At 40.2% G+C, this 283,955-nt stretch overlaps 18 protein-coding genes and 3 long non-coding RNA genes across 42 annotated transcripts in view; 13 read left to right on the top strand and 8 right to left on the bottom strand.

The window, feature by feature from the left end:
- LOC145554145 (uncharacterized) overlaps positions 1–421 on the top strand; it is a 9,756-nt gene extending 9,335 nt beyond the window's left edge. Inside the window, exon 3 of the long non-coding RNA XR_014090192.1 lies at positions 1–421. This exon is cut by the window's left edge and continues 133 nt beyond it. This is a non-coding gene — a long non-coding RNA (uncharacterized LOC145554145).
- A 2,934-nt stretch (positions 422–3,355) lies between these two features.
- On the top strand, positions 3,356–11,033 carry LOC145554146 (uncharacterized). The gene is made up of 2 exons (XR_014090193.1): positions 3,356–4,005; positions 10,862–11,033. It is a non-coding gene; the product is annotated as an uncharacterized LOC145554146 (long non-coding RNA).
- A 28,164-nt stretch (positions 11,034–39,197) lies between these two features.
- On the top strand, positions 39,198–45,937 carry spp1 (secreted phosphoprotein 1). Its single transcript, XM_008424753.2, has 8 exons — positions 39,198–39,306; positions 41,970–42,033; positions 42,116–42,160; positions 42,242–42,316; positions 43,123–43,185; positions 43,261–43,383; positions 43,492–43,818; positions 44,818–45,937. The coding sequence occupies exons 2-8, from the start codon at positions 41,980–41,982 to the stop codon at positions 45,220–45,222; spliced, it is 1,092 nt and encodes a 363-aa protein (XP_008422975.1). The 5' UTR covers positions 39,198–39,306; positions 41,970–41,979; the 3' UTR covers positions 45,223–45,937.
- Positions 45,938–52,252: 6,315 nt separating this feature from the next.
- On the bottom strand, positions 52,253–55,465 carry LOC103474034 (uncharacterized). Its single transcript, XM_008424752.3, has 3 exons — positions 55,334–55,465; positions 54,837–54,921; positions 52,253–53,647 (listed from the first exon to the last, which is right to left on the bottom strand). The coding sequence occupies exons 2-3, from the start codon at positions 54,900–54,902 to the stop codon at positions 53,234–53,236; spliced, it is 480 nt and encodes a 159-aa protein (XP_008422974.2). The 5' UTR covers positions 54,903–54,921; positions 55,334–55,465; the 3' UTR covers positions 52,253–53,233.
- Positions 55,466–63,461: 7,996 nt separating this feature from the next.
- On the top strand, positions 63,462–77,725 carry LOC145554255 (uncharacterized). Its single transcript, XR_014090286.1, has 3 exons — positions 63,462–63,651; positions 64,275–64,341; positions 75,708–77,725. It is a non-coding gene; the product is annotated as an uncharacterized LOC145554255 (long non-coding RNA).
- Positions 65,930–72,796, bottom strand: LOC103474033 (uncharacterized). Its single transcript, XM_081613786.1, has 4 exons — positions 71,652–72,796; positions 69,510–70,610; positions 67,068–67,146; positions 65,930–66,985 (listed from the first exon to the last, which is right to left on the bottom strand). Coding segments are annotated over exons 1-2 (684 nt in total). The 5' UTR covers positions 71,654–72,796; the 3' UTR covers positions 65,930–66,985; positions 67,068–67,146; positions 69,510–69,928.
- Positions 77,726–91,504: 13,779 nt separating the features above from the next.
- Positions 91,505–94,106, top strand: LOC103474032 (uncharacterized). Its single transcript, XM_008424749.3, has 3 exons — positions 91,505–91,692; positions 92,643–92,949; positions 93,132–94,106. Exons 2-3 carry the CDS (start codon positions 92,711–92,713, stop codon positions 93,526–93,528), a joined length of 636 nt encoding a protein of 211 aa, XP_008422971.2. The 5' UTR covers positions 91,505–91,692; positions 92,643–92,710; the 3' UTR covers positions 93,529–94,106.
- Positions 94,107–102,226: 8,120 nt separating this feature from the next.
- On the bottom strand, positions 102,227–103,888 carry htr1ab (5-hydroxytryptamine (serotonin) receptor 1A b). The gene has a single exon (XM_008424748.3). The coding sequence runs from the start codon at positions 103,635–103,637 to the stop codon at positions 102,381–102,383; it is 1,257 nt and encodes a 418-aa protein (XP_008422970.2). The 5' UTR covers positions 103,638–103,888; the 3' UTR covers positions 102,227–102,380.
- A 3,385-nt stretch (positions 103,889–107,273) lies between these two features.
- On the top strand, positions 107,274–112,210 carry LOC103474029 (E3 ubiquitin-protein ligase RNF180-like). 5 transcript variants are annotated; one of them, XM_008424746.2, is made up of 9 exons: positions 107,274–107,451; positions 107,892–108,016; positions 108,187–108,291; positions 108,748–108,834; positions 109,040–109,519; positions 110,325–110,492; positions 110,675–110,888; positions 110,970–111,095; positions 111,889–112,210. In XM_008424746.2, exons 3-9 carry the CDS (start codon positions 108,223–108,225, stop codon positions 112,062–112,064), a joined length of 1,320 nt encoding a protein of 439 aa, XP_008422968.2. In that variant the 5' UTR covers positions 107,274–107,451; positions 107,892–108,016; positions 108,187–108,222; the 3' UTR covers positions 112,065–112,210. The 5 variants fall into 5 exon arrangements, with proteins under 5 accessions (XP_008422968.2, XP_017163253.2, XP_017163254.2 ...); XM_017307764.2 differs by having other exon boundaries at positions 107,276–107,451; positions 108,190–108,291; XM_017307765.2 differs by lacking the exon at positions 107,274–107,451 and adding an exon at positions 107,458–107,743 and having other exon boundaries at positions 108,190–108,291.
- Positions 112,211–112,305: 95 nt separating this feature from the next.
- Positions 112,306–130,119, top strand: c6.2 (complement component 6, duplicate 2). Of its 2 annotated transcripts, XM_081613706.1 has the most exons (21): positions 112,306–113,295; positions 113,375–113,547; positions 114,133–114,263; positions 116,402–116,543; positions 121,958–122,092; positions 122,213–122,369; positions 122,464–122,608; positions 122,679–122,820; positions 123,404–123,542; positions 123,647–123,841; positions 123,949–124,192; positions 124,570–124,692; positions 124,770–124,936; positions 126,099–126,324; positions 126,860–127,028; positions 127,121–127,232; positions 127,949–128,081; positions 128,340–128,534; positions 128,645–128,732; positions 129,414–129,658; positions 129,741–130,119. In XM_081613706.1, exons 1-21 carry the CDS (start codon positions 113,164–113,166, stop codon positions 129,920–129,922), a joined length of 3,375 nt encoding a protein of 1,124 aa, XP_081469832.1. In that variant the 5' UTR covers positions 112,306–113,163; the 3' UTR covers positions 129,923–130,119. The 2 variants fall into 2 exon arrangements, with proteins under 2 accessions (XP_081469832.1, XP_081469831.1); XM_081613705.1 differs by lacking the exons at positions 112,306–113,295; positions 113,375–113,547; positions 114,133–114,263; positions 116,402–116,543 and adding an exon at positions 121,341–121,581 and having other exon boundaries at positions 121,933–122,092.
- A 770-nt stretch (positions 130,120–130,889) lies between these two features.
- Positions 130,890–140,857, bottom strand: LOC103461381 (complement component C7-like). The gene is made up of 18 exons (XM_081613707.1): positions 140,566–140,857; positions 140,440–140,492; positions 140,277–140,352; positions 138,316–138,457; positions 137,888–138,032; positions 137,652–137,790; positions 136,914–137,042; positions 136,586–136,829; positions 135,093–135,206; positions 134,845–135,011; positions 134,039–134,267; positions 133,331–133,502; positions 133,142–133,229; positions 132,840–132,972; positions 132,430–132,621; positions 131,786–131,885; positions 131,525–131,706; positions 130,890–131,242 (listed from the first exon to the last, which is right to left on the bottom strand). The coding sequence occupies exons 1-18, from the start codon at positions 140,599–140,601 to the stop codon at positions 131,064–131,066; spliced, it is 2,520 nt and encodes an 839-aa protein (XP_081469833.1). The 5' UTR covers positions 140,602–140,857; the 3' UTR covers positions 130,890–131,063.
- Positions 140,858–142,029: 1,172 nt separating this feature from the next.
- Positions 142,030–159,766, top strand: LOC103474042 (growth hormone receptor-like). 2 transcript variants are annotated; one of them, XM_081613709.1, is made up of 10 exons: positions 142,030–142,287; positions 143,701–143,850; positions 144,904–144,985; positions 153,353–153,476; positions 154,247–154,425; positions 154,621–154,799; positions 155,173–155,317; positions 155,394–155,484; positions 155,572–155,641; positions 156,588–159,766. In XM_081613709.1, exons 3-10 carry the CDS (start codon positions 144,910–144,912, stop codon positions 157,284–157,286), a joined length of 1,563 nt encoding a protein of 520 aa, XP_081469835.1. In that variant the 5' UTR covers positions 142,030–142,287; positions 143,701–143,850; positions 144,904–144,909; the 3' UTR covers positions 157,287–159,766. The 2 variants fall into 2 exon arrangements, with proteins under 2 accessions (XP_081469835.1, XP_081469834.1); XM_081613708.1 differs by lacking the exon at positions 143,701–143,850.
- Positions 157,497–168,272, top strand: LOC145554222 (coiled-coil domain-containing protein 152-like). Of its 4 annotated transcripts, XM_081613712.1 has the most exons (9): positions 157,497–157,605; positions 160,367–160,420; positions 161,156–161,261; positions 165,614–165,682; positions 166,054–166,118; positions 166,375–166,510; positions 166,764–166,891; positions 167,693–167,794; positions 167,917–168,272. In XM_081613712.1, the coding sequence occupies exons 2-9, from the start codon at positions 160,394–160,396 to the stop codon at positions 168,043–168,045; spliced, it is 762 nt and encodes a 253-aa protein (XP_081469838.1). In that variant the 5' UTR covers positions 157,497–157,605; positions 160,367–160,393; the 3' UTR covers positions 168,046–168,272. The 4 variants fall into 4 exon arrangements, with proteins under 4 accessions (XP_081469838.1, XP_081469837.1, XP_081469839.1 ...); XM_081613711.1 differs by lacking the exon at positions 157,497–157,605 and having other exon boundaries at positions 159,885–160,420; XM_081613713.1 differs by lacking the exons at positions 157,497–157,605; positions 165,614–165,682 and having other exon boundaries at positions 159,885–160,420.
- Positions 168,273–168,412: 140 nt separating this feature from the next.
- Positions 168,413–175,955, top strand: nim1kb (NIM1 serine/threonine protein kinase). The gene is made up of 4 exons (XM_008424736.3): positions 168,413–169,731; positions 170,224–170,499; positions 173,226–173,494; positions 174,217–175,955. Exons 2-4 carry the CDS (start codon positions 170,226–170,228, stop codon positions 174,979–174,981), a joined length of 1,308 nt encoding a protein of 435 aa, XP_008422958.2. The 5' UTR covers positions 168,413–169,731; positions 170,224–170,225; the 3' UTR covers positions 174,982–175,955.
- A 1,057-nt stretch (positions 175,956–177,012) lies between these two features.
- Positions 177,013–179,199, bottom strand: LOC103474023 (growth arrest and DNA damage-inducible protein GADD45 gamma-like). The gene is made up of 3 exons (XM_081613715.1): positions 178,877–179,199; positions 178,610–178,808; positions 177,013–178,189 (listed from the first exon to the last, which is right to left on the bottom strand). The coding sequence occupies exons 1-3, from the start codon at positions 179,161–179,163 to the stop codon at positions 178,076–178,078; spliced, it is 600 nt and encodes a 199-aa protein (XP_081469841.1). The 5' UTR covers positions 179,164–179,199; the 3' UTR covers positions 177,013–178,075.
- Positions 179,200–181,871: 2,672 nt separating this feature from the next.
- LOC145554224 (growth arrest and DNA damage-inducible protein GADD45 gamma-like) lies at positions 181,872–184,857 on the top strand. The gene is made up of 3 exons (XM_081613716.1): positions 181,872–183,250; positions 183,343–183,541; positions 183,951–184,857. The coding sequence occupies exons 1-3, from the start codon at positions 183,150–183,152 to the stop codon at positions 184,062–184,064; spliced, it is 414 nt and encodes a 137-aa protein (XP_081469842.1). The 5' UTR covers positions 181,872–183,149; the 3' UTR covers positions 184,065–184,857.
- A 6,764-nt stretch (positions 184,858–191,621) lies between these two features.
- On the bottom strand, positions 191,622–206,193 carry atp8b5b (ATPase phospholipid transporting 8B5b). Its single transcript, XM_008424731.3, has 27 exons — positions 206,095–206,193; positions 205,957–206,015; positions 204,513–204,626; positions 204,253–204,351; positions 204,098–204,159; positions 203,936–204,008; positions 203,767–203,837; positions 203,612–203,694; positions 202,365–202,523; positions 202,111–202,199; positions 201,502–201,695; positions 201,217–201,425; positions 200,795–200,838; positions 199,870–200,035; positions 199,190–199,378; positions 198,859–198,974; positions 198,616–198,780; positions 198,012–198,123; positions 197,813–197,918; positions 196,715–196,865; positions 196,410–196,593; positions 194,908–195,131; positions 194,752–194,835; positions 194,401–194,646; positions 193,653–193,791; positions 192,808–192,938; positions 191,622–191,990 (listed from the first exon to the last, which is right to left on the bottom strand). The coding sequence occupies exons 1-27, from the start codon at positions 206,147–206,149 to the stop codon at positions 191,736–191,738; spliced, it is 3,579 nt and encodes a 1,192-aa protein (XP_008422953.2). The 5' UTR covers positions 206,150–206,193; the 3' UTR covers positions 191,622–191,735.
- LOC145554046 (uncharacterized) lies at positions 191,855–237,537 on the top strand. Of its 11 annotated transcripts, XR_014090083.1 has the most exons (8): positions 191,855–191,942; positions 199,907–200,108; positions 206,647–206,732; positions 206,878–207,156; positions 207,993–208,116; positions 208,181–209,188; positions 210,105–210,194; positions 229,611–229,691. XR_014090083.1 is itself a non-coding variant. In XM_081613290.1 (7 exons), exons 2-5 carry the CDS (start codon positions 206,735–206,737, stop codon positions 208,219–208,221), a joined length of 492 nt encoding a protein of 163 aa, XP_081469416.1. In that variant the 5' UTR covers positions 200,020–200,108; positions 206,647–206,734; the 3' UTR covers positions 208,222–208,291; positions 208,911–209,188; positions 210,105–210,194. The 11 variants fall into 11 exon arrangements, 8 of the variants coding, with proteins under 8 accessions (XP_081469416.1, XP_081469415.1, XP_081469413.1 ...); XM_081613290.1 differs by lacking the exons at positions 191,855–191,942; positions 229,611–229,691 and having other exon boundaries at positions 200,020–200,108; positions 206,647–206,786; positions 208,185–208,291; positions 208,911–209,188; XM_081613289.1 differs by lacking the exons at positions 191,855–191,942; positions 229,611–229,691 and having other exon boundaries at positions 200,020–200,108; positions 206,647–206,786; positions 208,185–208,291; positions 208,358–209,188.
- LOC145554045 (protein NLRC3-like) lies at positions 227,635–233,701 on the bottom strand. 3 transcript variants are annotated; one of them, XM_081613282.1, is made up of 9 exons: positions 233,455–233,700; positions 232,459–232,590; positions 232,192–232,305; positions 231,994–232,113; positions 231,083–231,491; positions 230,694–230,922; positions 228,942–230,550; positions 228,789–228,835; positions 227,635–228,643 (listed from the first exon to the last, which is right to left on the bottom strand). In XM_081613282.1, the coding sequence occupies exon 7, from the start codon at positions 230,184–230,186 to the stop codon at positions 229,101–229,103; it is 1,086 nt and encodes a 361-aa protein (XP_081469408.1). In that variant the 5' UTR covers positions 230,187–230,550; positions 230,694–230,922; positions 231,083–231,491; positions 231,994–232,113; positions 232,192–232,305; positions 232,459–232,590; positions 233,455–233,700; the 3' UTR covers positions 227,635–228,643; positions 228,789–228,835; positions 228,942–229,100. The 3 variants fall into 3 exon arrangements, with proteins under 3 accessions (XP_081469408.1, XP_081469407.1, XP_081469409.1); XM_081613281.1 differs by having other exon boundaries at positions 231,083–232,113; positions 233,455–233,701; XM_081613283.1 differs by lacking the exon at positions 232,192–232,305 and having other exon boundaries at positions 231,083–232,113; positions 233,455–233,701.
- A 4,195-nt stretch (positions 237,538–241,732) lies between the features above and the next one.
- Positions 241,733–268,756, bottom strand: LOC145554044 (NLR family CARD domain-containing protein 3-like). Its single transcript, XM_081613280.1, has 10 exons — positions 267,859–268,756; positions 267,586–267,705; positions 267,384–267,509; positions 262,497–262,575; positions 262,110–262,338; positions 260,219–261,998; positions 259,627–259,800; positions 252,573–252,746; positions 245,607–245,653; positions 241,733–245,459 (listed from the first exon to the last, which is right to left on the bottom strand). Exons 1-10 carry the CDS (start codon positions 267,945–267,947, stop codon positions 244,930–244,932), a joined length of 3,348 nt encoding a protein of 1,115 aa, XP_081469406.1. The 5' UTR covers positions 267,948–268,756; the 3' UTR covers positions 241,733–244,929.
- Positions 260,509–266,234, top strand: LOC145554047 (uncharacterized). Its single transcript, XM_081613292.1, has 7 exons — positions 260,509–260,639; positions 260,725–260,817; positions 264,469–264,558; positions 264,652–264,734; positions 264,878–264,969; positions 265,071–265,123; positions 266,012–266,234. Exons 5-7 carry the CDS (start codon positions 264,888–264,890, stop codon positions 266,192–266,194), a joined length of 318 nt encoding a protein of 105 aa, XP_081469418.1. The 5' UTR covers positions 260,509–260,639; positions 260,725–260,817; positions 264,469–264,558; positions 264,652–264,734; positions 264,878–264,887; the 3' UTR covers positions 266,195–266,234.
- Positions 268,757–283,955: the final 15,199 nt, after the last annotated feature.

Here is a 283,955-nt window from a genome sequence, read left to right as displayed (position 1 = left end):
TCCTAATTAAAGTTCCTAGAAATGACTAAATGCTTCTTTTCACACTTGAGCGATTTTACTTTGACTATAAAAAAGTCCCAGATGTTCCAACGTAAGAAGAGATGCAAAAATGAGCAAAGTCGGCGGAAAATTAGAAAAGTGTTTCAGCTCCATCAGGGTTATTTTATCAGCACTCTGTTAAATAAATAAGTAAAAACGTTTTAAAAAATAAAAACGTCATTTAAAAAGAGGATTATTTCTTCTCCTTTGATGTTATTTCTGCATTTGAATCATTTTAGTGTCAGACTGCAGCTGCAATAAGAAGATACATTTAAATGAACACGTTTATTTTTACACGTCTTTATCTGGGTTGTTGCTGCGAAGTGCGGATGGATTTAAATTTAAACAAACATGACAGATGCAAACAGAAACGTTTGTGGGGGATAAAAACAGGTTTTTCATTTTTGCATGTAACCAGGAAACGTACAAAAGTTCATTCAAATCTTCAGATTTTATCAAAAGAAGATCAGAAATTTAAGCTTGAATGTGTTTCATTTGAGATTTTATCTCTGATGTTTTTATTCCAATCAATCTTTAAAAGTTGTCTCAGTTTCTTGGATTTGATGCAAATATTCGTCTTTCTATGTTTTTTAAAACAAAATTTGACTCAATGCTCCAGTAAATAAAGTTTGCATGAATGTTTCTTATCCTCAGCCTTTTTCAGCTTCCTGTTGATGTTTGATTTTTAAACTCTTTATAGATAACAAATACCAGAAACCAAACAAATGTTTTCACTTTTTCATGAGAGAAATAAGCTGTTCTGGTTTGCTGTTGTTGTCACAATTAAAGGTTAAACAAAAGATTAATTTTATTATTCAATTATTCTTTAATCTACTAAGATAAACAGCTAAACCAAACTGCAAGGAACAGTCATTCCCTCCATTGATAAAACATTTTTTAGTAAGAAGCCAAAACCTTGAATCTAGTGACTTAAATAGGACCTTCCTGGCAGCATGAAGTAGGCAGCAACACATCAGGCTCTAATTTAAACGTATTGTAGCAAAATGATTGGATGGATCCGTCTAGTCAGAACCTCAGAGACATTTTTATGGGTTTTGGTCTCCAGAAAACCAAGAAAAAACATGAAAACACGAAGTTCTGACCCAAAACAACACAAAAACAAAACCAGCATTTACTAAAAAACATCAAAACTTTGGGGAAATATTCATCTGGTGTAAAACTAACAGCAGAAACAATCAGTAAAGCACGGCGCTGGCAGCATGATGCCAAAAAAACAAAGTTTTTGGAGTGGCCTAGTCAAAACCAGGACTTACGTTTGATTAGATGCTTTTCATGGTGAATTTCATCAATATTGCAAAAAAAGTTTTGCATTTTGCATCCAACCTGGAAAAGTTCATTCAAATGTTACGATTTAGTCAAAGTCTTAATATTTGAATAATTTTTAAGTCATTAAAGTTGTTTGGTTGATGCTTAAGTTAATTTTTTTTATTTTTGCATGTGGATTTAAAAAATGGCCTCCATGGAAGAAGAGCAGAACTAGAACAACCCAGAGACTGAAAAACATCTTTATGATCCTCAAACGTTTGGGAAAATATACAGATGATGTAAAACTAACAGAAACAGAGTCAAAGCACGGTGGTGGCAGCATGATGCCTCAAAAAACCCTCAGAGAAAAGCAGTTTTATGAGCGGCGTAGTCAAAACCTGGACATAACGATGCTGAATTTCATCAATTGTGCAACAGCAAGCGAAGCGACACGCCTGCAGTGACTTTAAAGAAGCTTGATGGCAGCTGCTGGCGCCAAGAGTGACAAGTGTTGGTATTTTGTTTAACATACAATCTGGTTTATTTGTTTGTTTTTTCTCTAAATAAATAAGAAAATTCATTTGGAAACTGAAACGTGAAGATACACTAGTGAGGGCCGAAAAACCAACATCAACTCCAGTTTCCCCCTGAAAAAATACTTTAATTTTTATGTAAATTAATTTTAAAAAGCCCTGAAAATGCCAACATGAACTAAATGAAGGTGGTCGACAGTCGCTAAGTTTCGGTTAATCGCTCCAGATGTGAAAGTTTCTAAATGCAGGTAAAATGTTAATAAAAGCTGCGCTGCTGTTCAGTCCATGCATGTTTTCTGGTTAAACAGTGAAGTGAATCAGAAGGAAGCTCATAAACCAGAAACGGCTCCGCTGGATGACTTGCAGATCTGCGGCGCCTGCGTTCACAGAAAAGCTGCAGTTTTAAATGAAAACAGCTAAATAACAGCGCAGTCGGTGCGTTTGACGTACCCATGGATTTGCTGCGTCAGCTGCGAGGCGCGTCTCTGCTGGGCATCGGCAGTTCGAGTCCCACAGATCGTTTTCAGACTTCCTGCTCTGCGTGTTTCACTGCAGCGGCTCAAAGTGCAGAGAAGCAGCTGCAGGTTTCATTCAGACTCAAGTTTGTTTCAGCCTGAGGCTCTAAGAGGAGCTGCTGCTGCTGCTGCTGCTGCTGCTGCGGCGGCGGCGGTTCGGCTCAGACTTCCCCTTCATGCAGCCACTCCTTCATCTGGTCAGATGTGTTAATATGTAACTCAGGCCTGCTGCTCAACTCACAGCCTGTTATTTAGTCTTCAGGAACTTTTCCTCCTTTTGTTTATTGTTTCTGTTTCTTCCTACTTTTTCATGCTTTCTTTATTTTACTTTCCTTTGTTGCTTTCTCCCTGTTTATTCTGTACATTTCCTTTTTATTCTCCATTTCTGTCATTTCCTGTTTTTTGCCTTTTGTTTTTATTTATTTTTCTATTTTCTTTCCTGGTTTTTCTTTCCAGCTTTTGTGTTTTTTTATTTAGTTTGTTTTCTTCTCTCTTTTCCCACAAATGTCTTTATTATTATTCATTGCCATATTATCTGTCCTTCTTTTTCTTTATATTTTTTCCTTTTTCAATTTTCCTTTTATTGTCATTGCCCTTTTCCTTTTTTCCCCATTTTCTTTTGTTTTTCCTCTTTTTCTTCTTCTTTATTTTCCTTTTTTCCTTCGTATTTTCTTTTTCTAGATTTATTTTAAATCTAGAAAAAAGATTTAAATTATCGTTCTTAACCCTTTCATGCAGTGGTCACTACAGTGGACAGCTCTCTAAAGCCATTTTCTTGTGCTTCTTGTGGATTCTTAATTTTTATGTTATAAATGCACACAGACCACTGAAGTGGACACTAATGTATCATAATATGCACTATCAACTACTGGCCATCAGCTGCAAATGCAAGAAATTATTTGTGTTAAATCCAATATGGCCGACAGATCACCATGCCAACTGACCACATCCCTCCTTCTCCTGTCTCTTGCAGGTGAAAAAATATTGACATCAGATAACCCCTAAAGAACGACACTACTGATGTATTTTCCAAATAACAACTTTGTATTTGGAGAAAATTACAATTTGTCACCTAAAAAAAATTAAATAAAAAATAAAAATTGTATAACTTTTTTCCTACCTTTATGCCTTAAGGAAATAATTTTAAAAACATCCTTACACAAAGGATCCTAATTCATGCATGAAATGATTAATCCTCGTATTCTTTTTTTCTTTATTAATGTTTTGTCTTTATTTTTTGCTGGTTTTATATTTTCCCAGTTTTTTTCCTTTGTTTTTTTAATCCACAATATAGAGTTTCCATGATTAGTTGCAATAATAAACTTTATTTGATAAATATTTATTTGAGAAAAACAATTCAGTAATAACACTAAAGGCTGTTTAGTTTTTATTTAAATTAATAAATAAAATATTGCCACACGGACGCCGCCATGTTGTTCACGCTGCAATGTATTCTGGGTAAATAAGGTATGCTAGCTCGATTTGCGCTAGCTCCGACCAGCTTTTTGAAATTGAACCGGAGCTGGTTGGGAATGAAGATGAGGAGGACCAAACGGAGGAAGAGGAAGAAAGTGCTGGCGTTTTGCTGCTGCGTTCAGCTTCATAAATGAAACGGTGAATGACACGAACCTCTGTTCAGACTGTGAGATCCGGTAAGTTCTCTGGAGTTCTGTTTCCGGTCCAGTAAAAGCAGCTTCACGTTCAGTATGGCGGTAGTAGCCTTAGCTACGTTAGCATCTAAAAGAGCTTTAGTCGCTGCCTGTCTGATGTTTCTCCCAGAGTCCTTCAGTAGCTTGCACGTAGCAGGTTGACGTGGAAAATGATCTGGACTCATCTCACCATTTTATTTAATTACAGCCAACAGCGACACCATGTGGCATTGTGTGAAATTACACCAATGAAACGCAATATGATCATCAACAAGGTAAAGTTAGTCTTCCTGTGGTTCCTCTGTAGAGCCCAGCATAGACATAATATAAGAGTATTATATAGAGTATTGGCTGCTCCGGCGCAGGAAATACGGCGGCCATCTTGGAACGGTCGTCCCTCCTACTTTGCTCAATCAAAACAGCAGAAGATGCCTCAGCACTGAGGGATATTGTTGTTCAGATCGATGTACTATTGATGTGAGGGCTACACAGACAACATTTCACAAGTAAGATGGACATATTATTGTGTATATATTGTGATTAGAATATTACTTTACTGTATTTATGTCCACCGGTGAGATACCAGCTAATATTAGCTACAGTGCTTGGTGTAATACGGTGTTCAGTCCCGCTATGAAGGATAACTGAGATTCTGTAAATCTAAAAAAATTAATTATTCTCTAACATTGATTTAGATTATCTGACACAAGAGCCAACATTAGAAATGAAACAATGTAACACATATTATAAAACTTATGTGTTATAACATTCACCAGCAAAGTTTACACAGGTGGTAAAGACTATTATTTATATGTAATTCTTTCACTCTGTCAGAAGTAAGATACCTTCCAAATCTTCCATTTTTGTTTTGAAGGTTTCCTAAAGACACGATGTGAGGAAGAAGAGGGAGAATCTATAAAGAGAGACGGATTCACTGCAGCACGGATGAATCTCACATCGGATTTTAGACTCAATCTCAGCTGCTGAATCTCTGAAGCTAGAACTTGTCTGCTGAAAAACATAGATATATATATCTATATATGTATGTATATACATACATGTAAACATGTATCCAATATATATTATTCAGTATTAATCATTATTTATGTGTGTTTGTATAGTTATATTAATATGTATTGATATTACTAAATAATTTATTAAATAAATTATGAACGGCTGTGTGCTTTATAATATGCTCATCATACATCAATATCAGAATATTCCATTCCTATTCTATTGTTATAGCCACTAAGCATAAATATGCTGAACTATTTATTAAAAACATACTTAAATAATACAATTGTTTATAAATGTAGCTTTGATAGATGTTTGAATATGGTTTCCAGTAACAAAAAAGCGTGTTATGATCGATTAAATGCGCTGATACGTCATTGTGCTGCTAAACACATAAGCTGAGTGGAGTGGTGGACCGCTCCAAGATGGCCGCCCTATCTCGTCAGCGACAATAGGCGAGAGCATGAGGCGTCTATTGTTATATTATGTCTATGGATCCCAGTACAAAACGGAGTCAACTGCACCATCAACCCATCATGCATTGCGATGATGAAAATGTAAATTTTCAGAAGTAATTGAGTTTTGATGCATCACTAACAGCAACTTTTTAGCTAATATGAAAATTACAACATGTTCAACTAGTCGTGGATCCTTTTGTTAAAAAATGAGAGCAAAGACGAGACGGTGGAACCAAAGTTATTTTTACCTTTTATTACAGCAGAAAGATGAAGTTTGATCAAAACAATCCGGTGAATTGACTAATCATCAGAATAAGCAATTGCAGCCTTGCTATAAACTTTTATTTTGCCGTTCATTTGGAACAAAGAGAAAACGGCTAAAAGACATTTTTATGGACATTTCTATCTGAAATAAGTCACAAACTCTGACATTTCTCTGACCTCTTTTCTAACCACGCGGCCAGACAGAGATTTAAAAAAGAGCCGCAAAGGCAAATGAGGTGGATCAGCGTTTCTAGCTAACAACTGATAATGTCATCCAGGAAATGCTAATGTGGAATATTGTTTCTGCTGCCTGGAAATTGAGCTGCTATTCATTCCAGTCATGAGACAGTCATACAGCAGTTGTCTTCAGTCAGAGGCGTCCTCAGATTCACTGTAATACTGACTGCTACTGGAGATTCTTATTACCCACAGCACCACTTTGAAGATACTTGATAATATGAGTTAGCATTTAATTTCCCTTTGGGATAAATAAAGCATTTTTAAGTTGAATCTGGGTTCATTTTCAGATCCTGAGTCTTCTGATCACTCTCACATTTTAGCTGTTTTTTATTTAGAAATCCTCAAAGTGCAGGAAGTTTTCAGTTCATATGAGTGAAAGTCAAAACCTTTTGTACATGTTGATTCTCGGCGCACGTACGCCGAAATGTTCCATTAGCAAATAAACAAAAATAGAAATAAATCTCAAACCGCACACAATTTGGTCCTAAAAATATCCGTCCACCCACCATTTTTCAAAAACTAGCTAAAAAAAGTTTCAGAGTTTCAGTCCCCGTCTGCCTTCGCCGTCTCTCCCGCCTCCCTTCCTGCCCACTTCGTGTTTTGCACACACACCTACACACCTCTTCCACTTTTCCCCCCTACTTCTGAAGAAAACTGCAACATGCAAATTGGTGTTTTTTATTCATGCATTGTCACTCCTACACAGGGATTTTTAACTAAATAACTTCAAAGAACAACAAGTGAGAAGTCCTGCATGCAGAAGCAGGAAGGAAGTGGTGTGAACTGTACCCATGATGCTTCATCCGCAGCTAACAGAACCGAACCGACAGAATGCCACTGACGTCTGCTTACTGTTTGTTAACAAATTACACCAGAGGGGCAACAAGCGATAAATAACTGCACTGTATAGATTCACTGAGTTATTTTTACCCCACTGATAAACCTTTTACTCCATCATGTTGAAATGAAAGCAGCAGGTTTGCATCGTCTCTAATGACCAACAGAAAACATTCATGCATAAAATAATTCAAAGTTCTCTAAGGAAAAATTAAGAGAGATTTAGATAAAAAAATGTAATTAAAGTTTGAAAAATCTATAATATTTCAATCTGAAATTTAAATATAATTTGAAACAGTGACATAATGTTGATTTAAAGTGATTAAAAACCTGGACAAGCTGCAGTAAACTGTGAAGTTTTCAGCCCTGATTTAAAGGAGACATAACTTTTTAACATCTCAGGTTTCCAGAGTGAAACATTTGCAACATTTGTTACATTTTTAGCTGCTGCGGTTCCTTCTCTCTGCTTCGAGTCAAACAATTCAAACCACTTCAGCAACATGTTCCCCTCCTGGCCTGTGGGGGCGCTGCACCAAGAACCACTGAAGGAAACGACACAAAAACCTCTGAAGACACTGAGAGCAACTTCCTTCTTCTCCAAATGGAAACAAAAACAGCATCTTCGTTAGCGCTAGATTAGCTAAGCGCTGCTACTGTCTAATGACCCAAACCCTTCAAAAACTAGTTCCCCTCCTGGCCTGTGGGGGCGCTGCACTAAGAATCTCTGAAGGAAACGACACAAAATGTAAACAAATGGAGTGGCGCCAGATTTTAGTGGAGGTTTCTTTTGTCTTTGGCTGGAGATCATGAGCCATTTTTCCTGCTAGCACTAGGCTAATGCTTTTGGCTGTATTTACCCACAATGCCCTGCGCTATAGTCCTCTTCCTGCTTTTGGAGCGGTCTCCAATCCACTTCCATTTGAACCGCACCAGATTTCACTCCAACCGAACCCAAACCGAGGTTTGTAGGACCAGAGTTCACTTTTTAGGTCGATTAGTGTTCAGACCTCAACAAACAAACGGGACTTTCTATAAAAACGAACCGGAGTTTGATCAAAGTGCACTAAACAGGTCTGGTGTGAATGCATCCTACAGCGAGTCATCATTCCTCCAGACCTCTGGGTCACATTTTGAACTAACTGCATGAAAACCTGATTTTAAGGAAACATCATTTCTGTACAGGCTGACATGAAACTCTGAACCGTTTCCTGTTTAGATGAGAAACATTTTATTTTAAAGTGATTTAGAAACATTATGTTATGGTTCAGATTTATCTCCTGAGTCACTGATCGCTCCAGTCGCTTTTACACGTTATTTTTATGAGTGCTGAGCTTTTAAAGTGTTGCATTTTCAGGAAACAAAACAATAATTTCTGTTTTATTTGCCGTAAACTGATTCTGACATGGCAGAATGTGATCATGTGTCATCAGGTTACATGTTTTAAAATCTGAGCTGGACAGTAAAACCAACACAAGTTTCTGATGAAATGATCAGGAATCTGACTGGAAAGGATCAAAATCTAGTTTTTATCCCCGTCAATAAGGAATACATTTGTTGATTTTATGCTTGTTCAACGATCTTTTACAAAAATATTATGTCAGATATTGACTGATAATTCTTTTAATGAAGACATCCAGGTTACGCTTTATGAAAAAAAAAGCTCCTAAATTAGTGATTTAGGAGGAATTTTTAGAAAATGAAAGATTTAGTGGTAAGAAAAGTCAAAATGGCCCAAATAAGATTTACTTTATTCGCATTCAAGCTTTTATCAAAACACTGTTGAGATATTTTCTGTTGTTTAAAACTTTAAAAAACATTTGATCAATATCTCAAATGCTTAAACTGAGAGAAAATGCAACAACTTGACAATTTCATTGAGCCTGAAAATCCTAACAATTAGCTTCATAGGCTAGCATTAGCTTGTAGAGGTTAGCAATAGCATGGTCAGGTTAGCATTAGCATGCTGGCCATCTCAGTTTTGTTAAACGTCTACTAAACTTTTAATGTTCTTAGTAAATGATAATTGACACTAAAAATGGTTACATTTGTAAAATGGTTATAAAATCCATTAAACTGTTTGCATGTAGAAAGAAAGATGCACATGTGTAGTTTTTAAGCTGCATGTTTGGTCGGTGGTGTGTGATGATGTGTGCACTGACACGTACTGAACATAAATGTAACATTCATGAACCAGCAAATCTAAATTAGGAACTGAGCTCATCGAGGTAAATATTTAAAATGTTGCTGAGAATCAGTTTGTCAAAGTTGGAACCAGATTTTGGAAAGTTTGCAGATGTGCAACATTTTTTCAGTTCCTCCACAAATTCAGCTCTGGATTTTCTAAATGCTCCCCCCACACATTTCAGATATTTATTATTAATAAAAATTAAAACCACGTCTCTTTATCTGACTGGAAGAAGAAAGTTGAACTTTGAGATTTTCTTTTCTCAACTTTCAGCTTCTCAGAACAAACATGCAGAGGAGGAAAAGTTATCCAAAAATACATTCAGTTGAAGTAGAAATACTTCAACGTGTTTTTACTAAAGTAAAATCGTCCAAGAAATTATTCAATAGTAAAGAAAACTTGGTAAAATCTCTGCTGAGGTACCGAGTAACTGATGAAATTATAAATCGTTTAAGAATTACATCATCAGACAGACCAAAATAAAAAGTTTAGTGGAAATTTTTGTGTTATAATAAGTGATAAGTAAGAAAAAAATCACAAAATCAATTTCCAAATCAGTTTCTTTCAAAATAAAACTCATGAAACACAAACTGCAGGTTTGAGTCTGGAGAGAGAATCCAGAAATGTCCCTCAGGTGAAGAGATAATAAATGTACAGTGTAGTAAAAATACTCCTAAAAGTCACATTTTTCCAGACAGTTTCTCCAGTAAATGAGTTTCTACCCAACTCTGCAAACATCAGAGTCGAAAAAGACGCAAACAGTTTATCCTGAAACTGCAACCAAAACTGGAAAGTACAGTAAACGATCTGCAAACGGAAAGAAAACGAATGTCTTCTGAAAACTGAAAGTTCCTGAGAGAGAGAGAGAGAGAGAGAGAGAGAGAGAGAGAGAGAGAGAGAGAGAGAGAGAGAGAGAGAGAGAGAGAGAGAGAGAGAGAGAGAGAGAGAGAGAGAGAGAAGAAGAAGAAGAGTCGCAGCGACAGCCGCCTGTTTGCTGCTGCGGTTCAGCCGCTTCCTGTCACAGACAATAATAGCTCCGCGTGTTCCTCTGTGCAGAAGCGTGGGCGAAGCGACACGTGGGACGGCTGCTTCTTACTGACAGGGGAAACAGCAACATCCCCTTTAATAAATGATCACAGGAACACAAACGGAAACCTGCTCAGTTTATTCTGAAATCCTCTTTTTCTGCAATATGAGTCTTTAGAGCTGCTTTTTTCCTCCAGAAGAAGAAGTAGTTCTGGATGTTCAACACCTGTTGCACCGCATTCCGTGACCACAGGAGGCGCTGTTGCAGTTTGTACACCTGTCTGTGGTCACAATGATAGCTTATCATATCAATAAGGTTTCAATCAAAAGTGCTTTACTTGATAAAAAATACAAAATCATAAAAGACAACAACACACAGAAAACCAGCAAAAAGAAACATTTATTTACACTGCAGTTATTTTTGGTTTAGTTTCTGCTTAGTGCACTTAAAATAAGACAAAACTGACTTATAAGTAGCTTTTCAGCAAGATATAGGAGATTGTTTTCAGTCAAAAACTCGTTAATATTTATTAAAATGTTCTAGTTCTGTTGGTAGATTGTAATAAAACGATTAAATTGAAATAATCTGCTAATAAGTGTATTTCCAGTGTACAAAGACGAAACAAAGCTAAATATGATTGGATAGATTTTGTGTTTTTGCAGTGTAATATGCGATTTTTACTTCTTTTCCAGAATTTGATCTGGGTAAATGCAAACTGTATTTTTATTTAGTAAAGTCTTAACTCAATAGCAGCTCTGATTGAGTTGTTCTAGTCTAGATTAGGTGACGATTATTTCAAGAATGAATGGGATTCATTGTTTCATCCTCTTGCAGGATCATTGCAGACAAACGCTGGGATGTTCTCACGGTGCGGTTCTTCCTCCTGTGAACATGGAAACACTCAGAACCACAGACATCCTGACATCGAGCCGTCCTCCCCCCGCCACCGCGCTGACCTTCAAACACGACGACGTCAGAACCAAATACAAACACTGAACCATCTGAATGCAGCTCCATTTTTACACCTGACTCAGTTTTTCCTTCACTTCCTGTGGTTCATTCTCAGGTCAAAGCTTCTGCATACATGTGGGAGTCAGAAAGTAACAGCAAATATCACCTTTAAAATGTTTACAGCAGTTTCATCTGCAGACGTGACAAGATTGATTAAAAATATCAAACTAAAATTAGATCAAACCCGTTGAGCTTTGGCAGCTAATTATCTCACATCTTTTCAAAATCTGCATTTTTCTACAAATTTTAGTTTAATTTTCCAATTTTTTTTGCGCTTTTTTTTCTTGAAACCTCCAAAACATTACATTCCTCCCAAATAAAATCAGAAAAATACAGAAAAGAGCAAAACATTTTTTTTAAAAATCCCTCCTATTTTTAATTTCTCATTCTTGATTTCATCATTTTATGCTCATATAGTTGATAATTAAGTCTGTAATAACGCTTTGTTGTTGTTTACTCAGTTCCAGGTGTTTTGTGACCTCAGTGCATCTGTGAAAACCTAAAAATAAAAATTACTCAAGAAGCTGAGAAACCCAACAGGAAACCACCTTCGTTTAAAAATACCTTAGAGGGGAAAAATCCCTTCAAACAAGAAACTTTATAAACATATAAACTCCTAAAGGGACTATTTGAAAACATAATATATGTTTTTACCAAGCAAATTTTAAATTATGATCTTTGTTTACTAAGTTTATGGTTATTTATCCCGGAATCCCAGATCCAATCCAATGATCGGGAAGGATCTGTTGCCCCCTGGTGGAAGTTAGAAGGAATTGCTCCTTTTTCACAACATTTAATTTCAAACTTAATAGTTGCAAAACGGCTCCATCTAGCGGTCACACAGACAAATACACAACTTTATGGTTTCTGTAAGAAGGCCTGTCAATAATTTAGTGTATTTTAAGCATCAGTAACGGCACAAAAATGATTAAAGTGGCTTTAAAAATTTATTATTTTTTTATTAATGGTCCACAGTCAGTATGAAAACTGCTGTAGAGTTTTAGCAGGTTGAACTTAAAAACCAAAGCCAAGACGAAAACTAATAACTGATCACTTTGGGGAAATTATATTAATTAAAAAAACAAATACAAATCTGAAACGTGCGGTGTGCATTTATATTTCAATGCTTTCACTACAGCGCCTCCTGCAGGTCTTTATTCAGCTTTGCTGAATTTCTAAAATGCAGACTGAATGGAAATAATCTGGATTTATTTATTTTCAAGTCTGGAAACAGATTTAGTGGTATTCAGGTCTGGACTTTGACTAGGCCATTCCAGTCCGTGACTCTGTTTTGATCTGAAACAAACAAACTTTTTGTCACCCAGGCAAAATCGTCAAGTTACAAACAAATGAACTGCTCTACAGTATCTTCATTTAAGAAAGGAAACAGTTTTAACTGGAAAAATAAAAATAGGAAACGGAGTCGGCCAATTCTGAGCAACAAAAACAGGATTTAGTTGTTTTTTTATTTAAAAAACTCAGTTATTATTCAAACATTCATCATGTTTCAAATCAGATAATTATGTTTTAAAATTTGTTTACATTTGACCATACATTTTAATTCTGCTTTTTAAAATAAAAAGTTTAATTTTGAGTAAAAATCAAAGGATGGAAATGAATTAGCATTTTATTTATTTGTAAGATTTTAAATTGTTTTATAATTTTGCTTCATCTGCATCAACTGTAAAGGAAGAACATTTATAAGTCTTGAATTTAAACATAAAGCATTTTGTATCATCTAAATCATTATTCCCTTCAGTTATATTTGCTAAGCTGCAGAAATATTAAATACAAATTAAAAATAAAACAAGTCAAGCTATAGCATCAGTTCAGGTGTTAAAATGCTGAGTCTCCTCGTGTTTTAAATCTGCTTTTTTTCCACGTTTATTTCCTGCTATCGGGTTTTAATAACTCTTGCAAAACGTTTCAGGAAGCGGAGCGGAGCAGAAAGCTGAGTGGAGCCGGCGCGGTGGCAAATAAAAGCAGAAACTAATAAAAGCAGAAACCAAGAAAAGAGAGTTTCCTCTAATGAAACTTTAACGGTTTATTCGCAGCGCGGCTCCTGTCTGGAGTCCGGCAGCGAAACAGCAGATTAACTGTTAAATCCACATTTTATCTCCTTTCATTCTGTCCTCTGCAGTGTAGAAATATTTCCATGTAAATGAACATTTATGTTTGTTTTCTGAAGCTATAAACCCCGCTGGCTTTATTTTCTTCAGTTTGTTTCCTGTTGTTTCACCACTTAACGCTGCCACTGGAGAGAAAAATGACGTAACACGACGTCATCATGTAGAAACTTTCTTACTCCAACAGTTTTCATGTTTGAGAAACTTTGGTATAAGTTTCTTTTTTTACACAATACATATTTATCACGTTTTTTTGTAACAAAAATGTTTAGTTTGGTGGACTACAGCGCAAGGCATTCTGGGTAAATTCAACCAAAACAAACGCTAAAGTTGAGCGCTAGCGGGAGGGATGTACGGCGGCCTGTTAGGGCCGAAAACAACTCAGATATTATGAGATTTTATAGAAATGACAAAGAAATTTCAGAGCTTGAAAAATCAAAAATATGCTTGAACAAAAAAAAATATGAGAATGGATTACAGAAATTTTATAGAAAAAAAAATTAGTTTTTTTTCTAAAAAAAATTCTGAGGTTGAGCTCAATATTTCTGAATTTATTTGAACTTTTCAAAGACAGACATCTTGTTTTGTCGAGAAAACTTATGAGATTATTTGGTTTAAATTTACTCCTTTTTTTTGTTTAACCAAATTCAAAAGACAAATCACACAACCACTAGAATCGAACACCTCTCCATCTTTGTTTACATTTTGCAAAGGAATGAAGTTGCTCTCAGTGTCTTCAGAGGTTTTCATGTCGTTTCCTTCAGTGGTTCTTGGTGCAGCGCCCCCACAGGCCAGGAGGGGAACATGTTGGTTTGACTCAGAGCAGAGAAAATGTAACAAATGTCCCAGTTTTGCTCAGTAGCAGCGAGTTAAATAGTTAATGTGCTACAGTGGAGATGGAAAACATTTCCTAAATGCTCTGTCCTGCAGGCAGAACATTTATAACCTGAATAATGTAGTTAGTAACCTCTACTTCCTGTTATAATGTAGTTAGTAACCTCTACTTCCTGTTATAATGTAGTTAGTAACCTCTACTTCCTGTTATAATGTAGTTAGTAACCTCTACTTCCTGTTTACTACAGGGACTCGAAGCATCAACATCTTTAAAGTTAGCCAAAAATTCAAATGACAACTGGATGGAAACAGCTTCTGATTCAACATTTTTCTCATTTTGAAGTGGAGCATTAGAAAAGATTGACGGAAACGGAAAAATCTGAAATAACTTTTTCAAGTTTTCACTCTTGCTGGAGGCGGTTTTGGCCTTTCCGAAAAAAGGAACTAACACCTTTAAATAAACAAATATTCGCACATAAACAGAAGGAAATACGCAGAAATACCATTTTCTTTTTGTGTGTGTGACATTTTAATGTTCGCTCAACATTCAGATGATTCCTGGATGGAAACATCACGTGGCACCAGAAACATAAAGGGGTAAAAAGGTGTCAGAAAATGATCTCTTTTTGATCAATAAGCAATTGCTGCCAACGTTTCACAAAACAGAATAAATTGATCAAACTGACAGGTTTAGAGGTTAAAACAGTTTAAATGTTTCTCTGCTTCGGATAAAAAAAAAATCACATTTCACTGAATGTTTTGCATTTTCCCTCTAAATAATCACACAAAGCCTCAGTCTGGCTGCAGGCCGAGTGATCAGCCTGAACCTGGTTTAAGGTTTGGAGCAGTAAAAGGTGCTGCAGCAGCAGCAGCAGCTTTCAGCTGAGCTGCAGCAGAGGGTGGATGGACCGCATCACGGCCACATTAGCAGCATTTCTTCAGTTCCAGATGACTTGGCAGCACTGCCTCATCCTCCTGTGACAGCTCCGTGTTTTTCTGTCCTGCAGGCAGAACAGTTAGAACCTGGAGTTTCCTCACAGCGGGGTTACTACGGGTCGGAACCATATAAGGTCACTTCCTGCCGGTCCTGGCTCGGTTTGGGCCGGGTCGTCTTCTCTGTAATTACTGCAGCTGGCCTGAAGGAGGGCAGCTGGTCCAGAGCAGAAACACGGTCCAAATTAGAGCAAAACACACATATTTCAGCATGTAATGACACGTTACCACGGCGACCAGAGGACCATGTTTAGACTGCTGGTCCCAGTCCAGGACAGATGTTCAGTAAACAGACCAGGATGGATGGATGGATGGATGGATGGATGGATGGATGGATGGATGGATGGATGGATGGATGGATGGATGGATGGATGGATGGATGGATGGATGGATGGATGGATGGATGGATGTTTGTTTCATTGGTCGTGTCCTCAGCAGCTGGTTGATGATGTCATCAGGAAGTGGGCGGAGCCTCCCAGTGGTTCCTTTCGGACCAGAGTCGGTCCAGAACCAGCAGGCCTGGCGCTGACTCAGCGTCTCTGTGGTTCTGCTGGACTTTCCCCAGAGGCTCGGTTGCAACATGCAGCGTGTTCAGAAGTTGCGTTGCTGTTGTCTTTGGCAACCTTTACTTCCTGTTTCTCACAGCCAATCAAAACGTTTGGTACGACCTCGTTGATACATTCAAAACGCGATGACTAATTCACTTTTTCTTTTTTCTGACATTTTAAACATGAGAGCTCAGTTATCTTAATGTACCTATATATTTTATTTTATAAATATTCCATTTCCTTTGGAATATGTCTGGTATATTTTCACCCACTGATGCTCTACAGATATTAATAAATTAATAAAATAAAGTTATTCGGATTCAGCTCAGTGATAAACCGCCGGCCGTATTTGTTGAATCTAAGTAACCAACCAATAGGAAGAAGCCTTAAGACTCCGCCCTCCTAATTTGCATAATCAGGCAGACATGAATAAAGAAAAGTAAAAAAGGAGGTGAGGCAATGTTAAAAAAAACAAACGCTTGTATAAGGAAAAGACAAAACAAAATATGCAGATTTCTTGATGAAAATGTAAGGAAAACGAAAACAAAACATAAATTTTATTTTTAATTATGTCAGCTCTGGTCCTCCGTAGGAAAGCTCCCCAGTCGGTTTGTTTGGCAGTCTGTCAGTCAGGGTCAAAACCTTCAAAAAGCAGAAGTTTGTCCAAACGAAAGCAGTCGAGCATCTGGGTGTTGAGGTCAATAAATGTCTGAAAGTGTCTCTGAACTGTTGACATGCTTGTAAAGGCAGCAGCACAAACAGACGGCTTGACGTGTGAAGACGGAGGAATGCTGAGAAAACAGATTCAAAAACAAGTTGGACGATCTTTTTAATACGTCTGACTGAGAGTTTGAGGTTTAAAATGTCGTGCATTTGTGAACTTTTCTGCATTTATTTTCCATGGTTGTTGCATAAGCGTCGCCCCCGACGACGGCGACCTTCTGCCGCCATGTTTTATTGTTTTACTTATACTTGCGTTTTTTTTTCTGACTATTTTGATATTTTTGTAAAATTACGTTACGTCTTTAAAACGGCAACAAGAATCCAACGTTGATGAAAGAATTCATAAAATTATGTATTTCAGTCATAAATCTATATAAAAATACATATTTATGATAAAAGTTTTTTGCAAAATTCATGACATCACGTTTGCATTTCACTTTTATACAAACTTATATTTAAATTAAACCCAATGTGTGTGTTATCTGTTTTAAATACACAGTAGAAAGGCGTGTTTTCATTCAATACTCTCCATTGGTTTTGGGGTTTTATATTTAAAAACATTGAAAACCTTCAGATTAAATGTGTAAAAACTATAATAACTTTAGAATAACTAGTCCATTTAATAATAAGTCACTTGTATAACAAAGCTTTTCTAATTTGAGTCAATCTTAGTTGATTGACTCAATCAACTATGATTTAAACATTTAGAAAAAGTAGTTTTTTGGTCATTTAAATCCTTAATGACGGTGAAGTTTGACTCATATTTTTTTTTAAAAAGTGGCCTAGTCCTTTAATTTATGACTCGAGTCACATCTTCTTATCCTGCTCACTGACAATAAAAGACTCCGCCCTCCTCATTTGCATAATGCGGCAGAAATGAATAAAGAAAAGTAAAAAAGGAGGTGAGGCAATGTTAAAAAAAACAAACGCTTGTATAAGGAAAACAAAAACAAAACATATACATTTTATTTTTAGTTATGTCAGCTTTGGTCCTCCGTAGGAAGGACCAAACTGATGAGACGTAACAAGATATTGTTGTTCTACCAGAGAAATATTAAATCTGGTAGATTAAATATTTATGGCACTTTTTAAAAATCATTTTGTAAATTTCACACTTCCCATGCAGTCATGTAGTTTCTCCCTCTGCAGAAATCTTTATAAAACAGTCCTGGACTGTCAGGCAGCTAATTTCAGATTAACAATCTGAAAGTTCAAGTTTCTTGATGGTGGATTTTAATTTTCTGACATTTTAACCTCCCAGAAGTCAGAATTTTGATTGTTTTACACAGAATTGTAAAGAAACCTAGAAAATATGTCAAACAAAACAACAAACGGTTAATTTAATGTACAAACATTTAATGCAACCCAGAAGGGAATAAACAATGAGCCCTCATGTTATCTATATTTAAAACATTTTTGATGATTTGAAACATTTAAATGCAGCAAAAAGCAGAAGTTCTCTTCCTCAGCTTCAGTCCAGCGCAGCATCACAGAGCAGCACCAAATGCAGAAACACAGGCAGATTCATAACAACGTGATAATTGTTGTTTCCACGCCACGAGCCGCTCCAGAGGAAAAAGAGCAAGAAATAAACTCTCGACAAAGAAACCCAAAGAAAAACAAATCAAATTTGTCTGTTATTATTACACAACAATGTTATTAAAGCTCTTTAACTGGCTGTTGCGTAAAATATACAAGCTCAAAATTAAAACCGAGGCCAAACTGTAAAGTTGTGGGTTGGAAAACAAGCAGAGAGCCGATGGTGGAGCCGTTGCTCCGACACCCCATGCGGCGTAAACAGGCCGGCTGCCTCAGGGAGGAAGATGGCGGAGGAAGATGGCGGAGGAAGATGGCGGGGGCTTCTTCAGGAAGCGTTTTGTTTTCAGGGGCTGGAGGTGATGAGGATGAAGAGGATGAAGATAGAAAACATGTTCATTTGCACTAAATCGTTCTTAGATAAGGAGAATTTTAGCTTCTTTGTGACTTTAAACCCACATTAGCTGCTGCTGGCCACGACACCAACTCAACGTTTACACTCATACATGAAAACAGCTGCAATCGCATGCGCCGTTATACAGCTGCACAGCTTTGAAAAGCAGAAGTGGAGCCTGCTGTACAGCTAGAAAGAATGCAGGAAATGGTTTCTGGATGAGAATTAATCACGTTTATTTGTTTAGCATATTACAGCAGTGAGTGCTTTGCATAACAAAAACACAAAATTATAAAGAAAACTCCACACGGTCAACAACTGGACCAACATTATATTTCATCGCTGCCATCACCAGAATCATACACATCGAATATGTTGGTCCAACTCATATTAAAATTCAAAAATACTTTATTGATCCCAAACAGAGAAAAATATTTTTTAAACAGGTGGTTTTAGACTTGATTTAAAAACTAAACAACAACAAAACACTTTGTCTTTTCCAGCAGCCATTGTACAGCGCAGACAGTGGGAAAACCAGGTTAGATTGTTAGGTCACAAACAGAACTCTGCTACGTATACGTGTGCTTCGCTGGGGTTGCTAGGCGACGGTCTGTGCTTCGCTGGGGTTGCTAGGCGACAGGCAGTGCCTGCAGATTTGTGACATTATATTCTGGATGTTTTTGAAATGGCTCATTTTCCAGACACAAAAAACATGAACTTATCGCCAAAAACCAGCTGGGTGTTTTTTAGAAGCCATAGAAATACAAAAATAGAAGTATAAAAATAAGCAAAACACGAACTTTGCTTAATTATTAGCATTTAAACACACTTGTTTGGGCAGATGAGTTAAATTTCTCCCAGTCTAAAAGGCTGAAGAAATGTTTTAAACAAAACATGAAGTAGAGATAAATCAGAACAAGGCAGCACGTCTTGACGCTCAATTCCAAGTTTTTTTAAATCTTTGTCGGTGGAAATATTTTTTTGAATCTACAATGTCCTTGATTCATCTTCAAAAATAAGTCATGAAGCCAGAAAAACGTCGTTAAATTTTGAAGATAAGTCGGTTTCTTTTTTGCTTCTGCTGCCTTTCAGGATCAAAGGCTTTTCTGCTGATGTTTTGTGTTCATCACCCAGCAGATTGTATTTCATTAAATACCTTTAGAGCCATAATTTGAGGTAAACAGACTTCAGGTCAGCGGAGAAGTGAAGAAATCAGCCTGACTGCAGAATGAATCCATGATGTCACCACACTAGTGTTGCTGCTTTTGCCATTCAGTCTCCTGCTCTGCATCCACCCCAGTAAAAAGCTCATCTAAAACCTCACAGAGTCCAGATTTTAGTGCTGATATTGCATATAAACCCGTTTTATTAGATATTAATCAATTAGAGGAGTTGGGGATTCCCTTGTAAATAAATTTAGGAGGAAAAATGACTAGAAATTAAATATGTGTGAGAGGTTTTTACGAGGGGTGAGTTCATGATGCAAGACTTCGTAAATAAGTTTTAAAAGACGGAGAAAAATCTCCAATTGTTTATCTTTCTGTGGTTTGGTGGCTCAGTGTGTCACCAGCCCGGCGGGTCGGGGGAAAGTTTTCCATCGTTCCTGCCTGCAGCGTGGAGAATCCCTGAAAAACTGAGTTAAACATGTTGACTGAGGCTGGAAAACAAAATCTGCTCACCTGTTTTCATTTCGTAGTAATCACACGGTGGATCCATGAAAAGTTTGAACTGAGTCTCTGGTTCCTGTAAACGTGTGAATCTTCTCTGAGTGTTTTTGTGTTCAGGTGACGGATCTGGAAAAATCTGCAGGATGTTTTCAGAAAACAGGAAAACGAGGCAGAAATATGAGGAACCGACAGCAGAAACACTGAGGAGGAGATTATTTACTGAAGACAGGAAATTTAAAGCTACAGTTCAGATTTTTACATACATTCATCATGAATATGGATGTAAGGATTAAACTGTATATGTTCAGGATGCCGTTTGTAAAGTTACAGTCAAAATTAGCAATAATTTGTGTTATTAACATGTCAGGTTTTATTTTCCAAAGCCTTGTTATCACCATGTTTGTATTTAAATGTCTCATTTTTAAACTGACTGTTTACTTAGCTAGCTAAATATTTGGCTCCAAACTAAATATGAAGTTAACCAGCTAGCCCAGAGCTAAACATTTAGCTAACATGCTATTTCTCTTGTTGATGATTAGGAGTGGACTACCAAAATAAAAGCTGGGTATCGTAAACTTTTATGAAGATTCCAAAACAAATATTTAGCTCAGACCTAGATATTTAGATTACAAACAAAATGAAACTAAATATTTAGTTTGCAAACTAGCAGATTTGTTTGAAAACTGGAAGTGGACTACCAAAATAAAAGCTGGGTCTTGTGAACCTTTATAAAGATTCCAAACTAAATATTTAGCTCTAAACTAAATATTTATTTAGATAACTCAAAATTCAGTTTGTAAATTAAATATTAAATTTTAACTGAGAGCTAATTCACTTGCCAATAAGTGGAAGACTACCAAAATAAAAGCTGGGTCTTGCAAATCATTTTAAAGTCAAACTAAATATTTAGTTAAGAATGAAATAATCAAAACAGAATGAAGAATGAAACTAAATGGTCAGAGTATCGTAACACCCAGGACCTTTTGCTGCAATGCAACAATGCTACCAACAATGCTAACAACAATGCTACCAACAATGCAACGCAACAATGCAACACAACAATGCAACACAACAATGCTAACAACAATGCTACCAACAATGCTAACAACAATGCTACCAACAATGCAACGCAACAATGCTAACAACAATGGTACCAACAATGCAGCGCAACAATGCAACACAACAATGCAACACAACAATGCTAACAACAATGCTACCAACAATGCTAACAACAATGCTACCAACAATGCTACCAACAATGCTAACAACAATGCTAACAACAATGCTACCAACAATGCAACGCAACAATGCAACGCAACAATGCAGCGCAACAATGCAGCGCAACAATGCTAACAACAACGCTACCAACAATGCTAACAACAATGCAACAATACAATGCAACACAACAATGCAACAAACAATGCTAACAACAATGCTAACAACAATGCTAACAACAATGCTAACAACAATGCAACACAACAATGCAGCGCAACAATGCAACACAACAATGCAACACAACAATGCTACCAACAATGCTAACAACAATGCTAACAACAATGCTACCAACAATGCTAACAACAATGCTACCAACAATGCAACGCAACAATGCAACGCAACAATGCAGCGCAACAATGCAGCGCAACAATGCTAACAACAACGCTACCAACAATGCTAACAACAATGCAACAATACAATGCAACACAACAATGCAACAAACAATGCTAACAACAATGCTAACAACAATGCTAACAACAATGCTAACAACATTGCAACACAACAATGCAGCGCAACAATGCAACACAACAATGCAACACAACAATGCTAACAACAATGCTACCAACAATGCTAACAACAATTCTAACAACAATGCTACCAACAATGCAACACAACAATGCTAACAACAATGGTACCAACAATGCTAACAACAATGTTACCAACAATGCAGCGCAACAATGCAACACAACAATGCAACACAACAATGCTAACAACAATGCTACCAACAATGCTAACAACAATGCTACCAACAATGCTACCAACAATGCTACCAACAATGCTAACAACAATGCTACCAACAATGCTAACAACAATGCTACCAACAATGCAACGCAACAATGCAGCGAAACAATGCAGCGCAACAATGCTAACAACAACGCTACCAGCAATGCTAACAACAATGCAACAATACAATGCAACACAACAATGCAACGCAACAATGCTAACAACAATGCAACACAACAATGCAGTGCAACAATGCTAACAACAATGCTACCAACAATGCTAACAACAATGCTAACAACAATGCTACCAACAATGCAGCGCAACAATGCAACACAACAATGCTAACAATGCTAACAACAATGCTACCAACAATGCTACCAACAATGCAACGCAACAATGCAGCGCAACAATGCTAACAACAATGCTAGCAACAATTCTAACAATAATGTTACCAACAATGCAACGCAACAATGCTAACAACAATGCTACCAACAATGCTACCAACATTGCAAACAACAATGCTACCAACAATGCAGCGCAACAATGCAGCGCAACAATGCAACGCAACAATGCTACCAACAATGCTAACAACAATGCTACCAACAATGCAACGCAACAATGCTAACAACAATGCTACCAACAATGCTAACAACAATGCTACCAACAATGCAACGCAACAATGCAACACAATAATGCAACACAGCAATGCTAACAACAATGCTACCAACAATGCAGCGCAACAATGCAACACAACAATGCTAACAATGCTAACAACAATGCTAACAACAATGCTACCAACAATGCAACGCAACAATGCAGCGCAACAATGCAACACAACAATGCTAACAACAATGCTAACAACAATGCTAACAACAATGCTACCAACAATGCTAACAATAATGCTACCAACAATGCTACCAACAATGCTAACATTCAGCCAGTTGTTCAGAAAGTCTTTGACGTTGTTAGTCAGTAATTCCTTATAATAATTAATGTGCAATAAAATGAGAAATGAAAGACTCTGAGCTTTCATTTCAGAGTCTGAAAGCTCCGTCAGGAACAGCCTGACGGAGCTCGTCAGGCTGTTCCTGAACATTAACACAGCAGTAATAAAACACGATGAAATGGAGCCAGGTTGCGTTGACCGCAGACAGAAACTAAGTGGAGCATCAGCTCAACCTCAAGATACACACAGACAATTGGCCCAGTCAAATCACGGCCTCTCCATTGTCTTCACCCCACAGTTTGTTCATAACCTCCAAACCTGCTGATTGTGCAAAGGGGATTTTCCCGACAGTAGGGAATACAGTTTATGTTGCGGGTCGGAGGACAATGGATGGAACCCGAGGCCAGCGTAGCGCATCCCACAATGAGGCTGTACAGCTCACCACAGTGAAACTGTGTCTGTTCTGCCAGGTTAATTTAAGCCACAGAGACGTTCGGATGCAGCCGAAGCCCAGAGGCTTGTTGAAATAATGTTTACCATGTGAGGCTTTATATTGCATACATGGTTTTACTGTAAGTAAAGCCTGAGCTTGGTTTTGTTGGGCCTTCGGAGGATCAAAGACGTTTTCATGAGCGTAAAGTTGCATCCCCATGTGTAGCAGACGTCTGAAGGCCCATTTAAGGTAAAAGTGTTCATGTGTTCATTTCCTTCCTCATCTTTACACCTTCCTACCTCATCTCTGACGACAAACTGTCTGGTCTGATCAGAGTGCGACCACAACATGACCACAGGCACGGACAAAAATAGCCCGCATGGCTCCACCCTCGGACAAATATAGTTTAGAGAACCCACAGGAAAAAAGGCAGGGAGGACGAGTTCGGTTCCTCAATCTGCTGCCACTGCAGACAAACAGAAAGAAAGAACGTCCCTCCTTTCTGGGAAACGGATGAGAAATCAGCAGCAGCAGAGACTTTGTCTCATAGAGCAGGACGACTGGGGATGAGGAGCTGCATTCTCATTCAAAATGTACACAAAACTTTAATAATGTCTAAAAGACACAAATCTGCACTTGTACTTTCTATTTAATAAGTAACACACCTGATAATTTATAAAAATAATAAAAAACATAATCCTCCAACCACTTCCTGTTGTCTTCTTTGTCGTCTCCAGCAGTAGTAACATCCTGTTGTTGATCGTGTGTGTTTTGCCATGTACACTAATTTTGATACGGTTGAAAAATCACCTCATTTTAGCACAAAACATTTTTTAAATTGCTGCGTTTCCATCAAACAAATTTATTTTCTCAACTCCAATTTGAGCTAATATGGTTGAAGAAACCGCAGTTAATGTCAGTGTCATGTTTATTAGTGATTTTTTTACCAAAACTGACATTTTTTTCTTTAAAACTGTGACTTTTTTCATAGGATTTTGACGTTTTTGTCGTTTTATTTTGTCAGAAATCTGATTTTTTTTCTCCCCTCATAACAGATTTCACTTCACAAAATTCAGATTTTTTTCTCAGAATGTTTAACCTTTTTCTCAGACTCGATTTTATTTCACAGAATTCTCACTTTTTTCTCAGAATTTTAACATTTAATCTTAAAAAATAAAAGTAAGAACAAATTTGGTAAATTCTGAGGAAAAAAAAGTCAAAATTCTAACAAAAAAGTCAGAATTTTTTTTTTCCCTTCGGTGCCCCTAATCTTCTTCTGTTCAGAACAGCTACTCAATTTTAATTGATAAATATTATTCAAACATACAATGGTTATTTCACGTGTCTCTTTGGGCCATATAAAACTTTACAGCGGGCCAGATTTGGCCCCCGACCCTTGAGTTTGACACATGTGCTGTAAACAAAGTGAAGAGATTTAAACATATCCAGACAACAGAACAGGATCTGGATGTAGGTTTATAACAACAGTTTTAAACTGAACCTCCTAGTTCGACATAAACCACTAATAACAGGTAGGATGAGCTGAACAGCCTGGTGAACTGGTCAACATTTTGTCCCAGAGAAAATGCTTCACTTCTCAGCCGTTTTGAAAAAAGTGTTTTATCAATAGTTTTTAAAGATGATAGAAACCAAAGTGATGAACGTGACCTGAGAACCGACCTGATGAAGGGATGATGTTCCAACTCCTGGCTGCGCAGGAGGACAAACTGCCCACCACAGGGTCGGCGCTGAATTCAAACCAAGCAGCCACAAAACCAGGCAGCCTGCAGACACGGCCTGAATAAAACCCACTGAGGGTGAAACCGATTCCCATCAGCGCCGTTTGACCTCAGCAAAGTCATCTAAAGGGAACTTTTTCAGCAAAATTCACATTTTATGTGTTTTCATTTGGTCTCAACTGTTTCTAAAAACAGCCAAAATACTTACTTTGTCCGTAAGGTAATTACTTTTTAGCGTCTGGAAGATTAGAGGTAGAGAGAGGTATATTATGTTGTAGCACATGCTAGGTATCATTAGCATTAGCTTCTGCTAAATAGTGCAGCTCACCTTTTAGCTAGTGGTCAGCCAACACTTTTTTAAAAAAGTCTTCAATGTGACCAAATTATAAACTGAAACCACAAGAAAATGTTCCTTTAATTTAAAATCTAATTCTAATAAAATACAAAAATAAGTTTGTGGGTGTAAGATATTAAATAATTTCAAGGACGTCTCGTTCTTTTGCAAATGGATTGTATTTCTCCTCCTTTTTCCAAAAGTTTCAGGACGTTAAAACAACACATGAGCTCCATGTATTCTGTCCTCCTGCAGAGATCTGCATCATTCCTGCAGAACCGTCCGGTTCAGACGACCCGGTCAGAATTACAGGTCTGAGTTCCTGACAGGGCGGTTCCCTAACAAACGTCTTCAGACATTCCTCTTCTAATTAAGCCAGAGTCGAACATGAGCCTGTTGGACGGGTGCTAAGGGTGAAAAGGTTAAACTTCAGGCACATGTGAAGCTCCACGTTTCAGCTAATGACTGACGCATTACAGGCTGCAGTCGCTGCACCATCACGGAGCTGCGTTTGGGTTGGCTCGCATTCCAGACCAGGAATTATGTATTTAGTTGATGTTTTAGTCTGAGGGTGTAATTTTAGTATTTTTGGGTACAACTGGGGTGGAACTGGATTTGGGTTGGCATTAACGTCCCACATGGTCAGATGGGAGGTATTGTAGGTGGTGAATTCTGCTCTGATTTTAAAAGTTATCTCTACTGTAGACACTCACTGTATAGCAATTAAACGACGCGCCTCAGTCAGGCAAACTTTAATATCCTGCATAAATAAATAATATTTCTATTTTTGTCGACTCAGTTCAGTTGGTGATCATTTGTTACATTTTCAGCTGCTGTGATTCTCCTTCACTGTTGTTACGTTTTCATTACAAATGTACGTAAAACTGGATACGTTTGTTCATGTGATACGATGTTAAAAATTATGCCAAACCCTTAGAAAAACCTGTTCCCCTCCTCGCCTGTGGGGGCGCTGCACCAAGAACCACTACAGGAAACGACACAAACAGTAAACAAAAGGAGAGGCGTCAGATTTTAGTGGAGGATTTTCTTTTGTCTTTGGCTAAAGACCAGGAGCCGTTTCTCCTGCTAGTGCTAAGCTAGCACGTTTGTTTTGGTTTTATTTACCCAGAATTCCCTGTGTTGTAGTCCACTTCCTGCTTTTGGAGCGGTCTCCGCTCACATCTGCACTCAAACTGCACCAGAGTTCACCTCAACCGAACCCAGATGGAGGTTTGCAGCTGGACCAGAGTTTGATTATTAATTACATCTCAAAGTACAAACTGGAGTTTCTAGACAAACAGACTGAAGTCGGATTAAAGTGGATGAAACTCGGCTGGGCTGATGTGAACGAACTCTTAATTCATTTATAAACTTTTTCAGTCATTCTTTATTCTTTGTATTCCTTCATGCATTCATCCATTATTGTTTATTTTGATGAATTCATTCAGTCATTTATGTATTAATTCACCTTAACATGCATAAATTACTGAATGTAAAAATAGATTTTTATTGTTATTATTTTCTTCGTGGATATTTTTCAGCTTGTCTTGTGTTTGTGCATCACTCTGCGGTTTGTCTCAGCCGGTAAACCGGACCAGTCCAGACTGTTAAACAGTTAGAAACCTCTAACTTGTTGTGTTGAAGGTGACATATTTTTCTTCCTCTACCAGCTTAGAACAGCTGTGGTCTAAACAAAACATGTTCATTAGAAAGTCATTCTGATGAGACGATCAGCTCCTTTCACAATGAGACGTTTTAGGGCCTCTTGTCACTTTAAATCCAGAGAAACTCCAGTTGGGTTGCTAGGCGACGGGTGGAATTCTGCCGGGGTTGCTAGGTGACGGGTGGAATTCTGCGAGGGTTGCTAGGTGACGGGTGGAATTCTGCCGGGGGTTGCTAGGTGACGGGTGGAATTCTGCCGGGGGTTGCTAGGTGACGGGTGGAATTCTGCCGGGGTTGCTAGGTGACGGGTGGAATTCTGCCGGGGGTTGCTAGGTGACGGGTGGAATTCTGCCGGGGGTTGCTAGGTGACGGGTGGAATTCTGCGAGGGTTGCTACGTGACGGGTGGAATTCTGCCGGGGGTTGCTAGGTGACGGGTGGAATTCTGCTGGGGGTTGCTAGGTGACGGGTGGAATTCTGCCGGGGGTTGCTAGGTGACGGGTGGAATTCTGCCGGGGTTGCTAGGTGACGGGTGGAATTCTGCCGGGGTTGCTAGGTGACGGGTGGAATTCTGCCGGGGGTTGCTAGGTGACGGGTGGAATTCTGCTGGGGGTTGCTAGGTAACAGGGAGCACCTGCCGGTTTGTGACACTGCATTCCAGAGGTTTGTGAAACTGATCCGGCCGGCAGACCCCACACATCCTGGACACTTTTCCCCCTCCATGCTGCGTCTCTTATGAACACCTCAGCGTCAGCCGCTCAGCTGGGAGCCTAAATTAGAAGCGGCGCAGTAATCCCACATAAAGTTCATTAACGTGTGACTCTGTCTGGTTCTGTTTATGAGGCAGAACCACATCAGCTCCACAGAGGATATTGCGAATCCTCAGTATGTGGAAAGCAGAAGCTGCAGATGATGAAGACGTCTGGAGAAGCTGTGAACTCTGACAGTCCAGCAACACATCCTGACTGTAGATTCCGTTCAGCTGACTGGACCTGGGGCCCGTCTGGGTGAACGGGGAGCCGAACAGACGCTAAATGTTCCGTATAACTGTTTATTATGTTTTAAAGAAAGCTAGAAAATAGCCCTGTGGTATTTTTAATGTTGTGGAAATGTTTAAATCTTATCAAGCCATTAAAAGTGTTGTTATTCCCTCTTGCTGTTATCACCAAACTCTCTTTCCATTCTCCAATCTCTTTATTTTTCCTCGTTAGCGACGATGGGACCAGCGAGCGGTTTCTGCGGCTGCTGCTTTTCAGACGTGTTTCACCAATTAGCAAACCAGATTTATTATTATTTTAGTCATAAAGAGGTTGTTCAGCCGTTATACAGGCCTGCAGACATTTTTCTGATTCCTGACAAATTGTGTCTGAATTTCCAGTTAAGACATGAAGTCGACCAGCTGCAGGGAGCGGACGATTATTTCTGTCCTGTTTGCATCAGAGAACAACTTTTAATTGTGCAATTAGCTGTTTATGTGATAAGTAGGGAATATTTGGTTTGCTTTATTAGTCATTTTTACCACTTTGAGGAAGCTGTAACTTGTGACTTTTAGTCTAAAGATTAGCAAACATTTTCTCTTGGATTTTAGAAACGATGAGGTTTAATCACAGCTCATTCATTATCAATCATTATCTAAAATAGGAGAAGTGACTGAAGGGACTATTTGTTTAAATAATCTGGTTGGGATTAGATCAGGAAGTTGAATTTAGTGAAAATAATCCAGGTTCTACACAAATCAGCATTTAGGAGTTTATGTTTATTATCCTCCACTAATGATGAAGCTTAAAAGGTGATTTTATACAGCGACAGACTATTTGTCTGCTCCAGATCGCATTTTTCTTTTTTGTCTCATAAAGATCTACGATAATGAAAGTTTCTCTCAAGTTTACAGGTTATTATTAACCCCAAGGTTATTAAAAATGGTCGTATCGGTCATGATTTAGGAGATTTACACTGAAAAAAACACAAAATGTCACCAAATATGTTTGGTGAAAATATCTCAGTACATTTGAAATAAGATAAACTGACCTAAAAGTAGCTTTTCAACAAGACAACGAGCTTATTTTAGTCAATAATTCCTTAATATTGATCAAGTTCTAATTCTATTGGCAGATTAATTCTTCCAGTGGAACCAGAACTTTTTCATTAATAAGTAACCAAAACCTGTAACTTGCTGAAAAGTTACTTTTTTAGTTCGTTTTTTCTGAGATATTTGGACTAGAAACTAAACCAAATTGTGTTTTTACAGTATTTCTTCACACTCAATGCCAAATACAACAACGACGGTCTGTAAATTATTTGAGTCTAAAATAGAAGTAAAGCTGTAGAAACATGAAAACCCTCCATGAAGCCATGAACCGTTTCCTTATGAAGTTCATCAGACGTCCAATCCAACCTTTTTCATCCATGTTTCCACTTCTTGTCATAATTTTAACCAAGAAAAATGTCTTAAAATTGTAATTTTTGAAGCTCTTGGATCTCAAACCCGTTTCATCAACTCCAGCTCCACCATGTTTAGACATTTATTGGCTTTTTTTATGTTTCTTTTCACTTTTCTGACACATTTTCAACTGTTGTTCCAGAAACTGTTGTCTAAAGAGCCTCATCAGGTCTGTGACTCCATGTTGGCAGGATTCACCTCCACACTTTGCTCTGGGAAGGAAACCTCCTCTCCTCATTCCTCGGATGCCTCTGGCGTTTCTCTGCACCGCAGAGTGAAACGTTTCACCAGCCGAGGCTTCAGGAAAACCTTATTTTCTCTATAAATCACCTTTATTACCTGGATTTTAGAGCGACTCCAGTAAAACTGTCCAAACTCCATCATCTCTATTGTGAAGGTGTGAAGTTGAGGTGGGTATTTATTGTATCGTTTATCATTTAGATATCGTCTGGGTTCTGAAAACTAAATTAGGCTTATCATGAAAATATTGTTCCAATCTGCTCCCAGGTTTCTTGAACACGTTTAACAGCCACCTTTGTTTATCTGGATGTTGATTTTCTCCCATTTCTTCCTCAGTTTGGATACAGAGAAACTATAAACGTCACTTTCCAGGTCTTTAAACAAAAAGTCCAATATGTCCTTTTAACCCACATTGTCCCCCAACATCCATTGTGAGTCAATTGGGAGAAAACAAAAATCACTTTATATTCACTTTAAAATTTAGTTCTAGTCATTAGATTCTCTAAAAAAAAATGTCACGAACATTAATTTTTGCTTTAAAGAAACATTTTTAGCCATTTGCGGTCAGTGTGACGTCAGACTGTCTGGGTTTTTGCGTCGCTGCTGATCTGATGCAGGAATTCCCAACTGGAGAGAGTAAATACATCGATGCTTGACGGTTTAAGATCCATCAAACCCAACGAGTCGTCGTTCAAAAGGTTCCTTCAAAGATTTAACAGGAACACGCTATGCGACGTTCCCATTTTACAAGCCCAAACGATTAAAAAAAAAAAAACACACCCAGCTGGTTTCTGTTAATAAATCAATTTTTATTGGTGTCTGGAAAATGAGCCGTTTCACAAACCTCTGGAATGCAGCGTCACAAACCGGCAGGCGCTCCCCGTTACCTAGCAACCCCGGCAGAATTCCACCCGTCACCTAGCAACCCCGGCAGAATTCCACCCGTTACCTAGCAACCCCGGCAGAATTCCACCCGTCACCCAGCAACCCAACTGGAGCGTCTCTGGATTTAAAGTGACAAGAGGCCCTAAAACGTCTCATTGTGAAAAGAGCTGATCATCTCATCAGAATGACTTTCTAATGAACATGTTTTGTTTAGACCACAGCTGTCCTAAGCTGGTAGAGGAAGCAAAATATGTCACCTTCAACACAACAAGCTCATGTTTTAAAAGATTAAACTTTTGACAAACAATAAGTACACTCATGTCAGCAGGCTGATGTTTCCAGGAAGTGACACAACTCCACCAACGCAGGGACAGGAAGCGCACGTCGGTCCAGTCATAGCAGAGGCTAAAAATACTGCTTGCATGTTGCGACGCCTTGTTTGTGACCCCGCATCTTTCATGAAAAAGTCCCATCAGGAAATGACAAAAACTGAGTAATAAACTGTTTTATTTTTCTGTTTTTAAAAACATGTTTGACTTTAAGCTTCCTCTGTTTTTGGTTTCATTGGTTACTTTATATTCGGTTTGGAAGATGAAAACAACGTCCTTTGATCTGCACCAGCAGAAATAAAAGTATTTTACTTTTATTTCTGGCTGTTTTTCTCAGAGTTTGGTTTGGTTTTGGAGCCTCAGGTCAAAGTCTAGTGTTGTTTAAGTGTCCAGCTGATGAACTGTATTATTCTCAGTGAGAACCAGCAGCTTGTTGTTCTCAGGCCACAGGAGGCTCAGACTGTTTCATAGCGTCTTCATTCCTCTGCCTGGACGACCGCAAACGATCCAAACTCTGTTTATCAAATAGTTAAAGATGCAACATTCAGCCAGAAAAGCTCCAAACTGTGGTGAGTTTCATCATCCTGTCAGGGAAAACAATAACACAAACCGTTTACAACAGCTGCTGCTGTTTTCATGTGCTGAGTCCACTGGCTGTGCTGAAAATCACATTTGGCTGCAAATGAACATTTAATTTAAAAGCTGACAGGTTGTTATGAACCATTTATTGCATATTTCATGTCACTATTAGGTAGGATATAAAAATAAGGCATCTGGAACTAAACACTCACCTGTCATCCAGACCGGAATCTGAAACATAGCAGAATATTTAGCAACGCATTGCATACTGTAATATAGAATTGCATAACATAGCGCACTATAGCATAGCATAACATAGCATAGCAAAACATAGCATAGCATAACATAGCATACTGTAATATAGTATTGCATAACATAGCGCGGTATAGCATAGCATAACATAGAATAGCATAGCGTAGCATAACAGCATAGCATAACATAGCATAGCATAGCATAACATAGCATAACATGTGCTTATAGTATACTATGCAGTATACTGCATAGTATACTATGCTATACTATAGTATAGCATAGTATACATAGTATAGCATATACTATAGTATAGCATAGCACTATACTATAGTGCTATGCTACTATAGTATAGTGCTATGCATAGTGCATATAGCACTATGCTATACTATGCAGTATAGCATAGTGTAGTTTACCATAGTATAGCATAGCATAACATAGCATAGTATAACATAGCATAGCATAGCATATTGTAATATAGTATTGCATAACAGCGCAATATAGCATAGTGTAGTTTACCATAGTATAGCATAGCATAACCTAGCATAGCATAACATAGCATAACATAACATAGCATAATATAGCATAGCATACTGTAATATAGTACTGCATAACATAGCGCAGTATAGCATAGTGTAGTTTACCATAGCATAGCATAACATAGCATAGCATAACATAGCATAGCATACTGGAATATAGTATTGCATAACATAGAGCAGTATAGCATAGTGTAGTTTACCATAGCATAGCATTGTATTGTGTAGAATAGCATAACATACAGTACAAAACCCCATTCAAAGGTTCCTCATAGTGATTTTTATATGTTTAATAGAAAAAGTGAAAAACATTAAAATCTTTCTAATCAATTAATCAATATTAATGCATCAAATTCCCAGCCATGGTTAAAATAAAAATTCTTTATCAAATTAATCTATTTAGGGCTTCACTTAGTGACCAAAATAGATGAAAATTATTCTCACTTATTGATAAATTATTGTTATTTACGTACTGAATGCAATCTTCTGGGTTTTCTTACATTTAAAACTTTTGGTGCTAATTTGAATAATAAACTGAACTTGAATCATTGCTTGATAATTAGGATTAAAGCATTTTGTTTGTAATTGTCACTTTGTAAATAAACAGAATTGAATTAAGTGGCATAAACTGTTATTTACATGGTTAATTCATGTGGCGTGAAAACAGTAAGAAATTCTTCTGGTTTTATTTGTGTCGCTTGTCGTGAGGGGAAAGTTGCCTTTATGGAAATCCATAAATACGTTGATGCACAACAGAAAGAGTCTGGAAAAGGCCTGATGAATGCGGTTTTCTCACTTTACTCTTTTTATGTCGTATTCCGCTGTCTGCCAGTCGGTGTTCCAGCACATTTATAGCCTGGAAAGAGGGTGCGCTGCGTCCCGCGTGTTCCTGTGACGTCCAGCCCACGTCTCCACGTCCAGCGGCTCCGCGCGGCGCGGACCGGCTTTTATCATCACCAAACTTCATCAAGCGGCTCTAGTAAAATCTGGCGGCTTTTATGAAGACGCAAATATCCAGAGGTTTCTCTTAAAACGTGCAGCTCAAACTAACGCGACATGCGGAAAATAACATCAGGGTTTCAGGACACGCGCTCTTCATCCGGGACATGGAGGATGTTCTAGCTGATTAGCTTAGATCAGGGTGTCCAAACTGCGGCCCGGGGGCCAACTTTGGCCCTTGGATTACTTTTGTTTGGCCCACGACTGTAATACAAAAATGACACAAATTTGGTCAGCCAAGACTTTTTGTAATTTTTTTGGAATTATTTTTTTTGTGCAAAGTTTATATTTCCTTAAATGGAAAATGTGAAGCACACTGTACGGGGGAAGAAACGGCTCTAATTTATATATAAATACAGATTTTTCCATCTCCATGTTTCCAAGATTTTACCACATACAGATTTATTTTATCATAAAATTACAGTAAAATCTGTTTCTGTGACGGTAAAACTCACAGAAATAATAAAATCTGTTTCTTTGTGTAGTGGATTTTACAAATATGGTACAATTCTGGGGATGCCAGAATTTTTGCCATATTTATATAAATCTTGCCATATTTATATGGTAAAATTCTTGCCGGTATTTTACTGTAAACAAGAGTTGTTTTTTTAAAAGTGTACGATGTAAAGAAGTTTTCTGTAATTAGTATTTTATTATTTACTATTTAATTTGTTTATAGTTGTACCACAAACATTTAGCATGTTTTTATTCAAAAAAAGACAATTATGGTCTCTGAATATTTTCAGCTTGGGAATTTTGGCCCTTGGTGCAAAAAGTTTGGACACCCCTGCATTATGTCTTTAAATATGTCATAAAATTGTCATGAGGCGGTGTTTTCCGGTGAGTGAAGATGCAGGCAGGACCCAGGATGTAGCGTAAATGATGAATTTAATGACAAGGATCAACAACAAGGAACAACGGGGAAACAGCACGAGGAAAACTGGCAGCACGGAGACAGGTGACATCAATGAGCATTCAATTGACAAACTATTGACAAGGACCCGACGAAGAACACAGACAACAGGGGAGACTAAATACACACGGGGCAATCACGGGAACGAGACACACCTGGGAGACAATCAACGGGAAAGACGCAGAGACAGGACTAACAGGGAACAGGATCACACAGAAACTAGAAAATAAACACATAGAAACACGGATCATGACAGTACCCCCTCCTCAAGGGGCGACTACCAGGCGCCCAACAAAAAGAGTCCAAAAAACAAAAAACAACCCAACAGGGTGGGCGGAGGGGCGACGGCAGGAGGGCCAGAGTCCAGAAAACAAAAACCAGATCCCAACAGGGTGGGCGGAGGGGCGACGGTAGGAGGGCCAGAGTCCAGAAAACAAAAAACAGATCCAAAACGAAACTAACACCGCAAAACCGTCCGGGGGCCGACCACGGCACAGGAGGTAGACTTCTCGTGGGAGGTCCGGCGGGCGGCGACGCTGGAGGCGGAGCTTGAGCCGCGGCGGGCGGCGACGCTGGAGGCGGAGCTTGAGCCGCGGCGGGCGGCGACGCTGGAGGCGGAGCTTGAGCCGCGGCGGGCGGCGACGCTGGAGGCGGAGCTTGAGCCGCGGCGGGCGGCGACGCTGGAGGCGGAGCTTGTGCCGCGGCGGGCGGCGACGCTGGAGGCGGAGCTTGTGCCGCGGTGGGCGGCGACGCTGGAGGCGGAGCTTGTGCCGCGGTGGGCGGCGACGCTGGAGGCGGAGCTTGAGCCGCGGTGTGCCGGTCGGAGCGCCGGCTGCTGCAGGCGCTGGAGACTGGGGTTCGGGCGGAGCAGAGGCCGTGGGCTCGGGCGGAGCAGAGGCCGTGGGCTCGGGCGGAGCAGAGGCCGTGGGCTCGGGCGGAGCAGAGGCCGTGGGCTCGGGCGGAGCAGAGGCCGGGGAACCGGCAGGACGGCCGGCTGGAGTCTCAGGAGTAGCACCGGGGAGCTGCGCACCGGCAGCGGACTCGGGGAGCTCTGGCGGAGCGCCGGCTGCTGCGGGCGCTGGGAGCTCTGGCGGAGAGCCGGCTGCTGCGGGCGCTGGGAGCTCTGGCGGAGAGCCGGCTGCTGCGGGCGCTGGGAGCTCTGGCGGAGAGCCGGCTGCTGCGGGCGCTGGGAGCTCTGGCGGAGAGCCGGCTGCTGCGGGCGCTGGGAGCTCTGGCGGAGAGCCGGCTGCTGCGGGCGCTGGGAGCTCTGGCGGAGAGCCGGCTGCTGCGGGCGCTGGGAGCTCTGGCGGAGAGCCGGCTGCTGCGGGCGCTGGGAGCTCTGGCGGAGAGCCGGCTGCTGCGGGCGCTGGGAGCTCTGGCGGAGAGCCGGCTGCTGCGGGCGCTGGGAGCTCTGGCGGAGAGCCGGCTGCTGCGGGCGCTGGGAGCTCTGGCGGAGAGCCGGCTGCTGCGGGCGCTGGAGACTGGGGCTCGGGCGGAGCAGAGGCCGGGGGACCGGCAGGACGGCCGGCTGCTGCGGGAGCTGGGAGCTCGGGCGGAGCGCCGGCTGCTGCGTGCGCTGGGAGCTCGGGCGGAGCGCCGGCTGCTGCAGGAGCTGGGGACTCTGGAGGGACACTAGGGGACTCTGGAGGGACACTAGGGGACTCTGGAGGGACACTAGGGGACTCTGGAGGGACACTAGGGGACTCTGGAGGGACACTAGGGGACTCTGGAGGGACACTAGGGGACTCTGGAGGGACACTAGGGGACTCTGGAGGGACACTAGGGGACTCTGGAGGGACAGGCGGCTGCTCGTCGGCAGCGGGCGCAGGAAGCTCGGGGAGCTGCACGCCGGCAGCGGGTGCAGGAAGCTCGGGGAGCTGCACGCCGGCAGCGGGTGCAGGAAGCTCGGGGAGCTGCACGCCGGCAGCGGGTGCAGGAAGCTCGGGGAGCTGCACGCCGGCAGCGGGCGCAGGACAGGGTGACCAGGCTGTGGCGGCTGGAGACGGGCAGGCTGTGGGAAGAGACGGAGCTGGCTTAGGTCTCGCTGCCAGCACAGCCTTTACCGTCTCCAGCTCCAGTTTTACCTCCTGGTAAAATCCTCCAAGCCCAACCAGGAAGGAGCTGGATCCACCTGTCTAGGTGGATCACCATCCGAATGGCGGCGTTGAGGCGGGTGAACGGAGAATATGGTTTCTTTAACTCCTCGTCGTATCTCCTGATCTCCCTAAACAGGGAACGACGGTCTGCTGGTCCATGACGTTGGCGTTTCTCACCGGTATTGGTCGTGGTCGGGTCCTTCTGTCATGAAGCGGTGTTTTCCGGTGAGTGAAGACGCAGGCAGGAACCAGGATGTAGCGAAAATGATGAATTTAATGACAAGGATCAACAACAAGGAACAACGGGGAAACAGCACGAGGAAAACTGGCAGCACGGAGACAGGTGACATCAATGAGCATTCAATTGACAAACTATTGACAAGGACCCGACGAAGAATACAGACAACAGGGGAGACTAAATACACACGGGCAATCACGGGAACGAGACACACCTGGGAGACAATCAACGGGGAAAGACGCAGAGACAGGACTAACAGGGAACAGGATCACACAGAAACTAGAAATAAACACATAGAAACACGGATCATGACAAAATGAATCACTGTTGTGTTTCTGTGACGCTCTTAAGGTCCCAAAACTGATTATTTATCAATCAATCAATAAAGGTTGAATTGGCAAAAATTTTGGAAAAAATATTGGAAAAAACAGGATTTATACATTAATAAATTTTTCTTAATCACTGTGATCTGCAGGATATGTTTCATTGTCACACCATCAATTAATCACTTGCACGACGTTAAATAAAAATATTTTGTCTCAGATTGAATCATCCAAACTAAAAATGACTCGAGTCTCTCAGGAGTTTTGTTGTTCTGACTTTCCTGCTGTAGGTAAGATACTGATTGCTCACAGCAGCTCTGCTTTTCAGAATAAAACGTCTTCAGTCCATCGTAGGACAGATGAGACAAACAGTCCCACATGTTTACTGAGAAATTATAAAAACTAACATTTTAACATTTTTATTCATATTTTTGTTGCTGCACATTCACATTCCTGACATCAGATAATCTGAGGACATATGAAGACTTCATGGTTGGTTCCAGACAGATGAGCGTTCTTTGCATTCTCTCATAATTTTTATTTTACGTTCAGTGAGGCGACGCGATCATTAAATTTGATTTGTGAAAGTTTCAAACCCGTAATTACAATAAAACGTCGGCGTCTCGTCAGAGTTTAGCGGCAGACATGACAGTTCAGGAGCTTCTATACGTTGTACGGGACTACATAAGGACGACTTCAATGTATGTATCAGATTGGTAAACCAACAACGGACGACTCTGAACTGGTTGTCATGGAGATGTGTGTTAACTCAATGCCGAGATGGAAAGATGACAGAAATTACTTATAAATTGATTTATAAACATTTCATAATGTGCAGAGACAAAGTTTATTCCAAGTGGAAAACATCTTGTAAATATGGCCGACGAGGAGAAAACAACACCGATAGTTTGTAGATTATTTTCACCACAGATAAGATAAAACAAAGACGGCCGAATATCTGCTAAGATTATCTCTACAGCTTGTGTTTTATTTACAGATTGACAGAAAACACAAAGACTGAGTTTACTTTTCTGCAGGATGGTGAAAGTATGTGGACTAACTCAGCTCTACTGCAAGGTTTATATCTCTTAAACTCAATAAAATCAGAACAAATATGAGTTTTTTCATCTTTGATTCTGTGCTTTGTTTTTTAGAAACACAAATATATACATATATTTTTACAACTTCTGCATCTAGATGAGGCCTTGCTTCAGAATCACATTGATGACAATGTTAAAAATACATTTTTGACATTAGTAGCTATATAACCTGCATTTTTCTGCAGGGTGTCAGTGAACAACATAAATGAATTAAGTTGAAGAAAAGATCTGATTGGCTGACGCAGCGGCAGGAAACCGAAGGGTCGCTATTGGCTGACTATGTGTCCTGTGACGAGACGTGATTGGTCAACTCAGCGGCTGGTGGGAAGCTAAATGCAGCAATGTGTAACTCTGTGTTTCAACGTTAGCGCGATAGCATTAGCTTACTCTAAACACCATGTTGGTTTAGCGCTGTAGTGCTAACAGAACTAATATTTGTGATTAGTGCTTTAGCATTAGCATAGCTAACTCAGTGGTTGGTGGGAATCTAAATGCAGCAATGTGTAAATCTGTGTTTCAGCTTTAGCGCGATAGCATTAGCTTACTCTAAACACCATGTTGGTTTAGCGCTTTAGTGCTAACAGAACTAACATTTGTGATTAGTGCTTTAGCATTAGCATAGCTAACTTTTTAGTTAGCGGTATCTGCTACTGATTGTTGTAAATATCCATGTTAGTGAAGACGAATCTAACAGGTTCACCTCTTTCCAGACTTTATCGCCATGGTAACCCATAATGGGAGCCTCACCTGCAGATGATAAATAGACACTAAATTTAGACCACAGTTTTTGTGTCCTGGTTTTTCTTTTTTCTAATAAAAAGTTGGTAATTTTGTAAAAACGTCATCAGATTATTAATTAATTATTAAGTTACGCATCAGGGAGATAGTTTGACACTGGAAAAGATCATAACAGCACTAAAAAAATAAAAACTAATGTTTATAATTGAAACAAATTAGTCTGGTTTCGTAGACAAATTCCTAATTTAGTAGAAAACCTCAGACAGATGTTGTTCTTGTGTCTGTCAGGAAGCTGAATCACCGTCATGCCATCTATACGCCGCTGGTTTTCCCCTGCGCTTGTCCGAACATGAGCTTAAATTAACTCCACACTCCATCAGCATGAGAGAGCAGAACACGGGAGAACACACGCTCACATGTTGGAGGTTTGAGCATGTATGTCTGCCAGCACAACACCAACCACAGGAAGAGTGGGAGAAGAGAGGAGAGGTGGACCAGGAGCGGTTAACCTCATGACATCACACGCTCTGCTCTGATTGGCTGCTCCTGCGAGGTCCCCGGGCTTAAAAGCCAACCAGGAGCCTCGGTTCCAGCAGTGGAGCGAGAAAAGACCAGGAGGTAAAGTACAGACTGACCTGAGCTGCTGATATTCTTCTGCTGACTGCAACCAAGGTCAGGATGGATGCATGGTTATTTTTATCACTGTTGATCTGAAAAGATGCTGTTACTTGTTGTGTGAAAATAGATAAACTCACACTAAGAAAGCTGAACTAGTTTGTTCTCAGTGCAGAGACTAAAATGTGGTTTTCTTTCTGGGTTAAATGGAGAATAACTGTGGAAATTCAATCTATTCTCAGCTTTACTTTTACTTCTTCTTTTCGATATTAGAATAGGAAACAATTTCAGATTTCAAGTTTAAAAGTTTGACAGAAAAAACCTCAAACCAAAACGCTGTTATGACAGGAATGTTTTTGTTTTTGCCTTGAAAATCTGAGTGGAAGATTTGATCTTGTAACCAAATTAAAACATTTCTTCAACATTTTATTCTACTGCAAACCAGTAAATATAAAACAAGTATAATCAATCAATTTTATCTGGAATTAATCAATACTCTTGTAAGATTTATAGTTATTATAACTCAGATTTACGTTACCAAGTACTAAAAAAGATCAGCATCTAATATGAATTTGGTTTTGTATTTTATCATCATTGATTTATTTACAAATAACATTTCAGATATTTAGGACCAACATTAAAGGAGCTAGTTAATATTTTTAGTTTTGATTCATTAACTTTTTCTTTTTCTTTTTACAGTTTTAGGAAACTATCAAACATCACCTGCACGTTAAAATAAACACACATCTTTCATGTCAGTAAAAGATGGTTTGCAGCAAGAGTTTGGGAAAATACTTTCTAAATTATCCACAGTGTTGTGTTAAATTTATTCTTTAAAACAAAAATACATCAACCTGTTGGAAAAGCAAAGTGTTTTCTTTACAATCTTCCTTTGTAGTTTGTAGTTAAACTATATAACAAGACAAAAAATAATTTTAAAAGGTTTAAATAATTAAAATATGTATTTTTCACTTCTGTGGTTCTTTAAAACATATGTTTAGCAGTTAGCATATAATGGTAATTTTTAGCTGCTAGCTTAAAATGTAGCAGTTTTCTTTTCTTTTAGGTTTTATTTTAGCTCAATAATCTTCATAGTTAAACATGATAAAAATCACAATTAAAGTTTGTTTCCCTCAACTTCTCCTTTTAAAGTAAAGCTATTTCTAGCCGTTAGCATTGAAATGTATCTGCTAGCTCCTAGCTTCCAAGATAAGAATGTTTTCTAACCTCAGAGGTTGATTAGAAGATATTTTATGTCATAACTAGATTAACAGCTGTGAAATCACAGATAAATATTTTTTAAGTAAGCTAAGTATGTTTTCTCCAACTTATCCTTTAAATTAAAGCTAATTAGCATCAAAAACGTCTTTGTGACCTGCTAGCTTCCAAGATGGAAATGTTTTCATACTTTACAGGTTTAATTATCTTCATAGCTAAACATATGATAGCTTAGAAATCGTTAAAAAATATATTTCAAGTAGGTTTCACTCAACCTCTCCTTTAAAGTAAACTTACTGCCGTTAGCATTAAAAAGTATGCTACCTGCTAGCTTCCAATACTTAAATGGTTTATTTTATAACTTGTATTACAGCTCAACTAACTTCATAACCACCTAACTTAAGAATTTTGTGTTGATTTTTTTTCCACTTAATTCACAGCTATGCTAAGCTATGCTAATCAGCTAGCTTTAACATCAGCTAGCTTTCCAAATTTGTCCTTTGTTTGTTTTTAATCGTCATAGCATCGCATTTTTCTCATCTAATAAAAAACAAACTTGTTTCTCTGAATAAAATTTGAAAGACGGACCAGAAATGTCTTTGAACTCCGTCCTCAAAACAGCGATTAGCTGTTTTTGCTTCCACAGAAAATCCATCCTGAAAACAATCTTCATTTCCAATCAATTCAACGCCAAATGTCCTCATCCTCAAGGTCATGCACTCGGGACAAAGATAGACTTTTAAAAATACCTACGCTTGTAGTCCTATGGGCGTCTATGGAGCTCCGGCTGCGCTGCGGCTTTCCAGTTATAACCCAGTAAATACACGCTACATGAGGAGTCCATCATTAAAACATAGAAGCAGGCATTCAGACTGATCCTCCCACAAGGAAACTAGTTGCAGTGATTGAATGTCAAAGTCTTTAGCTGGTGTCCAACAGATTCACCACTCGCTCTGGGTTACACGTAACGACGACCTTTGGCTAAAAATGGATTTATTCTGCACTTTTCATCGTTAAACTGACTGCATGTTTACTGTGAAGAAACAGTTCAGACTTTGACTAGTTCTCCGTGTTTTTACCCCTGTAATCTCATTTACAGCTGGACTATTTCCAGACATTCTTGTATCTTATTTTCTCCCGTCTTTTAACCCGATTCAGCCAAAAAAGTCTCGTCGTGTCTCACGGTTCATGAAACCACGGTCCAGAGCGACGTGATTTTCTGGCCCTGATGACAGAGAAAAAGTTCAAGTTTTAATTCAGGGACTCATAACTTCTCCTTTTGGTCTCTAATTAAGACTTTAATGACTTCCTGTGACATACCAGGACTAGTTAACGGTCATGTGACCCGGCAGCCTCCATTCTTAGGCAGGAATCTCCAGTGAGCTGATGTTAAGTTTGACATGTCATTGTGTTTCCTGTGAAGTTATGGCTGCCAGACGTGTATTTTGGTATCCTGGTTGTGTTTTATAGTTTTATTTTGTTTGACCTGTTCTGGTTCCCAGTTCTCCCACTATGAAGGTGGCCATTGTTTTCGTCCTGCTCTTCGCCACAGTTCTCTGCCGACCGGTGAGTTTTATTCGGTTTACATGGATTAAATTCAGGAAGTACTTCTGTCATCATATCCAGTTGATGTTTACTTTCTTTCTAGGCGAGAAAACCTAACAGTGAAAGCTCCGACAGCTCTGAGGAGGTGGTGAGTACCCAGAGAGAGTCACGCAGAAATGAGTTTGTGATTTATGCATAAAATAATTATTGTTATGTGTGATGTGAACAGGTGAGAAGACCAGCGCGCCCGGTCATCAGAAAACAGCAAAATGTTCTTTCTAAGCCACGATTGGCTCCAGTTCAGGTGAAATCTATTTTAAATCCAGATGTAGCGTAAAAATAAAAACTGTTATATAAAGTACTTCTGTCAGTTAATTGACACATAATTGCCTTTTTGATGTCTTCGATGGTTTTAATGTTTTTATCTTTACTTTTCATCTAGTTATTAACTTCTTCATATTTCTCTTTCACACTGTCTATATAAAGCCCCACCAGAAAACGTTCCAGTTAAACGAATCTATATCGAGGGGTGTGAGAATCCTTGTTAAATGGCGTTTTAACTAAAACTCTGAGGTGTGAGACGTTTAACTGAAGTCCTACAAGGGGTGCGGGTTTTAATGTTTTTATCTTTTTAACCTTTTTTCTTTTTCTTTAAAAAAATTATCTTTGTCTTTCTAACTGTTTATTCACTGTCACATGCTGTTATTATTTTAATTATGTGAAGCACTTTGAAATGCCTTGCTACTGAAATGTGCTATACATATAAAATTTGATTGATTGATTTTTTTAAGTCCAAGCAGGTGAAATTCATTAAAAGTGTCTCAAACAAAAGTTTTCTTACTATTTTGAGAGAAATTATTTGAATATTAAAATATGTTCTTAACTAAATGTACAATCTGTGATGTGTTGATGCTAAATAGTCATCTGGGTTGCTGGTTATATTTGCTTCCTTTCTATTGTTCTTCTGAACATTGAAATCCTGCTTGGGTTTGGAAATCTGCCTGGTTTCAGCATCATGTCCAGCTTAACAGTGTTCGGCTCCAGCCAGACTCTTTGTTCAAAACCATTAGAGACAAAGTAAATTAATGAAATTGTCCTGCTCTTCTGCAGAAAGTCGTAGCTCCAGCTCAGTCTGCATCAGATGAGAGTGAAGATGCTTCAGATGAAACTCAGGTGAGGATCAGACAGGAAGTGAGTCTCAAACTATCCACCAGATCCTTCAGTTTTGCACGTTTTGGGTTCGTACAGGAGGCGGCGGCTGAGCTCCCAGTGCAGGTCAAAGCTGGTGGCGCACAAGCAGAGACCACTCCTGCCACCAGTGAGGACAGCGACGACAGCGACGATGACCATGATGACGACAAAGAGGAGAGTGTGAGTAAAATGCTGTATTTGTTTCTTCTCCATAATCTTTGCCGGTGACTTTTGAAATCATCCTCTGACTCAGAGGTTTCCTAAATATTTCCATATTTCCAATCACAGGACACAGATGAGGAGGAATCTGACTCAGACTCAGAGTCTGGAGAGTCGTCCACCCCGGTGCCCGTCACCGTCACCCCAACGCCCGGCGTCGTCGAGCCGGAGACCACGCAGGAAACCATCGAGCCGACCGTCGTCACCGACCCCGACGCTGGTCGCGGGGACAGTTTGGGAGGATACATCGACGACAATAAGTCCATCCTCTATGTGGAGGAGAAGTCCTACCAGAAGGGCCCCAACCCCTACAAATCCTACGAGATCGTTGGCAAGAAGGTGGCCTATGACATGACTAATGGCAACGAGGTGGAGAAGTTCCCAAAGCTTTACAAGGTACAGGAAGTGGTAGAAATGTTGACCTCTGAAGGAAACAATAGCTTTACTTCCTTTTTCACAATATGTTGAATAACGTCAGGTTTGTCTTTTGTCTCTGGTAAAAGACCACGAGCCATTTCTCCAGCTAGCGCTAGGCTAACGTTTGTTTTGGTTGTATTGGACTTAGATGTAATTCTGGGTTCTGTTGTGACCCTTTTGATGAGTCACTATCTACGTTTCCATTACAAATGTCTGCAAAACGTTGTTGATATTCTGCTAATGTCATAAAAAACACAGCTGTGGCATGTCCATTAAATAAGAAATGCAATAAAAAGCATGGCGCACCATCATCCTGCCACTTCCTGTAGTTCTAGTTTCTGCCTTCGGTTGTTGATCACGTGACTCGTGTGATGTGAAAAAACTGCTTCCATTGCAGTTTTGTGAAATACATTCTAATTGACATGATTGATCTGTTGGAGTAAATGTGCTGAGTTGGCCTCTCCTGTAAAGGTTCACCACTGGTCCATGTTCTCCCCAGTTGTGCTTCTCTTGCATCCCAAACCTTAGGAATAACTTCCCAAACTGATGCGTATCAATGGTTTCAGTGTTGAATTAACACCCAAACGTGTCTATATGTGTCCAAGTCAGCTGGTGTTAAATTCAACAATACAGAGTCACATTAACATTTACAACAGTGCTGGTGTTAAAATATATTAAAAGTAACACCAGTGTAGTGTTGATCACAAACCATAATGTGGTGTTAAAAAGGTAAATAATCAATCAAATCCAGTGGAAAATATTCAAAATAATACACAGAAATGGAAAGTTTAACTTTTCTTAAACCCATTATAGATCAATGTTAATTTAACAAAAAAATGGGTGTCAATCTTTTAACACTTTCAAAAGTGTTACTTTAACACCTGCTGACTTGGACACCTATAGACACTTTTGGGTGTTAATTCAACACCGGCATTTTTACTGCGTAGCGGTTCTGACTGAGTGATTTCTGACTTCCAGGCGCTGCAGATCCACTCTGACATCATGGAAGAAGACACCAGCACCCCAGAGGTGGAGACCCAGGGCCTGGACGCCTCTTCTGGACTCTCCCAGGACCAGGACGCCAGCGCCCGGCAGGCCGCCGTTCCCGCCGAGGACGACAGCGCCAGCAGCGGGGCGTCCACCGCCAACGACAGCGAAAGCAGCAGCACTCCAGAGGAAGAGGAGGAGGAGGAAGGTGCCAGCTCCCCTAGTGACAGCGCCAGCGCCGAATCCGAGGACGCCCAGAGCAGCGAGGAGGCCACCGCCACGCCCGGCGCCGCCGACAGCGACTCGGACGAAGACGACAGCGTGGAAAGCGACTCGGACGAGGACGGGGCGGGACCGAGCCCCACCGACACGCCGGTGGTCGTCACCGCCAAGTAAGGCGTCCAGGAAGCGGGGCGGACGGCGGCGTGAGAACAGACCTGCCCTCTCTCCTCTCCTGAGGCCACTAGAACTGCAGGGTCAAACAGGGAAACCACAGCTTCTTTACTAATAGCTCTAATATTCCTCTGCGTTATTTATCTGGTTATTCCTGAACGTCTGGATGAAAACAAACGTTCCTGCTGTGGGTTTTATTCAAACAAGGCGATACCTCCTGCTTCCTGTGGCGTGTAGGTTAATTGGTCCCAGAGGGGAGAACCAGAGGACGGTCACCATGACGACCGCTACAGGAAGTCCTCTGCCCCCATTCACCCTCCAACTGCAAGTCACAACTGCTCCATTACGTCCTCTTGTCTCCTCCAACAAACAAAGGAATCCACATTTAATAACTGCAAACTGATTTCTGTGCTTTAGAATTAGAGGAAAAGGAACATTTTTAAAACAATTACTTGGAATATTTTGAGTGTAATTGGAAACTTGTAGCCAGTGTGGCTAATGCTTCATTGCTAACTGGTTCACATGTTTTACACAAAAGGATGCAGACGGATGAAACTGCATCGCAGTGCAGACTTCAGTCAGGAATTAAAAATAAACACAGTCCTGTTGATTTGCACAGATCCCACCTGCTCCATGTGTTTTCAGTGATGTTTACTGTAATGTATCATATTGTACCATTTCTAAAGTAATAATAAAGTTCTTTTTCATATAAAAACGACTTTTGTTTTTGTCTTTATGTTGGCATTTTGTTTTTATTTGCCTGAGGGTGTAAAAATTAAAAAATATTTAATGAAGCTTTGACTATTATTTTTATGCTTGTATAAAAATAATACAAGCAAAAAAGGCGTCCATTATTTTGTAATTTATTTCAAAATAATGTTATTTGATTTTATCTGAAGCGTTCATTATATAAACAACAAACATATAAATTTTTGTTGCTCTTTAAGCATTTCACAAAAGAAATTTACCAAAAATAACACATAGAAACTCTTAGAGAAATATTTTATTTACAATTTATTAAAACTGCATTCTTTTCAAAGTAGCTCAAGCCTGTTAAATCTAAAATGAGCCGTTAATTAGCGTGCTAAAAATTAGTGTGCTAATTTTTAGCACGCTAATTTTTAGCACGCTTTTATTGTAATTAAGGGGAAATTAAAATATGAACATATTATGATCCTTCTAGTCATTATAACACACAAAACTCGAAAAACTAATTTTCTTAATCAAATTATGCTAGTGATCGGGTCATGCTAGCACATGTTAGCTACTCATTGTATCACGATATGCTAACAGGAATCAAAACTGTCCAAATATTATACAAATAAAATGTAAAATTGGAATAGAAAAGCTTGAACTACTGCTGTGTTTTTGCTTCTTTTATGTTGTTGTTTGTTATAGCGAGCTAACAGAGATTAGCTAAAACAGTAAACTCAAATATGCTTGTAGACGTTTTAAAAAGAATCCAAAATTTACACAATTTTGTTATTTTGTGTTATTTTATAGCTGTGTTAGCTTATTTGTTTTCATTTTATGATGCTAATTGATTGGATTAAATGCAAAGGCATAAATAAAATCGGAAATTCTTTGATAGGCTACCGTATTTTCCGGACTATAAGCCACAGATTTCTCTGCCGCTCCAGGTTTTCCACAGAGGGGAGCCGACACCCAAAATCAGAATCATAACAGGTCAATTGAATATCACATTTATTACGGTTGACAAAGAAAAAGTTGCCAAGTTTAGATTTAACTGAACTGATAATGAGTTTGAAGAGAAAAAACTCCTTACTGTCTCCTACTAGCATGTGCTAAATGAAAATGGGCGCCTTCTTCTTCTCCTCCTTCTTTAGATTTCAACGGCAGCTTGCATCCATTATTTCCATTATTGTTGCACTACTGCCATCTACTGGACCCTAATATGTATACCTCAAATTCTCATAATGATCCCAGTATTATTGAAAAAAACTAAAAATCTTTTTCCCCTCAATGCTATTTCAATTCCCTATTAAAACCTAATTCCGTTTTAATGGGCGCGTTCTTCTTTTATTTCCAATTTGGACTTCCAATGATTCACGTCCTGCTAGACAGCCCCCTGGTGGTGGAAGAAAAATCCATATGTAAGCGGCTTATAGTCCGGAAAATACGGTATATAAAAAATAAGATTTGAGAGCAATTTAGAGACCAAATTAAAAGCATATTTTTTTGGACTGTGGGAGGAAAATGATAAATTTGTGTATCATCCATTATTCTGTTCTTTTTAAACATATCGGGATGTAACTGGGTCAAAGATGTCTGCATATTTTTCAACAACAAAATTATTTTTTCTGGTCTGTTCTGAGCTATTTTCTTATTATAAACTGTGCTATGATGTAATAGGTATTCTTACTAAAATGAGTTATAAAATATTAATAGAATATTCGTAGAAATGTATAAAAAGACTGGAGAAACCAGAAGAAAACCTAAAAAACCCAGACGGCTGAGAGATGTTTGTGTGGCAGCACAGAATCCAGTGCTGTGTCATTTTAATCCCCATTATTGTCATAAATTTGTCAAAATTGTGTAATTTTAAAACGTATAATGTGCTGCTACAGGACAGAATGAAACACCGGCTTTTGTCTTGACTTTATCTCCTCGTCTTTTTATGCTCTTTTCTGCTCCTCAACATATCGCAGACACATAAAAACGTCAAACTTGATTACAGGCCTGGTTTCTCTGGATGCTTTCAGACTGCACCCCTGAGGAGGAAAGACGAGACAGACAGAAACGTCTGAAGCATGAAGATGAGGAGTGAGAAGAAAACCTATTTTATTCAGGCTGTGTTGGTTTATGAGCAAACAGGAACATGGAAACAACAAACCGAGTCATAAATACACGAGTCAGTGACAGGAAGGACGACTGGCGATTCGCGTAAAAACCCTGAATATACAGGAAATAATGAAACAAACATTATTTTTAACTAAACTTGTCTACACAGATACAGACACAAACATGATTTTCACTGTCTGGGAAAATTTACAAAAAGTTTTAAAGTTTAATGATTATTATGGTGTAAAATGTTGATTGAGGACCGTAAAAGAAGAAAAGAAGCAAGTGAGATATAATTCTTTAAATGTGTGTTCATTTACTGGATTTTATGATTATTACGTTTTTTTCCAAATACCAAACATAAATTACATAAAATTTATGTTTAATTTAAGTCATTTTTGTTTATTTTCACGTTTGAATCAAAAGCTTCCTTCCAGGAAACGAGCTGTAATACCTTGTTTGCTCCACTGGATGGCGATAAATCACTAAAAGTTCTTCAGAAGAGCCTTGAAGACAATGAAATCCTGTGTTCAGATGTCTCATATGCTGATATTCCGGAAGATTTTTTAAATAAACACGTAAAGGGAGCATAAAATGATGGTGATGATGAAGAGGCCTCCCAACCTGAAAGACCTGAAGCTCATCACCTAACATAATAACACCAGAGAAGAAGAATTATCTTGGTGTAATTGACATGTGATTTTTGATTAATTGTTTTAAAAAAGAGGTTACTTTTTTATATTTTTCTGTCAGAAACTTCATAATGATCACAATTTATTTCCATTTCTGTTTATTTTAGACAACAAAAGTAAATATCCTAATGGAGAGCTAGCGGATCATGAAACTGTTTTGCTAATTAAAGCTAATTAGCAGCATGAGGCCAATCCAGTAAAAACGATAAACTATTTGTTTCAGTTTAAATTTAAAGTCACAAATTAAGCACAAATAGCTAATTTTAGAATCGGTTTTCAGGACGTAACGAGTAATAAAAATTACATATAATTTATTAATCAGTGTTTCAGTAATATTTAATCAAAGGCAGCTCTTAACAGGTTCTGGTTCTGAGTCCGTTCTCTGAGTTTCTCTGGATTTTATTTCGACAAGATGTAGAGAAACGTGACAGAAGGCCGACTTTGTAATCATCTTTATGTGACTCTGAAGGTTCAGGTCAGAATCCATCAATAAACCCAGATTTCAGGCCTGATCGCTGGTTTCTAACGACGTTTGTTGACGTCTGAGCTAAATCATTTAGACAATTAAACCCCCACAGGGCATGTTTGTTTTTACAGTGTAGCAAATGCCTGCTGGTTAGAGGTTTACGTGTCAGTGCAACATTATCATCACCCAAAGTTTCTCTGTTCAAAGTTATGACTGGTGTTATTAAGTGAACCCATCAGTGGTTGTTCATGCTGGGACTTGAGCATCATGACTCCTCTGCTCTCCCTCTGAGTAATGAGCTTCATAAAAACACATTTTACGTAACCAGACATGGAGTAGCAACATAGTTTTACAGCAAAGGCCAAATACTCTGGACTGACATGGAGACCAGAGGTTTGTGAGGCGACAACCACCAACTTCAGGTTATTTTTTGGGGATATTATGTGGTTCCAACTGTGGAGTGGAAATAAAATGATCAATAGTTTTCAAATCCCCTTTAATTTGGTTTAAACCAAATAACTGCCAGTGGTTGACACACTTCTGCTAATCCGCTAATAGAGCATTCTTCAGTTAGCACTTTAGCAATTTTGCTAACTTTTGTTTTAATTTTTTTTATAAATTCCAAATCTCTAATTTATCTGTCTATTTTGTAATTATTTAGTTGAAAAAGTTTGATCTTTTGTTAAACTGTTAAGAATTTGTCAAGTAATTTGATGCTCATATCCATGCTGTTATTTTGAAAGGGGTGGAAACTGTTTAAGCAGCAGTCCTTGTTTCCTGTCCTCACATTATCTCTATATATATTATATCTAAAGAACATTTAAATTATAAAGTCAAAATTAAATTGGTGTTTGATGGTTGTTATCTTTCAAGGGAAATTCTGATTTGAATTTAAGCTAGGTCAATTCAAATAAATGAACGCTAATGGCTTTCACCATTAGCTTCTGCTAAAGGCCATGTTGGTGTAGCGCTAGCTTCCACTACATACTGTGTGGGATTTTAGCATTGGATTCCCCCAGCAGTGGTGGGAAGTAACGAAGTACAAGTACTTCGTTACTGTACTTAAGTACAATTTTCGTGTATCTGTACTTTACTTAAGTAGATTTAATAATGGATACTTTCTACTTTTACTCCACTACATTTTACAGTAAGTATCTGTACTTTCTACTTCACTACATTTCTACTAAACTGTCTCGTTACTCGTTACATCCAAGTCGCGTTGTGTTTTTTTTCCGTTAAAATGTGAAGTTCAGGGACTTAAGGTGGCGCCGTAAAATCCAAGCAATAACGTGACTTGGTGTCTGTTGTCACCCATCGGCTCCACCTTTACTCGCACGCGGAGCTCCAGACATGCGCAGTGGTTTCCTCTGAGCGGGAGAAGATGTCTGCTAATCGTCAGTAATATAATAGCTGCATAAATCATAAGATATGGCGACATGTAAAATCAGCAGCGCTTCGCTTTCACAGACGGTGGGACTTCGTCCAACATTTAGCGTCACTTGGAAGGAAAGCTTAAAGAAAGGTAAGATCTGTGGACGTGATGCTAGCAAAGCTAGCTGTACTGAGACACATGTTGTATCTGCAATGAAAAAAAGTTGTCACTCATGCGCTGAATTATTGTGTGGAGGTGTTGACTTGAGGTGTCGCAAATATGGGACAACACTGTGACCAAAGTGCAATATAGTGATATGACTTTCAGGAACGATCTGATTCTTCTGGACGGATCTTTACTGATTACATTTATTTCAGCTCTAGTTTTTTTTATGGGAATGTGGATCTTTCAGATCAATTTGAGAAGCAATTTTGATAAGTAAAAGTTATTTTTTTTGTGTCACGTAGCGCAGGGTGCTGGTCTTGACTTGGTCTTGGGTAGGTGACCTTGACTACAACTCTGCTACTGGCTCCTTGGTTGCCTGTCCTCTCACACCCACCTTCTTTCCATCCCCTTTCTGTTGGATTTCTTTCAAAATAAAAGCCACTAGTGGCAAAAAAAGTGAAGTTCATGTTATGTTAAGACAGGAGACAAGATGTTTCCATCCCTGAAATTATGATGTATAGAATCACGTCTAAGTCTAAACTGTTACAGAGAATAAACACAATAAAAACATGCTTTATCTGTGGCATTGTTCATTAAAATGGCACATTTCTAATGTATTAAAATTAAATATGATCGGTAAACTTAATGATATTAGCGATTAGGTAATCCATTCAGCAAGTACTTTTACTTTTAATACTTAAGTATTTTTAAAAGCCTACTGGCTTACTTAAGTACAAATGTTAATGTGGTAGTATTACTTTTACTTGAGTACATTTTTGTCTGTGTATTTGTACTTTTACTTAAGTAAATTTTTTGAGTACTTTCGGGGGACAGTACTTTTGAGCACTGTCCCCCAGCTACCATGCTGAAGTAGCACATTAGCATTAGCTTCCACTAAATTTTATTGGTATTTAGCAGACAGGAGCCGAGGTCTGGAGGGAGGAATGGTTTCAAGTCACTTAAATGTCTGATTATAGATGGAGAAAGTGCGCCCTCACCTGTTGAGAAAGGTGTATTTAATGCTGAAGTTACCTTCCCCAATGGAATATGTACTAGTCAGTCCCAATGGCTGTTTCACTCACGGTTTAGCCGAAATGCTTTCTGGGTAAAAATCAAAAGACAAACTCGGCACATAACCCCCCTCCCCCCCAACACCACCACCAGTTTGTCCTGTAAAATTCCTCGATGTTAGATTTGTTTTGATTAAACTGCAGCAGCCAGCGTTTGTCCATATTTAAGTATAAATTTAGTGGGTGTGGATGTTAGTTTGTTTATTTACAATTATAATTCATATGTAGGATCTAAGATCCGGTTACCGTTCTGAGTAAATAAAGATGCTAGCATTGTTTTAGTCGTCCATGTTGTGTATAATCTGTGTAAAATATAAATTTATAACCCATAATCAGCACTGTGGCAGAACGTGTTAAAACCTCGACACACCCGACAGCGTAATAAACAACCAGCTGCGGTTTTTACCACAAACGTTTGGGTTTTAGTCACATTTATATGTTTATACAATAATGACAACACAGCAAATCTTGAACAGAAACCTTTATTCACCTCCAACAGGGTTAAAAATTGACAATCCGGCAAAGATTGACATGCAAACACACAGATTTGTTTGTTTTTTTACATAAAAGTAATTAATAAAACAATAAAAAAGCTGCTTGACGGAGAAACACCGCAAGTCTAAAGGACAGTACATTAAAAAGAGAATCAATAACACATGTAAGCATTATATATGTGTGTAAAAAATTATTTTTATTCCATATAAAGAAAAGATTCAGTGGGAGAAAAGGTTGTGACGTAACGTCCCAACATGTTCAGTAATTTGCATTATTTTATTGGGGGGAACACATTTTACCTTCTGTAGATTTATCTTACTAAAAGCAATTTTGCAAATTTTCTATGTATCAAGAAAGAAAGAAATATAGGTCACAATTTAATCAAAATCAGAGTTTAGGTCACTTTATTTAGTCAAGTTTATTAAATTAAAAAAATGTAGATGTGGTAAAAGTCAAAATGCAAAAGGTTTGGTTATTTAACCACAAATATTTCTGTCTTAGCCAACACTTTCTGCTGCAAGATAAGTCAGAGGTTTACGGCCATACTCATAAAAATTAAAAACATTTACGATGAGAACAAAATTATAAAATTACGAGAAAAATGTCAAAACAATTTTGAGAATAAAGTTGAAATAATGTAAGAATAAAGTCAAAATAATAGAATAAAGTTGTGATATTTTTAAAATATAGTCAAAATAATCAAATAAATTGAAAATAATATGAATTTATTCTGTTAAATCTGACTTTATTCTTGTACGACTTTAAAAGTCTTTATTTTTTTTATTTTTTATTTTCTTGTCGTGGTCTTAATACTCCATCAAAGTCACAATATTTTATTTTGTCCTAAATAAAAATAGAATCCAAACTTAAATCAGGGGCCCCACACAATCTTTCCAGGGGCCACAAATGGCCCCCGCCCCACACTTTGATCTCCCCCGAACATAACGGAGTTTCAGATATCTCCCCTCATTTGGTCTGAGGTAGCTCTTAGTGACGTCGGAACCACGCCGGCGGTGGTGACGTCAGCCGTCACGCCGGTGACCGCCGGCCCCGGCGTCGTCTCCCGGACCATGATGACCGGCCCGGCCGTGTTGGCCGTGTCCGGCTCCGGCGCCAGCGTGCTGCCGTCTCCCGAGGTGAACGTCAGCGAATCCGTGGTCACGACCAGCAAAGGCGGGATGGTGGCGGCCTCCGTCACGTCCACCACTACTTCCTCTTCCTCCTCCTCTTCCTCAGTCTCTTCCTCGGAGGACTTCTCCTCCTCCTCCTCCTCCTCCTCGGATTCCTCGGAGCCTTCGGAAAGCTCCGCCAGGTATCGCTGCGGCTGGTTCTTGTCCGGGATGTCGGCGTCGTGTCTGTGGCGAATCTGCGGAGAAAATCCAAAACGAAGCGACAATAAACGTTTTACTCTTCAGATTTCTGACTTTATGCTCTTTAAACGAACCAGACGACATTTAGAGGGAAAGAAAGTCGACTTTGATTAAAGTTTTTTTTTTTTTGTGGAAAACGGTTTTGTCCTTTCTCTCAAAACTGTTGTCTGTTAAAACGGAGCATTAGCAAATAACATTACCCTATAATGTTGCGATTTAACACTTCCAACATTATGACTTCACTTTATTCTTATCATATTATGACTTTACATATTTTTGTAAAGTTTTTGCAGTACTAATGATTAAATAAAAAAATCTGTAAAATTGACTTTTTTATCAAATTAATCGATTAATCATCAGAATAATTGATAGATTAGTTCATGTTTTTTTTTTCAGTACATCAAAACACTATAAAATTATGTCACTGTTTAACGGGCTAGTCCAGCGTTTCTCAAAATGGGCCTGCGGGCCCTTCAAGGGCCAGCAGGTGGCGCCATGGCGGTCTCTGAGGGAAGAAAAAAAATGCAAAACTTTAATAAAAATGCAGCTAATGCATTTTATCTGATATTTTTAAATGTACTTTTTTAAAAATCATAAATTATAACCTTTATTTCAATTATTATTAGAAAATATGAGTTAAAATAACTTATTAAAATGTCATTTGCCACGCTCACCTTTCTGATTAATCAAAGATGGACGACTACAATCAAACTTCTAAGGCTGCATTAATGCTAAACAAATGTGATAAAAGTGATAAAAACATCCTAAAATAATTTTTCCTTTACAGATTTTATAGAATCATCTGTTTATTTGCAAAGAAATCCCCATCCAGAAGTTGGTCTAGTCAAAGCCCAGATGAAAAATGTTGCAGAGGAAAAACTGAAGCGAACCAACATTAGACAGAAAAGTTGGTCAAAAATCCAACAAAATAACAAACTAATCTTTTCCATTCTGGAACCATCTTTGTTTAATTAGGTAATAAAACTGGGAAATTTGTAAAGTTTAAATAGAGAGAATAAAATAAAAACATAAAAAACACACCTGTAACTCAATAGTGTGCAAAAAATGTGAAAAAAATTATTTAGATTGTGGATTAAAACTGATTTTCAGTAATAATAAATATAACAGAAAATATTAATATTAAATGATGGACGTTGCTGTTTTGCAGTGTTTTTGTGTTTTTACCGGTTTCGCTTCCATCGTCGCCGTGAGAAGAACAACAAGGAGGAGAGCGACGTTCAGCAGCCTCATCTCTGATTGTTTACCGTCTCTAAGAAACATCAACAAGAAGCACATTTAAAAAACACACAGGTCACTTTAACACTGCAAAAACACAAAATCCAACCAAGTATTTTAGTCCAGTTTATAGTACAAAACGTCTCATTACATCTGAAATAAGACAAAACTAGTAACTCTTCTTCAAAGTATCGGAGTTTAAGTTAATAATTATTTGATAATGATAAAAAGTAAAACCAGATTATTTCATTTTTAATGTGAAAAATGTCATGTTGAAATGAAAACAATCTGTCCTGCTTCCCTTAAGTAGTTTTGTTTCAAACATCAAAAATACTTGGTCAGATTTTGCAGTAAAATTTTATTACTTTCTCTAAACTTTGACAAAACTCCATGAATATATAAACAAAACTTTATTAAAGTAGATCAGAAATCCAGCAGCTCCTCACCTGTTGTGTCAAATCCTGTGTTGAATCTGAAGGATTCAGCGTTTCGGTGCAGAAATGCCTCTGAGCTTCCTGCAGGCTGCTTCCTTTATCTGGGCCGGGCTCAGCGGGGGGCGGGTTCTGGTCGGGTCGGGTCGTGATGGACGGCAGACCTGGGCGGCGGTTGTGTAAGATCGGTTTTCCCTGGTCTGAGGTGCAGAGGAGGAGCAGAGCGGGAGGTTTACCACACGGTCCAGAATAACCAGCAGCTCTGTGTGTCCAGACTTTTACTGTGAAATCAAACCTACAGGAAATGACACTGAACACGCTACTGAACACGCTACTGAACACGCTACTGAACACGCTAACTTTTAAATTTAAGATAAATCATGTTGAATTTATTCAACTGTTTTAAAATTTACATAAAATGTTAGTTTTGTCTTTTTCAGACATTCACCAGACTTTAAATTTAAAGTCTATGAAAAATTAGCATTTTTCTTCCTGTAAAGACAAAATATAAATGAATTTTTTTTTTTTTAAAAGTTCATTTTCTAAGAGTTAAATTAATTGAAAACATAGAAGAATTAAATCGGAAATAGAATATTTCAACTTTCTGAGCAAATTAAAGGCGACAAACTGCTTCCTTGAACATGTTAGGATACGTCTGTGGCCTATACAAAACATATTCATTACATTCTTCTTTTTTGCACAAAATCATTCTTTGATAATGAGATTTTATTTGTTTTCTGGCGTCTTGTCACTTTAAATCCAAACAATCTGCTGCTTTCCACGCCTCCCAACTCAACGCTTACACGTGAAACCAGCTGACCAAAGGTGTTGGAGCTCTGCTTGTGTTGCCAGGTAACCAGCAGAGCTCTGCTGGAGTTGCTAAGTAACGGACTGTTGTTTGCTGAGGTTGCTACGTGAGGAGCAATGTGCTGATTTGTGACGTTATGTTTGAAAGGTGTTTTTAAAAAAACATTTAATGTAGTGACCATTTGTCTCTAAACTTAAATTCAAAAATCTCAAAACTCAAAGGTGATCTAAAGAAAAGGTGAATCAAACTCAAATAGTCACCTGATGCACCGTGGATTCTGGTTTATGCAGCAAAAAAGGATCAAAAGTCAAAATATAGTTCTTTGGTTTTATTTTTCAGATCAGGCAAAAGGTTCCAGGCTTCTGCTCCTATTCCTGCACCTGCTCTCTGACTGACACCGATGTGACTTATTGTCTGATTCTGTAGGCTGGTAAAAAACCTCATGACCACCACGTGCATCATATGCTACCCAATACCCACATCCCAACCTGAAATTAATTAACTAATTAAGTGAATTCCTAATCAAAGAACTTATTCTAAACAGAAAATTAAACAAAAATTCTAATGATAAATCAACTAGGAAATAAACAATAAGAATAAAACAATTTAAATTCTAAGATTTAACCAAAAGAAAAAAGGGGAAAATGGCTCCTACATTTAAAATCGGTGGTTTTTTAAGTGCCTGGGTTGTTTTTAGAAGGAGTAGAAAACCTAAATTTAAGTATAAATTCGTGGAAAATGTGAATTCCGATAGTCGGAAGACAAAAATCGGGTCAAAATGGATTTAATGATCTTGCAGTGTGACCCAAGTATTAAATAAACACCATGCAAACAAAACGTTTACTTCAGCTGAATCCGACATGCAGATTGGACTCGGTTCTGTTTATTTTTCTGACCTTTTGAGTCTAGCTAGCCTCGCCTTCAGGGAAGGAGTCATCAAGAAGCCCAGTCAGCCAATCAGACGTCAGGGAACGTGAAAAATGGACTCTACTGCTTTTTCTATGACAATTCTTTTAAATGAAATAACAAAATATGTCAACAGATTGTCTTCAAAGGTGAAACTATCACATTTAAGGTTTTACTGTATTTATTTTAACACTTTTGGCACTTTTTTGTGTCTCTATTGGACAATAAAGACTATTTCTGTTCTATTACTACACATGTGATCCTTCTACTGAATAAAAACAAGTTGTCCGGATTATAACACATTTATCAATATCTAATGATAGATTGTATTGATTTTCTGATTTGTAAATTATCCAAATCACAGACATCCAGACATCTTTTTTAAGCATAACGATTCCTGGTTGTGTAGGATAAAATGTCGTTTTGGCTCAAACTAAAATACCTACAAAAACTTTTTTTAAATAAAGTTAAAATTAATTGACTCTGCGTCACCAATTTATGTGAATTTGACATGATGACGGTGGAATGATGTGACATTAGAGCAGCTGAGTTTCCTGGAGTTTTGCGCCGTCGGTGGAATGCAGCATTTGAGACGCAGCGAAGCGAAGCCAGACTTTGATCGGACGTGTGACACCACCGTGTTACTTCACCGTCTTCAGTCTTTCCCCACCTCTCTTCCTCTCTGCTGCTGCAGCTTGAGAAATTCCTGCGCCGACCTCATCGTGAATCATGAACGAGTCGGAGGACGGTTTCATTTCAGGGCCCCAACCAGCACAAGGAATGCAGAACCCAGGAACCATTTATAAAACCGACAGTAAACAGAGTGAACATGCACCGCAAACACCGATTTCTATACATAGAAATATAGATATGTGCCCTATACAGTAAATAAAAACCCTCAACAAAATACAGAGCAACGGCTTCCAGTGAACAGATGAAAAATGAAACACAGATAAACTGGACAGTGTCGACGACGCAGTTAAAAAAAAAACAAACATGGAAAAACTGGACATGAAAACATTCATGTAATTAAACTTCACTGGAATCTGATAAGAAAACACACAGCTAACGATAATCCAACGGTTTCAAACAGCAACATTAGAAAAAAGGGGGAGGGAGCTGACAGTTGGCGGTTGCCATGGTGACGGTTGGCGGTTGCCATGGTAACCGCCAACCGTTAGGAGGAAGAGAAGTTTTGTCAGAATTCTGTGACAAACTTTACATCTGAAATATGGCTAAAATAAAACAAAACCAAAAAAATAACATGGTAGAAATAAAACCTGTTACATGTAAATCATCAATATTGTTACTATTCATATTATTTAGTTCAAACAAAATCCTTTATCTTGCTGAAATTTGAATCTTTTTTATCTTAGTGTGTTTCTGTATTTTTCTTTTTCTTTCTCTCCTTTTTTTCTGTGTTTTTACGTGTTAGCTAAAGGTATCTATGCTAAGCTAACTACTAGCATTACTTCAAAAAGCAGTGGGTCTTTTTAGCATTATGTAAGCTCAAGTTGCGTAAATATGTGTTTTTGAATCATTCTCCTCCAATAAAAACACCTTATTTGGACTTTTTGTCATCCAGATAATCCTCACAATGCCAACCCACAGAACCGAAACACAAATCATTCATTCATTCATGATCCGGTGACAGCAGCACCAAGTATTTTTACATGTTTTGGACGAACCTACAGAAGCGCATATGCATGCATAAATCAACTGATAACATAAAAAAGAACTTCCTCCTGGTGGCGAGAGCAGAAATGTTGCGTGCAGACGATTTGGATCGGACGTAGTAAAAACCGACTTCCTGATAATCCGGCCTCGGTGGCACAGCGGGACTCGGTGAAGAAACACGTCCGAGTCGGAATAACAAACGACAAGAAGCTGCTGCAGACGCATTATTTAGAATCCACTGGTCGGAAAATCCCAGTTCAGCTCAGGGATGAACATCACCACCGTGTCTGTGGTCATGTTCAGCTTATATTTAGGCGAGTAAACAGAGACTTGGAATGTGGTTAAAATTACACATTTGTGCTTGAGTGAAGAATTAAGGCCAATTTAGATAAAAGACAATAAATAATCTGGCTACTGTAAATATATATTTACAAGAAAAGGCTCTGGTGTTGTTTAATTTTGAAAAGTTTTAAATGACCAATAATTTTTATTCTTATTTTCTATCCATTTCTGTCATCTTCTTCGTCTTTTCCACCAGTAAAACCAGCCGGTTGTAGATCGTCTGACTTTAGTTTGGTGACAAACTGTTCCCATTCCAGTATCAACGTTTAGCTTTCAAGTTCCACTCCTTCCTCAGTACTTTAGTATTCATGTTGAGAACTGATCCTAATGTTCTTCAAACAGATCATAATATATAAAAAGCTGCAATGCATTCACCCACATCAAAAGCCTGGACGTCGATTGGCAGTAATTGAGTTTTTTGAGAGGAGTTGGTTCTTCCTCTCAATGTTTAGATTTGCCAATATATCGATGACTAACGATTGACGTTTCAGTGTCTGGATCTAAAGGATGTGGTTTCTACGATGTGGTTTCTATGAACGCATTGACTGTAGCCAACAAACTCCTGCATGGTCAGCAGGGTCCTGTTTGCCAACTGCTCAGAATGAAGGTGGTCATGAAGACCAGCAGCTTGGGAACCGTAAGACTCAGTGAATCACTGGGTGACCGATGGTTTCCAAGGCTTGGAACCGGTGCTGGTGTAGCCCTCTGTTTTCTGCAGGGTTTTCCAAACGTGAAGCCGCTCTGAGGAGGAAGCTGCTTTGCTCCTCTTCAGGTTGAAGGGACCTTCAAAACAAGGCAGGTGGTTCCAGGCCCTGAATGACCCAACGGCATGAGACTAATGTTGAATCTGATGGTCTCTTTGGGATGAATGCAAGACCATCAAGTATCATGCAAGTGACTATAATCCACAATCATTACTTTTCTTTACAGTTCAGCTGGAGACCAATATAGTGGAAAAGGAGTTTTATCACCATTGTGTTGAGTGACCTTGATCAAATATCCAAATGTCAACTTTTAATCATAATATTGAACAACACTGGGTTCCTGATCCACCAGTTGTAGTTTTGCGGAGGGACGGGTGCATTCACTGCATTGAGTGGACTGATTGTTCATACTGCTTCGTCATCCTGGTACTAATATAAGCTCCTCCTTTGCTTCACTCCATAGCAGGATGTCACCATATGGTCATTTCTTGAACTCCAATTAAAGCTCAAGTCCAAAACATGTAAAGTTTTGGACTTGAGTACAGGAAATAAAGCTCTCAGAGGGGAGGAGTCTAACACAAGAACTGGTTGTTTTGGACATTTTCCTGGACAGAACTTCAGCCAGAAATCTCATCTGTTTCAAACGTGGCCCAAATTCTTCCAACAGGATTGTTACCACGGTGAGTAGCTCTAGCAGTTGATGCCAAACATTTTGTTAGCAAGTCTTTGACATACAAACACTGTAAACAAGTCATCAATAGGTGAATGGCATTAAATCATGCTCACCTTAAGTTAACTGATATAAAATGGTCCAGCGCTTGTCTTCATTCTCCAAACCCATTTAATCAGAAATCCTTCTTTCCCTCCAACCAGAATCCTTAAGGATGAGACTCATAACTTTGTTCATTCAAACAGTTGGATAACGGCGGACAGTCACTGTGTATATTGCACAGTTTTTTTTTTCCTGTCAATATGGCGCCTTGTGGTTGCGTGACGTCATCAGCCGGAGCTCTTATTGTGACAGGTGTTGCGTAAATTCGTGTTTCCGCTGCGTCTCAGTGGACTCTTTGCACCTCAGCTTCCGCGTTCGGGGAAATGCGGCTCGATTGTTTCCGATCCAATAAAAATATCATTTTATATTAGGTGCTTGCAGGGCCTCGTTATACATTCACTGACAGAAGGTGAGTTTTACTTAAACTTTGTGGCTAACATTGACTTTAGCTTATGCTAGTAGGCAGTATTCTCGGACATTGTTTTTGTAAAAATGTGCTATTTAAGTATCTAAACATTCTAACGGATAATGTTTTTACCTTATTTTCAAGTATTGTCGTTAGTGTCAGAGACTAACGGGGGAGGTTACGGTTCGGGCTTTTAGCTTCCGTAGCCTGACGAAGCTAAAAGCCTCATAGCTTAACAGCAGCGCAGCTCTGGTGTCAGAGATCTGGTTCAGGTTCACAGTTGCTGCTTTTAGAAAAATATGATTGTGTGACACGGTCATATTTTTCTAAAAGCAGGGACACGGTCCGTGTCCCTTAAGGTCTCCGTGTTATTTTGTTTTATTACCTTTGCATGTTTCTTGTTCAGAGCTCAGATAGGACGGTGCTTACAGCAGTATGTACAGGTGGATCAGTCGCTCGGCTGTCTGGCTCTGGTTTGCTCACTCGTTCCCATAAATTCGCTCTTTCAGGCTGAATACAGAAGTGATTCCATGGAAATAACTCAGGGAGGCTCCTTTATTTACCATCCGTATCTCCGGTATTTCTAGGCTGATCCGGAGTGAAGTGAAGGCTGAAAACTTCGTGTTGTGCAGCGTTAGCTTTAACTGGTAGTGGCAAATATTTACAAGCCACCATCTTCTTAATTCAGGATCGCTTGGAAATTAATGAAAACTTAAAAGCCCATTATATTAGGAAGACAACAATGTTCATAGTGTTGCTTTTTTTGCATCTGAAATAAAACTCAGTCTTTTCTAGCAGTCATGGTAACTCAAAGCGGAAACAAGTGAGCCGCATTAGCTCCTGGAGACGTGACGTCAACACTGTAGGTGCAAAGAGCCCGTACGTACCGCACCGCACGCGCTTGTCCAGGGCGCTCTGCTCGCTACGGACACCGCGGAGCTCAAATCACGGATTTCGGTAAAGTTGTCCCACTTTTCTCCTAGTTTACTTTCATCAGAAAAACCGATTCATGTCCGTTTATGATTGTTTTGAAAGCTAGATAGATAATCACTCTATTCACCCCGGAAGGATGTAATGTCCAGTTTATTACCGGGGGAATTGATGCTAATGTTAGCACTGATCCTAATGTTAGCACTCATGCTAATGTTAGCACTGATGCTAATGTTAGCACTGATGCTAATGTTAGCATATCGGTTTGAAATCAGTTCTATGAAAATGTGAACTAATAAGTTAAAAACCATCATTTATTTGATCTATAAGCTAAAACGCAAACTGAATTTTGTCTATTTAGCTTTTTTTTGTAATTATCTACAATTATAAAACATTAACCAGTTATTTTTTCATGGTAATGTTTGTCAAGCTTACGTTTTAAAATTTCCCAGCATAAAATACAAACTTAAAACACCTAACCTTGTATTTCGAGCTGAAAAGTTATTTGTAAGTTAATTTAGTCTTATTTTAAGTGTATTAAAATATTTGCGCTAGAAACGAGACCGACTTTTTTGCAGTGTTTCTCTTCTGGAAGAAAATATTGCAACATTTGTCTAACATGCTGTTTTATTTTGTAACAAATGAACCTGCTGAACTTTTCTGTTGGGACTCGCAGCTTTATAAAAACATGCGATGTGGGTTATGGAGGAATGTTTTCATTAATTTTAATTAACAGTCTGTTTGATATATTTACTCTAGTTGCTTTAACTATGATAAACTGTGTTTCCAAACGAGGACAACCAGTTTCCTCGTTTGGAAAAACATCAGCACCTTCAGCGGCCCTGCGGCAGAGCATCGTTTTCTGTAAAAGATCAAATCTCTGTGGGATCATGGAATGAGAGAGAAACCCACTGGAGATGATTTACCTGAGTGAAACATGAATGTTCCTGTTTTAAAACCACAATCTGAGACGATCGGCTCCAGATTTAATCTATTTAAAGTCATTAAAAGTTTAGGAAAATATCAGAATATTTTGATTGATCAGCTGCCTGATTGAATTTATCCTCACAGAAACCAAATCAAATCCTTCATTTTTATTTTAATGTAACACTTTTATAAATAAAGTAAATTCCCCAGGATGTATATTTTCTGTTAATTTACTTATAAATGTCCCATTTTCACACCAAATATTTTGCTAAATATTTTTGCTTGCTAGCTAAATAAACAATTTGAAGATAAATATTCATATTCAAGTCAAATATTGATCTTCCTAATTTAATATTTAGATAAATGTTTATCTTGCTGCTGTACGTATATTTTCTTTATTAAATCAATAATGTTGTGTCTTTGTAATTAGCAATGCTGCAGATAATTCATGTTTTTATTGTGTTTACCTTGTCAGACAGTTTCCACAGAGTTAAATGTCACTAAGCAAAGTAATAAAAGGAATAATTTTACCTCTGAAAGGTTTTATTTAGCACAAACCATCGTGTTATTTTAAACACATTCAGGTAAAAGTTACATTTAATTTTATTTGGTTAAAATCGAGTTTCCAGGTTCAGGAATGTTGGTGTTTACTGACCTCTAGTGGTGACAGAAATTACTGCTCCATTTTCAGAAACGAAACACTCAGTTTGATCTTAACTGCAACAAATTGATATTTTTAAAGCATCTCTTCATTGTTTATTATGTGATAAAGAAAACTAATGGGCTGAATGTCTCTAAAGCCGCCGAACTGGACCAGAACTGGACCCGACCTGGTCCCGTTGATGGACCAGCTCAGGACGGGTAATGCTGCCTCATCTGTTCCTGCTTCATGCGAATGTTTTAGTAAAACCCAGTGAAGTCAGCCGCAGAGTTTCAGACGGACAGAAAGTGAAACCTTTGAGGTTTTTTTTCTCTTGAAATGAAACGTCGGTTCAGACAACAGTTTCCGTTCTGTTTGCAAACCACACAGGAGCCAACATTTACTGCCCCGCTCCTGCTAACACGCTAACAGCTTTCAGCTAGCAGCTTTCAGCTAACAGCTAGCAGCTTTCAGCTAACAGCTTTCAGCTAGCAGCTTTCAGCTAGCAGCTTTCAGCTAACAGCTAGAAGCTTTCAGCTAGCAGCTTTCAGCTAGCAGCTTTCAGCTAACAGCTTTCAGCTAACAGCTTCCGACACGCTGCTGTAGGAAGCAGCGTATGGACTATATAAACTCTATATAAACACTGAAAAAGTGTTAATATCAACTCTGTGGGAGTTAACAACATAATTCCCAGAGTTGATTTAACTCCCACAGAGTTGATATTAACACTTTTTCAGTGTTTATATAGTTAACACTCTTCAGAGTTAAATTAACACTGAGATTTTTGCTGTCTGTGCATCTCTGACTGTCTCCAGTAATGTGCGTGTGCCTTGTTTTTTTCCAGTGAGGATGGTTTGGCCCTAACCATGATACTGCCTCCACCAAAAGCTGTTCGGCGTTGAGAGGGTTTGGTAAGTTTCCCTCAGTCCAACCACAAAGAGAAATCCTTGCAAACGTGGCACAATTTACAGATAAATAAAGAGTTTAAAATGTTTGAAATGAACATGAGTGGAAAAACAGAAAACTCAGAAAGGCCAGAGAAAGTTTAGCATATTTTGACTGTTATTATTGCAAATATAAAAGTCTGTTCGGTACTAAAAATGTATATATATTTGATCTCAATCAGTATTTGGATAAAAAAAAGACAATATTTCTGAGGGTAGATTCAAAACTATATTTGATCAGGAAGGAGTTTTAGAATAAATGAAAAACAGCTGAATTAATAATTCAATCTGTATTAATTCACTTATTTAAATCCTTATATATGAACTCAGCTGGTCCAGATGTTCGTATCGGTCCGCCCTGCCCTTCCTGCTGTGTAATTATAAAGGAACCCATGTGGACACACACTGGATGGTCTATTCAGGGCCTGATAATCACAGCGTAGCATGAGAATCTGCTCCCTCTGTAATTACTGCTGCCCAGTAATGGCGACAAATTGAGTGGGTTGAATAAAAACGACTCCTTTCAAGATTCTTCATTTGAGACCCTCTGGAGGATTTGGGGCCCAAAAGGAGCAAATCTGACCTGAAAGCTTAGATGGAGACTTTTTCAGCATATTTTACAGATGAATGACACATTTTATGGGCTTTATTAGGTAAAAAAAATATAGTTTAACCTTTTGGTTTTTGTAACAAACTTGAAATGTTATTTAAGAAATGTACATGCTTTCAATTTAACAGCAAAAGTCTGGACACCACTGCCTTAGGTGCTAGCTAGCTAGCTAAACACTGACTACTCAACATCACAACTAACCAGCTCTTTAGCCATTAAACTAGCTTGATTGTTAGCATGAAGAAAAGCAGTTATTTGTGCTGCTTTTTTTATCTTGTACACAGTAAACATGTATTTATAAGTTACATTAACTGAAAGTACATTAACTAGCATATAGCTAGCTTATTTAGCCTGTCTGTTGGCTAGTGAGCTAGCTACAATCTATCTAGCTGACTAATTTGCTACCTAGCTTGTTTGTTGCTACTTTTCTCTTGATGGTAATTTATAGTCTGCTTGCTTCTTTATTTATTTTATAAATAATAGCCGATATTGGTGGTTGAATTTTAAAATGACTAAACAAATACTTTTCTTTGCTGTGAAAAAATACAGATTTTCTCTGTTTTTGCTTTTTTTGTCTCACTTAAATGTTTCAGATCATCAAACAACTTAAAGTTACACAGACGAACCAGAGCAAATATGAAAATCTACTAAATATCTTTATTAAACTGGTCACATATTTCACTCTGCCAACCTTGGTGCCATCATGTCTCCGTTGTGCTAACGGACAATAAAAGAGGTTTTCACATCCTTGTGGAGGATTTTTGCAGAACTGTTTCAGTTCAACCAAACTGGGGGATTTTCCAGCATCAACAGCCTGTTTAAGGTCAAACCAAAGCATTTCGATCAGGTTTAAACCAGGTTTTTACTAGACCACTATAAAAACTTCATTGCTTTTTTTATTGAGCCGTTTAAAGATAAACATGCTGGTGTGTCTTTGATAATTTTTGTGCGTTATCATCCAGGTGTCGTCAGTATTCAGGCCAAGATGGCCGAAGTGTTTTCTGCAGGATTATCTGTTAGAGAGAGAAAAATACTGAATCTGTCCAGTTAGCTAGCTACATTGTTAGCAGGTAGCTAACTTAGCAACAAGCTAATTTTAATGGCAAATAGATCACTAGCTAGCTAATAGGTTAGCCAGCTAGCTTGTTGTTAGCATCGTATTTATGACTTGATGCTCTGATTATGAAATATTTTATGAAATATCTGAAAACAATAAGACTGGTTAGTTATTCATCTCCCCACTTTTTACTTTATTTGTAATTTATTTTAATTCACCATTTAAAAGTCAAAAGAAAAGGAAAAACTTTTCTTTTAATCGCTTTTTTTAGTTGAACGATTTAATTTCACACAATCAAAACACAATTATTCATCAGCAACAGTTAAAAATTACAAACCAAACTGATGTAAATATTTAAAACTGAAAATAAACAGAAACACAGAATTATAATTAACTTAAACATGAATTTGTCTATTTGATTTTTCACAACAATGCAAATAATAATATATGAAACAGAAATTCTTAGTTTGATTGTAAAACATTCACCATTGTTAAACACAATTTGTTGAATAATAAATACTGTCACTAAAAACTGAATTTAACTAATTAGTTTTTTAGTTTGTTTCTTTTTATCTCAGTTTTATTTAAAGTAACTCATGTAGCTGCAAGGAAAATTGACAATATTTATGTAAAAACAATATAAATTCCCTGCTAAAAATAGTTAAATTGTTGTTTTTTTATGTTATTTTTGGCCTTTTAATAAATTCCTACTTCAACTTTCAGTGCAAAAAACATTAAAAATGTTGTTCTGAACTCCAAAAACACACAAAAAACACCATTTAGCCAGTGTTTCTAAAGCAGAGACGTTTACAAACGGCTCAGAGTGCAGGATTGTAGATGTGTGAGGGGTCATCAGGGGTCATCAGGGGTCGTACATGGGGTTGGTGAAGTTTCCCAAAGAGCCGTGTTCATGGCTGTCCAGCAGGGGGCCGTACGACGTCCGTCTGCAAACAACGACCCAGAGATAATTAATGAGCATAAAGGTGATTTAGTGTTTTTAATCCTTCGTTTGACCTTTGACCCGACCTGATCTTGTGCTGGTACAATCCTCCCAGCACCAGCAGAACCAGCAGCAGGAAAACAGCCACGATAACGACGACGCTTCCTGCAGACAGAGCGAGATGTAAACGCCTCGGCGGTTAATTATTAACCCGATTAGAGGAAAGTCAGGCAGAAACAGGATTAAATGTTAAAGATTTTATTGGTTTTTGGCTTAAAGAATCGAAAAGTTTCATGTTTTAAAAATGTTTTTATCTTTCAGACAGAAATTCAGAGATTCTTCTTTTAAAAAAATCAGATAAATGGTAAAAATATGAAGGATTGTTGAGACTGTCAGTGAACCTTGACCTTCAGACAAGGTCAAGGTTCACTGACCTCATCTGTCTGGAAGAATCAAAGGTCGATTTTCCAGACAAAATCGACCTTTGAACTTTGAAATTATAGGAAAACAATAAAAGGAAAAATACTAAAAGCTTCATCTGATACATGAAATATTCACTTTTTTACTTTATGTAGCGTAAATAAACACAATGTTCTCTTTTTATACTGTTTATAATGTAATAAAAATATGAATTAAATATAATACTTTTTATAATACAATGTATTTTTTTTCTTTCAAATGATGAAAATAACTATTTTGAATTATTTTTAAAATATGAAATCTTTTTCTTCTCTTTTTAGAAAATAAGAACAAATTAATTTAAAATAAATAATGGAAATAATACAAAAATAATATGTTGTCTCCGCTAAATATTTTTAAAAATGTGTAATTTTTAAATGTCAGAAGAAAAGTTGTATGAATATTTCTTTTTTTAATAAAAAATCTTAATTTTTTATTTTATTTTAAAATGTTTTAAATATGAAAAACTTGGAATATTGTATTTTTATGTTTTTTAAGTGAGGATGAAATATATATTTTTCAATTTTAAAAACGTTTAAATAAAATATGTAATATTCTGTATTCATTCTCGTCTTTTTTTAAAGAGAAAACAATCAAATATTTATTGTTCTCAATCCTTCTTTTAACTCAAACACACCAGAAAACTCACATTTTAAATCACACATATAACATTATTACACTATAACATGTAGCATTTAGCTTTAGCTTTTTTAATTTCATGTTTAATTCTGCTGAGTAAAAATCCCAGAGTTGATTTAACTCTGAAGAGTGTTAATATCAACTCTGTGGGAGTTAAATCAACACTGTGAGTTATGTTGATTTAACTCCCACAGTGTTTATATAGTTAACACTCTTCAGAGTTAAATTAACTCTGGGCTTTTTGCCGCGTGTTAAAAACCTCTTGTTTATGTCCTGAAACTAAACCCAGAGTCGACTCGGTTTCTCCTGAAACCATAAAGCGTCACGTTTATTACCTCCACCATGACGGGAGCTAATAAACGCCACAGGTGAGGCCGACACCTGGATCCATCGGCTCCACGGCCAGAACAGACGAAGCAGCAGAACCAAAACGTTTGCAGAGAAAGTCAGAATTATTTCTGTGACCGACTTTCCAACCAGAGAGGAAGAGCAGTTAGTAAAACAACTTCTTTATTTTTCAGTTCGTAAATCTCATGAAGAAGTTAAAGGAGGAAGTGAGAGAATAAATCGGTTCACTTATTAACCACAGCAGGAAGTTTTTCACATTCTGAGGTCAGAAGTGGGACGAATGGAAACGTCTGCATGAAGCGTCGAGCCGCCAGACCATCCTCAAAAGGTTTTTTATTCACGTGGTTTTGCTGCCAAATGTCAGAAAGTCCTTCATTCTGAAGCAAAGCTGTTAAAACGTGACATCAAATGACGGAAAATATTTATAAAAAGTGGCTTTTAGATGAGAGACGAGGATTTTTATCAATTTAGTCAAAATATTAGCAGAATAAAGACGCAGCTTCACCAGACGAATGGCTTAAAGTTACAAGAAAAATTGTTTTTATAAAATTAAATAAGTTATTAAAACTTATTGAAAGCATATTTATAATTATTCCAATTATTCCAATAATAATTTCACTCAAAACCCAACATAATAATTTCTGCTTCTACTCAGGAGTTTCATTAATTAAACATTTGACTGGATTTTTAAAAAATTGTGATGGAAAAATCTGACATTTTAACAGATTATAATCTGAGACGAAAATCCCTTTCTGAGTTTCACCTTTGACCTGAACTCCATACATCTGGCTGCCAACGCGCCGCCGCTCGTTTAGACTCTTCCCGACTTCTGATCCCTTCAGTTTGGGAAACGTTCCCCGATTTCAAAAGTTTGAACTCCAGTGTTGCGTCAGATCACAGATTCAGCCTCCAGATCAACATCAAAGCTCTGGAAATTTTAGATTTTTCACAAGCAGGTGCAAAATTCAGGTCAATTAGCTGTTTTTTTATTTTGTATATTGAATTTGGAAGGAGCTTAATGAGGGAAATGTCACAAAACCAGTGATTTTGATTCCAAAAGAGTAAAAAGTGGCTCTTTTTACCTGGGCTCAGCGCCTTTGACTGCTGCTCCTCCTGATCCGGCGGCGGACTGCTGCCGGGGGCTTCGGTGGACGTAGGGCTGCCGGAAGAGGCAGCATCAGGCCTGGTGGTCGGGGCTTCGGTGGACGTTGGTGGTTCTGAGGCCTTTTTACTGGTTGTGGAACCAGCAGTGGGGGTAGAGAAGCTGCTGCTGGTGTCGGTATCGGTGGTTGTCGATTGGTCGGTGGAGTTGGTTACTTGAACGGTTGTGTGGGTGACGTTCGTATCCGTGGCGTTTGATGTTGCTGTGGACGATGATGGTGGTGATGAAGATGCAGAAATGGCCGTAGTGATGATCTCAGTTTGAGATGATGTGGTTGATGAGCTCAACTCAGTTGACGAAGGTATAGATGCCGTCATCGTCATTGGTGGTGTTGTTGCTTTAGTTGTCGGTGGTATTTTTGTTGTCTTTGTTGTTGGTGGTGTGGTTGTTGGTGTCATTGTTGGTGTTTTTGGTGTCGTTGTTGGTGTCATTGTTGGTGTTGTTGGTGTCGTTGTTGGTGTCATTGTTGGTGTTTTTGTTGTCGTTGTTGGCGTCGTTGTTGGTGTCGTTGTTGGCGTCGATGTTGGCGTCGTTGTTGGTGTTGTTGTTGGTGTTTTTGGTGTTGTTGTTGGTGTCGTTGTTGGTGTTGTTGTTGTTGTTTTTGGTGTCGTTGTTGGCGTCGTTGTTGGCGTCGATGTTGGCGTCGTTGTTGGTGTTTTTGGTGTCGTTGTTGGCGTCGTTGTTGGCGTCGTTGTTGGCGTCGTTGTTGGTGTCGTTGTTGTTGTTGTTGGTGTCGTTGTTGGTGTCGTTGTTGGTGTCGTTGTTGGTGTTTTTGGTGTCGTTGTTGGCGTCGTTGTTGGCGTCGATGTTGGCGTCGTTGTTGGTGTTTTTGGTGTCGTTGTTGGCGTCGTTGTTGGCGTCGATGTTGGCGTCGTTGTTGGTGTTTTTGTTGTCGTTGTTGGTGTCATTGTTGTCATTTTTGTTGGTGTCATTGTTGTCGTCGTTGTTGGTGTCGTTGTTGTTGGTGTCATTGTTGTCGTTGCCTCTGTTGTTGTGATAAATGCTGATGATAACAGCAGACCTGTAATTCCACACAAACGACACTTCAGTGTTTTTCCACTCTGAATCTCGCCTCTTATGGTTCAAAATGCAGCAGTTTCTCTACAATATTCTATATTTTGAGATGTAAAACCATTTAAAAATCAAAACCGGTCAAGAAAAACCCAATTCCCATTGGTTAGTTCTACATAATCTGTAATCTGTGTGGAACATTCCAGAAACTCAAAGAGCTTTACATCAAAAAACATCATCCATAGTTGTGAAAATCAGCAACAGGCGATAAATTTTGTTTATGTTGGTCGATGTTCAACTTATCCTGCAGTTTGATGATGAAAACGGAAAAGGTCCAAACAGCTGCCCTGTGGAACTCCTGATTGTAATTTTTTTATGTACGAGAACTTCCATTATAAATATGACTTTGACTTTATTCTTGGAATATATTTTTCTTAATCCTTCTTCATGGTTTTGTTTGTTTCTTTGCGAAATGGTTGCAAAGATGCGCAGCAGATAGAAAATGGACTCAAAACTACAATATTATCATTTATCACAATAATTTCTGGAGCGGTTTTATCGTCCAGTAGGACACATCTTTTAGTTTTCACGTGTTTTCAGGGAGTTTCTTCAGGTTTTGCTCCAGTCTGTAGCTGCAACCAGGCGGCTGATGTTGCTCTTCGTCGCGCCGCGTCGCTGTGCAGGAAGTGGAAACTGAGATCCGGTCTGAGAGTTTCTCTCTCTGACAGTTTGGTCTGAAGTTGATAAAACATTTTTTTCCTCTAAATCTGTTTAAAATCACTTCCTGCCGTTAAAAACCACAAACCAACGTTTCCCCTGCAGCCTCCACCCGTTCAGTTAAAGTGGTTACTGTCAATCAATCAATCAATCATTGAGGAAACCTTTGAACTGCGGAGCTTCCCCTCCAGGGAATCCAGGTTATAATTTAAACTTCAGGGTTTTGGAAGCAGCTCGTGATGTTTTTCAGCTTCGTTTAAACGTTTAAACAAACCAGTGAACCTGAACAGGATCCAGGTTTCTGGGTGAGCTGATAGCAGAGCGGATGACTTACATGTTATCAGCGTTTGCAGCCTCATCTCGTTTTATCTTCCTGGACGTCTGAGCCGCTGATCTTTGCTCCCTCTGGACGTCTGAGCGGTTCCCTGCCTGGAGCCGGTTCTGGTTCTGGTTATATTCTGGGGGGGGCGGTGCCGCTGACTGAGTCAGAGCTCAGAGGGCGGCCCGGTTCAGGAAGCTGCTGGAGGTGACGGCCTGTGGTTGGGTTATTTTTAGGCTCCATGTTCTGGTTAAAAGCATCTGGAGTTTAATATTATAAAATCTGTAGTTTTTATTTCTGTTGCTGTTGTTTTTAAGAGTCTCAGTTATAAATTTCTCATACATGTTTAGTATTTTGTGATCAAGTGTTGAGCCGGCAGCAGCATCTGAGTTGTAATTACATTCACCCACCAGCAGAGGGCAGCACAAGCTTTTAATGCGTTCAGGTGACATTTAAAGGACAAGTGCACCATTTATTGAATGAATAATCTGATTCTGCAGTCTATTTATTTTAAATTTTACTTTTGCATTTATATATTTATAGTTTTATTTCCTATTTATTTATTTTCAATTTTATTTTGTCTTTTATTTATTTAGTTATATTTCTTATTGAGTTATTTACTGTTTTATTTCCTATGTTTTCTATTTTTCTCTTATTTATTTTCAATTTTGTTTTGCTCTATTTATTGATTTGCTCTCATTTTTTATTTACAGATTTATTTCCTATTTATTTTCAATTTCAATCTGTTTATTTCCTCTTATTTATCTCTAATACTAGTTTATTTACTATTTTTTTAAACCATTTTATTTTCTCTGTTTATTTTGTGACTTTTTTTTAAAGTTTCTTGCCTTCATGTATGAAACCGTCCAGCAGGGGGCAGCATGCTCCTGTGACAGACGCCCTGTGTTCATTTTGAAAGCCTGGAACTGAACACTTTAAAACAAATCCATTACTAATCAAGTTCAGTCCTTTTTTTAAACCATAAAATAATAAGTTTACCAACAGAACATCGGTTCTGGTCTCACCAGAACTCGCCTCTTTCCGCTCAGGTTGGCTTTACTGTAACTAAAGGGAGATTTGTTCCTGCTCTGATCAGATGCTGCAGTTCACATTCACACTGAACTGAGTCAAACCAACCAAACTCTGATCAACCTGTTCCCCTCCTCACCTGTGGGGGCGCTGCACCGACAACCTGATGCTGAGAGAAAAAGATGCTGAGAGAAACTTCTTTCTTTCATGAAATGTAAACAAACAGAGTGGCGTCAGATTGGAGGGTTTTTATTTCTCCCGCTAGCGCTTGGCTAGTCTGTTTGTTTTGGTTGTATTTACCCAGAATGCCCTGCGCTGTAGTTCACTTCCTGCTTTCGGAGCGGTCTCCAGTCTGAAAGCTTATTCAAATCGCTTTTTCTGTCCAATTACACGTTCACACCTCTCCAACCGAACCGGAACGAGTTTGATTAAAGCAACTAAACAGAGTTGTTGTGAAATTTGGGCATTCTGGGTAAAACCAGCCAAAAAAATGGCGTTAGCTTAGCGCTAGCATGAATAATGGATCGTTGTATGGTACCGAAGACAAAAGAGAAATCCTCCAACCGCTAAAATCTGATGTTGCTCCATTTTTGTTTCCGTTTGGTGAAGAATGAATTTGTGCTCAGCGTCTTCAGAGGTTTTCTTGTCGTTTCCTCCAGTGGTTTCTGGTGCGGCGCCCCCACAGGCCAGGAGGGGAACAGCGTTGACTCAACGGGTTCAAATCTTTTGATGCTGTCTGATTGCCTAATTAATGAATTCGTTAGCAAAACCAAAGAGGCGTCGCAAACCTCTGCAGGGTTTGAGACACCAGAGGCTCAGCAGGAAAACCTGCATGCAGGTGAATCTCCGTTTTTAAAAAAAAATAATCCTTCGCTTTTCACGACACAACAGCTCCGTAGCTGCTCCGAACACAAAGAGAGTAAAACATTAAAGGGATTCTCAGGCGCCACTTGATCGATAGAATAATGGGGGTAATTATCTCTGAAGTGGGGAAAGGTCTGCAATTTAAACAGACTGTGTGATTGAAGCCGAGGCCGAGCCGCCGCCGGGTTTTGTCAGAACCAAACGGCTCCATTTGGACGCGGATTTAAAGACTCTGGAGTCAATTTTCCACGGAAAACAATACATTCAGTTCACATGAGGCTGGAGAGAGAAACAGAACCAGAAAGTCTCACCTGTCCTCAAACAGATTGGTTTTAAGAACAAAAGTTGTACTTGGAAAGATTCACCTTGACCACTGGCAATGAAATGAGCCCACAGCATGATGCTTTCTCCACCGTGCTGGTAAACAGTTCTCAGGTTTATAAGCCTCGTTTTATGTGGTGTAAAGTTACACATTAAAAATATCAGCATTTGGATCATTTTAGGGTTTCAGAAAGAAAAAACTAGGTTTAACTTTCAAAGGCATATTTTTGCTATCTTCTAAAGTTATAAATATCACAGTCAAATATTAGATACTTAATTAAAAGAACTAAATACTTTGTTAGAAAGCTAAATATTTAATTCCAATATAAATAGTTATCAAGCTAAATATGTAGCTCCAAACTATATATTTAACTTCAAAATCATATTCAGTGTATTTCTTTAGTTTAATAATTCCAGACATGAATGAACCGATGATGCGCAGCATGTTTTAAACGGCAGGAGAAACTCAACACTGCAGGGCTTTTGCTACTTCTTTGCAATAAAAAACAAAACAAAAAAAAAACGTAATTTAAAAGTCTTGGAATAAACAAAAGTGATTCTCTTCAAACTTCACCAGATTAAAGTCAGAAAATGGCTGTAAAATCAAAACAAACCTGTTCCGCTTCACTTTAACCATCCACATTCTCTCTGCTGCTCCTGGTTTCTTGTAAAAAAGACTAATGGAACTGTTCAAGTGAACTGCTGACGTCGTCGTGTTTCAGACGGGTAAAAATGTCAAGAAAAGATCCAGTGAAACGTTTGCAAACGTTTGTCGGCTCTAAATTCAGCGCGTCGCAATCAGCCGAACTTAACGAGCCGCTGACCTTTCACCGTGTTTCACAGGCAGGCGACTGTCTGCCAGGCGAAATCCACGCCAGCTTGGATGATTTGCATTTATATTGATGGGGTGAAAGTGAACCTGCCTGCTGCAGCGGCTGCAGCCTGGATGAGCTGACATATCGGATCAATCGGGAACGTTTTCGGGCCTCCGTATTTAAATCTTCAGCTTCAGATCCGATGACGTTGCCGAGGTCTCGGGAGGAGATCGGGGGTGGAGGACGATGATCGGCGAACAGCTGCTGGGCGGAGATACAACCACAAGAAGGAGAATAGACGGCGTGGTGAGGAAATTTCTTCAAGTGTTTCCGTTTCCAGAAATCTGCCAGGAAAAATGCAGCGCAGTAATTATCATCTCTGCTCAAGACCAGAGCGTTTCACAGATATTTCTCTTTAATAAATTACGAGATCACTCACTGCGTTTCCATTACAGATGTAATATCTTCTGAAAAAAAAAAATTTGCAATAAGAAATGCGATTAAAATCACAAGAAGTCAGTAAAAATCATGCTGGGTTATCATCCTCCATCTACTTCCTGTCGTCTTCTTCGTAGTTTCCACCAGCAGTAACATCCTGATGTTTATCATGTGATTCCTTATGCGTAAAAAAGCAGCTTTATGAAATAAAACAATTTCAATTTGGCAAAAATACGCTAAACTTTGTATCAGAAAGCACGTTTTTCTAAGAATCAAAACATTTATTTTCTAAATATCGAATTCCGCACAGCAGCAACTAACAGGTAAGTTTATTTGAGTCATTAAATTAGAAAGTTTAAACTTTGTACTTATTACATGCAGTAAAGAGGACTAGGACCACTAAGAATAAAGTCAAAATTGTGAGAAAATCGCCCTAATTTTTAAAACGTCATAATTCTGGGACTTCAGTGCAAAACCTGAGAATAAATGATGGTGAAAAACAGGAAGTAAAAACTATCTAGTTACGTTTCTAATCACTTGTTTCATTTTCTTCAGCTCCTTCTCTGATTTTTCGCTCTTATTTGCTTCTTTCTAAAACACAAAGTGTCCTGCGATCGGCTGGATGTGGAGCAGACCTGGCAACCCGCGGCGGCGCAGCAGACCTGGCAACCCGCGGCGGCCCATTTTCACACAGGCAGATGGTGGCGGTGGGAGTCGCCGTCTGTTTCCCACTGCAGATCTGAGCAGATGTCACAAATGAGCAGAGACCTGTGAATGACAGGAACGCCGGCATGTTGGCGTCTTCCGTAGGTCAGGCTTTATTTACACTCACTCTAAATGTTTTTAGACTTTTTCAACATTCTTGAGTTGGAAAAAGATTCTGTTTGTGTCTCAGATTTTGGTCTAAATCACTAAAACACATGGGAATCTCCAGTCAGACTTTAGAAATGTAGGCCTGATTGGAGCTCCATAGATCAGCCAGACATTAAAGAAGCCACAGAAATTAAAAGTTTAATCTCCTAGAAACAAGTCACATTAACTTCAGCTACTTAAAAAAAAAAAAAGACGTCAACGCAGTGGCGGTTCTAGTCCAAATTTACCCGAGGGCCGGGGTGGGCACCTCTAACCCCCCAAACATGAAAACGCCTGATTTTCTTTAGTTTAGTTTTAGTACTTTCTTTATTTATTACTACTTTTTTCAGGTTCAATATATTTCAGTTGATCACTGTTAATTTTGCAGTCATTACCCAGCAATAAATGTTAGCTAAGAACATTAATTGTTGTTTAACAATTAATATTATCCACCAATAAATTTTCAGTAAATTTCAGGAAGATTTACTGAATTTAAGTCCATTTTAGTTATAACTCCTTCTTTCAGTGTTAAGTTATCTCAGGGACCTTTGTGGACGTTTCAGTTATTAACCAGCATTAAGTTTTGGCTAACAGTGAACATTATTAATGAAATTACTATTTTACGGAAATGTCATTTCAGCTCAATTTACTGACATTTACAAAGAAGCAAAGCAGAGTGAGGCCAGAATCCATCCTCCATGTTGTAAAAGACTTTGTATCATTTATCAGAAAGAGCAAAAATCCCAGAGTTAATTTAACTCTGAAGAGTGTTAACTGTATAAACACTGAAAAGGTGTTAATATCAACTCTGTGGGAGTTAAATCAACACTGGGAATTATGTTGTTAACTCCCACAGAGTTGATATTAACACTTTTTCAGTGTTTATATAGTTAACACTCTTCAGAGTTAAATTAACACTGAAGGCTTTTTTCACTCAGAATCAGGTTCGTTTGATTGTTTTATTGATTTATTCATGAATTTAAAATTGTTTCTTGTATTTTCTTGGGTTGTCTTTGACTAGATTTGTAATAAATGCCAGAGAACGAAAACATTTTTACAGGAATGTAGCAGCTGGTGGAGCTTTCAGCGACGATTTTCTCATTTTACATTCTCAGTCCTCCATCCTGGCAGGATTTCTTTATTTTCATGGTTTCGTAGATCCTGGCTGCCAGTTTCCAATCTCCGTATGGATTCAGCCCACAGCTTTACGATCGAGACCCAGACCTGCTACCGGCTGCGTTTTTTCCCTCTTCCGCCCACAAGCGAGGCCCGGCGATCGGCAGATGGGTTCTGACTGGAAACTGGGAGAAAATAGCAGAAACTCAAAAGGAAAGGAGGTCGGAGTGAAGTCTCCGTCTCTTTAAATCGCCTCAGAGCTTCTAGACTTATCAGCCACTGATAGGTCAGATTAAACTGCTTAGCAAATTAGACGTTTCTATGGTAATAATTGTCAGGCTTTGACTGAAAATCGGCAGTAAAACTGACAGATTTGTATTTAAAGATCGCTGGAACGCTTGAAGGAAAAAGCATGAAAGTGTGTCTGCATATTTTATATGAAGATAAATACGTAAATGTTTGATTTGAGGAAAAAAACTGGATTAAATTTTAATGTTTTTTGTTGTAAGTTGAGCTTGAGAAAAGCTGCCAGAATCGACTATGTTGCTGGGAACTTTTGTCAATTTTTTCCCTCCACTAAACTTTCCACTAATTTGTTGAAAGATTTATGAAAAGTATTTTATTACATTTGTGTAATATAATTTTATAATTATTATTCAGTTTCTAAGACATAATAATAATGATTAGATTTAAAAATATATTTATTCTTATAATAATAATAATGTTCTAATTAAGAATAAGAAATATTTATGTTGCTGCCACTAATAATATTATTTCTTAAAAATTATTTAATATTTTTTATAATTAATTTTGCAATTTGTAATCATATAAGAATTTATTATACTTCTACTAATATTCTTAATATTATTATTTTTTTAAATCATAATTATAATTTCATGTTTTTTATAATTATGACCAATTTGTAATCATAATAAGGAATATTATTTTATAATACTAAGTGTTATTATATTAACAGTTTTTAGTAATTTTTATCATATTATTATTTTGTAACAATTATTATCATGTTATAATTATATTAGAATTATTATATCATTAACTACTACCATTATTTTTTATTTTATTTTATTTTGTACGGATTATATACAATAATTCTACTTATTTTATAACATTCATAATATTTATTATTATTTTTTGTAACTAAAAAGCTAATAATCTTCAGCTTTTTTTAGCTAATTTTACTTTTTAACGACTCTCTGACTGTGTCTGCATGAAGACTTTTGCACATTTCGGCATCATTTCTTCATTCTGCTGCAATAAAATCAGATTATTGTTCAGAACTTTATCCTTCCGTCTCATTTTCTCCTTCGCTGATGAGCCTCGTCGCATCGACATCTTCAGGCCTCTTGACCTGCGCAGACTCCCTCCCATCACTTGGCCGCGCTCTCCTGGACCCGCACGCCGCCAACCGAGACGGCAGCACAAATTACCCAACAGCCCTCTGAGTGCCGCGGCTCAATCAGCGGCGACACAAAAGGCTGTTGAGCTCCGACGAGCGCCGCTCTCTCCGGGCCCTTCTTGCTCCTCCTGCTGATTACTGCCGCCGCCGCTGTCGCCGCTTCCTGCGAGGGCGGCTGGCTGGCCCGCTAACGACTCCGGCTCTCGTGTTTACGTTTAAGAAAAGGTTATGTCCTCCCGACGTGTCGGAGAAAATCACCAGGTTATGGCTTTAAGAGCTCTGATTGAAATGATTATTACAGTGGAAGTGCAGTTTTTACAGATTTAGACAAAATATTGTCACAGAGACAATAACTGAAAAACTAAATGATAAGTTTGTTTCTTCTGGTGCTTCGGTCTCAGCTAGCACATGTCGTGTCTGTCATATTATGTAATTTGAATATTTAAAATGAGTTAAATGTTCATCTTTCTGCATTGTTCTGCCAATACGTCATTGAAAATGGTCTCAAAACAACAATATCATCGTTTATCGCTATAAATTTATCGTCCAGCCGAATGTGTTGTTGTGACAGACGAGGCAGGTTAGGTAAGCTAAGTGCTAACAGCGCTAGCGCCGGCCAGCCAGGACAGTAATTGTTGCACCATAATTAGTGTCTAATCCTTACAGCTTGAAGTGGATTGTGAAGAAATGATGAGGAGAAATAAAAAAGAGATTAGATGGAGGAAAAGAAGCGTGTCGGTTACAAAAACCGGTTTCTGCGCTGCAAAGAGTTAACGGTTTGTTTGCCACATTAGCATTAGCTCCTACATATATAGTGTTACCTCCTGATAATGAGGTTAGCTCTTGCTAATGTCATTAGATTCTGCTAATGATGTTAGCTCCTGCTAGTGGCTTTAGCTCCTGCTAACGGTGTTAGATCTAGCTAATGGTTTTAACTCATGCCAGTGGTGTTAGCTCTAGCAAATGATGCTACTTCTACTAATGGTGCTAGCTCCTATTGACGGTTTTGATTCTGCTAATAGTGTTACGTCTTGCTAATGATGCTAGTTTCTGCTACTGGTGCTAGCTCCAGCTAATGGCGTGAGGTTCTGCTAGTTGTGTTAGCGCCTGCTAACTGTGTTAGAAATAGCTAATGATGTTAGCTTAGGGCCATACTATATGGTATGGCTGACAAACGTTTCAGAATATAAATATTTCATATCAGCCGAAATCGATGATTATTGATTAGATTTTTGCTTTAAATGCCTGAACTGGTGACGTGACGCTTCCTGTTTTATCCAGTTTTCACAGGAGAAACCTGAAACTGCTGCCTACATCTCCCAGAATGCAAAGCAGTGCATTGAATTGGAGTTCAGTGAATATTTTCCATATTGTGAATTTTCTGCCAGACATATCAACTATTGATATTAATCACGTTTTTTGTGATATATATTGATTTATTGTCCAGCTCCTGCTAAGTTAGCTGCTGCTAACAGTGTTAGCCCTACATAGCTAACACTAGCTTGTTTATAATGCCACTTGAAAACTTTGAGATATTCTGACTCAGTCCAGATGTTTTGAAGTAATTATGCAGTTTTAGGTCAATAATATGTTTAGGCGACATATTGAACTAAGATATGAGAACTCATTAGATGAACTGTTCGTTTAGAAGCAGATTGTATTTTTTAATGAACTGCTTTGGTTTTAACCTGATTGAACAAATGAGGGTTAAATCAGATTTCATGAATCAAAGTCACTATTTCAATCTGAAATCTGAATAAAATCAGAAAACAGAGAAGGTTATCCTTTATTATTTGGACATAAAATAATAAATAAATGATTTTTATGGTTACAAACCAGTAAATTTGGGTTTTTTGCAGCTTTTCCCAGGCTTCGTTTTCAGCTTTCTGGAAGCTAAACATTGTGAAATAAATGCATCTAACCTGTAATGTGAATTTCATCACATTTAATTTTGCTGCTCAGAAACTTACCACACGACCAATTTCCTCTAAATGTCTCTTTCCTCGCTTCTGGGCGACTGATTCACGCCATCCGCTGTAACCATGGCCACTAAAAGCTTGTCACGTTTTTTTGCTGGACACGTATCCGTCCATTTATTCCTTCTCTTTACGTAAAGTGCATATTTTCAAGATCTGGCTTTAAAGGGTACTTGCGAAATAAAGCCGAAATGAAAGAGCAAGAAGATGAGTCAGACTGCAAAAGTCAAGTATGGAGCATTTTTATATTCTCTTTTTATCTTAATTGTTGCTGCTCAGGAGCCATTTTTCATCGGTTTTTTTCCACACTTTTACCAGATTGTGTGGAAAACGGTGCAGTAGAGTTTAAGAAGCAGATTATAAAAACAAAATGTTGCTGCAGAAATGTCTTGAAAAGGTTAAAATGTTCATATTCAGCTGCCTAATTAAAGTCCGTCTGACTTCAACCATCTTGGACCATCTTGATCCAAGATGGCGTCTCAGACTGCAGCCTCGGATGCTAGCTAATAGCATGTCTTTTGTAGCAAGGCTAACGCTATTTTTCCAATCGTAGTCTGATACATTTCTTACATTTTCAGCTGCTTGCGATTCTTTTTCACTGCAGTGTCAAACAATAGAAACTAATTCAAAATGCTGTTCCTCTCCTCACCTGTGGGGGCGCTGCATTAAGAGCTACTGAAGGAAACGACACAAAAACCACTGAAGAAGACGCTGAGCGCAACTTCCTTCTTAATGAAAATTGAGTGTCGTTAGATTTTAGCGGTTGGAAGATTTCGGCTAGCACTAAGCGCTAAGCTAGCATGTTTGCTTTACCCAGAATGCCTTGCGCTGTAGTCCACTTCCTGCTTTTGGAGCGGCCTCCAGTTCACTTGGTGTTCAGAGTTGAAAATGTAAAACATTTTAGCTTCCTGAAGACGAGAGCTGAACTTTTTCTTTTCCTGGAGTTTGAAGAAAACACAAATGAAGCCATCAGTTTATTTTCATCTCCTGTTAGACTCACGTCTGACGTCTTGAGGAGAAAACGATTCGGAAATAAAACGAATTAGCTTAATGCTAATCAGAAATATTTACTCCTAAATCTGTTTGCGCATGTTTATAGTCTCTGAGTTGTTTTGGGTTTAAGAGCATTTTGTTTTAGCAGCTTGTCTGTTTTATTGTCTAGAGGAAGCTTCTGAGTGGATCTGTGTTTGCTTTGGGGTTTTATTTTGAAAGGCAGGACGTGAGCTCAGTGACGGAAGGTTTTCACCTGGATTACAGGAAATGTTTCACTATATTTGTGTTTATAGGATCTTTAATTAGCGGCGTGTCCCTTTAAGCACGATTTATCTACAGTAAATAACGTCTGGAAGAAATAATCTCCTCACATGAAAATAAAAGCCGACATGCAGGTTGGATCCGTTTATTGTTCCACTGTAAGCGTCTTTTTTAGCTTCAGCGCTAACGCTACGATCACACAGCAGACAAATGACGGAACCGAATTGAGTTCATTTCCGATCTGAGGCTAATTGAGGTCGATCAGAAGAACTTCCACTAGAAACCGAACCAGGAAAATGTTTAACTTTCCAAAAGAGTGGAGGACGGAAGCAGAAGGCGAAGAGTTTCAGCAGTTCAGGTGTGAACGAAGCAGCCGGGCTGTGATTGGTCGGCCTGTCCTGCTGAGGCCTCCTGCCTGGATGGCACCTGGAGACGATCTTCACCATTAAGTTGAGACCGTGAAGCAGATCAAACTGCCTCACTGTGTCTGTCTGACTCTGTGAGAAGATTCTCTGTCAGAAAAGGTCAAACCGACAGAGAATCTAGTGAATATTGTCGCAGTTTTGGCACTGATGGTCGACTGCAGATCCATATTTGAAACTGCTTGAGCCTGTCAGACACTGATGCTTAAATAACTTGTTGCTATGGTGACTTAATAGGCTTAGAGAGAAAGAGAACAATGCACAGTGACTTTTTGCTTTGGCTTTTGCTAGAAAGGGAGACATGCAAAGTCTGTGGCCTATTCAAAACACGCTCATTACATTGTTTTTACACAAAGCCATTCTTGGATAATGAGATTTTACTCAGTTCTGCATTTTGAGCTGTTTTATGGAGTTTTGTCCAAATAAATACAAATAAGTTGTGTCACATGAAAATGGCTGCAAACAGATGCACAACTATACAACCATACGTGTTTGAAAAGCAGAAGTGGAGCCTCCTGTACGACCGACAAGAATGCAGCAAATGGCTTCTGGTTTATTTTCCAGCAGCCATAGTACAGCGCATAAAAAGTGTGTTGAAGCACTGCTTAGGTTGCTAGGTAACGGGTGGAACTCCACTGGGGTTGCTAGGTAACGGGTGGAACTCCACTGGGGTTGCTAGGTAACAGGTGAAACTCCACTGGGGTTGCTAGGTAATGGGTGGAACTCCACTGGGGTTGCTAGGTAATGGGTGGAACTCCACTGGGGTTGCTAGGTAACGGGTGGAACTCCACTGGGGTTGCTAGGTAACGGGTGGAACTCCACTGGGGTTGCTAGGTAACAGGTGAAACTCCACTGGGGTTGCTAGGTAATGGGTGGAACTCCACTGGGGTTGCTAGGTAATGGGTGGAACTCCACTGGGGTTGCTAGGTAACGGCGCAGTGCCTGTCGAATGCAACTGAACAATAGGCATGTTTTTGAAATGACTCATTTTCCAGACACGAAGAAACGTAGATTTTCAGAATCAGTAGAAACCCAAATGTAATACAAAAATGTGCAAAATGTGAATTTTTGCATTATAGATCGTCTTTTAATCCAAACGTTACTTTGCCAAACATTCAAAAAAACGAAAAGAGGAGGAAGTGAGCAGGTAACATAAATAAACAGCAAGATGATAAAACCGTATGACTGAAAATAAAACTGAAGTTTGACGGATGCAGAAGCCTGAATGTTGGAGCCGAGTTACATTTCGAGCTTCATCAGCTGGAGGATAAACTGAATCCTGGACGACGAGCATCTGGGACCGAAGCCTCTGGAGGGAAAACCTTCAGGAAAACACCAGAAACAACCAGGAGCAGAAATGAGCTGAGATCAGAATAAACATGCAGGAGGTTGAGACGTCAAAGCAGGAATATGGTTTCTGTCATCCTGTCATTCCTAGTTAAATAAGAATAAAACAGCATTTCAGCTCCCGTGTGATTATAATCTATATTTATTTTAAAAAATTTAAATAAAAGGATGATTTTGTGACCCAAATGATTGATTTTATGCTTCAGATAAAATTGACAAAAATTAGCAACCAGTAACCCTTAAAAGCCCACCCCCGTTACCTAGCAACCCCAGAAGAATTCTGCCCCGTTACCTAGCAACCCCAGCGGAGTTCCAGCACTTTTGGTCAGCTGTTCAATTTCTGCTTGAAAACACAAACTTGTGTTTTATCGTTGATTTTACCATCCAGAAACAAAATCTTCAGAATATTTTATAAACACAATACAAAAAAAAAATATTTGAACAAATTAAAATATGATGTTTTGTGAGGTAGAGTTGAGAAACTGCAATTTTCAGAAAAAATAAAATTTCAAGAGGGAATTTAAAACTAAAGTATTGATCTGATTCTGACACCGACTCTGTCAACTTCATTGGTGTTTTGGATCGATCCGCCCAACTCGACTTCCTGATTGTTTCCACTAAACATCACAGGTTGTGTTGTTAAATAAACTTCGCGGTTCCACTCTAAAAAAAACTGTTTAAACTTTTTAACACTCAAAAGATTTTTGTGAAAACATACATTTTCCGCTGTAATAATAAGAATTTTCTCCATAGTGTCTCTGCAGGTAACTTTAAACATTTTACATCAAAAAGTTATCAAGTTAATTAACATTTAATGAGTGGGAGTTGATGTAGGTTTTGCAGTGAACAAAGGCTCTGACAGGCGTTCGCTCACCTGCCTGACTGAAAGTGCCTTTAATGGCTGATTTGCCGACGGGAACCTGCTCCCCGCGGCTTCATGAAGGTCCAGCTGCCGTCCGGCTGAGCGACGTTTGGTTCAAAGCTCCTGGATGAAAGACGTGTTAATTGGCTGGTAAAATTATACAGCGGCGGTTATTTAACTGCTGCTCAAAAAAAACCTGAAAAATTAACATTTGCCAGTTTCCAGGCTGAAATCTCTGGTTGTAACGTCATATTTCACTGTTATATCAGATTTTAAACTGCTTTTATTTGCTATTTCCAGATTTCATCTGTTCATTTTTTTATTTGAATGTTTCAGATCATGAAGCCAATATCAATAGCAAACAAAAAAATGTTTTTTAGTCATGATTTCATTATAAGCAAAAACTATTCAAGCCACATTTCTGCTAATAGCAGCTCGCTAGCATTCCTGCTAGCTTTGAAAACATTTAGCGCTCTTAGCTAACCCTAATTAAAATGTCCTGTGTGAATCCTAAAGCTATAATCTTTTTAAACTTTCACTTGAATAAAGTTCAATAATAGAAAAGCAAACTTTTTTTTTAGCTTTAGTTTCTGCTAAGTACCATTTTGGTGTACTAGCTTTAGCATTAGCGGAACAGTTTATGATTAGCACTAATAAAGCTAATTTATTAGTTAATCTGTGTGAAACAGGATTAGATGAAGCTTTTTTTTACTGCCCAGTTTGCAGAAATGAACCTTTGACCTCTGACCTGGATGTGACTCGTGTGAATATGGAGATCATGCAGTCTGAGAGCGAGCGATGCTCCATGAGGCATTTATTAGCCGTGTGTTTAGACGCTAATGAAAGCCTTTTGACCTGCGTCTCATCCGACAGGCCGAGACAAATCCAGTCCGACGTTTACGTCACACCTTCTTTTCCCTGAAGAGCCTCAGAGGAGTCTGTGTTTGGGAACAATGGAGGTTTTTACAGTAACCAGGCCTCCCAGGAGGAAAATGACGGGTGTTTTCCTTCACAGATGCTCCTTTTCAAGCAGACAATCGGTGGTGCATGGATGGATTTTTAGCTGCCGATCTTTCTTCTTCCCTTCACTGAGCTCTTTAAGGTTGATTGACAAGAAAAAAATAACATAAAAACTCCAATACTTTGCTTTTATTCAATGATTTCCTCAAAAGAAGCAACATCACTTTTCTCTCTTCAGCCGCAAATAAACTGGATGTTTCATCTATTGGCAAGAAACTAAATTTAAAATGATGCGTCTGTTAAAGTCTTAATGTGAAATTACATAAAGTTCAGTTTTCATAACTCTAATCCGTTTTTGATTTTCTGATTTCCCTCCACAGTTTCTCAAAACTAGTTGGACTTTGGTTGCATTATGTAACTTTTATGGGGAACTATTATGCAAAATTGACATTTTGGGCCTTTTTCATGGATCCGTTTGTGTCTTTAATGCTTCTAAACACAAAAGCTGCTGATTCTTGGCAACGAATTTTCTGTCTGGAAAACGAGTCGCTTCAAAAACCTCCTAATAGTAAAGCCACGCTGCGCCGTTACCTAGCAACTCCAGTGGAATTCTTCCAGTTACCTAGCAACCAGAGCTGAATTCCAGCATGTTTGGTGAGCTGGTCTTGTCTCTGTATTTGCTGTACAATGGCTGCTGGAAGAGATGAGTGTTTTGTTGTTGAGTTGCCACCCAGAAATCACTTGCTGCATTCTTGTCGGTTGTGCAGGAGGCTCCACTTCTGCTTTTCAAAGATGTACGGCCGTGTAATTGAGAATCTGTCTGCCTGCGGAGATTTTTACATGCAAGCATAAACGTTGAGTTGGGGGACGTGGACAGCAGCAGATTATTTAGATTTAAAGTGACAAGAGGCCATAAAATCTCATTAGCTAAGAGTTTAACGATCAGGTTTTGTATAGGCCACCCCAACCTGTTCAAAGTGACTCATCGTTTTGCTTTAATTTGTTTAAACTCTCTCTCCTAACCAAAATGACAAAACAAGCAGTTAGATTAAGAAGAGATTGTTGAAACAGAAATGATCAATCAGTGGTTTCCTTGGAATAAAAACAGTTTTGGTCAGAAACATCCAGATTTCCTCCTGGTCCACAAACGTAACGGCTTTAAAGTTCAAACATGGAGGCACTTCCACACATCACGATGATCGTAGCATCGCCACCGTCTAATTTCCCCGATCGTCACGGCGTCGTGCTGTAAGCACAGAGATACTGAGCGTGAGAGCTGAGCGGCGCCACGGCGGCGGCTGACTGGAAATGAATGTGGCAGCCGGAGGGCTGCGGGGCTGCCCCGGCTCAGGGTCGCCATCTGATGACCTTGTGCTGCCTGCCGTGGAAAGCGGATCTGACAGCGCGGCGCCCCGAGGCCACGGACACACGTCTGAGCCCAGATCGCCACCAGGACGCCACCGACCCGCCGCTGACAGGAACCAGCAGCAGGACGACCACCGGGAGGCGACGAACCGTTAAGATCAACACTTTGCTGGACAATTAAACAATTAGAGCCTTTTTGATGTGCAGATTATCTGTTTACTGTAACTTATAAAAGACGAGATTTGACCAAATTCACTAAAACAAATGACTGATAATGAAACATTTGGACCTGTTGTTATGGTAACAAATTTAACTGGATGATAAACGATTATATTGTTGCTTTGATATCATTTTGTGTTAATAAAAAGGTATAATAATGAAAAAACACATTGTCAAGATCAATAAACTTTAAATTCTCATGAACTTTTAAGAACAGAACAGTTTGAATATCTAAAATAAATAAAATGGATAAAATGAATTATGAACTTTGTAAACAAAAATAATACAAACCTGTTACGAAGCGTCAGAAAATATTAACAGTGGATCCACTGGCTTTGCAACAAAAGGCTGCAATTAGCCTGTTAGCAAGATTAGCGACAAAGAAGAGAATTAGCTCTGATTCTTCTCTATGTCTAAAAAGTCTTGGCTAATCTAAGCTAGCATTAGCCTGCCAAACCTAGGCTAACAGGCTACAGATTAGCTGCAATTAGCCTGTTAGCAAGATTAGCGACAAAGAAGAGAATTAGCTCTGATTCTTCTCTATGTCTAAAAAGTCTTGGCTAATCTAAGCTAGCATTAGCCTGCCAAACCTAGGCTAACAGGCTACAGATTAGCTGCAATTAGCCTGTTAGCAAGATTAGCGACAAAGAAGAGAATTAGCTCTGATTCTTCTCTACGTCTAAAAAGTCTTGGCTAATCTAAGATACCAATAACCTGCCAAACCTAGGCTAACAGGCTACATATTAGCTGCAATTAGCCTGTTAGCAAGATTAGCGACAAAGAAGAGAATTAGCTCCGATTCTTCTCTATGTCTAAAAAGTCTTGGCTAATCTAAGCTAGCAATAGCCTGCCAAACCTAGGCTAACAGGCTACAGATTAGCTGCAATTAGCCTGTTAGCAAGATTAGCGACAAAGAAGAGAATTAGCTCTGATTCTTCTCTATGTCTAAAAAGTCTTGGCTAATCTAAGCTAGCATTAGCCTGCCAAACCTAGGCTAACAGGCTACAGATTAGCTGCAATTAGCCTGTTAGCAAGATTAGCGACAAAGAAGAGAATTAGCTCTGATTCTTCTCTACGTCTAAAAAGTCTTGGCTAATCTAAGATACCAATAACCTGCCAAACCTAGGCTAACAGGCTACATATTAGCTGCAATTAGCCTGTTAGCAAGATTAGAAATAAAGAAGAAAATTAGCTCTGATTCTTCTCTATGTCTAAAAAGTCTTGGCTAATCTAAGCTAGCATTAGCCTGCCAAACCTAGGCTAACAGGCTACAGATTAGCTGCAATTAGCCTGTTAGCAAGATTAGCGACAAAGAAGAGAATTAGCTCTGATTCTTCTCTACGTCTAAAAAGTCTTGGCTAATCTAAGATACCAATAACCTGCCAAACCTAGGCTAACAGGCTACATATTAGCCTAGCCTGTTTGAATACAACAAAATAAAATTAAAAAAAAAACATTATGAGAATAATGTCATAATAATATGAGTTTTTAATGTAATATAACTTTATTCTCATTTTATTACGACTTTATACTTGTAATAAAAACATCCTCATTTTGGCCCCGTCGTCATATTTTACCTCTCAGCCATCAGCATTTAAATCTAAACCTGTGATCTTCAGATGTGCTTTAAAACTTTATTATTCGCTCCCTAGAACTGAAATTAGACGAATGTTTAGCCTCAAGATGTGAAAAGACAAACTCCCACTCGCTCCGTCTCGTGTGATTGGCACTCAGATTTAGCCGTGTGGGTTCAGAGCTAAAGGGCTCTCAGCAGCTTTTAGCTCTGAGTCACAAAATGAGATGAAAAGAATCATTTTGATCAGGAGCAGAAAATTTACAGGTTTCCCTCCATAATGGCATCATTAATATCATCACCAGGATTTCAATGAGATCCTGAAGCGTCATTATCACAACCATCGTCTCCAGCGCTGATTGTCATCAGCTCTCATCAGCTGTAGTGCTTATCGTCTGTCCAACATGGCAACCGGCTTCAGCTTTTATCGTCCCTCAAACATGGCAACCGACTTTAGCACTTATCGTCCCTCCAACATGGCAACCGGCTTCAGCTTTTAGTGTCCCTCCAACATGGCAACCGGCTTCATCATTTATCGTCCCTCCAACATGGCAACCGGCTTCGGCACTTATCGTCCCTCCAACATGGCAACCGGCTTCAGCTTTTAGCGTCCCTCCAACATGGCAACCGGCTTCAGCTTTTATCGTCCCTCAAACATGGCAACCGACTTTAGCACTTATCGTCCCTCAAACATGGCAACCAGCTTCAGCGCTTATCGTCCGTCCAACATGGCAACCGGGTTCAGCTTTTATCGTCCCTCCAACATGGCAACCGGCTTCATCATTTATCGTCCCTCCAACATGGCAACCGGCTTCGGCACTTATCGTCCCTCCAACATGGCAACCGGCTTCAGCTTTTATCGTCCCTCCAACATGGCAACCGGCTTCGGCACTTATCGTCCCTCCAACATGGCAACCGGCTTCAGCTTTTATCGTCCCTCCAACATGGCAACCGGCTTCAGCTTTTATCGTCCCTCCAACATGGCAACCGACTTCAGCACTTATCGTCCCTCAAACATGGCAACCAGCTTCAGCGCTTATCGTCCGTCCAACATGGCAACCGGGTTCAGCCTTTATCGTCCCTCCAACATGGCAACCGGCTTTAGCGTTTATCGTCCCTCCAACATGGCAACCGGCTTCAGCTTTTATCGTCCCTCCAACATGGCAACCGGCTTCAGCGTTTATCGTCCCTCCAACATGGCAACCGGCTTCAGCCTTTATCGTCCCTCCAACATGGCAACCGGCTTCAGCGCTTATCGTCTGTCCAACATGGCAACCGGCTTCATCATGGCGGCTCCCATCCTCACTGCTGCTCTTTAAAATGTCTCTGTAGTAAAGCTTTCTTACATTTCCAGCTGCTCAGGTTCTTTTTTTAAAACCAGTTCCCCTCCTCGCCTGTGGGGGCGCTGCGCCAAGCACCACTAAAGGAAACGACATGAAAACTCTAAATGGAATCAAAACCGGAGCGACGTCAGATTTTAGCGTTTGGAGGATTTCTCTTTCGTCCTTGCTAGCGCTATGCTAACACGTTTGTTTGGTTGTATTTACCCAGAATGCCCTGCTCTGTAGTCCACCTCATTCTGATTCAAACTGTCTAATTAAAACTGAGTCAATTTAGTCTGAAAACTTTCCTTCCTCTTTATTTTTCCTAATTGGAATCAAATTTAAATAATAAAAATAAACGAATTAGAATTAATTGATTTTTAATTGACAAAGTTCAACTTTGATCTAATCAGATTTATGTTAAAGTGCAGCTGATGGAATAAAATAAGAGTTTATTTTACATTTTATTGTTTTTTTTAACATTTGCTGTAAATTATTTCTGCGTATATTATTATTATTATTATTATTATTATTATTATTATTATTATTATTATTATATTAACGCAGTGATTAAATCTGATCATCTTTGTGTTTATTCTTTTCCTCTCGGGTCGCCGCTGAGCCGATAGCAGATCTTTTAATATTTCTGTGTGACATCAGAGGCAGAGGTTCTGTCGGCAGCTCGGCCCGGAACCAGAGCTGCTCATTACACAGATAAATGGACCCGGACCGGATCGGATCGGTTCCTCTGGACGCGGCTCCATCAGATAGCGCCTTCTCTCCCGCCTCCTGTTGCTGGGAGACGATCCGCCGGTCAGAACCTGGAAATCTGGGTCTCCAATAGAACCGGGCGATACGGACACAGAGTTTAATCGTGATATTTAATGCTAAATAAATCATTTATTAGTTATTCATGGCGCCAAAAACAAAAATGTGTCTTCAAAAGGTGCACAATTTAATCATATTATCAATATTTACTGGAAAAAAGAAACAAACTATGGAGGAAATAGCAAAGAATGACATTTACAACCATACTGTAAAAGTTTATGTTTTTATTTCTCATCGATAACTTAAATTGATCATAATTAGCTCTGTCATAATAATAATAATAATAATAATAATAATAATAATAATAATAATAATAATAATAATAATAGCCCAAGAAAACATCCTAAAAGTTCAATAAACGTTAAACTGATGAACTGGAAGACATTTTAAATATCCAAAATGAATAAACAAATTAAATGAAATATGATAAAAAGGTTGGCTGAGATCCAAACAACATGAAGGACTTCTGTCTTGGTCAAAGTTGGAACTTCAATCCAAGATGGCCGACTTCCTGTTTGGTGTGGAGCGCCGATGCCTGACAGTTTCCTGTAGATCTCTGGGAGTTTGGACAACTTCACCAGTACAGAGAGCATTTAAGACATTTGTTGAGACATTTCATGTATTTAAATATTCATACATTTTTGCTGAGATTTTGTGAGAGTGAACAAAAGTACTTCAACATATTTTTATTCAAGTAAAAGTAAATAAATCTTCATGATTAAAATTACTCAAAGTACAGCAGAGTAAAGCTATTTCTTTTCTAAAAAAGTCACTCAGCTAAATGTAAATTTAACTACATTAGTTTATTTTTTATGCCGGTGGAGAAAAACCAACAGTATTTCTGTTTCCTGCCTCGTTGTGCTGCTCAGTTTCATGTTTTCTTCAAACTCCAGGAAGCCTTCCTTGACCGGTTTCCTGTAACCATGGCGACAGGAAGCGCTCTCCAATCAGGTTTCGTGGCGCTGCGTGTTCGGGAAGTGGGCCCGTTTCCTGCCGTTCCCGCCGGACGGAGAGCCGCTCCGACGGTCGGCTTGCTTTCTCCTGGATTTACCCCAGAACGGCCACGTCTGGTTCAGGTGAGTCCGGGTTTCTGCTGGAGCAGGAGAGCTAACGTGGAGTTAGCATGCGTTAGCTTCAGGCTCCATGTTTTGTCAAGGAGCTAGCTTCACTTTAACACACTGACGTCAGACAAACTGTCAGGCCTCAGTTCAGTTCCACTAAACTGAACACCTCCTTAATAATCTGACTTTTTTTGCGTGTTTTCCTCTAATAATTTAATCTGTGTTGTGAAATATTAATAATTTTGGGTGAAACTAAACAACAAACTGTATAGAAAGACAAATCCGTGTTTTTTTTTCTTACTGTTTAAAGTGAAATCAGACCAAACTTTTCTTGTTTTAGGTAAATTAGAATCATCAAAATTATTTTTATTAACTAAAAGACACAATAATGAGATAATATGACAGATATTTAATTATTCATTATGTCTGCTTTGCATCCAGAATGATTACTGTCTCTTTAAAAAAATAAAGAGAAACCCAGATGATGATGATGTCATGGATCTGGAAACTTCTGATAGGCTAACTGATACATAAACTAATGTTTAGCTAACAAGCTAAATACTTAGCTTTGGACTAAATACTTAGCTCTTTAGCCTCAAACTAATTATTTAGGCTAAAGCCAAACATTTGATTAACTAGCTAATTATTTAGCTTCAAAGAGAATATTTAGGTTCACATCAAATACTTAACTCTTTAGTACAGAGCTGGATATTTAGCTGGAATTTGACTACCAAAATAAAAGCTGGGTTTTGTGAAAACTCCTGCTGGCGTTACAGGTTTGCTTCAGTTGTTGCTCATGTCACGGTGACATCGTTGTTTCTTTTCTCGTTAGCTTAAATCATAATTAGCTGCTCAATGCATCAGTGACTAATAAACCAAATTATTGCTGATAGTTCTTGATGGTTTAATGATAAACATCACTTGACCTTTTGACCTCTGACCAAACCAAACTCTTCCTTTTTCAGATCCGTGAGAATCGATGGAGTTCAAGCCAGACGACATCACTTCCTGTCTGTGATCGCCCCGGGAAGCGATGCGCCTCAGCCAGCTGGTCGCCAGCAGCTCCTCCCTCCAGGTTCCTCCTCCGCCCAGCCGGGTCGGCGCCGGCCCGGTTAGGGGGACGGAGCGGCCCCCAGAACCCCCGAGGAGCTGCAGCTCGGCTGGGAGGAGCTGCTTGAGTCTGGACCTGCAGGTGGCGCTGCTGCTGCTGGTGACGCTGGCTGGAGCCGCGATCCTGCTGCTGCTCTACAGGCTGCTGCAGCTGAGGCACAGGTAGGAGCTCACCTGGCCTGAGCCGCACAGACACAGGAGGTTAACTCACCTTCTTGAGTCTTCTCTCTCTCTGCCTACATCTCCCAGAATGCTGTGTGGTTCAGTGAATATTCTATCAGATGTATCATCTATTGATATTGATAGACATTGTTATTCTGTCTCTGGTCTGGTTCTGGTGCCAGGCTCAGGCTGGCCCGGGCGCAACACGCCTTGGAGTACAGCAGCTTCTACCACAGCGCCACCTACAGGCTGAAGCAGCCCACCGCCTGCCAGGAGATGCCCACCAAGAACGGGTTGCTCCCAGAAGAACCGGCTCCCATCCAGACCATCACCACCATAACTTCCATCGTCCCTCCACCATCCCTCCCGCTCCCACCGACTCCGCCTGCAGCGCCCGCGCCTGGACTCCGGCCGCCGTCGCTGCCTCTGATCCACACCACGCCGCCCAGCCCCCACCTGTCCTGGGGCGCGTGTTCAGACGGGGACGTTTACTCCCGGATCGGAGCCTTCCGGCCCTCCAGGCTGTCCAGCCTGTCCAGCCGCTCCACCGTCATCCTGTTCGAACACTCCGCCCTGTGAACGGTCGCTCAACGCTACATTAGCTCAATGCTCCATTAGTGCAATGGAGCATTGAGCTAATGTAGCGTTGAGCTCCATGGATAGGAGCATTGAGCGCAATGCTCCTATCCAAGGAGCTCAACGCTATTGTGGTGATACCTAATGCTCTGTTAGCTCAACGCTCCATTAGCTCAACGCTCCGTTAGCTCAATGCTCCGTTAGCTCAATGCTCCGTTAGCTCAATGCTCCGTTAGCTCAATGCTCCGTTAGCTCAACGCTCCGTTAGCTCAACGCTCCGTTAGCTCAATGCTCCGTTAGCTCAATGCTCCGTTAGCTCAACGCTCCGTTAGCTCAACGCTCCGTTAGCTCAACGCTCTGTTAGCTCAACGCTCTGTTAGCTCAACGCTCTGTTAGCTCAACGCTCTGTTAGCTCAACGCTCTGTTAGCTCAACGCTCTGTTAGCTCAACGCTCCGTTAGCTCAATGCTCCGTTAGCTCAACGCTCTGTTAGCTCAATGCTCCGTTAGCTCAATGCTCTGTTAGCTCAACGCTCCGTTAGCTTAATGCTCCGTTAGTTCAATGCTCCGTTAGCTCAACGCTCTGTTAGCTCAACGCTCCGTTAGCTTAATGCTCTGTTAGCTCAGTGCTCCGTTAGCTCGGCGCTCCATTAGCTCGCCGCTCCGTTAGCTCGCCGCTCCGTTAGCTCGCCGCTCCGTTAGCTCGCCGCTCCGGTTTCATCCTTCAGCACCACGGGGGGTCGGCCATCAACGTTCATCATGAAATTTAACCTGCCAAAGATAAAATATTGTCTTTAGCTTCTGTACAGGCAGATTGTTCAGAATGTATGTAGAAATTATTAACAGAAGCAAAATGTTTCTGCAATAAACTGCAAAGTTTTGTTGTTGGACTGAAACTTATATTATGTTTGTAAACAAAACTATTTTACATCAGAGCGTTAGGAGAAATACTGATAAAAAAATAAAACTGAGGAGAAAATGTCTTAATCAAGAATGAAGTCGTACAATAAATCTAATTATTATGACAATAAAGTGAAAATAAAACAAGTCCAGTTTGGTTCTGTTCCTGCCGGAGTACCTGGAGGAAACCCAGACAGAACCTGCAAACTCCAACCTGGAGTTTAATCGTCTAAATCACCGACATCGACTCAATGTAGTTATAACGTTTAATGTTAATAATCCTGACTGGAGTTTTCATTACTCACGTTTCATTTCTTTGGATAGTTTTGATATTTGCTGGTTCATGTTGGGGGGAAAATGATGTTTTAGTCGAACCGTTACCATAGAAACAGCAGAAATGTTCAAAAGTTTAATTTGGAGGGATTTAATCTAATTTTAGCATCATAACAACAAACTGAGGACATTTAGTTCCATTGGTGCTTCAGTTGGAATCACCTGATGCTTTTTTACATCTGATGGAAACATTTTGTTTCGTTTTTATCCGTTATTTTCTAAACACGTTTTGCAAACCTTCAACACGTGAAGCTGTGGTGTCGGTACGGATCATGTTTTTCTATTATTCATCCTCAGGTTGCTCCTGTTTTTCTGTGGAAACCTTTTCTGTCCCCTGGTATGATTGAAAAATAGTTTTGTGAGCATTTTTTATGAAAAATATAAATATAAAAGGCAGAACATGTCACTGTTTATGAACGATACGGTTGAATAATTCAGTCAAAATCCTCAGAAAATTGGAATCTGCTCTGAAAAATAAAAGCACTGAAGGAATCAGATGGAAAAACATCACAGACTTTAATGATAACAGGAAATGAAAGGAAATGCCGGAAAGTTTGAGGTTTTCCAAGCACGTCTAGAATATATACATTTAATTTTATGTATTTTCTACATAAAAAGACGTCAATTTGTTTACTTTTTCCTATTTGTTCTGTTTATCACGTTGATACAGCAACTCATTTAAACTTTGTTTTACAAAATAAATTAGATGAAAAACAAAAACACCCAACAGAAGTTCAACAATAACGCTAACATCGAAGCTAATGCTAAAGCTAAACGCTGCAACCCTAAAGCAACAAATTAATCATGATTTACATCCTCCGTGTAATATGAATGTAAAACTACTTTCATTTTTAATAAGTTTATCCTTGTTATTGGTTATTTGGGTGTTGTAGTTAATTGTTTTTTCAACATAACGTATAAATGTACATAAAATATGTTTCATGGTTTCTCTGCTGCAGATATTTGAAAACCGTAACAGATAATTTACCACCAGCTGCTCAAAAATGAGTCAACCAGAACATTTTCACACAATCATTTTTCCTTCCTGGACTTCAGGACCCAGAGCAGGTAAATCAAATATTAACCGCATTTCTGTGTCCCTCTGTTTGCCCTGCTGTTAGCAGGAGTTAGCATCGGCGGTTAGCCTCTCTAACCCCAAACAGCAGGACGCACTTTTGACGTTTTCCACACTTTCGATTTATTTAACTTCGTCCACGTGAAGCCAGACCTCCACGGTACTAAACGTTATATTTTCATACATGAGAAAAGTAACGTTAGTTTATCGCTCTGCGCCTCATCATCACCTGTTTTCTCCTACAACAAAATGGACGACTAGCTCTTCTTCTGTACAACACCGGAGGGAATCGGCGCCCCCTACTCATCTCTAGCGAAATGACGGTTACAAAACGTATCGACTGAATTCAGATTCAATAATTTCAGCATGTTTACCAAACCAGACGGATCTTTTTCTGGACTTTGTGACAAACTGACGTTTATTCAAGTGGATAAAAATACAGAATAATGTTCACAGTTAGCATTTAGCGCCGAACTAAGTATTTAGCTTCCTAACTTACTGGCTAAACATTTAGCTTGTAAGCATTAGCTTGATAAATAAATAAACATTTAGGAGGTTTTAGTTTGTCATTTATGTAGGAAGCTAAATATCTATAACTGCAATAAGTATGTGATCAAAAATATGACTTTTACTAAACAAACCAATAAATAACCTAAACTATTGTTTATTTTTCACTTGGTAACTTTTCAAACAATAATCCACAAGGATGTTTCAATTTCACTTATTTAGTTTTTAGTCTTCAGTTTAGTTTTATTCTGATGTTTGTATCAATTAAACTACATCACTTTAAAAAACTCCTAACAAATCTCAGCTTGATAAAATGAAGCTTTTTATTAAAATAATGCCAGTTTGGTAAATATCAAATATAATAAACCCAGCTGAGTAAAAACAAATAGAACATTTTAGAGACGTCATGTTTTCATGGAAAAGGAAAGAAGTTATTTAATCTGAATATTTGGACTCATGTAATTCAGTTTTTACTAGTTGCAGCAAACGGAGCTGAATTGATCTGCAGCACAGCTGCAGATGGCATCAAACAGCAGAACAACAGAACAATCCTCTGTTTGATGTTCCTCTGACAGTGACTGACCCAAACACAGGCACCTGCAGCAGGGTCAAAGGTCAGGACGCCAACGGTCCCACCGGCACAGAGAAGCTCTGGAAATAAATCCAGAATTATTTCAACCCGTCTCACATCTAACAGAGTTCATGTGTTACCATGAATCAATAATATGTATCTGGATAAATATGTGATCAATATCAATAGATGCTACAGCTGACAGAATATTCAGTGAACTCTGATCCAGAACCGCACGGCATTCTGGGAGATGTAGGCACAGGAAAGACTTCAGCCACTCAAGAGCGAAGCAAAATTACTAACTCACTCACTCTTTGGTTGCCTAGCAACAAACTATTTAGCTGCTTACTAACTCACTTTTTGAGAGCGTTGCCTAGCAACAACCTGCTGAGTAACTTGTGCAGCAGCAGTTTAAAGTTTCCCCACTGGTCATAACTGCTTAAAAATAAACAAAATAACACACTGGATAAAACTGGAAATGTTATTATTATTATTATTATTATTATTATTATTATTATTATTATTATTATTATTATCATTTCAGGTATTTAAAACAAAAAACTAATCAATAGTTATCTGTATTTTCTGATATGAAGCCTGTTTCTCAGTCGTCTCGTCCAAATTGATCTCCAGTCCTGAAACCATTTCTAAGAGTTTCTGAATCTTCCACAAACTGCAGTGATTTTATTTTGCTTCATTCTCGTTGTGAACTGAGTTCCAGTCGGACTCAGACTGAAGTCCAGACTCTCGTCTCGTCTGGATGAATGAGCTGATCAGCGTGTGGAGGGGCCCCATGCGTCCACACAGGCATGACCAGGAATCCATGATCCGTGTTCTGCTGGTCCCAGACGGCGCTGCAGCACAAACACCTGACACTGATTCTGACATCTATAATCACTCATTTATCTCTGAAATTAGCATTTAGCTGCTTTTCCTGCTGACTGTCTCCGTTTCCTGGAGGACCGGGACTGGATGGAGAACATGTGAACATGAGTTATGTTGATATTTCTGATACTTCCAGGACTAAATGTTGTGTTTTATTTCTTTATAACTACTAAACCAGGTGGATGAACAGCAACCAGAAGGTTTATCTCCGGACTGTAACTCCTCTGACAGCAGAGCGCCACCAGCAGCCCTGCAGGGGAAACACGGCTCAGCGGTTCAAGAGCATACGGACCAAATGTAATCCCAGCTCTGCTCTGGTTCACAGCCAAGTGCCCTCGGCTGCAGTCTCTGAGGACGAGCCGGAAATCAACCCGGAGTGTTTGCAACCAGACAAGAACTTTGGTTGTTTTGTTTTCCTGCTGCAGTGAAATAATCGTCAGTTTAACCGTCAGAAAGTCGATTTCTGATGATTCTGATGGAGAAAAATCAGAATCTGGGGCTTCAGCTGATCTTTTTTTAATCAGGTGTTTAAAAAGTTGCACAAAGATTCAAACAAACGCCTTTGAGCTGACAGAGCTGGTGAATGTAGAGGAGAGCTGGACGCAACAAACTGGAGAGACGAGACCAGAAACCCGTCAGCAACGAAACGAAAACCAGAGAAACCAAATGATTCACAGACAGAAACTCAACCAGGAATTCATCAGATCTGACACAAACCCGATCATCTCCGCTGATCCTCCTGGTTCTGCTGCTAAAACATAATCACAGCAGCTCAAAGAGAAACAAACAGCCTGACACTACAAACCGGTCGGCCATTTTGGTAGTTTGATAACAGACACAACGTTGTATAACAACAACTGTCTGGAAGAAAAGAGTACAGTTCAATCCAAAAAATACAACAATATGTAGAGATTTTTAAGAAAAGACTTGGATATTTCTGAACTCCAAAAGTCAAAAAATTTCCAAGACAAAAATTCAGAAATTTTTAGATTAATTTTACATATTTTCTAGGATTTTTTTTTTTTTTCAAAAGTTGAAAATTGTCGACTTTTCAAGCTCAGGCATTTCCACTTTTTCCTAGAAAATTTATGAAATTATGATTAAAATTTCTAAAGTTTTTCTCACAAATGTTTGATTTCTGGAGCTCAGAAATGTTCATGTTTTTTCTGGAACATTTGTGGCTGAAATTTGCTCCGTTTTGGAGGAAATATTAATCACTCTGATGAGGCTGGAGATAAAAACGTCGAGTAAATTTCTGCCAAGAAAATTCTGAAATTCCATCCATTTTCTTGCACTCTTGTTCCTCAGTGGGGTCAGGAGGTGCTGGTGCCTATCTTCAGCTAACGTTTCGGGCGAGAGGCGGGGTCTTCAAAATTTCTCACAAATTACCAATTTTTAGAGTTCAGAAACTACCTTATTTTTTACTAGAACATTTATGACAATAATCTGGAAATTTCAGAGTTTTTTTGGAGAAACTTTCCTCCTTTTTTTCTACCTAAAATGCTCGTAAAGCCATCGTACCCAAACAGAAAGCAGCTCATCCAGGTTTGTTGAAGCAGAAGAACATAAATGTTCATAAACCTGAACATTTTCCATCATTGCAGTTTATGACTCTTTCTTCTGGTTTTATTGTTTTTCCAAACATAAACCGTTGAATAAAAATGTTTCTCCATTTTGAATCCACTGAAATATTTTCAAATTAAAAAAAGGGGGAATTTGTCGTGTCCTAACTTGAAGCCACAGCCAGTTTTTAGTGAACCAGCCTCACTGTGCCTGTAGGAGGGGAGAATTTGAATAAAACAGCCGGACACGGTGCTTCTGCTCCGGCGATTATTATTATCTAATTAACTTAAAACATACGATATCAATGTCGACACAGCAGTATCTTAGCAACGTGCTAACAGTGGAGCTAACAGAGCTAACAGCGAAATTTAACATTCAGAGCGTCCCAAAAAAACCTCACAATCTTTCTGAAAGTTAAGAAATAAATGTACAATCTACAGGTGTATATATATTTTAATATTTGAATAAAATAGCCGGACACGGTGCTTCTGCTCCGGCGACGCTCTTCGCTATAGCTAGCTCACGCGCTAGACTCCCCCTGCTGGCTGAATCTGACCACTGCTTCCGCCAAATCAAACTACTCAGCACATTTCAATCCATCACACCTGTGGTTCTGAAGATTCAGAACAAACCAAGAATATCTTTCTGGATTTGGAGGTAAAATATCAGTATTCTGTGTGATATTTTGGTTCTGGTTGTTAGAATAACGTCTAAACAAGCATCGTCTGCTGGAGGAAACAATGAGGAAGTCCACCTGCTTGCTGCCGCCAGCTGCGGCTGCTCACACTCACCTCCATGCGTCTCAGCAGGCCTTTGATCAGGTAATTGCTCCTCGGCCCCCGGAGTTTGCGTCGCTCGCACGTCTCCATGGCGACCACCTCTCCATCCTTCATGTGATGTTCGAGGCCGGCCGGGCGGAACCTCGTCCTTTGACCTTTCTGTGGCTGCTCCTTTAACTCCTTACAGACTCGGACTGGTTTTTAGATTCACGCCCAGGAGAGAAAACTGTCTGACAGTTACAGACCAGTTTCCTCCGACAGAGTTTCACACCTAAAGAGGAAACAATGTGTTTTCCAGACACGGATAGAGGAAGGAAGAGTATCCATAATATTACTCATGGAAGAGTAAAACTACTTCAGCGTATTTTCAAGAAATGAGTAAAAAAGTGTTTGGTAAAAAGTGAATCAATATCAATCATTTAACATTTAAATCATCAGATGGACCAAAATGTAAAGTTTAGTGGAAGTTTTGGGTTTTTTTAAGGATCAAAATTAAAATAATTCATATTATAAGTAACAAAAGAACATTTTTCCAAATCAGTTTCTTTCAATAAAACATAAAAACTTTCACACAAACTGCAGCTGTGTGTCTGTTTATGGAGAGTTTTTGGTTAAACATGTTTGTTTTTCATTCAGTGGGTAGAAAATCCAGAATTTATACTCAAGTAAGAGCAGAAATACTTCATAATAAGTACAACAAAGTAAAGATATATTTTCCAAAAGGTTACTCAGGTAAATGTAACTAGTTGAAACCCAACTCTATTTTTATGGCACATTTTATAGTAACTATGTCACCTTCAGTTTAAAAAAAGATGCTGTTTCCAGGGACCAGACATTTTAAGATCTGTCTTAAAAGAAACGTCACTTCCTGATTTATTGGGCTTCTGTCTCTTTAAGAAGCTCCTGCTCTTTCTGAAACTCCGCCTTCAGGAATTCATCCCAACATGGCTCCTCTGTTAACCGTTTAACAGCACTTTTACCAGCGATGCTCTGAGCAGCAGCTCCTCTAATGAGCCGTTCCAGCAGCTGTTTGCTAATTGCTGCTGGCTAGTCTGAAGGAACCTGGAGGCAGAAGCTGGGAGACGAATGTCAAAGGTTTCTGTTGGTTAATGTGTTGCAGATGAGGCAGTTTACAGTTTAGTGAGACTGCTACAGATTACATGACCAAACTACTGAGATGTTTAGACAAAATAAAGAATAAATAACATGTGTCAGCTACTGGTTCACGTAAAATATTTATTTTTATGTTTTCAATTCAGTTCAAACTTGTTAACAAAGAGCCATTGTAGCTGAATAAACTAGAGAAGCTATGAGAGGCAAAACTAGCATTAGCTGTTAGCTTAGATAGAGTAAAATGTCACAAGTGGAGCTGAAACAAACCAAGTAAAGAGGAAAAAGGTCAAACTAGAGGTCAGCATTTCTGCTGTGACATGTTAAAACATTTCACTTTATTAGATTTAATTAACAGTTATTCATATAAACTATAATTTCAGCTTCACTCGCTCAGCTGAGTTAGCTAAACTAAACCTAATAAAGATAATTTCACACCTGCTTTTAAAAAGAATCTGAAATCAATAGAGAAAACGTTACTGAGACGTTTTAAATATAATGTGGCTCGTAAATCTTAGCCTCAATGTTCACTTTAGCATTAGTGCTATTGCTAACCTAGCTTAGCCTGGAAATTGTTACTATAGAAACTTTATGAATGTGAAAAGCTAAAAATAATATTTCAGTTAAGTATTAATATATTTTAAAAATTTCTCCAAGGTTGTATGGATGTGTACACTGTCATGATTGACAGCACTAAATCCCGCCTCTTGCCTCTGATTGGTTGTGTCTAGTTTAGTTAGCACACTTTTTCACTGCTCAACAATAAACACAATCATTCTAATTCAACCACTTATGAAGTGTAAGTTTAAATCATTATAGATCTGAAACTTAATGAGTTTTTCATGTTTTTAAAATAAAAACATCCAGTTTGCAAATTATCAGGTGAAAAAAAATGTTTTGTTATATGTTATTAATATTTGTGTGCTCTTGACTTGTGGCAATAATATCCCCCCATAAAAATCAACCTGAAATCTGAGGGGTTTTTGAAAAAGTATCTTTTTATTGGACGTTACATGAACAAGAACATGAGGCTCAATCCAACGATCACAGCTTATCTATGCATAGACTACAGACAGTCTGGAGACACTGAACGATGATTATGAACACGAGTCTCGGTTCCGGTTCGTTTCTGATTCAGGGTTTGCAGAAATGACACTTGATGATTTTCTTGAAGGCGCTCTGGAAGTCCTTGTTGAAGTAAGCGTAGATGATGGGGTTGAGCAGGGAGTTGGAGTATCCCAGCCAGTTGATGACGGCCTCCAGCCAGCCGGGCATGTAGCACGACTCCCGGCAGAACGGCATGACCAGCGCCACGATGAAGAAGGGCAGCCAGCAGAGGATGAAGGTGCCCATGATGATGCCCAGCGTCTTCACCGTCTTCCGCTCCCGCGCCAGCGCGATCTTCCGCTTGGCTTCAGTCGCCTTTTCGTGGCGGCTCTCGAACAGCGGCGCGGAGCTCGGGGTGTTGGGCAGCGGCAGGTGGCCCCTGGAGCTGCTGTGCACCTCGATGATCTCCAGGGACTCGCCGTCGTCGGCGTGCCTCACCGCGCCGTTGACGCTCGGCGGAAGCGGCGGCCGCGGCTCCACGCTGCGCTTCCAGCTCTTGCCATGCTGCGCGTCGCCGTGCGGCTTCTTGTGGAAGAGCGCGGGCGACAGCGCCAGGCACGAGTCGGAGACTTTCTTCTTCTCGGTTTTACGCACAGTCCTCCTGATCCGGAACCGCGCCGCTTTGAAAATCCGCCCGTACAGAACCAGCATCAGCGTCAGCGGGATGTAAAACGCGCCGAACGTGGAGTATATCGTGTACCACGGGTCCTGCCGGATCTTGCACTCCATCTGGCTGTGCCGGTCCTCCGCGTCGCCGCTCGGCTGGGAGCGCATCACCAGCATCGGCGGCACCGAGATGGAGAACCCGACTATCCAGGTGACGCTGATCAGAACCGCGGCTCGCCGCGGCGTCCGCTTCTTCATGTAGTCGATGGGCTCGGTGATGGCCCAGTAGCGGTCCAGCGCGATGGCGCACAGGTGCAGGATGGATGAGGTGCAGCACACCATGTCCAGGGAGATGAAGATGTCGCACGGCACCGGGCCGAGCGTCCAGCGGTCCAGAACCTGGTAGAGCGCCGCCATGGGCAGCACCAGCACCGACACCATCAGGTCGGTGACGGCCAGGGAGCCGATCAGGTAGTTGGCCACGTTCTGCAGGGAGCGCTCCAGCGCGATGGCCGCCACCACGCAGCCGTTCCCGAAGGCTGCGCACAGGATGAGCGCGCCGAGCAGGAAGGAGGTGAGCAGCTGGGAGCTCAGCGTCACCTCGCCGTCCGCGGCGGCAGCAGGTTCGGTGGAGTTGGGGAAGTCGAGCCAGGCTGTGGTGTTGTTGGTGCCGTCCATGGTGGCGCGGTGCGGTCAGGGAGTGTCAGCGGAGCCCGGTGCGCAGCCGATCAGCGCACATAGCGGACTGCGGGAGGAGCGCAGAGCAGCGCGGAGGACTGCAGGTCGCGGCTGCTGACGGAGAATGATGCGTGGTATTTATACCTGTGATGGAAAATGCGTCATTGGGCCGGTTCTGGTTCTGGTTCTGGTTCTGGTCCATTCCGCTTCTTCTTAATGTTTCAGCTGTTAAACTGGAAACAAAACATTTTATTTTCTTCCAGGTTTGGTTTCATCTCTGGTTCTGTTTTTATTCAGCAGGTTTTGTTTTTGTTTTTTTTTTTGCAGCTTTTCGGTCAGAGAACCAAGTGACCAAACAGATCAGAGGCGCTCAGAGCGCCACCTGCTGTTGCCATGGTGACTATAGGGAATATATAATGTTTAGGTCTGAGAAGAAAATGAGTTCCTAATTTATAGACTGTAAAAATAAAATGTCTAAATTAATTTTAGAAGATTAAAAGAAGTAAATTAATTAATTCATTAATTATATATATATATATATATATATATATATATATATATATATATATATATATATATATATATATATATATATATATATATATATATATATATATATATATATATATATATATAAATTCCCTTCTCACCCTCCGCGGGTGGTCTCTTTCATCCTCTGAGCTCGGGTCCTCTACCAGAGGCCTGGGAGCTTGAGGGTTCTGCGCAGTATCTTGGCTGTGCCTAGAACTGCACATTTCTGGACTGAGATGTCTGATGTTGTTCCTGGGATCTGTTTGAGCCACTGCTCCAGTTTGGGGGTGACTGCCCCGAGGGCCCCGATGACCACAGGCACCACTGTGGTCTTCACCTTCCAGGTCTTTTCCAGTTCCTCCCTGAGGCCCTGGTATTTCTCCAATTTCTCATGCTCCTTTTTCCTGATGTTGTAGTCACTTGGTATTGCTACATCCACCACAACGGCTTTCCTCTGTTCTTTATCCACCACCACAATGTCCGGTTGGTTCTCCATCACCATCTTGTCTGTCTGGATCTGGAAGTCCCACAGGATCTTAGCTCGGTCATTCTCCACCACTTTTGGGGGTTTTTCCCCACTTTGATCTCGGGGCTTCCAGTCCATATTCTGCTATATATATATATATATATATATATATATATATATATATATATATATATATATATATATATATAGTGGGGCAAAAAAGTATTTAGTCAGCCACCAATTGTGCAAGTTCTCCCGCTTAAAAAGACGAGAGGCCTGTAATTTTCATCATAGATGTACCTCAACTATGAGAGACAAAAGGAAAAAAAAAATCCAGAAAATCACATTTTCTGATTTTTAAAGAATTATTGGCAAAATATGGTGGAAAATAAGTATTTGTTCATCTCAATACTTTGTTATATACCCTTTGTTGGCAATGACAGAGATCAAACGTTTTCTGCAAGTCTTCACAAGGTTCTCACACACTGTTGCTGGTATTTTGGCCCATTCCTCCATGCAGATCTTCTCTAGAGCTGTGATGTTCTGGGGCTGTCGCTGGACAACACGGACTTTCAACTCCCTCCACAGATTTTCTATGGGGTTGACATCTGGAGACTGGCTAGGCCACTCCAGGACCTTAAAATATTTCTTACGAAGCCACTCCTTTGTTACCCGGGTGGTGTGTTTGGGATCATCGTCCTGCTGAAAGACCCAGCCACGTTTCACCTTCAATGCCCTTGTTGATGGAAGGAGGTTTTCACTCAAAATGTGACGATACATGGCCCCATTCATTCTTTCCTTTACACGGATCAGTCGTCCTGGTCCCTTGGCAGAAAAACAGCCCTAAAGCAGGATGTTTCCACCCCCATGCTTCACAGTAGGCATGGTGTTCTTTGGATGCAACTCAGCATTCATTCTCCTCCAAACACGACGAGTAGAGTTTTGAACAAAAAGTTCTACTTTGGTTTCATATGACCATATGATATTCTCCCAGTCATCTTCTGGATCATCCAAATGCTCTCTAGCAAACTTGAGACGGGCCTTGACATGTACTGGCTTAAGCAGGGGGAACGTCTGGCACTGCAGGTTTGAGTCCCTGGCGGCGTAGTGTGTTACTGATGGTAGCCTTTGTTACTTTGGTCCCAGCTCTCTGCAGGTCATTCACTAGGTTCCCCCGTGTGGTTCTGGATTTTTGTTCACCATTCTTGTGATCATTTTGACCCCACAGGGTGAGATCTTGCGTGGAGCCCCAGATCGAGGGAGATTATCAGTGGTCTTGTTCCATTTTCTAATAATTGATCCCACAGTTGATTTCTTTACACCAAGCTGTTTACCTATTGCAGATTCAGTATTCCCAGCTAGGTGCAGGTTTATCATTTTGTTTCGGGTGTCCTTTGACAGCTCTCCAGTTTTGGCCATGGTGGAGTTTAGAGTGTGACTGTTTGAGGTTGTGGACAGGTGTGTTTTATACTGAGTTCAAATAGGTGCCATTAATACAGGTAGCAAGTGGAGGACAGAGGAGCCTCTTACAGAAGAAGTTACACGGCTGTGAGAGCCTGAAATCTTGCCTGTTTGTTATTGACCAAATACTTATTTTCCACCATATATTGCCAATAAATTCTTTAAAAATCAGAAAATGTGATTTTCTGGATTTTTTTTTCCTTTTGTCTCTCATAGTTGAGGTACATCTATAATGAAAATTACAGGCCTCTCTCATCTTTTTAAGTAGGAGAACTTGCACAATTGGTGGCTGACTAAATACTTTTTTGCCCCACTGTGTGTGTGTATATATATATATATATATATATATATATATATATATATATATATATATATATATATATATATATATATATATATATATATATCCATCCATCCATTTTCTTGCACTCTTGTCCCTCAGTGGGGTCAGGAGGGTTGCTGGTGCCTCTCCAGCTAACGTTCTGGGCGAGAGGTGGGGTCACCCTGGACAGGTCGCCAGTCTGTCACAGGGCAACACAGAGACACACAACCATGCACACACACACTCACACCTAGGGGCAATTTAGAGAGGCCAATTAACCTGACAGTCATGTTTTTGGACTGTGGGAGGAAACCGGAGTACCTAGAGAAAACCCACCATGCACAGGGAGAACATGCAAACAATATATATATATTCTACTTTTTATTACAATATTATATTATTACAATATAAAAATTATGTATATTAAGCTAAAGTTCTGAATGATACACCTTAAGCTAAGCTATTTTAAATAATAATCGCAATTGTTACTATTGATATTATTATCATTATTTTAATAGTATTATATTATAATAATAGTAATAACAATATTAAAATAGTTAATATGATCATTATTATCATTATTATGATATCAACGACTCTGAAGATAATTGGATTATATTATATGATTTATTTCCCTTTGATCTAAATAAAAAAATAATTTTTATTACACTAACAAACTGTGAAAAAGTAAATTATTATATTTTCAGCACTTTTTTTGTCAATACAAATTGATTTTTACCTCCAAACATTACGATGCTTCTATTTTCTAAGTGTAGTTACATAAATAAACCAGCAGGGGGACACTATTGTTACTATAATTTCCCATACGTTTTTTTTTTTACGGCTTAATGTAATTATTATCACAGAAAAGCGAAATTATTCTCCTTTGCCGGCTTTTGGGACGGCGAGCGCTCTGGTCATTTTTGGCCCAACGGCCGTCCCGTAGATTCTCACTTTTCCTGTTGTCACGAAGAGATTTAAATTCTCAGCACTTCGTCACCTCGACCGTTTTAAACGTTTAAAAGTTATTTACGGTAAGCCTAACTGTGGAAAAACTGACTATAAGTTATAAGATCGACACTTTAAAAGTTAGCTCGCTGCACATTTCAAACCTCAACGGGAGAAAACTGCTGTTTATTTGGTTAAGTTTGGCGAAGTTAACTGGAGTTTAAACTGTTTGGACGGACTTTTAGCGAGACGTTTAGAGGAAAAGTAACAGCTAAGTTGTGATATTAATGCTAAGTGTTAGCGGGACTGATGCGTGTGTTAAACTTTGTAAAGATGTCAACAGCTGGATGGTATTAAGAATTTTTTCAGTATCAGCAGGTGTGTTTTTAACGAGCTCAGCTGTGATAAAGTCCTGAATTGTTAAATAATCTGTAATATTTCCCGTTTTAAAGAAGCTCTAACTGGGTTTAGATCACCAGTCGGGACGTTTCCATCAGTTGCTTTGAACCGTTGATGCTTTTTACAGTCAGTTTCAGGCCTAAATGCTTGTGATGGGATGGCAGACAGTTGGTGATTCTGGGATCAGGTCACGAAGTTAACAAAACCCAAACATCCGTCTCCATGGCAACACCCTACAGCTGATTCTGAGAGGTGAGTGGAATGTTTAGTGGAGGGAAAAAGTGTAGCTGTAAGGCAGAACCAGTAAAAATGTTCACCTTTTTTTTAACAGAATTGGTGAATAAAATATCATTTTGAAGATGTTTGTAATAATCCGTTGACCTCTGACCTGTCTGGTTTGTGCTGTCATCCCTCCTGACCAGCAGAAGGACTGATCTGCTCCTGCCAGGTGGGTGAAGATGAACGGAAAGAAGCTCCGCTGCCGTCGCTGCCGCAGGGCCGTCGGAGACGCCAAGTCTCTGGTGGGGGTCAGTGACGAGTTTCATTTCAATGGAATCAAACTGGTTTGGTTTGGAGCCTCAGACGTTCAGCGTCTCTGTCTGTGTCTTCATCCAGTTCAGACTTTTGTTTTTACTCGTTATTTATTAACGTAGCACCATTAATGTGGAGAGTCAGTGAAGGAAGTGGACGTAAGGCACTTCCTGTGAACTCTGGAGAACAAGTTTAGATTTGTTCACTTTTATCCAACCATCTCATTTGAATGTCGTAAATCCACTTCCTGTTGTCTTCTTTGTGGTTTCCCTCAGTAGTAACATCCTGCTGTTGATCATGTGACTCATATATTTCCATTTATTTTCCTGAGACACATTTATTTTGATGCATTTATAAAACCACCTCATCGCAGCGTAAAACTGCCGTTTTTCCACTGAGTGAATTTATTTTGGGTCTCTGTGTTTTACTGGAAGCTCGGTTTGTGTGTCCAGGAAGTGGACTCCGGTTCGGGCCCCTGCTTCATCTGGCACATGGATGTTGATAACCTACCAGAGTGGATCTGGACCTCAGTTCAGCAGGTCAGTTTTCTCCTCTTCCTGTTTGATGTTCTCATCATGACGGTCAGATTTGGTTCACTTCAGGCTGCGTTCACACTGCAGCCTGAAGTGAACCAAATCTGACCGGCGTCAACCAGGTTGAAGCAGAATCAGGTCGGCTGAGCGCCGCCAATCTGTGATCAGAACCGTTTCTATAGTCTTCCACAACCTGCCGTCTCGTCCTCAGGCCGTCTGGACGTCCGGGAAGCTGAACTGCTTCCACTGCGGGGCCCGGCTGGGCAGCTTCAGCTTCCTGAACCAGTACCGCTGCCCCTGCGGCCGCGACGCCACCGTCCACTTCAGCCGCAGCCGCGTGGATCTGGACCAGAAGCCCCGCCTCCTCTTCGTCCCGCTGCACGGGACGGGCCGCGGGTCGGCGCAGGCTGCCCAGCAGGAGGAGCCCGCTCTGGGCCCGGTCTGCGCCGGTGGGGCCCCACAGCACGGTGCCGCCGGAGACACGGAGCTGGACTCGTCAGTCAGGACAGCAGCAGAACTCGAGGCTGAACAGGATAGTGAGGTGCAGAGCGACGGCGTCCCCTGGGAGTCTGGAGCTCCGGCAGGATTAGCATCATTAGTGCAGTTAGCATTGTCGTCTTCAGCGCCTCCGGAAGCAGATGAAGTTTATTTCACCTCTGAGGGGGAAGCAGAGCGGCAGGAGGAGGAAACGGTTCGTTTTTAATGTTGGACGTTGTTGTTTAAATCTGGAAAATTCACAACACCGGAGGGAAAAAAGACGATTGTTTTACTTTCACCGGTAGAATCTGTTAGCAAGATGAAACCTCAGGATTCAACACCAGAAATGACACAAACGTTTCCCACACAGGCCCAATGTTTACTTTGTGATTATTAATAAACATTGATTAGATCATTTACACATCTACTGATGATCTGTCAGATCTGTCAGTGTTTCGGTGGCCATTTTGATTTAACTGAACCGAAACGCACCAAATTCCACAGCACATCTACATTCAACGTTGTCATGGTCAGGCTAGCATGAATTTATTTGTGAATCACATTTCATGTACAAGACGATTCAAACTGCCTTACAGGAAGTTTCACTAGATTTCTAAAATGTTCGACTTCTGAACCTCAGAAATGTTCAAGTTTTTTCTAGAAAATTTCTGCGATTTTTCTCTCAGATTCTTGACTTTTGGAGCTCAGAAGTTTCTGAGTGTCTCAGTGGATTTTCTGCGTTTTTCTGTCAACAATGGCTGAAATTCTGAGTTGTGGCTCCAACCTGCGAAACTCCACTGCGAGAATCATGAGACGCTTGAAACACTCAGGAAAACCAAACGGGTCAGAACCGAAACCACTTTGGTTGAGCTGCCGGTTCTGAACTGGTTCTGATTCGGTTCTGACCTGGTTCTGGCCCGGTTCTGACCCAGTTCTGACCAGGTTCTGACCTGGTTCTGACCCGGTTTTGACCTGGTTCTGACCTAGTTCTGACCCGGTTCTGGCTCTCTCCTGGCCAGGTGTCCTCCTCTCGGGGCCCCGAGGTTCTGAGCTCCTTGGCCCGGAACAGACTGAGCAAAACGGACCAGAACCGACTGAAGAGTCGGAGGAGGAAGCAGAGGAGGAGAGAGAGATGGCAGCAGAGCCGTCTGCAGGAGGAAGAGGAGGAAGAGGAAGAGGAGGAGCAGGTGAGGAAGAGCAGAGGCAATCAATGAGATTATTATTAAAACTTTTATTTATTCATTTCTGTAAAATGAGACGATTAAAACAAGTTCAGGTCATAAAATGACTCAAATAAAAACAGTTAAATATCTGAACAATGTTTCTTATTAATGTTGGTTTAATCTGACCTCTGACCTGTGTGTCCCAGTCGTCCCCAGCCCATCCTCTGGCCTGTGAGGACGTGGACCGGGACGGTCTGACCTGCGCCGTGTGTCTGGACGTCTTCTTCCGGCCGCGCAGCTGCCTGCCCTGCGCTCACGTCTTCTGCGAGCCGTGTCTGCGCCGCCTGGCCCGGAACCGCGCCGCCCACACGCCCTGCCCGCTCTGCCGCCGCATCATCGCCAACACCGGCTTCCACAGAGGTCGGCGCCGACCCGACCCGACCGGGTCACGGTCTCAGACTAAGCCCTCCAGTTCTGACCCCGCTGCTCTTCCTCCCACAGAGCTGGACCACCGGGCCAAGACTCTGTTCCCGAAGGTCTGGGCGACGCGCAGGCAGAACTTCCAGAACTCGCTGAGCTCCCGCTGGCCGCTGCCCAGCTCCAGAGAGCCGACCCGCTTCCTGTGCTGTCAGGACGTTTTCACTTTTACTCAAACTGCTGATGGGTTTGAACCGGGTCCAACTGGGTTTGACCGGGCCAGTAACTAACACCTCTGGTGTCCAAAATGGCTCCTCTTTCAGTTCAGAACCAATCAGGAGTTTTGTCCCTGTTGGATGGTAAAATGTCACGTTCCCAATAAACTGACCCAAACCAGGTTCTGGACGCTGCTGGACTCCATGTTGGGATCAGTTTGCTGGAAAACCGTGAAATTAAAACAGAATCAAACAAAAACCATAAATTCTGGTATTTTCAAACACTTTCTGGCACCAATTTGTCCAAAACATTATTATTATTATTATTATTATTATTATTATTATTATTAAGACTTTTCCATTTAAATATAATGCACCGCAGCTTTGCTGCCCCTGGTGGCTCAGGTGTGTCATTACACTTCACATCTATTTACCCAAGAGGACCCGGTTTAAAAGTATTAATTTCATCTTATTGCTTTTTATAATACTTAATATTTATCTTAATAATTGTTTTTATTTCTGTTTTGAGCCTCGTCGCTCAGAATCAGATTATTTTTTTTGTATTTGTATTAAACTTTGGTAACTATAGCGACTGTTTTACAGAATTAACTCCAATCCTGGTTTAGTTGCTCAAAACAAAATAGATTCTTTGTTTAAAAATGTTGAATTAAAATCTTGTGCTTAGTCAGAAACTTCAGTTTTCAGTTTAACGTTCAGCTGATCTGTGAATATGTTCCTGAAGGTCGTCGTGTCTGGTGACCTCTGACCTCTGCTCCGTTGTGCTGCAGGTCATGGGCAAAGCGCGGAGGCCGCGTGGCAACGCTGGCGCCTGACTCAGCGACCCTTTGACCTCAGCACGCAGGCCCTTCCTCAGCTGCCCTTCGCCACGCTCATCGTCCTCTTCGTCATCTCCGTGGCGCTGCTCCTCTACCTCGCCGGGTTCTTCTTCACCTTACTCACATGAGCTTCTGCACATGTCCTGCTGTTAGTTTGCACATGATTTATGAACTCGAGAGGCTTTTTAAACCCTGCAGGACCACAGAGAGGTGCTAAACGAAACGCTTCCAACTACTTGTAAAAATAAATTTCTCCACTTTTCACGGCTGTAAATGTTTTCGTGCTGAGTCATTGTCGTTCCTGTGTCCTCAGAAGGACAGATAAATCCAACAAAAACACACACACGTTAGCTTAGCGCTAGCAGGAGAAACGGCTAAGAACTAAACAGAAATCCGACCAACGCTAAAAATCTGATACGACGCCATTTTTATTTACGTTTCGGTGTCTTCAGAGGTTTTTGTCTCGTTTCCTTCAGTGGTTCTTGCTGCAGCGCCCCCACAGGCCAGGAGGGGAACTGGCTGCTCACAGGGTTTGGTTGGTTTGACAAAGGACCAAACCAAGTCTGACTAAATTTACTTGATTTAGCTTAAATCTTAATTTTCTTTCTAACTAAAAAACTGAGTAGATTTATTTAACTAAACATTTAACTTACAACATTTCAAACTAAATATTTCTTCCTAATTAGTTCCATAGTTTTAAACTGTGATGAATGAATAACTTGAAAAACAAACTCAAATTATCGCTCTTACTTTACAAACTGCACCCCATAAACAGCTGAACCTATACTTCCCATCTATTGAAACTAAAACATGTCGGTGTTTTTTAACCCTGTTAGTTTATTTTTGTGAGCATTTTCTTGCTCTCACGGCGCTAAACGGTTAATCTCGTTCCGAGGTGACGACTTGTTTTGCTGTTGGCTCCTCAGACGCGAGGCTGAGGCGGAAGGAAGCCGCGCAGCCTGCCCCCCTCCTGTCGGCCTTCACAGGCGGCTGAAGGTGACTCCATCTCGGCTGGGATGCAGAAGCGGCTCCCATCGGCCGGACACCAGCTCCTGTTTCCCCGGGAAACCAGCGCTTACAGCCGGGGAAGGGAGGCCCTCCGATCCGGGCTCTCATCCGCCTGAGCTGACTCGTTTTGTTGGATCTTTTTTTTTTTTTTGTTGTTGGATCTTTTTATTTTGGGGTGCCTCTCTCTCTGGGTGGGCTCCGGCGGACGGGGGTGCATGCATGTGTTCCGCACCGTACGGGCGGAAAAAGCGCCCAAGATCCGCAGGGAGCATCTTCCCCATCAGCAAGGCGGCGCAGGCGGATCCGGAGCGGCGGCAGAGCTCCGAGGCGGCGGTGGACGACAGCAGGATGGTGGGTAGAGAGAAACACGGTGAAATCAATGCGAGCCGCTCCGCTCTGATTCATCCTCCTTTACTGGTGACGGTTTCAGACGGTTCAGGAGTTCAACACGCTGGTGGCTCTGTACCGGGAGCAGGTCATTTCTGTCGGGGAGATCTCGGTGGACTGTCCGTCTCTGCGGGCTCAGATGCACCAGACCCGGTCCAAAGGATGCTCCATGGCCCGGGCCGCGCACCAGGACCTGGCCGTCATCTCCGGATCGGGGTGAACGCAAACCGCAGTGACGTGGAGCAGCATAAAAACTAATTATTAACGTTTTAGTATTGATTTCTGGTTTGTTTTTGTTATTTTCCTGGACGATAAATGATTTATTATAATATTGTCGTTTTTGAAATAATCTGAAATTACCTGAAAATTGCAAATAGAAAAGTCATTTATCTCAAATGTCCACAACAAAACATCCGAAACCTAAAACAATAAATTAAATTATTTAATCAGATTGAAAATTATTTATTATCTGTCATTGTTTTACTTTTTCATACACAAGTAAAAAAAAAAAACAGAATAAAAACAAAATGAAACTAGAACAGATTAAATAAAGTGAAGGTGGATAAACCTCATTAAAAACAAAGCAGCAGGATATTTTATGCATATTTTCTAAAACACATCATTGAATTTCACACAAACTCATAAAAGAAAACAAACATGTTTAGCAAATGATGCAACACATTGATAAAGTGTGCAGACATTTCAGGTCCGCAGGGTTTCTGGGTTTTTATCATCACTTTTCCTCCTCATGCATTAGTGAGTCTAAATCTGGAACATCCTCATCCATCTTGTGTCCTGCAGGCCGGAGGACGGACAGATCCATCCTGAAATCTGCCGGCTCTTCATCCAGCTGCAGTGCTGCCTGGAGATGTTCATAACCGAGATGCTCAAGTCCATGTGCCTGCTGGGGGTCCTGCAGCTGCACCGGAGAGGTACCAGCAACACTGAACCAGAAACACTGAACCAGAACTGAACCAGCAACACTGGACCAGAAACACTGAACCAGAAACACTGAACCAGAAACACTGAACCAGCAACACTGAACCAGAACTGAACCAGAACTGAACCAGAAACACTGAACCAGCAACACTGAACCAGAACTGAACCAGAAACACTGAACCAGAACTGAACCAGCAACACTGAACCAGAACTGAACCAGAACTGAACCAGAAACACTGAACCAGAAACACTGAACCAGAACTGAACCAGCAACACTGAACCAGAACTGAACCAGAAACACTGAACCAGAACTGAACCAGAAACACTGAACCAGAAACACTGAACCAGAAACACTGAACCAGAAACACTGAACCAGAACTGAACCAGCAACACTGAACCAGAAACACTGAACCAGAAACACTGAACCAGAAACACTGAACCAGCAACACTGAACCAGAAACACTGAACCAGAAACACTGAACCAGAACTGAACCAGAAACACTGAACCAGAACTGAACCAGAAACACTGAACCAGAACTGAACCAGAAACACTGAACCAGAACTGAACCAGCAACACTGAACCAGAACTGAACCAGAAACACTGAACCAGAACTGAACCAGCAACACTGAACCAGAAACACTGAACCAGAACTGAACCAGAAACACTGAACCAGAACTGAACCAGAAACACTGAACCAGAACTGAACCAGAAACACTGAACCAGCAACACTGAACCAGAACTGAACCAGAAACACTGAACCAGAAACACTGAACCAGAACTGAACCAGAAACACTGAACCAGAAACACTGAACCAGAACTGAACCAGAAACACTGAACCAGCAACACTGAACCAGAACTGAACCAGAAACACTGAACCAGAACTGAACCAGCAACACTGAACCAGAACTGAACCAGAAACACTGAACCAGAACTGAACCAGAACTGAACCAGAAACACTGAACCAGAACTGAACCAGCAACACTGAACCAGAACTGAACCAGAAACACTGAACCAGAAACACTGAACCAGAACTGAACCAGAACTGAACCAGAAACACTGAACCAGAACTGAACCAGAAACACTGAACCAGAACTGAACCAGAAACACTGAACCAGAAACACTGAACCAGAACTGAACCAGAAACACTGAACCAGAAACACTGAACCAGAACTGAACCAGAAACACTGAACCAGCAACACTGAACCAGAACTGAACCAGAACTGAACCAGAAACACTGAACCAGAACTGAACCAGAAACACTGAACCAGAAACACTGAACCAGAACTGAACCAGCAACACTGAACCAGAACTGAACCAGAAACACTGAACCAGCAACACTGAACCAGAACTGAACCAGAAACACTGAACCAGAAACACTGAACCAGAAACACTGAACCAGCAACACTGAACCAGAACTGAACCAGAAACACTGAACCAGAACTGAACCAGAAACACTTTCACTGCTTTCAGAGGCTTTTCTTACAACCACAGACACACACCGCTAGCTGAAAAGGTAAAAAACATCTTAAACTTTAACAAAAACATGTTTGTTTTTCATTCAGTGGGTAGAAAATCCAGAGCAGAAATACTTCATAATGAAGTAAAAACAGTTTATATTTTTTAAAAAGTTACTAAGTAGATGTAATTAGTTACTATGTCAGCTCAGACAGGATATGATTTGAGATTAGGGGAAGCTATAAGTGCGCTAAACGTTTTCAAAATGATCAAAACTGCTAATGCGCTAAGTGACAAGTTAGCTCTGCTATTAGCGCCTTAGCGGACGTGTCCCACCACCGCTAACAGCTAACTACAGCTCTTATTTCATGGAATTAAACAGAATATTAGCAAATAGATGCATTTTGTTTAATATATTTTGATAATAAAACCAGACGTTGTGAGCGATACGGCGGTGAAAAGAAAGTACACCCCCCACGTTTGATTTTATCAAACATGTCTGAGATTGTAGGGTTATTAACGCTTTGTTTGACCACCAGATGGCAGCAGAGAGTTGATTAAATTATTATTAAACTTTTTCCAAGGAAATCATTAAAGCTTAAAGTGAAACTCTGGTCCTCCTGCAGGCAGACAGCAGGTCTGTGTTGTTGTTTTATTTGTGGGTTTTCCTCCCAGCAGGAACCGACTCGGAGCCCAGAGTCGACTTCCGGATGGACGAGAGCTCGGACGTTCCCATCCTGGAGGACCGGTCGTCGTCTCCCATCGATTATCCCCAAGAGACGTGGCTGGTGGGGACGGATATCGACAACATAGAGAGGTGCTGCTCTGCTCTGCTCTTCCTCCGCTTTCTGTTTCACCACGTCACTCATCCTGAGCCGTTTCTGTTGGCAGAGACATGAAGGAGATGAGAAACTTACTCAGCAAACTCAGGGAGACGATGCCGCTGCCGCTGAAGAATCAAGGTAGGAAATAACATTTCACCAGGAGCGTTTCACGTCTCATGTAAAAACATTTCTGGACTCACTGATCTTGATGAGGCGGACATTTTGATGGTGGAAATGTTTCTGTTCTTTGAAAGATGTAAACGACCAAAAGATAAAACTCCTAAACTAACTGGCTATGGCACTCTTTACTTGACAAGCATTAGCTTCTGCTAAATACCAGGTTGGTATAGCAGGTTAGCATTAGCAGCCATTAAATACCAGGTTAGTGTGGCAACTTAGCATTAGCTTCTAATAAATACTATGTTGGTGTAGTGCTTTAGCATGAGCTTTCACTAAATACTATGCTAATGACTAAATACTATGCTAATGTAGCGCTTTAGCATTAGCTTTCACTAAATACCAGGTTAATGTACAGCTTTAGCATTAGCTTCTACTATTTTGTTGTAGCACTTTGGCATTAGCTTCTACTAAATACCAGGTTGGTATAGCAGGTTAGCATTAGCAGCCATTAAATACCAGGTTAATGTAGAGCTTTAGCATTAGCTTTCACTAAATACTATGCTAATGTAGTGCTTTAGCATTAGCAGCCATTAAATACCAGGTTAATGTAGTGCTTTAGCATTAGCTCCCACCATGTTGTCGTAGCGCTTTAGCTTTACTGAAACTACAGTACATGGTCAGTGCTGTAGGATTAGCGTAGCTACCCTTTTAGCTAGCAGTGCCCATCTCTGCCTACTTCATCCTGTCAGACAGGTTCAGTTTAGCTGATTTCCAGATTCTGCAGATCTGACAGTTTATCAGACGCGAGGCTGAAAAACCAAACCTGAACCCTAACTCTAAATCTGAAACATGTAGCTACCAGCTACAGCGTGTGACCTGTGGATGTTCTGACCCGTTCCAGACGACAGCAGCTTGTTGAACCTGACTCCCCAGCCGCTGGTCGGGCAGAGGAAGAGGCGCTTCCCCGGACTCTGCTGCGTGGTGTCGGGCTGAGGACCGACAGCAACCTTTACTCCAGCTCCCACTCACATCTCACTTCGTCTCTTCAAAACTAAAATTGTAATCTTGGGATTCCTGGAGAGCTCCGGAATGTTTAAGCTTGGTGTTTTAATTGGGAAGCGGGTCAGATGTGTTCGGTTTCTGACCCTGTAGATGTCCAGGCTATGCAGCTGCCTCACTGTGCTTCTCTCTCTCACGGCTCCACATCCCGCGTCCGAGTCTCATTCGTCTTCTGGTCTGTGTGACGTGACAAAGCAAGTCCTCCACGCTACGCCGCGTTCATGTACAGAGAGAAGAGAGGAAAAAAAGAAGAAAAGCTGCTTCTGAATCTTAACCATCTCCGTTTTTAAAGCATATTTTTATCGCTTCGATGTTGTCGGTGATAAACTTTGGGAAATCTGCTTTTTTTTCTGCCTGAGCCAGTCGGTGCAGAAACTGAAACATGCATGAAAAATGTCATAAAAAGAGTTAAAAAGAATCTGATGCTAACGGTGCCTTGCAGGGGGGTTGACATCGCTCCCCCTAAACCACCGAGGATGATTCAGCAGGCGTTCAAAGTCGTGAAAAGGAAGGAAAATAACATCTTAGCTTTGTAGTTTAATAAACTCCAGTCCGTTTGACAAGAAAGTCCAGTTCGGTTGGAGAGGTCAGACCAAAACGGTGAACTCTGATCCGCGTGCTAACCGAGGTTCGGTTCAGTTAAAGTGAACTTTTTGAATGTGAACAGCAAGCGGACCAGATACCTGTCCACAAGTAGGAAGTGGACTACAGCGCAGGGCATTCTGGGTAAATACAACCAAAAACAAATATGTCAGCTACTGCTAGCGGGAGAGATGACTCGAGAAATCTTCCAGCTGCTAAAATCTGACGCTAATCCATTGTTTGTTTCCATTTCTTGAAGGAAAAAGTTGCACTCAGTGTCTTCTTCAGAGGTTTTCTCCCAGTGGTTGTTAGTGCAGCGCCCCCACAGGTGAGGAGACGAACAGGTAGCTTAAACGGTTTGGATCGTTTGACTCAGTGCAGTGAGGAAGAGAACAGCAGCAGCTGAAAATCTGAAACTGTAACAAATGTTGCAGCAGTAGCGGAACAAGTCAGCGTCGGGCCGGGGGGCGGGGCCAATTACGGTTTAGCACATCGGCTAAACCGTGAGTGAAACAGTCATTGGGACTGACTACTATATATTCCATTGAGGGAAAGTAACGTCAACATTTATTTTAGCCAGTTCAACCCTGCACTTGTTTAAGCATTGACCCGTTGCTGCTTTGTTATGACGCGCTGAGCGGCTAACATTGTACTTGTTGATCGCGTGTAACATCAATCCCCAATCTTGTTGTAGTCAAACTCCACACTTGTTCCAGTCAGATAAACATTTGTGAACCAGATCCATTTATTCCATCGGACACGGCAACAGTGTTAATAATGACTCCGTCACAGCGGTCGAAACCTTTTATGCCCTTCCGGGTTCAACACCTCACAGCTACCTGTCACCTCTTGATTTATATATTGGAGCCGACAGCCCCTTCTAGTGACCAAAAACCAAAAATACACATAATTGGCTCCATTAACATTAAATACACCTTTCTCAACAGGTGAGGGCGCACTTTCTCCGTCTATAATCAGACATTTAAGTGACTTGAAACCATTCTTCCCTCCCTGGCACCTCCAGACCCGGGCCCCATCCGGCCCAGGCCGGGGTCCCCCTCAGCCCCCCCATAGCTCTGCGCCTGTGTTGCAGGCTTGGTCCCAAATCGGACTGAGTGTACGGAACTGTCTGGTGAGACCTGCTCTCCATATCTCAGTAGGTTTGTACTTCTTCACTTTCCATTTTCCTTCCTCTTCACAACGTCTGAACTCTGCTGTTCAGGTCTGTCGCATAAAATCCTGATAAAAACAGTTTGTAGTTGTAGTGATCACAGGACATAAAGATCTCTAGCGCTCCTTCTCCACTAATGTCTGATTCGGTTTTAGCCACGTTGGGTGTGTTTCTCGCCATGTGGGCGGAGCTCTGCTCTGATGACGTCATCTGTCCGGCGGCCATTTTATCCCGAATCTCTCGCCATATTTGTTGTGAGTCCAGTGAACGCCGCATCAGACACAGACGATAACGAAAACTGCTCCGCATTAATGGCTCTTACATTTTCTTCCTTTGTTTAATTTTGAAATTGGTGGTTTTGTTTCCTGCAGTAGTCTTCCCTGTGACAAAAATATATGAATTGGGGCCATTAAGTGTGTTCAACATTATGGCACCAATTTAACCATAAATTGGTGCCATTTTTTTTCTCTCTTTTTGAAAATTTACAAAAACATTTAAAAGAAAAAAGCACATCAATTTTTTTTTCAAAACTGTTTTTGGTTAGAGCTCCAAAAGTTTCAAACTGAAAAAAATGTAAATAAAAAAAAATCTTTAACTAGAAGAAGAACCTTGAATCTGAAATGTAATTTAGAACTTTTTTGTTCTAAAACTTCAGTTTTAAAAGATAGAAAATGGAAATCAAAAGATTTGAAACTGCCAGTTTATTTTGTAACTGCAAAAATCGAACTTATTTTTCAGTTTCAAAACTTTTTCTTACAGTTTCAGCTTTTTTTTTATTTCTTTTGAACCAACTTTATGGCCCCAATGTAGCTCAATACAAAGAATGCTTCTCAGATTTCCGTTTGTTTTTTTGCATTACTTTGACAAAGCCTCACTTTAAAAATGAAAATACACTAAAAACACACAGAAATAAACTCCTGTTTGCATCCAGCTGGGGCCATTTTGCAACTGAATGTAACGTAACCTGTAAACGATTGTGTTTTGTTTTCAGTTTCACTGTGACGCTGTGCTGATGTTTTAAATAGGCCGTCTTGTTTTGGCATGTGTGTGACTCAGATTAGGCCTCCGTGTTGACGTCTCCTGCAGAGTAGAGGAAACTGCTGAACTTAATGTACAGCTTAGGACATTTTCTAACAAAAATAAAGTTTTATATACAAGAAAATCCCACTTTTTAGATCATTTTGTTGTTTTCTTTCAGTTCCGTGGATCATGTTCATCAGGAATTAGCTTTAGCTAAATACTAAAATAACAAGTTGTAACCTAATATATGCGTAAATGAATAAATAATAAAGCGCAAATATAACTTTATATTCTAATACGCTATTTAAAATGAGCTCAACCCACAAAAGAAGCTCCGGGCGCCATGTTTGATTCCTAACAGGAAGTGGTGGTTGTTTTGAAGCGATCTGATTGGCTGACAGGTTGTAGCTCTGCGCTGTGCTGCCCCCTGTTGGTTTGCCATGATTATAACAACAATCACTGATTGATTTGTGATTTTATGTGGATAAAAAAAAAATCCTGTCTGTACGATTTTGTTTTTGAAAACAATGTGGCGCAGATGCTGTTTACATAAAATCAACATAGCAGGAATATGTTTGGGACTAAATGCGAATTAATAAAACTTTTAGATGTTTATTTCCACACAAACATTATTTTAGCTTCATATTGTGAGCAGTTTTAATAAAAATCTGTCTTATTTTCCTTTTGTTTTGCTGAAATGATCCAAACTGGGCTCAGATGTCCTTCATACCAAAACAAAGCTGCTGATTGTGCAAATGTTTGGAAAACTTAAGAAGGTCATAAATGAGCAGAAACTTTTCCCCTCTGGAAGAGAAGCAGTGAAACTGAACATCTGGTTTGCATCAAGCAGCCTGGAGACTCCAGAGCTGCTCGGCTTCCCGTAACAACCAGGATCAAGAACCTGGGATTTGTTTTTAGACACCGATTGGTCAACATGAGTTCATAAACAGGAGGACCCTGCTGGTTTATAACCACACAGACAGGAAGCTCAGCCTCAGATCTGCTTTTATTCACAACCGATTCAGATTTCTGCAGCTGCCTGATTAAAATCCCTCCTGCAGACGACAGAAATCCATCTGGTGAGTTTTGGCTTCATCTTTTAAGCTTTTGTGGTTAAAGTCTGATCAACGAAACCTGCTGCAAAATGTGTAGATATTTAATTAAGGAGGAAAATGCAATAAATGTTCATGAAATAGATGCATTTAGAGCAATTTATCAGAAGAGAATTAGAGCAACTGGGAAAAAAACTGACTTCAGTTTAAGAATTATGAGGAAAAAAGTCAAAACTTTCAAGACTGAGAAACAAAATCTAAATAAAGTTAAAACCTTAGATTAATTATTTTTCCAGTGGCTCTATTTCTCTCCTGTAGAAACCAAATTAGTCATAATGGATTATTTTAATATAAATTAAAAACTTGAATAATTTTCAGGTTGCTGGATGTCTCCATCCCGCAGCATGCTGCTGCCGCTGCAACTGCTGCTCCTGGGCTTCATGTCCGGCAGCCTGGCCTGTCACTGTGACCGGTACCCCTGGTCCTCCTGGTCCGCCTGCACCAGAACCTGCAACTACGGCACTCAGACCAGAAGCAGGTGAGAGAGAGAGAGAAAAAAAACACATTTTCACAAGTTAAACACGTCAAAAGGTTGTTTTTTTTCTAAATGACGTTTGAGAAACGACCAAAACCAAACCCAGCAGCCTCTGTTCTCCAGGAACGTCCAGTATGACGATTATTACTGGAAGAACAGCTGCTTCCAGATGTGCTCCAGTTACGACAGCAGGGGCTGCAGCCAGCAGGCCTGTCCCATCAGCTGCGTCCTGTCCGAGTTCAGCCGGTGGTCCGACTGCTCGCCCTGCGCCAGCAAGCAGGCAGGAACCAACCGAAACACCAAAACACTTCAGTTTTCTGTGAATAATTAATCAAACCCGCCACGACTCGGGTTTCTGCCGTGTTCTGCTTCAGTTTCGGACCCGCTCTGTGGTGAGACCGTCCCAGTTCGGTGGCTCTGACTGCAGCGTGGAGCTGACAGAGGACAGGCCCTGCCACCCCTCCAAAGCCTGCCAGCTACCGGCGGTGGGCTGCAGGGCCGACTTCAAGTGTGACAATGGTGACTAAAACTGCGAGCCTCCCGAGCTTCAGCTGTAAGAAACGATCCAAAACGACCTTTTCTGCTGCAGGGCGCTGCATCAACTCGACGCTGACATGCAACAGACAGAACGACTGCGGAGATAACTCTGATGAGAGGGGCTGCGGAGCCCCTGCTGTGGTCTGTCCCTCTGACAGGAGACCTGCCCCGGGGGTGGATCTGGTTGGAAACGGGTAAAACTGCCTGCTTCTCGCCCCAAACTGCTAACTGCCCCCAGAGACGTTAGGAGAGGTGTACTTTCATTATTTGTACACTTCCACTAATGCGCTAATTGCAAAACATTTTTTTTCATTTAGCGCTTTAGCGTTTTGCTAGCTTTAAAGATGTTTAGCGCACTTAGCTTTTCGTGTATCAGATAAATTCTAAAGCACTGATTTACTTGGCTGTTTTATAAACTTTCAGCTGAATAAAGTTCAACATCTATGTTTAAATTTTGGTAACTTAAGTGTTAAGAGTTCTCCAAGTAGTTGCATGTTTAGCACCTTAGCATTTTAGCTAACTGACAACTTTTAGCGCATTAGCTTCCCTTTCTGGTAAATTCTAAAGCACTTTAGCATTAGCTTCTGCTAAACTTTATGTTGTTATAGCGCTTTAGCATTAGCTGAGCTAATATGTATTATTGGTGCTAATATTATATCATTGTATCAAGTGTCTTCTGTGCTACAGAAGGCTGATGATACGTCCAGAGCAGTGGGAAATGAAGATAATCATATTTAACAAAGTATTTCCTCCTTCTGGTTCCTGGTTTATCTGTAGTTTTGATTTTCTGGCGGAGGAGCCGAGGGGGTCAGTGCTGGACAACACGTTTATGGGAGGAAGCTGCATCATCAGGCGGCCGCAAAGCACTTTACTCTACCATCGAGTGCCACACAACTTTAAGACCTTTGACATTAAGGTGGTCATCGATAATCTGCCATTGGATACCCAGTTTTAAAACAGTGGAAATGTTCTCCACTTTTTAATTGTGTCAGATTTACTGACCGTGTTGTGGATGTGTAGGTTGGGGTGTTGGAGGACTTCAGCACCGAGCCGCAGCCGGTGGTTTCTGAGCCGGTTGTGATAAAGAAATCAGGTCAGAGTGAACAAAGCACACGAGATCAAGACAACTTTCACTTTTTGTTCTTCTATGGGCGCCGATCCTCGAGCTCCAGTCTGACCTCGAGTAAGGAAGCCTTTGAGGCTTCAAAGAAAAAGGTGATTTAGATGTTAGATCTACCAACCCGTTGCCAACACAAGAGCAAAATGTCTTATTCAATGTTTCATAAAGCACTAAAATCAGTGTCTATCCCACCGTTTTCTAGGACTCCAAGTTTTTCCGAGTGCATCAACTTCTACCGATTTCGAACTTTACAGTGAAGGATCCGCAGGATCTTGTGCTTTCGCTGCCTTTCCTTCAGTTCCTTCACGCTCTGCCGCTCGATTACAACTACGCCCTCTACAGGGAGATCTTCCAGCGCTTCGGCACGCACTACTACAGCTCTGGAAAACTGGGAGGCCACTATGATCTGCTCTACCAGTACAGCCGGGAGGAGATAAAGAGCTCAGGTTATACGACACATCGGCATTTAGAGAGTAGAACCACAATATAGACCAGAGGTACGTCTACAACGCTGTACAAGGAAATGATCAGATAACTCCACCTTGTGTCCACCTTGCTTATCTGGGGGCGTAAACAAGGTCCAGAAGACAAAGGGGGGGGGATCCTGTCTTTGTCTTCTGGAGATTTAACAGAGGTCAAAATGACTGCTCAAGTAGGAAAACCTAGGATGGATGTTGTTCCTTAAAAGCACCATGAGATCTCTTCTTGGCTTAAGATTTCATATTGGCCACCAAAGATCCTGCATCCTTTAACAAGAAAAGGCAGCTTTATGTAACCTAGACGGATACAAAACTGATTAAAAGTCTGTTTTTATCTGTGGCAGGTGAAACAGAAGAGACCATCAATGGCTGCCTGAGCCGAGATACGTCCTGGACTATAATCCTCTACTCTGAATCCAGCAGCGTGACCAGATGCACCAACAACCGCATGACTGAGAAATACCAAGGTGACTTCTGAAGTTTCTCTTATTTCTACGCTTTGGTTCGTCTCTTTGCTGATTGTCTCCTCTCCTCTCTTGTCCAGGCTCGTTCATCCAGGCCTCTGAGAAATCCTTCTCCATGGTGAGAGGTGGTGGAGCCCGGGAAGCTGGAGCTCTGGCCTGGGAAAGACAAGGCGCTGCTCCAGACAAGACATCCTACAAGAACTGGGCCAAGTCTGTGATTGACAACCCTGCTTTGGTGGACTACCAGGTCAACTCCAGAGATCCACACAGAAACATTTTGTTCATCATTGATCCTTAAGGGTTGGCTTGGTAGAGCAGATAACAGCCTGAGTGATCCGGAGGGTTTTCTTACAAAGGGACTAAGAGAGAAAGTTTCCTAGCTGGATGAGACGGTGTTAAGTTTGGTTTCACAAATCCCAACCTAGAGCCTTTCTGAATGGAGATGGCCTGTTCTCACTGGGTCCTGCAGCTTCCCCCCACAGTCTAAAGACATGGAACTGGTTACTCTAAATTGTCCTAAGGTTTGGCAGGGTGTCTGTATGGTTGCCCAGCCAACATGCAGGTCGTTAGCTGAGTAACCAGCAATCTGAACATGGTGAATCTCGTCTCTGACCAAATTACCACTGGAGATGGGTACAGCCTTTCCTCTACCTCACAAGGACAAGCTGGTACAGACAATGGATGACATTTGCATAGGTGTAACCAAAAACAAAGTTAAACAAATGATTCCCCAAAATGGCTGTCGTTGTCTGAATAGTCTTGTGACAAGATGGCTGCCATGACCAGAACCAATTATTGAGTCATAGGATTGTCAATCAGGGGACCATATTTTGCCTGTCAGACCAAGTGCTCTAGATTTCAACACGTGGTTCCAGTAACCTTTGGAAGAGTCATTCAGATGTTTCACTGATTAACTCCTGGTTCATAACGAAGGACATGTTGAATGGAGGTGGCAGCTTAAACAAAGGATATCTAGCACCTAGGCTAACAGACAACATAAACCACCAGCATACAGTTCAGTTTTAAGCCGTCCACAGTTAGCATCCTTGCTAGCAGGATGCTGAGAAAGCATTTCTCTCCTTGTGCTAACTCGCTCTGCTTGTGAATTGTGATGTTTCTTGTCCAGGTTTTATCCACAGTTGGTCCTCTCTTCAGAATAAGTCTTTTTTTTTTGTTGCTTGATGTCATTAGAGAGCAACACTTTGATACGGTCTGGTTATGCTTCGCTTCGCACAAACTCACTCATAGCTAGTCACCTCGTTGTTTTGGGTATATTTAACAAGGCTGGTTAGTGGGTGTAAGTAGCTCCTATCTTAACATTTTCACAAAAACTTCCACCCGGTTCACCAAATTGACATCACTCTGTAACCAGTAACGATATTAAAGACTCCATGTTTGTGTTTGTTCAGTTGCGTCCAATCATAGATCTAGTCCGGGGAATTCCCTGTGCTGTGACGAAGAGGAGACACCTGAGAAAGGCCCTGCTCCAATACCTGGAGGAGTTTGATCCCTGTAAGTGCGCCCCGTGTCCCAACAACGCCAAGCCGGTTCTCTCTGGGACCGAGTGCAAGTGTGTTTGTCAGACAGGAACGTTCGGCACCAACTGTGAGATTCGGGCGCCTGACTACACTTCAGGTACCCAACGTTTTGACTCATTTAGCGCATCTTTTATTCTTATTCAAAATATTTTTTTTAGATTACCCGGCCACAGTACAATGTCTCTCTCTAAGCATAGATAGCTTAGAGATTGGCAGAAACAAAAAAAAGAAGCTAGCTAAAAACTTTTATGATACAACTAATCAGACAGTCCGCAATATTTTGAACTGAAATGTAATTTATATGGTTGAAAACAATAAATAAAAATTAACAAATATTTCCACTGAACTCTGATTAGCCACTAGCTTAACCAGGGGATTAGCAGCTAGCATAACTAGTGACTGTTATGTTAACTAGTGACATATAAATCTATAAATTTGTCTGTTTAAGTTGACTGTCCAACTACTTCATATCATTATAATTAATAAAGAAAAAACTAAAGTATCAATTTAAATCTCTATGTTGAACTGCTTTAGCCTTTCAAGCTAACAGGTTATGCTAACAGCCTATTAGCTTGAAAGGAGGACAAACATTAAGTTCTGTTTCTACTGGAAGGTTGTTTTTTTCCCCACAGAGGTTGTGGACGGTTACTGGAGCTGCTGGGGGCCGTGGAGCAGCTGCAGCGCCTCCATGAGGCGACACCGAACGAGGAAGTGCGACAACCCTGCTCCCCTCAGAGGCGGCCAACCCTGCGACGGCCCAAACAGACAGGAGGAACCGTGTCCCCTGTCCCTGTTTGAAAAGTAGGACTCATGCAGACTCAAGTAAAATGAACTATTTCAACCAGCATGTTTGGTTTTTGTACAGTTGCGTGCGTTTTGGGTTTCCTGTGCAGAAAAGAGTCGTGCGACAACGACGATGAGTTCACTGAGGGATGGAGGGACGAGCTGCCGCCGGGGGTAGAGGGATGTTTGAGGCCGCAGAGGCCGAGCCACAGCTTCCTCCGGGTAAAAATCACCTTCACTGGACAAAAACCATGACAAAACTTAACAATTTTAACCTAATAGCATTTTACAACAGCATATTAAAGCCATCTAAAAAAAAGGAGGAGTAAATTTGAGCCAAATAAAAATCTGAAATTTTGAGATTAATCTTATAAATGTTCTAGAAAAATATTGGAAATTTCTGAGTTTTAAAATCAAAGTTTGCTAGAGAAATAATCAGAAACTTTTAGATTTAGATAGATTTTCTAGAAAAAACAAAAAAACATTTCTGACCTTGAAAACTTTAAAATTTGCTAGAAAAATCTTGGAACAATTTAGATTAATTTGAAAAAGTTTCCAAAAACAACAATAACAAAAAAAAAGGATATTTCTGAGTTTTAAAAGTCAAATATTTGCTGGAAAGAATAATTTGTCAAAGTTCAAAAGTTGAAAGTTTTGACTTGAATTTTTTTTAAATTAATATAAAAGTTTCTGTTTTAGCAAACCTTCAACTTTTCAAACTCAGAATTGTCCTTTTTTTCTGTGGTTAATCTGAAAATATTTGACTTTTTCTTCCAAACTTTCCATTTTCTATAAAATTTCTGAGCTTATTCTCAAAAGTTCTTTGGCAGAAATTCACTATTTCTTTTTGTTTTCCTATATAAAATGGAACTGCTATATACGCTGTTGCACATTTGATTATTTTAAGATCTAATACTTGTTTTTCTTCATTCTTGTAGAAATCTAAACAGTATTACAGCTTCGGTGAGGATGAGGAGTTTCAGTGCTTCACTGGATTTGAACTGGAAGGTTTCCAGTTCATTAACTGTCAACCTGATGGGAGCTGGAGTCAACCAAGAGGAAGATGCATCAGTAAGTTTGTTTTTTTTACCACATCGTTGGGAAAAAAGTCAATCCAGACATTAATTAATTAAGATTTAAACTTATTCTAAAGTTCCAAAGATCATAAATTACCAATAGAAAAGTTTGGATAGAATAAAACATGGATGTGTCTAAATATTGCTAGTGATTTAGGGACAAGTCCAAGTCAGGTCTGAACCCTTTGAGATGCTTTTACACTGAAAGATCAGCACAGGAAGTTCCTAAAATCTTCCACCTTCTTGTGTTTAGGGAGGCTTTGTGTTGCTCCAGAGGTCCCAGAGAACATGGAGCTGTATCCGCCCAAAGCGACGTACAGAGTGGGAGAATCGGTTGGTTTCAACTGCAATGAGACGGGCCTGATGCCGATGCCAAGAGGCGTCTACAGGTGCGGCAGGAAACTCACCTGGGAGCCTCCGCTGCCTGCAGACCTCCGCTGCACAGATGGTGGGTTGGAAACGTTGAAGAGTCTCTTCAAATTTGACAATAGAGTCGTTTTGTTTGCTTGCTAGCTGTAAAGCCATTAATTAAATAAATGTCCCTTTTTGTCTGTTCAGAGGAGCCATTTGTTCCTGATGGTCAGTGCGGTCCAGGACAGAAGCGGCAGAGATCTGGCTGCGTCTGCATTGAACGGGAAAGCTGTCTGTGGGTGATTTTTACATCTTAATCGCTTTAAAGCCCCTTCAGCTCACTGGTAGTTCCCCTGTCAAAGATGTGCTTTACCATTTGTAGTTAATCTTTTTAGCGTAACTAAACGCTAGGCGCTAAATTCTCACCATGTGTCATTGACACATTTACATAAACGTCAAGTTACTTGAACCATTTTTAAGTCTATAAACAAACTTTGCTGAACTGATAGTTTACAATAACAGACAAAAATTTAGCTGGAAAAATGAACTCAAGTGTAGCTAAACGTTTTTCAAAGTTAGCAAAAATGCTAAAGTCCTAAACATCTAACTACTTTGGGAGTTTTTAAGAATCAATGACCAAAATGTCACCACAGAGGTCAAACTTTATTCAATTGGAAGTGGCCAAGTTAGAATTTTTCCATAAAATTTAGGCGAAGCTAATTGCGCTAATCATTGTCAAAGTTAGCAAAAATGCAAAAGCGCTAACCATCCCACTACTTGGGGAATTCTTAGCAGACAGAAACCGAAACGTAAAAACAGCAGCGCTAAACATTTTCAAAATGAGTTAAAAGCACTAATTGAAAGATTCGCTTTGCTATTAGCCTGTTAGCATAACTGGATAAACCTGCTGAATGTTCCAATGATAACAGAATATGAATACGTTTCTTCACTGATCTGAGCGTCCGCTCGTCTTCAGTTCACACTCGGCGAGTCTCTGCGTCCTGAACGTAAACCTGGATGTCGCTGTGCCGATGTCGCTCTGCTCCTTCCACGCCGGCCGTTGCCACGGCGACCCACTCTTGTACATCGGTGAAGGCGCGTGCGACTCGGTCGAGCCAACCAAACTGGAGTGGGCCAGGTTCAGAGCCAAGATGTCGCCCAGGAGTTCGCTGCACGTGCCCTGCAACCTGGACACCTGCTACGACTGGGAGACCTGCTCCGGTGAGTCGGTCTGGCGTCTCACGTACCGGGAAGTCTGGGAAGCGATCAAGCGTCATGTCTAATGTTTATTCATGGCTTCTAGCCTCCAAGAAGTGCCAGTGCAAAGCTGCTCTCGACTGCCCCAGAACCTCGGACCAGATGTTCTGCGTGAAGCTGAAGCCGATGCAGATGATCCGAAGCATGAGTCTCTGCACTTTGGCAGCCATCACCTGCAGCGGCAGGGAGCATGAAATCCTCAACGAGGGCGTTTGTCAGAGCAGATGATGGTCCAAGTCAACCTGCCTGCAGCCACAGATGATGATTAAAGATGAATGAAAGATTTTTGAAGCTAGTTAAGTATGGCTGGTTGTCCTGAGTGTCACTATTCGTGGGTATAATCAATGGATGAATGAAGGTAGTTATCCTGGCATTAAAAGCTCTATTTTACTTTGTATTGCAATAAAACTTTATATTTGAAACAATGTGCACATTTGTTTTGTTGACAAAGTGGATTCACACCTAGATGCTAGAGTTAGATGCTAATCCAACTCTGGTTTGCCTACAAACCGAGGTCTTGGTTCAGTTAGAGTTCAAAGCCCCAACATGAACACCAAGCAGACCAGCGACCAAAGCAGGAAGTGGACTACAGTGCAGGGAATTCTGGGTAAATACAAACAAAACAAACGCGTTAGCGTAGAGCTAGCTGGAGAAATGGTTCCTGGTTTTTAGCCAAAGGCAAAAGAGAAATCCTACAACCACGAAAACTTCATCGCCACTCCATTTTTCTTTACATTTGTTAAGAAGTTGGGTTCAGTGTCTCCTTTAAAGTTTCCTTGAGTAGTTTCCTTGAGCAGTGCCCCCACAGGAGAGGAGGGGAACAAGTTGCTCAAAGCTTATATATAATTTATGAAATTCAAAGTCCTGCTGCTTCTCTAAGGAAACTTGCTCCTGTCGGATCTCAACATTATGACTTTCTGTTGAGCTTTTATTTTTTTTTCTTTCATGACAGCAATGGGCTTCTGTAATCTTAGAATTATTATTGTAAAATATAAGTTAAAATAATTAATTGAAATGGTGTTTCCCTTGTTAATCTTTCTGATTGGCTGCCAGTCAAGTTTAGCAACTTTGCCTGGAGGGGCAAAGTTGCTACGTTAGCTAGCTCTAATTTGAGCTAGCTTAGCTTAAATGGACCATAGAAACCATCCAGTTGCTGTTAAAAGTTAATAAAATGGATAAATATAAATCAAGGGAATTAATGGAGGCAGTTTTATTCATTTTATAACAATCAATCAATCCATTATCATCCTTATGGATGTACAAAAACAAAGAAATGTATCAATTTATCTGGAACGATCTGTTCTATTTACAGCTCAGCTGCTACGAAAGTTAAGAAATATTCACAGAAACAATGAAGAAAAGTGTCCGTTTACTGCGGACATTGGTCCAGACTGAGCAGGCGGATAGCTTCGCCTGCGCACCTCCTGGATCCCACCTCGCACTCCGTCATGTTCGCAGCGCCGCCATCATCACCGGAACTGACGCACAGGGGGGCGGGGCCAGCGGGGCACGCCGACGGACTCAGACATGCGCATTTCTGCTGGGATTCTACGATTAAAACGGTGATCAGATTCAACACTTTTGGATGGAAAATAATGAAGAGAAGTTATAGGCGGGTTGTTAAAAGTTCCACAACATTTGAGGTATTTTTATGAATAATTCAGAGGAAAGTTTTGTTGAAATAGTTTGTCATTGTGTGGCAGAAAATCTCAAAACGTATTAATATTAAGCCTTTAATTCTGTCATAATATTAAATCCGTCAGATCTGATCATATTTACTGTCTTCCTGTGTTTTTATCCAGCAGGATGTTCAGTAATCGGGTGTTTCACCTCGGCAGGTCGTCCCCGGTTTGCAGTCGCTGCAGGAAGTGAAGGTTTCCTCTTCCGGTCTGCTGCAGTCCGTATCGGCGGCCAGCGTGAAGCTGCGCCCCAAGCAGCGCAGCGCCCCCAGCTGGCAGACGCCCAACCAGAGACTCCTCGGCCCGATCCGGGAGCAGAACCTCACAGACGACCTGAAACAAGAACGTTTTAAACCAAACCGGGTCTGGATTTGGGTTTGGGTTTGGTTTTGGTTCTGAATTAGAGACTAACAGGCACTCAGAGGGCATTTTACAGACACAGCCGGTTTTTCCGATCTTCTCCCAGGGTTTACAGTTCAGACCAGCAGGCGGCGCCGGAGAGGTGAGCAGCACTGCGGAGGAACAGGAAGGCAAATTTAATGGAACATTACAGAATCTAATGTGATTTATTCTCGTTTATAGACCAGTGGTGATGGTTTATCATATAAAAAGGACAAATACATTTCTGACAGAAATTCTGACATGTTCCTATTAAACTCAGAAAAGTTATTCGTTTTCAGAATTTCAAACTTTTTAAAGATGATTTCTGAGATTACTCCCAAATTTCAGTATCTGGCAATTATTTTGACTTTACAGGCTCAGAAAGTTTCTTGACTTTTATATAATTTCTGAGATTAATCAAAAATTTTTTTTTACTTTTTCTAGACAATTTTTCAGATAAGAGTCAAAAAATGATGAGAATAAAGTTGAAACGATAAAATTAGTAGAATAAAGTCAAAGTGACTATTCTCATGAAGTCATAATATTATTAAAATATTCTTCTTCTTACTATTGGCTTTATTCTTTATTAGACCTGACCTTCAGAACTTGAATCACTTTGTGTCAAAATGAGTGAATTCTCTGTATTTATCTTTATATTGGTTTCTGAAGAGTCACCTGTTCTACACTGAGCATCATCAGGAGACGGCGACCACTGCAGACTGGAGCTGCACCTGACCTCTGACCCCTCGCCGACCAGCTCTGATCCCGCGGGACACGACAGGGACACGGTGTCTCCGATCTGGTAGGCTTTTTTAACGGGCGTGGCTTCAACCAAACCGCCGATTTCAGGAAATCCACAAGTGGAACCTGGAAGAAATGTTAATTTCTACTTTTACATAATATTTATGAAATTAACTATAAAAAAATAAACATCTAATGAGTGTAGAAACTGTTTTAACTGAAATATTCACAATAAGCGCAGTACAAATCCTGAATATAAAAAAAAAAAGTCCACATTTTCATCTATTTGACAACCAATAATTAAACTAAGTGGGTTTTAAATGCTGCTGTAGTTTAATACTTACTTTTACAAACCATTGCTCCTGAGCTCCACTGCTGGTTTTCTCCACATGTGGCTGCAGCGTTTCCAACAAGGTAAAAATCCTCTATGCAGGAATACTGCACTCTGCTTCCTACTGGGTAAAAGTCTTTAACATCCTATTAAAAAAAATTAAAAACTGAACAAATACTTTGTAATATGACTTTAACGTTACCAGAACAGAAAAGTGTGTTTCAACTAAGGCATGTAAAGACTTTATCCTTGTATTATTTCAACTTTATAATACTGTTAGAATGAAAAAAACAGGAATTCAGATTAAAAATTCACCTCAATGAACCCGTTGTTCAGGACTGGAGGAAGTCTGCACCGTTTTGGTGGAGTTATGGAGAGACCAAAGCACTGAGGCTCCATCATCCTGAGGGCGAAAAGGAAGAAAAGTCCAATAATGAGTGAAAAATTAACTTTATTTATTGTGATTCAAAGCTGTTAAGGTTTTGTTCTAGCTATATAACTTACTGTAAGTATTGCATATCTGGCTCTTCACAGGGTTTTAGTTCGCTTTGCTCCCCGATGCAGTTCCGGCCCCCTCCTCTAGGGGCGGGGTTGTTGCAGCTTCGGGTTCTTGACCTTTGACCTCCGGAGCAGGTTCCCCAGGCGGACCAGCAGCTCCAGCTGCCGTGGATCACTCCTGGGAAACAGATCCGGTGATTATTTTTCATTTCTCGTTCTCCACGGGAACCTTTAATAAACTTTTTGTTTGAACATAAAAAACCTGAAAGGTCGAAATGAGAAATTAGTTCTTTTTTAAATTTTTTATTTATTTTGGAATTCAGAAATTTCCTGACGCTAATCTAAAATGTTCTGTTTTTTTCTAGCATATTTATAACGTTCTTAACACAGAAATTTTCTAATTTTTTTCAGAAAATTTCTGAGATTAATTTCAGAATTTCTGATTTTTTTTTTTCTTGCAAATTTTTTGACTTGTGGAGCAAATAATTTTTTTTTGTTTTTTCTAGAAAATTTCTCAAATTAATATAAAAATTATTATTATTATTTTTATTTTTACTTTTCAAACTCAGAAATGTCTTTTTGGAGGAAAACTAGTTCTTTAATTTAGATAAAGCACAATCTGATTGGCCGCTCTGGTTGGAGTAGCCAATCAGATTTCGAGGTGAGCCAGAGCCCCGCCCCCCGGGGCTCTGGGGGGCGGGGCTTGTGGTTTACCGGGCTGTTCTCCCGTCACGGCTCCCCTCTCGCAGGCCGGTCCTGATGTTCCGGGCCTGCAGACGCAGCGGCACTCGGTGCCGGTCAGCAGCGGCTGGCCGTTATTCTGGCACGGCCTGCAGCGGCAGGGATGCTCCTCGGACAGGAACTCCTCCATCGCCCGCTTCAGGTAAAGCTTTCTCAACCCGGCGCACTCGACCTCTTTCACCAGTTCATACAGAGGACGAAGCTGGAAGAGATTAGCTCACCATGTTTACACTCATTGGTGCCAATATTTAGAGGGGAAATCGGACAATTTTATTGGTTGGCTGGGAAGCATTCCAAGTCAGAGCTAGCTAGCACTGATTAGCCCATGCTAATTAAACTTGGTAGCCTGTGCAACATTGTTATTTGTTGTTCTTTATTTAATTATGTTTTCTGGTTATCAACAATCAAAAGCTTTAAAATAATTTATTTGTGTAAATCTGTTGGGATTCTTAACGGAAGTTATGACAAACTTGCTAGCATAACTTCTGATTTTTTGTTGCTATGTCGTGGCTTTTTGCTATTATATTACAGCTTTTGTATTTTGTTGACCCTTCTGGGCCACCGTATCAAACAAAATACTCATACATTTGCTTTGGGCCGATAAATAGTTGGATGGTTCAGCAAAGCAACATTTCCTGTTCCCTCTGGAGGAATGTGGTCTAAAACGTCACTAATCCTATTTCCAGCCAGATTAATTACTAATCCTAATGCTAAAGTACTCCGTGTTTAATATTTTAAATTCTGGGCTCTTAAATACGTGTGATTTTGTGTCTTTTTACCTTCTGGTTTAAGACATCAGGGAAATCTTTGACAGACGAGGCCCAGTTACTGTAGATTTCTCCGTTAGCTTCGGGTTTCTGTAGATCCAGAACAGATAGAGCGCCTATGAACTGCGGATCTCCTCCAAACACCTTCACCTTGATGGGCATCTTCCTGGACTGGCTTCCTGCAGATAATGGAAATGATGTCAGCAGCTCAGAGAGAAAGTGATGATTAGATTATTTGAGTTTGTGTGACTTTAACTCACCAGCTCTGGATTCCAGATGATTCTGTAGTTTTTCGCAGGTGATTTTGGTTTTCTTAAAGAACAGGAAGCGCTTCACTTTTTTCCAACATCTTTGGTATTCAATGTCTGTCACACCTTTAAAAAAAGGACAGAAATATAATGTACTATGATGGGTATTTTTCTCAAACCTTCATTAAAAGAACCACAGACAACGTATATGAATTTTATGACCAAGCTTTTGCAAAAGGAGAAGACTCAGCAAACTGCTCCTCCAAGCTGTTCACTGAGCGTCTGAAGACCTTTGGTTACAGCTTGTCTTTTATTATCAAGCAGAAACAGGGAGGATAGCTAAAGAAGAAAACAGAGATAAATTATTACTGCACACAGGCAGTTTCTAAGATGGGGAGTATTCCGGTTGATTAGAAGGCACCTGTGGAAACGTAATTTAAGGTCTGAGAAACACAGTTAACTGTTTCACATGAAGACAAACAGGCAGATGGGCCTCCAGGTCAGTTTATACACACAGAATGAAGAGAACACTTTAAACTGAACATTAGACTGAATATGAACTAAATAATAACAAAATGATAAAACCAAAAAATCTCTAACATAATATTTCAAACATGTCATATGTACAGAGATGAGAATTAACGAGTTACATTTACTTCAGTAACTAATAATTTTAGGAGTATTTTTACTATGCTGTACTTTTTACATTTACTTGAGTAACTTCATTATGAAGTATCGATACTGAGTGGGATATTTAATCCACTGTGAGTAACTTCAATGAAAGGACAACAAGCTTCTTTTAACCAAATAAATTCACCAGACAAAAACACACACCTGCAGTTTTTGTTGAAGTTTTATACATTTTATATTGAAAGAAACTGATTTTGAGAAATATTTCTTGTGTCTGATTTTGTAATTATTTATATGAATTAAAATACCAAAATTTCCACATAATTTTATATTTTGGTCCATCTGATGGTGCAGATTTCAAATATGAAATCCGATGTTTTGATCAGTTACTCAGTACATTAATAGCCTTTTTACCAAATACTATTTTACCAAAAGTATTTGGTATTTTGGTAAAATACTTAAGATACCAAAGTATTTGCCAAAAATACTTTGGTATTTGTTCATATACTTTTCAGTAATTTAATTGGGTAAAATACCAATTTACTCAAATTACTTGAGTGCTGCTCTTCCTGACTGCTCTGCCCACCTCAGTATGAACCTCACCAGCTTGGATTAGACTTTTGTCCCCTGGAATTAGACAATACATTGACAGCTAGTCTGAAAGTCTGTCATTAGTCTTAACCTTTTCTTAGCTTGGTACTTTGGTCATAGATTAAGCCACGGTCAAATCTGTGTGGTGATTTATTGGACTAAACCATTAATTGTTGACCTTAATCCCTTTGGAGTGTTTGAGTTTTGAACATTGGGTCATGGACAACCATGTTCTCCTTCTAAATTTGTTATCCTGTAACAACATTCACTCGTTGTGTCCTTACTGTGGGAAGTGTGGGCCTCAAAGTCAAACTCCAACAAGCCTTGGTATTCGCCGCCAAGTGACCCCTCAGACATGTAGTGTGTGCCGTAGGTCTGCAGCACCTGGCGGTAGGCGGAGTAGTCGTAGGTCAGCGGCAGCGAGGACAAGGCCTTCCAGAAGTCTGCAGAGAGAGTCAGATACTGGGGGGCAGAGTTCTGAAACTGGGCCAACTCCACTCTGTTCTTCAGGACTAGAAGTCTGTAAGCCTGAAACACACCGGAGAACATTGGGAAGGGATTTTATGGGATGAAACCCAAAGATTCAAGTGTTCTGGTCTGGTCATCGGTCACCTTATTGTCTGTGGCTTCTTTGTGGAACGTCCGACGGTCATGTCCGAACCAGGCGTTGGACTGGATGTGCTGAGCGTAGGACCAGGCGCTCTCATAGGACTCGTCACTTTCCTCGTTGTCCACATGGACCTGCAGCACAAACGGTTAATCTCAGCTCCATCAAAGATGTTGTCACCCTGATAGTCCAGTAGAGTCCGTTCATATTCGAGACCAAAGCCGCAACATTTGTTACATTTTCAGCTGCTGCCATTCGCTTCACATTGTGCTGTTTCACATGATCCAAACTATTCAAAAAACCTGTTCCCCTCCTCGCCTTTGGGGGCGCTGCATCAAGAGCCACTGAAAGAAACAAAAGCTTCAAAAGAAGACAAGAAGAAATTTCTTCTTCACAAAATGTGAACAAAAATGGAGTAGTGTCAGATTTTAGCAGTGGGAGGATTTCTTGTTAGACTTTGATAAAGGATCACGAGTCTCCTGATTAGAATGTTGGTTTTGGTTGTATTTACCCAGAATGCCCTGCACTGGAGCGGTCTACGGTCCGCTTGTTGTTCACATATTGATTGGAACCGCTCCAGAGTTCACTTCAGAGACAGAGTTAACGTTTTTGGTTGGATTACGCGTTCACCAGTCCCCAAACGAAGTGGACTTTCCAAGCAGATGGACTGGACTTCAACTTTTGGTCGTGCTGTTGCCAGTTTGGACCAGATTCAACTCCCATCGGTTTCTTCACTTACTCACCTCAAAGTTGAACCTGAGGATGTTCTGTGGCAGTCTGTACATCACTTTGTGGCTCCCACTGAAGACTTTCCGGCACTGTCCTCCGAAGCTAAACGTGTTGATCACACCAGCTTTCAGCTTCCCCGTCAGAACGTCGAATCTGTGAAAGAAATGCTTTCAGCGACCTCATCTGTGGTAACAGGTGACAGATCATCGTCTAGAAACATTTCCTGATTCAGAAGCTCTGAGGTTCCCACCCTTTGCCGGTGAGGTCGGCGTTTGGAGGCGTTTTGATAAGATCACAGGAGTACTGGCTGTTGTCCTGACCACAGCTTCGCTCGTCCAGACCGTCCTCACAGTCTTGGTCTCCGTTACAAACCAGAGATCGGCTGATACACTGACCTGCATCACAGTTAGAGCGGTTTTGCATTCATCAGGGTCATTAGAGTTTAGTTTTATTTCATTAATAGATTCACAAACAAAAATAAAGGACATTACATCTATAACTTTATGTCTTAGTTTTACAAACACACAATATAGTTTGTTAAAGTTTTTCCCCATTAATTACAGTTTTTATTTAGTCCAGTTAACCAAAGTGTTTTCTAAATTTCAGTTTTTGTTATTTTGTTGGTTTTAGTTTTCTATAATAACTTTGTTGGATGTTTGACTTTGGATCTTGACGTACCAGAGGTGCAGCGGAACCTGCTGCCACACCCTGTTTCCAGGGGACACGTCTTCTGTGGGACGCATGCCTGCGTCTCAGTGGCGTCTCCTGAACATGGCGCCCCTCCAAACTGAGCGTACGCCTCCACATGACGAGTCCGCACCTGCAAGAAAGAGTCCAGATGTTAAACGCATTGAATTACTGGGCTAAAGGTGGCATATCTGCTTCTTGAGCAGGTTTCTGGAAAACAGGAATGTTCAACGTTTGGACTGATTTTGTCAATTTAATATTATACCAATTTAATTATTTTTTAAAAATTATTATTAATGGTAAAAAGGTGGCTACATACCAAAGTATTCAATACCCAGACTTTTTGTATTTTCTAGTGAGGACCACATCTATCCAAGCTTTGATGCACCAACATCGACTTTTACTGAAAACTTGGTTATATAGTTTTCAATAAATCTTGTTTTTATTGCTCACAATTAACAACAAAACTTGTATCATTGTCAGTGGACATCTTTAAAAGTCACACAGTGGACTCCTTCCTTTTATATTGTAGCTTAGTTTACTGTTCAGCGCGCAAAATCTCCATGAATCTTTTTTTGTCCTTTTTTCTTCTCTTATTTTTGATTTGATTATTTTGGCCCATCTGATAAAAAGTTTGAACACCTCATGATCTATTGGCCAAACAAAACATGTTCAATATTTTTTCCCCACAAAATTGTTCTTAGATAATGTGATTTTAGTTTGGTCAGTTCTGCCTTTTTGGAGCCCCAGGGGGTTGCTAGGTGACGGGTGGAGCTCGTGGGGGTTGCTAGGTAACTGGTGGAGCTCGTGGGGGTTGCTATGTGACGGGTGGAGCTCATGGGGGTTGCTACGTAACGGGCTGGTTGCTCGGCCGGGGGCAGTGCCTGCTGATTTGCGACATTACAAACGGAAAGCGGCGGGGCGTTTTGTTTTTAAACACTCAGGCTGTTTTTATAAACGGTTGAGAACCAAATGTAAATATAAAACTATCCAAAATGTGAATTTTAATGGTTACGTGTTCCAGTTAACAATGATTAATAAAAAGAGTTAAATCTCTCACGAAGGCAGCGAAAACATTTTTGTACTGATTACAAGTCACATTAACTGGACTTGCTTGTACTTTACTGCATAAAAAATATCAAACTCCCTGAAATATTTTCACAGTAGAGAGAAATGTTGCTTCATTTGAACTCTGTCCTGTTTGGGTTGGAGTACGGCCTGAAAACGGTGCCAAAAGTCAGTGGTGTTGCTCTAACTGAGCTGTTTCTGGTAAAACAGCAACAATGTGAGTAATAATCTGGGTCAACATAGAGAAAAAAATCTGCCAACTACATAATAGCAAAGATACAATAAATTAAGCCTAAAATAAAAATAAGTGTCAAGGTTTCTGTGTTGTCATTTACATCTTAAGCATAAATAAAATCTTCGCTAAGCTAAAGGGAATTAAATCAAGATTCCATAAAATTGGCTATGACAATCTTAGACATACTAACTTACTAAGCTAATACCTGGTAAGCTAAGGTAAAGTAAAAATACACAAGAGTTAGCTAAAATAAGATGGGATAGGGTAAGCTAAGTAACTTTAGCTTTTAAAATAAACTAGGTGAAATTTAGATAAAATATAAAAAATAGGATTTGTAAATCCAAAATATGATAAACTATGCTAAGCTAATGTAAGCTAAGTTAAAAGAGGATGTAAAGAGCTGAATGTAAGATAAATATGGTAATGTAAGCTAAAGCGGATGAAATAAAATTAAAACTACTGAATAACAATATAAAATAAGACAACATGAGCTAAGCTGATTATTTTTGTGCCTCAATTGTCTCCAATATTTTCTACTTTCTCTATGCAAACCCTGTTCTCTCATAAAAAAATGAATAAATGTATTTATCTCTTCTATAAATAAGTAAAATGTTCATGGCTGTGAGTCAAAGTGTTGTGTTTGTGGTACCTTTGTACGGGAGCAGCCGTCGCACTCAGACCAGCCTCCATAAGGTCCCCATCTACAGTTTACTCTCTGCTGACAGCTGGGAAAAGAAGGAATATTTATTTAAAAGTGCAACCCTAAAGTATGCAGCATCTATTGAAACAACGGTAAAACACGTCACTCTTACCAAACTGGTGACAGCAGAGTAAGTGACAGCGCTAATGTAGAAACCAGACACAGCTGCAAGCAGGAAGGTTTATTAGAGTTTAAATGTGGTTTATTTGTGGTATATGGTGAATTTTCTGGGTTTTACCTTCATGCTGTTCTGGTCAGAGTTTCTCCTCCTCATCTGCTCCAGCTCTGCAACGCTCAGCTCGTTTATCAGCAGCAGGATTTCTCAACACTCCCCCGAGTTCAGGAATCCCCTCAGTGAAGAAACGTTTGAAACGGCCAGGTCCAAACTGACCTGGTTCTGAAATGATCTGGATTTATTTACTCTGCTAGAGGTTGAGAGAAACTCGTGTCCAATACTGCAGTTTATTTATCCTGATGCTCTGATCAGGAAATACACGAAGGAGTCGACCGAGAGAAGACACGATTAGTTTGTTTCTTTGTTTTACAATTGAATAAAGTGTAATAAACCATCTTGCTGAGCTCGCCACCTAGTGGTTGGACTAAGAACGTCCTCAGCTTGAAGGCAAACGCTCAAAACTGAGGGAAATATTCACATCCAACAAGTTTTTCAGTGTTTTCTAATGAAAATATTATTTATTAAGGCTCAGATCTATTCAAATCAACCCTGTTTGTATGTGAAAAAGTAATTACAGCTGGGAATGAATCATATTTTGTGGTTCAGTGTCACCAGCTACTATTTAAGTGAATAAATCACTTAAACAGAGCCTGACTGACAGCATGAAGTAGGCTAAAAGATCAGACACAGAATCTACTCACCTTAATAATACCAGAAATCATTGACGTTTGACTGGAAACAGTCAACACATTTTTTTATTTTTTTAACTTTTATTCTCCTAGTCGTGACTTTAAAACTGAAAATTATTACTTATTTTCATAATTATGACTTTAAAACTTGATTTTTATTTTCATTATTGTGACAAAAACTTGCAAGTGTGACCTTCTTTTGTACTTTTATTTTTCATTCGTGGCAGAAATGGACTTCCATTCACCAGAAACATAACCTGAAACTGAAAAAATTTAACTGAAAATGTAAACAAAAATCTGATACACAAATGAAAAGAATTGGAAATAAATCAAGTCTTAACTGAAACTGAATTAAAGTTTGTTTTCGCCTTTTAATAAAGATTTTACATTCAATTTAAAAATGTTTCTTTTGGTTTCCAGTAGTTTTGCTTTTCTTTCCAAATGTACCTGGACTCTTGTGGGTTTTATTGTTCAGTCTGCAGTAACGACAGTTTAAAAAAATAATAATTCACAGGGAAAACATTGTATGAAAAGTACAACAGTGTAGTAGGTCCATTACATACGGTAGGAAAAAGTAACTTTCTGTCAAACAACTCAGAAATGTTGAATTTGAGTTTGAAAATTCTAAACAAATTGCTATAAATACCTTTCCCCGTAAGTCAAAACTTTCTGACCTTTAAAACTTAGTAATTTTTTCTGGAAAATTTCTTGAGTTTAATCTCTGAATTTCTGCGCTTTTTGTTACCAATTTTCCTCCTTTTCCGTCCCCTCATGCGCCTCGTTTCCCCTGCTGTAGCCAGACTCCACCGGCAGATGGCGCCACTCTGTATTTATCGCAGCTGTGGCGCCGCAGACCGACACACACGGTGTCTGTCACACAGCGGGGAGGACAGCTGCGTCCGGGGGAACCACCTCCAGCTGCTGTCGGCGCCTCCATTCGGGAGTTTAAGCCCGTGTTTGGTCGCCTTTGTGTCGGTTTGTGTATCGAGGAAACCCCCCCCGGGGAGCTCCGGGACTGGGAGCGGAGCAGCAGCGGGTGAACGGCGGGGCGGGGGGGCTTCTTCTCCGGGGTCAGACCTGCGGGCTGGTGCGCAAGGTAAGAACCAGGATCCTCATCTGCGCTCCGTAAAAAACAATATTTAAGCGTGTTAAACGCGGTTTATGCTGGTTCTGCTGGAGCTTAATGCTGATTTATTGACACATTTCCTAAAAATGAGGCTGAAATGAGAGAAACGGGGGGAAAAGTTGGACTTTCACACTGTAAACAGACTGAAAGTGGGAAGATTTAACGGCTAAATACTGGCTGGTTATTATTTTATGTTGTTTTTTTTTTCCTCTCCAAATTTGGACAATTTTCCTTTAAAATTGATATTTTATTAGAAAGTGACATTCAGTATTTTTATCCTTAGTTATGTAGTTTAATATTTGTAACATGTTACATGTGTGCTTTAACTGTTTAATCACAGGGTAAAAATAAACATTTAACAAACATGAATTAATTTAAAAACAAGAGATGGAAGCACAAACACATTTATTTCATTCTTTAAAACTTTCTTCAGATACAATGATCGAAATTAAACATGAAGGTAAATGCATTCACCTGAATAATTGGAAAAATGTGGATTATTTTTTGAGTTTGACAGCATTAAGGCGCGTCTCCCTCTGGTTTAGTACCTTATTCAACCAGACAAAACTCATCTATATTGTAAAAAGTAGCACAAAACTAAACATTTCACATAAAAAGCTCTGGAAATCCTGCAGAAACATCTGCAGACATGCAATAAAGTCTCCACTGAGATCATGTTGAAGTTTGTCCCCCATCTCAATTTGCACCTTGCAGCTGAAAATAAAAGCGTTTCTGTGAAAGACCCTGATGGACGAGGTTTGAGCGATAAGAGGGAACATGGATGTGCTCCATGCACACAGATCAACAGGAGCTTCCAACTGGTTGACGTAATGAGCAAACTGGAAACGAAGCTCCAGGCACGTAGCCACTGAGGCGAGGCGTTGGCATCAGAGCAGCAGAGGAACCAAGAAACTGCAGATTAGCACCAGAAGAAAACTGAGCTTTTATTAAACGAGTTGCAAAGTGAATAGATGAAGGTTAGAAATGACGACTTTGATCCAGGAGGGGTTGGCATGGCGATGTGAAACCATCACATTGTTTCACAGACGGCAGCACGTTTTCAAAGCTAGCTAACATTTGCTGTTATATTCATGTTAATCATAATTTGCAGCTTCATTAATGTTTCTATGTGATAATGAGGGCTGCACAGTGGAGCAGTTGGTAGAGCTGTTGCCTTGCAGCAAGAAGGTTCTGGGTTCGATTCCCGGTCTTTCTGCATGGAGTTTGCATGTTCTCCCTGTGCATGGTGGGTTTTCTCCAGGTACTCCGGTTTCCTCCCACAGTCCAAAAACATGACTGTCAGGTTAATTGGTCTGTCTAAATTGCCCCTAGGTGTGAGTGTGTGTGTGCATGGTTGTGTGTCTCTGTGTTGCCCTGCGACAGACTGGCGACCCGTCCAGGTGACCCCGCCTCTCACCTGGAACGTTAGCTGGAGAGGAACCAGCACCTCCTGACCCCACTGAAGGGTGAAAGAAAGAAATGTGATCATTAAAGTGGATAAATTCTTGACTTTCATGTCAAATCAGAACCTCAGTAAGTTTCTCTGATGACATCATTCAGAAACTTTCCAGAAAGGCGAGAAAAGAAAAAAAGCCTCGGAAACGAGAGCTGGTGGATTTCACAACTTTTGGGGAGTGGAGTGACCCTGAACTGTTGTTGTTTGGACTAGGCCATCCAGATGCCAGCCAGGACTCGGCTGCTTCTTCCTGGAAGGACGGATAATTGTTTCTTTCTAGGAAAGAAACCGGTGAATAAACCCGTCCGATAGACTTCTTTACTCAAAGATTAGATGATGTGATTTCTAAGAAATCAATTAGCACATGTAGCTGCCGGGCAGGTGGCCAACGGGGAGCGGCTCAGTTTCTGTCGCTTCTGCTTTACATTCACACTCGTTTTGGAAGTAAAAGTGAAACCTCTCCTGTTTTTAAAGTCGACTTTCAGCAGCAAACAAGTTTCATTACAATAGTTTTATACAGCAAATGAGAAATGATTCGTTTAGCTTCACGTTCTGCAACATAAACCGGAAGCTTTTCTGTTATAAAGAGGATAAGATGCTAAAGTAAATTAGCAAAAATTGGCAAAAAGAGAGAATTTTAATGTCTGCAAAATTATTTCTAAAACGTGACAAAATATTTATGCACTTGTTTTATATAAATCATTTTTATTTAATTGTGATTATTCTGCAGAAAACTAATTTTAATTATGATTGATTTGTATAAACATCTATGTATGAAGCTTCAGCTAACAGTTTATTAGCTAATATATCGTCTGAAACTCTAGAAGCATGTTAACCAAACCGTCCCCCAGCATGATGCCTCCACCGCCGTACCTGAAGGTTTGTAGCGTGTTGGTGGGACCTGGAGGCCCATTGAAGGTTCACTGAAGAGGAAAACTCTGAGTTGTTTGTTGAGTCGGGGACAGAATGTTGCAGATAAATCCTGAAATCCCCCAAACGCACCAGGGTTTGATTAAACGAGGCTCAGGGAGGAATTTTAACGTTATTTATGTGCAGAACGAGCGTCACGGTTTTATCTCTGTGGGTTTTCTGGGTGGAACCAACTGACTGTGTTCATGTTTCCATCGCAGATCAACATGACGTCTGCGGCGCTGGCGCTGCTCCTCCTCCTCTTCCTCCACGTCTTCGGCGTCCAGTCGGAACCTGATGCAGGTACGGCCTCCGTGTTTCAGGTCCGAACGGTTTCCTGTCCTCTGATTGGTTTGTTCCTCGGTGGGTTTTCAGGACAAATCGTCTCTTTAAGTCAGTAGAACTGCAGCCTTGGAGCACAATGCGTGTTGCACAACATGCGCGGCCTCCGCAGAGAGAGAGCGAGAGAGAGAGAGAGAGCGAGAGAGAGAGAGCCAGCGGCTTTCTGGTGAAGTGGCTTACCAGGAATTCTGCGGAGCGGGAAAACAATGGGAAGCTGTTTAGTGCGAAGGGCCCGGTTTGGGTCCAGAAAGACGCTTCACACATGGCTCACATTTCAGCTGAGGTCTGCAGAGAGTGTTTAGGGCCGGTTGGACATCTGGTTTGGTTGCGTAACAGTGCAGCGCTCTGGGTTTGGTTTTCATGTTTTATGACTTTTCGCTGAAACTGAAATGACTTTTCTACGACAGCGAAGCGAGATCCAGTTGGTGGTGGAAGCGAAACTGGAGTCGTTTCAGAAAGTGAGACATGTTTGATGAACACGTTGGACCGCTGACCCCAATAAATGTTCAGTATTCACACATTTTTCAGTGGACATAACTCCAAATTATGCACAAACAGCATCGCTAATCTTTTATTTAAATCATTTGCTAACTTTGAAAACATTCAGCTTGCTTAGCTTCCCCTAAGTTACATTCTGAGATGCTAATTTTGTAAACTTTCAGCTGAATTAAAGGTCACAAATGTTGAAGTTTTGGTTATTAACTGTTAAATTCTTCACGTAGTTATATGTTTATGCGTTTTTCTAACTTTGTAAACGTTTAGCACACTTTAGCTTCCCCTAAAAATTACATTCTGAGATGCTAATTTACATGGATGTTTTGTAAATTTGTAGTTGAATAAAGTTTGACGTCTGTGTTGGCTAACAGTGTTATCCATGGTTTAGAATTAAGTCGGGATAAGCTAAGTGCGCTAAATGCTATCATTAACGATAGCAAAGCGCTAACATGCTTAAACAACTCTCCAGTGCTAATTTTCTTGGTGGTTTTCTACATTTTCGGTTGAATAAAGTTTAATACGCGTGTTTCAGTTTTGGTTGACGACCAGTGGTGGGAAGTAACGAAGTACAAGTACGTCGTTACTGTACTTAAGTACAATTTTCGTGTATCTGTACTTTACTTAAGTAGATTTAATAATGGATACTTTCTACTTTTACTCCACTACATTTTACAGTAAGTATCTGTACTTTCTACTTCACTACATTTCTACAAAGTGTCGCGTTACTCGTTACATCCAAGTCGCGTTGAGCTTTTTTTCCGTTAAAATGTGAAGTTCAGGGATTTAAGGTGGCGCCATAAAATCCAAGCAATAACGTGTAGACAGCTTTGTCTCAATAACGGTGTCTGTTGTCACCCATCGGCTCCACCTTTACTCGCACGCGGAGCTCCAGACATGCGCAGTGGTTTCATCTGAGCGGCAGTAATATAATAGCTGCATAAATCATAAGATATGGCGACATGTAAAATCAGCAGCGCTTCGCTTTCACAGACGGTGGGGACTTCGTCCAACTTTTAACGTCACTTGGAAGGAAAGCTTAAAGAAAGGTAAGATCTGTGGACGTGATGCTAGCAAAGCTAGCTGTACAGAGAGACATGTTGCATCTGCGATGAAAAAAAGTTGTCACTCATGCGCTGAATTATTGTGTGGAGGTGTTGACTGAGGTGTTGCATATATGGGACGACGCTGTGACCAAAGTGCAATATAGTAATATGACATTCATGGACGATCCGATTCTTCTGGACGGATCTTGACCAAGTCCTATAGTGCTGAAGCCTCACTGAGAGCCGTTCTTTGTTCTTGTAATGCTCTGCGTACACTGCAGTAGCTATTTTATTTCATTAAAATATCTTTATATTTAATTGGTGAATAAATAAAACAACGTAGGAACACCGAGCATGCTCATTGCTCTTTGTTTTCATCACCTGTCATGGTGGCAGACATTGCAGCAGGAGGGAGGATGAGAACAGTCATGGTGCTCCTCCTGCTTGGTTACTTCTTGCTTATTGGGCCTTGGACAGTGTTCATAGTTGAGCGTTGTTAATTGCTATGTTTAATGGTGCAGACAATTATTATTTCTGACATTGGCAATATGGGCAACCACCCAGGGTGTTATTACTTTAGGGATGGCAGGAGACCTCTGTGTATTGTGGCACAGAGATGAAAGCAAAACAGAAAGAAGAAGAGTTTGAATTGTCACTGGATAATTTATTTCAGCTCTAAGTGTATCTAGGTGTTTTTATGGGAAAGTAAATCTTTCAGATCAATTTGAGAAGCAGTTTTGATAGGTGCACTTAATTTTATTGTCATGTAGCACGGGGTGCTGGTTTTGATTTGGTCTTGGGTTCAGTGGTCCAGACTACAACTCTGCTACGAGGCTCCTTGGTTCCATGTCCTCCTCTGCCAGTTGGATTTTTTCAAAATAAATGTGAGGCAAAAAAAAGTGAAGTTCATGTTATGTTAGGACAGGAGACGAGATGTTTCCATCCCTGAAGTTATGATGCATAGAATCACATATCTAAGTCTAAACTATGTTACAGAGTAAACTCAATAAAAACATGCTTTATCTGTGGCATTGTTCATTAAAATGGCACATTACTGATGTATTAAAATTAAATACGATTGGTTCACTTAATGATATTAGTGATTAGGCAATGCATTCAGCAAGTACTTTTACTTTTAATACTTAAGTATTTTTAAAAGCCAGTACTTTTTTACTTTTACTTAAGTAAAATGTTAATGTGGTACTTTGACTTTTACTTAAGTACATTTTTGACTGTGTATTTGTACTTTTACTTAAGTAAATTTTTTGAGTACTTTCTCCACCACTGTTGACGACTATGTAGGTAGATGTTTCGCACGTTAGCATTTTTGCTAACTTTACAAACATTTAGCGCACTTAGCTTCCCTGAAATTAATTTTTCCAGATACGTTCTAAAGCTCTCATTTACTTGGCTGTTTTGTAAACTTTCAGTTTAATAAAATATTTTTTGTGTATTTTTAAAACGTATTTATTGGAAACAAAAGCTTTTTCTTTTTAAGTTCAGCTCTTTCCTGCCTTCCAGAACAAAAAACGTAAAAAGAAACTAAAAGCTCAGATACAGAAAATGAAATTAAAAACGGGAATGAAGTGAATAAAGACAGAAAAAAGGAAGTTTTTTTTGTGCAGCCTCCAGTTTTCCCAGCTGCAGAGTTCACTGCAGGACATTTTGAAGTAATGAGTCGACTGAAATAGCTCCACTTTTCCATCCATGTCGAAGCCCTCAGAGGTTCTGCTTCTACGAATCAACCGGACCGAGTTTTCCCAGCCAGGCGGTCTGATTCAGACTTTGTTTGGACTTGTTCTGGTCCTGCTGTTTTCTTTTGCACAGTCCCGTTTTGTTGGTGCTCCCTGATGGCTTCCTGCCCGACACTTTCACCTCATTAAAACCGCAACAAAACGGGTTCGATTCGACTGTTGGGGGGGAAAAACATCAGCAGGATTGATTTGAAATGGAGGGAAAAGTGACAGAGGAGACCAGGCTGCGAGGGAAAGCAGAAGGGTTTCCAGTTATTCATGAGGTTTGTTCTGCTGAGTCGATCCGGTGCAGGAAGCAGATTCTCCGGCCAGGTTTTGTCCCTGGAGAGGGACACGGGTTGCCAGATCTGAATGTCAGATTCCACACCAAACACAAGAGAAAACCGCAAATCTCAGTTTATAAGGAAACTCACGTCAACAGCACAGGATTTATGTTTATGTTGGGGTATTAAAAACATAAAGAATAAAAAGTAAAATTACAAGAATAAGGTCATAAAATTACCAAAGTAAAGTCAAAATAAGATGAGAATTAAGTCATCTCATTATTTTCACTTTACTTTGGTAATTTTATGACTTTGTGACATTATTTTGACTTAACTCTTGTATTATTTAAACATTATTACCATGCGGCTATATTCTTGTACTATTATGACTTTATTCTAATAATAGTACACTTTTATTCTCTTAATTTTTATGACTTTAACCGTATATTATTTCCACTCATACAACTTTTTTTCTCATGGTTCCATTTTTTGTTATTTTCTTTGCGTGACTCTAATACTCAGATATAAAAAATCTAATGTATGCTTCAAGTCAGAGGTTCCCAAAGTGTGGGGTGCGTCCCCTAGGGGGGCGCCGTGCCATTGCAGGGGGGCGTCTTAATGGAAAAAAAACAAAAAACGCTGTGTGCGTTGGGTTTTTACCTTAGAAAGACCTGCTGCTGCTGCTGGGCGGAGCTACGCAGGTGTGTTAGAGTCATGGCAGCAAAACGCAAAGAGCTTTTCACAGTTTTCCCCCAAACTAACAGACTGTTGAGTGAAGCTGTTGGAAGCAGGTAAAGTTGGCTAAAAGATGACTAGCTAGCTAATATCAATAAAGCATCTTAAGCTTGTTAAGTAGTCTGTAGGCTGCTGATGTTGTTGTCTATGTTCAGCTACCTAGACTCATTTTGCCCCCCCAAAAAGTCGTAATCCATGGGGGGGGAGGGGGCAGAAAAAGTTTGGGAACCACTGCTTTGAGTCATCGACTGCATTTATACGCTTGACATTTTAAAACATTGTTTGTATTCTGACCAGAACCAGATCCAATTTTGACAGCAAACAACTTCAGTAGAAACTCGTCCAACCTGGCAACCCTGCTGGAGCACATTGAATGTTTGCTTTAAATGACCTCTTGGCCCGATTGAAGGCATAATGGCGGCTCCCACGGGCTCCAAAACTCCTGCTCATTAACACGGAGCGGCCGGCCAGTACGCCGCGTCCCGCCTGATAATTAATGAATGACTTTGTCCGCTAAGTGAATGTTTCCTGCGCCCCAGCGGACACGAAGCTCATCTGGATTTATGGAAATGCATGCAGGATGTGGTGCTGCGCCCTGAAATAGCTTGCTGGCAGCTTTGGGGGAATAAATCAAGGCGTAAACATGTTTACTGCAGATCTGCTGACGGCTCCGCCATCAGCTGTTTTGTGTGTGTGTGTGTGTGTGTGTGTGTGTGTGTGTGTGTGTGTGTGTGTGTGTGTGTGTGTGTGTGTGTGTGTGATGGGAACACGGCGTGAGGTGACGTTCCCATCTGGGAGGTAATCCCGGCGTAAGGAGTAGGGGACGTGCTGCTCCATGCTGTTTACCTTCAGGGGGTGAACGGTGCCTGACGGCCGCTAAGCAGACAGACACGGTCAAGGTGACGTTACAGAGAGTCGGGGTGTCCGCGGCGCGCATCCTGAAAATGTCCGACCACTTCTTTAAAAGTCTCACTTTATAAAAAAAAATAAAAGTAACACCCCTTTAAATTAAGACCATTTCTTAAATTCTGTTTCGAAAACACTATTTAATATCATATATTCTATGGGGTTTTGTTTTTCTCGCAGGGATTTTCTGTCAGACAAAAGTTTAGTCGCACTCGAAGAGATTTACGTTCTGTGAGGAGGCTACCGCTAGCTAGTTGCTAATATATTCTAAAAAAAAAAGTCTTAATATAAAAAAAGTAAGCTGGCCTTTAATATGTTAATCCAATTCCTTAAAATCGGTTTGGGTATGACTATTTAATCTATTTTTTTTTTTCCTCGCGGGGATTTTCTGTCAGCTAAAAGTTGATTGGAGACGGTTGAGGCTACCGCTAACTAGCTGGTAACATACCCTGGCTAACTAGTTGGCTAGTTTTTTTGTACGATACCATATTAGGCGGGGCGAGGAGTAAGTTTTTGCCATGAATAACAGAAATATTGAAATCAATCTCAGATATTTCTGAGTTTCAGAAGTGAAATATTTTCGACCTGGTAAATTTTTTTTAATCCATCTGTTTATCCATCCATGTATCGATTCGTTCGTCCATCTATCTGTCATCCTCCATCCAAAAAACTAGCAAAGTGGAGAAGCCTTGGGTTGTTTGCTGGAAGAAGAAAAAAATACCCGCATTTTTCAACTTTTAGAGCTCAAAAAATGAAAATGTAGTTTTTTTGGCAGAAATTTACTCTGTTTTTTCTATGTGCAGTACCATCGTAGCTGATGCTACCACTAGCTAGCTGCTAACATACTATCTAGCTAGTTAGCCAGTATTTTAGCTTGTTAGCTAGCTAGCTTGAGTTAAGTGTAAATTTATCGCCGGTTTGTTGGAAACCATTCATGCATTTCTGTGCATTTTGGACGTAAAGGTGTTAAATTTCAGTCGGTGGAACCTGCAGGAGCAGGTTAGTGGGTCGGCCCGGTTCTGCCAGCCCTCAGGTTCTGCCTCCTCCCCCACTGAGAGTTTTTCTGACCACATAGCTGGGTGTCACATTTTTCTCCTAATCCTGATGAAGCTCGGCCCTGAATAGGAGGAGGAGCCGGTTATCTGGTAAACAGGTTATTTTTAACCCCTGACTCTTGTTCTCTGAAGTGGGCCAAAAGTACAGCATCCATCATCATCATCATCATCATCATCATCGCAGGGAAACGGCGCTCAGCCAGTCTGGACTTGTGAGGCGTTGAGCTGCTGATGGCCTTCAGGTGGTTTTGTCTGTTTTCATGACCAGAGTGAGGAATGCTGCAGCTGGTCCTCTGCTGTAAACTTTTTGTCACGTTGACCAAAATCCTCAGAGTCAAAAGGGAAAACAAAAAACTAGAAAATTCTTGATTTTTTTTTTTTGCCTTCTCAGCAGAATAAGTATCATTTAAATGAAACAAAGAAAAAATGACGTTAAAGCTGCAGTGTGTGACCTTTATGAAAATGTTTTTATATATTTGTTGAAGCTGTCACTATGTTGTGACAGTATAATCTGAAAAACTGGAACTCCTTTGTTTTCTCCCAGTGTTGACTAGAATCAACCAATCGGAGCCAGGAGGCGGGACTTAGCGCTGTCAATCACTCTCCTTATAATAGGCAGCTAGCCTATTATAAGTTAGCATAGCCACTGATGATGGCAGGTAAACAGTTTTTCTGTAATTGTTTCTCAACCAGTAGCGCATTTAGCAGCGAGTACATGAGGATTATCGACAGCACTTAGCAGTAATTAAGCCAAAACTGTACAAAATAATAGGTAAATTTAGTATTTTTCACCATCTATAGTAACTGAATAATATTTAATTTAAGATTTAAAAAAAAAAGATATTATTTTGCTTGGCCCCTTCAGTCAGCAGTTACATAACTTTTATTCAAACGAAGCTCTTTGCTCATTATTCTAAAAGAGTTTTAGCTCAGACTCTGAAGCTGCAAACACACAAAACAACTGGGTTTTTCAGGATAACATGGAGGAAACTGTATTTAGTGAAGATAAATGTTTTACTTTGGAGGAACAGACAGCAGAAAGTGGTAATTTCTGCGTTTTCTGCCAGATGTGGTGTTTACTGGGCCGGCAGCCTGCAGCTGCTCCCCAGAGAGCAGCTCTGCTCCAGGCTCACATGCTCTCAATTTGTGCAGGCAGTAAAACCCGAGCCGCACGCCCGTTTCTGTGTGAGCGCGTTTCTCGGTACGGCGAGAACAAACAGATTATTCCACGACAGCGGAGGAGCAAACTCCTCCTGCCAGAGACACGGAAAACGACTTCCAGGAAAACGCTGGCGGCCACAGAGAGCCGCTCTGCGCTCTGCGCCATTTTATCTGCCGTTTCAGCCACTCGGTCATAAATATCAGTAATCGTAAAGAAGCAGAAAGCATGATGAGCTTATGTGATCTGCCTTCATTCACTGAAAGGGAAAATAAAGAAAAATCTTATAGAAATATTTCAAATATACCAAACATCACCTTGTTTGATGATTTTCAACATTGTTTTAATCCAGAAACGGATTTAAAGTCAGAACTCTGAATGTTTTCACAGAATTCTGACTTTAGTCTCAGAAATTATAAATTTCTATGAATTTAGAATATTGTTTTAGAATTTTTTTTCAGAATTCAATTTTTTTTTTCTCAGAATTCTGAGTTTTTCCGTCTCAAATTTCTTAATTTTTTTTTCTCTAAATTTTAACTTCTTTCCTCAGAATTCTGAATTCCGTTCAGAATTATTTTTATTTTCCAGTTGTAGTATTCTCTTTATCTTTCCACATCTGTTTTGAATATCCTTTGCTGTGTCTGCGCTTTGTACATAGATTTTTAAAACGTTTTGCTCACTCAGGTTCAATAAGTTTAACTGATCAAAGGTTGGGTTTCACCAGTGACTCCAGCTGCTCTCCACTAAAAATCTACCAACTTTTACCAAACACTTCCACACAAAATGTCAGATGTGAAACAATCAGTGAGTTCTGAAAAATATCAGAGAGTCTGCTTCGAATGCAGGAGTGAAAAGAGAAAAAGAAGTGGTTATTGTTTTTAATAAAATGTGTACATGTTGTTTTCTCTTCCTCTCCAGTGCGGCCTCACCTCACCGGCTGCGTCTCTCGCAACATGGAGACGTTCCTCTGCAGATGGAGCGCCGGATCCTTCCAGAACCTCTCGGAGCCGAAAGATTTACGCCTGTTCTACTTCAACAGAGTGTAAGGAAAATCACTAAACCATAAACCTGCATTTTCCTCCACTTCAAAGACGCAGGAAGGATTTTTAGAAACATAAACATTTCAGGGTTAACTGATAAAATCAAAGCAGAGTTATCTGTGTACCCAGATCCACCGGGTCGAACAGGCAAAGTCCACCTGCGGGTCAAAGTGATGCTGCTTTAAATCAACCAAACAAACGCAAATCAGGTTAATGTTTAGCTTAGAATTATTTATTTTAACTGGAATATTCATCAAGTGATTAAACTGGAGCCAGAAGATCAAATGTAGACATAAATCCAGCAGTGCGGATGCTAATGCACGACTAGCAGAACTAAGTGTTAGCGCTTTAGCTAACCTTGAAAACGTTAGCGCACTTAGCTTCCCTTTAATTTTAATTCTAAAGATCTAATTTACTTAGCTGCTTTATAAACTTCCAGTTGAATGAAGTTTGATATCTGCTGAAGGTTTGGTTTTTCATGCTCTTATTTTGAAATTAAATGGAGACCTGAAAATGTAGAAGACTACAGAAGAAATAATATTAGCACATTACATACAGCGAATGGCTTCTGCTGTATGTAATGTCAGTGTAGTGTTTAGTGTTAGCTTCCAGTAATATGTCATGACCATGATTGACAACGACTGATCAGTTACGATGTTCTAAAGAAAAAGGAAATGTTTGTTTTCTGGTGATTAAGCTAGCAGTGCTGAATCAAAACCACCTGAACGTATCACAGACCAGCATCAATGTAGTCGACTGTCTTCCCTTTCAGGCTCCTCAGCAGCTCAGAGAAAAACTGGGACGAATGTCCCCAGTACAGCGCGGAGAGACCAGACGAGTGCTTCTTCAACGAGAACCACACCACGGTCTGGACGTCCTACACGGTGCAGCTGCGCTCCAGGGACCGGACCGTCCTGTACGACGAGACCTCCTTCTCCCTGGAAGACCTCGGTGAGTTCAGAGCCGCAGAGAAACGTAGGAAAGTCCAGATTGGTTTCTGGATTCCACTGGAGAGAAACCTTCCTCCTGTTAGGACGGAAAACAGATTCTTCTGCAGGAGACATGACGTCCAACTGGTTTTAATTATGAAAAGTGTTGGGATCGATTGGAGAAAATGTGTTTGAATTTTCTGTTTCTGCTCTGCAGTTCAGCCGGACCCTCCGTTCGGCCTCAACTGGACCCTGATGAACGTCAGCCTGACCGGATCGCACTTCGACGCCATGCTGAGCTGGAGGCCTCCGGCGACGGCCGACGTGGAGACGGGATGGATGGCGCTGCAGTACGACGCCCAGTACCGCCAGGCCGGCGCCGAGCGCTGGGAACAGGTGGGCGGCCATGTTGCGGTGCAGAGGATAGTGACAACAATCAGTCAAATCTATTGGTTTCAAAGTTAAGCTACTAGCTGATGATTCAAACAAGAATTTTTCAGCCTCCTGTTAATAAAAATAAGAAATAAATGAATAAAAAGTTAGTAAAATGAAGAGAGAAAACTGAGGACTTTGTTGTGAATTCCAACTGTTTTCTCGTTGATCCTCAGGTGACAGAAGGCTGACTTTGTAATTGTCTCTATGTGACTCTGAAGGCTCAGGTTTCAGCCTGAACTCCAGTTTCCAGCTGCAGTAACTGAAGCTGACTGTAGATCGTTCCTCTTTATTTCCAGAGATAATAACTTGAGTTTTAACCCTTTGTGCTCCTCAGACTGGCCTGGTGAAAACAACGCACCGCTCCCTGTTCGGCCTTCAAACCAACGTCAACTATGAGGTCAGAGTTCGCTGCAAAATGCTGGCAGGGAAGAACTTTGGAGACTTCAGCGACTCTGTGTTCATCCACATCCCATCTAAAGGTAAACGCTTACAAAGCTGTGCTAAAACTTTGTGCCTTTTCAATGCATTAATTTAACTTTTTTTTTTGTCCTTCAGTCTCCAGATTCTCAGTTATGGCTCTGCTCATCTTTGGCGCTTTGTTTTTAGTGGCCGTCCTGCTGCTGGTCATCATTTCACAGCAGGAAAAGTTAGCATCTGATCGTCAGAATATCTGAGTCTGAACCAAGAGAATGAAGAAGAAATGAGATTTCTGCTGTTTTCTTTCCTGCTTCAGGTTGATGTTTATCCTCCTGCCTCCTGTTCCTGGACCGAAAATACAAGGAATCGACACGAACCTACTGAAGGCAAGTTTAGACAAGAAAGACACCAAAGTATTTTTGTTCTGGTTTCTAATGCAAAAATTTTAGAACACTTGAAATAAGACAAAACTAACTTAAAACTGAACGGCAAGATTTAAGAGCTTGTTTTAAGTAAATAATTAATATTAAAACAAGATATTTAACCATGTTATAATAACAAGACTAAAATCTCCTTATCTAAGAATGATTTTGTGTAAAAACAAAATTGTAATGAACATACTTTGTATAAGCCATGGTTGAGTTGCTAGGTGACGGGTGGAACCTAGCAACTCAACCAGAGATAATAACTTGAGTTTTAACCCTCAAAACTCAAGTTATTTGAGTTTTGAGTTGCAACCCCAGCAGGGTGGAGCTCTGCTGGGGTTGTTAGGTGACGGGCGGAGCTCTTCTGGGGTTGCTAGGTGACGGGCGGAGCTCTTCTGGGGTTGCTAGGTGACGGGCGGAGCTCTTCTGGGGTTGCTAGGTGACGGGCGGAGCTCTTCTGGGGTTGCTAGGTGACGGGCGGAGCTCTTCTGGGGTTGCTAGGTGACGGGCGGAGCTCTTCTGGGGTTGCTAGGTGACGGGCGGAACTCTGCTGGGGTTGCTAGGTGACGGGCGGAACTCTGCTGGGGTTTCTAGGTGACGGGCGGAGCTCTGCTGGGGTTTCTAGGTGACGGGCGGAACTCTGCTGGGGTTGCTAGGTGACGGACAGTGCCTGCTGATTTGTGACGTTACAATCTGGAAGTTTTTGAAACGGCTCATGTCCCACAACCTAAAACCATTGACTGATCGCCTAAAAACATCTGTGTTTATTTGAAGGATTTGGGTTGTTTTTCAAAGCCAGTTTGACCCAAACGGAATCACAGAAGCATTTAAAATGTGAATTTTAACTTTCTATTTAAGGTTGAAATAGAAATATAAGTCATGGGTGTCTGAACCGTGTCTGTTCCAGAAAGGGAAACTCCGAGAGCTCACATCCATCCTCACCGGCCCGCCCGACCTCAGGCCGGAGCTCTACAACAACGACCCCTGGGTGGAGTTCATCGACCTGGACATTGAGGAGTCCAGCGACAAGCTGCTGGACATGAACACGGGATGCGTCATGGACCGGTCCCCGATGTCTCCGCGCTCCGCCGTCTTCATGGACGACGACTCGGGCCGCTCCAGCTGCTGTGAGCCTGATCTGCTGAGCGAGGCGAGCTTGTCGCATGTCCATCAGGAGGCCAGCGCGTCGCCCGTCCATCAGGAGGCGACCACCGCAGAGCAAAGCTCAGTGTTTGTAGCAGCGGAGGGCAGTGAGGTTGCGGCGGCGTACACGCAGGTCGGTGAGGTCAGGTCGTCTGGGAGTGTTCTGCTGGAGAAAACCACCGTTAAAGAGACAAACATGGAGGAGGAGAAGGGGAAGAAACAAGATGGCGACTTGGTGAACGCAGATCAGAGAGACTGCAGCTCTGAGATGAAGCAGTTAGCAGAGCTTCCTGAGGTCGTGGCCCAGCTGCCTGCTGCTCCTGTCTACACCATGGTGGAAGGCGTGGACATGCAGAACAGCCTCCTACTGACACCAACGGCCCCCAACCCGACCGGCCCCAAGATCCCAGCTACGCCCGACGGCTACCTGACCCCTGACCTGCTGGGAAGCGTCACGCCGTAAATCAGCCGGGGATCGAATCACCAGAACTTGTTAATCTAAAGGGAGGTCAGTTCCTGGAGGTGCCCTGACTGGGTTTCAGCTAGCTTAAAATAGCCAGTGGATCAGCAGGAGCCTGAGGCTTTCAGAGAAACCTGGACCCAGCGACACTCCTACACCTTAAACCAGCACAGCGTAAATAAATATCTCTGCTAAGCTGCACCTATCAGTTCATGTCAGCGCGCTAGTAAGGGCTAACAAAGATGCTACAGGGAAGATCTGGATCTGCAGATGGGAAATCAAAGGGAACAAATACAAGTGGAGAGCACCGCTAGCTAACAAGGTAGTTACGCTAACTAAAGGGCTAATCATAATCATTAGTTCTGCTAATGCTAATGCGCTACCCCATTTAGCAAAAGCTAACACTAAAGTGGTATACCATTTAGTTTTTTAGCCAATGGTAAAGTGCTGCGCCACTTAGCTTTTTTAGCAGAAGCTAATGCTAATGTGCTAAGACGCTAACTTCAATTCAGATTGTATCTGCGCCTGAAAGACTACAACTCTCAAACATCAGTTTAATTTTCACTTCATAATTTATGTCCTTTATGCCTTTTGATATTATATTTGTTTACATCTTATTTTTAAATGTTTCATTTTGTTTGTTTCATGTTTAAAATAACATTATTGGAGGGAAAAAAAGAGCAAAGTGAGAAGAGGAAACGGAAATGTTGAGTTAACTGTTTTTACCCCTTTCAAAATAAGAGTATGACTATAAACATCTAACTGCTTGTAGAATTCAATAACACAAAGTTCAACCCAGATGAAGTTTGGGTTTATAAAACAGCCAAGTAAATTAGTGTTTTATAGTTTATAAGAAAAAAACATTAATTTAGGGGATGCTGAGTGCACTAAATGTTTTCAAATTTAGCATTAATGCTAAAGTCCAAACTGAAAAAAATAGCTATACTATTAGCAGGTTAGCGTTAGTGTGCCCACCACTGACAGATACCACCATTTTTGCCTTAGAATAAATGAAGCGAGGTTTGATGACGAGATTCGTCTGTTCTGGTGGAATAAAGTTAGCACACCCTCTTCCTGTTAAATGGTCCTCACAAAGTTTTAAAATGTTTTCAAATCTCTCCTTACACAGGATATTAAACCCTGGCTGTGGTTTTTAGACAAAGGTCAATATGGCTCTCCACCCAGGGCAGCATGGAGTTGAGGGGCGTCCGAAAAAACTGTAGAACCTTTATGTTTAAATCCTTGAGCTGAAGGAAAACGACTGGATGTTTGACAGAAATATTTGTTTTTTTTTGTTCATTATTCTCACAAGAACAGCTAAAAGTTGGAAATGTTAAAAATGTTTTTAATGACATTAAAAAGCAAAAAGGTCAATATTGTAACAATTTCTGAAAATCCAGGTGCTCTGTAGTTATAGAGAAATAATTCAGCTCTCATTTCATAATTTTGTCTTTTTTCAGTATTTAACCACCAGTATTCACTAATTCAACTGATACATAATCTATGAAAATGATAAAATGGTCATGCATTTGCTTTTTTGTGTATGTTTTATTATTTCTATCCTGTTTCACTGCCGTATAATTTGGTGACATTGATGCTGTTTCATATATGGAGCCTGAAGAAAAGGCAAATGTTTATTTCTATACTAAAGCATTACTGGACTGTAAATTATCTTTTTACTTTAATGCATTTTCTTTTCATTTAAAACTGTGAAATATGTTTAAAGTTTAAATTTTTTGTGTATTTTTTGCCTTTATATCTGAGTAATTTTTATTCATGTATGATTGTAGAGATGTAAACCAAATGTTTGCATCTTTTATTAAAGCACACATGTATTTTCTTCTTCACTGTCTGACATGAACTAAACTTCCTGTAGTCGGTCAAGTTATGTTTGGAGAATTCTTCCAGGTGTCAAACTCGAGGCCCGGGGGCCAAATCCAGCCTGTCAGAAGTTTTAATGTGGCCCTTTTATGTTAAAGTGTCCTTAAATATTATTTTATCAATCAAATCAACAGTTTTATCTGTATTCTGCCAAATTGGATCAAGATGAAAATATATTATTTAACTTTAAGAAGTTCTCATTGAGTGAAAAAGATACTTATTAATATTCTAAGTTTAATCGCCAGTTTTGTTAGCACATTCTGCCACAACTGGCCCTTTAAAAATATAAGATTAGTTTCATTTAATGTCAGAAATAGAAGGTTGTAGTTTTCTGTTAGAAGTTACCTTCAGCTGAAAGATGGGCTGGAAAACTGGAGGTAACATTTGGCAAATGTTCAAGGAAGTGGACTGAAAAAAATGAAGTTTACTGGTAATTTTCTTTGCATGCTGTTTTTTTTTTTTTTCTTTCCTGAAATGAATGTTTGGACAATCTTTGGAAAACTTTCCAGACATTTGGGGATCCATCTCATGTCAGCATCCGGAAAGGGAAATGGCTTTTTAAAAATTCTTCTAAAAGTTACACATTAAACAATTGAAGTTGCTGTCTTCTTGTCTTAATCTGATTTCTTTGAAGTGTCCTTGAAATTGGTTGGCTGTCTTCTGCAAAGGTGGCCATTTTGGATTTTGAGGTCACAGTTAAAATTCCCACATCAAAGGGTAATGTCACAAATGTTAAGATTCAATATGAACAATTTAAATAATGTTTTACAATTTATATTATTTGCGTGAATTTTAGAGATAATGTTAGTTAATGTCCAGTGGATGATAAATGTGAGCTTTGAACAAATGGTCACAATGTGGTTTGCATGATAACTTTGTATACGCTGTACAATTTTACGTTTGGTCAGAAATATTTTCAATTATGAAAACTAAAACTGACTCCTACTTTACTTGAGCTCCCAATAAAATAATTTGGTGATAGAAAAATTGGATAATATTAGTTATTATTAATATGCTTTTGTTTTTAAACCTGATCTGGAAGCTCTCCGTTACTGACGCTCGCACTGTTCTCAAAATGGCGGCAGCTCGTTTCGGCAGCTGTTAATTTGTCACCGACGTTAAGCTAAGACACAAAAACCATAAAACTATATAATTCAAACATTTGTTTTTGTTTGTTTTTTTTATCCAACGGGATGACGAAGTTAAACTGCGTGAAACTGGAGGGATTTATGGCGGAATTCGGTCGACTGGAACAGGTAACGAACGGTTAGCTTAGCTAGCTAAGTTTGAACCAACGGTTCATACCCATGTGTATGAACCGTTGTATGAACGTCGTTGGTTTAGCCGGAGTGATGACGTTGGCTAACCCACTTTTTCACTTTTCGTTTTAATATTGTGCCTGTTTTATGTTTTAGTTTGGAAATGTATAATTTTAGGCATACTTTAAAGCCACCATAATATTTTACATTCGACACAATATTTAATGTACAACTCAGTCTGGGCCGAACAGTTTGTTTTATAATTTATGAAACTTGTCATTTTTGTGGAAAAACAAAAATGTTTTTCTACAAAAACATTTTGTAGAAAAACATTTCCAAAAAATGTGGAAATGTTTTTCCACATTTTGTGGAAACATTTCCACAAAATGTGGAAAATGTTTCCACATTTTCTCCGAAAAATTCAGATTTTTGTCCAGCAAATTTGTGACTTTTGAAAGTTCAATTTTTTTCTCTTGAAAATTTCTGAGATTAATCTCAGAATTTCTTAATTTATTTCCTAGCAAATTTGCGACTTTTAAAACTCAAATTTCTTGCCCGACGCCGCCCACCCACCAAAATTTCTGAGATTAATAAAACAGATTCTTATTTTTTATTTTTTACTTTTTTTTTAGTTTTCAAACACAGAAATTATTTATATTTTTTCTTTAATTTTTCTGAGATTTTTATTTGGCTTTTCAGGATCGTTCATTTTCCCTTTATTGTCTCTGGCAGAACATTACAGAGCTGAATGATGCTAAGAACCTTCTGGAGATCCGGCTGGGTGAATCCACCAGGCTGGTGAAGTTTTATATTAACAAGCAGCAGAGTCTAATGGACGGTGAGGATCTTAGTTCATTTGTTGTGTAGAAGAACTTTTGTTCTTTGTCTCCCTCTGGTGGCGTTTTGCAGTCAGAACAGTTCGCTGTTTTCAAACTTAAACCGAAGAGTATTGGGGCTAAATTAGAGGTTTTATTTAAATTATGAGAATTATGTCATAATATTTGCAGAATATGTCATAATACAAACTTCACTCTCATTAAAAAATGTTTTAATGAGAGTGAAGCTGCGATAGTTATCAGGATTTGACATGACCAGCTTATCTAGTCTGATTTATTTATTATTTTTCTTTTTTTTTAAATTAAATTCAGTTTGTAGAATCATCTAAAGCTCCTGCTACTATAATAATTTGATTTTGATGTCTTAAAATATTCTTTCCTATGTATAAAATTAATACTAAAATAAGTTACTCAACGCTTCTTATTTTAATGTTTTATAATTTTTCATGCAGGAGTTATAAAATTACTACTTCATTCTGGTAGCATGAGTTTAAACTGTTTTCTCATATTACAATTTTATCCAAGTAATATTACAACTTTTCTCATATTTTTGCTATTTTATTGTCATAATATTCTGACTTTATTCTCATATTATTGTTGCTTTTTGTTGTATTTAAAAAAAAAATTCTTGTAATATTTCGATTTGGTGTCACAACTTTCTTTTAATAACATCAACTAGAGATCAGGTTTTTTCCTGCCGATACCGATCACCCATGAGGGCCGATCACCGATACAGATCACATAATTATTTTATTTATTTATTTATTTTTTAATCATAAACACTACCGGTTACATTATATGGAAAAAGGAACCATGAATTCATCTTAATTTTCACAAAAACTTGTTTTTAATAACTTTTTCCAAGAAGAAAACTAAACAAAACAGCATCGTTCAAATTGTACTGCTATCAGTAATACTATCTTTAACAGACTGAAAACATATGGAGGCTCTGAAGAGGCTAAATAATGCAAAGAGCCAAAATAAAACCTCTCAACATTGCCGAAAAATTCAAGTATAAAACTTAACATTCAAAGGCAAAAACAGGATCCATTACAATAAACAATCCAGAGTTAGTGCATGAAAGCGTCCTGTTAGCATGGCGGCTAGCTGATTACTGCTGATTAGTTCCATTCAGAACCAGCCAGCGACTCAAGAAAACCCAGTAAGATCCAGGCAGCAGTTTTCCAGACTAACCAGAGGAACTATACGAGCCACGGTGGGACCCAGTACCTCAGGGTCCCCGACTGGTACATGGTCTTCAAAGTGGTAAATGCCCATTTTCCTACTTTCCTCAGAACTGAACCTCGTGCCCGGTTGCCCTCCTCTGCTGGTTCTCTGATCTTTGACTTAAGGAGAGCGTTTTTCTGCCACAAAATCGTGTTCTGCCTGTGTAACGTGTCGAGATCTTCATTACAAAAGGCTTCCAGGCTACTGAGAATGTTCAGTTCTTTACGAAGGTTGTCCTGCTCTCCAGATTTCTCATCCAGGATCCTCTGTGCCGTCTTCAAATCTGCCAGGATCCCCTGGAGTTTTCTTTTCAGAGATTGTTGGGTGGTCTCTAAAAGACGCCCCTCATCTCTGGTATTTTCATATTCGCTCTCCATGTCATCAAGTTCTGAACGAACCAACTCGTACTCCGCACGGAGTTCTCTGTTTCTACTTGCCGCCATGTCGTATTTAGCTTGCAGGTTTTTTTCCCAGCAAGCATTTTCACTCGACTTGGAGCGCTCGAGCTTACAGCGAAGACATTCCACGATATGTTTTAATTCGCTGTTTTCCTTCTCCAGTCTGTCCAAGCCGTCATCAACTAGTGTTTCCTGAAAAATGCTGGCGAGCTCGCCCATCACATCTTCCTCTCTACCTTCGTCTCTAGACATGTTTTCGTTTGTTGCTCTAAAGTACAAGGGATGTGAAACTGATTTTCGGACATGTAGGATAAATGAGTTGGTCTGTGGAACTTGGTATTAAAGGGTGATGAGTCATCGTCATCAGCGAATGAGTCATCGTCATCAGTGATGTCACAGTGCATGAGTGATATCACTGGTTCATCAAAGCCACTAAAAGCCTGTTGTGTGTGGGTGTGAGTAGGTGTGTATTCTGTATTTGATGCATTGTGGGAACTCGCTGCTCCCAAAGAAGAAATGCCGTTTTGGGGTTTAGGTCCAAGGTGTGAATTAAGTTTTGGTTGGCTGTAGAAATGAATAGAAGTAGAAATGAATGGAAGTCAATGGAAAGTCTCCACAAAGACAGCGAAACAAACGTGTGTGTGTGTACCAGGTTTTCATATCCTTATGGGAACCTATTTCTGTCTGCAATGTGGGGTTATGGGGACCGTTGCACCTTGTGGGGACATTTTCTTGGTCCCCAAGAGGGAAATTGTTGTTTTTGGGTTAGTGGTTAGGTCTGTGATGGTTAGGGATAGGATTAGGATTATGGTAAGGCTTAGGCTGTAGTTATCCATCCATTTTCTTGCACCCTTGTCCCTTAATGGGGTCGGGAGGGTTGCTGGTGCCTCTCCAGCTAACGTTTCAGGCGAGAGGCGGGGTCACCTGGACAGGTCGCCAGTCTGTCGCAGGGCAACACAGAGACACACAACCATGCACACACACTCTCACACCTAGGGACAATTTGGAGAGGCCCATTAACCTGACAGTCATGTTTTTGGACTGTGGGAGGAAACCGGAGTACCTGGAGAAAACCCACCATGCACAGGGAGAACATGCAAACTCCATGCAGAAAGACCGGGGCCGGGAATCAAACCCAGAACCTTCTTGCTGCAAGGCAACAGCTCTACCAACTGCGCCACTGTGCAGCCCAGGCTGTATTTAATGGAAGTCAATGTGAACATGACTGTGTGTGTGTATCTTGATGTGAAAGTTGTACAGATGTTTAAAGCATCTGGAAACAGTAATTTGACCAAAACATGGCTGGACACCTAAACTGACTACACATGGGTATGAATACGTTAGGAAGATGCTGCATGTCTGCAATTCACATATTAAATACTAGAGATGTGCCGATCAGGTTTTTTCCTGCCGATTTCGATTCCGATCACATAATTATTATGATTTTTTTTATCATAAGCACTACTGATTACATTATGTGGAAAAAGGAACTATAAATTAACAGAGACAAAAACTTGTTTTTAATAACTTTTTCCAAGAAGAAAACTAAACAAAACAGGCATTGTGCAAATCGTACTATCTTTAACAGACTGAAAACATATGGAGGCTCTGAAGAGGCTAAATAATGTAAAGAGCCAAAATAAAACCTCAACATTGCCAAAACAATTCAAGTATAAAACTTAACATTCAAAGGCAAATACAGGATCCATTACAATAAACAATCCAGAGTTACTGAATGAAAACTTCCTGTTAGCATGGCGGCTAGCTGATTACTGCTAGTTCTGAGTGGCTGTTTCTTTCTGAGCGGAGTAATTATGCAGAGCAGGGAGGAGATCGATTATTTTTTTAGAGATTATCTGTCTCATGTTAGGACAGCGAAAGTTTTAATACGTATGTAAAATGTATATTTTTTGGTTAGATGCTGCAGCTTTAAGCAGAGGTTCGGTGTGAGAGTCACTACCAGGTGGAGCAGAAGCGGCGCTCCGTCTGTGAAATATTACTACCTGTAGCGTAGCAGCTGTTCAACAGCGAGAGCAGAACCAGCGTCTTACATCGCAGCTCGAAGACTTAAATAATTTTGCGGGTTATTTGTTCAGCTTTCTGACCGTCATGCTAATCCGGGTGAGTGTTTGTAGCTGTGCGCTGCTTTACCTGCTATCTGATCCTCCATATGTCTTTTTTACTGCAGTGAGCCTCCATGTAGCCAAACTCCTCAAGTATGGCATTGTTTTTATGTCGTATCAGCTTCATCGTGCTGATGCATTTTGACCTGCTTCAATTTTCCGCCGCAACACGCAAACTTCCCCATTCACTCAGTGCGTTATAGTTATAGTTCCACATCGCTTAGGATTTGTTGCTGCACGTTTGCAGAGTGTGAAGGAAAGAGGAGACCAGCTGCACAGGCAGGATGATAAATGAGATGCAGGTGATCGGTATCGGCAACAAGAGCCAATGATCGCCGATCACCGATCATGCACTTTTTCATGGAAATCGGCCGATTATGATCGGTGGCTGATCGATCGGCACACCTCTAACATCAACTCATTCTCTTGATGTTTTAAAATGTTACTCTGGTAGTAAAATGATTTTACTGAATTTTAGATTTTTAGTTTCGATTTTTAACTCCATTGCGTCAGTTTGCTCTAAAGCAGATTTAAAAAGTCATTTTTACTGCAGTGATTCTTTGAGGTGAAAGTTTGCAGCAGGTTGACCGTTCAGGCTGTTTGCAGAGAAGGAGAGCCTCCTGCTGACGGTGGAGCGGCTGCATCAGACGCTGCAGCAGCAATGCCACCTCAGAGGTAACGGCGCCTCCTGCTGGTGGGAAGAGTTAAAACTCCAGAGAAACCCAACAGAGTGTCTGACGGGGTTTTTGTTTTATTAAATAATCTGTGAATGTTTGAAGCTCCAAACAAGGTGAATTATTTTAATCCAGTTTGTGGAACAACAGAGACGAGTTTTAGTGGATAAATTTTGTGTTTTTATTGTTTTTAGTGGATAAATTTTGTGTTTTTATTGTTTTTAGTGGATAAATTTTGTGTTTTTATTGTTTTTAGTGGATAAATTTTGTGTTTTTATTGTTTTTAGGGGATAAACTTTGTGTTTTTATTGTTTTTAGGGGATAAACTTTGTGTTTTTATTGTTTAATTTTGTGTTTTTGTTGACGTCTCAGTGGAAAACGAGAAGCTGAGGATGGAGGTGGAGAATCTGAAGGAAGAGAACGAGAGAACAGCCGAGGTGAAAACAAACGGATCAGTTCTCTGGTGTTTAGCATCTGATTTTAAAAGTCTGAATATAAATGTTCCTCATTTTAACTCTGCTAATGCAGCTCTTTCATGTAGGAGTTCTTATAAAATTATTACATTATTCTGGTCATTTTTAACTGATTATTTGACTCTCGTTTTATTATTGACTTTATTCTCTCTCCTCTCTCCCAGACGTGGATTAATGAAGCTGAATAAACTCCTTCATTTTGTCTGGTTTGGTTCTGCAGGCTGGACGGTCCGACGTCCAGCTGCTGCTCAGCCAGATGGCAGCGGCTGAGGACAGACAGCAGAGGGCGCTAGAGGCCGTCAGACAGCAGAGCAGCAGAGAGGCAGAGGAGGCGCAGACACAGGCGCAGAGGCAGAGTAAGACTCCACCTCTATTCTACTTTTTATTACTTTTAACCATTTATTTAGTAGTTTACTTTAGTTTTGATTTTTTAAAATGTTGATTCAAGTTGAGTTTTTAGACGTTTTATTTGTAGAAAAATGTTTTTATCTCATTAGATTTCATAGTTTTGCTGTTTGAAATGATTAAATCACAGTTTGTTTCTCTCTTCTGAAGCTTCATATAAACCAGTTTTCAGGGTTTTGTTGTTGTTGTTGTTTGTTTTTCCAGTGGAAGCTAAAGATGCTGACGTTCAGCGGCAGCTGGAGGAGAAACATCTGGAGCTGGAGGAGATGAAGACGAGGATGAAGGAGCAGGAGAGGGAGCGGCAGAGCGAGCTGCTCAAGATGCAGATGGAGGTCGGCACAACAGTCATAGTGCAGCTGCTGCTTTTCATTTAATTTAACAGTTTAGTCGTTTATTTTCTGTGAACTGAAGCTCAGAATCAGATCAAACTGTTTGTAATGTTTATAATCCTCTTATTCTGCAGCTCCTGGGTGTTTGTAGTCAGTTTTCTGGTTCGTTGCTCCCCCTGCTGACACCCACAGGAACTGCAGGAGGCTGGACCTGCAGTGGATGAGCTTCAATAATCGATTAATCAGTTAATTGGATAAAAATGGGCTTTTTCTTTTAACCACTTAAGCTTTTTTTTATATAACACAAAGTACATTATAATATACAAATAACTGAATCCTTCTGTAAATAAGAAAATAAACATTTTATCCCCTAAAATGTAACAGAATCATTAATAACTTGAAAAGATCTGAGTTTAATTTGTGTGACTATAATCTGAGTTACATACGTGATGCATTTCCACCTCCCTGCTGTCGTTTTTTATTTTATTCTATTTTGTGTTTAGTTATGTTAAGCTAAGAAAAACTGGGGAAATAATAATAATAATAAAAATAATAATGATTTTCAGTAAAAGATGCTTTAAAGGAGATTTTTATTGTTTTTATTTTGTTGCTTCATTTCAGCTCTTTGTTCTTTCTGACGGGTCTATAAGCTCCATTTATTGGATCATGATTAACCAGATAATAGTGATTAGTTAAGATGTAACTAATTTAACCGTTTCAGTCCCAGTCTGAAGTCAAACCCGTCTGAGCTGAACCACTGATGTTGGATCCTGATTCTTTACGTTTCTGCGTGTTTTCCAACAGTTTGGTGCAAAGTTAGCTCGGGTTCAAAGTTCAGCCCAGAGGAACCAGCAGCAGCAGCAGCTTCCTGGATCCAACCTTCTGCCTCACAGCGTCTACAAGCGGGTGAGCAGAACCGAACCTCTGGTTCTGGTGGACTGACCCAGATCTGAGCCCTGTGTGTGTGTGTGTGTGTGTGTGTGTGTGTGTGTGTGTGTGTGTGTGTGTGTGTGTGTGTGTTTGATCAGAAGCTGCAGTTTTTCCAGGAGGAGAAGAATAAAGAGATTGCGGCTCTACGTCAGAGAATCAAGGAGCTGGAGGAGAGCCAGGGCTCCGTCAGCAGCAGCAGCAGCTACATGAAGAGGAGGAAGTTCTAGTTTGACTCTGAAAAGTTCAAATTCGTGTTCGGGTTGCCGTAGCTGCGTCTTCTTCATCATCTTCCTCGTCGTCTTCTCGGTCTGGAAGCACGTTGGAGCCCACGCTGCCGGCCGTCAGAGGCTCTAATCCCATTAGTGTGCAGCAGAGGAGGAAGCTGAACGAAACGCTAATCTGATCCTGCAGCTCGAATCTGTTTCCATTCAGAGAAATAAATCGGTCGACTGCTTTCCGTAGCTCCATTCATTCAGCTTTAGACTCTGGTTTGATGTTTGAAAGCCTGAAAACGGTTTTCCGGGAAACACCAGGCTCACGGTAGAATGAAAGTACACCCTTTTACATATGGAAAAACTAAGTACACCCACCTGTAGCGGGAAAAAACCTCTCCAGTATTCAGCAGTATAGATGGTTCTGGAGCAGTTTGGGTCTGATCTTTATCAGTTCTCCCACCGGAGCTGGTTGTTAAGACGCGTTACCGTGGCAACGAGGCGTTGGTTTTACGAATGATGTCTGGAGCTGAAAAGGTGGAACCTGAAACCATCGCATCCCCAACAACATCTTTCCAACCGTGACAGAGATGGAAAGAGGAGCAGCAAAAGCAAAGGAGGTGGATTAGCAGAGCTTCTCTAACGTCATTCAGGACACGCAGTGGAGAAATATCATCTATAATTTGACTAATTAGAGATGATAATCGATCACTAGAGTATCAGACTCTAAAAAGGATCATTTATTGAAAAACCAACATATTTAAAGCAGTAATTAAGTCAAAACTGTTCAAAAAATTTATATATATATATATATATATATATATATATATATATATATATATACACACACACACACACATTTTTCATTTAAGAGGGGAAAAAGAAACTTTATCAGTATTTTTATTTTATCCAGAACTCCTGAAGAGGCTGTTTAGCTTCACCTGATTCAAATTAGCTAAAAAAAAAAAGGAAATAAATTATTTAGCACCTTTTGCTGTGTAGTTTTTAATCTGTAATTGTAATTTTTTTCTTTCAGTCTGATTAGTCGTCATATTATTTGGTTACTAAGACGAACTCAACGATGAGTCGCTGCTCATCGGAGCCACGTTGCTCCCCAGGTGTTCCCACCTGAATGAGCTGCTCTCCAGCCAGGCTCTGATCTTGTTCCCTCTAATCTGTTGACCTCTGCTCTGCAGCCGCGCTCTAAACTGGACTCTCCTCTAATCTGGACGAGAACATCGGCTAATGCCGTTGCATAACGGTTCATCTCCAACCGAGCCTCCGGGGAATGAAGCGCCTCGTTTCCTCCCACCTGACCTCAGTCATATCCCACATTCTGATGATTTAGAAACACAAAATGCTGACAGAACCAGAAGCTTTTGCTTGTTTCGGTTTAAAAGTGGCGGGTCAGAGTTGAACTCACACAGGATTAGCGGTCATGGACACCATCTTGGCCGCCGTCCATTGCTGGAGGGATGAAGAGGCGTGGCCTGTGGCGTCGTCTCCTCCTCCTCACCTGTCTGCCGTGTGTTGGGTCGACAGTCTCGGCTCTCTGTTGGAGAGGAAACAGGTTGAGGCCGTGTTGCTCTGACCTCAGCATGTGAGAAGGTTCTGGTTCTCTGGGTCCGTCTGGACCGGACTGTTTGGAGAGGACTCCGTCCACGGCCATGTTCTGAAGAAGACGGGCGGTTTGGACAGCTGGTGAGATCTTTACTTTTAACCTGGTTGTAAAAACTTGAAGCTTGTTTGGGATTATTAGTGGATCTGAATCCAAAAATAATCACCAAACAAACTATATTCCTCTGTGGACGAGTGATGCTAATTAGCATCATACCTATTGTGTTATGAATACATCCTAGATGGTGTGTAAATACTCTCTTTATTGGTTGATAAATATGACTCATATTAGAAGTGCTTTGATACCATCTAGTGGTCGGAGTGTGAATTACATGTAATTACATAATAAACTTAGTAAATAATCTTAACCTTGAACTAGATTGTGCAATAAAATATATATTAAGGCTGATTAATGTCTTCTATATATGATGTATTAAAATAAACAACATGTGAACAAAGTTCCAAAAGTTATGTTTCTGGCTGTTTAGAAGAAAAACAAACAGAAATGCTGGGCGGTTTAAGACTTTTGCACGGCTCCAGGGCGGTTCTGAGTCCGTCGGTGTCTCTGTTTCGCAGCGATGCCTGGAAGCCAGTACCAGCTGACCCGCACCAGGCTGAGCCACAGCCTGTACAGCCTGACGGACAGCTCGGACGGCGGCCATGAGGAGGAGCGGCCCGACGACGCGCTGCGCCTCACGCCGCTGCAGAAGCTGACGGCGGCCATGTGCAAAGACGAGAAGACCATCAAGGAGCTGATCATCGGCCGCAGGGTGGGCTTCTACAAGGTCAGAGGGGAGATCGGCTACGGGACTTTCTCCAGGGTCAAACTGGCGTTCCACGCCCTGACCAAAGGTACCATCAGAACCTCACCTGCTATCTGTCAAGTGTGGATATATTAGCAGTTAGCAGTCGTCCATTAGCCTCTTGAATTTCGAGATGACTGTCATTTTTCAAGATGGCCGCCATTTTTAAACCAATTATTAAAATGTTCCCAGTTTTAATCAGTGGTGGGAAGTAACGAAGTACAAGTACTTCGTTACTGTACTTAAGTACAGTTTTCGTGTATCTGTACTTTACTTAAGTAGATTTAATAATGGATACTTTCTACTTTTACTCCACTACATTTTACAGTAAGTATCTGTACTTTCTACTTCACTACATTTTTACAAAACTGTCGCGTTACTCGTTACATCCAAGTCTCGTTGCTCTTTTCTTCCGTTAAAATATGAAGTTCAGAAACTTAAGGTGGCGCCGTAAAATCCGAGCAATAACGTGACTTAGTGTCTGTTGTCACCCATCGGCTCCACCTTTACTCGCACTCGGAGCTCCAGACATGCGCAGTGGTTTCCTCTGAGATGTCTGTCTAATCGTCAGTAATATAATAGCTGCATAAATCATAATATATGGCGACATGTAAAATCAGCAGCGCTTCGCTTTCACAGACGGTGGGACTTCGTCCAACTTTTAGCGTCACTTGGAAGGAAAGCTTAAAGAAAAGTAAGACCTATAGACGTGATGCTAGCAAAGCTAGCTGTACAGAAACACATGTTGCATCTGCGATGAAAAAAAGTTGTCACTCATGCGCTGAATTATTGTGTGGAGGTTTTGACTGAGGTGTCGCAAATATGGGACAACGCTGTGACCAAAGTGCAATATAGTAATATGACATTCAGGAACGATCCGATTCTTCTGGACAGATCTTTACTAAGTCCTAGGTACTGAAGCCTCACTTAGAGCCGTTCTTTGTTCTTGTGTACACTGCTGTAGCTATATATATATATATATATATATATAAAGACACTCATTTAATCGCTGAATAAGTAAAAGTTGAACGTATGAACACAGAGCATGCTCATTGCTCATTGATTGATTTCGTCTCCTGTCATGGTGGCAAACATCGCAGTGGGAGGGAGGATGAAAACAGTCACGGTGCTCATTCTGCTTAGTTACTTGTTGCGCCGTTGGACAGTGTTCATAGTTGATTTACCGTTAATTGCATGTTTCAGTTGTGGTTTCTGACATATGCAATATGGGCAACCGCCCAGGGCGTTATTTTTCTAGGGATGGCAGGAGACCTCTGCGGATTGTAGCACAGCGATGAAAGCAAAACAGAATGAAGTGAGTTTTAATTGATACTGGTTAAATATATTTCAGCTCTATTTAATATCTAGTTGTTTTTATGGGAATGTGGATCTTTCAGATCAATCTGAAAACCAATTTTGATAGGTAAACTTAATGTTATTGTGTCATTTAGCGCGGGACGCTGGTCTTGGTCTTGGGTTCGGTGGTCTTGACTACAACTCTGCTACATGGCTCCTTGGTTGCATGTCCTCCACCCCGCCCGCACCTTCTTTACATCCCCTTTCAGTTAGATTTCTTTCTAAATAAATATGACTAATGAAGTTCATGCTATGTTAGGACAGGAGACAAAATGTTTCCATCCCTGAAATTATGATTCATAGAATCACATATCTAAGTCTAAACTGTTACAGAGAATAAACACTGTAAAAACATGTTTAATCTGTGGTAGTGTTAATTAAAATGGCACATTTCTGATGTATTGAAATTAAATACGATCGGCACACTTTATGATATTAGCGATTAGGTAATGCATTCAGCGAGTACTTTTACTTTTAATACTTAAGTATTTTTAAAAACCAGGACTTTTTTACTTTTACTTAAGTAAAATGTTAATGTGGTACTTTGACTTTTACTTAAGTACATTTTTGACTGTGTATTTGTACTTTTACTTAAGTAAATTTTTTGAGTACTTTCTCCACCACTGGTTTTAATATTTTGGATGAACTTTGTCTCAGTCTGTTTCTTTCTTCACAATCAGTTTTTCTGAATTTGCTGCATATTATTACTTTTCAACTTTGGTAATAAGTTAAACATACCATGTGACAGTCGTCTTAATGGTTAGCATTAACTTCTGCTAACTTTTATGTGCGTAGCAGTTTAGTGTTAGCTTTCACAAAAACATTTTTTGTGGTTAGCATTAGCTTTTGCTAACTTTTTCATGTGTTTTGGAGTGTAGCGTTAAACTAGTTAGTGAAGCTAACTCTTTGGTTAGCTGTGTTCACCACTGGCGATAACTACTATGGACATAAATATGTTGTGCATTGCAACCATGGCAGCCATTTTGAAAAATGTCCACCAGCAAAAAGAAACAAGATCAAGAAAATATGATTATTATTGTTCAAAACATGATTATTGTTCAAAACATGATTATTGTTGTTCAAAACATGATTATTGTTCAAAACATGATTATTGTTCAAAACATGATTATTGTTCAAAACATGATTATTGTTGTTCAAAACATGTATGTTATGAAACACATTCATGTATTTGACAATGTAAGAGCAAAAATTCTCAATGACAACCATGGTGGCCATTTTGAAAAATAACAAAAGATGAATAATATGGGTCCAATCATATGTCACTTGACACAAAATTATTCATCTAGGTGGTAAATATTGGCACCATTTCATTGATGACCATGGCGGCCATCTTGAATTTTTCCATTTTTATTAATTAATATATCTGCTGCTCCACTCCTCGTGTCGTCCTGCAAACAGACAAAGTGGCTCTGAAGATCCTGGACCGGACGCGGCTGGACGTCCAGGCCCAGCGGCTGCTGTCCAGGGAGATCAGCAGCATGGAGTGCCTGCAGCACCCCAACGTGATCCGGCTGTACGAGGTGGTGGAGACGCCCAGCCGCCTCTTCCTGGTGCTGGAGTACGCCGGAGGAGGAGATCTGCACAACCGGATCTGCAGCGAGGGGAAGCTGTGCGACAACACCAGCAAGATCACCTTCGCCCAGATCCTCTCTGCCGTCAAGTACATGGTGGGCGATTCTTCAGAAACCTTTAGCTCCAACTGCTGTTTTTAGAAATATAGGAACCAATCAGTGGCTAACCCTGAACCGCTAATCATAAACAATAGTTCTGCTAATGCTAAAGTGCTAAATCAGTATGGTATTTATCGGATGCTAATGCTAAAGCTGAAAACAATAAAAACAACAGTAGAGTTACTCAATGTGACAGTTAGCTTCCTGCAGCTACATCACCCAATCAGTTCTTGTCACATGACATAAAGAAAGCTAATGTCGCCCGTTTAGCTTCGGTAGCGCTACATACGAAACTTTATGTGTAGCAATTTAGCGTTAGCTTTTGATGATTTAGCACCTTAGTGCTAGCTCCTGCTAATATCTTTATGTGTTTAGCATTAGCCTTGCTAATGTTTAGTGTAGAAACTTACCAGACGCTAAGACTGTTGTTGAGTGAATTAGTGGTGAGTGAAGCTAACTCTTGAGCTGAGTCCCTCCACTGGCAGTAACCAAGTGGACATATATTCTCCATTGGAACCACGGCGGCCATTTTGAAAAATGTCCACCAGAAAACAGAAACACAAGATCAAGAAATATATAAGCTATGATTTGACATGAAACATGTTTATCTAATGGGCAGTTTTAGAGCAAACAGTTAAAACAGAAACATTATCGTTTATCATTTGGGTTTATGACTTGTTATCCTTCCAGTCCAACCCGTCTCCGTTTTTTCCTTTCAGCACAACTTGAACATCATCCACCGCGACCTGAAAGCGGAGAACGTTCTGTTCACCTCCGACGGCTGCGTCAAAGTCGCAGACTTCGGCTTCAGCACGCGCGTGGCGAGCCGCGGCAGCGCGCTGGACACATTCTGCGGCTCGCCGCCGTACGCCGCCCCGGAGCTGTTCAGGGACGACAGCTACCTGGGCCCGCCGGTGGACGTCTGGGCCATGGGGGTCCTGCTGTTCTTCATGGTGACCGGCACCATGCCGTTCCGGGCCGACACCATGGGCAAGCTGCGGCGCTGCATCTTGGAGGCCAGCTACGCCATCCCGCCCTGGGTGCCGGGCCCCTGCCAGCGGCTCATCAGGGGCATCCTGAAGCCGGTCCCTGCCGAGCGCTACGCCATCGACCAGATGCTGGGCTGCGATTGGCTGCTGCCCGTGGAGTTCCCCTGGGCGCTGGTGCCGCCGGAGCCGCCCGGCCCGCTGCAGAGCCTGCTGGAGTCGGAGCGCGGGAACCCGGAGGACGAGGAGATGGAGGAGGAGGTGCGGAGCTCCCTGGAGGAGCTGGGCTTCACCGCCGAACACCTCCGCAACCACCAGCTGACGGACAGCCGCAGCCCCGTCACCGGCGTCTACCGCATCCTGCTGCACCGCGCGCAGAAGAGGTGGGGCTGCGACTCGCCGCCCGTGGTCCGCGGCATGGTGAGGGACCCCAAGAGGGAGGGGCTGCGGGCCTACAGGGGCCTCAGGCACACCTCCAAGTTCTGTGTGCTGTCATAACGGACCTCTACGGGTCGGTCTGTGGCCTAATCAAATCATTCCTAGATAACAAGAGCTTAGTCTTTAATTACAAACAAGCTGCTGCTGGCCACGCCCCCCAACTCAACGTTTACACCTGCACCTGAAAATGGCCGCAAACAGATCCACAATTATACAACAGAACACAAAATGAAAAGCAGAAGTGGAGCCTCCTGCACAGCCCATTGCATGGACCAATCATGTCTTTCTTTTCTTTTCTTTTTTTTTTTTTGATAAACTTTATTTGACTGAAAGTTTACAAAACAGCCAGGTACATTACTGCTCTGGAAGTTAATCAGAAAAAATAACTTATCGCAAGCTAAGTGCGCTAAATGCTAACATTAGCAAAATCACTAAACAAACATTAGCTCAATTGTTCAGTTCAACCAATTCTAAACTCTTTCTTGCGTATTGGTGGAACATCTAAATAAAAGTCTCTTCTTTGGACTTTTACATGTAACTTCCTGCAACGCCGCCTACTGGCCAATCAGAGTAAGTGCAGGAAAATCCTTCCTCCATCTTGATCAGGGTTCTGCCTTCTGCTCTCTTCTCTGAATTTATCAAATTAAACCAACTGGGCCTCTTGGTACATCTGAGCTCTCCAAGCTCCACTTGGGTTGCTAGGTAACAAGCGGAACTGGACTGGGGTTGCTAGGTAACGAGCTGAGAAGTTACATTCAGGAGTTGTTTTTTTTTAAATGGCTCCTTTTCCAGACACCAAGAAAAGTTTAATTTATTGCCAAAAAACGGCTGGGTGGTGTAAATGCTCTGGTTTGTTTTGAGAAACATTTGAGACCCAAATGGAAGAACGAAAACGTTCAACGGTTCTTTCTCCTTTAACGGCTTAGATTCATGTTTTATACTCCTGAGTTCAGCGCTGGAAACTTTTCTGTCTTTATTTATGTGAAAGTGCCTGAAAAATGAGAAATAAAGTGAATGTGAGGTCAAAGGTGAAAGTTGAAATTTGAAGTGTTTCTTTTTCAAAACCATTTTGTTTGAATTTTATGACAATCCAACAAAAAAAAAGAAGTAAATTCAGAAATAGTTTTTCTAACTAATATATTCAAACTGACGCTGTGGACAGGAATCATCTCCAGTAGCAGTTGGTGTCGCAGCGAATCTCAAGATGCCTCTGACTAACAGCTCAATATCTGGACAGCAGAGACGTAGCATTTCCTGGATGACATCATCAGCTAACTGGCTTTGCTAATCCTGCTCCTTTGCTATTGCTGCTCCTCTTTAAGAAAGTAGCAGCTCAGCTATTGATTGAGCTTTTAAAATGCTCAACCAGCTGTGAAGTTGTAAAAAACAATGCAATGCATTGTTGCCATGGTTACACATCATAAGTGGTCCATAATCCTCTCAAGAAAACATTTGCGTGAAAAGAAAAGACAAAAAACTTTGTTTCCGGAGTCGATTTGGAAGATGTCAAGCAATTAGTTTCTAGAAATAAACTTAGAAATTTGTGAGATTAATATGAAACTTTCTATTCATTTCCTGGAAAACTGAGTCTTTTTTTTTCCCACTCATGGACCATTTCTTATGTTGTTTAATTTCAAAAGTTTATTTCTAGGGGGGAAAAAAACAGCTTGAAAATTTCCAAATCAACGTATGAAACGTATGAATTTTTCTTTTCCGTAATGCGCCGTCATAAAGATGTGAGGAAGTCCCAGGAATATGCAGTTAAAGTTTCATTCCGTGTTTCTCCAGCCTGGCTGGTGTGGAGCAGGCGGCCAAACATCTCATCTGTTCACCGTCACACAGTGGGTGAAAGTTTGGTAAACAGCAGCAGCTGGCCTCTGGTTTCTCTTTCTTCCCTCAGCCTGACTCCGCCCACCTGACCCCCGGTGACCCCCGAGCGGCAGATGGCGCGGCGTGGCCCCGGAGACATCTGCGGCCCAGACAAAGGGCCCTCTGTGCGGAGCGGCTATTGTGTGGAGAAGCATAGAGATGCAGATGAAGGCGACGCATCAGGGAGCGAAGCCACTGATCCGTGAAGAACGAAGCCAGAAATTCATCTTCAAGGATTTTATTCAGCGTTTTTCCACTTAGAAACGTACAAAACTATCATTTCTAACGAGTTTAAAACACAACAGGTACATTTTTTTTACAGTGTATTCAAACTAATTCTCGTAATTTGGTGAAATCTGAATCTTCACAGAACATAGTCAAGGATGGGATTAGGCAAAAATATACGTTTAAAAATGTTCACAAAATGGAGAAACAACATTTTTCATATATGTTCAGAATTTTAAACAACTCAAAATCCCAGATAAATCATTTCAAATTAACAGCAGAATTGTGGGTAAAAAAAGAAAACATTTCATAATAGAGTAATTTATCTAATCTTCAGAGAACATATTAACGGGTAAAATTAAGCAAAAACACCTTAAAACAAAAAAACACCTAAAATCTCATTTTATCTTGCTTGTTTCAAATTATATTGTCATTTACATCAGAATTAAAAGTTTTTTTGCACAATTTTATTCAACAATGTATTTTTTTTGTTGCTTTTATCAATAATTTAATGTCATTTTCTAAAGTGAAACCTTTAGATTGGACTTTTCTAGATTAATGTTGTCATCGTTAAACTTCTAAAGTGAAACCTTTAGAGAATTAAGACAATTCTGGAAAGTGGGAAACATTTCCGCTGACTGCAACTGCTGCCATGTTGCTCAGCCGAAGACGGACATCTGAAAAGTCTCTTTCCAAGATGGCCGCTTCTTCCTCAGCACCGCTTCTTCTCCTGCTGCGCGTGCTTCTGCGTGGCGACGTTCGCTCCGTGGGAACCACGGGACGCAGAACTCGCCTCTTCTCCTCCCTCTCCAAACCTCATCCGCACAAAGAATGAGGGTCGACGGTGTGCCGCCCCCCGCTGCGTGCCCGGCCTCGTTCGCAGAAAGAACCAGGCTCATCTTGGCACGGACGGCTGCGGGGGGCGGCGGCGGCGGCGCCGTGCTAGCCCGGGCATGCTAGCTCCTCAGGAGCGCCCAGGAAAGAACCGGAAACAGAATCATCCCGGTCGGGATGAGGATTTCCAGGTGTGAACGGATCAGGTGAGCGGCAGAGAGCCGGGTCAGCGCTCCGGGAGGCTGATCTCAGGAACCCAGTCGTTCAGCCGCCGGCTCTCCTCGCAGAACAGGTGCAGCTTCTCCAGAGCCGGGTCGTCCCAAGACCCATCGGCCGGGTTCTGTTGGAGCCACAGGAGGAGCGTTAGCAGGGAAACAGCTGCTGAGCAGGGGCGGAGCTACAAGGCTCACAAAGGGGCCATAACAACACAAATATGGGGGGATGTTCTACTGTTAGCATCTATAATGAAAATCAGCTGCAAGTGTTGGAATTTATTGGTTTCAGGTGGGAAATAAAATGGCCGACTCCAAATTCTGACTCGTTGATTGGTGTAAAAGAAATATATATAGGTTTGCAGAAATTAATTTGGCCAAAATATGTCTTAAGCTAACAAAAAATTAAAGTCACACTTTTTAAGTGTAAAAATTAAATATATCCTGTAAGTTTTTCCTGTTTTATTTGTATTTATCAGAACATTAATGTATTATTGATGGGCCGCAGCCCCCCTGAGCCCACCCCGTCCTTCCGCCCCTGGTCGTACCGTAATCAGGACGCAGTGCGCGTCTTCCTGCTCGTCTCCGACGATGTCGGCCAGACGCTGCGTGTCGCTGACTCTGACGATGCTGATGTCGTTGTCGAAGCAGAAGGACTGGATGAGGGTGAAGTGGATCTGCAGGGCCACGTCCCACTCGAACTGCTCGTCTGTGGCCAGGACGCAGAACGACACGCTGTCCGGGTCTCTGTGGAAACAAACCGGGTCAGACCGGGTCGGGAACCAAACCGACCATCAGCGGATCTCCAAACTTACAGGTTCATGACTTTGGCGCACTCGTAGACTCCCACGGTGAGAGACTGGTTGTCTTTAGCCGAGACCAGAACTTCTTCCAGGGCTGCGCCTGCGCACTGAGCGCGCTCGGCGGGCTTCTGGATCAGAACCTCTTCAAAAGTCATGATGCAGCCGGTGAGGATGAGGATATTCCAGGAGGAGGAAGAGCGTTTGGAGCGGAGCGGCTTCACAGCTGCTCTTATAGCCCCGCAGCTCGTGCGGCGCAGAGAAAGCGGCGCGCGCTGATTGGCTGCGGCTGAATGGCGCATTGATGTGATAATGCTTTTGTCACACTTTGGCTCGTGGCAGATTGATGGGGGTCACGCGCGCTCCCCCTTCTGCACGCAAACAAAAGGAAAATATTTAGGTTTCAAGTTTTAGTTTGAGCAGAAGGCAGATTCACTTTCCCTCTTCATGCACTCAAAAAAATTCACAAGAAATGAAACGAATTTATCTCATTTTTAATCCCAAACTACCAGCAGATGCGTGATTTTGTCATTTTGTCTTAAAATCAACCAAATCTTTGCACTGATGGGGTCAAAGAAAAGCTAAATATGAAGTTTCTGCAGAATGGAAACAGTTTCATGTTTTAGTTTTTGCATAAATCCACAACAGCTTCACTTTCTCACTTCATGCATTTATAAAATGTACAAAAATAAAACTGTGTTTTTTTTAAAGTTCAAATGACAACCAGAAGTGCAAAATTGTTATTTTGCAATAAAAATGCAACTGAATCGGTGCATTCATGGGAATCTGACAAAGTTTTCTGCAGAGTGGAAACAGTTTCACGTGAAACTGTTGCGGATTTATGCAAAAACTGAAACTTTTCCACGTCACGCAGTCATAAAATTCACAAAAATAAAACAGACTTCTGTCAGGTTTAAGCCTTAGTTTCAGACATGAGTGTGTTTTAAATGCTCCGCGTCGCCTGGTTTCCTGCTCGTTTCTTCATGTTTGCAGCTTTGCTGCTCAGATGGAGCCGGAAGTGAGAAGCCCCGCCCCCCACGCGGCGGCGCAGGTGGACCGGACCATCTGTGGACTAGAAGCGGGCCGTAAAACCACCGGCATTGTTTTCACTGAAGCCCCACTTTTTATCACCCCCCCACGTCACCCCCCCCCTTATCTCCTCCATACAAATGCAAATGCGCAGCGCGTGCCAGAACTGAACAAACTCCACGTGGCTCATCAGCTGTCCGTTTATTTACACCGGAGAAACTTTTACACACTTTTAAACTCAGCACAGAGTTTTAATTTGAAGAATTTAAAGAGTTTTTGCGTGTATTTTGTTTGTTCTTTACGATCTTTTTGCGGTTTTACGCATTTAGAGGTCCAAACTTGAACTGAGAATAGATGAAACTATATCAGATGAAAAACTTCAGTAAAAATCGGTTTTTAAATCAAATTAATCTGATTTAACAGGATTTTAGTTTGTTTTAGAGTAAAGATAAACTTTGTGACATTAGATTTCAATAAAGAGTCAAAAATAAATCACATTTCAAAGTGTACTTTATCGTGGGTGCGTGATTTCACTTTTCCGCAAGCTTATTTGGGCACTAATAGCGCAAATTCTCCCCCATATTTGCCCTTTTTTAATTTGCATACATTCAGTGAAACCCGCATCTTGCGTGCGGCTCGCCTGCTGCCGCATGAATAGCTGAGGAGGGGCGCACAGGTTGGCGCTGATTGATTCAGCGCTATTGTTCTGCGGCAGATGGAGAACTGTCGCTATGGACGGAGGGGGGGTTTGACCCGCAGACCCCCTCCAGGGGTTCGGCCAGCTTTTGTCTGCGATCCTCCAAATTCTGCAGCCTGTTGTCTGAGTTCTGATTAAATCTAAACTCCAAACAGGAGAAATGGGTCCGAACCGCTTCACCCTGAAGCCGGAGGTCGTTTTAGTTTGGGGTGTAAACATGTTTTATTTACCGGTAACCTGTTCCATGTTGGGGCGCCAAATATATGACAAATTACTTCTCGTCCCAATTTTTAGTGACGTAAAGTTAAAAAAGCCAACAAGAGATAAATTGTTCCATTATTCTGTCAAATCTGCTTTTATCTCTTCTTAAAGGTTTTCCAGCCATTTGGCATTTTTTAGCTTTACGCCACTAAAAATTGTGAATAACAATAAGGAGAAATCATTTTTCCCACCTTTATTTGGTGCCCCATCTAACATGGCGCCCACATGCAGCCATTATTGAGGCTCTGCTACATGGGATCAAATAAGTTCTAATCAGCATTTTAGTGGTGTAAACATAAAAATGTCAGCTAGATTTAATTTTTTCCAGCCTTGTTTGGCGCCCCGCTAGCGCAGCGCCCCTACATTAGCAATATGCTTTTCTTTCCCCTTAAAAGACTGTTCTTGTCATTTTGTCTGTTTTTCACAGTTTTTAGTGTCAAACTAAAAGGTAAATAGAAATAATTTTCCACCTTTGTTTGGCGCCCCCCTAAATGTGGCGCCCCTATGTGTTCAGCCTTTACTTCTCCTTAAAAGGGTTTACGGTGATTATTGCTAAATATTAAAGAATTTTGTGACGCATCAACCCGAAATCCTACAAACTTTATGATAATCTGGAGTTGAAATGAAACTCTTCATTTCTTCACTCTCCTGTTTTATTTTTTCACCTTCTTCTTCTTCACCTCTTTGTTCGCGCCGCCTCCAGGGATGATTCGGCTCATCCCGACTGATCCGGACACGGTTCTGCTGCAGAAACGATCAGCTTTCACGGCAACAGGCCGGGCGCGTGCACATCGATTCACACACAGCTTTTGTTGCGGCTGCGCATCTGCTCCGTTTGCGCCTCTAATCTGATGGAGAAGTTGCGGCACCGCAGCGCTGCGGCTGCATGTCTGCGGGTTGTTTGACTCCCGAGGCTCAGCAGGTGCTGCCTTTGTCCGCCCCCCCCTCCCTCCCTCTCCCACTCGGGACAGATGGTGTCCCTCGCAGCGCTGATAAAGGACATGAGAGCACGTGACCCGCCGCCCCCAGATGCCACGCGCCCGGACGGAGCAGCGGCGCGTGGCACTTCCTGATCCTTAAAGCCAGGAAACACGCTGTGGAAATACCCACGGAGATGTTACCGTGGAAACTCCGTTCTCACTCTAGTTGAAACGTTAAATGGCTCCACCAACAGGGGGCGCTGATTAAAGAGTCACACAACCAATCAGTTTATTTGTTTCACACGTTTCAGCAACAAGACATTTCAGAGATTTACGTCAAAAACACCAAAATCCACAAATGAAACATGACATTTTCTCAGGTCGTTACAGATCAGATTATTGATTGTTTCATTGATTACGTTTCAAATCAACTCTAACCAGGCGAGTTTTTAGTCTAGATTTAAAGGCTCTCAGTGTTTCAGCTGTTTTACAGTTTTCTGGAAGTTTGTTCCAGATCTGTGGTGCATAGAAACTGAATGCTGCTTCTCCTCGTTTGGTTCTGGTTCTTTTTAGACCAGAACCAGAAGATCTGAGGGGTCCAGACGGTTGGTACAGTAATAACAGATCTTTAATGTATTGTGGTGCTAAACCGTTCAGTGATTTATAAACTAACAGTATTTTAAAGTCTATTCTCTGAGCTACAGGGAGCCAGTGTAGGGACTTTAAAACTGGTGTTATGTCTCCATCTTCCTGGTTTTAGTCAGAACAGCAGCAGCAGCTTCTGGATCAGCTGCAGCTGATTGATTGATTTATTAGTCAGACCTGTGAAGACGCTGTTGCAGTAATCAATGCGGCTAAAGATAAACGCATGGATGAGTTTCTCTAGATCGTGCTGAGACATAAATCCTGTAATCCTGGAGATGTTCTTCAGGTGATAGAAGGCCGACTTTGTGACTGTATTAATGTGGCTCTGAAGGTTCAGGTCAGTTTCTAGCTGTAATAACTGACCAGATTGTTCTTTAGATCCAAAGATATTGATCTCAGTTTTGCTCCCATAAAAGCTGTAGAAGGTTTTGACACCCCATAGTGATTCTTGCTTTCAGAGCTTTAGCTGCAGTGACTCCTGCAGTTTTTTACATGAATAACTTAGAAGTGACAGTTTCTACGTCTAAACCCTTTTGGACACGAGCCGACTGACTTTCTGAGAGTTTTCTAAAGACACGCGTCCCTCAGGGTGGGGAGGGGGCCGCAGTCGGTCGATGCTTTTGTCCTGAAGGGAACCAATCAGGCGGCGAACGCGTGCCGACTCCGCCGTATAAAAGCCCACCGACTCTCAGGAAGATCAAATTATTTCCTCTTCACGTTCTGAGCTCAACAAACCATGAAGTCTCCTGGAAAGTCCTTGAAGGAAGCCCTGGTCTGCGCTCAGAGCGAAAACCGGCTCACTGTTGGCGTCTACGAAAGCGCTAAGATCATGACAGAGTGAGAAAACTTTCATTTTTCTTGCTTTTTCATGCGTCCTGTGTGAGTTTTTCCCAGCAGCTGCTAACAGGAAGAGCGTTTTCTGTCCACAGAGACCCGGACAGCGTGTCGTTCTGCGTCCTGGCCACAGACGAGCAGTTTGAGTGGGACGTGGCCCTGCAGATCCACTTCACCCTCATCCAGTCCTTCTGCTTCGACAACGACATCAGCATCGTCAGAGTCAGCGACACGCAGCGTCTGGCCGACATCGTCGGAGACGAGCAGGAAGACGCGCACTGCGTCCTGATTACGGTACGACCAGGGGCGGAAGGACGGGGTGGGCTCAGGGGGGCTGCGGCCCATCAATAATACATTAATGTTCTGATAAATACAAATAAAACAGGAAAAACTTACAGGATATATTTAATTTTTACACTTAAAAAGTGTGACTTTAATTTTTTGTTAGCTTAAGACATATTTTGGCCAAATTAATTTCTGCAAACCTATATATATTTCTTTTACACCAATCATTTGGAGTCGGCCATTTTATTTCCCACCTGAAACCAATAAATTCCAACACTTGCAGCTGATTTTCATTATAGATGCTAACAGTAGAACATCCCCCCATATTTGTGTTGTTATGGCCCCTTTGTGAGCCTTGTAGCTCCGCCCCTGCTCAGCAGCTGTTTCCCTGCTAACGCTCCTCCTGTGGCTCCAACAGAACCCGGCCGATGGGTCTTGGGACGACCCGGCTCTGGAGAAGCTGCACCTGTTCTGCGAGGAGAGCCGGCGGCTGAACGACTGGGTTCCTGAGATCAGCCTCCCGGAGCGCTGACCCGGCTCTCTGCCGCTCACCTGATCCGTTCACACCTGGAAATCCTCATCCCGACCGGGATGATTCTGTTTCCGGTTCTTTCCTGGGCGCTCCTGAGGAGCTAGCATGCCCGGGCTAGCACGGCGCCGCCGCCGCCGCCCCCCGCAGCCGTCCGTGCCAAGATGAGCCTGGTTCTTTCTGCGAACGAGGCCGGGCACGCAGCGGGGGGCGGCACACCGTCGACCCTCATTCTTTGTGCGGATGAGGTTTGGAGAGGGAGGAGAAGAGGCGAGTTCTGCGTCCCGTGGTTCCCACGGAGCGAACGTCGCCACGCAGAAGCACGCGCAGCAGGAGAAGAAGCGGTGCTGAGGAAGAAGCGGCCATCTTGGAAAGAGACTTTTCAGATGTCCGTCTTCGGCTGAGCAACATGGCAGCAGTTGCAGTCAGCGGAAATGTTTCCCACTTTCCAGAATTGTCTTAATTCTCTAAAGGTTTCACTTTAGAAGTTTAACGATGACAACATTAATCTAGAAAAGTCCAATCTAAAGGTTTCACTTTAGAAAATGACAAAATTAAATTGATTAAACCATTAAAATTCTTTAAAAAATTGTTAGAAAAAAATTCCTGCAATTCTAAAATATTAATTTGAAACAATTCAACTAAGATAAAATGAGATTTTAGGTGATTTTGTTTAGTTTTAAAAGGCAAAACTTCGTTTTTTTGTAGTAAATTGACTGAAAAAATGTTTCTTAAATGTTTTTATGAACTTTTGTATGTAGTTTTACTCTTAGAGAAACGCCTCAATTAAATTATTTAATGTTGAATAAAATCTGAAACTTTTTTGCAATTTTGATATTTTGATAAAGAAGTTAATTTCAAAATTACTCAATTAAACTATTGATAAACACATTCAAATACTTTGAATAAAATCTGGACCAAAAAAACACATTTTGACATTTTTTTTACCTGAAATTCTGGATAAAAATGTAAAAATTAATTAGAAATAATCTCAAATTTTGTTAGTCTTTTTAAAATACTTTATTTTAGGATATGACCCAATAAAATGTTAGAAAAATAAACTAAATATTCTGATGTTGAATAAAGTTTGGACTTAAATTTAAAAAATCAGTAATTTTGATTAAACTTTAGGAATAAACACATTATTCTTTTAAATAACTGGAATTAAGACACAATTACTTGATATTCTGCCATATTTTGATCCAGCTGAGAATATTTTTAATTCTCTAAATGTTTATCTCTTAAACAGTGACAGAAACGATAAACTCTAAAATATAAAGTCTTTAAAAAAGGTTCACATGAATTAAAGGAATTTGTTTTTGGAAAATTCTTTACTGCAAAGAAATTTGGTGTATAAAATTCTGAAGAAAAAAATTTACTTTTGCTTTGTATCTAAAACGTAATGAATGAATATGAAACGACAACATTAACAATGGAGAATGAAACTTATTTGTACTTTACTGCAAATGGTATAAAAATAAGTTAAAAGTTGTCAATTTGTTTTTGTGTGAATAAATAAAATTTTGATTCAAATTTTGCTCACTGGCTTTTCTTTTTTACAATTACATAAAATGTTATTTTACTCCATTTTCATTGTTTTAAGTTTTTAATTTTTAGCTCTTTGAGGTCAAATCTGGAAATGACCAAACATTTTCCTGCAGCATTTCATCTCATTTCACATTGTTTTCTTATTTTTTCATTTCTTATTTTTCTTCTAAAACTTGACTTTGCAGTTTTCTTGCTAACTGCTTTTCTATATGCAATAAAGTTAAAGTGTTTTTCTTTATTTATTCTTTCATTTTCTTTGGTTTATTGAGGATTATGGCTGTTTTTTTACCCATCATGCTTCAGTTTAAGCACTTTGACGACCAACAGCTAAAAATAGTTTATTTTTAAATCTACTTTAAATTATGTTTTTCCATGGTCACAATCAGAAATATTTCATTAAATTCACTGACCTAAAATGTATCAGAAATGACAATTTAAATAAGTTATATTGAGTTTTTTAATACAATTAAATTATATATTTTATATAGACGCTGATCAGGTCCAAGTAAGTTATCAAGATATTTTCTCTGCCTTCACCAGCAGCATTTAGTTCCCTGTTTGTTGATTCAACTCAGGCAGCAACTTGCTGAATGTGATCTTTTGCTCCTGACACGCGCTGCGTTTTCTTTCTTTTCTCTCCGGTTTGGCGTTCAGATCTTTGAGGCCTTTGATTGAGACAGGAATCTCTCTGCCCTGCATGCTGCTGCCACCACTGAGGCTCTAACAGCTGCTGCAGCATCAGCTGGGTCACTTTCAGCTCAGACGACTGGAACATTTCGTCTTTATGTAGGTTCAAAAAACCAAATCTACACAGGCATATTAGAGCCATTGTGGGTATATATATTAAAAACAAGTAAGATTCTGTCAAAACACTCATTTTTCAAAAAAATTCACAAAATGTTTTCCTCTATTGTGCAAGGATGTGTTAGAGATCAATCACACCAAGAAAGGTAGCAAAAATGACAGAATCTGTTCATTTTAGAAGGGAAAACAGTCCTTTAAATGAGTCCTTTAAATCTCCATGGCAACCAGTTACCCTCCAGTTTAATGAGGCGGTGAAAAGCGTTTGGAGGCGGCCGTGTGCCGGGCGCGAGCCGGCTGCCATTCATGCATTCAGAGCCTAATCCTGGCCACCAGCAGAAACATGGAGTCAGCGTTACGTCACCTCACTGAGCTGCAAACTCTGCCTTAAAGGAGCAGTTCGTCTTTTAATCTGATTGTATAACAGGAGCTCTACATCTGGGGATGGAGCGCTGACAGCTACAGACTTCTGTGTTGAGTCAGAGCTGCTCTTCCTGATCCACCTCTAATGCCCTTCATTCAACCTTTAGCTTTAAGAGCTGCTGATGGAAACGACAGGCTGCCAGAGTCTCTACTGAAAAACACTAAACATCAACCAAGCCGGACAGAATTTCACATTTTTACTCTCCTTTGCATTAATATACACTATCAAAAAACATCCTCAAACTGTATTTACTTTATTTTATGTCATAAAACAGAAATCTTTTGCAAAAATCACCAAAAATATGTATCTGTTGCAGCCCAAACAAGTTTTCTATTGCTTGTTTCTGAAATCCTGTATGACATCACAATAGCAAACGTCACAATGGAAGTTATGCTAACAGCTATGTCATAAACTTCATCTCAGCATAAAACAGAATTAATTTTTCAAAAATGATTTTATGCTACTAGCATTTATTGAAATTCGTGTTTTAGCATAGCTTCCATTGTAGCATCAGATCAATTTTAGCATAAATTAAGTCGTGGCCTTGGCTTTTTCTTGATCCTTCTGGGTTGCCGTAGGATGGATAAACGGATGAAAACAGTTAGTTGAGGAGATCTATGTTGAGAAGCATGAAAACTACAAACACACAGTATAGAGAACTACAAACTTTACTCAATAAAAACAAGTTAAAGATATGAATTTCTTTTTTCAAGTTTTTAGACATTATTTTAAACGCATAAGAACATTTATATATCTTCAGTAAGTTTGAGTGTGAATACTTTTGCACGTATCTGTTTCAGAAAACAGATACTTCCTGTCTGCTAGCTATGCTAATCTGCCTCATAAACATGCTAATATCTCCTCCGCCAGCAGCTGCTGATGCTAATTCCTGGCTCTGATGCGGCTCATAATGAACCTGATCACTAATGACATTAACAAACCCGACTGACACTCAGCAGGGAGGGTCAGTTTGGAACAACTGGCACTTTCACCGCTCCAGGAATTCAAGCAAAAATGACATTTTTTTAACCAGAAGTGAAAGATTTTGGGACTTTCTTTTGTGTATTTGACATTTTTTGAATTTTTAGCCAAGTTTCTAGTGCAAATATCTTGAATTAACTTAAAATAAGAAAACTGATAACGTTTTTTTAGCAAAACATAAGAGCTGGTTTAAGTAAATAATATTGATGGAAAAGTACAAGATTGTTTCACTTGTAACAATCTACTTTATAAGTTAAATAACTAAAATAAAATCTCTATAATTTTGTGCAAAACAAATTGTAATGAACATATTTTGTGTGGTTTAGGCTTTGGTTGCTAGGTAACGGGCAGATTATTTCACTTGTAACAAATCACTTTCCCCATGTTATAAGCAAAACAAAATGCCAGTGGAAGTATTACTTCTTTTTAAATCGATATTTATGAATTATTGATTTATCGTGCTTAAAAGTTAATTACAACAAAAGCCACAGAGGAAGTTATGCTAAAACAGACGTTACTTTATACTACGACTCTATTTTAATAGTTTATTCTCGTAAGTTTATGTTTATTTTCTTAGAGTGGCCCTAACACTCCAACCATACATGTTCTCTGATTCTTCAGAGAATACATTTTGCCATGACTCTAAACTGAAGAGCAGTTTTGAGGCAGTTTTATGATATTCATTGTTTGTGCAACTCGCCAAAAAAATAAAAAGTGAGAGAAAAAGCCGCAGGCAGCTCTTGTGCTGCTTCATGAATGGACACAAAGAGCAGAAAGAGGGGTGGGAGGGGCCGCCTCGCCTCTCCTTTGTGGGGAATAAAGGCGCAGTCCGGAGCAGCTGCTGCTGGCTGACCGGGACATTTGAGACGGATCCTTTCACCCAAAACAAAGTCTGGAGCCGAGAGTGAGCGGAGAGGAGGCGGGACAAAAGGCACGCTTAGGCAGGACAGCGTGGCGGTGACTCCCCATTCAGCAGCAGGAGGGGGAGGGGGGACGGACCGCAGCTTTTAAAGTTGACAAGAGTCACAAAGGTCCGCCATATGGACGCAGGGACATCATCTGCTCGGGAGTCACTGAAAGGAAGACGGAGCAGCCAATCAGAGTCCAGTTCTGAACAGCTGCTCTGCCCGGCAACAAGAACTGGATTGTGATTGGCTGCTGCGGTGGGACACTTCCTGGTTAGCCTGCTCGAGGCTGAAGATGTAACTGACTTTTTAAACCGTTTCTAATTTATACAGTGAAAGTTTCATTTGTTTTATCTTTGTTTTGTGAAGTTAAAAATGGGTTTAAGCTTATAAAACACATTTCACTTCGTGTGATGCCTGAATCTTTTTATTTTAAAAAGTAATGCATATTAATAGTTAAATACAACGGTGTGTTAACGACATTGTATACAGAAAAACAGTTTATTTTTTTAACCAAAAATCAAAATTTCTAGAAAACAAGAAATGATTTTTTTTTAGTTTGCTCTTTGCAAATTTTAGACTTTTGAATCTCAAAATTTCCAGAAGTGAAACATTTTTGACTCTCTTCTACCCCCACAAAAATATATTAAACATGTCGAAATTATGTATGAAGTTTAATATAAATACAAACCCTTGTGCATTTTGTGAGTCAAATATTAGGACAACAGAACTTTAATTCCAGTTTAATAAATGTTTTTTTGGAAATATTTTCAAAACTGGATATTGTGTAACAAATTTAATTAGACTTTAGTTTTTCTATAATAAATCCAGTCTTCTAAAAGAGTCACATTATGGTCATTTAATCGTGGCACAAACGCTGTTTCTAAGAAATCACCCCATTTTTAACATTAAAAAAAAACTCAAGGGCTTAAACATGTTTTATACATTTTATCAAAGATAAACCACTGTTACTGTTTAAAAATAAAAAACTACATTTAAGCAGAAAATATTTATTACAGTAAAAAAACGGGAATCACAGTAAATATAAACCGTTTTAAATCTTGTAAACAAAGTTTAATAATAAAACAACAAACATCGGACCTGATGAGGTGTGAATCTGCTCCACCTAGTGGAGATGTGTGGTAATGACATGGAGCTTCTGACTCATATTTATATCAGTTTGATGCTGAAACACTTAAGTGCAACAAAGTTGCGAACAATAAATCAGGAATAGAGAAATAAATCTGTCAGGAACTGCAGCAAAAGCCACCGGTTTGCTTAATTAGTAAACATATTCACAGTAAAGCCATTAGTTCTTTATCAATAACAAAAACCTCAATGTTTTTACTTCTGGTTTATCCCAGTAAGTGACAACAACTGTCATCTCAATACACTTTGGGATAATTTTACTTCAGTCACCTACATTCCAGTCGCCATTACATTTATAATAAGGTCAGTAAATTATTAAAAGTTTACATAGTTTGTAGTAACGGCGCCTGCAGGAGAGTCGCTAAGGCTAAAAACTAAAACTCGATGTCCAAACTACTAACGAACATCAACGGGTTGGGAAACCAGAACCTACAGCCACTAAAACGGGACACGGCTCCGCTTTTGTTTACTTTTTGTGAAGAAGAAAACAGCGCTGGTCTTCTTCAGAGGTTTTGTGTCGGTTCCTTCAGGTGTTCTTGGTGCAGCCAGCGCCCCCACAGGCGACGGAGGGAACAGGTTTTTCACTTAGCTTGGCTCTTTTGACTCAGTGCAGTGTGAGAGTTAAGAGCTAATTATTTAAATGTGTCATTAATTTATCAAAACTCTCCATCCTCCATAGACTTTGGGTCTTTTGGGCCATCTTTAAATAAAGCCAGTTCATAAATTGATTGTTAAAAATGTACAACAAACCTTTCTGAAATACCTTTGTCGTTTTTTTATTATTATTATTATTATTTCATGCAAATACAGCTCAACACATCTTAATTGAATATTCACCTTGGATTTAATGTCAATGCAAATCATGAACATCTTGTTATTCTGATGTTTCTGAACTAAATTAACTTTATTTTAGACTCATGAAAAGTTATTTTATATTCTATATTTTTACTTTTTGTACTTGAGTACGTTTCAAAACTTGTACTTTACTTTAACTTGAGTAGAACAGTCCAACCTGTACTTTTCAACCTCTGACGTAAAATTGTATTAATCATAAACGTCAGTGACGTGAAAAGGTGAGAAGTTGTTCCACCTAGTGGAGATAGAAGGTAATTACAACCAGATTCCTGATGTGGAATATAAAACAGAAGAAGACAAAAAAGTAGCTGAGATCAGAAACTGAAGACCAACCAGGAAGAAAATAATTTATTTCTATTAGAAACACTGAGTTCCACGTTAATTTGGAGCGTAAATGTACCATTATTATGTAATTATTAGCTCCAATAATCAATCCCACTTTGGATTTTGTTCCTCTCTTAATAATAAACACATCTGTTTAAAAACTGAATTCTCTGGTTATCTTTTAACTAATATTTAAACATGTTTGATGTTATAAACATGGAAGAACTCTGACATCTGGGACATTTTCATCGTATGTAAATTGGTATATTGCACTTTTCTGTTTAAAATATAATAAATGTTCCATAAAGGCCAAATAGTGTTTCAGAGAAGCAGACAAAATGTTACTTAAAGATTCTCAAAAACAGGAACAACAACAACAACAACAAACCATCATGGAGTGCAGATAGTTGAATACTGCGCTTACACTCTTCACACCACAGGATGGCGCCCTTTCTTGTCTAACGCCAGAGAAGTAAACCATACCGGAACCCGTCCGCATCGAACTCCACCAGGTTCGACACTGTGAATATGTGAATAAACTCTTTTCAATAATAATAATAATACAAACAATAACACTATTTCAGTGTTTTAATGACGCCTTGATTTCCTCCGGCATCCATCCAGTTCTCAGTTAGGTATCAAAATAACGACACAGATAACAACAGTAATTCAGTCCCTGAACGCATCTTATGTCTGCGACTCCTCCGTCTCCTCCGTTATGGTCCGATATCGCTGCGGCTGGTTCTTAACCAGCGGAGACACCTTCCTGCCGAACAGGGTCTGTCGCCGCTTCATGCGCATGAATTTGCGGGAGGTTACCAGATCCCCGTAGCCCTGGGAGTGGGAGAAGGCGTAGCTGGAGCGGCGGGTGCTGACGCGCCGTGGAGGCGGCCGGTAAGGAGCCGGAGCCGGCTGTCCCTCCTTCCGAGCCTTAAACCTCACCTGGAGCGGGACAGGGCGGTCAAATGTAGCTTGAATCTAGTTACAAACCTTCTGTTGAGCAAATACTGACACTGTTCCGCGTCATGGTGCTGAAGTTAAGTAAATATTTCAGATAAATATTGTTCTCAGGGGCTAGGTTTTTGGAAAAAGAAAAAGAAAAACGTTAGCCACTGGAAAAAAATCAAAATGGCGGCCATTTTTCACCATTGTTCAACGATGTATGAGGGTCGTTTAAGTTTTTATGAAATCTTTTTTTTTACTTTTGAAATCTTGGAAATTTCCTTATTTTTTCTAGAAAATTTCTGATACTGATCTCAATATTTCTGAGTTTTTTAAGAAAATGTTTTCCACATTTTTTCCAAAAAAAAATGTATAGAACTTTTTGTCAGAATTTTGTCAGTTTTTTCTATACAGTTTTTGAGTTTTAACAAAAATTTCAAATTTTTTTCAAGGAGGTTTCTAAGGTTAGCCTAAAAGTTTCTGAATTTTTAGCACATTTTTGACTTCACACTCAAAAATTTAAAAAAAATGTTCTACATTTTTGAGATTATTCTCAAAATTTCTGACTGTTTTGGCAGAATTTTACCCTAATTATTTTTCTATCTACAATGGCCTTGATACGCCGTCATACAATGGTCTCCATGGTTCTCCTGGAAAATTAGTTTCGCTATAAAATCATAAATTAGATGAATTAGATGTAAATCTCTTTTTATCAGATTTTTGCACTTACATGTTGCTTTAAACAACCGTTCAAACACATCATATGGCTTTAACGTATGTCGATACAGTAAAACGCTCCTGATTTTTGGTTCCCCACCTTATCAGTGATGGTGGGACGGAGCTGCATGCAGAGGAAGCGATAAGCCACAGTGGGCAGGACGCAGAGAAGACAGGTCAGGAGTATCGTCAGCCACACGTTCGGCTGCTTCAAACTGTTCCTCGCTGTGCCTGAAATACATTTTACAACAGTTTATTACCACACAGGCAATTTAGACACATGAAAAATAAGAACAAATTAAGTCTATTCCGTTAAAAGCAGCAGATTATATACAAAAGAAAGGATTTAACTTTCAGCCACAAATTATTAGTGAAGCCAAAGTCTCAGATTTGGAGGTAATAGTGACATCTAGTGGTTAAAACCCCAAACTGCACATTTCTGTAGAAATCCTACTATAAACTGCTGGAGACAAACTGACCACTTGGTTTTCCTACTGCTCTCCAGTTTGCACAATTTCCTGTTATTTAAAAATATTAACTTTATATTCTCTCAGTTTTTCATCTAACTGCACTGAGCCTGATTTATTCCTGTTAAAGGGGAGCTTTTTTAAACTGTTTTTTATTAAGATGTTATAATTTTAGCAATGGAGTTCCACTAGGCACAATTTTTAAGTCCCATATTTTTTAAATTATTATATTGGTTTGCATCCAACGACACTTCAAGAACAAGCAGCTATAAAATGTAGATAGATGGAAGATATTACTTTATGAAAAGGGGTGTATAAATCTATCCCATCAAAAATTGGTATTTACATTGTATGTAAGTATAACTTAAAAAACTTAATTTAGGATATTCAAACTAACTTTCCTTCATTTCTTATAAATTAATGTACATTTTTTTGCTAAAATAAGTGTTTGACATGATAAAAAGCTAAATTTACTCACCGATGAAGGGGAAACTGGAGGTGAACATGAAAAAAAGGCCATTGCTGAAAAGAGTAAATGTGATGGCGAAGTAGGCAGCAATGCTGCCCCACAGGAAGAACTGATTAATCGCTGTCCAGTAAAAAGTGTCAAGAAACATCTGAAAAAAATGAAAAATCAGGTTTTTACTCAGTTTTCTTTGGCGATAAGCTCAAAAGTTAGGAATCATGTCAACTGTGCTACTAAAACGTTCAACACCAATTTAGTTTAATTTGAACAAGGTGGGGCTGCCAATTTCACACCAACATGCATCATTTAAAATATGCTAGAAATGTTTTTTTCCATAACCAAGCATGCAAAAATTCATACAAACCTAGCAATTATATAATAAATGATATTCAATCAATCAATCAAATTTTATTTGCATAGCACATTTCAGCAGCAAGGCATTTCAAAGTGCTTTACATAATAAAAAAACAGCATATGACGGTGAATGAAGAGTGAGAAAGAGAAAGAGATAAAAAAAGATTTAAAAAAGATAAAAACATTAAAACCTGCACCCATTTTAGAGTCCCAGTTTACCTGGGACTCTAACCCGATGGGAATTTAGTCAAAAACACCGTTTGACAAGGACTCCAACCTCTAGGTTTTTCAGACTTTAGTTGAAACGCCGTCAATTGGGACTCCAACCCTTCGGCCTTTAGTCAAATCGCCGTTTGACAAGGACTCTAAAACATTGAAGACATCAAAACAGCAAAGAATGTCTTACCTGAGCGCTCACTACTATCATCAAGCTGGTTTGTGTCAACAAAGCGAAGGACTGATAGTCCGCTACGGCTTTGCCGTCACCTCGGACGGAGTCCTGCATGGCTGCCCACGGGATGAAGAAGATGACCAGGGAGGTGTAGGTGCTGACTATTACACATCGGACAAAAATCTTTTTACTGAAAAACGTGTTGAGCTGGCCGGGAGAGTAGAGCTGAGGATATCGGAAACTCCAGCGGTCGTTGACGTCCTGCGAGAGAAACAACAGGAAAAGGTACGAAGCTAAGGGACCAGAGCAGGATCTAGCCCACCATGACTCTGACTTTTAAATGAAAAATAACAAGACTCCTCCTACCCGGTCAAAGAGGCCCAAGGCGAGAACTGAGGTAGCAGTGTAAACCATGTTGTACAGGGTGATGAACCAGTCATCATAAACAGTCTGGAACCACAAAAGCATCAGTCAACATCCACACAAAGCGTCAACTTTCTTCCCTCAGGACTTTTAACTCACCTGAGCAGAGAAGCCGCAGAAGAAACCGTACCAGAAGTGAACAAGGGTGTAGCTAAAGTTCTTGTAGAAGAAATATTGCAGGAACTTGCACATGCGAATGTAGGACCAGCGGCCGTGCACCAGCAGGAGGCGCTGGAGGTACCGGAACTGGGCGAAGGAGAAGTCGCTGGAGAGAACCGCCTGCATCCCTTCCTGACCGCTGATGCCCACGCCGATATGAGCAGCTAGAAGCAAAACAACGAGATCCGTCACTCGTTTTTCAGTCTGCAGGGTCCCTGGACCTTCTCCCACAATTCACTCAAAGCTGAGCAGCTGATGAATAGCTGAGGGACGTTTTGTACACAACAAAACAGTCATGGAGAGAGAGACACGTCTTTCTGCAGAGTTTTTTAGCCTTTTGACAATCTTTGCAGTTATTTAGTGAAGAATCGTTCAAAAACGACACAATTTTTGTATGGTTACGTGAATGAGAGCTGATTGCGACACTTTCAGTCGATACCAAACAGTCAACACGTGGTCATGTGTTGACTGATAGACCAGGCATCCCTGATAGCCTGGTCTATCAGGGATGCCTGATATTCTGGTAAATCAGTTCAATTGGTGATCAAAATTACAACTTTTGCTACATTTCTGGTGCAGTTTGTTTCACACTGTGTTGCATCAGATGAGCCAAATCTGTTCCCCTCCTCACCTGTGGTGGCACTGCCCCAAGAACCACTGAATGAAACTACAGAAATCTCAGAAGAAGACACTGACCACAACTTCCTTCTTAGCAAAATTTAAACAAAAATGGAGTAGCTTCAGATTTTAGCAGTTGTAGGATTTCTCTTTTGTCTTTGGCTAAAGACCACAGCTCATTTCTCCCACTAGAGCTAGGCTAGGATGTTTGTTGTGGTTGTATTTACCCAGAATGCCCTGCGTTATAGTCGACTTTTGGAGCGGTCTCTGGTCCGTTTGGTGTTCACATACATCACAAACCACCTGGAGTCACCTCTCCTGATTCGATCACGCCCAAAGCATATCAGTAACAAAACGGTCACAGACAAAGCAGCACACCTTTCTGCAGACATTGTAAACAATACGCTGCAATTTCCATTGAGGAGTTTTTACCAATTTAACAATCTATTTATAACAATTTATATTTAGTGAGGAATTGTACAAATATTCATAGTGCCTCACTTTGTCCAACAACCCGCTGCTGCTCAAAACCATTCAGGCTGCCCGTGGATACAAAAACCGGAGAGTGGAATTGGACTGGTAGTCTGCAGTTGGTCCTTCGTTGATCAAATTCACTTGGACAGCAACATGCTCAAAAACTCCTGACCAATCATGCAACACTTTGTACAGACCTCTGTTGAACAGTATCAGAAAGGAAAGAAGATGGATTCCTGCAAACCAGATGACCCAATTTTCAACTACATCAATGAGAGTCAATTTTGACGCTTCAGGTGAAGTATAGGAGAAACTTTAGTTGGACTTAAACTCTCATTTCTGATTTTTACCCTTGATCATGCTGACATCATTGGCTCCATCTCCAATGGCCAGAGTTATGGCCTGCTTGTACTTCTTGACCAGCTCAACCACCTGGGCCTTCTGCAGAGGGGTGACCCTGCAGCAAATCACCGTCTTGCACATGCATGCCGTCCTCAGCAGCTCCAACTCCAAGTCCTCCTGCAGTGCGTAGGCCTAAAGACGAAGAGTTCACACACTTCCATAGGCGCTATAACTCCAGCTACCCAAAGACTGCATTCTTCTCTCTGATTCAGAAAATAACTGAAACTGTTTGGTGCCTAAAACAGCTTCTTACCAGGCTGTGTCCATTTATAATCAGGCCATATTCTTCGTCTACTCTCTCATCCGGTACAGTCTGGATCTTCTGGAGCCAAAACAGGCCGGCTCGAGCTTTGATCACCTTCAGCTTCTCTACTGATCCGGGACACATTTTTCTTCTGGCTTTCCTGAAAATGAGAAAGATGGCAGCTAACTAAATTTCATGGCTAATTTGTCAGTTTTCATAAAATCATAGTTAAGACAGAGATAAATTATGAGTTATCAAGGGATTTATTGTGAAAAGGCATATTGGTGGAGTTGGATGGCATGTTTGTATGTGAGGACACCTACCATGTTCCTGAGACATGGTAGGTGTTTCAACAGTGTTGAATTTATTGCTTTAGCATTAGCTTCTGCTAAATACCGTGTTGATATAGTTTTTAACCATTAGCTCTGGTAAAATATTGTGTTAGCATTGTACTTTAACACTAGCTAATGCTAAATCACTTGTTGGTATAGTTCTTTAGCATTAGCTTCCATAAAATACCATGTCGTATAAAGCTTTATCTTTAGCTTGTGCTAAATACCATGTTGGTGTACCTCTTTCACATAAACTTCTGCTCAGTACTAAGTTGTTATGGCTCTTTAGCATTAGCTTATGTTAAATACCGTGTTGGTATAGTGCTTTAGCATTAATGTCTGATAAATGCTTTGTTGGTATAGCTCTTTAACATTAGCTTTTGCTAAAAACTGAGATGGTATAGCACTTTAGCATTAGCTTATGCTAATTAGCTAACATTGTAGCTAGCGGCCTTTCCTCTGCCACTCTGACAGTAGATTTGGACATAACTAGGGTGAAAATCAACATGTCTGCTTTAGCCGAAAGGCATTTTCTCCCACATGTCCTTTTTGAAGACAAGCATCTCAAATTAGAGGTTGTACTTGTCTTAATTTTTAGTGTAAACTTTAATAATGTATAAATTAATTTAAGATCCATGTTTATTAGGTGTGCTCGTCAGTATGAAAGGTGCTGTATCTTTGTTTGAATTTCAAAGCATGGCTTGCATTTACTGCTGGTTGTAAGTAGTAAAAATAATCAGAAGACCCAACAATAAATAGTTACTGATTGACTCACTGCAGCTCCTCTTTGACCTCGTTAGCTGTGTTAGCATTCACAACAAAGATGTCCTTCATCTCGTCTCTCAGCATGTTGCAGGAATATCCAATGTTTTCTGCTGTTTCTGTGAAGTAAAATAAATTAATTACAGATTAAACGGATGAGTTAAATTAAATTAAATAGAATGAATGGGGTTAAAGGCACATTGGGTGCAAACCTTGTTTATCTCCGGTCAGAACCCAGATCTTGATGTCAGCTTTGGCCAGCTGCTCGATGGTGTGAGGGACGCCATCCTGCAGCTTGTCCTCCACAGCTGTGGCTCCCAACAGCTGGAAGCAAAGTTAGCAGTTAGCAACTTTAAAGTCCCGATGTTCTTCTTAGCCATCATCTGTTATAAGCAGAGGAGGGAAGAGCAAACAACTGTACTAGAGAGGAAAAAAATGGTAAGAAGGCGACTCAAGAAGTGAGTAACTGGTCAAAACATCAATCATTTAGTATTTAAAAATTATAAAATCAGACAGAACAAAATATTAAGTTATGTGGAAATGTTGGTATTTTAAAGACCAAAAGCCATCCATCCATCCATCCATCCATCCATCCATCCATCCATCCATCCATCCATCCATCCATCCATCCATCCATCCATCCATCCATCCATCCATCCATCCATCCATCCATCCATCCATCCATCCATCCATCCATCCATCCATCCATCCATCCATCCATCCATCCATCCATCCATCCATCCATCCATCCATCCTAACTAGCATAGCTCTGGTTGTAACTCCTCCCTGGTAGTCAGTGTCATTAGCAGCTCTGACCATCAGGTCCGTTTCTATGTCTTCATAGAGGACGTCCAGCTTGTCCTCGCGTCCCTCGATGGCCATGCTGGCCTCATGGTGGCGCTCCAGCCAGCGCTCCATGTAGCTCTCCTCCAAGTGTTTGTAGGCCAGAGCCAGAGTGCGAAGCCCGTCGCCTGCGTACTCCTGGTTTTGAACATTTCAGAGCCGTTAAAGCGTTTCTCCTTTCAGAGGTAAATCAGACGGTTGGTGGTAACGTCTCACGTTCAGGTGTGTGGTGGTGACGTCCTTCAGCTTGGAGCAGGACGGATGCAGTCGCTCATAGATGATGGTGTCTGCGCCTTTGCAGTAAAGGGTCATCCTGCCCTCAGGGTCACGGACTGGGAGGGAGATTTAAAGAGACGACACTTGGTAAATAAGACATCAATGGTTGGTCCATCCGACCCCTGACCCATAAACAGGGTTTCCCCTTCTGGGGACAAGGCTTTGGCCCCCACAAGGAGCAATTGGTCCCCACAACGTAGTATGTGTCAGGAAAATTGTCCTCTCAACGTATTACAAACAAACGCAAACACACACACACACACACACCTACCAATCACAGACATCCTCTTCCTCACGTTGTTGAAGTCCAGAACAGCCAGAAGCTCATACGTAACTTTCTTCCCCATCTCCATGACCGTGATGGTCTCCGGCGTCCGCGATCGGAAAACAAACCCAAAGTTCCTCGCCGCCGTCACCAGAGCGCCCTCATCTGGCGACTGAGCCTGATAGTTGAGCTTCCCTGGCAGACGACACGGAGGACAAGACAGGAGTTTCATGGAGGCAATAATGATTAAATATACATAATTATTTAGTATTTATTTTATATTTAGCCTGGTGATCTCTACTCTCATGCTGCCCTGGGCAGTTGCCAAACACCTAATCAAAATCTGCCACAGAATCCAATAAAGATGCTAAATCTCAATTCTTTGTCAAAGACAACACTGAGCTGTTTCTCACCAATAAGTTAATGTTTTCTGATGTCTGGAAAATGAGCCATTTCAAAAACCTTCTGAATGCAACGTCACATTCAACTGGCTCCAGCACATTTGGTCAGCTGGTTTTACTGCTGTTATGTATTCACAACCCTTTGGTTTTTAATGTAGTTCTACAGAATATATTTTAAATATTAAATTTTTCATTGTACTAGAAGAGCACATTTACAGTTTTGAGGTCTATTATCAGCTGAAATCTGCTGCTTGTGTTAAAAACAGATGAATGTTGGACCCTGACCCTCTTTCTTCTCCTCCGGCATGACGGTGTGGCACAGAGCCAGCAGGCGGAAGAAGGCCTGGGCCTCCGGGATTCCCTTCTTCATCGTCTCCATCAGGTTGAAATCATGGAAGATGAACTTCGGATCCGCCAGCTGGTTCCAGGAGAAGTCCACTCTCTTCGTGTTCTGCAAAGGACATTCATTACTCAGCATATATCTGTGAGGCCAGAGCGTTTTTATCAACATAAATTGATCAGTGGTAAGTTTGATAAACTGCATTGTTTTACTTTTATAGAGTGGTGAAGAAACTTAGACTAATCCGCTAATGGGCGGAGCTCATTTTTTTATTTAACAATTTTGTAAACTTTGAAAATATTTAGGTGACTTAGCTGTCTCTAAAATAATTTATTTGGATTAATTATAAAGCCCAATATTACTTTGTTGTGCAAAGATGCAGCTGACAGTTGACACATGGTCTATTTCAACATGGCAGAATTTAGCGCTTTTGGTCTTTAGCATTAGCTTCTGCTAAACACCATGTTAGTTAGGGGAAGTAATGATTAAATGTGGTTTTCCCACTGTTGATTTCTACCACATTGTTAAACTGCAGATCTTTACTTTTAGTCAGTGGTGGGCACTTTTCCACTAATCTGTTAATAGTGGGGCAGATTTTTTACTAACTTTGAAAACACTTAGCGCACTTAGCTTCCCCTAAACTGATTTCTCTGGATAAATTATAAATTCTTTACTTAGCTGTTTCGTAAACGTTCAGTTGATACAAGGTGGGTATCACTAGTGTTGAATTTAGCTATTTATTACTTTAGCATTAGCTACCACTAAATACTAGCATGGTGTAGGACTTTAGCATTAGCAGAGCTAACAAATTAATCTGAGCTGCATCTTGTGTCTCAGAGCACAAGGTGTCGCCGGTTGAAGATGCTTTACCTTCGTTATCTCGATCCTTTGGCCAGAAATGTCACATAGCTCACCTGAAAAAAAGAGAAACGTTTGTCAGAATCAACTCATTTTCAACATTCAAAGAATACATTAGATGGCCGCGGAGCATTCAGATGCCTGAACCACCTGAACTGGTTGCTAGTGATATGGAGAAGCAGCAGCTGTAGCTGGAAATCTATTGTACTGATGTGAAATTTAAAGTCAGACCAACAGAACAACATTTTTAGAGTTAAGGTGTGAATTAGTTCAGGCAGCCGATGGACACTGGATGAGTCAAGGACTGGTTCTACTGCTTTACTAGACAACAAGGGTTATCTAGAAAGTACTTCTTCCCCAAAAACCTCTCTCTGAATACAACAAACTACTACCAAAATAAACACAAAGAAACTCAGCAGGTGTCAGATTCCTACCGTAGTTCCTCCCGTTGATGGAGCACTTGTTGAAGGTCATGATGTTCTGCGTCAGAGTGCCGGTCTTGTCGCTGAAGATGTACTTGATCTGACCCAGCTCCTCGTTGAGCGTGGTCGTCCTCGCCTGGGCTGGAGTGTCTTTCTTTGGATAGTACATCTTCCTGTCCCAGTCTATGAAGAAGCTGTTCCCAAGGCGGATCATCTCCACGCTGAAAAACCAGACAAAACGCTGAGTTTCCACGTAGCACCGTGGCTACTGCTGCTAAAGCTATCGACTTCACGAACCTGACGTAGAGAGAAATGGGCACCACCGTGTTGAGGACGATGACGTAGGACCAGAAGGCGTAGAAGGACGATAGAGGAATGTCAACGCCTGGTTGGCGGGGAAGAAACGCGGTGAAGGCCGAGCCCTCGTTCACCTCCCAGACGGCGTGGCCAACCGTCATGATGGCGCAAATGGTTGCCAGGAAACCAAAGATCTAGCAAAAATGGAGGATTATCTTCAATCAGCGAAAAGCAATGGACACACTTCTGCAAATGCGCAAATAATGAAGCTAATTGTTCATTTAGTGGTTTTACTGTCATTGAAAACATTAAGACTTCCCTTAAATTCTTTTTCTGGATAAATTATAAAGCCTCGTTTATGTGGCTGTTTAGTAAACTTTCTTTACTAAACAGTAAAGAGTAAAGTACTTTCTTTACTGTTGATGGTGGGTATCAACATGGCAGAGTTTACCACATTATTGCTTCTTCATTAGCTTTCACCGAATAAAATGCTGGTTTAGCGTTTTAGCGAAAAGATTATTAATGATGGCTGCTTTAGAGTTAGCGCAGCTAACTTTTCACCACTGTTTGTATTATAACATTTTTTAAATTGTGGATGCTTGAACTCACACACAACACCAGGATGTTCATCAGCTGATCGATGTTGGTCCGTTTAAACGTGGTTCTCCCGCTGTTCTGCATGAGTTTGGTGTCAGAACCTGAAAACAACCAAACACAGAGGCAGTTATTCCAGTTACTGAAAGTTAAGGAAAACTCTTGTAGACGTCTAGTCTGCATGGAAATCACTCATTGAGACCATTTCAAAGTATCTCTCCACTACAACCTAAGCAGCTGCTGCTCTGGCCGCAGGGAGGGATTCTTACCTGCGAAGATGACCAAGCCGAAGCACCACTCTGTGTTCCTCACAGTGCATCCTCTGAGCAGGATCTTGTCGTTGTCCAGCCCGTGTTGCTGTCCATCCACAGTCAGAGTCCCTTTGAACTTGTCCAGACGGTTGTTTGGAGGCTCGCATCGAACTTCACCTGAAAAACACAGACATTAGCATCCAGATGTTTACAAGAAACCTTTTTGTTTCTCATAGTCTGACATTAAAGGTGACTTATTATGCTTCCTTGAACAGCTTAGTACAGGTTTAGAGGTGATACAGAACATTTTTTGCACAAAGTCATTTTTAGATAATGAAATTATAGTAAAATGTGCTGGAATTCCATTTGGGTTGCTAGGTAACAGTGCAGGGCTCTGTTAGGGTTGCTAGGTAACGGTGCTGGGCTCTGCTAGGGTTGCTAGGTAACGGTGCAGAGTTCTGCTAGGGTTGCTAGGTGCTGGGCTCTGCTAGGGTTGCTAGGTAACGGTGCAGAATTCTGTTAGGGTTGCTAGGTAACGGTGCTGGGCTCTGCTAGGGTTGCTAGGTAACGGTGCAGTGCCTGTGGAATGCAACTCAACAATTAAGAGGTTTTAAAAACAAAAAATTTTTCAGACAACAAGAAAACATTAACTAGTAGCCAAAAAGTTCCTGGGTGTTTTTTAAGTGTTTGTTTTTGTTTTTACTAGCATTAGAGACACAAATGTAAGAATAAAAATGTTCAAAATGTGAATTTTGTATAATTGGTCCCCTTTAAATCAATCTAATTGTTTCATGTTTAAAATATTTTTTAAGCTTTGAAAAAATATCTACTATTCTACTATTTGGTAGAATTTCCTTTTAAACTAATCGTTCCTCATGATGGCAGCTATTTTTTGAAGTGCTCCAGTCCCTCTTTATGTCATCCATGAGATTTTGTTCTGATGCTTGCAAGTTTCTTCCTTATTCCTTCAAATTATGGTCAAACATTTTAGTTTCAGTTTCCTCAGACAACAGGCCATGTCTGAGTGCTTCTCCAGACTGTAATCTGGCTTTTGGAGCGATGGCTTCTTCCCTCCTGAGCAGCTTTCCAGTTCATGTCTGTACAGAATTCATTATTCTGGAAATTAAAAATGAATTTCGGCCATCTTTACTGTCCTAAGACATGACAGCTTTTCTCTAATTTCCAGTCAGATTGTGAGGAAAAGAACAGGCTAAGTGTCTTTATCTGGTTGCAGCTGAAGATGATCAGGAATCTCAGCTTGTTACCTTTGAAGGCAGACAGGTTGTCCACGTTGTCTCCCATCTCCCCGGTGACGGTCAGGGCCTGTTTCACCTTCAGGTTGGTTTCCCTGAGTGACACCAGGAAGACGTAAGACGCACAGTTTAGCTGCATGTTCAGGCGTTTCTGGATCTTCACTCACCCGTCTAACTCGGCTGTTTCCACATAAATCAGGTTGAGAGGTTCGCTGCTGGACAGAAGCAGGAGGTCGGCCTGAACGGACCATCAGGTCAGGAAAAGAGGCTTCAGCTTTCACACATTTTACATTAAAAAAAATAATAAAATCTCCACTTTAAGAAGTCCAGACTCACTGGAACAAACTGGTTGCTCTTCAGTTTGATTATATCTCCAACCTGGATGTTCATCCATATTTCGTCTCTCAGCCTGGAAAGAAAATCCTCTAAATTATCTGGCTGGATGATAAAAACTCACTAACTGTGTTTATGGGTAAAATCTTGGAAGCGGTGACTCACTCTCTGTGTATCAGGACTTTCACCTGGCGGTTATTCACCTGCTTGTCCTGTTTGTGTCTGTTCTGCTCATTTCACATAGATAAAGGAAGAAAACATTGTTTTCTCATGTTTGATTTCACCGTTTCCTGTAGGAACAGCTGGTTTTTTATCCTTACTATGTCATCGTTAGCATCTTTGACCCCCGATACTGAAAGGACGATGAGAAGCGGCACAGCAGTGGTGAACCAGGGAACAGCTGAGATTTGAGGAATTAGCTGTCAAACGACACAAAACATAATATTTTTACTGCAAAAAGTCTTAAAATTTACACAGATTTAGGCAAAAATACACATTACACAATTAAAAAAATATTTATTTATACATTTAAAACCACAGAAAACATTAACAACTCAGAATAATAACTGAAATGTTCCACCTGTAGGAGGAGGAGGAAGAGGAAGTAGGCGTTGGCGAGTCTGCTGAACTGTTCGAAGAGGTTCAGAGGCAGGAAGGAGAAAAGGTTGTATTTGGACGTTTTGATGGCATTTTTCTGAGGAACAAAAAGAATAAAAATGTTTAAAAATATTAAGTCTTCTAAATCAAATGTGGAATAAAGATAAAAAATAAATCACCCCAAGTTAAAGTCATTAATAAAACATGTCATGTATCCCATAATGCATCTCTAAACCATCCGAAACAAACATGATAGAATGTTCTCCTTCTACATTAATTTATTTTCTGACCATCTGTGCATCAAACATAATGTAATATTAGAATATTTCAACAGGAAGTAGTTTATTTTGAAAGGTTGAGGACAGGATGTTCAAAATGTAGAGCTGCGGTAGAGAAGCTAATATAGAAATAAAACAATGTGTGATTTTTACTGATTTTAAAGTGGATTATTGTGAGATTTTCTACTTTATTGTTAACCAAAAATTATGACTTTTGTATTTATTTTTTCAAATACATTTTTATCAATGTAATTAGCAGAGAAGCTAAAATTAGCCGTGCTAATGTGCATAAATGTGCAAAGGATGCATCAGTATACTGGTTAACAATTAATCTGTTTTATGTTCTAATTATTTATTACCCATCAAAGTTTATCTCATAACCAAGATGACATGAACTTTGCTTGTTTTAGTATTTTATGTCATTAATTACATATTTGCATGTTTTGCAAATATGTAACAAGCAGGACAAAGTCCACAAACCCAAACACACTTTTAATTTGCACACGTTATCAAACATGAACCCAAAATGCAATAATGCCTGCAAATTAATATTTACCTTTTCAAAACATGATTGATAATGTATTACTTTAGATTCTTTATTTTCTTTAAATTTTCCTCCTCAGAACAGATTCAGTTCAGTTTATATTCCAACCAGTGACAAAAAATTAGTAATAAATAATTATTGTAACATTTGAATTATACTGGAAATACAAATATCAAACAATTAAATGAATAAATAAAATCAATATATTTTAGGGCCTCTATAAAAATTATTTACTTTGTGCCTCTCAAGTTTTATTAAAATTGTTACATGTCTAATTATCAATGTTGTATTTTTAATTTATTGAATTGTGGCAGCTTTAGCTTTCCTATTATCAAGTTGACCATCCAGCATGTATGGAAAGCCATAAGTGCCACAATTCATTATTTAAAAAAAAAGGATTTACAATCATTTATGTGAAATTTTTAAGAAAACTTTAGAGACATCCAATAAATTAGTCAATTGTTATATTGAATAATAGATACTGGATATGCTTTAAGTATTGCATCTATAAGCTTTATATAATATTATTTGTCTGTTTCCACTTCCAACAGTAGCCAAAACGATGAGTAGCAGTAGAAAGTGACCCTGGTTCAGCGCGTACTTACAGCATACGGCCAGGTCAGGTTGAAAGCTCGGTCATTCGCTCGCAGCCGTCTCTCCTCCTCTGGGAAAAGATGGAGATGAAAAGTGAAACCAGAGAGGAAACAGCAACCAAACATGTCATGAAGTTTGTCAGATCTCACCTTTCTGCTTCTCCCCTCCACACAACTTTCCAAAGAACGACACGACCGATCCCATCGTTAGGTCGGCTCATCCATCATCACACCACCTGAATTATGAGCCTGAACAGATGAGCAGAGAGCCGCCGCTGATTCAGTTCTCAATAAGAAAGGTGGCCATTTTGTTTTATTCTGTCATTTAAAACATCTGTTTGTTTCAAACCGTTCATGATGTAAAATCAGACTTTTGGAAGAGAAACAAGCCGCCACCTTTTTCACATCTAACACAACTGCTGTCAAATATTTGTGTTGCTAAATATTTTTGTTTGTGCTGCTTTTGTTTTGAAAATATTCTTGAACGTTTAAAGGTCAAAAGTTCAACCAGCCAGCACACATTACCCAGATCTAACAAAATTGGTGTCAATATTGAAAATATTTTCTGATTTATGAATAAATTTATAGCGCTAACTCACTAGAATGAGATGTTTTCCTGTTTTTCCTACTTTGAATAATGACTCAGTGTCACATTTAAACCTGTTGGGGTTCTGGGGTTGCTCTTCCTTTTTTGTCCACCAGAGGGAGCTGAGAGGCGTTTCTCCTGGAGGGTGTGTGTCCACGCTGATGCTGCACGCACCTGCAGCATATTCCTCATCAGTGGAGGGGTATGTCAGCAGGGCGCTGTCGATACTTTGACGCCAGATTGTTGATCAGTAATGGTACTTTCGGCCTCTGTGAATTCTCTTGTGCAGGATAATTTGAGAATCCTCAGTGACAGTCTTTTCTCTTTTCTCTTGTGCATGTCTTCAGATTATTCCCGTGCTGAAGGATCAGCTCTCCTGAGCTCCAAGTGCTACCAGTCACCGGATCTTTGGGTTGCTCTCCACGCCGTGGAGGGCTCCATAGGTTCCTGGGTCCCGGTTCCCAAAATCATCGGATCCAAGTCTTCCAGGTCCTCCAGCCGGCAGTTGCGCCCGCCTCAGCTCCTCCGAGTGACCCTACCTACCTGTCCGCCCTTCCCCGCTGCCAACTCAGTCCACCGATCCCAGAGCCCCTCATTTCCCCCGTCAAGATCAGGATCCACTCCAAGTAAGATCGCACATCTCCGTTTATCACTTAAAACTCCCACTGAACTTGAACTCACCTTTGTGAGGCCCAGTCTAATCAGTTGGTCCACCCCGTGTTTTCGGACTACCGGCCACCAAACCCAGAGAGGTTTACAGGTGATGTAAACAAATGCAGAGGTTTTTTGTTGCAGTGTTCAATCATATTCAACCACCCATTTGTTTCGCCGATGACGGGGCCAAAATCTCTTTCATCATTTCTCAGTTGTCAGGTCGAGCCTTGGATTGGGCCGAGGCGAGGTTTTCCACCCCCGATAACTATGGCGTTTCTTTTGCTGAGTTTCTGAAGGAGTTCAAACAGGCATTTAACCAGGACACATACAGAACCATGACTTCCAGGGATTTGGCTAACATAAAACAAGGACAAAAAACAGTTGCCGATTTTGCAGTAGATTTTCGAATTCAGGTTGGTCTTTATTTTTCTCTAGATTCAATCTATCCATTTCTTACCGGCCTGGATCCCGTAATGTCAAAACAGACGCCCTGTCCAGAATCCATTCCCCTGACGACTCAGTGAAGGTTCCCACCTCTATTCTTCCACCCAGTTGTTCGGTGGCCACTGTGACTTGGGAGATTGAGGACCTGGTTAAACAGGCTCAGCAGTTGAAACCCGACCCTGGCACTGGTCCGGAGAATAGAATGTATGTTCCTACCAGTATCAGAAGCAGGCTGATTAGTTGGATGCATTCGGCTAAATTTTCTGCTCATCCCGGTGTTAGCCGAACGATTGCTCTGGTCTCAAGGAGATTTTGGTGGTCGTCCATCTGTAAAGATGTTAGGCAGTATGTTCTCTCTTGTCAGGTTTGTGCCCGAAACAAGGCTTTGCACTTACCCCCATCCGGTCTCCTACTGCCGTTATCTGTTCCCAGACGCCCGTGGTCACACATCGCCGTGGATTTCATGACAGGACTGCCAGTATTCCAAGGTATGACCACTATCCTTACCATTGTGGATCAATTTTCTAAGTCATGTCATTTGGTTCCTTTAAGAAAGCTCCCGTCTGCCCTGCAAACTGCCAAGCTCCTTGTGAAACATGTCTTTCGCCTTCATGGGATCCCGCAAGAGACCTGTCTGACCGGGGTCCCCAATTTACATCTCAGGTTTGGAGACATTTTTGTTCTGCACTCAAAACAAGAATTTCTTTAACCTCTGGATATCACCTGCAGTCTATTGGCCAAACAGAGTGTCTGAACCAGGAACTGGAGTCCGCCTTGAGATGCCTCACTTCCAATAATCCTTCTGGCTGGTGCCAATTTCTCACATGGATCGAGTATGCACATAACTCGCATGTGTCTGCAGCCACTGGTCGCTCCCCATTTGAAGTATCGTTAGGATACCAGCCTCCCCTTTTCCCTGCTGACGAGAGAGACATTTCTGTAACTTCAGTTCAGCATCATATTCGCCGCTGCCGGTCCATATGGACCCAAACGGTTTCGGCTCTGAACAGAACAGCCGAAGAAAACCGCCGTTTTGAGGACCGGAGGCGAAGACCAGCCCCTTCCTTCTCTCCTGGAGATAAGGTGTGGCTGTCTACCAAAGACATCCCATTAAAAGCTATGTCCAAAAAACTCTCCCTGCGTTTTATCGGTCCTTATATCTGTCGATACTTTGACACCAGATTGTTGATCAGTAATGGTACTTTCGGCCTCTGTGAATTCTCTTGTGCAGGATAATTTGAGAATCCTCAGTGACAGTCTTTTCTCTTGTGCGTGAATTCAGATTATTCCCGTGCTGAAGGATCAGCTCTCCTGAGCTCCAAGTGCTACCAGTCACCGGATCTTTGGGTTGGTCTCCACGCTGTGGAGGGCTCCATAGGTTCCTGGGTCCCGGTTCCCAAAATCATCGGATCCAAGTCTTCCAGGTCCTCCAGCCGGCAGTTGCGCCCGTCTCAGCTCCTCCGAGTGACCCTACCTACCTGTCCGCCCTTCCCCGCTGCCAACTCAGTCCGCCGATCCCGGAGCCCCTCATTTCCCCCGTCAAGATCAGGATCCATCCAAGTAAGATCGCACATCTCCGTTTATCACTTAAAACTCCCACTGAACTTGAACTCACCTTTGTTTGTCCGCACAGCAGGACCCCTGAGACCCGGCCAGGCAGTTCTCCACCCCTGAAACTCTTTTTCATTGTCTGTTGTTGTTCTGTGCAATAAATATAAGAAACCCTTTCCTACACCTCGGAGTGTTCTCTGCATGTGGGTTCGAAAGTTGCATGAAACCATGACAAAACCCAAGGGAACCAGAAAGTTAAGATTAACTCATTAAAAATCTACTTTACAAGTTAAACATACATTTAAAGAATGCTTCAATTATGTTTACTCTAAAGTAGTAATTTTGAATATTGGTTATTTCCCATCTGTATTTGACTTCTTGTAAAAGAAGGAGAAATATAGTTTATTTTTGGTCCTAGAATAAAATGTTTTTGTCAGAATCATGTAATCACAGATGTGTCATATCACATCCTGGAAAGTCCTTCAGTTTATCTTTGCTCTAAAGTTATAAAAACCCGAAGCCTCTCCCTTTTTAACAGAGATAATAAAAAACTGAACGCTCCTATTTTTGTTTTATCTGCCAGTTTGATAAAATGAAAATAGATTTAAAACGTGTTTATTTTATTACTTCTGATCAGGAAAGAGCTTCTGAAATGGAGCAGGAAATACATTTCATAACAGACTATTTGCATGTGATCAAGGAAAGAAAGTTCAGAAGCAGAAAATAGAGAAACATCTGGATCCACAAAGTGGTTCTGATAACTTAGAACTCAAATCTACCTGAAAACAGCAGATAAAAGTGGTGAAATCTTACAGGTTCTGTTGTTTTTCTGCTTCCTGGTTGGGTGAATTCAGGTTCAGATCCAGACTGTGAATGAGAAACAAAGAAGGTCCAAAAGGTTCTGATGATGTTCTGATCCCGGCAGGAAAACCCGTAACGGCCCTGAGCAAACAGAGCAGCGATCTTTGGATCTGCATGCAGGAGTCGATACCTGGCCTGTAAAGCAGCAATAAAGGTGAGCGCAGCCAATCAGAAACCAGCACTGGAGTTATTAGCGGTTAACACAAAACACACACACACACACACACCCAGTGGTGTGTTCACACACACTCTGCAGGACGTTGTGTTCGTCAGGAGGTCGATTGTTTCAGGTTTGAGCTAAAACAGAAGTAGCAAAACTTCCTCTACTGGAGAAAACACAAACCAGATGTTGGACTGGATTTTATTTCACTGTCATCTGTGAATGTTAGAGCCTCATTTTCAACAGTGGAGCTATAAAGGTTGAAAAAGGTTATTATTCTGGAGAAAATCTCATTAACATCAATATTTCCACTACAAGCAAAAACAAGTAGTTTGAGGACCGCAGTGAAGTTAGTTTCAAGTTGGATATTCGATATTCGAGCTCCGGGGAGTAGCGGCGTTTAGCTAAAGGTTGATCCGATTTATGAACGCTAATGTCGGCCGGCGGTTCTCCACCACTCCCGGCCGCAGCGCCCGAAGGTTCACTTAGGGACTGTCAACAAATTACCGAACCAAACCTTCCTGTCAAAGAATGTTAATAAATGCCTTGAATTGTAACACAATAACTAATTGAAAGTGCTATTTCATGCTTTTACATGAGACTCAATATCATCTATTAAATTTTAAAGTCATACAATATTTCAATTATTTTAATATTAAATAATAGAATGTTCTCTTCAATAGCTTCCAGGTCATGTGACCTGTTGACTCAAAATCACTTTCAAATAATTATACTAGTCTCTGTAGATGAGGCACAAACTTTTGTTTTCCATTTTTAGCCATTTTCCATTTTTTAGGAATTTTTTTGGTTAAAACTGAGGGTTTTTCTTCAACAGCTTCCAGGTCATGTGACCTGTTGACGCAAAATCACTTTCAAATAATTATACTAGTCTCTATAGATGAGGCACAAACTTTTGTTTTCCATTTTTAGCCATTTTCCATTTTTTTAGGATTTTTTTGGTTAAAACTGAGGGTTTTTCTTCAACAGCTTCCAGGTCATGTGACCTGTTGACGCAAAATCACTTTCAAATAATTATACTAGTCTCTATAGATGAGGCACAAACTTTTGTTTTCCATTTTTAGCCATTTTTCATTTTTTAGGAATTTTTTTTACTCAAAATTGAGGGTTTTTCTTCAATAGCTTCCAGGTCATGTGACCTGTTGACTCAAAATCGCCAATCCGCCTATTGATTTTCTGTTCCATTTTCTCCTCATTCTTAATGTTATGGATTCTGTATTTTCCTCCATCTCTTTTAGCCTCTTTCATCTGCCTCACATGCTGAAGCATACATAACCATGTTTATATGTGACTGCTGGCAGTCATATGTAAACAGACTGAAACTGATTAGAGTACAGTTTATGGAGGGTTCAGATTGCAGAGATGAATAAAAAGCTAAACTTGCTACAATCTTTGCCTCACTTGACTTCTTGTCACTTGGCCCCAGAGCTGGATGGTGAATGTAACCTAAGAAGCATGATGTTCCATTTGGATATGTATGGATTGTGAAATTTGATCATCTTTTGGCATTAAAGCTTGTTTTTATATATAACCAAATCTCATTATTTCTCAATTTACAATGAGTGGTTCTGGTCGGGTCCTGAAACTGGTTAATGAACATGGGTGGTGAACAGAGACAGAAATGAATGAACTCCAACAATGAGCAAGATGCTAAGATGCTTAAACTCCTCCACTTGGGTCAGGAAAATCTTACCTGACTTTTCGAGCTCAAGACCAGGGCTTTGGATCTGGAGGTACTGATCCTCCTCCTGGCCGCTTCACACTCGACTACTACTACTACTACAACTACTACTACTACTACTGCTCCAGTGAAGCTGTAGATCACGACATGATGAAGCCAGAAGGGCCACATCATCTGCCAAAAGCAGAGGCATGATCCCAAGGCCACCAAAATGGATCCCTTCAAAACCCTGGTTGTGCAGAACGTGGTCTCGGACAGAAACCCCCCAAATAAAAAAAATCTAATCAAATTTTTATTGTTTATTATTTGAAAGTGATTTTGCGTCAACAGGTCACATGACCTGGAAGCTGTTGAAGAAAAACCCTCAGTTTTCACCAAAAAAATCCTAAAAAAATGGAAAATGGCTAAAAATGGAAAACAAAAGTTTGTGCCTCATCTATAGAGACTAGTATAATTATTTGAAAGTGATTTTGAGTCAACAGGTCACATGACCTGGAAGCTGTTGAAGAAAAACCCTCAATTTTGAGTAAAAAAATTCCTAAAAAATGGAAAATGGCTAAAAATGGATAACAAAAGTTTGTGCCTCATCTACAGAGACTTGTATAATTATTTAGAAGTGATTTTGAATCAATAGGTCACATGACCTGGAAGCTATTGAAGAGAACATTCTATTATTTAATATTAAAATAATTGAAATATTGTATGACTTTAAAATTTAATAGATGATATTGAGTCTCATGTAAAAGCATGAAATAGCACTTTCAATTAGTTATTGTGTTACAATTCAAGGCATTTATTAACATTCTTTGAGAGGAAGGTTTGGTTCGGTAATTTGTTGACAATCCCTAAGTGAACCTTCGGGCGCTGCGGCCGGGAGTGGTGGAGAACCGCCGGCCGACATTAGCGTTCATAAATCGGATCAACCTTTAGCTAAACGCCGCTACTCCCCGGAGCTCGAATATCGAATATCCAACTTGAAACTAACTTCACTGCGGTAGTTTGAGGAGGAAAAGCCTCTCAGACTCTGAGCTCACAGCGAGATGCCAGAGAGCAATACAACTATTATTTTTAAATTAGACCATTTCATTTCACATAATTATCGCGGTAGAAGCCATTTGTTAGTTAAATACTTAATGAAACATATTTACCGTGTTTGATGTTTGCTGTAAATGACGTATAGACGGACGAGGTGATTAGTAAAAGTTAGTCGTTTGTTGAACGTTCAGAAATTACGGCGGTTGTGATCCGCCGAGACAAATGTAAACAAAGATAAACCTACCCGAACAGATGATTAACTTTAAACCACTCGCACCTTTTTGTTTTCTCCTTCTTTGTCGTTTAAGCACAACCGTTGCCGTGGCAACCGCTCGCTCCTCGTGCGCTCGGAGCACAGGTTACGTTTAAAACACTCAGTCCGTTACGATATCAGGTTTTCAGGCTTGATATTTATTTTGCTATCATTAATAAGCCTCCCATGAACACAGCGGTGGTTGATTAGTTCATTTTAAACTCCTGCTCTGCTAGTTATTGTTATAATGGAACCGAAACGCACAGAATTGAGCATGAAACAATAAGAGATTATTAATTTTGTTGGGTCATAAATTTTGACACGTTTTGTTGATTTTGTTGTTGTTCTTTCATAAAGTTATGAACGTTTTGATAAGGAGTCAGAGGACGTCGTGCTGGCGGCGTTCAGTTTGTCACCTAATGAGATCGACTCAAAACCTTCCGCGATCGACGTGTCGCACCGCTGCTCTAACTAAGCACGAACAGTTCAGAAACAATATGAAATGGGAAAAAAGTTATTTATTAACTGATTAAGTCGTGTTTTAGATTATTCTTGAAAATCTAAAACACGGGTGTACGCCGTACCCCCTTACTTTCACCTCTGGGTTTCGCTATCGGAGGACGCTCAGCACCATCAGCGGTTGACGCTCTGGCAGGATGAAGAAGTCCGCCATTGCTGAGAAAACAGCTTGTTGTCGCAGATATCAGGAGCAGCTACTGTAGCTGCTGTACTTTCTGTTCACAGTTTGAACTGAATAAATATGTTACACCAGGAGTGACCTGGTCCATCATTTTCTACTGTGTAACATAAACATAATTCAAGTGTGGATAAAGGCATAGCATTAGCATGCTAACCCCTCAGGTTTCCCATCAGCCTCGTGAGTTTCAGGATGACCAACATTTTTCAACATGGTTGCTAATTTTCAGCTTTTTAAACCAATAATGGACATTAAAGGTTCCCTGTTTTTATGACATGGATGAACTTTATGTCCCGTCATGTGCTTTCAACTTTGGTCATCCTTTTTATACAACTTTAAAATAATAAGTAGTAAAAATAATCAGAAACTAATGTTTGGTTATCTAGCGTTAGTTTCTGCTAATTTTTAAAGTATTTGGTAGTTTAGCAATGGCTACTTTTAATGTTTTATGTGTTTAACAGTTTGGCATTAGCTCACCTGAGGTTCTAGTTTTCCAATTAGCGTATAGTGAACCTAACATGTTATTTGGCTGTCAGTACCATTGCTAATACCTACTGCCAATTTTATTACAAACATATATTCTCCATTACAATCATGACGGCCATTTTGAGAAACATACACCAGACAAAGAAAACACAAGATCAATAAAATATGAATGATTTCAGGTTCAGGTTTTGTAGGAAGTGATTTCACACCAAACACATTCAATAGAATGGCGGTTTTAACTTAATTTTCCATGACAACTAAGGTGGCTATTTTGAAAGAAATTAAAACTATCAGTAAATATAATTTATATACGTCCAATTATCTATGATTTAAAAACAAAAGTATTTATATGTAATAAATAATGACTTTTACATGTGTGTCAATTGTAACTAATTAGTTTAGTCTCATTGGGTGAGAAATATGACCTTTCTGCAGCAGTTAAATCAGGCCAAGGAGAATCAATACCTCTAATCAGCACCTAACTACGACTGCTGACCTTTTGGCCCAAACACACTTTTTTACTCGTGGTTTGACAGGTTATTCAGGTTATTTGTGTTGTTTATGTACACAATGGAGACTAATTAGGGATGGGGTAAGCTTTTAGGTTTAGGGTTTTGCATCCTTCTCTGTCTGCAGCCATTATATATCTGAAAACAACTGGGGTTTGTTTGAATACAACAACAACAGGTGGAAAGCTCAAATCTCTTTGGATTAGATGTGGTTTTATTGATCATCTTTAGATTTGGTGGGACAACACAAGTAAAATCAGCAAATTTATGAAATACAAGAAGAAAATGATTTTCAATGATAAATTAGACCTTTAGAAAACATCGAAATTGATGTTTTCCATCATTTGTGGCAGAACAAAGACACAAATCAACACTTCTACAGAGAAAACTGGGCTCTAGTTTTGGTTTTTCCAAGTCTACTTCAGAACAACACACTACTGGTATTTCACCAAGCATTGGGACCTTAAGAGGCCCACAGCATCACTGATTCTACACCATCCTCAGTGAGTCTCAGGTATTGATTTAAATCAGGCGGTCCAAGAAGAACAGAACAAGATCTGGTGCAGGTTTCACCACAGTTCATGATTTAACAAAAAGAAAGAGGGACTGGAAGAACACAAAGATCAACAATCTCTGAAACTTTTAGGAAAATATCCTGGAAGGTGTCCATCCAGTTAAACTTAAAAATTATTTCAGGAAAACAGAAAAGCCAGCTTTGAAACATGGTGGAGGCAGTGTGATGGTGTGGGATTATGAACTCCTGCTCTCTCTCAGACAATCCTGAAGGAAAAACCATCAGTTTGAGAAGCTCAAGCTTACTTGGACTATACAGCAGGATCCCTGCAGGTTCACCACTGATTGGTTAAAAAATACAACGTTGACGCTGATCAAGATGATGCCTGATGGTACAACCAGCTATCAGGTCCAAACACTTATCCACTTCGAACCAGTTTGGTTTGGATAACTTCTTCCTCTTTAAAGAAAACAATCGATTGCGACTAATGATTACTTTATTTATCGATTAATCGGTTACTCTGACGATTAATCGGTTACTCTGACGATTAATCGGTTAATCTGACGATTAATTGATTTTACAAAAAAAATACAAATAGTGCAGATTTTATATCTAGCCCTTTATGCTATATTAGAAATATTTTAAAAAGTATAATTACATCATTGAGTCCCTTTTTATATAAGAAAATAAATATTTTATTGCTAAAAAACACAATAATAGAGAAAATTTTATCATTTGTAGCAAATAATGCATTTGCAGCTAAAATATCTTCTAACATCAACATATGCTCAACTTTGGGCTAATCTATTGATTACCAATAATTGGATGCTTAACAGGAGATTTAATTTATTTTATTTTAGAGAATTTGAACTAAATGAAGCTAAAACTGCTAAATCTTTCTGGGAAGAACATTTACAGAAACACTGGAAGAAATTGATATGTTTTGCAGTTTTGGCTCTGATTGTGTTGTTCTTTCAGCAAATGACCTTTTTTGAACATTTATACTCCAGCTGATGATTAATTGATTACTAAATTAGTTGACGATTATTTCAATTAGTTGACTGATCTGATTAATCGTTTCAGCCTTACAATCGTCCATGTAGCTGAACTCTGAAAACTGGAGTAAAACTGGAGAGAAGACTGTGTCTGTTTCAGTGAGAGCCGTGTTTCTGTGCTGCATTAATAAGTTTCACCTTGCTGAAGCGCTCTGAGGCTCCGTCCTCTGTGGTGACGGAGCGGTTGCTGCAGCTTGGTGGCAACAGATAGCGGAGTGTTTCTGCTCTTTAGCTCCACAGGGAGATTGATCCTGTGGCGAGCGCTCTGCAGGAGACATCATGGAGAAACAGATGGCCTGCACTCCCGCCTGCGCCCTTAATGCGAAGTGTTAATTCACCCCCAGAGTAGACGTCCAAAGGAAACTAAGGACACAACTCCATGTTGGGGCATTTTCAATTTCAGCAGTGGTGTGTGTTTTCTTTATAACTGCACAACAAATGTCACATTTTCAGCCTCCATATGTCAATAAAGCATTTCCTTCTATCCTTTGGCATTCGGCCCATTTAGAAGTGATTTATGCAAACAACCTAAGTACAGCCTTGGTGCTTTTTTGGGATATAAGAGGAAAAGTATCTGGCCAGGTGCTCTGAATGCACTCCATTAATTGATCACCTGAAAAACGACAGTTCTGTTGGTTCTGTTGCCGGATCGTTGTGTCCTTGGGCAACGATGAAGGAAACGGTGAATGAGTTCAACGTAAAGCGCTTTGGAGTCTTCGGACTTGATTAAGTGCTAAATAAAAGCAGGAACTATGGCTCATTGGAGGCCAACAGAAAGACATCAGACGCTATAGAGAGAGCATAAAGTATTCATTAATTGCAGTGTGACTATTAAGGATGTTTTCCCAGCTGATAGTTCGGTAGATTCGGGTCGACTGGGAACCAAAATGGCAACATTTGTTACATTTTCAGCTGCTGCGGTTCTCTTGGAAAAAACATGCTTCCCTCCTCGCCTGTGGGGGCGCTACACCAAGAACCACTGAAGGAAACGACACAAAACCTCTGAAGAAGACGCTGATTGCAACTTCCTTCTTCATGAAACGTAAATAAAAATGGAGTGGTGATGATATAATTTCTCTTTTGTCTGGTAAAAAAAAACAAGAGCTGTAATCTTGGGGCAATAATTGTTGCTGTCAAAAGCTAAAAATGTAATTTCCAAATAACCTGAAGACCATCATTCTACAGTTAGGAAGATTAACTGAGTGGACATCAAATCAAACTGATGTGTTCTACCTGACAATATTAATCTTTTATAAAATAGTTTTTAGAGTAAATGCCTAGAAGATATGAATGATTTGTGAAGCAGAGATATTGAGAGTTGCTGTAAACATCCTGCGGCTGCAGACCCCAACACTCTGCGGATGTGTGTGACGGCCGGTGCTCAGCAGGAGAGGAGGCTTCCTCATAACTGTCCGCTGCTGCTGCTGCTGCTGCAGCTCCTTCCCCTGCAGCTCACCGCTCCTGCTGGGATGACAAAGATGGATGACGACTCTCGCTTTCAGGCCTTTCTAATCAGCACCGCTATATGGGGGGGGGACGCTGAGACAATTCCTTCAAAAAAGAAATATAAATATTTAAAACATATATTTGGGGACCAATGTCAATAAAAAATTGACATTGGTGTTGACATAATGGCGTTGTTTTTACTTGTTTTTGGCGGTAAAAGTTAAATATTTCCGCTGTTTTAGACCAAAAAGCAAACAGCCGTATTTACCCAGCACCCCCTTGTAACGGGATGAAATGGTTTGTTCCAGCGTTAGCGGGTGTAGTAGCAATCGGTAAAAGACAAAAACGATGGTGATATTAACAATGCTGCTTAGTAAAAATAATAAAATCAGATTTTTTTAAAAAAAGGAAAAGAAAAAAATCAAACACAGGGCGTTTCGTTTTAGCCCATTACTCCCCATCAAAAGGGCTGGATAGACTACTGCATGGTTAACGACCAGATAGCTTAGCTAGCTAAGCTACAGTTAGCCTCTCGTTTCACTGCATTTAATCAATGAAAGGGAGTTCTGGTATTTCTCTTCCTCTTTGCTCATTTTAAATAACACAATAAAACTGAAATATTTGGTACTGACAGAAAAGTAATCATTATATAATATATGTTATCGTTATTATTAGAATATTGGTCAAGGTTTCCCTATGTCCTAATATCCATCCATATTGACCGAACATCCCCCTGTAACCGGATGAAATGGTTTGTTCCTGCTTTAGCGCACTTTACATTGACGTGTTTAGCCTGTGGAAGACAAGAAAGACGTGATTTTAACCATGCTGCCTAATAAAATAATAAAATCAGGTGTTTAAAAAAGAGAAAAGAAGAAAGACAAAGACAGGGTGTCAGCTTTTAACCAGTTTTGTACTTCGTAGGAAGTGGATGTGGATTACCAACCTGTTAGCTTAGTTAGCTTAGCTACTGTTAGCCTCCATTTCACCTGCATTCAGTCAGTGAAAATCTGCTGGATTTCTCTGTCTCTACTCATTTTACAACAACACAATAAAACTGAAATATTTGGTACTGACAGAAATCCAAATAATCATTATATTATAATGTATATCTTCATTATAGTATTGGACAAAAAAAATACTGTTTGTCCTTTTTTGGTAGTAAACGTTAAACAGCCTGTCAGACCAAAAAGCAAACATCCATATTCACCAAACTCAACTCACAAATGGATGAAATGGTTTGTTTCTGTTTTATTAGCAAAACTTCGTAATAAAATTAATAAAATAAAGTTACAAGTACAGCTCAGTCAAAACGGTCCTGAAAGAAAAGTAAATTTGTTCCCAAAAGGTTACTCAGTTAAATGTAACTGAGTAAATGTAGCTAGTTACTAGTTGCTACCCAACTCTGAAGTTTGTAATCCAGGTATTAAATTTCATTCATAGTGTCTTAAAAAGTCTTAAATCTGAGTTAAACCAGCAGAAACTCTTCCTGTTTGGACTGGTCCACCACCATGTCCCTGTCTCGTCCTCCAGCCCTCAGAGACGCTGGTCTACAGGTGTAAACGTTACCGTGGCGACCGGCTCTTGTTGCAGGTGTTTGTCTTTCTGTTTTTGAACGTTTTCCTTCCCACTGAGCAGGTTGGGGAAGGAAAGGTCAACCTGTTCTCGTTGGCCTTTTGTTGACATCTGCCTGGTTGGCTTTAATCTGATCAGAGAACCGGGGAAAGGTTACGTCTGCTGTAACGTACGGCGCTGCCTCTGTCTCCTGGACAGATTGTTGGGACTTGGATGTCATTTGCATTAAAAATAAAGAGGAATTTGGGCATAAGAGATATTTCCTGGATCACTGATTTGAGATGTTTCCAGATGTGGAGGCCTTTGAATCTGCAGAGCCGGGACGTTCAGGTTACATGTTGGTTTCATGCTGTGGAGCTCTGGTTTCCCATCCTTCACCAGGACCTGAAGGCATCTCGTTAGGAGCTGTCGGTGTGCTCAGAGGGACGGAGGCTTCCATAAAATCACAGATTGGTTAAAGATTAAATGTATTATGTTATTGCACATTGTTACAGAAACTCTGTCGACCAGATTGTAGATTGACTCAGTTATTCAGATCACAAATTGACCAGTTCACCTGGTTTCCATCCGTCCATCTTGAAGGTTTCTTGTTCAGTTTTTCCCTCCTTATCTTTCCGTCTCTTTATCTCCTGACAGATTAAACTTTTACTCTTTGCTATAAAAACTCAGAGTTTTGCCTCTGAACTCAGACATAGTAGATAAAGGTTGATAAATGCTGACCAGCCTTTTTGTTGAAGTGACTTTTCTCTGGTTTAAATCGACACCGGCGGTCCTTTAAGTCCCTGTAAGGTGAACAGAACCTGAGCTTGATGCTTGTTCAGCCCGGCTCGCAGACAAAGGCTGCTTAATGTTCGCCGCACCGGTGACTCCACTGTAGCAGCTTCGATCTTCACACCAATCTATTTTGTTGCTTTGTTACATTTCCTATTGTCCAGTTTTTATTTTTTCTTCTCTTGCTCTCTGTGTAGTTTAATAAATCTGAAATGTCATGTTGAAAAGAGCATCCAGCTGCAGGAGTGGTTTAAACTGTCGGGGATCGGACCCTGATCTACAGGAAGAGGAGATTTAGGCTTAAAATTAAACCCAATAAAATCACATACAAAAACAAAAACAAAATTTAAACAATGATCTACTTTAGTTTAAGGAATTAGCATTAAACTCTAAGCTAAGTGTTAGCTAAATATTAGCTTAAAGCTAAATATTTAGCTAAGTGCTAAATATTTGCCTAATATACAAATTCCCTTGCCAATAACTTTAAGTGGACTATCAAAATAAAAGCTGGGTCTTGCTTACCGCTATATAAACTCCCGCTGGTGAGAAAATATTGCTAATTACTTGGATCCAAATTAAATATTTAGTTTTTAAGCTACATTTTTAGCTTGCTGACAAAGTATTTAGTATTCAGCCAGATATTTAGTTGTCAAACAAAATATTTATCTCCAGACTAAATATTTAAATAACAAGCTAAATATTTTACTTTTAACTAAATATTAAGCTATCATGCTAAATACTTAGCTTATATGCAAATTCACTCGCTGATAGCTGTTAGTAGACTATCAGAATAAAAGCTGAGTCTTTCTATAAACTCCTGCTGTTAGCTTGGTAGCTAAATATTTAGTTAAAAACTTCTAAATGAAAATATGACTTTTAAAAATGGCTAAACACAAATTACTGCAGAATTCTTCATCTTTGCTTGTCGGCACATTGCCGCCACCTTGTGGTAGTGATGCTGTATTGCAGGCAGTTGTTTCATATACAAATTAAGCTCTTTTTTCCACCTCTTTAAAGGTGCATTAGACATTTTTATCATGCAGCAGCGACGTTATCGATAAATCCACATTTCCCACTTGGTGTTGTGCAGCAGCTGGAGCGTTTAATCTCTCCTGCAGTGAAACAAATCAACAGGCTGGATGTTGCATCAGCATCCCAGACGGAAACTCAAACCACTTGGTATTTATTAGGTAACAATTATTACATTCCAAACAATATTTTGCAATGTTATTATACCAAACGCTGATCTGGAGATGGCGATCCCTGTTAAATATTTACTTGTTAGTCTGAGTGAAAATGTGGCAATCAACATTTCTGCCTGGATGATCCTATTTGTAAATGTTAAACAGCGAACGACTATTTACGTTTGAAAGGGAAATAAGTGTCTTGATTGAAATATTACGTTGCACCAGATTGCAGTCAGGAAATATGTGCATAAACAATTTATTTTCTCTCCGATCAAAAAGTGGCACCAGGTTCTGTTCTGCTGCATGCAGAGGAGAGAAATAAAACGCAGCGTTTGTCCATTTTTTATTTCCTAGGCATGCTGAGGGTTTCTGCTGCTGGACGATAACCTACAGGTGGCAGAGGGAGAGAAAATCTGCAGCTTAATATCTTATTTTACATCAAACACCCATATGAGTCAATAAAAAGAAAAGCAAATTCAAACCAGAATAAATACATCCATAAGTCAGTTCCTGGGTTTTGAGTCATCCATCCAGGTGTTGCTGCTGACAAATAAGATGAGCTGCAGCCATAAAATATTCACAATATCGCCCATAAAGGCAACGTTTGAGGTTTTCAGAGTTTGAATGCTGCTGAGAAAAGGTTGTTGAACTGCAGCAGGATGATAACAAAGACACAAATCTCTCTCCGAGCTGAACTGGAAGCAGCTCCAGTGATTACATGGCCTTTTAGACGGAGAGATGGCCCCGTGCTTTATTGATCCCAGAGGAGGCTCCATGCATCCAGGCAAAGCTGCACTCAGTAAATTTACTGGGGAAAAAAACAGAGAAAATCAACATGAAGGTTTGAATATTGACTCTGAGGAATGAAGCACAACTATATAAACTAAAAATGGCATTACAGTAAAACAGGAGAGTGAATAGAAATGAATCTTCTGATTGATTGAAAATGAGTAAAAGAGTTTCAGTTCTCTCACTACAGAAAACATGTCTGAGAACCTTTTCTGTACCAAACGTCGCCATGGTTGCATCCACACTCTGCGTCTGTGTCAGGATATTATTGCTCATTTCTACCCGACTTGTCCTTCTTAAACCTTTTTCCTCTCATGTTACAGAGCAGAGGCCTTATATGATCCCAGATTTACCTCAGAAATAAGGAGATCCAACTTTCTGATGGTTTTTCTTTGGATTTGGGTGGGGCTGGAGCAATTAATCGTGATTAATTGATAACTGAAATCGTCAGCTAATTTAGTAATCGATTAATCATTAACTGGAAAAGACTCAAAAAGGCCATTTGCTGAAAAAAACCTACTCAGAGCAGTAATTAGGCCAAAACTGTACAAAAATATTCACATTTGCATTTAAAATAAAAACACCTATGTTTATACGTTTTAGCCAAAACTACTCAAGTGGAATAGCTTAGCTTTAGATTTACTTAAGGAACGGTACAGTGGTGTATTTTAGACAATAAAATGTTTTCGTATTTAAACGAGGAATTTAAACATTTTTGTTTCACAACTTTAAATGTATTTCTGTAAATGTATAAAAATCATAAGTGATTCAATGAAAAATCTGTAGAATGTGCCAATATTTGTTTTGTGTACAATTAATCGATTAATCGTCAGAATAATTGATTAATCCAGTAATTGTTAGTTGCATCCCTGGCCTTGGTTTTCCACACATATTACATCTTTCAGTCCCTCTGATCTGGTTCTGGGTGAAATGGTTGGAAATGGTGCCTGGTGTCGCATATAAATATCTGAAAAGTGTGTCATGCATTTATATTCAGCCTTCATGAGTTATTACTTCATGGAGCTACATGGTTGGACTTTTCTCATCCAGTTTAGAAAATATTTGCCCCATTATTTTATGTGAGCATCAGTTTTAAGCAGATTCTCCGTTGGATTAAGGTCTGGACTTTGACTGGACCTTTGTAACAAATGAAAATGTGGCTTAAAGTTTTGACATTTTACCTCTGGCTGTTAGGTTTTCATAATGAATATTGGTCTCTAAAACCACTTAAAACACGAATGTAACTTAACCTGCATTAATATGTAGCGCTACCACAGAAGCTAACGTTTTTCCTCTCTGTGGGGGTTCAGCCAATCAGCAGTCAGGAGAAATGGTGCCTCCTGGATTTACAAACGCCAGCCAATATTTCATCTTCCCAAGCTGCATTTTGTTTTAAATATTTTGGAAAATAAATCTGTAAATAAGAGAAATTTTTGCGTAAAATTTGGACTTATGGAGTTATATTTTATGTTTCCCCCCAAAGACAAAAGAGAAATCCTACAATCGCTAAACTGATGCTACTCCATTTTGGTTTACATTTCATGAAGAAGGAAGTTGCGCTCAGTGTCTTCAGAGCTTTTGTGTCGTTTCCTTCAGTGGTTCTTGATGCAGCGCCCCCACAGGCCAGGAGAGGAACAGGTTTTTCAGTTAATTAGGTTTGTTTGACACGTTGCAGTGTGAAAGAAAACCACAGCAGCTGAAAATGTAGCAGCCATTTTGGTCTCCAATCAAACTGAATCTCCTCGACTGTCGGGATTGAAAACACTTTTAGCTGCTTCTCTGCAATTAATGCATAATTTATGTTCTGTTATGACTAGGGCTGTAACGATCAGTTATTCTGACCATTAATTGATTAATTGGATTAAAAAATGGCATATTCTACATGTTTTTCATTTAACCACTTAAACCTTATTTATACAATATTAGAAATACATTAAAATATGCACATAAAAACAATTAAATTGCTTTTTAAAGTAAGAAAATAAACGTTTTATTGACTAAGGAGTTTTGGATGAAAATATTCATAGACAAGTTTTTGAGTGTATCCTCCTGTTACAATGAACCATTTACTAAATTAGTTACCATTAGCTTAACAAACAAACTCGATTAATCTAATTAATCAGATGAATCTTTTGAGCTGTAGTTCTGACCTGTGATCTTTTTATTGATGAAATGTGCAGCAGCAAACACTTTGTTTACTCGTTGTGCCGTCTCTCCTCGACACCAAAGACCTCCGAGCGAAACGATGCAATCATCTGAAAACGTCTTGAAACGATCCTGCAGCCATTCGCTTGAAATGCTCTTTAGATTCAAATTTAGACGTAATTAATTCCCCGGAGGGAAAATTGCTTCTTGCCCTTGTGTGAGCAGAAGCCTCACACATCCAGACTGAAGAGACAGACGAGTCGCTGCCGTTGTGTGCTTCGTGTTGGTGTCATTTATTTATGTTTCCTCCGTGGTTTTGACTGTTTGTGCTCACTTTAACAACCTGCTGTGCAGAAGCAGACAGGAGGCTTCGCTCCTTCATAAACATGAGGTTCAGATGCAAAAAGATGCAGCAGGATTTACAGACAACAGGAGGGCAGTGATTGCTACCCGGAGGTCCATCTATCAACGTCTCGTCTGTTTCTCTGCACCAGCAAATAAATGGTGATTTGGACGCAAATACACTCCAGTGTTTCTGCTACTCTGCTTTCTGTTTCTGCTCAGTAACATTTATCTGAAATGTTTATTTGAATGTAGAGTATTAGCGTAATTAGTTTTGATCACACTTTGCTTTCAGACTCTTCAGCTTCAACCAGGTTGACGTTTTCACTTTTAGATTTGCTGTGGTGTTTAGGATCATTGTCTTATTGAAGAGTCAGTTTGTTCTGCTGTCGAACAAAAGGCCGCCACCAAATCTAATTTTACAAAAACATTAACTAACTAGACTAAAGCCACTTTTTGAATGGACTCAGAATTGTGATTCTCTATGCAACCAATAATTTTTTCTGCACTTCTACCTACCATTATTATTGGCTTTTGCTTCAATACATTGTTTGAGATGAAGTAATAAATTGCTTTTGATGATCTTCTTGAAAAATGGCCGCCATCTTGGATCTGTTTTTGTTTGTTTTTTTCAAAAAGGCTAACCCATGGTAACATCTGTCATCTTATAGATGAATTAAATTAGATTTATTATAATCCCTTTAATTTCTGATTACAGTAGAAGTTGATTCTGGTTTGTAACTTTTCCATCTTTGACAGTAAATTTGATTTAATTATTCAGAGAACGATAAAAAATGTCAAGGAATAAACTAAACATTTGTTTTTTTGGAGGTCAAATAATGGTTTAATGGAAATGGAAAATTAATAATGCAGGATTAACTTGATTATTTAATTGTGAAATTTGAAACTGTTACAATTTTACAGCATATCCTTAGAAAATCAACAAGAAACTGAATTTAATTTGATAATTTAAGAAACAAAACTCTTATTTTAGAGGAATTACACAGTAAGAGACTGAGATCATTAGAATTCGTTATATTTATTAGGATGATTATTGGGTACAGTCTGAAAAACAATTCATTTAACATTTTTATAGTACATAAAACTGTTTGAATTAATCTAAAGTTAATTGGTCTTAGGAATCGATAACAATTAACTGATAAGTGGCAAATTTCTTAAAACTGGTTTTCTCTTGTATCAAGAGAGATAAGCATCATTTCATAAAATGAAGGGCTAAATATTTAACATGTAGTATTTAGAAAAATAAACATTAAATCTGTTTTTTCATTCTGTGTAAAAAGTATTAAATACAGATTGAATTATAAAACGTAGTTTTCTCACATTATTAAACAGGCAGCATTAAAAATCAACGGTTCTTATTTTTCTGTCATCGTCACATTCTCACCTGTTTTATCAGCCATCTTTGATCAGGACGGTGATTCTGCTCCATCATCCAGCTTTTCCAGTGTTTATTTTTCAAAACAGAACAACAGAAAATCTCTCATCCCAAACTGGACTCATTTTGACCAGAGACTTAATTAAAAGTAGAACCTGCATTAGCTGCTCAGGTGCAGCCTGCAGCAGATAAAATTAGATTCATTTTTATCAAATGTGAAATATTTCAGAGATGCAGCGATCAGAGCTTTTCTGTCCAACACTGATCTCCAGTTTTCATTCTGCTCTGATCTCAGTTCTGGATTTTTTCTCCAAAGAAAAATGTTCTGCAGATTCTGAGTTTCAGGTAGAATTTCTGAATGAAACAGAATATATAAGATTTATCACTTTATGTCAAACATACCCAAACAACAGTTTCAAGAATGTTACTGTAAATAAGTGGAGCACTATTTAAAGTGTAAAAAGGACTGGATGGAAAAAAAATCAGAAGACTGGAATTCGTCTACTGGAGCCGTTGTCAGTAATCAATAACGATACAAAATAACTGCTTTCATATCATGTATTTGAAGAAAAAAATTAAATGAACATACAAGACATATTAGAACCAAATAAAACACATACTGTGGCAATCCTTCATTAATTTGTGCACAACTGTCTCACTTTCTGCTGTCAGTCAAAGTCTGACCGACACACATCAGAAGTCCATGGTTGGATTATCCAGATATTTAAGATACAATGTCCAGCGCAAGTTCTTTCAGATAAAGAGATGAATAATGGTGTGTGCCTGGTGAGATGAGGGGAACTGATACAGACCAGGATGAAGTGATTCTAGGCCTCCTGGCTCCAGCCAGTTTCAGAGCTCGCCATCTTTTACCCTAAAAAGCAGGGTGTCAAACTCCGTCCTGAGGGCGCTGTCCTGCAGTTTTAGATGTGCCACAGGTACAAAACACTGAATCAAATTGCTTAATTACTCTCCTTGTGTAGGTAGTTCTCCAGAGCCTTGCTAATGACCTAATTATTCTATTCAGGTGTGGTCAGCAGAGCACATCTAAAGTTGCAGGACACCGCCCTCGAGACTGGAGTTGACACCCCTGCTAAAAAGGATCACCTGGCCTGTATTAAAATAAACAGGACCAGTAAATTTCCAGCCTGCTAGTTAACTAGACTTCATTATACATAAGAAAGCAAGATTAATGTAGAAATAAATAAAATCATCTTAAAATTGAATTAAACAAGATAACAACAAAGCATTGCACCAACATGCAAAAAAAAAAACTGTAATAAAAAAAAAAAATATAAATATGATCAATCTACAAAAAAAAAAAAAAAAAAAAAGAATGATGGAACAAACCTGTAGCTCCTTTCCCCTCCCCCACCTGATGAACAGCAAGTAAAAAAATTGTCATGGTGTGATGGGATTCACTAAATAGCAGGCGAACAGTTTTACATAAGAAATAAAGTCAGATTGAGATTGAAATAAAATCTCTATGACATTAATCGATAACAGAACCGAATGAACAGCAAATGAATCAAATGCAGAAGAAAAAACTGTTTTTATTGTTCACTAAATACATGAAGAAAAACTGCAGCAAATATACAAAAGGATAATTTAACATTTGAATCCAAGACATATTTAACCATTGTATGTAGAAATGGGGTCCAACTGACCCTACACACGTAAAACTTGTATCATTTTCCACAGTCCTCTACGTTTGCCTAAGTCCTCACACACACAAGGGTTAAGAAAAAAGAGCTGAAAGAAACAGAAAATGTTCAGTGATTAAGAAAAACTGCAGAAAATTAAAAGCATCTTTGACTGGAAACAGAAAAACATGTGGATCCTGGAATAATCCCAGCTTCCATCTTTAAAGGACTGGAAGAAGAAAAAATTTCTAAGGAATCATGTGTAAAAGTTTGACCAAGAAACAGTTTGGATCCATGAAAACATGTAGAGATGAACTATCTGTTCAACAGTGAGAGTTTTTCTGACAGGAGGAAAAACTTTAGACTCTTTAGACTCAACTAAGCACAGAAACAGAGGAACCAGGCCACCAGAACCCAAATCCAGGAATCAGAGGTTCAGTGAATGTGGTGTTGAAAGTGTGGAGGTGGATCAGTGAGTCAGAGGAGACTCTGTAGAAGGACAGAATGCCAGCAGGACAGTCCACATACACTGATACTCTGTCAGAGACAGAGGAGGAGGACAGAGGAGCTTCTATGTTGTTGTGCCTCACAGAGAAACCATCATCAGAGCATCTAAGACTCCAAGAATGATCATTCAATCCAAACACACAGTCTGTACTGTTTCCTTTTCTCTTGATTCTTCTGTAACTCACTGATATATTAATTCTTCCTCTCCACTCGACCTCCCAGTAACATCGATCAGTCAGACCAGTTCCACACAGCAGCTGATACCAGTAATCAAATCTGTCTGGATGATCAGGATATGACTGAAGCTTCTCCTCACGTGTCACCTTCCTGTTGTCTTCAGACAGTTTGAGCTCTCTGCTCACTGTGTTTGTGTCGATGGTGAGTTGACAGGAATCTGATGGAGAACAAACACAATCCAGCTGCAGTTATTGATCATTTATTGATCTTTGATGATGATCCTGAATGAGTGATGTGACAGTTTGAAGATGGTTGAATGTGAGCTGCTTTGTTGTCATGAATCAGATGAAAAACACACTTACACTTCCTCAGACCTGGTGTCAAGAATTGGCCTCCAGCAGGCTCCACCCTGAAAGGAGGAAAGGGGTCAGACCATCAGTCAGAATAACTAAAGACGTTTCTCCTCTTCCTCTTCTATCAGACCTTCTCTGCTCCTGCAGCAGGTTCCTCCATACCTGAGAGCTTCCAGTCTCCAGTCTGGATCCTTCAGTCCAGCCGACAGCAGCTTCACTCCTGAGTCTCCTGGATGATTGTAGCTCAGGTCCAACTCTTTCAGATGGGCGGGGTTAAAGGCAACTGCAATCGGTTTACTCCTCATGTAACAATGTGTGTCCTTACAGAGCTTTGTTGGAGGCTTTAACCACTGGCAGCAGCCTCAGAAGAACCTCCTCTGAAGCAAAGCATTTCTTCAGTTCAAACACATCCAGATCTTTTCCTGATGACAATAAGATGAAACCCAGAGCTGACCACTGAGCAGGAGACAGTTTATCTTTGGAGAGACGCCCTGACCTCAGAGACTGTTGGATCTCCTCCACTAGAGAACGATCATTCAGTTCATTCAGACAGTGGAACAGATTGATGCTTTTCTCTGCAGACACATTCTCACTGATCTTCTTCTTGATGTACTGAACTGTTTCCTGATTGGTCTGTGAGCTACTTTCTGTCTGTATCAACAAACCTTGTAGGAGTCTGTGATTGGTCTGCAGTGAAAGTCCCAGGAGAAAACGGAGAAACAAGTCCAGGTGTCCATTTGGACTCTGTAAGGCCTGGTCAACAGCCCCCTGATGAAGAGACTTTGATTTAAATAATGAAGACTTCTTAGATGTTTGTGTTTCTTCCATCAGGTTGACTCGAGAGTTGATGAAGGTCAGATGAACATGAAGAGCAGCCAGAAACTCCTGAACACTCAGATGGACGAAGCAGAATACTTTGTCCTGGTACAGCCCTCTCTCCTCTCTAAAGATCTGTGTGAACACTCCTGAGTACACTGAGGCTGCTGTGATATCGATGCCACACTGTGTCAGGTCTGATTCATAGAAGATCAGGTTTCCTTTCTGCAGCTGATCAAAAGCCAGTTTTCCCAGAGACTCGATCATCTTCCTGCTCTCTGGACTCCAGTGTGGATCTGTTTCAGCTCCTCCATCATACTTGTCCTTCTTCACTTTGGTCTGAACAACCAGGAAGTGGATGTACATCTCAGTCAGGGTGCTGGGCAGCTCTCCTCCCTCTGTGGTCTCCAACACATCCTCCAGAACTGTAGCAGTGATCCAGCAGAAGACTGGGATGTGGCACATGATGTGGAGGCTTTGTGATGTCTTCATGTGGGAGATGATCCTGCTGGCCTGCTTCTTATCTCTGAATCTCTTCCTGAAGTACTCCTCCTTCTGGGGATCAGTGAACCCTCTGACCTCTGTCACCATGCCAACACACTGAGGAGGGATCTGATTGGCTGCTGCAGGTCGTGTGGTTATCCAGAGGAGAGCAGAGGGAAGCAGTTTTCCCCTGATGAGGTTTGTCAGCAGAACATCCACTGAGCTGGACTCTGTAGCATCAGTCAGGATCTCCTTGTTGTTTCTGGTCTGTGTGGTTTCCTGGATGCTGTTTCAATCTGTCTGACCTCATGTTCATCATTGACCCCTCCTGTACCTCCCTCTGTGATGTAGAGCTCTGTGTAGATCTGGTTCAGAAGGGTTGGACTTCCTGCTTTAGCAATCCCCTCAAACACAGACTGGAACTTCTTCTTCAGATCAGATTTAAGTTGATGACGAACTGCAGCAAAATGTTCTTGAATAACACAAAAAGTAAAATCAGAAACTAATTGAAACAGTCTTCTGAAGATGATTTACATAAATGTGATTCCATCTCTTCAGACATCAGAAAATGTGTCATTTATCCATCAGGTCAAATCTTTGTAGAAATCTTCTTACTGCTCTGCAGACGGTCAGCCAGCTCCTCCTGCTTCATCCTCCTCAGGAAGTTTAGTGTGATCTTCATCACTGCCTCTCTGCTGCTCCTCCTCTGCTCTTCATCTTCACCTTCCAACACCTCATCATCCTCTCTCTGGCTCTCTGAGCATTCTGGGTAGTCTGGACTCAGAACCTTGTGGATCTTCTTCAGCTCGTTCTTCACAAAAGTGACAATGTTTTCCTCCAGCAGCTGGGACAGAATAATAGATGAAGGAAACATCAGACTGAAATCATGGAGCCAAACACCAGATGTATGTTGGACAGGCTGACAGTCCTCTGGTCTACAAAGTCCAGTATGGAGACGACTGTGAACAGAACCATGGAAAAGTAGTTGTTGTTCATGTACAGACCATAAATATGGAGTCCAGCTGTGTTTGATGCTGCTGGGCAGACGGACCACAGGGAACCTCTGAACTCTGCTGGTCCACTCTGTGGAGGACCCTACCAGAATGACCAGTAGACATTTTAAAAAGTTGGTTCTAAACTTGAACTTCAAACTGTCCACACTGTCAGCAGATCTGATGCTGGTGGATACAGAGTCCCAGAGCTTGGGGACGGTGGAAGTGAAGGCTCTGTCCACACAGGTCTTCAGGACAATATGGGACATCCATCAGGTTCTGATGACTGGATCTGAGGTGATGTGGACATGGAGGAGGTCTGAGATATGTGGGTGTGTCCATGTGGGATCCTCTCCTGGATGTTATAGAGGATTTAAAATGGATCCTGTAGATCCTGGAAGCCAGTGAGCTCACATTATATCTGTCCACACAGAGACAATCAGAAGGTAAAGGTCCATGAAGTGATATCTGGATGTGAGCAGTGAACCAGATGATCCAAGTAGCTGTAAAGATTTAATGTTCCTTCTGATTCCACTAATAACCAGCAGAACCTCTGATGGTCCACATCAGCTCAGTCTGGTTGAGTTCCAGCAGATCGCACCAACCACATCATGAAGCTTTCCTTCATGCTGAACTGATCTTACAATGCACACAGGAACCAAGTCCTGATGGACCAGACTGGTTTACCAGGTATTTCCCAGTAGGTGGTGGAAATGTGTCCCACTGTTAGTCTGACATGGAGCCAGGAAGCAGCAGAACATCATCATCATCATTACCCAGAGATGAAGATATGAAGGTGTTTTCATTAGAACAGAGCAGCTGGATTCTGTAGATTGTGGATCAAACCTCTGTAAATGTAACTGGGATCATCTGAGTTCTTATTGGTTCAGTTTCCACAGTTACAGCAGTTAGAAACAGCTCACCTCTCTGAGAATGGAGATCCAGGAGATTTAAAGTCAATCCAATGATCCTTTGACCTGTTGCTCTTAAATGACACACAGCTGGGTTCTGGTTCTGGTTCTTGTTTGAGTCTCTGATGGATCCTGAAAGAAACACAATGATTAAAACTTAATCTGCTCACCTCAGTTTGAAACAGAGGTGAGCAGTTAGAAACAGCTCACCTCTCTGAGGATGGAGATACAGGAGATTTAAAGTCAATCCAATGATCCTTTGACCTGTCGCTCTTAAAGGAGACAGAGCTGGGATCTGGTTCTGGTTTGAGTCTCTGATGGATCCTGATAGAAACATGATGATTAAAACTGAATCTGTTCAGTCTGGATGAAGCAGCAAAGAGGAGCAGCAGCAGCTTCATCACCACGTCTGTTTTGGCCTGATATAGTGAACGCTGTGTGAAAAGGGCTGTGGACAGTTAGAGATGGTGACCTCACCTCTGACCTTTGCTCTGGCTCTCATCTTCCCCACACAGAGTGGTTTTAGAGGGAGGGACTCCCTCCTCTCTGTCCTCACACTGATCCATGCTGCTGAATTCACATCAGCTCACACACACTTTCTAGCTTCACCTGCAGAGGAAACACACATCATTCATCTGCACATCAACTCTGATCATCCTTTACATCATTAGTGCTGGAAAAAGATCAGCTGCTCCTCCTCTGATTGGCTCTTCTTCTCTGCTTCATATCAGTGTCAGGTGAATGCAGTCAGACAGCAGCGAGGCAGAGGAAGCTGCATCAGCTGCTGCACTTCTACCATCAGTCCACTAGATGGAGACATGGAGCAACATTTACATTCACTGATTCACAACAGGAAGTAAAATATTATTCTTAAAATGTGTTTAATTAAGTTTGACTATTAAGATAATTATTTAATTACCTACTCTATCAAAGATTAACTATTTAATAATCTGACTTAATTAAACACATTTTAAGAATAATATTTTACTTTGAAACTTTAATGGTGGAGACTACAATTTGACTCCAGGAAATAGAAACATAAAGTAGTTTGTTCAGAGAAAAAGAAACATCATATCTTCATCAATTTGTTTTATTCCAGTTTATCATTAAGCTAATAATCCCTTAGATCAGGGGTGCCCAAAGTCGGTCCTGGATCCCGGCATACTGCATGTTTTAGTTCTCTCCCTGGTCGTAGTAACAACCTTTTCTGCATGTCAGTGTTATTCTTTGGCCTTCTAATGAGACATTTGATCCAGGTACATTATACCAAGGAGAGAATGAAAACATACATTATCCTGGCCCTGATGGATCGACTTTTGACACCTCTGCTTTAGATTACCCTTCAAACAGCAGAGAGATTAAACTTTGAGTTCAAGTCTGTAGTTCTCTGTTCTCCAAACATCAGAGAGAAACATTAGAAACAAACAGAAAAGTTACTGAAGTCAAAGTTCAAGTAGAAATCAAAGAACTTACAATTTGTCCAAATGATCTGAAGAGTTGAAGAACATCTGCACAACAAACTGACCCAACAGAACCGCAGTACAACTGGACAGTTGAGGTTAAACTGAAAGTATTATGAGGAGAAATGAGCCTAAACTGGTCTAACTGGTACTGACTGTCTATGAGTCAGAGGAATGTTTACCTGGTGACATCTGAAAACATGAAGCCTTATTTTAACTCCCAGTTTGTACACAAACTAATTTTGTTTTATGGGGATGCAGGTTCTGTTCAGCTGTACTGGAACCAAAATCACTTTGAACCAACTGGACTCTGGAATTGATTTTTCTTCCTCTGGTGGTGAAACTATAACCTGCATGATGAATTAAAACCAGATGAAGCATTTTTGAATTATCAAAATATTGTCAGTGATTGTAAAAAGAGATCAGAACCAGTTCTAAAGTTTTATTTATAAAACTGTAAATAAAGGACAAATTTTCCTATGCAGTTTTTAAAATGAGCTCAATGCAACAACAGCGCATATGTAATTGAGTCATAATTTATTGACCAGAACAAAAATCCTGAAGGTTTGTTTGAAAAACTAAGTCTGTCTTTTCTGCTTCCACAGCAGGTCAAAGGTCAGCAGATACAAGGACCTGCAGGTCAGATGTAAATCTGTAGTTTAACAATTTTTATCCCTCTACCACTAAATAACAATTAATTTATTTAGTAATTATGCCACTGTAATTATGGCATCAAAACAAAATAATGAAATGAAATGAAATTTATTCGAACATGATACAATTATAAAAATAAAATAGTGCACAGTAACAAGAAGTGCATAAAAAAAGAAGAGTAAATACAGATATTTGTTTCAATTAACATATCATGCTCAAAATGGGATAGGAAGAAGTGAGAACTTATTAACTCCTACCCCCTAAACACTTGAAAACTTACAGTCCTACTGTTATTAAAAAAATCAAAGTCAAGTCAAAGTCAAGTGGCAGTCAGCAGTTACTAATATTTACCTATACATTTTCCCTTTTTATGCTGGTTTGTCTTCCAAACCCTTACACCAAGTTGTTATCTTCAATACAGACATTATTGCTTTCTCTCACCCATATGTCTATCTCTATTGAAAATGACCTCCTTGTATTTTCTTTTGAATTGTATTAAACTATTGCTTTGTTTTAAATCTTCATTTAACTTGTTCGATAACTTTACACCTTTAATTGAAATACAGAAGCTTTTTCTTGTTGTTCGCAAATTGCGGATCTTTAAGTTTGAGTGACCCCTTAAGTTATACCCCCCCTTCTCTTTCTGAAAACATGTTCTGTATGTGCTGTATGTGTGTATAATCATCAGGTAAAAGTACAAAATGATGCTAAATAAACCAAAAGAACAAACTGAACTGTAGTCCTTAACATTACCACATTACTGCTGCTGAAACCACATTACTATTACATTTATCTACATTATTATAATGTATTATATATTATGTATTATAATTATAATTATTATAATGATCATCATCATGTTAACATGGTGAGCAGAGTGAGGACAGTCTCTGGTTAAACCAGGATCAGCTGAGCAGGTTCTGCTGATCCAGGTTGAAACCCTGATTTCATTTCAATCATCAACCTGAACTAGAACAGCATCCTGCAGGTTCTAGTTCTCTGCCAGGTTGTTACTTCCTCCTCAGCATGTCAGTGATCTGCTTAGGCCTCTAATGAACCATCATTTGATCCAGGTTTGTTAACCAGGGACAGAACCAGAACATGCAGGATGCCGGGCCTCCAGGAGCGACTCTGGACCCCACTGGTCTGAGGCCCCCTGAGATCAGGCTGATTTCTGGACAACACTGGCCCTACCTCACTGAAACCTGCCAACATGCAATGATCCAGCCTGACACTAAACTAAATACATCTGCATCCAATGTGCTGTTTGTAACCTCAGAGCTTTGAACATTTCCATGTAGACCTGTAATTTTATAAAAACAAAGAGAGTGTACTGTCATCTTACAGAAAACTGTCATGTTCAATGTTTGTTTTGTGAAATTGAAAATGTCCACAATAATATCACATTATTTGAGAGGAGCCAAAATAAGAAAACCAGTTATAATGTGAATAACTTTCTTCTGGAGATTCTGTTGGTTTCATACAAGTTTCCCCAGATCTCAAGAATTATATGAATTATTGGGCCACAATGTAACATGTAAAGTGATTACTTATCTAGAATATTTTTTTAATTTATACAATAAAGCAATTTTTTTTAACATTTTAGCTTTAACGTTGTGAAGACAATCCTTCCAAAGCATCATATACTTGACTTGAAATGAGAAGTGAACCTGTTCTCCAAACATCAGAGTAGAAACAAAAAGGAAAGTTCCTGAAGACAAAGTTCAAGTAGAAAAACAAAGAAAAATTACAGTTTCTTCAAATGATCCAAAGAGTTAAAGAAGAATATGTGATCAACAAACTGATACCCAACAGAACCAGACTGGTGCCGCACCTTAACAGCTTAAACAGAAAGTATTCTGAGAAGGAATGAGCCCAAACTGGTTTGACTGGTCAGACTGTGAAACGTCAGAGGAAAGTGATTCTGTTGACATTTGAAATCATAAAATCTACTCATGACTCCCAGTTTGAATACAAACACTCTGCTGCTGTTATTCTGTAAATAACAATAACAATAAACTGACAAACTGTAGTAGATGCATAAAATCAGCAACGCTGCTTTCCTTCCACCTAACCAATGAGAGCACAGATCAGGGAATGATGTCACACCCACAGTGGGCAAAATACAAATCATTATAAAAACTGAAGCCATTATTGCTGAAACTTCTCATCATTTACCTGCTGAGTTCCAGTTTCTGCCTTCAGGCTCAGACTTTCTGGTATAAAACTAACAGGTAGAAGCTGCTTAGTTCCTGCAGCAACAGGACGAGGAGGGGGACTCACACCTGGTTTAGTGTCTGTAGCAACTGGCAGTCAGTAATGAAATGCACTGCAGTGTGTGGTTTATTATTATTAATTATTATTATTATTATTATTAGGGCTGCACAGTGGCGCAGTTGGTAGAGCTGTTGCCTTGCAGCAAGAAGGTTCTGGGTTCAATTCCCGGCCCCGGTCTTTCTGCATGGAGTTTGCATGTTCTCCCTGTGCATGCGTGGGTTTTCTCCGGGTACTCCGGTTTCCTCCCACAGTCCAAAAACATGACTGTCAGGTTAATTGGCCTCTCCAAATTGCCCCTAGGTGTGAGTGTGTGTGTGCATGGTTGTGTGACCTGTGTGTCTCTGTGTTGCCCTGCGACAGACTGGCGACCTGTCCAGTGTGTACCCCGCCTCTCGCCCAAAACGTTGGCTGGAGATGGGCACCAGCACCCCTCCTGACCCCACTGAGGGAAAAAGGGTGCAAGAAAATGGATGGATTATTATTATTATTATTATGTTACCTCTAAATTGCAGCCATATTGGATTTGAGATCTGAGTTGGTGAGACTTTCTGAGTTCCTGAGTCGCTTGGATTGATTTTTTAACTTCTAAGAAAAGCTGAAGTGATTTCCAACTTTCTGGTTTGGTTCTAAATTGTTTTATTTATTCCACTCAAACTTTTTCTCATTTTTGTTTCCAGTGTCTGAGCAGAAGGATGAGGACGAAGTTTTAACTCTGGCTGTGAAACGTGAACCTCTGAACCTGGTTCTATTTGGGAGGAGACGACCACTGAAGACGTCAGCAGCCAAGGTCATTCTAGGTTGGCCAGATCTTCCTTCAGAGTGTCAGAAACCAGGGAGACGTGTTTGGACGTCGGGTTTCTCTGCCTGCCTTGGATGGAAAAGCTCAGCAGGAAGTGATGCATGAATCCTTCAGCTGTGTCTCCCTCTGTGGTCCTGAGGGTGTCCAGGCCTTCATCCTGGTCCTAGTCCAGGCCTTCATCCTGGTCCTACCCGTGGGTCCCTCACTGATGAAGACCAGGGAGAGTTTCACACCATCCAGGACACATTCAGCTCCAGAGTCAATGACTTCACCATCATCCTCTTCACTGCAGACTCAGATCCTGCAGATAAAACTGTTGGTAACTTAATGAAGGAGAACCACGACATCAGGATCTCATTCAGATCTGAGGAGGAAGATGTTTATATATATATATATATATATATATATATATATGTTTCTCCAGGAGAAAAAAACAAGTTTTTATGCTTTGCGTAAAAAATGTTTGGCAGATGCATGGGAGGTAATAATAAGATTGCTGTGCATTTTACATCTCAGTGAGAGGCTTGATACCCTCGGAGTAAACACCCACCCACTTTGAGACAAATGTCTTTTGACACTTTTGACACTTTTGACACTTTGAGACAAATGTCTCAAAGTGTCAAAAGATAACAATATCACTGACTGTCAGAAAGGGCAATTAAATAAAAGATCCAAGGAACTTGCAATTAAACTATGATGCATTAAACTGGAGGAAACTGAAAGTAGTTTGCAAACACAAGTTCTGAAAATTCACGTTTATGAAACAGAGTGTCACACAAAGGACAATTTTATCCACAATTTGAAGGAAACTAATGCTTTTTTGATGGAAGAAATCTCCCAACTCCACACTGAAAATAGCCAGCTGAAAAGACAACTTCAAAAAACGGAATTGGCTCTTGACCAAAAAGATAAAGAACTCAGTTTTTATCGCCAGTCTAATTACTACAGGAGACTAGTGCGTAAAGAAGATGACCTCAAAGTTGACTGGATAGCAATTGAGCAGCATAACCCACTACAAACAGCAAATCAAAGTTTCACAAACACAAGTCTCTAATTGTAAATTTTCTGTGGACAGATTCAAAAATGATAACATGACTGCAACAAAAATAAAATTGATTGAACTTGACTATCAGGAAGCTTTTCATGACGTGCACTGTTGGAAAGATGAAGAAATTGGAACTAAAAATGGTCACTATACAAATCTCATAAAGACATTCATTGAACTAGTAGGTAAAGCAAAAGTCCCTGCTGCCAGGTGTGGAAATATGATTAGAATTGTGGGAAGCAAAATCTTCCACAAAGAAATTCTGCCAGGCCAACTACACACATCTCTACGCGCTGCTGATCATGTCCTCTCCAAAATGCATGCTGCAGAATGAACGATACACCATTCGTTTGACCTTCACAGTGATGGCACCACGGAACATCATAGGAAGTATTTGGGCCACCAAATTACTTCAATAATTTCTTCCAGGATGCTGCAGCACTTCACTTTCATCGCCATGATGTCATCATCACCTTCTTCACCATATCTCACACAAAAAACAATTTGAAGTTGAAAAGTGCTGGCTGACGCAAAGAGCAACGAAATCGACATATTGATAACTGCTTTGGGTATTTTCTATCACAAATTAACATTACCCTATTGGATGCTAGTACAGAGAGAAGTTTGATACCTGGACTTCTACAAATATGTTGAGAATGCACATTTCCTTTAAAAATTGGTTTGATGAACCGAGCAGCTTATTGCAGCCTGAAACCAAAGTTTTTGATGATTTCAGTCTACCCATAAATGATGTTCTCCGCTCATTATGACAGACAACAAACTTCTACAACACACCCACTCCTCATATTAAATAAGGTGCTGAAAAAGATGTCGGCCTCATTTGTGGTTGTAATCGAATGGTATCTGCATGAATTCCTTCAGGATGGGAGGTATCGCAACATTCCCCAGGATTCATCAATGAGAACAAAGATGATGCATTTCAAGCTTCATAATCTGCTGGGGGAGGCATGCTTTGGTAATCTAGATTTTAGCCTCTTCAAGCGGCGGAATGCAGCCCTTCACCATCAGGCAACAATAAATATGATCAAGAGAAAAAACACCATGAGTAATTGGTTCAAGCGCAAACTATCATATGAACAGAAAGAGCTTCTGAAAAAATCCTGCTTAGCCCAGAAGATCAAAAATAAGCCACATTGAGGTCAGATCTATCCAAGAAAGCCGAAATAGAAAGCTCCAAGATGCCAAGGATGAAGCAGACAAGTACAGAGCTTCAACGAACGAAAGGGAACATTGTCAAGGAAGTCAAAGAACATGGTGGTTCTTGTCTCACTCTGGGGGATGTTGATTCCCTGCTTTTTGGTGGTGGTAAACCTGCCCTAAAGCCAGAGATCAAGTACCAGAAGATTGTCCTCAACAAGAAAAGCAGGTTCCCGAGAGTGTCAGGTAGCCAATAAGAAGAGGTATGTTGTAACTTGCAGATATTTGCATAATAAAATAAGTTTTAACCTTACCCAGTATATTATAAATTACATCTACTCTGTATATTTGCTAAATGGTACTGTGCTCACAAATGGTACTTTGACCAATGGAATCCTGGCTGATCTGGTAAGTTTCCAGATGAGGGAAAAACTGCCACGGAAGTCATTGTTTAATTGGATCTTCTCTTTTGGCCTGGAAAGAATATCTGGAAAAAAAGATTAAAAGAACTGTGAAAAATGCTATGCTGTGGTTTTCATTATTATGGACCGTTTTTCTAAAGCTTGTCATCTCATTCCCCTTAGAAAACTTTCCACTGCCTCCCAGACCGCCCAACTTCTTGTTAAACATGTTTTCCGTCTCCATGGGATCCTGCAAGAAATTCTTTCTGAATGAGGTCCTCAGTTCATTTCGGAGGTCTGGAGACAGTTCTGCTCAGCCACACTTCTGGATACCATCCACAATCCAATGGATAGTCTGGACATATGAACCAAGAACTTGAAGCCACTCAAATGCCTGACCTCCTCAAGTCCATCTGACTGTAGCCAGAACCTGCCTTGGGCCTAGTACGCTCAGAACACAAACATCTCTACTGCCACTGGGTTATCTCCATTCGAGATTTCCCTTGGTTTTCAACCTCCTCTTTTCCCTGCCAATGAGAAGTTGTGGTAACCCCAGTTTCACTCTGGTTGGCATCACTTTGGTTCCTTGCGATGCGTTGCTCTCGTTCTGGCACATAATGAAGCCACTTCTTGACAGTTTCACTGCAATCCTCGAGAGTCAGATTTGGGTCAAACTGCAGAGCAGCGACTGAAAAACACAAAAGTTATGAAGGTGTTCGTTAGAACGATGATAAACATTTGAAACATTCTGAAAGACATTGAAATATTACATACTGTACTGGTTACAGGTCTGAGAACAAACACAAACCATACAGTGCCCATGCCCATGTACACTCACTGTTACATTAATAAGGACACACTTATGAATATTAATTCATATTTCTCTTAATGTTAGTTGACTACAGTTTACCTATGACGCTGCAGCATAGATTTATGATGCTGCACTCATGTTAAAATGAGGAAATCAATTTTTAAAATAAAGGTCTATCAGAAAACCTAAAGATAAAACTCGGGAGGATCATGGTAGATTTAACACATAAGTGACAGAAAAATAGAGCAAAAGGTGATTTGTACTGTAGTTGGAATTTTCTTTTTAGAATTTATGCATAATAAACTTCCATCAAATGGCTGGTTAAATCTTCCATTAACTACAAATATTTCCAAATAAGTTTATTAAATTCATTACATGTCCACATGCTGATAAAGATCCTGCACAATTAATAGTCCACTTCAGTTTAACCAGTTACCAATCCAAGAATCAACAGGCTGAATCTGTCATTAGCAGCTTTAGTTCAGTGTTTCACCTGCCTTACATGTTTTAAGTGTTCCCTTTCTGCCACTCCTGGATTGAATCTGGATTATTAACAATGTTCTGCACTTATTGATGGCTTCAGACAGTCATGCAATCATCTAACTCAGCTGTTCTGGAACAGAGGCACATCTAAGCACATCATAATAAAAAATGAAAAACAAGTGATTACTATCAGAACAATTTAAAGCCCACCTGAAGCAGCCAACTTTACACTTCCTTGTCCACCACGTGCTCTCTCAGACCAAACAATCGCCCCCACCCTATTTTTTTTAAATTCATATCCCACAAAATCTCACAGGATTTCATACTTAGGCCTAGAGTGGTGGGTAGGACGAAAATAATACAAAAGGAGACATGACCTCAATTATTAAAAATATTTGTGTTGCCCCAAAATAATCAAGATTACTATAGACACAAAACAATGTAGTTATTTTTCAATAAACAGATTTAAGGTCAAAGTAATATTGCCAAACTTACCATAAAACTGCTCAGAGTAGAATTCAATTCAGAAGTTGGTTGCAAACAAGCCAGCAGCAAAGTGGCTGTTTGGTTGGGACAAACCACTAAGGTAAAAACAAGGAGGCAGACCGTACAACTCTTTGTAGAGACTTGTAGGTGTTTTTGTGTTAACTCTTTATGCCCAGTCAGCAATATTTACAGACAAGTAAGAAAATGTACAGAAAGGAATCACAACCCACTGTTCTCAACATGTAGTGCTTAATTTGAAACATGATTAACCGCCACTTAGTAATAAAATGTTCTGACCCAGAGCTCAAGGAGGGGGGAAGAAAGAAGGGATGAGAGGGGGTAAAGAGGGGAAGGTTGGGAAGATTGGGTTGGTGGGAGGAGCAGATGAGGGGTGCAACAAACTTCCCAGATAGCACACTTTGGTAATTCAACATTAAATTATAGTCAGAATGGTTGAATATATGGTTGAGGTCGACAACTGAAGGTGGATCAACCATCAAACAACCATCCAATTCTAGCCAAGTAACCAATGTTGAAACTGTGTCATTGTTCAATGTTTCAATGAATCAATTTTTTGTGGTTGAAATCTAATGAATGAAATGCCGATGTCTGATTAATATTGAATCAATGTCACACCTTCCCCTACTCTCCTCCTCATCAGAGCTCTGGGTGAGAGCATTTTATGAGTGAGTGGACGTTATCATATTTTAAATTAAGCACTGTAAAGGATGGCGGGTGGTGATTCCTTTATGTAAATTTTCTTACTTGTTCATAAAAATCTTTACTGACTGTGTGTGATAATATTGACACAAAAACATCTACAACGTACTACAATGAGTGGAGCGGTCCACCCCCACTATTTTTGTAGTAGGATGGCCCAACCACACAGCCACTTCACTCTTGGCTTGTTGGCAAAAGATGTTAATTCAATGTTGAATTATGATCACAAAGGTTGAATTTATGGTTAATGTTGATGACTGATGGCGGATAAACTTACAACAATCATCCAATTCTAGCCAATTAACAGATATTAAAAATGTCAGTAAATGATATTAATTGATGGGTGATTGACAGGATTTTACTGAACTGAAAACATGCAGGTCAGCTTGCCTTGTGGACCAGTGTGTAATCATTTTGAATACAACTATGCAGTTTGTTGCACCTCTCCTCATCTCCGCCTAATCCATCCCCAAACCTCCTCCAACCCACCTACCCAATTTTACATTGAATCACCTACATTGATTCAATGTAAAATCAACACAAATATGCATGTAAATTGATATACAGATGATGGTTGAATCAACCTTGATATAGTGTCAGTTATGGTTGAAACCCCAATGTTGATTCAACGTACAAGTCACCAACCACTTTCGATTCTGTTTAAATGCCAGGCTTCAACGTTGCTTCAATGTCTCTGTCTGACATTGTTTCAATGATGTTTCACTCTTTTTTGTGCTATCTGGGTGCATACTTGAATTCAAAATGATTAGATGCGGGTCCTGAAGGCAAGCTGACCAGCATGTTTTCAGTTCAGCAAAACCCTGTCAATCACCCATCAATTAAAATCATGTGTGGTGAATTAGGGAAATGCCTAAAACTTGCAGTGCAGTGTGCCTGGGGGTCCAGTGTTGAAAAAGCCGGGAGTCTACATTGGCATTTCAATCTGGAGAGACTCAGACGGACAAAAGGGAACAATTAAAAGATTTAATGACAGGAATGAATAACAGTTCTTTGGCGCTCGGACCCCGGCAGCTAATTTGAGCTGTAATTTGATGTGAACTCGATGAACATCCCGATAACTGATTAGGGATGCTCTCCCCCGGGGCCCGACACTAGTGGTGGTGGTTGGGAAAGGGTGCCATCCTACAGCCAAAGGATGTGGGTGGAGAAGGGGAGGTGGTGGGTTGAACGCAGCTGGGAAGCAGCTGACAGCTTGGGTGTGGATCCTTTTACGCAGAGCCTGATTGCTGATTGAACGCGCCGGGTGAGGTCCAGCGCTGAGGTCGGAGATGAGCATGACATCGATGGGCGAACGAAGGGGGTGGAGTCTTCCAGCTTGAACTTTCGCTAAAGCTCCATTTTAATTAATAGAGTTCAACCATTTTCAATATTAGTTACTTGGCTGGAATTGGATTGTTTGAAGGTTGATCCATCGTCAGATGACCACCTCAACCATATATTCAACCTTTGTGATCATAATTCAATGTTGAATTAACATGTTTGCCAACAAACCAACAGCGAAGTGACTGTGTGTTTGGGCCATCCCACTCATATAAACGGTAGGGGTGGACCGCTCCACTCCTTGTAGTAAGTTGGAGATGTTTTCATGTCAACATATCTCACAGAGTCGATGAGGATTTTTATGATCAAGTAAGAAAATACACAGAAAGGAATCAACACCCACTATCCTTTACAGTGCTAAAGCACTGTAAAGGATAGTGAAAGCATTGTAAAGGATAGTGATTAAAACGTGATAACCCCCACTCAGTAATAAAATGCTCTGACGCAGAGCTCCGATGAGGAGGGGGAGGGGTGCGGCAAAACAGCTGACAGCTGATTGATTCAACGTTGATCAGACTGGCACTTCATTTATTAGATTTCAACCACAAAACAACATTGATTCAATGACTGTTTTAACGGCTAGAATTGGATATTTGTTTGCTGGTTGATCCACCATTATTTGCCGACCTCAACCTAAATTCAACCATTCTGACTATAATTCAGTGTTGAATTACCATCGTGTGCGATCTAGGTGGCTATTATGAGGAATAAAATATGTCTATTGCTTGCAACAGATCGACAGACCAAGTTCTGATTGTAACAGACAATATTAAGATTTTCTCAATGTTATTCTTCAAGGCACCATCATTTTACAGTCAAACAGTTTTAAGATGGGAGTGTTTTAATGTAATTTGGGAATTTCTGAAAATTAGAGTTGAGATTGAAAAAAAATCTCATTGAAATTTAAACAGGAACAGGAGAGGGTGAACAGCAAATAAATAAAATGCAAAAAAAAAATTTTATTCACTAAAAACATGAAGTGTAACTCCAATAAATATATGAGGAACATTTAACATTTTAATCCAAGATGTATTTGATAACTGGAACATAAAATGTCCAGTGATTGACAAAAACTGCAGTAAAGTTAAATAAATCTGAGTGATGAATGAAAGGGAAAAACATCAAGCGAAAACACATCATACTGAGATTCATTGTGAATTTTTGACTGGAAAAAAATGTGGGTCCTGGAATAATCATGAACATCCTGGATCCATGAAAGCATGTTTCTGAATGAAACAAACATGGAGATACTGAACTATCATAAGCAGTGAGAGTTTCTCAGGAGGAAACTCTTTAAACTCTTTAGACTCAACTCAGCACAGAAACACTGAGGAACCAGGACTGAACCAAAACCCAAATCCCGGAAGCGGAGGTTCAGTGAATGTGGTGATGTAGGTGTGGAGGTGGATCAGTGAGTTAGAGGAGACTTGGTAGAAGGACAGAATGCCAGCAAGACAGTCCACATACACTGATACTCTGTGAGAGTCGGAGGAGGAGAAGAGACGAGTTGATGTGTTATTGTGACAGACAGAGTAACCATCATCATCAGTGCAGCTCAGCCTCCAGGAATGATCATTCCATCCAAACCTAGAGTCTTTACTGTTTCTTTTCTTCCTGATTCTTCTGTAACTCACTGATATATCAACTCTTCCTCTCCACTCGACCTCCCAGTAACAGCGACCAGTCAGACCAGTTCTACACAGCAGCTGATGAATATCATCAAATCTGTCTGGATGATCAGGATATGACTGAAGCTCCTCCTCATATGTCACCTTCCTGTTGTCTTCAGACAGTTTGAGTTTTCTGCTCACTGTGTTTGTGTCGATGGTGAGTTGACAGGAATCTGATGGAGAGAACAAACACAATCCAGCTGCAGTTATTGATCATTTATTGATCTTTGATGATTATCCTGAATGAGTGATGTGACAGTTTGAAGATGGTTGAATGTGAGCTGCTTTGTTGTCATGAATCAGATGAAAAACACACTTACACTTCCTCAGACCTGGTGTCAAGAATGGGACTCCAGCAGGCTCCACCCTGAAAGGAGGAGGGGGGTCAGACCATCAGTCTCTTTCAGCAGCAAACATGGACATTACATGTCTCTCAGACACACATTGTCCTCCACTGAGACACGAACAGTCCAACATCTGGATTGCAAACTGCAGTGGATGTAGGAAGGACAGTTGGTGCTGCTGCAGCACGACTCATTTCTCCAAACACAGGAAAAGCTCCAACAGAGAGGAGAAAGGAAATCCCTCAGTAACAACCTGAAGAAACTCACTGAAGCCTAAAAGGACATCAGGAAACTAAGGAAACATTTCTGGAAGCTCAACCTGATTTAATAATCAGCATTAAAATCCAATCAATCTAAACTCAGATCAACACCTGGATACCTGCTCCATCCACACTCCCACACACAGATGAAGGAATGAAACACTAAACAGCCCTGCTGCTGAAAACCTGCTGTGGCCTCACTGTAATATCCAGAAATACAAACATTAAAAAGGAGAAGCTGCATCACATTCAACAAAGAGTTCAACAAGAACCAAAGATTTGATCTCTGAGCTCAGACTCACAAACCAGGGAGAGGCTTCCATCATCACACACCTCTGACAAACACCTCCAACCTTTCAGCACTTCATCTTCCAACCAGCACCACCAGGTGGCGCTGCACACATTTACAATGAGACCAAGAAGAAGAAGCAGCTTCCTCGGTCCAGCAGCTGCAAAAATGGGTTATGAAGGTAATACTCCCTTCAATCCAGAAACTGGATATGCTTATCTTGTCTTTTATCTTTCTCAGTAAATTTATCAGATCTTTTCAATCAGAATAAAATCCTGCTCTGATTTTTATGGAATACATTTAATTATGTACATTTATATTTTTTTAATTGGCAAATAAATTAAACACAAGAACAAAAGCACAAGCAGAGCATGCACATTGCTCTTTGATTGTTTTCGTTCAAAGTGGCAGCTGCCATGATGTCGGACTGCCTGGCTTCATGTAGCATGACTGTTCTCACCCTGCGGTTACTTGTGCTTGGTTACTTCTTGCTTATTGCTGGGTTTCAGATGACCCAATGCAGATGGAGGGCCAGAAGTAAATTCAGCCCATTTATTTCTGTTGGTCCAGCATCAAAATGTCAAAAGTCTGTCCTTTACGGTTGCTCCAACCGTTCAAATAGTGTGAAAGATAAACATTACTTTTGTTTCGAAGATAGTTAGTCACAAGGAAGTTAATTTAAAATAAAACTTTCTGAAAAAAGAGGAGAAAGGTGGATAATCTCTAAAAGCAGGAGGTGCAGGAAGTTTGCAGCACTACTTTCTAGCAGGAAGCAATCACATCGTTTAAATTGTATTTTCAGATATTTTATTGGAGAGTTATTTAGACAGACAAGCATTCATATGTAAGGTAAGATATATTATTTTTGTGCCTTAGTGTGGTTGTCCTCAGAATGCTAATGTTGTTAGCAGCTAGCTCAGTGCCGAGTCACAGACAGAAAATACAATGTTTATTCAGTGGGACTTTAATGCTAAAAATTAAAAATAAAAAAGCGAAATAAGTTAAATATAACTTATCCAACCATACAGTCACTGTGAGCTGTTACTTTTCCCCCACATCCTTTGTATCTGGCCACGAACAGACACAAACACGAAGTTTCTGTAAACCGGTAAGAATCGTTAACCTACTTTGGACCTGAATCCAGCGTCCGACAACATAAATGTACAACTCCAGTATGAATTTGGGTTTGAATAAATTATTTACCAGGAGATTCAAGCTCATAAAGTAATACGGGTTAGTTCGTTGTCAGCGATAGCATCCTTATCTTAGACCAGAGGTTCCCAAACTGTGGGGTGCGCCCCCTAGGGGGTCGCAGTGCCATTACAGGGGGGGGGCGTGGGAAGCCGTCAGGATGAAAAAAAAAACATGAACGCTGTATTCCTTGGGTTTTTACCTTATTATTCCTATGTCAATTTGATACAGTAGAGCTCCTGCACTTCCCATATATGTGTCCTCTGTCACTTTTATCAGCAGTTAAAACTGTTTAACCCGTTGTTAACATGTGGTAACCTGTTTTTCCGAGCCACCTTTAAACGCAACATGAGTGCTACGACACTCGCTGGGTTTACACCTGTGGGGCAGTGAAGGAGACCTGCTGCTGCTGTGCAGAGCTACGCAGGTGTGTTAGAATCATAGCAGCAAACCAGCAAAATGCAAAGAACTTCTCACAGTTTTCCCCCAAACTAACATACTGAGTTAAGTAAAGCTATTGGATGCAGGTGAAGTTAGCTAAAAGATGAGATGACCAGCTAACATCAGTACAGCACCTTAAGCTTAACAAGCAACTTGTAGGTTAATGATGTTGTCTATGTTTAGCTACGTACATCCATTTTGCTCCCAAAAGGGGTCAGGGACAGGGGGGCCCCAGAAAATATTTGCAAACCACTGGGGGATGGGGGGTCGCAGGTGTAAAAGTTTGGGAACCACTGTCTTAAACTAAAATTACTTAAAATAGCACAACTCACTACTCACATGGCAGAAACAAGTCGACAGCCATCTAATGCTTCTTTTGATCCTAAATGCTTGACTCAACCTGAAACTAAATGATTGTATTCTCGAAGCTTTTGAAAGCTTTCTTATGGCTTATCGTATAATATGAGGTCTGCAGCTCCATCGAGTTATGTGGATCGCCTCGACATGGGTAAATATTCAAGATTATAAGAGAAGTCTTTTTTTTTCGGAGATAATATGGATCATATCCTAAATATACGCTGTTTTTTAGGGTTGCCACGAGACCACCGCGGGTTGTGGCACAGAGATGGTATTTTTTAATATTGGTTACATTTATTTCACCTCTTAAGTATTTAATATCTAGGTCAGTGGTTCTTAACCTTTTTTGAGGTACTGAACCCCCCCCTCTCCCCCTGAATTACATATGCGCATTCACCGAACCCTTCTGATCATATTACACCTATTCTGCATGACCTTCATTGGCTTCCTGTCACCTACAGAATTCAATATAAAATCGTTCTCATTACCCATCAGTGTTTAAACGGAACCTTACCGAATTATCTGAAGGACCTTCTCATTCCACATTCATCCACCAGATCTCTACGATCCCAAGACTGCAACTTCCTCGCTCCAGATTAAGGACCATGGGAGATTGGGGATTCGCTGTGGCTGCCCCCTGTCTCTGGAACTCTCTCCCGGACTATTTGAGAGCTCCGCAATCACTGGATGACTTCAAAAGACGCCTTTTCTACTTAAGCAAGCCTATTCTGCCTCCACCTGATTTTATGATATTGAATTTATCTATGATTTTAGTTGCACTGTGTAGCACTTAGATTTTTGCTAATGAAAAGTGCGGTACAAATTAAATTGATTATTATTATTATTAGTGTCATGTAGCGCGGGGCGCTGGTCTAGGTCTTGACTTGGTCTCGGACCCTAAAAGTCTTGGTCTTGTCTCGGTCTTGATACACTCTGGTCTTGTTTTGGGTCTTGGGATAGGTGGTCTTGACTACAACACTGATTTATATGGTCAAAATAGCAAATAGATAGAACTACTATACTTTTAAATCTCTTTTTTTCCCTTATGAATGGTTATTTCTAGATGCTGCTTCATGTGTAATATATTTTAACTCAACTTTACAATATTTGCGAGTTTTGCTTAAAATCCAAAGTTATTTCTCTGTCTGAGAACTTTTAAACATCCATCTGACCAACATGGAGCTCATTTTCTCATCTTTGCTTCTTGAGGCTGATTGTTCTGCAGCTCCATCCAACATTGTTGGATGGAGCTGCATGATGCTGATGATCTATCCTCCATAGATCATCATGGAAATCTAACTGCTGAAATCCTTTGACTCTTTCATGAGTCATGTGGCAGTTTGAAGATGAATCTGAATATATTCATTAATATATTCAGAGTTCCTATTTACCTATTACACCATCCAAACATCATCAGTTCTTACCCTCTAAATATTCTTCTGCTCTTCACTCTTCATTTTCTTCACTTCCATTTTATTCCATAGGCATTAAAGTTATCACATTTTACTAATTATCTTGACCTTTAATTTGGATTAACTGATTCTAATCTAACTTAGTTTTTACATTCTTGATTAATTTCACAATGTGTTTCTCTGAATGTAGATGATCTTTTATAGATGTTGCTCATGCTCCTCGACTCCTGTTCCTTTCTTCTTGCCGTCTCTCTTCAACAACAGTAACATCTGCTTTATGATGTCATTTATCTGCCTATCAGCCAATCAGCTTCTTGTATTTTCTCAGTAGACCAATCAGTGGAAGCCCCACCCAGCCCATGATGCTCCTACTTTGTGAAGATAGAGAGACAAACTGAACTCTAATAGGAAACTGTCGAGAAAAGTCGAGCTCATCCCACTTCCCCATGCTGGAGATTTTAGTTTAATAGTAATAATAAATAAAATTACCTTAAAATTAATGACATAGGTGACATCAAGACCCAACAATAGAGTCAGACTGTAATAAAATTAATCTGGTTGTGTGTGTTGTTATTGTGTCCTGCAAACTTTGCTTTAATTCTACTTCTTTCTATTTAATCATAAAAAATCAAGTCAGGCAGAAAGAGAGTCATGAAACAGGAAGCTGGTTTCCTGAAGAAAAGGGGAAGTTTCTGTCTTGCATCAGGCTAAAAATAGTTCAGACCATTCCTTATTTTAAAGCATTAAAGGTTTTTAAAGAATAAAATCTAAACATTTTGAGAGATTGGATAAAACCCAGAGTAAAATACTTAAAATAATGACTTATAATTATGCCAATAATTAATATTGGTTTAACCAGTGGTTGATGTTGGTTTGATTATAAGAATATTTACACTTACTCTTACACTTGTGGAAGTACTTAAAGGTGAAACAAGTAACTGTAATTTGGTATCAGATAATTACAATAATGGATTATTATTGGGTTCTTTTCAGAAATGTCTGTAATAACTCACCTTATGATTATAATAAGAGTAACTAATAAGTTATGGTTATTATAACATTATAAATGAATGTTGAATCAGATAAACTAAAAGGTTATAAATGTGATTTGACATTGAACTTGAAAGGTGTAAAATGTTGTAACTGTAATTAAAGGTCACTGATGTTGTGTAGGAGGTAGATGGTAGGTGGAAGGTCAGGGCAAAAAGGGGAACTGATAGGATAGCGGAGGACTAAGGCCTTATTGCTAAACTTCAAGAAAAGGTTGGGCAGGAAACAGAGGTAGGAGGAACTATTGAGCAACTTGGGGACATTAGAACAGACATCAGGTCATGAGGTCTCCAAAGTGACGGATATGAGATCATCTGTCCAAGCAGTCAGCCAATGAGACAGGCACAGCAACAAAGCTAGCCAATGCAAACGCACCAAAAGGTGGATAAACCCTTTATAAGGTGGGTGCAACAGAGGAATCTTTGGTTGGATCCTTCAGGCAGCTTCGAGCCAAGACGGAGATGGACAAAGAACTCTGCAGCTGAAGAAGAGCCGGGGCCACAGAACCGAAGACTGTTCTGCACATGGGGACCAACCCGTTAGCCCCGCAACATGTGGCTTCAAATCGCACTTCTCTCAACAGCTGGGTTTAGACCCCCAAAGACAAAGACCAAGGCAAAGATGAAGATAAAGACGAAGATAAAGAACAAAGGCAAAGAGGAAGAACTGGTGTGTTCCTTCCGTGGGACCAGACAGATCGTGAGACGAGGAGAAGGGAGCTACAGAGCCGCAAGACAAGAAGCTGAGGACCGCCACGCGCATGAGGAAGTCACCCTGATGCCCGAGACCTGCCGCTCTAAGTCAGTACTCTTCCTGTACTGGGAACCTCCTGCTGCTGCAACACCTTCTTCTTCATCAGGCCAGTTCTGGGGTTCAAAATGCCAAACTCTGTCCGTCTCTCTCAAAGTTTCCCTTTTTTAGTTCTCAGTGTCAGCATTAGGGAAAGATAGGCTAGATTATTGATTTTACTTATTTGATTATTTCTGCTACTGAATTAAGCTGTACTCACCCTTGCAAAATTGCCTTACTAATAAAATAATTAGCATTAAGAAAATCTAAAAGATGTTGTGGACATTCAATTAATGAGTCACCTTAAAGTTCTTTGATGGTCATAAAATAGCTATGAAGTTTGATTCTGGGAGGAAAAAGTAGAAATGTTTTATAGGTTGCTTTTGGCCAAAACTAAAATAATGACCTTGGGACTTAAATCTAAGTCACTAAATTTAATCTAGCCGTTAACAAGTGCCGTTATTTTAGGAGAGGAGCTACCGTTAACAGGAGTGGTTGTAGGGGTTATGTCGCTGTGAGGGCTACTCAGCGGATTGCCCCCCAACTGTAAAAGGTCATAACTTCTGGATCGAAGGTAGTCAGAGCTAGACGAGTCCTTTCCGACCCCAGTTTAAACAGATAATTCACCATAAACTATTGCTAGGGTAAGACCCGAGTTTCTGGGGATTTTCCGGACCTGTTAGACAGAGAACTGGGCCGTAGTGAGTCCGAAGAGTTGTGAGGAGTGGGCGGGACTTACTATTGGGTAGTAACAGACAAAACAGATTAGGAAACTGATTTTCTCTCTCCAACCTCTTGGTTCCACATGGAGCTATATTTTGCCCCCTGCTTCTCTGACTACCATGTCATTGTGGTTCCATTAGATGGGTTGGTATCCCAGGTTCATTCAGAACCATGTGAAAGATTCCTACAGTTTTTCATTGGATACTATTTACAAAGTTACATAGTCAGAATTGTCAGCAGTACTTTGAGTTTAACTGTCGTAAGAGACAAAGGGAGTTTCAGATTGTCAAGTCATGTTTTCACCATGTTATCCTTTCATTTCTAAATATTTATCTTCACACTAAACATTTCCCATCAGACTGACTAAAGACATTTCTCCTCTTCCTCCTCTATCAGACCTTCTCTGCTCCTGCAGCAGGTTCCTCCATACCTGAGAGATTCCAGTCTCCAGTCTGGATCCTTCAGTCCAGCCGACAGCAGCTTCACTCCTGAGTCTCCTAGATGATTGTAGCTCAGGTCCAACTCTTTCAGATGGGAGGGGTTAAAGGTCAGAGCTGAGGCCAGAGAAGCACAGCCTTCCTCTGAGACCAGACAGCCTGATAAGCTGTAGACACACAATTTATCACATGATGAGAAGATGAGAACATTGAGGTGTTGTGGTCAATTTGTAATGGGCTGAAAAGAATTGTTGGATCAGACATCAAGTGGAACAGAAAGGTGGTTCTTCCTGGTTTTAATTCTGATAACCAATTGGCAAATTAGTTTAATATGTTTACTTCAGGCTTGATTCTTCTGATTTTAGTAATGAGATCTTAAATCTGAGAAACAAGCTTCTTTGTTGTGGTCACATTTCCATCAGTGTTCCTTCTGTGGCTGAATCTTTTAAATGCTGTAAGGTTCAGTGGTTGACTGCTCTCTTCTTGTGTGGAACAGTTGACTCCTATATTTTCTTACATATTCCAGATGTCACTTAACCAACAGAAGGTGCCAAGGTGCTAGAAGCAGTCCATAGTTATTCCTGTGGCAAAGACGAGCCACCCAAAAATTCTAAATTAAATCAAATATTATATGTATAGCATATTTCAGCAAGGCATTTCAAAGTGCTTTACATCATTAAACATAAAAACACAGAGTCATACAACATTGAAAAAACAAATAACATTAAAAACATAAACCTGGGTTCCCCTCTTCTTTACATTTTGTACACGGACAACTGTCACAGCCGGCATGATAATAGGTTAATGTTAAAATTTCCAGATGACTCAGTGATAGTTAGCCTTCTACAGTGTTGTGGTCAAGACCACATAACCCGAGACCAAGACAAGACCAAGATCAGAGTGTATAGAGACTGAGACAAGACCAAGACTTTTAGGGTCCGAGACCAAGTCAAGACCAAGACAGATGGAAGTCGAGACCAAGTCAAGACCAAGACCAGCGCCCTGTGCTACATGATACGATAAAATGTGAAATGTGATCAAAATTACTTCTCAAATTGATTTGAAAGATCCATATTCCTATAAAAACACCTACATATTAAATACTTAATAAATTTTTTACCAATATTAAAAGCAGAACAAACTCTTTGTTCTGCTTTGGTTCCATCTCTGTGCTACAATCTGCGATGGTCTTGTGCCATCCCTAAAAAGATAACGCCCTGGTTGTTTGCCCATATTTCTCATGTCAGAAACCACCACTGTCTGCACCATTAAACATAGCAATTGAGGCAATGCCCTGACGGTAAATAACGCTCAACTATGAACACTGACCAAGGAGCAAGAAGTAACCAAGCTGATGGCGCTCACTGTGACTGATCTCAACCTCTCTCCTGGTACATGAAGCCAGGTAGTCTGACACCATGGCATACATTACAGCTGCCACTTTGAACAAAAACAAAGAGCAATGTGCATGCTCTGCGTGCTCTTTCGTTCTTGGTTTTATTTATTTGTTAATTAAAAAATATCAATGTGCATAATTAAATGAAATAATGATAGCTACTGCAGTGTACGCAGAGCATTACAAGAACAAAGAACAGTGTATGATTTTATTTAATCAGCAACATAGAATCCTGATGTAGATCATCATACACTTTATTATGATGATCTAATAAAGTGGCATCTTGTCTTAGCGGTTAAATAGGTTACTAAGTTTTAAACAAGTGTGTGTTGTAGTTTACTGCAGCTGCAGCCAGACCCTGCTTTAAATACACTTTGAAACCACAACAATGCATAAATATCTATATAGTTATCATTGAAAACAATTTCATGACTTATTTTTGTCATAACTTGTTGCGTATGGTGAACTGACAACTCCTCTGACGGTCGGACTTCTTAATGCGCATGCAGGCATGGTACTCACTGCATGTATGCTATTCTGACATCGTATGTAATTGGATAAAACAGTGGCTCTCAGTGAGGCTTCAGTCCTATCTGATAAGTAAAGAGATGAGCAGAAGAATCGTACTGTTCCTGAATGCCACATCACTATGTTGCAGACCATTTGGACACAACGTTGTCCCATATATGCGAGAAGTCAGTCAACACCTCTGCACAATAATTCAGCACAGTGACAACTTTTTTTCGTTATGATTTGTCTCTATACAGCTAGCTGGGGGAACCCAGCTAGCTGGGTTCCCCCAGCTAGCTGTATGACCTGATGTTTGCTAACATCTGGTCAATGGAGCTTACCTTCTTTGAGCTACTTTTCTAAGTGACGAAAAAAGTTAGACATAGCCCCCACCGTCTGTGAAAGCGAAGCGCTGCTGAGTTAGCTGTGGCCATCAGATTTCTTATGATTTATGCAGTGCTATTCTATTACCCTTGTGCCTTAGTGGGGTCGGGAGGGTTGCTGGTGCCTCTCCAGCTAATGTTCCAGGCGAGAGGCAGGGTCACCCTGGACAGGTCGCCAGTCTGTCGCAGGGAAACACAGAGACAAACAACCGTGCACACACTCACACCTAGGGACAATTTGGAGAGACCAATTAACCTGACGGTCAAGTTTTTTTTTTTGGATTGTGGGAGGAAACCAGAGTACCCGGAGAAAACCCATGCATGCACAGGGAGAACATGCAAACTCCAGGCAGAAAGACCAGGGCCGGAAATCGAACCCAGAACCTTCTTGCTGCAAGGCAGCAGCTCTACCAACTGCGCGACAAGGGTGTCAAGAAAATGGATGGATGGATGGATATTCTATTACCGTAGACGGACATCTTCTGCCGCTCATAGAAAACCGCATGTTTCGGAGTGTCGCGTGCAAGTGAATAAACTGGAGAGTGTGCTGTACGTTTAGCGATATTTTCACAGTTCCGGTCTTGACTGGTCTTGAAATAAAATCCCGAGTCCTTAGCGCCTGAGACCGAGACCATCAAATGGTCTCAAGACCAAGACCGATCTCGTGTACAACACTGGCCTTTTACATGATCAATCAAATTTTATTTGTATAGCATATTTCAGCAGCAAGGCATTTCAAGGTGCTTTACATAATTAAAGAAAAAATAAAACACACCACGTGACATTGAATTAACAGTAAGAAAGAGAGATTTAGAAAAATAAAAGAAAGCCTAAAAAAGATAAAAACATACTTTTGTTACGGAATTTAAGCGCATGTTGTCACCGGACTCTGCTGTTCGTTTAACACGCGTCTTATCCGGGCCCCGTCGCCTGACAGGACAGAATTGAGGCGCCTGTTGTCACCGGACACCACTGTCCATTTAACACAGGTATTATCCAGGCCCCCTCGCCTGACAGGACGGAATTTAAGCGCCGGTCGTCGCCGGACTCTGCCGTCCAATTAACATGGGTATTATCCAGGCCCCGTCGCCTAACAGGACAAGGTCTCCAACCTTGCAGCACCAGGTTCCGTAGAAAGAGGAATGACAGAAATTAATAAATAGATAAAAAGTAAAGATAAAAGCATTAAAAACATCAGACATCAAAACCCACACTCTAATCCTAATTTAGCCATAACCAACTCTAAATAGGTGAGTTTTAAGTTGAGATTTAGCTGTTTCAGCTGTTTACAGTTTTCTGGAAGTTTGTTCCAAATTTGTGGTGCATAGAAGCTGAGTGCTGCTTCTCCTCATTTGGTTCTGGTTCTGGGGATGCAGAGCAGACTAGAACCAGAAGATCTGAGGGGTCCAGATGGTTGGTACAGCAATAACAGATCTTTAATGTATTGTGATGCTAAACCGTTCAATGATTTATAAACTAACAGTATTTTAAAGTCTATTCTTTGAGCTACAGGGAGCCAGTTGTTGAGAAAAATTATTATTTTGAGTGTTTAACACAGTTTAAACCTTTTAGAACGAATTTCTTAAGTTTGAACAGGTTTGTGTTAGTGATTAGGAGAATAGAGGATCTGCAAGAGAATTTCGGCTCAGACCTCTGGAGTCTTATCATTAAAGACAGGAGGTCATAAATTAACATATGCAGGAAGGTGGAGGACACTATCACTTGAATTACTCTGAGAAAGGGAACTTTGGTCGGTTCACGTAACCAGGATGAGAAGTCTTCCAAAACTAACATCTGACATGGTGCAAAAAACTGAATATAACATAAAATGTTTTAAATCACTAACATTTAATTTGTAAGACATTTTTCTTGGTTATTAATAACATGTTTTGACTAAAAATTCTATTATCTTGTTTTAGAATTAATTTAGTTAATGATGAATGTATTTGAAATTGTATTATTTCTGACTATATTAGAATCACATGAAAATGTTTTGTTTAGTATTAGAAAATACTTAGGTTTATGGTGAATGAATGTCTTAATTCTTATTTGTTTCTAATTCCTAATTAGAAACAGGAATTGTACTTCATTATTTTCTGTTTATCATCTATTGCTTTTGGTTTGATATCAGGACTAAACTTTGGAGATGCTGAGTGCAGAAGAACAAATTGGGTTTTTGGAGAACTTTTCATTGAATTAAAAGTACAGAATTAAAGGTTTGTTCCTGGCAGAGCAGAAGAGAAACCAGAATTTCACAGCTACCTGTGAGGTTCTTGCATTTGTTTCTCTTTGCCCAGATGGCTGTAGAGCCACAGGAGGCCGGATAGTGTTAAGAAAATAAATGTAAAATAAGTTAGTTTTAGAATTTATCATGACTTGATTGAAATACCATAATTATAGTTTTAAAATTTATAACATAGTCTGACCTATTGATCTATATTTTACTGTAGTTAAATCAGATGGTTTGCCAAGATCTCTGATCTGCCCTTTGTCTGTCTGGAAACAATCAGTAGGAAGTTCCAGCTTTTCACACTGATCTGTGAAAGCCATAAACCACCATGAATTCGGAGAGTCTGCTTCCACCTTACTTAACAAAAGGTGTTTGATCTTGCGACCAAACTGCGGGACTTTTTCTAAATTTAAAAGGGCCAGAGATGTCTTCCAATTGGTCAAGTAGAGATATGCCTTATTTGAATACATTAAAGAGGAAAACACACCTACAGGTATAAAAGTTTGTGCACAAGGGAAACAATTCAGAAAAAAGCTGATTTATTTTACTTCTGCACCAGCTCTTTCTCCAAGGACGTCCTTGATATTTCTTTGTCTTCTTGTCTCAGGTAACAATGTTTGTATCTGTGTTTCTTCAGTTTCCTATACTATCTTATATTTTCTTCTGATTGGATTAAATTCTGTAATTCTGTGACGTCAACACGCATTGTTGTGTTTTTGTCCCCGCACGTGGCCACGCGAGAGAACCCGGGATCAAAAGGAAGTATCAGAGCCAGAGTTTTGCTAAATTTACCAGTAATATAAAATTCTTCCTTAACACAGTGTAGGGACCTTAAAGCTGGTGTTATGTGCTCTATCTTCCTGGTTTTAGTCAGAACAGCAGCAGCATCTGGATCAGCTGCAGCTGTTTCATTGATTTTATTAGTCAGACCTGTGAAGACGCTTTTGCAGTAATCAATCCAGCTAAAGATAAACGCATGGATGAGTTTCTCTAGATTGTGCTGAGACATAAGTCCTCTAATCCTGGAGATGTTCTTCAGGTGATAGAAGGCCGACATTGTGACTGTCTTAATGTGGCTCTGAAGGTTCAGGTCAGAGTCCATCACTACTCCCAGGTTTCGAGCCTGATCGCTGGTTTTCAGTTGTAATAATTGAAGCTGTGATGAACAACCCCGTGTCCCTGTGGTAGATGACTTTGTTGACTGGTGTGATAAAGTTTTTCTTTCATTAAATGTACAGAAAACAAAGGAAATGTGTATTGATTTTAGACAGAACCCCCATAAAACAAATCAAATGGTAAAGCTCAGGCAGTGGAGACAATAGAGAACTACAAATATTTTCTCAGTATTTTGCATAATAAGTTAAAATGTATCTACCATTTAGACAACCTACAAAAAAGGGCCAGCAAAGATTATTTTGTCTAAGGAGGCTTGGAAAGTTTCAAGTTAAGACATAGATGATCCTATTTTGTAGATCACATATTGAATCTGTTGACTTTTTTCTTCCTCTATTGGTTTGGAAATCTTAGTATTAGATCAAGAAATGCCTTGATCTAATACTAGTGCCTTGATCTAATACTAGATTAGATGCCTAATACTACTCTGCTAAGTATGTATGTATTAGCAGAGTAATACATACTAGCAATAAGATCTTAGGAGTTGAACAATGCTCACTTACAGAACTGTGTAAAAAACAAATCATTAGGAAAACTAAAGCCATTTTTGCTGATATTTCTCATCCTTTACATCAGGGGTGCCCAAGTTCAGTCCCCAAGAACTACCATCCTGCAACTTTTAGAAGTATCCTTACTCCAACAGACCAGGATCAGCTCTAAAGAGGCCTGGTAACGAGCCATTCATTTGATTCAGGTGTGTTGGAGCAGGGATGCATTTGAAAGTTGCTGGATGGTAGCTCTCGAGGACTGGACTTGGGCACCCCTGCTTTACATGGTGAGTTCCAGTTTCTGACTTTTGGCATCAGGCTCAGACTTTCTGGTATAAAAAGTAAAGGGTACTAGCTTTCATTTGTTCCTGAACCAATATCTCCTTAATGAAGGACAAGGAGACTCGCACCTGATTTAGTGTTTGTAGGAACTGTCGGTGAATAATGAAATACACTGCTCTACTCTTTCCAGTATGTGTTGATTTGTATTTCATCTCCTCTATGTTTTGTTGTTGATTTTTTAATCTGTGATACTTTGTGTTTTAGTTTTTATACTTGCTTCAACATCAATTGCCCAATTAAGATACAAATAAATCTGAAATCTGTCAAGTGCCCAGAGTTACACTATCAGTTGAAGCCTAACCCCCACCTTTCTAAGTCACTTTCTTCTTGGTTGTTTCAGCCTGGCGTAAATAAAACCAGGCATGTTTATTTGTTGAGACCTAGCAAGGTTACCGATTTCAAGGTTAGCAACGTTAGCAAGACATCTATTATTATAACAATCCACTACTGAAATAATAATTATATAATCACTGATGTCAAGTAATGGACAGAAATCTGGATTCACGAGGATTGGTCACATTTTACCTGAGAGTTTCCAGGTTGCAGTTTGGACTCTTCAGTCCAGCAGAGAGAAGCTTCACTCCTGAATCCTGCAGGTTGTTGTTACTCAGGTCCAGTTCTCTGAGACTGGAGGACTGGGAGCTGAGAACTGAGGACAGAGCTTCACAGCTTCTCTCTGAGAGGTTACAGCCATTCAGTCTGAGGGGAAAGGGAGAAAAATCTGTTGAATGTTCAAGAGGAACATTGTTCTTGAAAATATTGAAAGGACTGTTATTTTACACATCTTTATATTGCTCTTTCTTATGAACTTGTTGGTTCTCCAGAATTGAAATACTGAACTACAGGCAACAAGGAGACTGGCAACTATTAAATTCTATAATGAACTGAAATAATCGAGTTTCCGATTTAGAAAAAGGAGGAGTTTTTCAGTCTGAATATGTAACATTATGACCAACAACTGAAGGACGTTTGTCTCTCTTCTAGTTGTGGACTGTTATTGGGTGACATTGGGGAGACAATGCACCAATAAATGAAGTAAAACATCATGAATCAATATTTGTCTCATAAATAACAGTTTTATGTCACAAACAACGGCAGTAAGAGCCTGGGTACTTACAGAGCTTTGTTGGAGGCTTTAACCACTGGCAGCAGCCTCAGAAGAACCTCCTCTGAAGCAGAGTATTTCTTCAGGTCAAACACATCCAGATCTTTTCCTGATGACACTAAGATGAAACCCAGAGCTGACCAGTGAGCAGGAGACAGTTTATCTGTGGAGAGACGTCCTGAACTCAGAGACTGTTGGATCTCCTCCACTAGAGAACGATCATTCAGTTCATTCAGACAGTGGAACAGATTGATGCTTTTCTCTGAAGACACATTCTCACTGATCTTCTCCTTGATGTACTGAGCTGTTTCCTGATTGGTCTGTGAGCTACTTCCTGTCTGTGTCAGCAGACCTCGTAGAAGTCTCTGATTTGTCTGCAGTGAAAGTCCCAGGAGGAAACGGAGGAACAAGTCCAGGTGTCCATTTGGACTCTGTAAGGCCTGGTCAACAGCCCCCTGATGAAGAGACTTTGATTTAAATAATGAAGACTTCTTAGATGTTTGTGTTTCTTCCATCAGGTTGACTCGAGAGTTGATGAAGGTCAGATGAACATGAAGAGCAGCCAGAAACTCCTGAACACTCAGATGGACGAAGCAGAACACCTTGTCCTGGTACAGCCCTCTCTCCTCTCTAAAGATCTGTGTGAACACTCCTGAGTACACTGAGGCTGCTGTGATATCAATGCCACACTCTGTCAGGTCTGATTCATAGAATATCAGGTTTCCTTTCTGCAGCTGATCAAAAGCCAGTTTTCCCAGAGACTCAATCATATTCCTGCTCTCTGGACTCCAGTGTGGATCTGTTTCAGCTCCTCCATCATACTTGACCACCTTCACTTTAGTTTGAACCACCAGAAAGTGGATGTACATCTCAGTCAGGGTGCTAGGCAGCTCTCCTCCCTCTCTGGTCTCCAACACATCCTCCAGAACTGTAGCAGTGATCCAGCAAAAGACTGGGATGTGGCACATGATGTGGAGGCTTCGTGATGTATTCATGTGGGAGATGATCCTGCTGGCCTGCTTCTTATCTCTGAATCTCTTCCTGAAGTACTCCTCCTTCTGGGGGTCATTGAACCCTCTGACCTCTGTCACCATGCCAACACACCGAGGAGGAATCTGATTGGCTGCTGCAGGTCGTGTGGTTATCCAGAGGAGAGCAGAGGGAAGCAGTTTCCCCCTGATGAGGTTTGTCAGCAGAACATCCACTGAGCTGGACTCTGTAGCATCAGCCAGGATCTCCTTGTTGTGGAAGTCCAGTGGAAGTCTACTCTCATCCAGGCCATCAAAGATGAACAGAACCTGGAAGTGTTCAAAGCTGCAGATTTCTTTGGTTTCAGTAAAGAAGTGATGAACAAGTTCCACCAAACTGAACTTTTTCTCTTTCAGCACATTCAGCTCTCTGAAAGTGAATGGAAATATGAAGTGGATGTTCTGGTGGGCTTTGTCTTCAGCCCAGTCCAGAGTGAACTTCTGTGTTAAGACTGTTTTCCCAATGCCAGCCACTCCCTTTGTCATCACTGTTCTGATTGGTTGATCTCTTTCAGGTAGGACTTTAAAGATGTCTTCTTGTCTGATTGTTGTTTCTGGTCTGTGTGGTTTTCTGGATGCTGTTTCAATTTGTCTGACCTCATGTTCATCATTGAGCTCTCCAGTCCCTCCCTCTGTGATGTAGAGCTCTGTGTAGATCTGGTTCAGAAGGGTTGGACTTCCTGCTTTAGCAATCCCCTCAAACACAGACTGGAACTTCTTCTTCAGATCAGATTTAAGTTGATGACGAACTGCAGCAAAATGTTCTTGAATAACACAAAAAGTAAAATCAGAAACTAATTGAAACAGTCTTCTGAAGATGATTTACATAAATGTGATTCATCCATCAGGTTAAATCTTTATAGAAATCCTCTTACTGCTCTGAAGACGGTCAGCCAGCTCCTCCTGATTCATCTTCTTTAGGAAGTACAGTGTGATCTTCATCACTGCCTCTCTGCTGCTCTTCCTCTGCTCTTCATCATCATCTTCCAACACCTCATCATCATCTCTCTGACTCTCTGAACATTCAGGTTCATCTGGACTCAGAACCTTCTGTATCTTCTTCAGCTCATTCTTCACAAAAGTGACAATGTTTTCCTCCATCAGCTGGAACAGAATAATAGATGAAGGAAGCATCAGATTGAAATCATGGATGCAAACATCAGATGGACGTTGGACAGACTGACAGTCCTCTGGTCTACAAAGTGCAGCATGGAGACGACTGAACAGAACCATGGAAAAGTAGTTGTTGTTCATGTACAGACCATAAATATGGAGTCCAGCTTTTTTTGATGCTGCTGGGCAGACGGACCACTGGGAACCTCTGAGCTCTGCTGGTCCACTCTGTGGAGGAACCAGGAACAATCAGGAAGTAAGGAAACATTAATCCAGCAATATTTACTAATAAAATAACTAAGAGTGTCAAATTAAAGCAGAAAACGGACCATCACATGAACACAATACAAAGAAGTTAGAAAGAGGAAAATGAACTACAAGGATGAAGACCAGTAACACCAGTATCACCAGTAGACATTTTAAGAAGTTGGTGCTGAACTTGGACTACAGACTGTTCACACTGTCAGCAGATCTGATGCTGGTGGAGACAAAGTCCCAGAGCTTGGGGACAGTGGAAGTGAAGGCTGTGTCCACACAGATGTTCAGGACAGTGTGGGACATCCATCAGGTTCTGATGACTGAATCTGAGGTGATGTGGACATGGAGGAGCTCTGAGATATGTGGGTGTGTCCATGTGGGATCCTCTCCTGGATGTTATAGAGGATTTAAATGGATTCTGTGGATCCTGGAAGCCAGTGAGCTCACATTATATCTGTCCACACAGAGGCAATCAGAAGGTGAAGGTCCATCTGGAAAGGAGCCAGATGATCCAAGTAGTTGTAAAGATTTAATGTTCCTGCTGATCCCACTAAGAACCAGCAGAACCGCTGATGGTCCACATCAGCTCAGTCTGGTTGAGTTCCAGCAGATCTCACCAACCACATCATGAAGCTTTCCTTCCTGCTGAACTGATCTCACAATGCACACAGGAACCAACCCCTGATGGACCAGACTGGATTACCAGGTATTTCCCAGTAAATAGTGGAAATGTGTCCCACTCTTAGTCTGACATGGAGCCAGGAAGCAGCAGAACATCATCATCATCACCCAGAGATGAAGATATGAAGGTGTTTTCTTAGAACAGAGCAGCTGATTTCTATAGATAATGGATCAAACCTTTCAGTAAATATAACTGGAAAAATCTGTGTGGGAAACTGAACCAATGAAAGTGAGCTGCATCTAACAACTAGATACACCTGACCTCTCTGATGATGGAGGTCTAGGAGAGTTCAAGTCTAGCAAATGATGCACTGAATCATCACTCTTGAAGGACACGCAACTGGGTTCTAGTTATGGTTTGAGTCTCTTATGGATCCTGATGTAAAAACTGTTTTCAAACCTTTATGTGGAGTTTTGCTTCAAAGTTTATTTAATATGTGATTGATAGCAAAAGAAAAAGCTGTGAGAGCTAAGATAAAGCAGATAATCAACTTCATGTTTTAAATGATTCCCATCAGAACCGGTCCAATCCTCCAACATGTTCCTGATTATTCATCCTCCTGAATAAATTCCAGCCTTGTTTGAAGAGCAGAAAGATATGTTTCTCAGACAAACATGCTGGTTTAAATGACTAAGAGAAGTTTGATGATCTTAGTGTTGAACTCTGACATGGAGAAGAACCCGGAGTCGTTTCCATTCTGACAATCCAAGGAGGTTCTAATGGACTATCTGGTTCTGAATCAGATCCACAAGAGATATTATTTAATCTTTTGAAATGGTTTATAATCCACCTTGTTGGATTAAATATATACCTCACAGATACAGTGGGAGGATAAGTTTATAGTCGGTCACCAATTGTGCAAGTTCTCCCACTTAAAAAGATGAGAGGCCTGTAATTGACATCATAGGTAGACCTCAACTATGAGAGACAAAATGAGAAAAAAAATTCTGAAAATCACATTGTCTCATTTTTAAAGAATTTATTTGCAAATAAGGGTGGAAAATAAGTATTTGGTCAATAACAAAAGTTCTTCTCGATACTTTGTAAAATATCTTTTGTTGGCAATGATAGAGGTCAAAGGGTTTCTGTAAACCTGGATTCTGGATTTCGTATTGTAATTTTTTTATTACATGTGATGTTCTGAACTCTTAAATACTTGCATATTCTTTTATTTTTTTCAGACCTGAAAAATGGCCAAGCCTCAACAGCCAGGCCTCAGACCACGGTGCCGAGGAGCTCTTACAGAGTCCACCAGGACAAAGAGAAATTCAGTAAGTTATGATTTCACATTTAGTGAATAGGTAACACTCGCATATTTGTAAAACTGATCTTCCGGTTATTTTATTTATTTTGTTATAACGCAGTACAGCAAGGCAGAGTGTGGAAAGCGGTAAAGATCGACAACATGGCGGACGGTGGACCGATATCAGGACAAGCCATGAAGCCGGTATGTATTATGTACAGTCACTGCATTGATTCCCGACTGTACAATGGCTGGTTGAGAATAATTTTAACTTATTTACGTATGTATTTTTGAGAAAGCGATATATTTGCTACAATATTTTTTAAATTTTACATTTATTTCCACAGACTCTATAGAATGGGACTCACATTTGTGTCAATCAGACTCTTCTGGAACGTTCTGATGTCCGTGATGAGGACAGAGATGCAACTTTGTGCGAGTATCTACTATTTTAGAATGTTGATATTTTATGCTCCAATATTGTTTTTGTACATAATGTAATTATGATATGTATTGACAATGCACAAAAATGTTTTCCAGCTGTATCAAGGACCTACTGCCAGTCATCCATATGTAGCTCAAGAAAGAAGCAGGTAAGAACTAGAGATGTCACAATTCCTTGAATGATTAAAGTACTGTGATTTATTAAAATCCATCAAAGCAAATTATCTGCCTCAGAGTTTGTTGAATTGTGTGTTACTATTTATTACCAACTGCTTTTAATTATTTTTTCTTCCAATTGTTTCCAAGTGTTTTCTCTTTTTCATTAAAGTTTTTATTTTCTCTAAGAATGTATTAATAAAATGTGTTTCTTTTTTTGTTTTAATGTCCTATGTGTGCATACTAGGCTGGAAGTTGCCAAACAATTTAATTGTAGTTTCATAATGATGTTGCACACGTAATAAATAATCAGTGTGGTTTTGCACAGGTTCTTTTAGTTTGATGAACACTGTTGAGACATTGAGCGACAGTGAGCGCCTTCGCTGATCAGCCGTTACTGCGCTTAATTGCCGTTGGCTCGCTCACAAATAAATATTTACAACATGAGTCAAAGAACAAATATTTACAATACAAGTCAAAGAATTGTTAACTAAAAAACGTCCACATATATACCTCGACACTTCGCTCCAGCCCACCTCCCCCACAAGAGACACAAACAGCAGAGCAAATTGACATTTACCTGTGAGACATGAGAGTGACAGTAAGCGCCTTTGCTGACCAGCCGTTACTGCGCTTAATTGCCGTTGGCTCATTGAGTCAGGAGTGGTCACTGTGCTCTATGTGCCCACTGGTGGCAAACCGTTGTAACTGCAGTACAGCGCCTCTCAGCAAGAGAAGTGCAGCTTAGCACAGCCAGCATGAGAAAAATGAAAGCAAATAAACAAAAAGAAAAGGGAGGGGGTGTAATTATTTCTGATGTCCATTCTGTCACAATGACTAAAAGATGCCTTTAGCTCATAATGATTGTTCTGTGTTAACAGCTGATGGAGGAAGGCAGAGAGTACTGGCAGCAGAGGATGTGGCATTCTGGAAGGATGGCAGCTAAGAACGGGTGTCAGGATGGACCCCAAGTTCCTCCAACCAGGAGCTCAGTGACATCAGGACTACACTACAAGAAGAGACCTCAGGTCTACGCTACAGGAGAGACGTTGGGCCTGTCCTGAGCGCAACATAATGTTGGATCATGTTTGAACAAAAAAACACTGCCAGATAGTCCAGAATGGACAAGCATTTATGTCTTATTTTGTGTGCAAACAGTAAAAAAAAAATGAAATAAAGAAAAGAAAAACTTCGTCTCTTTTATGTTCCTCATATATGAACATGTTGCATATAAGCAATATCAAATGAATATATTTTAATACAGCATTTATTTTTTATATAGATTTTTTAAAATACAGCATTAAAAATAATGATTGGGCCGGGGTTTATTTATAAAGTCATAAGTGCTGTCCAATGGGCACACATCAACCAACCAATCACATGTCAATGATGAACTCTGATGTCATTGTTTTTCATCCAATGACTGAGAATTCACGTCTGCTGAAGCGCCTTTGAATATGCTAGGCTTTTTGTATGCTAAGTAGAGTCGTTAACAGCTCCCGCTCCCACCACCGCCACTCCCCCATCCAAGGATTCCGTAATTGACAGATTTCGACTCCCGTGAGTCGTGAGACACTGAAAATGCAGACTGTCAATTGTCGGTATCTATTGCTCACGAGCTGCGTTCACGTCAGAATACAGGGTCAAAAATCCCACTTTTCATTTTGCGAATGTTTCACAATGTTTTGATCAAACAATCTTCCATGTCAGAAGTCCAGCGGACTCTTGGTTGCGCCATGCCAGCTGTTTTTTGTTTGAGATTCTCCTCCGTTCTTTACGTCACAGCACTTTCTTATTGGCTACCTGTCACATTCAACAGGCTGGCTTCTGGCTTCCAGCAGGGGGAACACCACACACGCTAATAATCGATAATCGAGCAAAGAAAATCAAACATGTTGAATATCCCCAAAATCAGATCAGAGCAGTCCGATGTTCTACTGACTGGACCCGATCAGTCGTAACACACTACACACTAAAAGATGATCGGTTGAGATTATCACAAGTGACAATCTTTGAATGCAAAAAAGTCACATTTGACTTTTTTGCATTCTAAGATTCTAACATTTTTTGCATTCTTTTTTTGAATGCTAAGATTGTCATAAGGGCAAAATCGAGGCAACAAATTGTGTATTATGAACTGGGCTTAATTTGATTTAATGTTTTCATGACAACAGAACCCAACAGAACTTTGTATCGTTACATGACCGCCATAAAAGATAAACGGATTAGTTACAGCAGTTAGAAACAGCTCACCTCTCTGATGGTGGAGATCCAGGAGATTTAAAGAGGATGGGATGAGCCTTTGATTTGTCGCTCTTAAAGGACACACAGCTGGGTTCTGGTTCTGGTTCTGGTTCTAGTTTGCATCTCTTACAGATCCTGACAGAAACATGATGATTAAAACTGAATCTGTTCAGTTTGGATGAAGCAGCAAAGAGGAGCAGCAACAGCTCACCTCTCTGATGGTGGAGCTCCAGGAGATTTAAAGAGGATGGGATGAGCCTTTGATTTGTCGCTCTTAAAGGACACACAGCTGGGTTCTGGTTCTGGTACTGGTTTGAGTCTCTTTCGGATCCTGACAGAAACATGATGATTAAAACTGAGTCTGTTCAGTCTGGATGAAGCAGCAAAGAGGAGCAGCAGCAGCTTCATCACCACGTCTGTTTTGGCCTGATATAGTGAACGCTGTGTGAAAAGGGCTGTGGACAGTTAGAGATGGTGACCTCACCTCTGACCTTTGCTCTGGCTCTCATCTTCCCCACACAGAGTGGTTTTAGAGGGAGGGACTCCCTCCTCTCTGTCCTCACACTGATCCATGCTGCTGAATTCACATCAGTTCCTCACACACACTTTCTAGCTTCACCTGCAGAGGAAACACACATCATTCATCTGCACATCAACTCTGATCATCCTTTACATCATTAGTGCTGGAAAAAGATCAGCTGCTCCTCCTCTGATTGGCTCTTCTTCTCTGCTTCATATCAGTGTCAGGTGAATGCAGTCAGACAGCAGAGAGGCAGAGGAAGCTGCCATCAGCTGCTGCACTTCTACTATCAGTCCACTAGATGGAGACATGGAGCAACATTTACATTCACTGATTCAACCCGAACAACAGGAAGGATTTTAGTTAATTTTAATCACTACAAATGATTAACACAACTAATTTATCATGTGTAGTGATTTGATTATATTCTGCATCAGAGATTATATAGATATATATCTTACTTTTAAAGAAAGTAACAAGTTATTGTTTCTGACCTTGATGATGGATACTGGAGTTTGATTACAAGAAATAAAATCATGAAGCAGTTTTTTTCATAGAAGAAATCAAAGAAACATCTTCCTCTCATCATAGTATTTGATTCTAGTTCATCAGTACTGTAATACTGACCTTCAAAGAGCAGAGGAATGAAACTTTGAGCTGAAATAAGCAGTGAATCTTTTCTCCAAACATTAGAGAGCAGAAAGAAACAGGAAAGTTCCAGAAGACAAAGTTCAAGTAAACAAATCAAACTTAAAATGTGTTCAAACGATCAAGAGGTGAAGAAGAACATATGAACAACAAATAAAGATCCAACAACCTGATCAGAGCTGCACCTTAACAGTGTAATTCAAACTGAAAGTAAATGTGACGGATGTTGCGTAACAGATGACGTCACAGCTCATGCGGGTTGTATTTTCTTCTTTCAGAGCAGCAGAACCAGGAAGTAGAAGGTCTGCAGTGAAATCAGAGGCAGGTTGATAAAATCTTCATGTGGAAAGAGAGAAGTTCTGATGGAAATGAGAATTTTGGAGAATTATCTGTTCTCCATGCTAATTTTGTGATGTATGAGGTTAAAAGAGTCAGTGAGTTGAAATTATAAATTCCTTTTATTAATACCAAAATATATCTGGTCTATTTCACATGATACCTTTAGGAGCTAGCAGGACAAAATGGCACCAAAAACAGTTTTAAATCCTTTTTCTTAGCATCTATCTAAGCTACTCCTTGGTCTGACATGCATGACCTATAACCTTAACTTTGAGGGCATTTCCTTTAGCTTTAGCTTTGCAACTAGTTAAAAGAGGTGGAAGGAAAACACAGAATTAAATATTCTCACAAGATGTATTAACTTTTGATCATGAAAGTAGTGATGACAAAAAAAGGTGCAATATTTTAGGTTATTTACCATATCACAGAAAAAATATTAAAATACATATAAACTAGATATTTGGATAACTTTTAAAACAATTATCTAACTTCAATGTAAATATTTATTTGGAAAACTACAAATTTATTCTCCAAAATAACATTTGATTTTTAAATTCAATATTTTCAAAACTAAATTTTTCTATTTTCATGTCTAGTTGTTCAGATGCTCCATCATGTTATGTTTCAGTTTTTCTCCATTCAGCAACAGTTGGTGAACAGGTTTAATCCAGTTTAGTGTAATTGTCTTTCTTGCTACTAGCTGCAGAATGTGCATCAATATGTAACATTGATCTTAGTGAGTAAATCCTTGGTGTTTCTGTCCAGCAGAAACAGAAGAGGCTCCATGGGGACATCTGTCCTTAGAATGTCCTCAATCTCCTGCTTCATTTTCTCCAGAAGGTCTTTATTTGTGCTCAGTCCCAGAAGAAGTGTGTGATGACCGACCATTCCACAGATTCCTCCAATATCTATATGTGGTTGGATCCTGGAAATTAAAGTTTTTGTATTTGAATATTTTTATTGGATTGTCAGCAACGTAAATCCCCGACCAATACATCCAAATCCACACATCTATTACATAGATATAGAAACAAAGTATAGAAGAAAAAAAACACAAATCTTAGTTGACTTTATGTTGAATTGACTGGAAGTCTCCCAATATGACACAGGAATGGTTGCCCCATTTTGTTAAATGTGCTGGCAGAACCCTGCACAACATGCCTCTGATGTTCAACTTCGGGTGTCTCTTTTTTCCATAATAAGAGTTTCAGCCAATGGGCAATCAACGTGGAAAAGGCTACAGCTGAAGGTGACTGGTGGATACACAGCATATCTGAGGGACAACCCCAAATATTGCCGAGAGTCGGTTTAGGGGGATATTAATAGTCCACGACTAAGACAGGGTCCATGTGAGCCTTTCTCACTTTTACATCTTGGGAAAGCCTCATCTGATCCTGGAAACAACTTTGCAAGTTTTCTGTTTGACACATGGAGCCTAATGAACCACCTTAGATTGTATTAAGCCATGTCTGATACATACTGATGTGTGGATAAGCTTAGTGGCCTCCTGCCACTGTGACTCAGTTATTCTCCATCCCATCTCCAGCTGTTCTTTAATTTTGTCTAATGCGGTGCTGCTGCTGTATGTATTCATGTGTTCACTGTTGATATGGCCCCTCTCTGTATGAGATCCACCTCCAGGTATTCATCAATCCAACTGGATGCTGGAGTCCGAAGATTTGAGAAGTATTTTTAACAAAACTCAGCAGCTACAGAATCTAAAACAGTTGGAAGAGGGCAGGCCAAATGATTGCTGCAGCTGTTGAATGGTCATCAGACGACCATCTTTGATCAGGTCTCATTCAGTCGTTATCCCTTTATCTGCCTAGGCATGGAAAGTGGAGTCAATTGAAGAAGGTAGGAACAAGGAATTTGTTGATATGGGAGCTGCTAGGAGACCCTGTTTTTGTTTGAAATAGATCGTAAGCTGTCATCCTAACTGCCCCCAATGTAACTGGGTTAATTGTAATTAGTCGCTTATCTAATGGCAGTGGTGAGCAAACAACTGAAGCCTGTGAACCAGATTTAGAAGAGTTTTGTTCCATCAGTGACCAAATGGGCACCGTTTCATTTTCTCCAGGCTTAAACCAGAAACAAAGTTTACCGACATTAGCAGCCCACTAAAATTGCATATAATTATTCATGGCCAGTCCACCCTCCTCCCTTCGCCTCTCCAAAAGCTCCTTTCTGATATGAGGAATCTTCCTATTCCAAATGTACATTGAGGTTATCTTCTCTAGCTTTTTGAAACATGATTTAGGAATAAATATTGAATTTGTCTGAAAAAGGAACAGCAGTTTAGGCCTAATAATCATTTTAACTGAATTCATCCTTCCTACCAGGGACAGAGGGAGGGATGACCAACGCTCCATATCCTTAAACTGACTGAAGGCAATAAGACAACGTGCTTGAATTGATCTTTATAATTTCTGTTTATGTTTACTCCTAAATATGCTAATTTTTCAGAACTAACTGTACAATTGGTTGATTTTATCATTAACAGGAAAAATAAGGCATTTTGCTCTGATATTCTACCAAATTCCTCAATGCACTTTATAATTTTAGGATGGATTTGCATGGGTCAGCCTGAAAGAGGAGGAGGTCATCAGCATATAATGACACGTTGTGGATTTGTCCCACTCCATTTCTTCCCATCAGGCCTGGATCGTTCCTCAGTGCAGCAGCAAGAGGTTCAATAGCAAACAGCAGGAGGGATGAGGGACATTCCTGTCTTGTCCCACAAAAAGAGGAAAGTAATTGGCCACGATATAATTTGTCTGAACTGCAGCCAGTGGAGATCTATAACGTATTTCTTACCATGAACAGAAAGACGGCCCAAACCTAAAATGCTCAAGAGCCTTCATCAAATAACTATGTTCAATTGTATCAAATGCTTTGTGAGCATCTAGTGATATGATGACCTCTGGCACAATATCTCCACTCAGCAAATACATTATATTAAACAAATGACGATGGTTACTACAAAGTTGTCTGCTCTTCATGAACCCGTTTGGTCCTGCTGAAGGATCTTGTCAAGAACCTTCTCCAGTCTATGCCAGAATCCTTGCAAGTATTTTATAATCAAAACAAAGCCGACTTATAGAACGGTAAGATTCACATTTAAGTGGATCTTTTGTCTTTTTTGAGCACTACAGATATAGTTGCATGTGTCATTGTAGGTGGAAGAGCTTCTCCCTGAATGCTTCTGTGTAGACTTTACATAGATGGAGCTCAGCAGAGAAACATCTGTAAAACTCAATCAGCAAGCCATCAGGGCCTGGTGACTTTCCTGTTTTCATTTTCCGAATTGCCTGTTCAGTTTCTACCGATTGTATGTCCCCTTCAATATTAGCCCTATCTGACTTCTGCAGCGCAGGAAACATAAAAAGTTCTGTGTCATGTTTGGACCTGAATTGTTGGAAATGAAAGTTTTTAAAGGAGTTCTGCTTAAAGGTTTGTCTAACCATATTTATTTCCTCCAGTTAATTGGGTCGACTCTTTATTCTGCAAGCATAAACATTTCATTTCAGCTGTTTGGTTCCTGTTGCCTCCAAGCTGAACGTTGATCCACATGAATGTTTTCCTCCAGTCCCATGAACCTGAGCAGAGACATTTATGACCTTTATGTTGAGTCCGAGCCTGAAGAGGAGAGGCTGCCGTTGTCGCCGTCTCACGTTCTGATGTCTCCAACCAAACACTTGACCCTCAACATCAACGCTGGAGAAACGATAGTTTTAAAAATACTGAAGGAAAGATGTTTACCTACTTTCACACTTGGAACAACTGATGAAACTATTATCATTAATATCATTATTATTGTAATAACAGTGTTATTGTAATTCCAAGCTGCTGTTTCATATAATCAACGTTTCTCTGTCAGACTCCCTCAGGTCTCCACAGCAGAGAGATGAATCACGGCTCTTCCTCCTCCTCATCCTCCTCCACCTCCACTGAGTTCTGATGGGTCGGTTCAGATCATCTCTGAAGATCAGACACCAGAACAGAGGCGGATCAGAACCAAAGCCAGCAGCTCTGCTGAAGCTCAGGAGAACTCTGAGTCCAGATGTGGACCCTGGTCTCCTCCAGAACCTCCTCTGTTCTGCTGTGGAGGAGGAACTGTGTGGCTTCAGTTCTGCAGCAGGACCTTCTCAGCTGCAGCAGAAGAAGAAAGGACTTCCTGTGTTCAGGTTGGATAGAAACCTGGATCTTTTTCTAGCTTGTGGCTCTGCTTCCAGCGTAGATGTTCTCCAGGTTCTGGTCTGGATCTAGTGGACTGTAGAGCTCATCAGGTTTCCTCTCATCACTCTGAGATCTTCAGCTTCTTTAGATTCAACCTGAAGCTTCTTCTGACAGCTGCAGCTAATATTTAGCATGATGTTTATTATTCTAGCCTCAGTGTTTCTGCTCTTCATGTGACTCCACTGAATCCAACTCTGATGTCGTCACTTCACAAGTGATGAAGATCCATTTTTCTTTCACTTCCTGCTCATTTCTTTCCAAAGCTCCATGTTTTCCAGGAGGAGCTTCAATGTTCTCCTGCTCTCTTTAGATGATGAAGGAACTCAGACTGACTCCACCCGGCTGCTGCTCCAGGTGAGCAGAAACAAACAAACCCTAAAGTCGTCCCTGCAGACCAGCTTTAGATTTGGATCAACTGAACATCAAGCTTCAGTAACATCTCAGTTAAAGTTTGTTTTCCAGATCTGAGGTCAGAAAGTTCTGGTTTCCATCATGTCCCAGTTTTTAGTTCTGCTTTTTTTTCTCCACCTGACAGAGACGAGATGATTAAAATGCTTCATAGAAACGTTCTCAGATCTCAGATCCTCATTGAACCTGATGTCTGTAGTTTTAGTCAGAAGCTCCCAGATGGTCCAGATGAGAAGATCTGAGCATCTGGTTTGGTTGATCCAGAAGGTTCTGGACACATCCAGAAACCCAGAACAACTGGACTCCAGTCACACCTTCAACAGAACATTCTGCTCTAAATCCATACTGGACCGCTTGATTTCTTTGGACCTGAAACATAAAGTGCTGTGAAAAACTATTTGCTCCTTTACAGATTTCTGCTGTTTTGCCTTTTTGTCCTCCTGAAATGTTTCAGATCATCAAACTGATTTTAATATTTGATGAAGAAAAACTGATTAAATACAAAAAACAGTTTCTAAATGAGGATGGATGAAAGATCTCTGAAAGCAACACATCATTTAAACAACTCAGAACCAGCAGAAAAACAAAGTCTCTGACATCTATCAGTCTGGAAACAGTTCCAGAACCATCTGTAAGGCTCTGGACTCCAGATAACCTCAGTAGAACTAGGATCCAACATGGAGAACATGGAACAGTGGAGAACCTTCCAGGAGAGGCCGACCCACCAGAACCACTAAAAGCTCATCAAGGACTCATCAGGAGGTCCAGTAGAACCAGAACCACATCTGAAGCTCTGCAGGCCTCACTGCCTCAGGTAAGATTAGAGGTCATGATTCAGCAATAAGAAGGAGAGAAATTATGCATAAATATTTATTCGAGACATTTTTAATAGTTCCTTCAGATTCAGAAGTTTCCATCCATCTTCTCTGGTTTTGGTAGAATTTCCTTTAAACCATCTGAATTTGGGTCAAATGTTCTGGTTTCCTCCACAAGGTTCTCATGATACTTTCCTGGAGTTCTGGTCCATTCCTCCTGACGGAACCAGTGGAACTGGGTCAGGTTCGAAGGTCATCTTTGTAAATATATTTTTTTATGACCAAATAGATAACATGAGTTATCATCAGAAGGCCTGTTTTTTAGGTCAGAGAAGCAGAATATTTTCCTCTCTTCCTTCTCCAACATGGTGGATGACATTAAACTGAACCAGGTTTTCTGTTGGCAGCAGCAGATAAAACATTCATTTTTATTGTCAAATTTATATTTAAAATTTTAATTTTGCAGAAATGCAGCGATCAGAGCATTTCTGTCCAACACTGATCTCCAGTTTTCATTCTGCTCTCTGATCTTCCAGTTCCTGAGATTTTTTTTCTCCAAGGTGAAAAATGTTCTGCAGGTTCTGAGATTCAGGTAAAAGTTCTGAAAAAAAACAGAAAATATTAAGATTTTCTCCTTTTAACTCTTCAAATCACCACCATTTGACCTACATCAATTGGTTTCAAAATGTGAATGTTTTAATAAAAAATAGGAATTTATGAAGCCTGAATTGAGATTGAAAAAAAAATGTTTTATTGAAACTTAAACAGGAACAGAGCAGGATGAGCAGCAAATGGACCAAATGCAGAAGAAAGAACTGCTTTTACTGTTCACCAACATTGTAAATGTGACCAGCAGGTGGAGATATCTCTAAAAAAGTAACAAGACACACCAGAACACAGATTTAACAGTGTACAATACTTTAACAATTATCTAAAAGTTCTTTTTAAAACACTTCTTTTAAATCCAAGGCATCGGGCTCACTACTTGGTCGCCGGAACCAAAGAAAAAGGGAACACACAAGAAGGGACAGACAAGATGATGTTGTTCCAAGAAAACAAGCAAACCATGCAAATGCAACAAAATAAAACAAGAAAACAAAAGAACATGCAACACAAAAGAAACACAGCACTCAACAGAAACAAATGAATACTTCAACAAACGGTAAAAGAAAATACTTCAAATGATGGAACAAGTTGTCGTCGTCTCTCCAAGTGCCCTTCTATGGGGGCCAGAGGAGTAATGCCCCGCCCACCAGCCTGCCCAATCCACAACAGGCTCAGCGGAGAGCGGCCAGAACAAACAGCGACAAGACAAAGCAGCAGAGCGTCCAAAGCACTGCAGCTCCCAACACTCAGTTGCCTGAAACAGAAAACTCATTAATGCTAAATACAAAATAAAATAATCCAAAACTAAATGGCAGGTAGCTTACCCAGGGATGGAGACACAGCCTACACCAGGAGGGAGCAGATCAGCAGGCGAAGACTAGGCAGAAGCCACACACCACCACAACCTCCAGCCGCGGCCGGCAACGCCAGCAGAGCCGCACTGCGGAAACGCACGACAGGTGTAGCACCCAACAAAACCAACCACGATCCCAGCCCGGATAGCAAAAATGGCACTTACGATATCATACGAGTGGACCAAACACCACCAACATGCAGCCGCCAATTGCGCAGACAGTGGAGGAAACAAGGGCACACACACACCTCGCAGCGACTTACCCAGCTTTAAAGGCATCTGCCCCGCCCACCAATCAGTGGCGCGCCTCTCGCCACACCCGACGCAAAGCGTGGGGAGGGTGAAACACCATCCCACCACATAAGGATTTACTTTTTCTCTGGGTTAAGTTGGGTGTTTGTGTGTCGTTTCAGTTTGAGTCTCCATGTTGTCCTGTCTACCCCTTTGTTGTTCCCAGCTGTGCCTCGTTGTGTCCCATGTTCTTTGCCGGGTCCTTGTCAATTCCGTCTTGTCGTGCCTAGTCTGTCGTCTGAAGTCTCTTGTTTTCCAGTTGCTACCAGTTTTGAGCTTTTGCTTTCTACTCATCTGTGTTGCCTGGATTTTTGGAATTATACTCATCATTGAAATCACCATTTATTTCACTCCAACCTGGGTCCTCAGCGTCTGCCTCACCACCTCCACTACTGCATTTCATGACAAACATATGTGAAGTATAGTATAGCTGGAGCAAATACACATAAGGATCATTTAACATCTGAATCCAAGATGTAGTTAAGAAAATAGGAACTGACAGACAGAATGTCAAGTGAGAAAAACTGCAGTGAAATCTAAGAACTCTAACTGAAGAATGACAGAGTAAAAGATCAAGAGATAAAACATGACATCCTGACATTCATTGACATCCATTAGAAAATATTTGGCTGGAAAAAGAAAAATATGTGGATCCTGGAATAATCCCGGAATAATCTCAGCTTCAATCTTTTAAGGACTGGAAGAAGAAGACATTTCTGAAGAATCGTGTAGAACAGTTTCACCAAGAATTAGTTTGGATCCATGAAAACATGTTTCTCAATTAAACAGACAAGGGAGACTGAGCTATTTTTAACCCTTGTGCGTGCAAGGACTGAGGCAAACGTGGAAGACTGTGGCACATGATACAAGGGTGTTTAGTCAGTTGAACCCCATTAACAAGAGTTAAACAAAGGCATAGATCCATCTTACTATTAGGGGAACATAAACTGGTAATTTTTTAACAGCAATTTTGGGGGGGATTGGCAAATTTACAGTGAAATGTAATGTATAATATGGTTTAAAAAAGGTTCTAAATAAGAAGTTTTAATGAGTGACTCAACTTAATAAAATTTCTCATGAATATTGATTTATTGCACTGGCTCTTAATACAGGTTATGGGTTATTTAAATTATAACTTAAGTTGTTTTAAGCTTTTTTGAGGTTTGGGGGCATTTCCATGTCCTGGTGGACAGCCACCATGTCGCTCCCAGGTGGAAACCAGGTGGTTTCTACATATGAATATGTAGAAATTGAATCTCGGGGAAGTATCATAACTGAAACTTAAGACTCACTTCCACAGTTTTCCTAGAAAAATTTTAAGATTTCTTCTTGGTTTTAAAGGCTCTATGTTGAAGAAAATAAGAAATATAGGCATACTTTATTTTGTTTTAGTCCATCCATCCATTTTCTCACACCCTTGTCCCTTAGTGGGTTCGGGAGGTGCTGGTTCCTCTCCAGCTAACATGAGAGGTGGGGTCACCCTGGACAGGTCACCAGTCTGTCACAGGGCAACACAGAGACACACAGGACAAACAACCATGCGCACACAGCTAGGGAGAATTTAGAGAGACCAATTAACCTGACAGTCGTGTTTTTGGACTGTTGGAGGAAACCGGAGTACCCGGAGAAAACCCACGAGAAAATGCAAACTCCAGGCACAGACCGGGGCTGGGAATCGAACCCAGAACCTTCTCGCTGCAAGGCAACAACTCTACCATCTGCGTCTGCAATAGTTCCTCTGCTCTCGACTCCCATTTAGAGCTGTCGGCTAGTGGTTATGCTAAGCCACTCCCTCCTTTTCAAACTCTTCTTATTAAAGTAAGAGTTAGAGATAAATATAATTTAAATATTGGCGACATTTGAAAGAAAAATAACTAAGTCTATTAAAATAATGTAGCCAGTTTAGCTATTTTTGATTTCCAATTTTGATTTTCGCTCTTGTGGCTGTTTTTCATGATTGAGCCAAAGTAATGAAATAATGAAGTGTAGTCTGATTTTTATTGTTAATATGTGTCACCAGATTGTGCATTGAAAGTAAATAAAATGTGTAATATGTCTTTTGCTTTAAGTATTTACTTACTGGGGGGTTTTATATTTGTCCTGCAGAGCCACAGCAACAGCTAGCTCTGCTCTTTAGCAGCTCTGAAAAGGCTGTACTGTTCACCACAACTGTTGCTTCTCCTACACATTATACTGAAACATTATTCTAATCATGGTGTGGGGACCTAAAAATTTTTTCTTATTTTTTCTTAGTTGTATGGCAGATTTATTTCGTTCTTTGTTTCAATTGCCTTTTCATGTTGACATTGTTTAAATACAAGGGTTTCTTTTATGATTTTTTGGGAGCAGGGATGTCAAACTCCAGTCCTCAAGGGCCACTGACCTGCAGTTTTTAGATGTGCCCCAGGTACAAACACTGGTACGAAATGGCTTAATTACCTCCTCCTTCAGTAGATACGTTCTCCAGAGTCTTCATGACCTAATTATTCTATTCAGGTGTGGTGAAGCAGATGCACATCAAAATTGCAAGACAGTGGCCCTTGAGGACTGGACTTTGACACCTGTGTTTGGAGGGGGGGACCATTCAGGACTTTTCCAAGATTGGTGGGTTTAGAATTTCTCTAACTGGAAAAACCGCTCCACAGAGGACACCATCGCCATCGTGCTCCACAAACTGCTGGAGTATGTAGAGCACAGACACATCTACGCTTGTCTCCTCTTTGTGGACTACAGTTCAGCATTTAACACCATTTGGCCCTGTTGATTTTGCCACAAACTCCACCAACTGGGACTTAACACCACCCTGTGCAACTGGATTGTGGACTTCCTTACCAAACTTACACAGAGAGTCAGAGTGGGCAAGAACATTTCTTCTACTGTCTCATTATAATGGTGTTTGATCTTGTGAACAAATTGCAGGGACTTTTCTAAAGAGCCAGAGATGCCTTCCAGTTGGTCAAGTAGAGATACGCCTTATTTGAATACATTAAGAGGAAATCACGCCTACAGCTATAAAAGTTTGTGCACAAGGGAAACAATTCAGAAAAAAGCTGATTTATTTTACTTCTGCACCAGCTCTTTCTCCAAGGACGTCCTTGATATTTCTTTGTCTTCTTGTCTCAGGTAACAATGTTTGTATCTGTGTTTCTCCAGTTTCCTGTTCTATCTTATACGTTCTTCTGATTGGATTAAATTCTGTAATTCTGTGACGTCAACACGCATTGTTGTCTTTTTTTCCCCACACTTGGCCACGCGAGAGAACCCGGGATCAACAGGAAGAATCAGAGCCAGATTTCATTGCTACATTTAATTGTATAAAAATTCTTCCTTAACAAGGTGTAACCACTACTTAGTTTAATTAGCAATAAACTCAACAGTAAAGTTACTTTTGTTGTAGGGTCACACAGGAGGATGATAAGCAAATAAATCCAGTTTATTTTTCTTTCCCCACAAAATAATAATTCAGGTGACACTAGTTACCTTCATAAAGATAAATAAAAACTAAAATTGTCCACCCTTAGAAAAAAATAAAATATTCAGAAAAATAAGGGTAGGTTTCCTAAGCTATAGCTTAGGAAAGCTCATTTCAACAACCGCTTCTTTTCCAAGAGAAAAAATTACATATTCCTGTTAGTCCTTCAAAATACAGTTCAGTCAGTTCAGTCATTGTGCACATAGATTGTCAGTTTTGTTGAAGAACAAATAGGTTGTGGAATGAAAAAAACTAATTAGAAGTATTGGGGTCCCCCCTTTTTGTTCAATAAGCTTATCTGTTGTCCAAGCAAAATATCCAGCTCCAGCTGCACAGTCCCTCCCCTTTCCAGGCTTCAGTCCAAGTCACAAAGATGGTGGCGGGACCCTCCTGCTTCTGGAACTCCACGGGCTCGTTCAGATGTTGGCCGTTCACAAAAAACCTACCTGCATGCAGAGCGTTAACCAATCATGCAGGTATACGGAAATCAGCAAGATTTTCAATTAGTTCTCATTGAAAAAAAAACTATTTAGCGTTTCAAATAAACCTAAAAAAACACTCAGTAATAAAGAACTTGCTTAACATCACTTCACCATAAAACAGTCTAATTTCACAGAACCATGCTACTTGCAGAGTGACACAATATACTCCGGTTATTTTTTTGTTGTTGTTGTTCGGAAAAACTGAGCAACATTAGCTCCAGCTAGGTAGCCAATCTGCATAAATAAGCAGCTGAAAATAAAACAGACTCACTGGAGAAATCCTGGAACAGAATGTACATCATCCAGTTCAAAATAAACAGATTTATTTCGTATAACAGCAGCACTTGTGAGTAGTGACTTCTCTACTTTTGCTGAAACGTGCTTAGTCTACATAGTCTGCCATTCTCATTTCCCTCATGCCTTACTCTTCTTCTTTACCGACACAGGAGAAATTTGGGTCTAGTGCCCTCTACAGGACAACTAATAAGACAACACATTAAGCATACAGACAGATCCGCGTAGTTTATGGGGGTTACATAGGTTTGCGACACAGCACTAGAGATCTGTGTTCTGAATCATCTTTTACCTTTGTTAAACATTTTCTTTCTCAAGTCAGATTACATTTGACTAAAATAAAAACATTTCTATTTAATCATCATTGAATCAGAGTACAAGATTACATAAATTGGATAACATTCATTACATGATAATGCTGAAACAAAAATAAAACTTTTTAATCACTTTTTAATCAGAATGCAAGATTACTGTCCCACTCTCAGATTTCTTGAAGACCTGTTTTCTGCGAGTCCTGGAAGATCTCACCCAGTCCTAGCCAGGTTTTACGACAAAGTCTAGACTAGCGGTTCTCAACGTGGATGGTACCGCCCCCAGGGGGTGTTCAGAGGACGGCAGGGGGCGCTGGCAGAAATTTTTACAAAAAGGGGGCGCTGGGATTCCTTTGGGGGGCGTTTGATCGAAGGTAAACTTTACACCTGATATGCACAACAATGCCAGTTTAGACTTTGAGCAACTTGGTAAAACTGTATTGTGTAACATTAAATCATGCTTGGCTGCAACGTTATCAATGGCAGCTCTTCTTCTATTCAGTGTTTGTAGCTCCTTGCCGCAGCTCCGCTCCTGCTAGTAGCTTCTCCCCATCAGTTCAGCGTTACACCGGCTGATGACGCTGCTGTGATTCACTTTGTCTGGTATTTTTGTACATATGTTTTGGCAGTTCTGTGATCATGTCAAAGCAGCAACTTGTATTAAAAAGTGTTTTATTTCCGTTTGAAGGCTGAATGGTTCCATGGAAGGACAACAGAAAATAAACATGTAATTACTAAAATCATGATACCCTGACTTTGTATCCCTCTGAAAAATGAATCCATTTAAATAAAGAAATCCCTTCATGGGTGATACCACGATAGAGAGCGTTCATTTTATAGCGTTAACACTGGTGCTGTAAGTGGTCCGGTATAAAATGGGTTTGATGGAACAACACAGTACTTTTAAATTTCAATAATCAGAATACCAAACGTATTTCCATTGTTTTAAAAGGTTTATGTCAGTCTGCCTTTTCCCCATCAATACGTTTCCCGAACGCTGCGCACCATGCAGGGTTAAAAAAAAAGAAGAGAAAAAACAACGACACGCACATTGCGCAAAACTCTGAAACAGAAGAAGCAGGACATAAAACGAAGCGATGAACTAGATGTGAATTATGCCATAAAAACAGAATCCGACTCTGAACAGTGAAAAATCAACACGAAATGAAACACATGACAATTAGGCGGCGCAGCAGGTGATGAGTGAAAATTACTGATGGTGAGTGTCATGATAAAATAAATCTAGCAACAGGAAAGAAACTAAAGTGGACATAGCAATAAACCAAGAGAGGATAATACTAATGCAGCGGTGATCAATCCTGGTCCTGGAGGTCCGGTGTCCTGCAACTCTTAATGTCTCCCTGGTCCAACACAGCTGGATCCAGTAGCTCAATCACCTCCTCAGTGTAGTCAGGTTCTCCAGAGACCTGCTAATGACCTCATTATTTGACTCAGGTGTGTTGAAGTAGAGATGCACCTAAAAGTTGCAGGAGACCGGCCCTCGAGGCCTGGAGATGCCCACCTCTGTACTAATCAAAGGAAACTAAATGGAAATGAATGAACAAAATGCAAGAATAAACTAAGAAACTAAAGTAATACAGAGGAATAAACTGGTATGGCAAGACCTTCGAGCAATAATTAATACAGAGACTGTATGGCAAGAATAAACGGACACTATTTCCAGATAAAAGGTAAAATAATATTGTGAAGTGCCATGGGTTTGTTGAGACCACATCTAGTACTGAGAATAAATATATCTTACAGACCATAACAGTAAAGAACTGATCACTTATTATGTTTTTAATTAGATTTATATATTTATTTCTTCAATATTATTTTTTCATGTCAGTGTTAATGTCATGAGGCTGATGACTCCACGACACTTTCAATTTGTCTCATTAGGATTTGATTAAGAACCAGATTTGTTCTTCGTAATTTCTGTCCAGTAAAACTATTAATCTATAAATCAATAGTCAGGTCTATATAAAGATATAAACCATGTTCTGTCTCATATTTGTATGGCATTAAAAGGACCTGGAACTTTTGTGTTTCCACTGAAAGCTCTGGTTTGCACAATAAATGCCATGTGGATGAAATTTTATGGATGATACTCTGATGTCCCATTCTCCTGAAGGCAGCACAGAGCTGCACCACCAGAAACTGACAGAAACACTGAAGAGAAGAAGAGTTATGATTAATGTAGTTACAGTTCTATCCATGTTTTAATGTTGCAGAGCTCAGTCGTTTCAAATAGTTCAAAGTTTAAACTGGCATGTTGTTCATCTTTTATCTGGTCATTTTGTGGAATATTAACAACTAGAAAATGGCACAAAATAAGAATATTTTTCCACTCTGACTGGCTGCTGTTAGACCTACCAATTTTAACTTGAATGTTCATTGCATTTTCATAGACACCTGTGAAAATAATTCTATTCACATGGCTTTTTTGTTCTCTGGAAATAATTTTGATGATAAATACAGAAACAAGCATAAAAATCAAACATCTACAATAGTGATAGTAATATTAATGATAAAATAATAGTCAGGGCAAAGTAGCCGGAAAATTCTTGGGTGGGTGGGGCTGAGGGACCTGGATAATGGCTAGAGGGTTGCTCGCCAAAAAAGGTTGAGAAACATTGTTTTAAAGGTTAATTTTCAGGAGTATTAGATTAGTGATGAACTGCAATCAAACAACATAAACAGATGATGTTTCTTGTTTCTTTTCCTGAACAAACTGCTTCATATGTCTTTATCTTGAATTCAAACTTTGAGAGCTGTTTTACAAAACAAGAATAGCAGATTAAGCCAGTATTTTTCAGATATCCTGGCTTAATAAAGCCTTGGTTTTGTTTCCCAAAAGCAGTGAGGGCGGTGAGGGACCTGGATAAAGGCTAGGGGGCGCTGGCCCAATAAGGTTGAGAAACACTGATTTAGACGGAGAAATTTTTGAACAACCGTGTGTTAGAGTTTCACAAAGAAACAGTGGATCCATGAAAAATGTAGAGACTGAACTGTCTGTTCAACAGTGACAGAGATTCTCTGACAGGAGGAAACTCTTTAGATTCACATCAGCACAGACACACTGAGGAACCAGCACTCCAGAGCTTAAGTCCAGGAATCAGAGGTTCAGTGAATGTGGTGTGAAGGTGTGGAGGTGGATCAGTGAGTCAGAGGAGACTCTGTAGAAGGACAGAATGCCAGCGGACAGTCCACATACACTGATACTCTGTTAGAGACTGATGAGGAGGAGAGACGCGTTAAACTGTTATTGTGCCAGACAGAGTAACCTTTATTATTAGAGCA

Source organism: Poecilia reticulata, chromosome 12 (genome assembly GCF_904066995.2).
Source record: "Poecilia reticulata chromosome 12, P_reticulata-male-v2, whole genome shotgun sequence".
In the NCBI taxonomy this organism is placed as follows: domain Eukaryota; kingdom Metazoa; phylum Chordata; class Actinopteri; order Cyprinodontiformes; family Poeciliidae; genus Poecilia; species Poecilia reticulata.
The sequence above is the reverse complement of the archived record's forward strand: the minus strand, read 5'-3'. Positions and strand labels throughout refer to the sequence as shown.

Coding starts and splice junctions, on each gene's coding strand:
- spp1 (XM_008424753.2), top strand. CDS start 41,980: ATGAAGGTGGCCATTGTTTTCGTCCTGCTCTTCGCCACAGTTCTCTGC. Junction 42,034..42,115: donor CCACAGTTCTCTGCCGACCG/GTGAGTTTTATT, acceptor CTTTCTTTCTAG/GCGAGAAAACCTAACAGTGA. Junction 42,161..42,241: donor CCGACAGCTCTGAGGAGGTG/GTGAGTACCCAG, acceptor TGATGTGAACAG/GTGAGAAGACCAGCGCGCCC.
- LOC103474034 (XM_008424752.3), bottom strand. CDS start 54,902: ATGAGGCTGCTGAACGTCGCTCTCCTCCTTGTTGTTCTTCTCACGGCG. Junction 53,648..54,836: donor CGACGATGGAAGCGAAACCG/GTAAAAACACAA, acceptor TTTTCTCCGCAG/ATTCGCCACAGACACGACGC.
- LOC103474032 (XM_008424749.3), top strand. CDS start 92,711: ATGCGCCTCAGCCAGCTGGTCGCCAGCAGCTCCTCCCTCCAGGTTCCT. Junction 92,950..93,131: donor CTGCTGCAGCTGAGGCACAG/GTAGGAGCTCAC, acceptor TTCTGGTGCCAG/GCTCAGGCTGGCCCGGGCGC.
- htr1ab (XM_008424748.3), bottom strand. CDS start 103,637: ATGGACGGCACCAACAACACCACAGCCTGGCTCGACTTCCCCAACTCC.
- LOC103474029 (XM_008424746.2), top strand. CDS start 108,223: ATGAACGGAAAGAAGCTCCGCTGCCGTCGCTGCCGCAGGGCCGTCGGA. Junction 108,835..109,039: donor TCTGGACCTCAGTTCAGCAG/GTCAGTTTTCTC, acceptor TCTCGTCCTCAG/GCCGTCTGGACGTCCGGGAA. Junction 110,493..110,674: donor AAGAGGAAGAGGAGGAGCAG/GTGAGGAAGAGC, acceptor TGTGTGTCCCAG/TCGTCCCCAGCCCATCCTCT.
- c6.2 (XM_081613706.1), top strand. CDS start 113,164: ATGTGTTCCGCACCGTACGGGCGGAAAAAGCGCCCAAGATCCGCAGGG. Junction 113,548..114,132: donor GCCGTCATCTCCGGATCGGG/GTGAACGCAAAC, acceptor TGTGTCCTGCAG/GCCGGAGGACGGACAGATCC. Junction 116,544..121,957: donor GATATCGACAACATAGAGAG/GTGCTGCTCTGC, acceptor TCCATCCCGCAG/CATGCTGCTGCCGCTGCAAC.
- LOC103461381 (XM_081613707.1), bottom strand. CDS start 140,601: ATGAGGAGGAGAAACTCTGACCAGAACAGCATGAAG. Junction 140,353..140,439: donor ACTCTGCTGTCACCAGTTTG/GTAAGAGTGACG, acceptor TTCTTTTCCCAG/CTGTCAGCAGAGAGTAAACT. Junction 137,043..137,651: donor TCCTCAGGTTCAACTTTGAG/GTGAGTAAGTGA, acceptor TTTGTGCTGCAG/GTCCATGTGGACAACGAGGA.
- LOC103474042 (XM_081613708.1), top strand. CDS start 144,910: ATGACGTCTGCGGCGCTGGCGCTGCTCCTCCTCCTCTTCCTCCACGTC. Junction 153,477..154,246: donor CTGTTCTACTTCAACAGAGT/GTAAGGAAAATC, acceptor CTTCCCTTTCAG/GCTCCTCAGCAGCTCAGAGA. Junction 155,485..155,571: donor ATCATTTCACAGCAGGAAAA/GTTAGCATCTGA, acceptor TTCCTGCTTCAG/GTTGATGTTTATCCTCCTGC.
- LOC145554222 (XM_081613711.1), top strand. CDS start 160,358: ATGACGAAGTTAAACTGCGTGAAACTGGAGGGATTTATGGCGGAATTC. Junction 166,119..166,374: donor AGAACGAGAGAACAGCCGAG/GTGAAAACAAAC, acceptor TTGGTTCTGCAG/GCTGGACGGTCCGACGTCCA. Junction 166,511..166,763: donor GACACAGGCGCAGAGGCAGA/GTAAGACTCCAC, acceptor TTGTTTTTCCAG/TGGAAGCTAAAGATGCTGAC.
- nim1kb (XM_008424736.3), top strand. CDS start 170,226: ATGCCTGGAAGCCAGTACCAGCTGACCCGCACCAGGCTGAGCCACAGC. Junction 170,500..173,225: donor GTTCCACGCCCTGACCAAAG/GTACCATCAGAA, acceptor TCCTGCAAACAG/ACAAAGTGGCTCTGAAGATC. Junction 173,495..174,216: donor TCTCTGCCGTCAAGTACATG/GTGGGCGATTCT, acceptor TTTTCCTTTCAG/CACAACTTGAACATCATCCA.
- LOC103474023 (XM_081613715.1), bottom strand. CDS start 179,163: ATGCGCCATTCAGCCGCAGCCAATCAGCGCGCGCCGCTTTCTCTGCGC. Junction 178,809..178,876: donor TGCGCCAAAGTCATGAACCT/GTAAGTTTGGAG, acceptor TTGTTTCCACAG/AGACCCGGACAGCGTGTCGT. Junction 178,190..178,609: donor CGCACTGCGTCCTGATTACG/GTACGACCAGGG, acceptor TGGCTCCAACAG/AACCCGGCCGATGGGTCTTG.
- LOC145554224 (XM_081613716.1), top strand. CDS start 183,150: ATGAAGTCTCCTGGAAAGTCCTTGAAGGAAGCCCTGGTCTGCGCTCAG. Junction 183,251..183,342: donor AGCGCTAAGATCATGACAGA/GTGAGAAAACTT, acceptor TTCTGTCCACAG/AGACCCGGACAGCGTGTCGT. Junction 183,542..183,950: donor CGCACTGCGTCCTGATTACG/GTACGACCAGGG, acceptor TGGCTCCAACAG/AACCCGGCCGATGGGTCTTG.
- atp8b5b (XM_008424731.3), bottom strand. CDS start 206,149: ATGGGATCGGTCGTGTCGTTCTTTGGAAAGTTGTGTGGAGGGGAGAAG. Junction 198,124..198,615: donor ACATAGAAACGGACCTGATG/GTCAGAGCTGCT, acceptor CTTTGCTTCCAG/CTGTTGGGAGCCACAGCTGT. Junction 196,866..197,812: donor GAGGTCAAAGAGGAGCTGCA/GTGAGTCAATCA, acceptor TCTCATTTTCAG/GAAAGCCAGAAGAAAAATGT.
- LOC145554046 (XM_081613285.1), top strand. CDS start 206,735: ATGTCAGCAGGGCGCTGTCGATACTTTGACGCCAGATTGTTGATCAGT. Junction 206,787..206,877: donor CAGATTGTTGATCAGTAATG/GTACTTTCGGCC, acceptor GCATGTCTTCAG/ATTATTCCCGTGCTGAAGGA. Junction 208,117..208,180: donor AGGACTGCCAGTATTCCAAG/GTATGACCACTA, acceptor GGTTCCTTTAAG/AAAGCTCCCGTCTGCCCTGC.
- LOC145554045 (XM_081613281.1), bottom strand. CDS start 230,186: ATGGTGACAGAGGTCAGAGGGTTCACTGATCCCCAGAAGGAGGAGTAC.
- LOC145554047 (XM_081613292.1), top strand. CDS start 264,888: ATGGGACTCACATTTGTGTCAATCAGACTCTTCTGGAACGTTCTGATG. Junction 264,970..265,070: donor AGAGATGCAACTTTGTGCGA/GTATCTACTATT, acceptor AATGTTTTCCAG/CTGTATCAAGGACCTACTGC. Junction 265,124..266,011: donor GTAGCTCAAGAAAGAAGCAG/GTAAGAACTAGA, acceptor CTGTGTTAACAG/CTGATGGAGGAAGGCAGAGA.
- LOC145554044 (XM_081613280.1), bottom strand. CDS start 267,947: ATGGATCAGTGTGAGGACAGAGAGGAGGGAGTCCCTCCCTCTAAAACC. Junction 245,654..252,572: donor TGGAGACTGGAATCTCTCAG/GTATGGAGGAAC, acceptor TCCTCCTTTCAG/GGTGGAGCCTGCTGGAGTCC. Junction 245,460..245,606: donor GACACCAGGTCTGAGGAAGT/GTAAGTGTGTTT, acceptor TCTCTCCATCAG/ATTCCTGTCAACTCACCATC.